We start from the raw sequence: 270354 nt of genomic DNA on the forward strand, positions 1-270354 counted from the left end.
TTACCTTCCCTTACCTCACGGACACTGGCCGCTTTCTCATCTATATCCGGGTCGAAGTTAGACTGATTTCCATTTCCATTCCCATCCCCACGCCCGCGCACCCGCCTTACACACACGTACGTCTACACGCAAAGCCTCGTTCCGATCTCAGCCCAGCCGGACCCTTTTCTTTTTGGTTTTGGCTTGTTTGCCTGCCTACCGCCCGCCCGCGCCTCTGGGACATCTGCCAGAAAGTCCCCACAGCTTCTTCTCGTCAGGACCCACGGCCGTGTGTGCAGAAAGGGCCCCAAGGTCCAAGGTCTCTCTTGCTTAACCTGCAAGGTCAAGGCAAGGTCCAGGTCACGGGCTCCGGTAGACGAGACGAGACCCAAGACGGGCAGAACACTCCCAGTCACCAAAGGCGGAGCGCTCCCTCGGGAAACATCCACCCATCCTCTGCTCTTCCACTTTCACAGGCCCGGGGTCTGTTCCCCATTACAATTACCTTGTCTCGCCTGCCTTTCACTCCCCGTCTCCTTCCTTTTCGCCCCTCCCAATCTGCAGATCCAGCAGATCGTCTGAATAACAAGGGCCCCCTCTGGAGTCTGGATCAAAACCACCACGCATCTCCCGTCCCCTCCCTCTTCCTTTCCACTTTGACTCTAGGCCCTCGTCTTGTCCAAGCCGTGCTTGATACCTGTTACCTTGGCCTCACCAGAGTCTATTACACCCCCGACATCAAACCGACACATTGCAGGACAATGAACGGACACGCTGCCTCCAAGGTGTCGCTATCACACGAAGAGGGTATGGGTCTGTTGGACGAGAAGACGTTGTCCGACGTCGAGAGCGAGAGCGGTAGGGCCGACCTCGAAGTCCGCTTCGCGATACCGCGATGGTCGACACTAGCAAGAGGCGTCGTTGGCTACGTGCGGGCCGTGCCATGGAGGGTCACGCTTATTCGAAGCCTCATCTTCCTACTGCCCAGTTTCGTTCAGAGCCGGTTTACAAGAGAACGGAGTCGTCCCGAGAAGCTGTTCCCGACGTCATACCTCGACGGCATGCGAGGACTCGCCGCGCTATTCGTCTTCTTCTGCCACTACTTTTACCAAGCCTTCATCATCGCCGAGGGCTGGGGTTCATCAGAAAAGAACTACCACATTCTCAAGCTGCCATTCCTCCGACTCTTCTACCAGGGCCCGCCAGCCGTCTGCCTGTTCTTCGTCATCTCCGGATATGCACTTTCACTGAAACCGATCAAGCTCATCCGGAGCCAAAAATGGGATGAGTTCTCCGCGACAACGACATCCCTCATCTTCCGCCGATTCATCAGACTCTACATGCCCACGGCGATTTCCACCTTTGGTATCATGCTCATGCTGCAGATGGGCGTCTACGAATGGACGAGAGACTTTGCCATCGATCGCAAGTGGCACAAGAACGTCATGGAACCTCACCCCAAGCCATTGGATACGTTCTCCGAGCAAATTTGGGATTGGGTGTGGAGCATGTTCAACTTTGTTCACGTCTTCGGCTGGGAGCGGTTTGGTGGAAGCACATGTAAGTTGGACGCTGGGATGCACGTTGACACGACACTGACGCACTGTAGCCTACGACGTCCATCTCTGGACTATTCCGGTTGAGTTCCGCTGCTCGATGTACCTGTTCGTCACTCTCATCGGTCTGGCCCGTGTTCGCACAGGACTTCGCTTCCTTTTCCTCTGGGGAATCATCGCCTTCACCTACCGCAACAACCGCTGGGAACTACTCCTTTTCTACTTTGGTATGATGCTAGCTGAATACGACCTCATCCTCGGAAACCACAACAACAACCAGCCGCCCGCTGCTCTGCCGTTGAACGAGGCGCCGCCGCAAAAGAGCAGGTTCAAGGGTTTCCTTTGGGCGATGTTGAGCATTCTCGCTCTGTACCTCATGTGCCAGCCTGATATCAACTACGATGTCACTCCTGGCTGGGTCTGGCTTTGCTCCTTCATTCCCAAGTGGTGGGAAGAGGAAGGTTACCGCTTCTGGCAGTCCATTGGATCTGTTCTCTTCGTTCTCGCCGTCAGCCATTCGCCGAGATGGAAGTCCTTCTTCAACACCGCGCCCGTCCAGTACTTCGGAAAGATCAGCTACGCTCTCTACCTCATGCACGGCCCAGTGATGCACACTGTCGGCTACACCATTGAGAGATTCGTTTACAGCCGCACGGGTATTGAGGGATACTGGTACAACACCGGCTTTGTCATTGGGTCTTTCGGATGCATCCCCGCAGTTATTTGGGCCGCGGACGTTTTCTGGCGGCTCTTTGATATCCCGACGGTGCGGTTCGCAAAGTGGTTTGAAACAAAGTGCGCCATCAAGCAACAGTAAAGAGAAGGAACAAAGACGGCGCTTGCGCGTCTGCACATATGTCTGCGACAAACGCTCAATAATGAGCTGGGTCTGGAAAGTCGGTATGGGAATCGACTAATAATAGCATGACAACGGCGTTTTACATCATACGGCATTATTACTATACCTGGCGTCGGGAATTTTTATTTTTATGGGGGCAGGGGTTTAGCCAACCTTTTTTGGCATGTTATAGATAGGCATCTCAGCAGGAATGCACCTTTCAGAGCCACATGACGGACTTGAGAAATGTACAGAAGAGTACCAGAGAATGTGGACAACGTATTCAGATATGGTAGATGCAGCCGAAAAAGAATACTCTTCCGACCGAGGGGTATCAAATTCATTCCTTTTTTCTTTTCTTGAACCTTGATCTAAATCTCCAACAAGATGTCTCAACCAATCATGCTCCTCTTCCGGCCCCTCATCCTGACGTCTTCGAGCTTCTTGAGAGTCGTGGAGCCCTGCTTGTATGATGCGCGATAGGCGTCCAGCAGATCCTGGAAGTATTCCTCGGCGCGGGGATGCGTGCTGCCGAAAGCGCGCTCGAGGACATAGAGATCGACCGCGCGGTCCTCGTCGGAGGTGCTCTGGCTCGCCAATCCAAAGTCGATGATGAAGATCTCCCCGTCCAATTTCGAGGCCTCCTCCCCGTTTGTGGTAGTGGCAGCAGGCTTTGGCGGGCGGAGCATCATGTTGGATGTGGTGAGGTCCCCGTGTACGATCCCGATCTTGTGCATCTTGCCGACGGCGGCGCCCATCCTCCTCATCAGGTTCTTGATGTCTGCGGCGTCTCGTCGCGGGGCTGCGGCGGCGGCCTTTTCTTCTGGTGTTGCTGTTGCTTTTTGTGTGTCCGCCATGACCTTATCATCTGTCTCTTCCTCGGGAACTCCAGCCAGGCGCTGGCTGGGAACGACGGAGTCGAGCCACTCGTTGATGCGCACGCGGACGGGGGCGCCCGGGATCCACTCGAGCATGATCCAGCCGGCGGCCTCGTCGAGGGCGTAGAGGGCGGGGACGGGGCAGCCCTCGCGGCGGCATTTCGCGAGGACGCGGGCCTCGGCGAGGATGCGGGCGCGGGTGAGGCGGGCGTCGAGGGTCGGATGACGGTAGGGCTTCGGAGGCCGGTATTTGAGGGCGGACGGGGTGGAGGGGGCGAGGAAGGTGGTTTTGTAGAGGCGGGCTTCGGCGCCTTGGGTGATGAGCTCTGGCGCGGAGGAGGAGGGGTGGGTTAGGAGCGGGGGGAGGGGGAATTGTGTCGGTTGTGGTGTGGCCATTGTGCCTGTGTGTGCGTGTGGTTTGGTGAGGGTGGGTGGCGGAGGAGGAGGAAGAGGGGTGTGGATGTCGGTGGCTAGCAGCTGGATTGGCGTGGTTTGGGAATATCTTCAATTTTGCGGCACACCTGTACGGGCGGGCTCGGCGAGGAAAGTTTGGAGGGGTAAAGGTGCGGGTGCCTTGGCGGGGGTGTGGTTTGGTGGGCAGACCGCCTGCCGCGAGAGGGGATTCTGCCAGCTGCCGTCGCTCAAGGGCCGTTTCTGGGGACGGGACGGACGGGTTTCGTAGCGCGCGGCGGGCCGGGCCCTGTGCGTGAAGCTTCACTTCCGTTCCGGGTGTTTCTTCTTGGCGGGCAAAATTTCCGCTGTAATCTATTCACGACTTTCCCCCAGTGTTCTGGAACATGCACATTGGAAGTGTTTGCTCATCTGCAGGTAACGCAGCGGCAGCTGCTGTTGAGCGCTTCTGAGAAGCAAGCGTGAGGTTTGGGAGAGCGACCGCAGTTGACATCCAACAGCCAAGATGCAAGATGAACCAATGCCCAGCGTCAACGGGACTGAAGTTTGATCTACTTCTTCAAGTACATGAAGGTGGGATGCGCCTAGCCTTTGAGTGAAGGCCGTAAGAAGGGCACCAGTGTGTCATCAACAAATCTCAATTCCGAGTCGCAAAGATGACCCAATCCGTGCTTTCACGCGATCATCAATCTCAGATAACGAAGCAAGCTGCAAGTCTTTTCTCATCTTTCAACACCAAGCGGCCCATTCGGCTCCTCCGCCGCTACCTATTGCCGCACATCGCGCGCGGGAGCAGACGAGCAATGTCCTGCATCGGTTCACACTGGGGCCAGGCTTCCCGATATGCAGCCCAGTGGCCCAGCAGCCACACCACCACGACCATCCGCAGGCAGGCGAGCCAACGATACAAGCAGGCCACCAATCACCTCCGTCTACCAAAGTCTTCGGTGGCGGCCGAGAGGTGCTGAGAGGGGCAAATGCTTCCCTTTCGCATATCCGCTCTGGTGATATGCAGGCCAGGGTCGGTTCTCTTACGCCTTCGGGCAGCTGCTGTTGGAAGACTATCCCGTGCTGCCCGCTTCCTCGTCCCGAAAAATTGCGCAGTTCTAGCTGGACCCTTGGAAGACTTCAATTCGAAGTGGGAGAATGTGCAACGTTTGGAAGGCGATTAGAACGGGCAGGCTGTGCTTACGGAGGGGAGGGCAAAATATCGACTATGCTCCATTGAGTCGCATGCATCCTCGCATCTGACAGACCCGACCCTGTCGAGGTTTGCTTACATTGCCCTCCAATCCCTCATCTCTGGGTCTTCTGTATTTGCCCACCTCTGGTTTCCCGGTCTCACCCTCTTCACAATCTGGTGTAGCCTTCCGCCGGTCGCACCAAGGACAATGGGCTCCTAAGCCTCGTCGCGGAACACACGACGTCTCTTTTTTGCTACACCACACCCTAGCTGGCCGAGCTGTCGTCTCTGTGCCCTTTCTTTCGCAGACTCAAGACTCTCTGTGGTGATCGAAAAGAAAAGCGCCCATACCCCAGAAGACGAAATGGCGGCATTTCTGGTGGTCGCTGCGCTGGCCGTCTGCGCCGGCGCGGCCGCCGGACAGAGACGGTACGCCGCCGTCGACATGTCACCAGCAGGCGGTGGCGGCGCCCTCGTCCCGCGTTTCTTCATCGACGAGCCCCGTCTCGTGGCCCGCGACGGGGCTCCTTGTCCCGCGAATGCGCATTCATGTAAGACTCCCGCAAAACATCCTGAGACGAAGACCACGAACTGGAGAGGCCGGTTCTGACAGATTGAGATGTGATATAGGCCTCGACATAGGCTTCCCGAACCAATGCTGCTCCAACGAGAACTACTGCTATGTTAAGCCGAACGGGGACCCGTGGTGCTGCCAGATCGGCTCCAACTGCGACTCAAAATGCTCCGCCTCGCAGTACCAATGCACCACCGTCGTCCCCGTCACGATAACACCTACCACCACCGGCGACCCGACGGTCACGTCCTCCACCGTGCCCGCCTGCTGCTACCGAGGCTGCCCCTCAACCTCCAACTTCCGCTGCGCAGACCAATTCGGCGGCGGCTGCTGTCCGTACGGCAACACCTGCGCCTCCTCCAAGCAGTGCATCCAGACCATCTCCGCCACGCCGTCCTCCACCGCCGGCGGCCTCACCCCCGCGGACCCGGGCTGCACCGCGACCACCCAGCACGCCTGCGCCGACGGCCAGGGCTGCTGCGACGACCTCATGCACTGCACCAGCGTCTCCGGCACCGCGGCCTGCGCGCCGGGGAACCCCACCGCCACGGACGTGACGTACGACCCGGACAGCAACGGCGGCGGCGGCGGGCTGTCAGCGGGCGCGAAGGCGGGCATCGGCGTGGGCGTGTCTGTGGTCGGTCTCGCGCTCGTCGGCGTCTTCGCGTGGTTCTGCCTCGTCCGCCGCCGTCGTCGCCGCGGAGCGACCACCATGACGGCCTCATCCCAGCGCAGTGGCGGCGGCGGCGGAGGGCTGAGCAACGTCATCGGCGGGGGAGCAGCGTCCTCGCGGCCGGGACGCAGCGCGCGCGCCATGTCGGAAGTGACATCCGGCTCGCGGCCGACGGCGCGCCGCGGCGCGACGCAGGATTACTTCGGCCCGGACGCCGTGGCGGGGCCGTACACGGAGACGGAGACGGTGGCGTCCGCCGAGGGGGCGGCGACGGTCGCGTCGTCGCCGGGCCGGCACCGCGGCGTGCCGCTGCAGGCGCACTCGCCGAGCGACGTCGTGGCGCCGGTGGAGATTGACTCGCGCGTGAAGAGGGGGGCGCCGGCCGCGGTCACGTCTGTGTCGCAGCAGGCGCTGGCTCCGTCCTCGCCGCCGACGACGGAGGGGCGGTTCGAGTTGTACGGGAGCGAGATGCCGAGCCCGACGTCGCCGGGGATGCCGTCGCCGCCGCTGATGACGCCGAGCGCGAGGAGCGTTAGTATGATGGAGAGGTCGCCGATCGACAGGTCGCCTGGACCGGCGCCGAGCCCGGAACCACGGCGGCGGTGAGAAGGGTTGAGGAGTTGACTGACGCTGTGTGTTTTCTCTCTGTTCTCGTGTTCATATCTGTCTTTTTGAGACGCCTGCATTGAAGTAATAAACGAGCGATGGTACATTTTTTGTTACACAGATTCCCGATGCCTTCGGAAATTCTCTCTCTTGTAAGAATACTTATTATGCGATGACGAGTGGTAGGAAACCTTTTTGGTGTGAAGAGCAACCCCGCTTGACCGACCGTTTCCTTGGAGAAAATAACAAAAAACGATAGACATTGATCCTTCGTGTCACATTCCTGCCCTCCGCGAACGCCAAACAGTATGAAGGATGCAAATGAAGACTGGAAGAAGCGATGATGAACGCATGCGAGTCTGAGAAAAATTGAAGAAAGAAGGAGAAACCCCAAGACGACCAGAAACACCAAACACGAGACACCGATCCCCTTCAGAAGTTGTATGCACACCCACATGGCTCAGCAAACGACGCCGCCAAAGGGCGCGCACGTCCGTAGGTCCTTGACCAGGTCCTCGACGCTGCTGAGATGGCGGCCCAGCAGCTCCTGCTTCTCCTCTGTGGTCAGGGTGTCGGCGGACTCGCTGCCGGCGCGACTCCTTGCGTAGTGCTGAGCATCCGAGGCGGTGGAGTTGCCGCCCGCGAAGGCCCCGGCGAGCTTGCTGGGGCTGCGCTGGTGGATCGCGGGGACGGAGGCGCGGGCGTCGGCGCGCGGGATGGAGGGGACCTCGGGCATGAGGTAGAAGTAGAGGAACTCGACGAGCTTGAGCTTGACCTCGCGGGCGGTGGAGCGGGACTTGAAGAGGGAGGTGACGGTGAGGAGGCCGTCGAGGGCCTCGAAGGTGCGCGTGTTCAGGGGGGTGTCGATGAGAGCCACAACGAGGACAAGAAGGGTCGCGGATTGGATCGCCGGGCAGTTGACGGGTTCGAGGAGGTCGAGGAGGAGCTGTGCGGGGGGGTTAGCTTGTGGAATTTGGAAGGGGCGTTGGAATCAGACATACGTTCATATTTTGTTCTCTCGAGAAGAGTGCCTTGCTTGGTGGGTGGAGGAGCAGCACGCCTTGGATCAGATCCAGCGAGCTGAGGATGAGGAGGTCATTCTGGCCATCGGCGCCCTTGCCCATGAGGCGGTCAAGGGTGTTGATGAGGCGGAGGGCAACGTTCCACTCGAAACCCTCCTGCAGCTTGAAGAACTCGCGGAAGGCTAGGTCGTCAGATAGGTCGGACAGAGACTTGCCGCTCGATCGGGCGGACTCATCGTCAGTCGCCGGCGACTTTGATGACCTTGACGGCGCTGAGAGGCAGATCTGGGCGAGGAGGCCTTCTACCTGGCGCAGGCCCTTGCGGACCTTGGGGCCATCGTAGGAGGAGAGGGAGTCGAAGGCGAGGCTGAGGAGGTTCTCCATGTTTGAATATCGGTGGTCGTGACGATGTTTGTGAGGAGGCCGCCGTGGATTGGTGGCTGATGTGCTGCAGTGGGCGGGGTTAGTCTCGAGCGCGCGGAACGGACTGAACAAAAGAGACGATGCGATTATCTGTCGATGCGATTATCGATAACAATTGAAGGACGCCGGACTAGGATCGGAGTCTGACGGCAGCAGCAGCACACGCTGGAAAGTTGATAATGCAGAAAAACAACGAGAACAAAAACCGACGAGAACACAAGTCCTCTGGGGGTTGTGGGGGTATCACGATCGGATGACTGGAAAGTGCCGGAAGGGGAAAAAGAAGAAGGAAGAAGCGCACAAGGTGATGGATCGCGCGGCGCAAGTAATAAGCATATGAGAGACAGCAGCGGCAGCGACAAGGACGTCGGTAGCTGATTGCCGTGTGGACAGGTGTGGATGTTTGTGTTGCGACCCGACGATTAATGCCCCGGCAACCGGGTCGATCTCCAAGGCGTTGGGATGGGGATTTAGCGTGGCCCTGCAGAGGAAAGCGAGCTTCTGTTTGGCCCAAACAGCGTGACCAGTCACCACACACACCGTTAGCTACGAATAAGCGGGTCGATCACCGTAGGCACCTCTGCGTTGGCGCATTGCGGGGGGCCTGGCCCGGCATTCAAGCTTGGGATTTCAGGGTCAAGGTCTTTTGTTGTTTGTCGCTGCTACCTTGCCGTTTGACTTTGTTCTGGGCAGGCGATTAGGTATTGAGATAAGAATAAGCGAGTTCCTTTTTGGAGGATTCGAGCTTTCTACCTTGTCGTGTAACAGCTGCCCTCTGCCCTCGGCATGTCTGCTGCGATCTTCGGAGACTACCCAAGCCGGGCCACATGTCCACGGTCCTATCAACCGGCCTTGGTTCTGCAGGAGGCGTCGGTCTGTCGCAGCGGCAGCGGATGCTTAAGAGCGGCACATATGGCAGATGAAACCTGACGGCGCGAGGGGATGGCACATTTCAGCGTCTTGGAATCCACGCTGGCAGCGACGAGCCACGGCGGCATCGCGACCCGGTTGGCAGGATGCGAGGTGAAGGCATGAACAACGGCAGGGCAGGGCACACCAGGAGGGGTTCATCGGAGTGTTTTACGTGCCATCCGAGAGTGCTTAGCGGAAGTTGAGGCTAGCGACTCTGTCTTCTAGAAGCCCAATCCCGTCTACTGCAGACGTCTGGCGTCTGTCTGTCTCCCTCCTCCCACCGCAGCCGTCGCTTCTTAAGACGAAGCCTTCGCACGAACCTCTTGCTGTCTTTACTAGCCGTAGTTCTTCTCTCTGCCCTCTTTCTATTACACCTCTGCGCGGACAGCTCAGCTCACCGAACCAGCCACCAGAGAAACCCGAGTTTATCCATCTCCGGAATTTCATCAATTTACTCTTCAAAACTCGCACTTCGGAGCAAAGTCCGCCATTCCCTCTGGATTTCGGTCTCTACCAAACCCCGACCCCAGCAATATCCAAGCTGCCGCCTGCGAATTGATGACGTCTGCCAGATTTCGCCCCAACCCAAAGTCCAACATCTCCCCACAATCAATCGATAAGAGCTCCAACAACGCGGCAGGTCCCATCAACACCTGCAACTGCGGCTGCATGTTCAAGGTCGGTAAGCTGCAGTCTGTTGGCATGTGATTGCTCCTTTGCTCTCTTGCCTGTTTTCATTGCGTCTGCCTGCCTACAGATACAGGACCTGCTAGGACTGCCAGCCAGGACTGAGCTGCCTGGCCCAATTCTCCAGCGGAAAGCTTCAACAAAGCAAGGATCAGTGATCCAGCTGCCTCATCCCTTTGCTCCAACCTTGGCTCTCCCTACCTTACGACAACGCTAGAGTACTCTGCACAAAGTCATGACGGCCTACATCCCAATTACCCCTGCCAAAGGACACCATGCAGACGGACAAATACGGCGTTTCCAAGCAAAAGGAACGATACGTGCATACGCGGACAAGCAGAAATCCCCACCTCCCAACAAATCAGACCTCCTACCGGGGTACGGGAAAAAACAGCTGCCCACAAGCTTGGATGAACAGAGTGGTGACGTTGACACGAGCTGACCAACAGCGAACAGCATAACCACCGCCGGCTGACCACCACCACCACCACTACCACGACCGATCCCACCTCCTCCGCAGCCCACCGGGGAAAGGAGCTCCACCAAGCTACCCACCACGCGAGCTCTGCTGAGCTCCGGCCCGTGGTAGAAGCTACTGCTGTCTCTCCTGCGGCTGCCACGGCGGCTGTTCCAGATCCAGGCGCCGCCACCCATAAGAAGCCACGCATCTTCCGGTCCGCCTTTGCAAAGAGTCTCCCTTTCACGATGGGCGTGCCTAACGACAGCTCTCCAACAAGCGACCCAGGCACCAAACCCTCAGATCCTTCAAATAACCCCTCCTTCCCCTCCTCTCCGCCAAACGCCATACCCCCACGCAGATCTTCAACGAGCCACTCGTCTTCTTCCTCAACAACTGCCGCCGCCGCCGCAACGGTTCCCTCCTCTCTATCTGCCCAAGCCACGGCGTCCGTGCCGACGACATCGTCCAAAGCACCCCTCCGCACCGTCCCCGAAACCGACTGGCTCAACCGCGCCGCCTCCGTCAGCTCCCGCACCCACAAGCACTCCCATTCTTCCTCCTCCCACCGCCGCCGTCCCTCCGGCGCACTCACGACAACCTCCTTCACCGTTACGATGCAGCCTCCTCCGCCCCCCGACCCCTCGCGCTACGCGACCGCCGACCTCAACTTCACTCGCAAGGCCTGGCCCGAGGAGAAGGACAAGGTCATCACCGGCCCCTTCGACTACCTCTTCGCCCACCCGGGCAAGGACTTTCGCGCCCAGCTTATCCAGGCCTTCAACATCTTCCTTGACGTCCCCCAGTCCAGCCTCGACGTCATCACAAACGTCGTCGGCATGCTCCACACGGCCTCCCTTCTCATCGACGATGTCGAGGACTCGTCCTCCCTGCGCCGCGGCCTGCCCGTCGCCCACAACATCTTTGGTGTGGCCCAGACCATCAACTCGGCCAACTACATCTACTTTTGCGCTCTGCAGGAGGTCCAGAAGCTTAAGAACTCCAAGGCAATCTCCATCTTTGCGGAAGAGCTCGTCCACCTGCACCGCGGCCAGGGCATGGATCTTTTCTGGCGCGACACCCTCACCTGTCCCACCGAGGAGGACTACCTCGAGATGGTCGGCAACAAGACGGGCGGCCTCTTCCGCCTCGGCATCAAGCTCATGCAGGCCGAGTCTCGCAGCCTCACGGACTGCGTCGACCTCGTCAACATCATGGGCCTCATCTTCCAGATCCGCGATGACTACATGAACCTCTCCAGCCAGGAGTACTCGGACAATAAGGGCATGTGCGAGGACCTGACGGAGGGAAAGTTCAGCTTCCCCATCATCCACAGCATCCGCTCTGACCCCTCCGACCTGAAGCTCATCAACATCCTCGGCCAGAAGACGAACGACGTCGAGGTCAAGCGCTACGCCGTGTCGCGCATGGAGAGCACCGGCAGTTTCGACTACACCAAGCAGGTCGTAGGCGTGCTCATCGACCGCGGCCGGAAGCTGGCGGACGACATTGACGAGGGACGGGGTCTGAACAAGGGCATCCACATGATTCTGGATAAGATGATCATCTGAAGACTTTTGTGCCATTGAAGAGATAAATCAGGGGCTTTTGGGGGGTTTAGGAATGGAAACGTCATACCCGGGGGGTTTAATGTCACGGAGCATTGGTCTGGGAAAGATAAGCCTGGTGTGTTTGCCTCGCAGGTTTTCCTCGCCCCCCTTGGTGTTGTTCAAGGGTGGGGGAGAAAGCACAGGATGGCATTTTCTTGGTGTTACAGAGAATCCCGGCTGGCACGCCGGACGGCTGCATTTAGACTTGGACCTGCAATTTAGGCAGTTACAGACATACACAGACGCGTGATGGGGGTAACGTTTCCCTCGGCGTCTGTGTTTATGGAAATGAACTTTTATGATGAGACGATCCCTTAACAGTATGCTATTGCCCCGTGTGCAAACAAGAGCAATGATGTCGACCCAATTCATCAAAATCACTAGGTACTCGAGCTTTGGTTTGAAGTATGTTCATTTCATTCATCATCATATAATACAATCCCAACCAGCTCGTTGGCTCATCACACACACAGAAAAACTCATAAAACCACACTCATTACGCAGGGCTCGTCGTGGCTCTCCTCTTGACGAGCCGAACCCACCTCCGCCTCCTCCACTCGCCCCTGCGCCCGGTGCCGTCCTCGCCCTCCTCCCAGCTCAGCGTCGGCGCCGCGGGCACCCTCGCCTTGCCCTTGGCCGTGGTGGGCGAGTCCATGACGCCGCCCGAGAAGCTCGAGTTCTCGTCGTACATATCGTAGACCCAGCGCTCGCCCTCCGTCTCGACCTCGACGCCCGTGATGATGCGCTCCTCGACCCACTCCCTGCTCCAGAGGTCGAGCGCCCACTTCTTCTCGGACCACTCCCACCCGTCGGGCGGCAGGACGTCCTCAAAGAAGCGCGTGCCGCGGGGCCGCTCGCCCGCGATGCGCGGCTGGGAGAGCGGGTCGTACGGCGACGGGGAGAAGAGCCAGGGCTCCCACTCGTCGTGGGACTGGCGCTGCAGCTCGAAGATCTCGACTTCGCGGGTCTCCGGGGCCGAGTCGAGAATGATGTCGGCGGCGATCCAGGCCTCGACGCTCGAGCGGGCGAGGGGTTGGTGCGGGGCGACGTGGGTGTCGTGGGTGTGCGTGAGGAGCGGGGCGATGGCCGGGTGGCCGGAGAGGATGAGGCCCCAGCCTGCGACGAGGGCGATGAGGCGCCAGGGGAAGACGGAGGCGAAGGTCGTCATAAAGACTGTGGTGAGGGTCAGGGCGAGGAAGAGCGCCGAGGAGAGGGCTTCGTTGGAGAAGTTCGTGATGGGGAGGACGCTCGAGACGACGCTGTCGTGGGCGACGCAGAAGTCGTCCATCGAGTTCTGAAGGTCGCGCATGTTGCGGAAGAAGTCCTTGCTGAGCTCCTTGACCGGCTTGACGGTGCGCGCGGGGGCGAGCGGCGGGCCTTTCGGGGAGTAGCCGACGGACTGTTCGGAGGAGAGGGTGCCGGACGGCGGCGCCGGATGGCGGGCGAGGAAATGGGGGATGAAGACTGCGAGTAGAAAGCCGGCGAGCGGGACGACTGCGAGGAGGTACGGGTCCAGGCAGACGAAGGTGTAGACGGCGAGGAGGGATAGTGTGTGTGTCGGACGGCGCCAGCTCAGCAGGCGGACAACGCGGGCTTGAAACTTGAAGACCACGCCGATGCGGGCGTTGAAGCGGCGGAAGTTGTTGGACATCGTCGTGATGTTGAAGTTTGGCCGCTGGGAGAAGGTAGAGGTCTTGTCCGCGGGGAAGCCCGGGGCCAGAGTGTCGTCGCCGGCGGCGAGGCCATCGGAGCTCTCGGGAATGACTTGCTGAAGGAGTCTAACAGTGTCAGTATGCCATTCTTGAAGAATCAACTTCTTCATGAAGACTTACCTTTCAACCAGGCGATCCTGAATGCTCGTCTTCTTGCTGAGATTGTTCGCGATGCGCGAGCGCAGGCCGGACGGCGATTTCTTGGACGGGGTGGTGTCGTTGGCGTCGGAGTCCTGGGGCCACTCGTCTACGACGACGGTCGGAGGCGGCTGCCGCTGCTGCGGCGGCGAGCTATCGGATGTATCATCGCGGGAGATGAACAAATCGGCCGTGTATTCGTCCATGGTCACCGGTGCCGATGCCGTGGCCGCAAGGATGTCGTTGGTGGGTGTAGACGGTGCGAGGCGGGATGCGCCAGCGAGTGTTTCGTTTGCTGGTGTTTGACGTTCTGGGGGGTCACGTCATCGTCTGGTGGCAGGCAGGCAGTTGCCCAGCGTGCACAGCTGTCGGGTCTTTCTCGAAGGTGCCCCTCTGTCGGTGCGCCGAAACTTGCGTGACCTGCAACTCGTATCTTTTCCGTCGGTGTCACGGCGTTTTCCAACCTAAGCATCAAGGTTGATGCGCCTGTGTGGGGGATGGAGCTGTGTCATGCGGATGAGCTGCTCCGGGGTAGGTTGCTGGTTGCAGGCAGAGGAGCTTCCCCAGCTGCATGTGATTAAGACATGAGGTGGTGTGGGTGCTGCTGGGTCCGGCGGCAGCGGCCTGGAGCGGAGTCTGCGGCAGTCGATTGGCATTTGGCAGTTTGCGGCGGTTGACATCACATGCGCCAGCGCCAGCACCAACCAGCGTGAGCTCAACCCTGAGCTGCTGCACCTGCCACCGTAGGTAAGCAACCTGCCATCCAGCGTAAGTATTTTTCATGAGAGATGTCGCAGCAGTTGCATGCATCAGGCTGTGTCCAGTCGGCGTTAGCATCCAACGGCCGCACCTATATGACGGATACCGGTGCTTGTGTTGAGTATCATGCATTTCCTCAAGCTCACCAGTCTCCGCATCCGCGACCAAATACCCGGACGAGGATGTTGGTGTCACCCACTACCAGCATAAATAATTAACCCCAGATAGGGACACTGGCGCAGGACGGGTGTGGCTGACGAATTGGAGGGGATGCACCACGAGATCTGGCGGCGGGGTGTGGCCGATTGTTGAGCAGATCTCCGCTGAAGATGGCCCTCCATCTCAAATTACAGCGCCATTGCCATCCGAAGACACAAGACGATTGGCAGTCTTGCCTTTACGTGACGGAAATCGGCAGTTTCAGCCTCTGAGGCAACTGAAATACTTCGTCGTAGAGGTTGCAACCATTCAGTATCTGTAAATCTTGGTTGTTCATAAGGTACTGTCAACTGATTAGGTAATTTGAATGAATCGACAAACGCCCTTCGCTGTGAAATCGCGATATGACCTCCATAGCCAACACGGGGCGGGAAATTGCGCCTGCTCCTAGACCGCTTCTCAAGTTGGCTAGTGTTTGCTTGGTAACACGTGCACTGGGGGTTGAAGGAATAAAGAAGCGCGGAGAATGCCTCTTTGACAGTCTGGCGTCTTCGACATGACAAGAGGAGGGCTTGAAAGGCACCACGGAAGAGGGCAAACGCCACGCTAGAAGAAAAAGGAGGCATCCGCCGACACCTGCTCGGGCCCCGTTATGGCCTTGCCCGGCCGCATGCCAGTCTAAGTCGATCGGGCCAAGGCTCATCGCTTCAACGAGGCGTACAGGAGTCTCCAGAGTTGCTCAAGGACAACGGCGTGCGGTCAGAGACGCCCCATCGCCTCATGGCGTGCGTGACACGGGAGTTAGCAACTGCTCGATGGGTTGAAGCTGCAGAAGCTGGGATCCTGCTGTAGCCCGCGCTCTCTGCTGGAATGGAGCCAGTCTGCTAGTGTTTCCCCTGGCTAAAAAGGGAAGCAGATCGCTGCGGCCGGAGCTTCTGCATACTGGCAAGAAGTACCTCTTAACACTTTTGACATCGACCGTGACGGGTGATTGTCTAGACCAGACCGGACCGTAGACGGCTTCAGTCATACGAAGTCAAGCTTCGAGACAGCTCAGGTGAGGCAAGTAAGGCAAGTGAAGGCCATCGACCAAGACGTACATAACCGACAAGGACCTGAGGACATTGAGAGCGCTGGGTGCCAACCAGCTGTGAGCGACTGAATGCGACGGTAACGCGTCGCCATGTAGATCTCGAATTTGATGGTTCGCATTGAGTGATGAGGGGTTCGAAACGAAAGCCGACGGGCCCAGCGCAGCAAGATGTTGTAGGCAAGCGGTCAGGCACCCGATGATAGCATGACCCTGTTAAGAAAACATTGGAACACGGATAGCCATGCAACTTCGTGTCTTATGATTGGCCGCCCAAGACAGCAAAACAATATCCCACGAAATGATGGCCTGTATCAGGAGCCCAGCCGAAGTTGATGCAATTGGGCTGCCGTTCCTTTCATATCGATCTGACGGTTCAAATCCATTCAACTCATCAGCGCGAGCCACTCTGTTTGAGTCTCTGGCAGCGACGCATTCTGAGTCAACAGGCAAGTCTGATGACCGTCAAGAACGCGCCCGTCGACCACTGGCGCATGGCGCAATCAAAGTCCCATGAGGCCCGCAAAGCACGAAGGGCAGCTGTCAGTGTCACCGCTTCGTCTCCGGTCGGGCTGCCAGGCCGGTCAGTGATGCCGAATGACAAGTGACAAGGACTGTTGACCATCGAAAGACAGACAGAGCCCCATTTTGCCCGACTATCCAGCCGATCCCCGGCAGCCGAGAGTTGGGCAGCGGTCAACCGTGTCAGCCGCTGCTGCAAGCCCACGTTGTCTCTTCTGCTTGGTGCTGAAGAAAAGGACAGCCACTCAGGCTATCGATATCGCCATGGGCATCAATCCTAAGGCTGACTTGCACCAGATATCCGGCCTGTTGTTTACGGTTGTCCCCGGAAACGAGGACGCGGTTACTGGCCGCTACTCGCGACCTGGCAGCGACTTGCATGACGGACGTCTGCACGGGGAATTGGTTTGCTGTGTGTAGCTGTGTCCCATCCAATCCTCTTGGGGAGCCAGCCCAAGATGCAGATGGACCCACGCATCCCGTCCCATTGTGATCCCATCCCGGCAGGCGGCTTCCCCCAAATCCCCCATTCCCACTGGACAGATTGACATGTTGCTTTAGGCGTTGAGACAGTTGAGCGGTGCCCCCCATGCACGGGATCCGGGGTCCTCTCACTTGGTTGATGCGGCGACGACAAGGACAACAAGATGCCGCGGTGACGCAGGGACACACGTCGTCTTCGCAGACTCTTGTTGGTCTGGAGACTTTGGAAATGGAGCCTGAAGACTGGGACCTGGGCCCGTGGGAGCGGGCACACCAATAGCACTCGTCATCAGCGCGACTGGAAACGAGAGACGCGTCGAATGATGGCTCCGGACAGCGGAAGCTTTCAGTGCGGCCCCCTTTGGGACGAGTCTTGTAAACTCTGAAGTGCAAGTGCGGTGCAGAGACCCGGCGCAACCGCAGCGCAGCCGCGCCACTTGGTTACGCGCACACATGGGATGCTGCAGCAACCCGAAACTCGGACTGGCTACTTGGAAGCTGGACGAGTCGTGTAATTGCGAAGTAGATAGTAGTGTCGCGGCGGTGGATCATGGAATTGAAGTGAGGTGGTACGGATGAGCGTTGCCGATGGCTCATCTTGAACGCGATGCCATGCGATGCGAGTTGATGCGGCTCCCCGAGCGCCTCATACGTAGGGGAGAAGTGTATATCGCAATTCATCTCGCTGCGATTGCAAACAGCGGGGTCTTCATCAAACGCTACCAGCGCGAGCCATCGAAGAAAAAGACAAAAAGCCAAATCTGTGGTTGCTTGTGTCGACGGCTAATGGCAAGAGGGTTGGGTTGACCTTGGGCAAGCGGACCGGAAATGATTGTTTGCTTGTCTCTGTGGAGAAATTCAAGATCCCTGGCCGTTTTGTTTTTGGAGTCTTGAACCCCTCTCTCAACTCTCAAGTCCCCAACGGCGGGAGGGAACAAAGGCGATTTGACGGCGCCCGCCTGAGCATTTTTCTCCCTTCCCCTCTTGAATGATCAGTCGGTGCGATGAGATGGATCACATTTGATGGGCGTGGTGAGATGGGACGAGATTGATGGAGCGAGGTAGGGAAGGATGGATTGAATTTGATACCCGCCCGCTCCATAAGATTTGCCTCATTTTGGGAGGTTATTTAGCGGCCAGGGAAACAAAAAAAATCACTACGAGAGGGGACGAGAGGGGGGCAGCAGCACGCTATTTGGCGGGTTCCATCTTCCATTTGCTCACACCGCCCAAGCTGCGATTTCCGTGAGGTAGGTGCCACCTGGGAACCCATAGGTTGGTGGAAAGGAAGTTGAAGTCGGTAAGGCACCGTGGGCACCTGCGGAGTCCCTTTTTCTGCTAGCGCAGACCAGAGAACGAGGAGCTCGTGCAAGGAACGAACGGGTATCCCTGTTGAACGGGAACCCGACCTCCCTTTCTCAAAATCAAAATGCGAGTTTTTGGACGGGGCCAAGCGAGTGAGCGGGCGGACGGCGGGCGGGCACTGGCACCGACCACCACCACTACGGGCACTGGGCAGTCCAGTCCAGTGTCCACCCACCCTCACCACCGCTATTTCGTCGCGCTACTGCCATCATCACCCGCCGCCTTTTTTTTTTTCTTTCTATTTTGCAGCGAGTTTTTCCTAGGTCCCCCCCAATCCCGTCCCTTTCCCCGCCCATTTCAATGTTTCCCCCCCGGTGCACTGCAGTGCGTTCGCCCACCAAGCCCGGCCTCCATGTCTCTGGCCTGCAGCTGCAGCGTGTAGCGTGCTCAAGGGACCTGACCTTGTCTTCCTCCCGCCTTGTAGTTTACCACTCTAAATGGGAGGAGAGATACTTGCCGGTTAAATCATCCTAAGGCATGTAGGTTTGCTTCGGCCTCGTACCTTACTTTCCGGGCCTTAGGTAGATCCTCACAACAGAGTCAGGGACCTGGCCTCCATCGCTTGGGCCAGCCTGCAGTCTGAGGGAATGATTGGAAGAGTGGATGTACGGCCTCTGCCCTCCTGCCCTCTGTGTTTGTAGACGGTTCAGTCTGGTCACCTCGTCTTCGACGGCACTGGAGAGCAACAAAAGGCAAAGCAAAAGAGGTCAGGGAGACAGACGTACGTAGTAGGTAGGTACCTGCGCCTGCACTTCAGTTAGATACCACGCTGCACCTGCACCGCTTTCTCGCTCCCGGCATCCATCCATCCAACTTGCACCAGTCCAGTCTCTTCCTCCACCCGCACTCACAGCACGCTTCTGATTCGCATCTAAGCACCTCTAGACGGGGTGAGGAACCGAGAAAGAGGCTCCAGTGTGCTCCAGTGCTCCAGTCCAGCGCTCCACCACCCTGGTCGTGACCACTGACCTGCCTGCCACTGACAAGCGGCGACGGGCCCTTCTTTTTCGACAAAAACAACCACCAGACCAGTCCACTCCAGGACCAGTCCCGACCAGACCAGTCGTCGTCGTCTCGTCTCGTCTCCTCCAGGACTGCATCGGTTCACACTCCAACCTCACTCCAACCTGCCCCCGACGGCTTGGTGGTAATCCCGACCGCGCACGCCTGCCTCTCCTTTCCACAACACCTCGTCGACTTCGAAATCTTCAATCACGTCTGTTTTCCCCGTCGACGAATCGCCGCCACATTCCATCGACCGTACCGCTCTGCCCTCTGTTGTTCCCCGGAATGAGGTAGCATCATCAATGCTCTCAGCTCCCTGACCGGACTGAGGTTGCCCGCTCGCGAAATCGCACCGCGCCCTCGACTCAACATTCGCCGACTTCCTAATCTCGCCACATCTCGCCTCGTCGGCTTCTCTACTCACGCCTTCACGTCCAACGCTCGCATGACCTGCGCGCTGGCCGTTGCACCGAGTACACATGATAAGGGAGCATAGAGTACCTGCTGGCCCGCGACCGGCGAACCAGTCCCCGACAAGACTGTATGGAATGCCCTCATCTTTCGTTTCCCGCTCTTTTTTTTGACCCCGTCCCGCCCCCCTTACCCGCTCTTTGTTGCTGCTGTGCCCTGCATCCCTGAAGAAACCAGTGTGCTAATCCGCCAAAAACTTGCAGTAATAGGGGCATCCCGGACTCGAGAACCACCTCTCCCTCAAAGGGCTCGCTCGCGGACGGTCCAATGCTCAGTGCATCTTCGGCCAACAACCACTCTCTGTTTTCATTCGGTCGGAATGGCGCCGCGAATGAAGTAGGAGAGTCGACTAATTCTTTTGACTTTCTGCCCTCGGTCAGCTTCGACGACCTCCAAAGCAGCCTTGAGTCCGCATCCCACGATTTCAAATTGACCCAGTTCCCGTCCCCGACCGGTCAAGGCAGCATTCTAGAGACTCAGGGCATGACCGACAAAATGGGCGGGGGCTCCAATACGACCCAGAATGGCGGAGCCGCGCGTGCTGGTGGTATTCCTCAGACCGCGACCCGCCCTGGTAGATCTGGTTCTATTCTGAGGAGACCTAGTACCTCCAACAGACAGGCCAGCATTTCATCCATCGCCTCAGGACCATCGTCCGGCACTGATTCTGCGACTGGGTCTTCAGCCGCGAGACCCCGACGTCAGAGTCATTATCCTCCAGTATCAAACACGAATATTACCAACATTGCGAAGCCTCCCAGGAAATCCATCGGTCCGGGTCCCATTGAGACGGACTTCGGCAGTCGCACCGCGCAAAGGAGTAGGAGACCGAGCATCACAGGCAACGCTGGTGGTGGACCCGATTCCACTCGGACCTCGATCGATGGCAGCTCCGGCGCTGGTTTTGAGACTCCGCGAAACCTCACGAACAGAGCGACCAAAGCTAAATCGATGCACCAAGCACTACCCCGGACAAGCACCACAAATCTCTCGACCCCCGACAGCAGTCGTCTGTCCACGATATCTCCTCGATCACCTCGAGGTGGAAGTAAGGGAAATACTGGCGGCGCTGGCGGTTCTGCCCATTCGCAGTCGAGAAGACAATCAGTGATGCCCGGAGGAGGGTCCCACGCATCGCACGCAAGCGGTCTCGGTGCCAGGACCATCAGTCCGACCGACACGCGACGAATGAAGCGCATGTCCATGCACCACGTCCCGAGTCTCACCCAGCTGGCCAACGCGCCGCCTCCCCCGCCGCTCGAGCACCGAGAACACTCCAGATCCCCATCGATGATACCCCGAAAGGCATCTGCCACGCCATCATCATCTCGAACGACTCCCGACATGCACAGAAAATCGTACAGTTCGGGCTTGTCCATCACCTCGACCAACAGCTTTAATACCATCAGAACCTCGACCGGCTCATCAATCCAGCCACGGGCACCCGCCGCGGGAAGTGCGTCGCGTCTGCCAGCCCCCAAGCAATTTACCCCACATAACCACAACTCCCATTCCGCTGATGACGAGGAGGACGTTCCGCCCGTGCCTGCTATTCCGAAAGCGTACGAATCACCACAGCAGTCAGCCACAGAAGGATCGTTTTTGGACAAGCGGAAAGCCAATCTTGCTGCGGATGCTAGCAGCATCAATAGTAACTCCACTGGCAGTTTCTCCATCCCGTCGCTCCCTGAACCCGCTGTCAAGCTGGTACGAAAGCCCAGCACCCGGAAGTCGACGAATGCAGCAGCCCTGGACGCCGAAAAGAAAGGCAACCCGTCTCAATCGAGAAAGAACCCTCCTCCTCCTGTGCGGCTGCCCCCAATTACTGTTGGGCCGCTGAACCCATCCACGACCGCCAAGATCGCAGCGTTGGGTCAAAATGGTCCCGACAGGAACTTAAGCCCGCCACCGTCGCGTATTACCGCGAAGACGCCCACCACCCCCATGACCGCGTCTAAGAGCTCCTTCTTCTCCAGGAACCGACAAGACGATAAGTCGGACTTCAGCCTGCGAAGCAGCAGTACTGTCCACCACGCACGTCTCGACAGTGCATCTGGCGCTGATGGTACAAGCTCATCCGAGTCATTCGAGGCCTTGTCCAGAAAGCCAACCAACAAGCCCAGCGTGTCCCCGTTCTTGTCTTCTTCAGTACCCAAGGGAGGCCCCGATCCTGCTTTCCTGAAGAGGTCCAAGACCGGCGGCGACTTGAGCAACATCACTGGGCCTCTTGACGTGAAGCCCATTCAAAAGCCATCTGGCCCGCGTGCTCCCCGCCCCTCCAAGGCAATCTCGCCAACTCCGCCAGCGTCCGATCCAGAGGAGCCCCCTACGCCATCATCAATGAGCTCGCTGCGTAGAAAGCTGAGCTTGTCGTGGAAGCGTGGGAAGAACGACTCAAAATCTGCACAGGACAAGACCTTGGAGCGCAGCCTTAGTAAGGAACAGATGCCTCCGCCACGCTTGCCCATCTCCGCCACGGTCTCGAACCTAAGTTCGGCAAAGAACAGTCCAAGCCCGTCAGTCAAGGTTAACACATCTTACTTGGATTCAAGAAGGAGGAAGAGCTCAGCGGCAAGCTTGGGCCACGATAGGACTAAGAGTGAGAATTGGACCTCGGCTTCCGTTCCTAAGGCTCACCCCGAATCATCTCACCCTCATAACCCTTCTGTCATGCAAAAGATTCTTCGCCCGAAGGCGTCAGCGACGGCGATTCGCCACCAGGACCCGTGGACCGCAGATCTCGACAAGGACGACCTCGTTGCCGAGGAGGAGATGAAGAAGATGGGCGCAAGAAGAAAGGAGACCGAGATCGCGGCTCGAACTCTTGACGCCCTGAGGAAACGCGCAACGCCAAAGGAGCGAGTCGGTGCCCAGGAAGCCATCCGGATCGCGATGCTCAACATTTACGAGCGCGGCGAAATCGTTGATTACAACGACATTTACTTTTGCGGAACGCAGAACGCTCGCAAGGTGGTTGGTGATCTCCAGTCGGACGCGCCCAACTTCGGCTACGACGACGAGCGTGGAGACTACACCATCGTGCCTGGCGACCACCTCGCCTACCGCTATGAGATTATCGATGTGCTTGGAAAGGGAAGTTTTGGCCAGGTCGTCCGGTGCATTGATCACAAGACAGGCGTGCTTGTTGCCGTCAAGATCATTCGCAACAAGAAGAGATTCCACCAGCAAGCTCTTGTCGAAGTCAACATCCTGCAAAAGCTTCGCGAATGGGTAAGGTTCAAAGAATTACACACAATTTCTCAAGCTAACAATAGAACAGGATCCTAAGAACAGGCACAGCATGGTCAACTTCACCCACAGCTTCTACTTCAGAGGACATCTCTGCATATCTACCGAGCTTCTGGATATGAACCTTTACGAGTTCATTAAGGCGAATGCGTTCCGCGGATTTTCTTTGAAGCTAATTCGCAGGTTCACCAAGCAGATGCTCAGCTCACTGAATCTTCTCAAGCAGCACAAGGTCATTCACTGCGATCTCAAGCCAGAAAACATTCTGTTGCGTCATCCTCTGCACTCAGAGATCAAGGTCATCGATTTTGGTTCCAGCTGTTTCGAGAACGAGAAGGTGTACACCTACATTCAGTCGCGTTTCTACCGGTCCCCCGAGGTCATCTTGGGCATGACATATGGCATGCCCATCGACATGTGGAGTTTGGGATGTATCCTGGCCGAGCTGTACACCGGAGTGCCCATTTTCCCTGGTGAGAATGAGCAGGAACAGCTCGCTTGTATCATGGAGGTGTTTGGTCCGCCAGAGAAGCACCTGATTGAGAAGAGCACGCGCAAGAAGCTGTTTTTCGATTCCATGGGCAAGCCACGTCTCACGGTGTCCTCCAAGGGACGAAGACGTCGTCCTTCTTCCAAGACCCTCCAGCAGGTTCTTAAGTGTGACGACGAGGCATTCCTCGACTTCCTCGCAAGATGTCTACGATGGGATCCGGACAGACGTCTGAAGCCGGAGGAGGCCATTCACCACGAGTTCATCAGTGGCAAGAAGATGAGCGCCCCTCTCCCGCGCATCCCCACGACCCGCGAGGCGTCTCCGGCGAAGCGTCACACTACGGCTGCGGCACCGCGCCCACTCCCCGAACCCCCCGCCGCAGGTTTCAAGAGCAACCCTGGATCGAGGCACGTTAGCGGGGCAAGCCCTCACAAGCCCGTCTCGGGGCCGCCGACCTCGCGCAGACCCTCGGTCGCAACCGCCGGAACCGTCCATGTTGCCACGGCCAAGCGCACCAGCACGGGGACAGGCGGTATCACCGTCGGAACCAGCAACCTCCCTCGCGCGGCGATGAGGAGTGTGAGCGCCAAACAGGACCTTGCATCTGCCGGAGCGACCGCGGCCATGAGTCGGCGACAAGTGTAGGGGAGGCATGCAGGCCGGCCAGGATTGGCAAGATAGAAAGAGCCAGGCGGATCAAGCATTTACAGGCGAGGTGGTTTACGAATCATTGGGTAGTTGATTGCTTTTGTTTTTTATTCCCTCCTAACGCTACATCCCTAAAGGGCAGTGAACATGTTCCTGCGCCATGACCACGTTTGAATGGAGTGACGGAATACCCAGCACGAAGAGTCACAGCCGGCAGGAAAGGAGTCAAATTTGGGGCATGGCGGGGCAGTTTTCTTCATGATGAGCGAGCAGTCCGGGTGGTGGTTGTGGTGGGTGTCATGTCGGATCGGATGACCAACACACAGACACACCCTTGTTCTTTTTTGTTACTCAAAACCGCATTTTCTTTTCTTATCGTAACCTTCTTCTACCCTAGCTATATACAGACAGACACGAGTCTAAAGCCCCCTTCCCGCGGACAACCACCAGCAGAGAAGGGGCTCCATGTACGTTTGGTGGATGGGATGGAGGAGCGAGAACTCGTTAAAGGACGGGAGTGTCCGAAGAGGCACGGGCCGCTGTTTGCCCGTCCGTCATTTTTGCAAGGATAAAATGAGAACGAAGGCGAGAGATGTGTATATTAATAATGACGAATGGCCTTGGAATGAGTGAAATGCAGACCGGACTGGGGCAGGCGTGTTTGTGTGTTTGGCTGTTCATGTGTGACTCTAGGCATCGGTGAGGGAAGACCGAAGATGTCGCTGCTGCCGGCTGTTACCTCGCAATCACGGTAGATGTGAAGCAGTAGGATGGGGTTTGGGCAGGAGAAGCGACGAGGTAGCGGCTCGCACTTGCGTCTGAGGCAAAGAAGGGTCAAAAAGTTTGCGATACTCTGCGGGTTGGCTGTGTTCTCTCTCCTTCCACTTCATCTAGAACCTCCTGAACCCTGTTGCCTGCGATATTTTGAGGTCGAGACACGGGCGGAGAGGCGGCAACGTAGAAGGCAAGGCAGACGATGAAGCGTCAATAGAAGGCGGGACGCCGACTGGGAAAGAAGTATGCCTTTGGGGCCGCAAGAATGCGCCTTCTTGAGACGATGTGATGGTGTGCCTGTTGAGAGAGATCATGAGGTTTGTCGTTTCTGGCCCCCGTTCCTTCCCAGGCAACGAGTGTGATCTCGAGAAAGGGTACGATATGGATGGTATGGTATGTGGCGAGAAGCCAACAGTTTCGAAAGGAAAGGCAAAGGGGAAGGATTCCAAGGCGAGGCCGGCTACGAACCGTTGGTTCTGTTTCGTTCGAGGCCTCCCTTTAGAACAGGCCACGCCCCCCCCCTCTCCTCCCCTGGTCAGCATTGGGGGCCGAAGAACGAAGATGAGCTGTCACCTCTTCTTTTTGCTTTCGAGGGTCGCTCTCTACGTACCGTACCGTTCCTGTGAAGGGGGTGGTTGTGGTGATGTGATGGGAGGTTTGGGGGCACACGTCCCAGATGGTGGAAAGGGTGGTGATACAGTGGGCTGGTGGTGAGCCTTGTAGGGCTGGGGAGGAGGGTGTGCGTCTGGTCACCTCAGGGAGAATGAAGGGTGATACGAAGCGCGACCGAGACCCCGGGATCACGGCAGATGGGCCTCCAAATGCCGAGATTCCTCCCCCCATTTCTTGTTTGTTTGGTTGTATCTCTCGGTGTCCGTTTGAAGCCTTTCTACGAGGAGCTCGGGTCAAGAGGAAGGCATTGGATGAACCCCTGTTCCTGGGACGGACGGTTCTGTCAATGGAGCGAACTAGGACTTGAATGATTGAAGGTTTTTTTTTTTTCTCTGCCGTTTTTGCTTTTGGGGTTTCCTCATCTGGACGAACACGATGAGGCTGAAAGCTGGGAAAGGCCTCCGGTGACGATCCTTACCGAGAGAAGAATGACGGTGTCTACATTTAGCAGGACGAAAAGCAAAAAAGAGGGCATCACGAAAAAGCTTCCGGGCCACGGGCCACCGGGGCCGGGGTCATCCGTAGGCCTCCGGAGGAAAACTCCGTCCCGGAAGAGAAAAGATGCGGGGAGAGGGTCCGTAGAGCTAGAAATAGAAAAAAGAAGCTATCGTGAAAGAACAGACCACCACCAGAAAAACAGGGTCTTTGTTCCCTGAAACATCGCGCTACCCCTTCCCTCCCTCCCCTGCCCTTGTTCGACCGTTTGCCGTGAGAAACGCGCTATCGCGGGTCATGACACAATCCCCTGTCCTATTTTCCTCGTCAAGTGGGAAATAAAGTGTTGATCACAGTGAAAGCTGAATGAGCAAAGCGCCCCCCTTGGAAGGTGGAGCGAGTCCACGCGCTTGCTGGTATGCATACCTTATGGATATTTTGACGGGACAATCAGTAAACACTAAATCAGATTTCTGGCCTTGCATTAAGACTTGAAGACATGGGAGGAAGAAATTCTGAATGTGAAAGGCTGTCACAAGCCGTGGCGACGGCCTTCCTGACGGATTATGTGACGTTGGGGGCGACCAGGTTCTTCGGTAGCACCGGGAAGGATGCGAGGGACGTTTCCCACGGCGGCAAGGCGGCTGTTGTCAGACGCTCCCAAGGTGTGCGCGTGCAAAGGTGGACAGGCCGAAGTGCGAAATATGCCTTGTAGGATTCAACGTCTGCCGAGGTGGTTATTCATCGTCCCTGTGCCGTCTGGCGCGATGGATCCGCGCGGATGTCATGATCTGCACGTAGGGCGAAAGGCTTGACAGCTTTTCGACTCAGAACCAAAAAAGATCGGCCGAGGAGGGCCAGCGGCTGTGCTCTGAACCAGGGTCTCTCGATCGAAGGGGGTCACCATACCCAGTGGTAAGGTTCGTAAGGCCGCTTGATAGACGCCGAGCGGGCCTTTTGACATGCAGGTTCGCCAGAGCTGAAGACATGGTCTGGGTCGGTCAAGGACTCAAGGGTCAAAAAGACCAGTCGAGACCACGTTGAGCCTCAGATTTGCCACCGGCATGCCGTGTTTCAGAAGAACGTTGAAGACGAACAAGTCAGGTATGCTCCGCTGCGGGTGCCTGGTCTGCAACGATCATACGAACTTGACTGGTAGAACGAGAGGTGCGGGAGGGGCGCGCCCCCGGATGGATCCCCTCACACGCCGTAGTCGTGGGAATGCGGCCGCGGGAGGAGGCCAACGGCGGAGCTGAAGCATGGGGGGGTCGAGGAGAAGACAATCTGCGGCGCGGTTCGGGGAGTTTTCTTCTCCCTTCATGACGAGGGGGCCTGTTCAGGTTGGACAGGACATTTGCGGATGCAGAGGTCGCACGGTCAGCATGGAAGGAAGCAGAGTCAAGTCGAGGGAACCGTTGAACGGCAGCATCGGCCGAGTACGGATTTGGAAGCGGGGCGTGGCTGGGGAGCCTGGGCCAAGCCTTGACTGTGGTTCAGCACCTGTAGACACTAGCCGCAATAGGCGTCAAGTTTCAACAACAGCGGGCGGCTCTGGGATGCGATCAAGGTACCAGGGACTTGGGAGATAGGGCAGGGGAGGGGTGAAGCTCTCTTACCTCTGAAATCACGGTGTAGGGTATGACGCGGGATTGGAGAGATGACGGAGGCTGCTCCGTAGCTTGCGAGAGCGGCTATCACGGCCGGGATTCTCGTTGAAAGCGTAGTTTGGTAAAGGCATCTAATGACGGCGATGACGGACGCGATGGGCAAGTGACGGGGCAGCTCGTAAGATGAAGACGTAGACTGCATAGTCTGGCACATAGGCGTGTTTGCTGTGGACGATGCGCGGAGGGACTTCTGCCCGACAAAACAGGCATCCGAGGACGCGAATGTCTCATTGAGCTTCGCGATAAGAGCGATGGGAAGCAATGACGCTGGCAGTCGGAAGTCGAGTGCAGCATAGCATAGCGGTATGGCGGCAGTTGCATACGTAGTGTAGGAAGTGTGGAAATGTCGAGCAGCAGGCCCACCCAAGACCGACGGCGACTCCGGCCAAGACATGGTGAGCAAGTCGGGGTGACGGCGTTGAGCGGTGGATAAAAGTGGACCTAGAACTCTTGATCCCACCGTGATGGCAGAAGGCCCTGGCCGCACTGCTGGCCCAAGGATCCGTGATGTGGTTCAGTCCCCGTGGCTTGCTGACTCCCGAGGCTGTGCTGGAGCTAACAAGACAGGGGCCTGGCCATCATCCACTGCAATCGACGGCCAGTTTCGACGGGGAGAAGGTGAGATGGAGGAATTCGTCCAGTAGTAATTCGAGAAAGTCGCTGTGCTTCGCTCGTTATCCAATCGCTTGCGCTCCCTGTGAGACAGCAGACCCTTGCTCCCAGCGACAATCCCCCGCAAAGTGATGTATGTTGAAATGAACGAGGCTGATTGAGTCCCTTTTGCAGCGACTAGAGCAGGATGGAGTCAATGATTGTGCATACTAATGATTCGATTCTTGGTTTCGAGTGTGTGACTGCGTATCCGTAGCTCGGCGGTTCAGGTCTTGCGTCCTGCAGGTAGTTGACGACAGTCGAGACAAGCGTCATGCAGGTCCGGACTTGGAGGAGGTTGACATTGGCTGTGTTTCTGTCTTCTGCGTGTGCGGAGGATGGTGTATAGCACCCATGATAAAGCTTCTGGGATAGTTCCGCGATTGGATGCTGCAATAGGTGCAGAAGAGGGCGAGATGGGAAACGGAAAAATGGTCATCTTGGCCTTGTCCACACTCTGCGGGTTTCTTGACCCAACGCCCGCCTGCCCACACGGTTCCGCAGACGGGATGGGGCCGGTGGACAGTCGGAGCCATGGGTACGGGGGACACGTGCGAGTATCGGACCGTTGTAGTCGGACACCGAGTGCCGCGCAACCATTGGCGGTTGCAACGCACTGGATTGCCCGTTGGATGCGCGGCAGTTGACGCCTGTGGTCATTTTGCCCGGATTGTGACTCTTTTCCGGGCGTTGTTGTGTCTTGGACGACGTTTGGCCTCGGTGAGTGCAGGCCGCAAAAAGCGTAGTGGTGTACTGCTAGTTCTGAGGGTTGGGGTTACATCGAACACCCAACGTCTGGCGCGTCGTATCTCGGTACCTGTTGGTCCTTGATGCGATCTCTGTAACGCAGGACTCGATGCAGGTCTTGGATCGGGCCCGTTGCCCAAAGATGGCGAACGGTGAACGGCGGAGGTCTTGTGCTGGCCTTGCAGCAAGCAGACAAGTGCCGTGGATTGAGTTGAGGGGACTGTGAAGCAGGCTGTGTTGCGCTGGTTCGTTTGTCTGTTGGCTCCGTCCCACCCGGTCGACGGCACCGATCCCTAAGCATGTACGTCCGTGGAGCGGTTGAATTGCCCAAGACGAACGGCTGAAAAGTCGGCAGGACTTGGAAAGCAGTTCATCGGAACTTCTGTTTGCTTGATTTAAGCGGACCGGACCCAGAGACGATAAAGGTCAACTTCTGCATTGGCGAGGGACAGCCACGATTCGTCGACCACTAGTCCGAGTCCAAAGGTAGTGCAACAGGGGTGAGCTTGACTGTGTGGGCATCAAGGGTCGAGGTTTCAACGAGGTTGGGGTAGGAATTCGTAGTGCGCTGTCGTAGATGGGGGTCGGAAGAAGGCTTGGATTGGGTTGTGACGCATTTTTTCCGGTATCCCCATCGACAAGCCCCCCGACCTACTGCACAAAGGCGACGACGTTGAAATCCTTGGAGAGCCATCCGTGACTGCCATCTGCTCCAGCGGTCTGTCACCTGAACTTCTGGCGGGCGGTGGAGACGACACGTGAGGGCCATGCCTGCGAGATTGACCAGTTACATGCCTTGGCAGGGCGCAAGCTTTCGTAATCAGGAAAGAAGCAACATCCAAACTTGCCCTTTTTGATCAAGCTGCATGGTTGTTCGCCCAGGCATCCCAGGCAGCACACCCTCCCGCGCTCTTTCCCGGCAGCGAGAGACAAAGAGAGAGAGAGAGAAAGCTCGTCAGGGCAAGAGCTAGACAGAGCAGGAACACCCGTGGACATCATATTCATCGTACCTTCTCAGTTGCGTTTTCGTGCCTTCCCAGTTGGGGCCAGGGGTGCTCCATGTCGTGCCCAGGCCCATCCCATCCAATCCAATCCGTGGATGTCATTGCACCTCTCTCCAACCTACCCGTCGGCTTTCGCTTTGTGCTTCGTACAATGCTCTCAAGGTTGGCTATGTGCACCTTATCCTACCTACTCCATCGCACATTGCCTGAAGTCGCTTCACGCTAGCCAATGCTGCATCTCTGTTGCTGGTACTTTGGCGCTTGACAACCACTTACACCCCCGGTCCGATGCCATTCGGGGACGCTGACCTGCGTCTCGGTGCCTGCTCCAACCGGCAGCCCTCTCATCAGAATCACCAGTTATCTGTCTTTGGGTTCCCTCAATCTATCGCGCGTTCTTGGCATGTGCTTGTGACGCCTACCTCCTCCAACCACTTACACAGCAAGCGACATTCGGTGAATTGGTGCAGAGCAATATCGGTGGTGCGGCCCATTCTCTCACTTGCGAACCTTCTCACCCTCCGTACCTGAACGGGGCTCTCAACGAATACCGAAGTCCTGGGCTTGGAGGGAAGGGCCTGTCGATCAAGGTCTCAAACGTGCATTTACATCGGTCGAATGAAAGCCGACGTCGTCCTCGAGACCTGCATTGGCCGATTTACGGGGACCTTCGGAGACCGTTGCAACCAAGACATGGTAGGCATTCCATACCAATCCCCCTGTGCGGGCCCGGGAATACTGACAACTTCGACAGCCCGCACAAAAGAGCTCGGAGCAGATTACAACTCATCTGTCAAATGAAAAAAATGGCCCGTTGTCGGGGGGTCTCCCCCCGACTGCCCGGACCCGCCGCCCCTAGCATCGCATCGCATCCCGTCGCATCTCAGTCGTCTTACATCTCCAGGGGCCCTTCGACCCGAAAAAAGGCTGTTTCTTACTCTCTCCAGATGCCCGGGTCTCATCTCGATATGGCCTCCAATGACGACATGCTGCTAAGCGCGTTTGATCTGACCATCCTCCCGACAATTGGGAAGAGCATGGAATATTCGTCTGCAGAAGCTCCCGGCTGTTCATCAGCACCAGCACCGATCGGGCACGTACTGCGGCCAATGGGCGCCGGAAAGACAGCCACCGGTTCGGTGGAACCCCAATGAGCGTTGATTGATGACCAGCACAGCCCTATCCCTGCACGCTGTACCTCTTAGCCCGGGCTATATGGACAATGTACTTGGGGGGTGCCAGCCATGGTTGAGCAGCAACAGCCACCTAGCCTCGATGCATGGCTATTCTTTTCCTCTCTTGTCAGCACGAAGTCGAAGCTCCCGTTCGATCTACCATCCCATTTCCCCCGTTGCGGAAAGGTGCCCACGACCGTCAAACGACGACCCTTGGGCTATATTCAGCATTTTTGGATGGGGACATCGACCTCAAATTAGCTTTCCCTGCCTGCCCGCTCTTGGGTGCGGGTTTTGTCCACTGAGAGCTCGAAATGCGGCTCTTGGCAGCTCGTTGATCTGATGGCTTCCCATTGGTGATCCCAGCAGCATTCTTCGCATCCCAGCCCGTCACCGCGGAAGCGTTGTGCAACGAGAGCAGAATCCGGTTCCTGGCTCACGGGCCGAGACCCTGTCCTGTCACGCCGCAAGGGGCAAATAATCACCATCCTTCAGTTCTCAAGACAAGCAGCATAGCTTCCGTTGGTCGACGGGACCAGCTCCGGGGCCTCAAAATTTTGTTCATCCTGCAAGGATCAGGATCAACAAGAGTCCATGCCAATCTTGAAGAATCATTAGCGAAACACCACCACGTTGAAATGGAGGTCTGGCCGTCGCCCCGGGCACTGAGTTGGGTCGACAGGGTTGCTGAGTTGCAGGCTTGGGCGTGCTCTATGGAGCAGTTCGCGAGCCTCTGGGCCAGCATACCCTCATTTAGCAATCCAGCCGTGCGCTATCCTTGATTGACTGCAGGCGGGCTGTCGCTCAATTGTGGGCATCGCAGAGAACACTCTCTGAAAATACAAAGATGGTCCAGATGGAGGAGGGGTCACAGATCATCACCAAGGACCTCGGCCAGGGCAAGGCTCAATGGAGGCCACACCTTAATGTTCCTGCCTAGGCTCGATGATCCAAGAACTCAACTTGCGTTCCACGGCTGGTATCTGGTCTAGGCAGGACGATGGTAGGACTATCAGACATCAGGGATGGCTAATAAGCGCAAGCAAGACAAGACCTGGTGTGTCTTGTTTTGGGGCCATGATGCAGAGTCAGCCCTGCCGTTCAAGACAAGAGAGCTATCTTGGGTCGGCACCCTGTCGGCTCTGGCTGCTGATGGGTGTCGAAGCCGGTGCAACCAGCCGATAATAGACTCTCGGGCGTTTTGTTTCGTCCTTCAAGCGCACTCAACCGCGGCACGACGACACAGCAGCGGCAGTACCTGACAGAAGTCAGGACTAAGATATGCAACGGCATGGCAAGTCGGTATGACAGCCGCGGCTGCGCTGCCACTTCTGCCCTAAGAATGGTACCAGAAATGATGGTCGATGCAAATCAGCATGCGGCATCGACCTTGGAATCTTTCAAGGCACAGGGACGAGGGCCAATGGAAGGGACCTGACGATATCGTACAACCATCCACCCATGGCATGGCATGGCATCCTACCGCACATCAGCCCTGCTGCATCTCATCAACCCAAAGTATGGGGACACACTCCCGGCAGTGGTCCATTTTCAGACATCATGTTCAATTGGGGAATGGATGGTGAAAGATGACTCTTTTGGCCGACAGTCTCCATCGCATCCATCCCACACGCATCGAGCAGTAGGCATGTATGGATGTTACTTACGTTCTGTACCTTACCTACCCTACAGGGCACTTTGCACACCCACACCATCCCGGGCCCTGAACCACACCCACCTTACTGCCCTGCACTTGCACCTGCACCACACTTACCCCCCTCCCCCCAGCCCATTTTCCACAGCCCACACCCTCTCCGCCTGCTCACCTTTCGCTCACTGTTCTGTCTCTTGCGCGCTCTCTCTCTTTCTCTTCTCACACCTGCTGCGCCGCGCCTTACAGGGCCATCGTCGAAGGTGCCTTGCACCTTTTCCTGGCCCTGGCCTGCGCCATCATGTCCGTTGTCTGCATATCGCTCTAATGCACAGAGAGATGCAGCCTTAGTCATTTGGGTCTCACTCAGATGATCCGGCGTGGACTGCCATGGCCCACTGCTGCCTTAGAGCTTTCTCTCTCTCTCACACACACACTCCATCTTCCACTCGCTCCAAGCTTGTCTCGAGTGTGACGGCTCCCCAGGCTGCCAGGCCTATAAGGCCGTGATGCCTTCTCGATTCCTTCTCCCTGTCTCTTGCCTGTTTCTGTACAGTCATCACATCACGAGTACGCTCTCTTAGGTTTCCTTTCCTATTTCCTTTTCTGCCTTATTCCCCTTGCTTCTCTGCACACTTGGCAGCTTTCAGTCGCTCTGGTCTCAACACTCTCGATACCCTTTATTAAAGAACGGCCGCATCCCACCATATCTTGACAGGAAGGATTCATCCTTGGACATATTCATTCATCCATCCGAGATCCAATTGATCTATTCATCACATTCAAGAACAACAAGCACACACAAGTCAACCTAGACAACTCTCACAATGTGCTATCAAATCGTTGAGCTCTACTCGGCCTGCCGGTGCCTCTACTACCAGCACGCCATTGACAGATGCGCTTCATATGGACGACCCGGTCACAGCATTCAGAAGCGAACAATCTTGGTGGGCTACGCATGTCACGCCCACACCTCGTCTCATGGAGGCTACGCATCACAATACACCTACTCAGACTCTGGCTACCACTCAAGCCACTCAAGCAGCAGGAGCTCTCGCCAATACCGATGAAATGTCTTGTCTTCGGTGACGGGTTGCTGTTCATGGCGTTCCCCGAAGCTGGAGCTTTTCAAGTTCAGCGACTGGGTTGTCTACCTATACTCTTTCAGAGCTAGGTCGCCATCGCAGACGCTGCACCCGTCCCAGCTATCACTCCTCTTGGTTGGCCATGACCGGCTGATGTCGTCCTCGGCGCCCCCCGCCATGAGATGACTAGCCGACGGCCTTCACAACATCTTCGCTCCTCTCATCATTACTCAACTCAATTCCGTTCTTACGCCCCGCCATGAAAACCAGCAACGAAGTTATCGAAGACAGAGACGAGATCACGAAAACGTTAGACAGACGTTACACGGCCTATTAGTTGTCACCACCCGCGCGCTACAATAAAACGACATCTTGAAACTCGCCCACGTTCCCCTTCCGGTCTCGACCCTCGGCTTCTTCGAAATCTTCTCAATATTTTCTTTCTTTCTCCGGATTTTCTTTTTGGATATCATTCACTCCCGACACGGCTGCTTTCTTTATCGACATTCAGCTTGCATAGCGGTGGCATTGGGTTTTGCATTGGGCGGCTTGGGCGGTTTGGATGGAATGAGAGAGCATACCAGAGATGCTGTTAACTTCTAATCGGCGGGTCCGCCATTGCCTCGGTGGAAGGCAGTTTCTTGTGGCTTTCATATTCTGGTCTGGCATGGTTTCCAACATCGGTCCTACAGGCATACTGCAACGGTTTTTGAGGTTTTTTTCTTCTTATTTCCTTTTCTTGACAGCTTCTGTATTCTGAAAGCATTTGGCAGGCGGGTGGGCGGTACAATACCAGGCGTTTAGGGATCAGGCATATATGGTGGTTTGGAAGGACCAACCGGGTGAGCGAGGTTTTTTTTTGTTGTTGTTTACTTCTTTTCCTCTCAAAGTTTTCCGCATACTCTTGAAAATTTCTTCTCTTTTCCTGACTCTCGATACTTTCTGTCTGTCTACTTCTCTCTATCTCTCTCTTCTCTGATCTGTACCATCATACTATCAAAGACGAGTCGCTCTGGTAAGCGGCGAGGACAGCAATGACGCAGGAATGCATGGAGGGTTTCGGACACAGGAATGCCCGGGAAAATCTTCTTTGATGCTAGTCATCAAACCCTTTTCGATTCTTTGGGAGAGACTCGAATCACACTTTTGCATCTCATTCGGGGAACAAAACGAGGCCAAAAAAAAAATCCATTTACTGCCACTCCAATTGGTCAGGGACCGGGGGGAGTGTTGATGGACGGTATTGGATCGGCAGACGCTAAGACCCTGCAGGAACAACGAGCTGGACAAGCAAGAGAACAGATTTGGTCAAGGGCCTCTCCAACGGGTCCAGACATGTCTCGTGTGTTTTAACACAGATCGTTTGTTTTTTCTACAATAGAAAATGTAGCACAATTTACAGCATGCAAACCCTCCAGACCACTTGCAATTATCAGATGATCAAACAAAAGCATATATCAGGTAGCAGCAAATCATAGTACACCAGTCGTTGAATACACGCGGGTGGCGAGAAAACAGCCTCAATTGCGGACGTGAGTCAAATCCCCCACCGTTAGGCAGACTCGCGGCCCGGTAACCAATGAGGTATGACTTCTCCGTGAACGCGGGAGAGAGGGAATAGCGACATGGAATAGGTAGCGTGCCCCTAGCCAGCGGCGTGTAGCAGTGGGAATCGCCGAGGGGGGACTAAACTGCATTGGGAAACATTTTTCGAGCGTAAAAATGGAAGGAATGATGGGGACTCCTCTGGTGAAGATGGGCAGATGGACATTTCATTGGGCGGTACGGAAGGGGGGAGAGAACTTTAATTCGAGGCTGGCTGGCTCTGGGCATGGCCGGAGAGCGGCTTTTGCGCTGTTCCTTTGCGGCGAGGGGAAGGGGGGAGGGAAGACACGGCAGGCAGGCCAGGCAGCACGAATACCCTTTTTGTCTAGGGGTTCTCTTACACGCCATTGGTCGAGGTGACGGCGGCGATGAAGGGGGCAGATGGGGGCCGGAACCAGCCTCGTAGGATTCCATGTTTTATTTGGGGTGCGAGCCTCGCCTCGTGGGTTGTGCCGTCATTGTACGGAGAACGGTGCATAGCTCGTCGCGCGTATGGCGTGTGTTAAGGGTGGGGTAACACACTTCTGTTCGCCTGGTGGTTCAAAGTTCTGACCCCGGGTTCACCTCTCTCTCTGCCGCGCCGTATTTTTGGGTGTGTACCTTACTGTTGAAAGGGCGTGTATCCGTATGGGTGTGGTCTTCTCTGCGCGCGGCGCGGGAGCTCGGGAGACCTGATACGGAATAATATGGCACACGCGGGTATGGTTTACGGGGCGTGGTGGGAATTGTTGAAGAATCTGAGACAGATGGAGGTAGGTGGCTCTAGCTTCCTTTCCTTGCACCCTGTCTCTGCACATCCCTACGGTTGGGTCTTCGGGTCTCTCTTACTCTTCCTGGGACGGAGGTCGAAGAAGCAAGTAATTTTGATGGGTTTTTGGGGGGCCAGGGAGGGGAGGGGGAAGAAGAGGCATGTGTTCCCGAGAGCTAATGGAGACAGGGGTTGCTGTGGTCTGTGAGGAGGGGGCTTATGGGCATGGGGGGGAGCAAAGATGCATGGGGTGATGGATTGAATTGGGGATAAGCACGGATTACCAGACGTCCTTTACTCTTGTCCTCTGCGTTTCTCCTCGGGTCCTCGCGATTGATTGAATTCTGACAGGAGTGGTGGTCTTTTCGGCTGGCATGGCACGGGGCGAATGGTGGTCGTTGAAATTGTGAACTTTTGGTGTTGGTGGGGGAGACATTGAGCACGAGATGCGATGATGAGATGGGATGTTTCTAAGAATAGAACTATTTTTAGAGGCGGCGGGTGGTGGCCGGGCGGCGGAAGGAGCTTTTTTCGCTTGACGGACGAACAGGGCGTGTGGAGACCGGGGGTGGTAACTGGCGTGTGGTGTTCATTTGGAGAAGGAAAAGTGGGGTCATCGCGGCAGTCTCCCTCTCTCTCTCAGAGTGTTACATGGAGATGAGCCGGAGGGTCGGAGGGTGGCGCTTGTTTTGGGAATAGGCGAGATAGCGCGGGTTGGCTGTCTCTCTCTCCCGTCCCCGCGGAACCTGTCTTGGATAACTAGCGTTGGGGTCTAAAAATGTACACACGGTTTTCGCGGGTAGATGGGCTTGTGGTTGCAGTTATGTTCATGTACGGGACTTTGTTTCTTTTTTAGTGTCTGTTCGAGTGTGTGTGTGTGGTTGGGCGTTTGAAGAAACATGACGATGATTGATGATGGGGATGGGGGGAAATAGTGCCGTGCATGAGTGGCATACATGACGCTTGTTCTTTGCTGGCTTGCCGGGAGACGGAGGCACCCCGGGGAAAAGTGTCAGATGTCAGATACTAGCCATGCGCGCCGCCGGGGGACAAGGCGATTGTGGGTCTGTGGTTTGGGCCGCCGGCTTGCTTTCCCATCAGGATTGAAGCAAGTCCGATGGGGGGCCATTTTTGGCGTTCGGGATGGATGAGTGAGATTTTGCGGCCGGGGGAGGAGATTGAGGGGGGGGGAAGGGGTGACTGCTTGTTGTTTCCATGGGGAAATATTACGGTTCGGTGTGGGAAAGTTTAGGACTCTGAGAGAGGATAGTTTGGCGCGTTCTGCTTTCATGGAGGGTTGGGTGAGAATCTCATTGCAGAGACGGACCGCAGCAAAGACAAGCCCAGTGCGAGTGTTTCTTTTTGGGGTTTGGAGCACAGCCCGGCACGGCATTAGTGGACTAGACGACAGACGCGGGAAGGCGCAGGCAAGCGCAGCAAGCGCAAGCGCGGCGTCTGTTACGCGAGTGTGGCAAGATTAGGTAAGGCAGGGTGGGCGTGGTCATGATCTGAGCAGCCAGCGTAGCCGGGCTTGACGCTAGGGCTTTGCGCAGCCCAAGTATGTAAGGTGCATCATGTGCGTGAGTGGTTGAGTCTCTCTTGGCTGCTGTGCTTTCCTGTGTTACCACCCACCCAACTGGGCCTATGTTTTGGGATGGGGAAGAGAGGGCGTGCATCTACAGAATGCGGCTACTGCAACAGCATCGTACTTTCGGCATCGACAGGCCAGGTCCATGTAACACGAAGCTGTCAAGGTTGAAGATGAGGTGAAAGCCAACGGGGGGTTGCTTTGCAGGCTCCAGGATTGGAGCGAGGTGGGATTGACCAAGCACGATGAAGACGTACGAATTCGGGGCATCATTTGCACTATTTTGCGCCGCAAAATGTATGCATGTATCCCCAAAAAAGCAAAGCCTCGAAATGTGCATCTTTGCAGATCATCAAACAGTTGTCAAGCTGTGAAACTAGCGGGAAAAGACACACATGCTGCAAGCCCCGGGTTTATTTTCTGCCCAACGCTAAAAGTCCCCCCTCATCCTTGTCTAGCTGTGAATGTGACGATTGAATGATGCGCTTTTCACCGGGGGCCGGGGGACGTTTGGCAATTTTACGTAGGCGAAGCAGAATTAGCACATAATACGTAGGTAGCTGAGAAGCCATGTCTTGGGAGATGGGATGAGGGGACCCACGATTCCGTTTGGTGGGTTTGGTATGGTTTCTTTTTGTTGCCTTCCTGTTGCTGCCCGTCTGGCGGTGGGTTAGGTAGCTAAGGCAGGCCAGGCCAGCAGCTATTTGCTCGCCAGAGGATTCTCGGTAACACGGCTGCAGATTACGGGCTGATCCCTTAGCAGTTGGGGAGTGCACTGAGTGAAAGGCAATCACATCAGACCTCTAAACATCAAAGACGGGATGGATCATGGCGGTCTTGGGGCCGGGGTGGGGGGGTTGGTTTCCGAGCATCGTGACGGGAAGGATGAAGTTCGGTTCGGCTGCGGTTTTGGCGGGTCCCGTCATCGTGGACGGCCGGGGTGGGGGTTCCGTTAGGCCCCGGAGCCAAGCTCCAATTGACGAGCCATGGGGTCATATGCCAACGCGAGGGGGCGGCGAAGGTCAGAAGGCAGCAAGATACGATCACATCACGAAACCTTGCCCGGCTGAATGTAAATGCACACTGAAAGCAAACAAAACAGGTTGCTGAAGCACAAGGAATGGTTCCCGGGATCGTGTTGCGCGGGAGAGCGGCACGGAAGGGGACGCGAGAATCCTCTCGGGCAGAATCGATGTTTGGCCTCGTTCTGGGGTGTTTGTTGCGTGTTTGTTTGCTTGCCCCCCGTATCCGAGATTCCAGATCCCCCCTCGATCAACCTCACGGTCGGTTCTGCCTGGAGGTCGATTCCGGGCAAACTTGGATGAGGCCCCCGGGGCTACCTTACGCTGTGGGGACCTCGGACTATTGTCTCACATTTTACAGAACCTACGCCGTACTCACAAACACACGATTTTCCAGTCAATGGCTGAAGGATTTCTACAATTGCGAAGCAAGCTGAAGTAGACTTGGGGTAAAACTTCCCGAGAGAGAAAGAAGGAAGCAAAAGAAGCGGGCACTTTTTTGGTTGAGCATTTCTTTGGTGGATGGATGGGATGCTGCCGCTGGGCCGGTAGTGGTTTGTTTTGGGGTCCAAAAAAAGAGTCTCGGGTCTAATGCGGCCGGATATGCAGCGGTCGTCCGCGGCGCCCCGGCTCCGGCTGCTTATTTTTGTTGGAACGTGTGTATGTGTGTGTGTTCCTGTCTTGGCTGCAGTTGTCTTCGCAGCTTTCGGTGTGCAAGGTAGGCAGCGAGAGGTGGACGGAGGAATCCATGGGCGTGGGAAATGCAATGCGGCTGGCTGATTACGGCGGCGCGGCAAGGGCTTCTGGTTTGCTTGGTAGGGGAGGAGAATCTGCATGTCTCGCTTTCTGGTTAGCAGCGATCGATCGGGTAGTAGGGGAAAATAATGACAGCCCCAGGTTTGGTGTCTTTTGGGGACTTTTGGCGGGGAGCTGAGGACGCATGTCCCTGTTCTTTGGAATGCTGCCCGGCTGCTGCATTGCATTGGGTTGGTTCTAAATCGGTTCACCTACACCGACCTGGCGATGCATCTGGCAGGGCGATGAAGGGCAGGTCGTTGCGAGCGCTTGTGTGGACGTTTGAATTGGTCGAGAGAGCAAATGCTCGAGGTCACCAACAAGACGATGGAAGTTGTCGCACCCCACCACACACAGATACTCGCTCACGAGATCAGTTTGCCGTTCCGCCCCATGTTTCTGTTGATAGTGGCAGGAAACAAAATGAGAGGAGGGATGTTTGTTGCAATCCCCTCCCCTGGTCGATTCAGCCCGGGGTCTGGCCAAGATTCCAGGTCGAAGAATGTAGGTGCCTGGCCCGACGAGGTGTGAGAGGTTTCATTGAGGCATGGAATCGCATCACCACGGCCTGGGATAATGATCACTCGCATCGAGGTTACACCGGCATGGGTATGTGGCGTGGGGATAAATTTGACCCTCTGCGCCAGCCCCTCGCTCCCCTGGTCTTTGGGACTGCGCTTGGGAGCAACGAACCGCGGGCTCGTGGTTCATGGCCATGAGGCAGGCATAGTGTGTCGACATTGTGGCAACATGGCATGGGGTGTCACACAATAGGATTATGGGGTTACGGGTGGGAATGAGATACTGGCCAGGACAAACCGTGGGGTCGGTCCTGTAACGATTTTGAGTTGTGAGGTGAGATGTGGCTGGTTTGGCGGCTGTTCTGGGCTGTGAAGTGAGTGAGATTGAGGCTCAGTTCTTTGGATTTCTGATGGTCCATGAGGTGTGTGACAGGGCCATGATCGGTGTGCGATTTGATGGTGAAGCAACGGATAGGACGTGTACCAAAGTACCAAGTCAAAATGGCGGCGGACGACGGAACCCAGCAAAGATGGCGATGCCGATGTTTGAACAGAGCAATCGCGGTTGTCTCGTGACGAAAGGGCCGTCGGGAGGATTCGGTGAAATTTGCATCGCAGGTCTGAGCTGTGATCGGCTGCGGACGAGAGCGAGGTTTAGGGCGATGGTGGAGAGGGGTGTTTTGCGCGGTATGAAGCTGGGGGCGAGCTGCTTTCTTTGTGACAAGATAGCGAAGACAAAGCATGTTGTCTCCGAGTCATCATGGATTAACCCAGCTGTAGTTGTATGATCTGGCGCAAGGTAAATGACGATCAGAGAAAGAAAAGCAAGCAAACAATCTTGAGACGAATCCCAGGGCTTTGGGAGGGATGAGGACGCTGAAACTGGCCGCTAGCTTGGGCCCTGACCGGCGGCGGGTGCCGACAGTTCAGCCACACCGCACTCTACGGGCCACACGGGTCATGGTGGGGTCGCCCATTTACGGCGGACCGCGTCGCGTCGCGCCTTTGACCTGCGACCTCACGATTGAACCTCGGCGATAGTAGACGTCCTCAACGGCTTGCCGACGTCGACTACGATCTCGTCGAGAGCACTTGACGTCGGCTCCTTGCCATTGTCTGCACGGCCCTGCAATAACAAGGAGATGAGCACATCATCGACTTCACCACAGTAGTTGTCACTTTGCCGGTTTCGGCTCACCGATAGCATCTCCCCAGGCATCGTGAGTACCATGTCCCAGTCACCACGTGACCTCTAGAAGATATTCGCTGAGAGAGAGCCTTGCATTGAGGCTCTATCACTCAAGGGATCTCACCAGTGTTCTATGTCGTGGACCAAGCTACCTTGAAACTAACTGATCCTCCCAGACTCTTGCCCGCCGGCCGTGACATCCTCAGCATGGCGCCCAACCAGCTGCCTAGGGTCCGCTCGGCGGAAGCGTCCATCGAGAAGGGTCGTTCAGCCTATGCAGACCAGCGTTTCCGCGTCGCACTGGAGCACTTCACACTCGTCGCAGGAAACTGTCCCTGCTCATCACCCTCATCATCTTCTTCAGCTGGTCGGGGTACCTCAAGCAGCGCATCTGAAACCCAGCAACGCCGCCGCCGGGAACGATGCACATGCCGAGACTTTGGCCAGGCTGCTGCACTCGCCCGTAGGGAAAGGGGCGCCGTGTACGCGGAGGCGACGAAGGAGTGCGAGTGCGGCGCTGAAAAGACTTGGGGAAAGTGTCATCGCGAGGGCCATGTGCAGGCGCTGGACTACCGGGCTGCGTGCTTCGAGAAGATGGGGAATCTTGAGAAGGCCAGGAAAGATGCGGAGTGGCTGCTGGAGATTGCGCCAAGGAGGCTGGAGGTATGCTTTATCTGGCTTTCATTGTGCCCTTGCGGTGCTTTCTTGGCTATGGCAACAACGTGACTGACATTACTCAGGGGTACATGAGACTCGGCAAGATTTACCGACTTGAAAAGAAGCCGGAGTTGGCTTGGGCGATATGGACTGCTGGTGTTGATGCTGGCCAGAGGGAGGGTCTTGTCAGGACGACAAAGTATCAAGTATGTCTGCCAACCTTCAGGTACTGATACCATACTGACAGGCACAAGCAACTATGCAAAATTCGGGAACCATTACACAAACACTTCTGCCGCAAGGATCCATTAGACCTCCCGTCAGAGCTAGTCGAGAGCATATTCTCCTACTTTGAGTTTATCGAGTTATGGTATGCAAGCACCGTTCCTCTTCACGTACTGCGATTCTAACCTAGCTAGTCGCTTCTCGGGTGTCTGTAAACGCTGGGAAACCTTCTTCGACACCCATCCCTACATTTGGAGAGAGCTCCACTTCAGAGTTACAAATACTCAAAAGCCCCCTCGCGTGAGCTTCATGAAGACACTGCGCAAACGCACCGCCGGTCGTGCACGCAGCCTCATCATACCCAACGCCCACACCTTCCAGCTCAACCAGTCGAAATGGATATCGCTCATTCAGACCACGAATCCACAGACGACAAGTCGTTTGGAGCTGGGCGGCATCCGGCGCAACATGGACGGCGACTGGGGGTATAAGCTACCTCCAAAGCCGCCCTTCTTCGAGGGCCTTTCTCGTCTCAAATTCAACTTTCACCACACTCACTCAGAGTACACCGGCAGAGGCGGGCCGCAAGATTTTGTCAGACAATTCGTCGAACGCGCGAAGGATAATCTGCAGAGTCTCACGTTGATAAGCATGTATCTAAATGACCTCAACTGGCCTGAAATGCCCCGTCTCAAGATCCTACAACTCACAGGCCCACTGAACAATACCCTCTCAAATCTTACCACAGAACGTCGAATAAACCCCGTGAGTCTTCTTGACCCCACGCCTCTTCACTCGTACTAATAAGAACTCCCCTTTAGTTCGCACTCGCAAGAGCAACCCCGAACCTGCAGCAACTCTACCTCGAAAACTGCGGCGTCTTCACCGACCTCGACTCCCTCTCCCCGCCCGAGGACTGCTGGTCCCTCTGGCGCCATCTCCAAGTCATCCGTCTCGGCACGACACGGAGCGGCCTCTCCATGGGGAACAAACGCCACTTCCCCCCGCTCCACCCGTCCTCCTTCCGCGTCTTCGAAGCCCGCGCCACGCACCAGGGGAACCACGGCGACTGGCTCCCGCAGCAGCTGCCGCTCGACTACTCCGGCTACGCCGAGGCCTCCGCCTCCCCGACCGCGCAGGACGACAAGCTCGACCTCGTCACGTACCCCAACCTCGAGCGCTTCTGGATGCCCAAGCTGCCGCTGAGCGTCGACCTCGCCACCATCCTCCTCGAGCCGGCCATCCGCTCCGGCCGCCTGCGCGAGGTCGGCCTCTGCTGGCGCCAGGACCCGGGCCAGTACTTCCCCGCGGCGCTCGACTTCCTGCGTGGCGCGGCCTCCGTGCGCACCCTCGGCTTTTTTGATTTTGACTTCGAGTCCCACGAGGCGCTCACCCGCGACGCCGCGCACCGCGGCGCGAACCCCAACGATCTGCTCTTCGGCTTTCTCGAGAGCTTCCCGAACCTCGAGGTGCTCGAGCTGCACTCCGCCCTCTGCGAGCCGGCGCGCATCGGCGCCGTCATCGAAAGGGTCGTGAAGCTCGGCCGGCGGCTGCGGAGGGTGTACCAGCGGGCGCTGACGGGCGTGCTGATGGACCAGCTGAGGGCGTTTTGCGAGGCGCACGGCGTGGAGCTGGTGTACGGGAGCTGGGAGGCGGCGTTTCCTGTGCCGTTGGAGGATGCTGAGCCGGTTGAGGCTGCGGTGTACTGAGGATGTTTTTCGTAGATTCCCTCCCTTTCCTCGGCGTCCTGCATGCTGTTAATGTACGGGTATAAAGATGAATAATGAGATACGGACGAAAGGGCGCAAATGCTCGCGCCCGCTGCACTTATATGCAACTTTCCCCTTGTTTCCTCCCGACGATTACTCGGCTGGGTGGTGGAGGGCTGTTGATGTAACGGAGGGAGTTGGCGGCGTTGATATTGCGCGGTTGATTCTGATTCTTATGCGTCCCTTTCGATCCCCGGCCCTTTCGCGAGGTCAAATCATCGCGGCTAGATTGAATGATCACTACCAACCCACCTCGTCGGTGACATACTTGACTGGGAGAAGCATCAAGTGGCCTAGACGATAATAACAACTGAGATTTTGCGTTGCGTCTCCCTCTTCTCAACTTTCCCGTGCCAGTGTAGTGACGATTTACCACACGAGGATCCCAACTCATTACCCATTACCCATTACCCGTTGCTCAACATTATATCAACTCACGTCGTCAAGAGCCACATCACAAGAACACTTCAGTATCGATAAAATAGTTGAACAAGCAAAAAAACAGACATGTTAGATTAAATGATCCAAGCTCCGCGCGACTGAACAAGACGACACACACATACACGCGCGCTTCGCTCGCTCAGTGCTCGCTACCTGAAAGTAAACAAATCGTGGGTGGGGGGTTCTTCAACTCTGCCATGTCGGTAGTGGCCCGCTCAAAACAAGGCCACGCACCATTCATGACGCGAAACACAAAATCACTAAATCCTCCCTTCCTCCAGCTCAGCCTGCCTGCCTGCCTGCCTGCCTGCCCTTTCAACTCGCGGCGCTGTCCCAGCCCCAGTTCGTCGCTCGCTCTTCCGGCTTTCCCGTTTTCTCTAACGCCGTTGTGGGGGAATTATCCCAATCTCCCATGATATCTTTGAATCCTCCTTTGGAAAACAAACAGAAGACGACAGAGTTCTATTATAAGTGATAGTGATGTGGGCAATCTGATTTGAACCCTGGTATTCGTATATAAGTATGAAGCGGGGGAAAAGGAAGGTAGTAATGATTCGGTGTTTTTGGTATCACCGCGCGGGTGAAGGGGGAACGGCGACGTTGCCCGAGATGAGGCTTTCCATCTCCCAGGGGCTAAGCGTGCTTCTCCTCCTCGACTGGACTTTGCTGACGCGTCTGTCGCGCTTGCGCTTGGGAGAGCGGAGTTGTTGCTCTTCCTCCTGCGGCAGGTCGCGCTTGACGGGGTCCAGATCTTGCTTTGATTCTGAGACGGCTTCGGGCTGCTTCGGCTCCGGTGGAACGGCGACGATGGTCTCTGGCGGCGGGGGAGGCATGGGTCGCGGCGTTGACTGTTGCGATGGCGGCGCCGCGACCGCCTTGATCGCGCCTCCGCGAGCGGCCTTGAGCTTTGCGCGGACGCGGGCGGCGTCGGCCTCGCGCTCTGAAGCGGCGAGCTTTGCGGCGATGGTAGCCATTGTCAAAGGGCTTTGTTGGGGTTGAGGCTCTGCTGGGCGAGGGAGAGGCAGACGCGAGGGAACGCGGCGCAGCGGCGTTCGGGCCGGCGTCGCCTTTGTGCTGTTAGTTTGCGTGGCGGGCCCTGGGGGCGGGCCGTCGTTGCTTTCGTTGCTCTCCTGCGAGACTGTGCGGATGGCGGCGGTTGGAGAGCGCGGCTCCGCGGGGGCGGATGGTGGCTGCGCGGTTGCAAGATGAGGCGGCTTTGGAAGCTTGCGGACTGTGGGCGTCTGGTTCACGGCAGAGGGGGGAGACTCTGCGGGAGTCTTAAGCGGTGCGCCGTTGTGGGTGGATTCAGAGTCGACAGAGGTGGCTGAGGTGACGCGAAAGCAATCGTCGACAGGGTATGAGGGCTTTTGAGGTGAGCGCGGGAGCTGGGTGCGGTGCGGTGGAGGCTTGGGTGCGACTGCCTCGACGGCGCGGATCTCCCAGGTCTTTTCTTCAGTGATGGTGGTGAAGTCGCCTGGCTTTTCGCGGCGAGCCCGAACATCGCGGTTGCCAGCCGAGGAAGAGTCCTTCAGGGGGCTCAATTGAGGAGCAGGAGGGAGAGGAGGGGGGCTGACGTATGCGGCAGACTGCTGGAGGATCTCGACGTTGGGCTCCTCGACATCGAGCTCCTCAACATCGACATCCTCAAAAATGCTAGACTCGTAGTCGCTTCGGTCATCTTCGAGGTCATCATACTGAACTTCTCTGAAGTTGTTGTTGTACTGTTCAGGCGCGGGAACAAGATGAAGAGACTCGACTCTCTGCTCGACTCGCTGGGGTTGAGGGCAAGGAGACTCAGGCATTTCCTCGTCGTCCTCGTCTTCTTCTTCCTCTTCCTGGTCCTGGTCCTGGTCCTCCTCGTCGAAGTCGGCGGTACACTCCTCCTTGACACAGGAGAGCTCGTGCTCATGCATGTCTACGCCGCCGTGCTGAGTCTCCTCGACATTGCGCACACGAACGGGACTGAGACGAAGACCCATCTTCAACTCCTCCATATTGACAGGCTTGCCGTCAACAGCCATACGCCGACGCCAGCCGTCAATGAGGTGGACAGCCTCTTGCCAACGGTTCTCCATCTTGACCCAACCAGCACGCAGGCGGGCAATCTCCTCTTCACGGACTTCAACTTCCTCAATAGGGGCAAATGAAGGGTTCGTGAGAATCGATCTAAGATGCTCAAGAATGGCGTCAAGCTCCGTAGCCATGTCCTCGGCCGTAGGCAAAGCGACTGCATGACCGTCACCTTGGGTGGTCCGAACATCGCAGCCGCTCATCTCGCGCAGTCGCTGCGTCGTTCGTCGCACAATGCCGAGTAGAGACTCATTTTCTTCGCTGAGGTTGCGCGAAAGCTCTGTAAGAAATTCGTTCGTCTCGCTTCGCAAGTCATAGTTCGAGTCCTCGGTGTTGGTTGTCCTGCCACCGCGCTTAGGCGATATCTTATCCTCGCCCTCGCCGGCGGCGACGGTGATGACGGTGACCGCAGAGCTCTTTGCCGCGCCGCGAGGACGGCCAGCGTCTCCAAGTTGCTTCTTCAGGCCGTCAATCTGGCGATCGCGGCGGCGGACCTCTGTCGCGCACGAGGCACGTGTCTGGGCTACGAGGGTCTTGGCGCGGGCAACCTCGTCCTTGAGGCCGCGGACAGCAGCGTCTGCCGATTTGAGCTGGGTTCGCAGCGCGGTTTCGGTGGCCTCGCTGATGTCGACCTTGCGCTGGGCTTCGGTGTGCTTCTCCGAGATGCGTGCAATGTCGTCCGTGTATCGCAGGTTCTCGGCTCGGATGGTTCGTAGCGTGGTCGAGAGGTTCTCGCGGTGTTCGGCGTCGCGCTTTAGGATGTGGAAACAAACATCGTCTCAGTTTGGGGATCTTCAAAGGTAGTTTTTCAAAAGGGACGAGGGCACACGCACGTCTCGGCGCAAGATCAAATCATTGACTATGCTCATGATCTTGCCCATGGTGGCCTCCGTGCCGCCCGGATTGTCGTCCGGGTCGGCGAAGTTAATGGTCTGACCATCGCGGAGCAGTCCCCGCGAGAGCAGCTGGTTGTTGATGTACAGCGACGCTGTACGCAAATTGTCGTTCTCTGCCATTGTGATGGACGTGTCTCTCGGCGAGACGAGGATACTGCTTGTGTATTCCCCTGTCTAAGGCATGCGGATAGGAGTAATGGGTATGTGGCTCGTGGGCTGTCGCTGAAGGAAACGAAATGAGGCAGGAAATGTCATCGATGGAGAGGATATCGCGGAATGGCGTCTGCCGAGTTGCAAGCTTATGCAGGACGAGAGACGGACCAGGACCTTTTCAGGGTGGTCTGCAAGGGCGAGTTTTCGGATCGTGTAGTGTATTTTGGTTCGTTGCCATGTCACCCCCACCTCGCAAAGTAAACAAAAAATTACCACACCCGCAGCAGCCAACACACAACGTCACATGGGTCCTGGCCGCGACCCTGCGGGGCTAACCGCGAACCGCCTAGCGCCATATCTACACATTCATGCGATAGCGCCCGAGTCACAATTCTGCCTCCCGATCACACTCAAAAGGTCTCATTCTATCGAGCCATATTCCTTCTTCTCAGCCTGCAGCCCAGGAAACCGAACCCAATTCCGTCACCAAACAGGTGCCATGGCTTTCGACCCGACGGCACTTGGCCCCTCAGCGGAGCCAGCCATTCACGATCTCTCGGGCGAGATATGGCATCCCTTGTTCCGGCACGAGTGCGCCTTTGGGCCCGATGTTTTTGAGGATGTTATGATGAACCTGGTCAAGAACCCAAACATCAACTCGAGCTGGCTCTTCCGCGCAGACATCCTCAATGACACCGACCCGGGATGGGTGCCCGAACCTCTCCCCACCTCCTCTGATCTCCCCGATCAACAGCAGGGTGTTGACGCTGCCGCACAAGCTGTGCAGCAGCCTGTCCCCATTGCCTTCAAGGATTTCCGCAACGACCGCGTTCTTGTGCGGAGGCTGATCCCGCGAAACACCCGCCGGGACGATCCCCTGGGGCAGACATGCGTCTTTGCCTCCAGCACCCCAGATGCGGCGGGTGCGGACGCCAACGCCGGCGCCCCGGGGACCAGGTCCCTGGTCGTCTACCTTCCCCACGCTTCCTCCCCAGACGCCCTTCCGTTCTACCACCCCAAGGTCCGGGGCGTTGCGCATCTCCACGAGTGGGACGCTGCGCGAGCCGTCGGCACCGTCTCCATCCACTACTTGTTCTTTGACGAGGCAGACTTTGCCGTCGAGAAGCTCGTGCGGACGGCACGCATGCTGCTGTCAGTCTTGTACAAGCATGGCCAGGGACGAGTTGCCGGCTACAAGAAGCGAGTGCATCACGACGTCGTTATCCCCCAGGCGCGATTCCAAGATCGCTACACAGAGCTCAAGCTCAAGTATGCGAGGGATCTTGTAGAGAACTGGGCAGAGACGACTGATCCTTCCAAGCACGTATTTGAGGACTTGGGAATCGCTGCGTTTCTGATCGAGCTGTGGGCCGAGATGTACAAGGACAAGCCATTCCCTGGATTCGTGGATATCGGCTGTGGCAACGGCCTCCTTGTCTACATCCTCATTCAAGAGGGTTATTCCGGCTGGGGCTTTGATGCAAGAGCAAGAAAGTCCTGGGCCAAGTACAACACCGTGCAGTCAGGGAAGGATTCCCTCCAGAGACTTGTGCTCCTTCCCGACGCCGTGTCGAGGCCTTCTGCCATCGATGGCGAGGAGTCTGTCATTGATCTCTCACAAACTCACAACGGCGCGTTTCCCAAGGGCACCTTCATCGTCTCGAACCACGCGGACGAGCTGACTCCATGGACCCCTATTTTGGCAACTCTCTCTGAGAGCCCCTTCATCATGATTCCCTGCTGCAGTCACACCTTGGGAGGCCAGAAACACCGTGCCCCACTACCGCGAGACAAGACCAAGTCGCAGTCAACTTATTCCTGTCTCGTGGACTGGGCGGCATGCATCGCTGAAGACTGTGGCTGGGTCGTTGAGACTGAGATGCTCCGCATTCCGAGCACGAGGAACACGGCCATGCTGGGACGGAAGCGGACACGGGGTGTCGAAGAGGTTGATATCGACGGAGTGTTGGCCAAGTATGGCGGGACAGGAGGCTACTTTGAGAGCGCGGCGAAGTTGACGAAAACCGAAAAGGGGCATTAGGCGATATAGACGTAGAAGTGAAGTCAACCACAAAAGTGATACCCCTTGCAAAAACTAATTTGGGTTTCTTCATTGAGTATGAACCATGGCGAAAGAGCTATTCTAGCATTCTTGGTATTTTTTATCCTCATCTGCCAGGAGTGAGCGTGGATTGTCTCGCAATCCATTTTCTTCCTCTCTTGTCTGCCAAATCAGATCAATTCGGCCAACTCCTGAATCCTCTTCCTCGCCGCCTCCCTGACCTCAACGACAACCTCACCAGCCGGCTTGATCTCGTTAATGAGCCCAACTCCGGCACCCGACCACTTACCAATCATCTTCTTTCCCTCATCATCACTCCACCCGGTCTTCAACCTTTCCCGGCTTTCCTCGACTGTTGCCGTTTTACCTCCGAGCACGTGGTACTCACGATGGATGTCCCCAATAATCGCACGGCCATCGTACCCCGGCTTCCAAAGCTTGCTGTCCACCAACTTGTCATGGAAGTCGTGCTTCCACGTACTCACGCCGCCGTCCTTCGTCTTCACAAGCAGCTCCTTGTGCAACTGCGCCGACATGGCCTCGTTCGTCGCAACGAACCGCGTGCCCATGACCACACCCTCGGCCCCCAGCGCATACGCCGCAGCCACACCAGCACCCTCCACAATACCACCCGCCGCGACAACCGCAACCTCCCTAGACGCGAACTCAGAGGCCAGCATCGCCTTGATCTCAGGAACCAACGCGACGACGCCGCATCCCCTCGAGAACTGGTGCCCGCCCGCGTCAACGCCCTGGGCGACGAGCACATCCGCCCCATCGGCCGCCGCCTCGCGCGCCGCAGCCACGTTGCCGACCTGCACGAAGACCTTGATGCCCGCCTCCCGCAGCGCCGGGATGATCTGCGCGTGCGGCTTCAGGTCCTCGTTCGGCGCGAACAGCCACGCGGCCGCGACGCGGTGGCGGGCGAGGATGGGGAGGACGTTGGCGGCGAAGAGGCCCGCCGTGTCGTGGGAGGTGATGAAGCCCACGCCCAGCGGGAGAGGCTGCTGCTCGTCGGCGGTGGTGAAGAGCAGGGACCGGGCCTGGGTGAGGGCGGCGTCCATGTCCTTCATCTGGGCGGAGGACTCGGAGAAGTCGAAGCCCGCGGCGATGAAACCTGTTGCTTGGTCAGTGACTGTTTTTCGTTGGTGGGCACACAAAAGACAATTGTCTTTGAAGGGAGGTTGACGATGCGGTTTCCATGGGTGTTTTTGTGAGTGTGTGTGTGTGTGTGTGCGTGTTAACACTTACCGATCCCACCGGCCTTGTGGACCTCGGTCGCCAGAGATGCGCCGGCTGCCCCGAGCATGGGCGCGCTGATGATGACGGGCGCCTTGGCGTGGGGAAACCAGCTTCTGAGTTTAGAGGGTGCCATTTTTGCTTTTTCTGTTGTGCTTGCAGTTGCGGCGCTGAATCCGCAGGTTTGTGATGATCTGGAGAGTGAGACACAATTATTTGGAAATCCCGTTGCTTTTGGGATATGTCTCGTTCCGCAGGGGTTGTTGACAATGGACGAAAGGGATGAGGATGAACGGGTGGAGGGGAGGAGGATGGGTAAGACACGCTTAGAAGAGGGTCGAGTCGCTATGGCTGGTGCTGACGAGATGGCCGTGTTGAGGCTCCGCGGAGATGGTCGCATTGTAGCGGCAGAAGGTTGGTCAGCAAGGACCTCGGGTAGGCCAGATCTTGGTGCTTTTACGGCTTGCTGAGATGGGAATATGGGACGGACGCGGGGCCCTTTAACTGTCTCCGGTGGCGCGGGGTGGGGCGCCGGGATTAAACTGCCGCTGCGGCCCGCATGCCGCTGTTCCCGCCGGCTTCGTCATCAGGCCCACGGCATTGGTCATCTTCAAGTTGAGGGATGCAATCCTTCTTGATTCACCCGCTTGAACCTTGATCAAGATCTTTTTGCTTGGTAGGATGCATATGTAGGCCATCCTTCTGGCCATGGTTGAAAACAGGGTAGTGTAGCTGGAGCATTTCCCGACTTTGTTGGGAAGCTGTGCGGAGCACTGAAGTCCGCATATCTCCACATCAAACAAACTAGGTGACCACTCATACATGGCCTGGGGAAGCTCTTCGAAGTGCTGGATGCTGTCACTGGTTTGGGGATCATTTAATGTCAAAGCTCCCTGGCGCACCAAAAGTCGATTTGGCTAGACATTAGAAACAGTCGCAACACCTCACAATGCTGCTAGCTGAGTTACCAACTAACCTATGTTCAACCATTTTTATGAGAAACTCTAGTATGTCGCTTGCTCTGCTACACATAAGTTTAGTAGAGGAGCATGCTTTATCTCGGGCAAACATCAAGAAACCTTGCAATAAGTTGTAACTACCAACGGTGCAGATTCAGCTCCTGATGTCATGCTTGCCATCTCAGCGTGGTTGCCAACCAAGGTCTACTCGACATCATTTTCTGAATGAACGTAGTTGACGGAACTTCAATAAGCAGCTCTGCGGCATATACTAGCCACTGCTAGGACCACAGCTTCCAAACGCGACATCATAGGAGGGCGTCCCAACCAGCAAACAACACTTCCAAACTTGACAAGTGCAGTATCATGTCCAAGAAGGAATTGATCTCAAGACGAAAGTCGAAGGAGACGGGCTATGCCCTTATAACAAGACCAGGGGATCGTTTGATACCATTCATAGATGCTGCAAGTTTGGCTGAGCTGAAGGTGGCTTATGCGTGAGGTGTTAACCTGTAACACCTTATTTCATGTCTTATTGATCGAAAGAATCCACCGTCGCTGAATCTTATATGGTGGGCATCATGTGTGTTTGCGAGAGCGACTTTGTCAGTGACAAGTTGACAACCGGGGAACTCTTAAGGTTACGGGCCCCTGCACAGGAGCGACCGACAGCCCCTGAGGCGCAATATTTATACACTCTGTGTGGCATTTGCCTCAGTGAATCTATCCATGGTGACAGCGGCCGTCGAGTCGGTCAAGCCGTAGGTGCTGCGGGCATGACCCCTGTACCCTGGGGAGCCGCCAATGTCCACGCATAAGCATGCGACAAATCGGGTGTCTGAAACCTGGGGTGACAGCCTGCAGAGACCACTAATAGGGCGCCCAGGCTTTTAGTTTGTCTAATTGTGCATCAGGATATCTTTGGCTACTTCCGTTTCTACACGACAAAGAAAACAAACGGAAAATATGAGAATGCCGAAGAACTTTCTACATATCGCTCAACAGCTCAACCACTAGACCGTGTAAATGCTCGGAAATTGCGGTTTGCAGCAGTTTACACGTTGATAGAATCACCATGAGATTCAACTTCCAGAAATCGGTTGCCCGAGTCAAGCAGCCTCACCGACAACAGTATCTTTACGGGAGAAACACCTGCCGATCATGTTGATTAATCTAACGAAAGCTGTACGACTCAGAGTCACTTATGCTCTTGTCTTCGGCTTTTGCCGGCAACGAGCGCATTTCCAATAAGCTTCATATTATGAACGTAGATCAGCTAAGAAAGTCTATCTCTTTGGGACGAACGAGTACAGGGATGAAGTTGATTGCCCAGAAGTCTTTGCGAAGCAACTTTCGCCCGCAAACCCCTCAGAGGCTCAGAGCTCGTCGCCCTCGCCGGCCAAGCGGGGGGCATTGAGGCAACTGCTCAACTCACGTCTTACTAGTATATAATTCCCCGCATCGCGCCTTGGCTGAGCAGAATTCTAGAACTCAGACTCAAGTCGTCAGCATCACATTCATTTACATTCCAACTGTCTACTTTCTTTGACAACTTTCCAATCAAACAATTCACACAATGTTCGGACTTAAGACCGTCGTTGCCCTCATGTTCGTCCACCCCCCATTCCCCAGTTCCCCCCGCTCTGAGCGGCTCAACTAACAAAACCTCAGTGGCCTCGCTTCCATCGTCGCCGCTGCCCCGGCCGAGGACAACCGCGTCCACGTCAAGCGCCAGGGTGATGACATCAAGAACTGCTACTGCGGCAGGGACACCGGCTCCGCGCTTGTCAGCGACCCCGACACCACCAAGGCTGCCTGTGCCGACTACGGCTCATACGGTAAGTTTGCTCGCAACCCACCCTCGAGGCTTTGTGATCTTGGATGGCTAACCTTTAACCAATAGCCGGCCCCTACCCCACCAGGTGCCAGATCATCATCGACATCAACGAGCCTCTGTACATTGACAAGTGCAAGGCTCTCGGCCAGCCCACTGGCTGGTGCGAGAAATAAGCCTGTGAAGATTAGAATATCTGAATAGACTTGATACCTCGAAGTGTGAAGAGTGCCTGGTGTTGTGCACCTTCCCCATGTTTTGACTCAAGAAATATTACCGTGACCCTATCACTCGCGACTGTGCAGTCTAACATAACGATCGTTGGGGCGAAGTGAGGAACCCGCTTGCTGTCTCCCACGAGGTTGGTTCTCTAGTTCAAATCCGCCAGCATTTCCACCTTGGGCTTCTAGACAGCCTTCGCAGAACTTCATCTGAGGTTTGTTTGCCATCCTCGAGTCCGCGAACCACTGCAGTAACTTCCACGCTGCTTGGAGGAAAACCAAATCCGCAAGAATGATGGCTAGCAACATCACCCCCACGCTTTTCTGCTTGGGTACAGAACAAAGGTATTGAGCTGCTATGGTGGCCTTGTTGCAGGATAACGGGCCCATCAGCGGCTGGATAGTTCCGTAGCTCTCGTTAAGGGGAACATTGGTATCAATTCCAGCCTCGTTAGGCTTGGGAAGCTTGGTGAAGCGGCCGTTATCCAGCTGAACTGGTTCAGTGAAGTTGTTGAGTAGGGCACCAGGGAATCGGTTGGTGTTCTGCGGATCCATGATGGCATATCTAAGACCGTCTTCGTCAAGCAATAGGTTTGGCAGCTCGCAGTTTCCAAGGTCAAGAGCGAAAAGTGAGTGCATGATTTTAGAGTAATGCAAGCTTTCTGTCAAGGTTGGCGACCCCCAGAACTATCAAAATGTCAGTCCGTATGCAGAAGTCTTGTGTGTTGAAAAATTAACAAACTGGGTACGTACGTCAGAGTTATAAGGCGTGGTGTCATAAGGCAAGTCCATCCAAAGAGTTTGCAAATAGCTATTCTCGAATTGGAACGTCCAGCCGAGATCGAAAAAGTTTTCTGAACGAATACTTGGCAGTGGTTGATGCCTAATCAGCCGGCGCGCGGAACAACAGTTGCGAAGACACAGACTTACTCCGTCTTGGATAAATTCCTATCGAAGTTGAGTCTGGCCCGGTTGAGATACGTTTCACCAAGAACGTCTACACCGGGAACCTGAGAGGCAGCACTTAAAATGCCAATGAAGTAGGCGTTCGAAAGCCGAGTTCCCCACCAAACGCTCGCGCGTGTTTTGTGATTGGAGTCCATGACATAGTCGTATACGGGCTCAGTTTCTCCCTCATATTCGGCTTCCATGGTGACTTCTGCAAGTCCAGCATCAGACACGACAGTACACTGTAAGGTTGCCGTCGCTACTGTATTCTTGAATGATATCCACCAGGATGGCAATCTGGCCGGGTCGCTTTTCATCAATTTGACAAACATTTGACTTAAAAAGCATCCCTCAAGTGTCGTGTTCTTGTATCCAATTGACGAACGAATATCCGGGGACTCGGCGTCTCTGGTGGGAAGCTCTATGCTCTTCACTTTATACCGGAAACCATGGTTTGAGGTGAAGAACGAGTCGCCGACCGTCAGAAGATAGGGCTGACATTCAACATCCATGTCCCCTTGCCAATTGAAAGGCGGCTTGTTGAACGACCTGTTTAAGCATCATGATTTAGGCCATCTCACATTCAAAGATCGTATGGGGTGCATCTTACCGCGCATTCGCCGCGGCTTCTGTACCGTTAACATCGGTAGTGTAGAGTGGCTTCAAGTCGAAGCCGTTTGATGTTAGGTTGACGAGCGAAAAGACCGCAGTCAAGATGACACAGCCTATGATTGCAACGGGCGTGAACCACTTGAAAGGATATGGGCGGGTGATGGGATACTCAAAATGATACATCTTTTCTTTTTCGCGATAACATCAAGTTTTGGCACAGGATCTAACTTGAAAATGGAATTTTAAGTATATTTCTAATTCTAATGGCCCAGAAACGGCCAAGAATCTGAGCAGAGCCTGCTTCTATGTTGCATGTGTGCAGAGATGATCGCTCCCAAAAGAGACGGTCACCATCAATATCATGCAGCTTACCACTGAAGACGAAGAAGTGGAAGCCGAGAGTGAGCGGAATGTCTCCTATTAAGAGCCAGTGAAACTGTTAGTATGTGTGGGAGAACCGCCGCTTCTCGGTCGGCGAAGCCCTGGATGTAGCTTCCTTGGAAAGTTGATGACCAAGTCAGGCTGTGGGTAACACAGGGACACAACGTTTTGGGTAAGCATATGCAGCACCAATCGAAAAGGTCAAGGATGCGTTGATGATCTGCCAGACCCAACTTCAAATGGTTATAGTAAGCAGGCTTGTCGATGAACGGGCTTATTGGAGTTGACAAATAATTGCTCACGCGTGTGGAATACTGTGTCACCTCGGATTATGTTTGATAACTTGAATTAGGGCATGGCGTTTCAATTTAGCGCAGGTAGGAGTAGATCAAAAGAGTCGTCGGTGACCCCGGCAATGACTCCGTGTAGAGGTGCTGTTATGAGACATGTCGGACATTATTAGAGGCCCATACCACAGCCATTCATTGATTTTGTGATGCGTGTTCTAGGCAGAACCTTTGCTGGAAAAAGGTCTAGACCAACGCAATCACTAGCAAATCGTTCATCTGCAAAAGAAGAGGCCTACAGAAAGACTATTCTCCGAATATTCAGGATCAGATTCAGCCACAAAAACGAGCAAAGCTGAATAACAAGGGAGGGAAGATACCTCTGCGTTTTCGGCTCAAAACCCAGGCTCATGACTTTTTATCACTTTCGTCATGACAGTGACCAGAAAAATCAACGGAAGCTATCTCGGGACTCGAAGACGTCGACAAGTTTCATTGTCCCTCAGCATCGAATTATCAGAGCGCACCTGCTTCTTCAAAACCAGAGCGACTTAATGTAGCTTACATGCTCAAGTTGGAAGAGACAAGCGGCCCCGCGCCACGCTCACGGGTCTGGGAGAAGACCAGGATCATTAGCCATAGGGATACTAGCTTGCTTCCATACAAAAGAGTATTGTACTGCTTATAATTTACACCATGACAACAATGTCACGGCCAAGGTTGAGATCTGCTTTGATAAAGAATGATAACATATTCCTGCCCTTGGAGGGTGGTGCCATGGATGCGTCGGCAAGAGTTGCCACGATCATCTCTGGATGTCTAGATACACCAGTATACTCTGCGCGAGGTGACGGATGAAAGGATACAGGAGCGGAAATGATGGTATGGTATCTTTGATATGTATTATAACTACCTTTTTGCTTTATTTTTATTATCTAGGTAAGCTTTTGGTGAGGACACTAATTTCGATGTTCCTCATGCAACTTTGCATTTGATTGAGGAGAGGAAGTCATTGTTCCTACTCTGCCCAATGAGTTTATATGAGACATTATGAACCACATACGTCTGTGTGTCTGAGAACGACGGTTGGGATAAAGAGGTGTAGGTCATTCGATGTTCGTACGAAAAGCCAACCGCAGTGCTTGGTCAACACGACAGAATGTCTAAGAGGTGATGATGGACCATTCATTCCAGATGAAATTCAACTAGGGAGAAAGAATGAAACACTTTGATTCGTTGAATAGCTGTGTGTTGTGTACACGATTATACTCAGCCAGTGACCGGAGACGACGACGATGGTGAGGGTGTCAAGCAATCATGGCAACCCCATCCATTGGTACAACATGTTATATGCAGTCTACATCTATCTTCATATGTATTTTCCCGTCGTCTCAAATCGTCTCACGATGCAAAAATCTTCATCAGTCCCTCCATCGCCATATTACCACCGCTAAAAACCAACCCCAAATCCCACCCCTTCTCCCCAGCCTCCTTCTCGACCATGCTCCTGAAATCCTCGTTAAACAGCGCAACCGCAAGCGGCACCGCACCGCTCGGCTCGACAACGAGCTTGAACCGCTCAAACACCAGCTTCACCGCCGCCTTGATCTCCTCCTCGCTCACGCTGAACATGTTCTCCACCAGCCTCCTCTCGTAGATCACGCCCCAGGGGAACTTGCCCACCGGCGTCCGCAGCCCGTCCGCGATCGTCAGCGTCTTGACGCTCTCGACCCTCTTGCCCGCCTCGAACCCGCGCTTGCAGTCGTCGGCGCCCTGGAACTCGGGCTCCGCGCCGAACACGCGGATCCCCGTGCCCTCGCAGCTGAGCGCCACGCCGGAGAGCATGCCGCCACCGCCGCAGGGCGTCATGATGGCGTCGAGTCCCTTGCCTTCTGATGCAGAGGGCTGGCCGGTGGAGTTGAAGGTTGGGTTCTGCGCCGAGTGGCCCGCGGCGATGAGGTCGCGCACCTGCTCCTGCAGCTCGAGGCCGAGGGTGCCCTGGCCGAGCATGATGTCCGGGTGGTCGTAGGGGGGCACGAGGCGGGCGCCGGTCTCGGCGATGACGCGGTCGGCGACGGCCTCGCGCTCGACAGAGGTGCTGCCGCTGAATATTACGTTGGCTCCGTAGCCGCGGGTGCCGGCGATCTTGTTGGCGGGGGAGATGTCCGGCATGACGATGTGGGCGGGGATGCCGGCCTCTTTCGCGGCCAGGGCGAGGGCTTGAGCGTGGTTTCCTAAGAGTTTCGTTAGTGTGAGTGCTTACGTGCATTCTCAATCCGTCATATAAGAGACTCGAAAATGATAACGAGAATATGAGGGGTTGAATGTGTCTCACCAGAACTGTGCGTGACGACGCCCTTCTCCATGCCGCCATTATCAATCCAGCCAGGCTCCTGCTTCAACCTCTCGACCGCGTGGAACGCCCCGCGGACCTTGAACGCGCCGATGCGTTGCAGGTTCTCGCACTTGAACCATAGCCTGAGGGTCGGCTTCGCGGGCGTGCGGCCCTCCCATCTCGTGCCCTTCAGGTCTTCGGGGGACCGCGGCGTCGAGGCGAGGGTGGTGAGGGTCTTGTTTGTGAGGACGGGCGTGTAGTGCACGTGTGGCTTGACGAGCTTGTGTGCTTCCACCACGGAGGCGCGGTTCAGGGGCAGACATGTTGTGAGGTCTGCCATTTTGTCGGTGGTGTCTCACGGTAAGTTGTGAGAGGGGTTTTGGTGAGACTTAGTTTCCCGGACGTTTTCCGGTGGCGGGGATCAGGTTTCCTTGGTGAGGATCGATTAGCTGCTGGACGTGTGTTGAGATATCGTGTCAGTCAATGATTCCAGGAGAACCGACTTGTTTAAAAGTGAGAAATAGACGGCATCAGTTTCAAGAGCATCGCAAGAGCGATGAGATGGCAGGATGAGTGTCCGATGCCGGCCGGGGTCGGGGAACGCGCGCGCCCTCCGGACGGGCCACACCCCCGCTCTGCCGATGACTCGCCCGCCGCTGCGTGCTTTAAAGGGCGCCGTTGCCTGGGATGACAATTGAGAAACTCACCACGAACAGATTAGCCGCGGGCAAAAGTTGAACCGCCGAATGGCATCATTGAGTTGAAGGCAATGATTTCCTTTCCAGTTGCTAGAAATGGAAGGTCAATGAATCTTCTGGGCGAAAAATTGGTGATTCAACGGTGCGCTATCACGAATAAAGCGATTCGCGCCTTTAAGTAACCAATTGCATGTCAGCCATGCTGCAGTGTTCGAATAGAAAAAGGGTCTTCGGTAGAATGCGTATTCTCCCGCACTTCTTTACAAATCCAAGCATTCACACAGTCTGTCAATTATTCTTGGGTATCACCTCCCTCTCGCTACCCTATGTGCAAGTTTCGCATCTCCGGAGGCCGGCTACGACAAGTTACTGGGAGTAGCTCGTACTCATTGCACTAGCCACATTCAGAAATCTGCTCAACTTAGATCAATAGCTTTGCTATTAGCATGAATCTGATATCGCAAGTTGACTGCTCCGAGAGCTCATCAAAGCCTGAGCATGATTATCGCCAAGATCTCTCTCATGAATGCTTCAACACAATAACATTGATAGTCAATAGAACGAATGCGGGCCTTTATAAAGCACAAGCTTTCTCCGCATATCATTCCCGCCATGAGCGCACGATGCGATGTCGGGTTGGACATTTAAATGTATCAGCCATCCGATCCTGGCCGACCTGGCAATGCGCCGGTCTCAGAGTTGATTTTCCAATCCATTTTGTCGACGCCGGCATCTCCTTTTTCCACTCTTGTTTCCGGCGTATACGTTGAATATGTGAAGTCGCGGCCAGAAACGAGGAGGACTTCAGGAAGATGAGCAGATATTACACGTCAACCTGCGTCATCGTTGATGTTCACCTTGTGGACTCAAGACAACGCTGATTCAACCACAACACACGATCGCAACTCCAGTATTGTTCGTGCTCCTACGACACTGGTTCAATGCAACAGACGGCTTAAACACCATGGGCGTCCTGGATGAGCTGCTCTAACGTGGCCTTGTACGTGTCAGCTTGCTCATGTCGCTGGAGCCGCGTATCTACCAGGCGCCTATGCAAGAAACTCATTTGAGATATAAAGGTGCCAAAGACTATTATTGACTTACTGCAGCAATGATTTTCGACCATGTGTTCGTCGATTTTAAGTAAGGACTTGCGCATGACCATACCAAGGGTTGGTCTCAAGGGCCCAAACCCGACCTGCCGGATGAAAGGTAAGAAGCCGTAGACTAGTGATTCCTGGCCTCTTGCATGTATTTCGAGGAGAATATACCGCCAACCGGGGAGGACGACAACTGTGAACTGACACCTTCCACTGGATTGTATGGTTCCTGTGCTTCGCCAACCAGGCACTTGATACGAGACTCTGCAAGACATCGTCATGGCACAAAGCACCCGGAAAAATGCCGCCGCCCTGCTCATTAACATCTTCAAGACTACCAATATATACACCCGCCGATGATATCGGAATTGGATGGCATTTCCTGATTCGACTTCACCGGAACCCAGAACGTGTCTCAGTACGTAGTCGAGCTGAAATACAGCCTGTTTTCAAGCTTTAAAAGCAGCCATTCAAGCCATTGTATCCGGGCAAGCCAGAATTGTAAGGTTCCAAGCTTGTGCCAAGATGGCTCCAGTATTCTGAACATCTGGAGACTCTGTATCCCAGGAGACGTCAAGAAAGACAATCTTTGTGTCTCCAGCCTCTGCAATGGTCGCAAACGCGGTGTTTTCAATATATTCCTACAGAAACCCCCAGGAAACACCAAAGCCAGGTACAGTCATCTCGCGACGAAGTAACACACGAAGAAGCTGTCCGAAGGGTAGTCGGTTAAGATACCACACAATAACTTATTGAGAAGAAGAAGACTTCGGGTTTTGCCTGATTTGCTTGCCCTCGTCACACAAACTAAGATAGCAGACCTACCTATATATACTCAACCCCGAGAAGCTTGACGTCTTTAGACCCTTCCAGGTCGGCAACAAATTTGTCAGATAATTCAGGAATAGGCATCGTCTGAGCAATCGTGCCGTGGTATATAAGAAGCCACGCTGAGGCCATCTCAAGTGCTTCACAACAACAATGCACAATCTGCTGATTCTCAGCAAGATAGAAATTTGACGATAGGTGTGAACCTCAAACTCCATCATGTCTCCCATTCCGTAGGACCAGATCCGCCTGCGAGTGATTCAGCACCCAGATGTATTCGTTGGTGTTTACCCAGTCACCGACACCAATGATACACAGAGACAAGACAAACCGCACTGGTCGCTCAGAATGCCGCAAGTTATGGAGCAAATAATCCTGCACCACTTTCAAACGGAAACATGAAGGCTTCTAGATAAGAAGAAAGATCGAGGCCCATCGCGTCGTACCGTCTTCTCAGCCATCAGTCAACATTCACGTTTTTATGAACACCCACGCAGATGGCTAGACAACATATGAGAGCGAACAAGACTCATATCGATGTAACATAACGTCGTTGAACCTCTTAACAAGCACTAACAATGCCCGACTCAGGTCCGACGGACTTCGCAGGCCCAGAGACTCCGGACATCACATGAGCAACTTGCTCGCCGGCTGACCTCGCCACCGACACCGAAGGTGAGAAGTCCTCGGTGATTACACACACCCCAGGCGAGGCAGGCAATTCACCGAGACCCCATATTTGCTTTATTGCCACATACCGAGAGCGAGCACCGTTTTACCCATGACGTATATCCATTGGGGAGTAATAACCTGTATCCTGGAAACGAGATTTGAGGAATAGGCGTACATCAAGGTCATCGACAAGCTGGCAGAACCAACTTTCCAGGTCGGGCATCAACTTAAGCTGCTAGTCCGTGGGAATCCCGGTGGATTGACAACATCGTGTGTGGCGTAGAGCGGAATCACTCCGCCTTGGTCTTGCTCCCTCTTTGAGCAGAGCCGTCTTGAAGCAAGTGTTAAGCATCTCGCTGTTTCACACCTAACAGCTCGAATCTCGCCTGCCAACTGTGGTGTTTTGCGATAACGAGGACATTTGCCACACCCCCAACATCTAAGCAGGCTTTCGGAGTTGGTCGACCGCTCGACAAACCTCTAGAATTGTTTCATGTTTCACAAGAAGCCAGTGTAGATTTGTTCTTCCACCAAAAGTCGAGACCATCGACATAGCCAGGGAGCTTCGGGCCGGTGGTACGAGGTGTTGACACCCGCAAACCAACAAGACGAAAGAGTTTCAGCCGCCAATTAAGACCAGGAAGGGCTGACCAGTGATGCTCGGCGAAGCGATTCAACGGCGGATGTGTGAGTTCCGGTTACCGGTACCGACTTACATCAAAGTTTGGTTTGGTGGCTTGCCAATCCGTCTGATGTTGATAATGTTGTCCCCAATCCGCGCCCACTGGAATAAACCCAAAGTCTCGCGGGAAGCTTTGAGAGCGGAAAAGCGGCCAGCCCGTCATCTCGGGCCTTCTGCCCCAAGGAAGTCTAGCACAGTCCGTCGTCCAGCAGCGTCGCATCGCAGTGCAGCCCGCCGAGCTCGCCGTCGGCCCCGTTTGTTAAAGCCATGGGAGGCGGGGAAGACTCAAGGACCGGGGCGCCAAAGGACCCAATTCGCCCATTGCGCACTGATGGTGTTCGCGCAACCGTTCATACCAATCATCAGATCTTGGCATCTGAGATGAACGCCAGCTCTCCCGCATATGCACGAGACATGCCGCTGCCCAAGCTCTTCGATCCCCAAAAGCTGTTCCACAAACTCGACGGGTCGAAAACTAAAAACGACATCCGCACATCGTTCAACCGAAGGTATTCCCCACGTGAGATGTTTCGTCTGAAGCAATCATGATTGCGAGTCTGCGACTGAAATTTCCTCCTTTACGTAGTGGCAGTGTGCGAAATGAATGGAGCCCTCTCGGTTGGCGAAGAGATGAGGCTGCTTTGGGAAGCAATGGGAAATGACTGACCCCATCTTTTTGTGCGAAGCTCTGGTTCGGCGCGTATGACGCTCTTCGCGACGTGGTACTATTCTGATGAGTAATGGGGCTTTTACGGTAAAAATCCGGCGATGCGACGTTCTCAATCTCGTTGAGTTAGTCAAAGCCACGATTTTCCGGCGTGTGCTGGTGGCTTGATGCTATTCCTGGATATTTGGCCAAGAGCCACAGTCTCATTGTGATAACATTCAGCTTACCAAGATCCTGCAACGCGGTCATTCGAGTCTCCTGCCAAAGATAGCTTTGAATGGGTTGATCTGGCCAAGCGGGACCTCGCAAATCGAGCATGTCCTTTGCTGGAGCACAAATGCATGACATTTGTTTGCGGAAGATAAAATTTCCCGTGGACGCGTCTCTGTGCTCCTCAAACTGTCTTGCATATGCACAAGGGCCTGGTCGTCACAAGCGAACCTGATGAAGCTGCAGTCTCCGCTTAAGCAACGAGATGAGGGCCCGCCGCCGCCGTCGGTGTAGCTGGCCGACGCCTTGAAGAAGGTTCGATGGCGTCGTCTCCTCCATCAGACCTAGAGGTGCTTCGACGACATCGGAACTGGCTCGGCTCATCTCTGATATGACGCGAAGAAGGCGGGTGGCGTGACGAAGAGACGAAGAGGGAAAGTGCTAAGAAACGCGGGCCGAACGGTAGCATCTGCAATTAGTGCCATTGGACCATGGATCCAATTGAGTAAACGACCATGGTCTAGGCAATTTCACTGCAGGCACGGTGGCGCCTTGGTGTATATCTTGCCTTTGGCGCAGCCCATCACTAGCCATAGTGATGAGAGCTCGCCCGTCTGGCACGGTGCCGTATTCAGGAGCAGTTGTCTTCATCTGCCGGGATGATGTCGCGGATCATGCAGGTTGGTTCACAACCGTGAGGGAACATGAGCAATTGCGTAAACCAGCCCGCGGAAGGTATCCGGCCGGAGCGGCCTCTAGGTTGGAGGTGCGTTTGCTCTATTCGGAGCCTTGAGGTGAGGAAGCCGACTCCACTCTCCGCGATGGTTGCCTTCTCCTGCCCAGGCCGTCAGCAAGAAGCATGTTCCCTGCGCCAGGTTGTTGGACCTGAGAACCCTGAATTGAGTTGGGCACCGGAAAACATTCCAAAACACCCGGGCCAGCGCCAACAGCGCAAACTCGGACGGTTCGTGCTAGCGCAGAGTCTCTGACGCAGGGGAATTTCTTATTCCAAGCCCCATTCATCTGGTTATGATATGAGAGTGACAAGATCAGCGGACAATTCTAACAAAACGGCGTGAGCGGAGACAGCCTCAGGGCCGGTGCGGGATCGGTAGAGCTCCGATACTAGCGAGTTATCGAGGCTGTCATAAGAGACTGGGGGCCGTCATGGTTCGTGAGGGGAAGGCCTGGGCGAAGGTTTGCCCAGTGCTGATAAAGGCACCAACAACCAGTGACGGCTTTTCTGATTAGTGCAAACAGGTTCAGAGGATCGAACTCGAGATTGCCAGGAGGGGGCGCGAACCGACGCGGCGGCGCCGGAAGCTTGCAACTTTGCAAGCTGGTCGAACAACTTGCAGGGTCAATGGGACTGGGGATGCAATCTTGCTTGCGCGGTCTTGGTCTCCTTGTTAGGAAAAAGGGGGTCGTTGGAGCTGGAGAAGACGGCCAGCGACCCAGAAATTTAGTCGGATATCGAGCCGTATTCCGCACGCCTGGAATTCCGTGGGCTCTACGCAGAGTCAAGACAGTTGCATCTCTGGCTGGTTGGAAAGGAATATATTGGTTAAGCGATGTCGAGCCGATGGGACCATTGAAACGAAAGGTCTCCGACGGCGGTGGCGGCGTCGAACCTAGGGACTGGAAGAAGACGCAATATTCGTGCCGGGAGGAACCAGACAAAGTTGCTGTCTGGGCTTGGGTTCTTCAGTTGCGCGAACAGACAATGGGTAACGATCCGCTTCCCGTGGTGATATCGGAGAGCTAACAACAGGCCAGGGGAGCCACCACGAATGGGACCAATAACCGTATTTGACATCGCCTCTCCTCACGGGGGTCCCACGGTGTAACAATGGAATTGGCTGGCCATGATGAGAGAACGAGCAGGGTGGTCTGCTGGGGTCGCGAGGCCTTCAAGCCTTGCGCCGTAAACTAGTGGGTTCCGCGGCACAGCAGGTGCAGATGCAGCTGCAGCGCAGCGGACGCGAGGCGCGAAATCCAACGTCCAACAGCCTCGACTGTGATTCCGCTGTGACTGTGCCTCTGACCTGCGTCTAATGCTTGTTCCGCGAAAGCTTTGCGGGTACCACTTGACGGTTGGCGCTTGGCGATTGACATTCGCCTACGAGCCACTTGTATGTGTTCCGTGGTTGACTTGTCGCAGGCCATTTGTGCCTGATCGACAGGTACTTCATGTGCGCGCAACATGGCAAACGACGTGGGCTGTGCATGGCTGTCGACAACGAACCTCGGAAGGTTTGAGTCAAGTCTCAGTGGTTCAGTGTCTCAAGAGGATGAACGTCAGGGCCGCATTCTGAGAAACCGGGGCTGGATTGTTCCAAGGGCTGCATGAATCTCTCCGCCAGCCGGAAGACTGAAAATGCAAATGCAAAGCTCAGACCCCCTCAGCAAGGCACGGTTGACGGCAGCCGGCAGTTCGAGAGTCGAGGAACCGAATGATTCGGACAGGCTCAGTGCCAGGGGATCCCTTCTGCGATGGGCGCGCACAGTCTCTCGAAGGATTGACAACTGTCGGCACATCTGGTGCTGGCGGGCTGTACAGGTTTTGGTAAGAGATTGACGGCCGGGTTGACAGCGGACTGTGCTGCTGTCAGGCGATTTAGTTGCGACCCCCTGACTTTGTGCTCTGGGATGGGAGTCCGGGCGTTGATTGGCAAGCGGCAGACGGAACAATTCTCGAGGAAAAGAAAGGCATCAGCAGGTCGAGGACCGAGGACGAGACGTTGCGGCAGGCACATGGATGCGAGGCCTCTCTGTGTGCGCTGGCAACGGCCAAACAGTAAGCCCGTGTAAAGCGTCCAAGGACGAGACATGTGCGCAGGTCCTGCGAGCTCACTGAGGTCAGGATTGTGTCTTGGGTGCCCGTTTTGTGCAATGAGGGTAAGTCCGGACGGGCGCAAAGCTTGTGTAAGTAAGAGAGAGCTGGCTGACCACCGAAGCTACCCATACTTTGTCAGGTAAGATCCGTACTCGTCTTGTTCTCGAGATTGCGCGTAGGGTGCTTGCGGTGGACGTGGTCCGTGACGAGTGCAATTGACCAGGTCAACACGAGGCACGCCGCAGCGAGGGGAAACTGGAGTATCCGTACCGCACCGTACCGTAGATAGCCATTGGAATTGGCACGAGTAAACAAGACGATACGATAACGGCGAGTGACGGCGGGTGACGAGGACTGCGATCAGCGCAGCCAGGAAATTGCGGGCTGTCGGTTGGAGAAGATCCTATTCGACGGTGATGTTGGAGGATGGTTGACGGCCGACCAGCTTGGAGGACCAACGCGGGTTAGTGGGCGAATTTCTGAAGGTCCCCTTCCCCCCTGGGGACTTGCTCGACCGGGACCCCTGGAAAGAACAGCTCCTTAGCGTCTTTCCGGTGCAAATGGCTCCCCCCACTTCTCGCTCCCCAAAGGGCAGCGGCGGGTCCACGGCGTCCCAACTGAGGACATCCCCAGCCCGTCCCTCCAAGTCTTCCCGGATGTCTTGAATCCTTCCTGTTGGTGCTAGTGAAGCAGGGTTCATCGTGGGCGCAATTTGAGTGCCTACACTTTACAGAGTACAGAGTGAGAAAAAAATCACTTGCCTGCCAGAAGGGAGAACCTGAGGCGCCGAGATCGTGGCGGATGAGCGATAATCTATCTGGGTTGATCCCATCGGCACCCGTTTCACCGTGGGTTTTTGTTTCTTGCTAAAATCTGCGGCTGTTGATCCGTACGTGGATACCTGAACCTGCGATGCCGTCCGGCGATTCACACGATTCACATCACCCTCTTCACAGTTACACTGCAGTTCCTAGGTTCCCTACGAGGAAAAGTGGAGAGGGCTGACGAAAAGATGCCTGATTTTAGGAGGTGAGGTAGGCACGATGCACGGAGGTACATCCGGACTCGCTGTTGCCCGTTGTTTTGATGAGAGAGCAGAATGTAGAAGGAAGGAGGAGCTGCCTTGAGCCTCCTGTCGACTCGAGTCTCGACAACGAGTCGTCCCTCACCCGAATTGCACAAAGACGGAAAGAGCGGACTGCCCACGTGTTGTGGGAAGACGGACTCGCGCCTGCCCGTTGAATATGCAACTGCAAGTGCGTCCTTCCTTGCTCCTTCTGAAAGCCTCCCAATCGGCGTCTTTGTTGTTGCTGTTGAAAAGACCCTTCCTGCGGCCGGTTTTCTTTTTCTCCCAATGATCGGCCTGACATGACTCCAGCTGGTTTCCGTCTTTGGCCAGTGTAAGAAGAGCTAGCAGAACTCTGCAGCGGCAAGTCTTCGTACGCTATCCGGCCGGCGAACTGCTGCTGCCGCTGCTGCTGCTAACTTAGCGCACCTTAGACCCCAATGCCGCAGCACCAAGTTTTTCTGCTCGCAATCTCGTCGCCCCTTGGCTTTCGTGGTCAGTGGCTTGCGTGGGATGAAGTTTTGAAAGCATACTTCGCTGCGTCAAGTAGGAGCGATGCCGTGCTCCGGGCTGTACGATGGAGCACACCAGCCTCAGAGATGGAGAGGGGGCCGCTGGGGCCGAACAAGCTCATATCGCCTTATTAAACATAATCAAAAGCCGGCTGCAAGACCTCGCGGTTTTGGACGACAGATGTAACGGCGCCATCAACAGAAAACAACAGCCGGCCTGGGCCACGACTACCGCCTCGCACTTGCCCCCGCCCTTTCATTTGCTCTTGCTCTTGGTCTGACAGCCTCGTGCACGCGTGTCGGTCCAACTCGGATGCAGGTCGTGTCCTTGGATCTTAGCAATTGCTGGTCTTGGCCTTTTGTTGGACGACCTACACACGTAAGGTAAGCAATGGAGAAACAGGAGTCCTCTTGGGGCTGGACCGTTGGCGTTGGCCGCCGTCTCCTCTTGTTGGATGATTTGATCTAAATGGTCGCCTGTGCCTGGGCCTAATTTATCCCCTTGCCATCCGGTTGTGTCTCTTGTCTCCTCCCATTTGACAACCTGGCTCGACTACGTACCTCTCTCTGTGCCCGACCTAATCTAGCTAATCTCGTAGACCAGGGCTCATGATCCCATCACATTGCATCTGCGGCCTGGCTGTTGCCAATGCTGAAAAGCCTACCTAGCACAAAGCAGCTCCTCCTGCGCTTCAGGCACAGGCATAGGCTCAGCTTGCACTTCGCTTCCCTTCTCAGTGCACGTCGTCTCCATCACGCTCACCTGCCTGCGCTGGCCCGTGTCCGTGTCGTTGCATGTGGAGTTGCGCCCAACGAAATCGTACATAACCTGTGTGATCACTCTGCCTCCATGGATCATGTCCCCATTCCCACTTTGAGAGTCGTTCACCCCGGCCTTACCCTACCTACCTTAGTGCTGTCCATCCCATGCTCCTCACCCTGGCCCGTCCCCTTGTTCCCATCCCATCTCAGCCTGTCCCATGCTTGAAATGACTGAATAGCCTGGCGCCGCGCACCCGGGTCTTCACTCTCTCCTTTGCGCCTCGACTCGTACCTCTCGACACCCTCAAGGAATTCTTCTTCCTTCTCTCACTCTCCTTCGAGTCGAGCCGAGTCCTGCCCTCCGTGCGCTGCCATTGATCCTCCAATTGGCCTCGGATGTAGCTAGCTGTCTGTCTTGTCCCTCCTCATTGTTGGGATACAACGTCCTACCTGCTGCTGCTGCTGCACCACCGATTCTCGCGCCCCCGAGCCCGTTCCAAGTTGCCACTTCACTGTTGGCACTTGTTGTTGTACTCCGTCGAGTCCCTTTTCCCTTTTTCCGCCATTGCCCGTCTTTCAGCCCGACGGCGCGCCGTTGCTTTTCCAACAGCGACTTGTTTCTAAAATTTCCGATACACTATCGACCCTTCAATCTACCGCTCTCTGTAAGTCATTCTGTTTTGTCTCAGAAGAGCTTGGGGTCTTGCGGCCGATCGCCGCCGCGGGAGAAGCTTCAGAAGAAGAAAGAGGGAAGGAGGTCCCGGAGGAAGAGGCTGACCACAATCTCCACCCCGCCAGACCAGACCAGACACACCAAAACCACCACCAATTCAAGCCTCTCCGCGTTCTCGCGCATTTCTCCAGACCAACGTTTCTTCTCAACTAAAACCCACCATTTATTTATAAAAGTAATTTGTACATCGCCTCCCGCGCCCAACTCGAACCGAACCGAGGTCCTTTTCCTCGCTCACTGCCGCCCTTCCTTCCCGCAGTCGCATTTCTTACCATCAACCTCCAAACTCAATTTCAAACGACATGTCGACTTAATAGAGATCGATAACAAAACGGCCGCCGACTCACTCCGACTTTGCGAGACGTTGTCATCCGTTCTTACGACTGCCGGTCCTTCGATTTCTCCTTTGTCTGCGACGTTGATTTCGGGCTTCGAAAGCCAACCAGTTTCACACTTGATTTCTGTCCCTATATCTCTCCGTTCTTAAGGTGGGCATCCCTTCCCCCAAACAGCTCCCGAACATCCCTCCCCGGTTCCGTTATACCAACTTATACCACATGGGTTCCAAGGATTTCATGCTAAGTCGACTCTTTTATCTTCCAGAAACGGCACACCTGAGCGAACCTCTCTTTATTTCTTCTGTCTAATTCGGCTTGAGCCGTCACCTATCACCTTTTCAAAAAGCAAACCGCTGCTGCGCCCGTGACGCAACAGTAGCACCTCCGCCAACGACGTCTTTCTCTGGTGAGTTTCACCAACTGCAGTTCATGCATCTTCCTTGCCGCAGCTCTCGGCGTCTCCCCCCTACGATGTGCCTCTCCCGTAGCACTGAACACTAAACTAACTCGTCAGTTCAGTGGGGGTTGGATAGCGTCAATGCACCCGTGATTGCGCGGTCGGACTGCTCCTCCAGCGCCTGTCATTTCCACCGTCGGCAAGGATCCCTGGGGCTCACCTGTGTGCTTTGATCCCCTACATTTGATTTTCCCCGAAACGACTGGAGATCCAAGCACCTTTGACTCGCTGTAAGCCGAACAGGTCCAGGACTTGAATGCTTACCTTTTTCCCGGAGGGGTTCAATTGAGGACCACCGCCCTCATTGCATCTCGCCGTGAGCAACCTCACTGTCTCTCACCCAGTCGGTCTGCTCAACATGGCTGTCTGGGAGACTGACGACGAGCACGGCGGCCCGGTTGCCGCCACCGCCCTGCCCACGCCACGAGACACACCACACAGAACACCATCACGAAGTTCGAGAAAGTCACGACGCTCAGTTACCCCTCCGAACGGCAAGAAGAGCCCCTCACCACCCCCGGTACCCAATGAGAAGAGCTCGAAGCGGTCCTCGAGAAATATCACCAATGAAGACAACATCAGCGTCCTCGATCCCCGCCGTTTTACACCAACTCTGCACGCTAACCTGGTAGCCGAGATCCTCAACTTGCGACGCGACCAGGAAGAGAAGACGAAGCTTATTGAGAATCTAGAGGTGTCGTTGCATGCTTCTCGCGAGGAACAGGAATCACTTCAGGAATCGGTAGCCACCACCACCAAGGAAAGCAGGTCCTTGAAGCGCCAACTTGCTCTGCTCGAAGGAGGAACCTCGTCCGCATTGGGCGAACTTGCTCGTGAAAGGGATGAGGCCGTCGACTCCATCACAGAAACGAAGAAGAGGCTCGAGGCCGCTCAGAAGAAGATTCGAAGTCAGGAGGAAGCCGAGCAAAAGATTCACGACCTCTGGTCCCAAGACAAGGATTCCTGGGAAGAAGAGAAGCGCAAGTATGAGCGCAGAATCCATGTTGCGGAGAGCCGCTTGAAGGTGGTCCTCGATGAGGTCACCGCCTACCAAGCTGCACAGGCCAATGGCCATGCTGCTGAGAGCGACATGGAAGACAACAATGACGCCGCCAGTGTCCGCACCATGAGTATGACGAACAGCGTTCGATTTTCCATGCAACAAAGCCCTGGCAAGGTCAACAACGTCAACTCTCTCGCCGATGAGCTGAACCTCGATGGCGACGATGATTGGCAAACCGATGATGGTGGACGTGAGAGCGCCTTGTCTTTCCACCGCCACACGAGAAACATGAGTCGTGAAAGCGTACTCTCAAGGATCCACCGACGAAACCAAAGCCTCGAAAGCCCTCAGCGCCCTGGAAGCGTTACGCGAGGCAGACTCTGGATGAACCAGCCTGTCTTGGAGGCCCTGGAAGACGGGATTCAAGAGGACGACGAGGACTTGATGCCGCCGCCTCCGCCGCCAGCCCCGAAGGTAACCTACACGGATACTGGAATTCAGTTCTCGCCCCCGCCGTCACCACAGCTGGAGCCGGTCAAGCCGTCTACCCCTGAACCTCCGGCGAAGATGGAAGAACTTACTAAGCTCGATGAGCCCGTCAAGCCTGAGAAGCCTGCTGAGGTCGAGTACGTCCACCGTGAGTCGGAAATTGAGGCGATCGAAGCAAACCAGCGACGCAAGCGTGTACAGATCAACCGTCCCTTGTCCATCGAGCCTCGTCCCTACAACCACATGGTCTCGGCCGGATCTCAGACTGTCGAAGAGCCCCTGAGCCCACCCAAGACGCCCAAGTCGCCTTACAGGTCTACGACACCCCCTCCTCCTGAAATCCCCGCCCCAGCTATGGCATCATCTTCCACCCAGACCGACTTCCCCGAGCCCGAGCCTGAAGAGAAGCCGCAGCCCCTGCCGGAGCTGAAGCCTGTCCAGGAGTTGCTCATCCCCAGCATCAGCATCATCCCGCCCACGAGCCGTCCTACTACGCCTAGGGAGCCTCGATTGCCGCAGTACACCAAGGATTTCGGCTGCCAGGTGTCTATCATTGCGTCAGCACCTATGAAGTCAACTGCTGTGCAGACCGAAGAGATCCTCGTCGATAAGCGCTTGGCCAACCTCCCCGCGCACCTGCGACCTTCCGCAATCTCCTCCAGGCCATCATCTCCCAACATTGCTACTGCCATCACTACGGATGATCCTCGCCACTTTACCCCTGTACCAAACCACCTTCCCCCGAGGAACCCCAGAAGACTGGCGACCAAGCGCAGTCTGACGGATATGCCCTCCTCTCCGCCAACTTCGCCCATGTCGCCCATGTATGACATGGACACCAAGGATGCCTACCCCGGCAACAATGATGATGGACCTCTGTCTGGACACAAGGCACCCATGCGACGTCCGCACCGTATCAGCAGCCTTTTCGCCGGTTTTGATGAGCACAGCTCTGACGAGCAGGATGAGTTTGCCGACGCGGATGTCAGCGATTCTGAGTACCGCACCGTCCTGACTGCCCCTGGCATGAGGATGACGGATTCCAGAGCTTCCAACCGCACGTCAGTGAGCACATTTGCTGCCTCGCCGGCGTCGCCAGAGCAAGCTCTGAAGAAGTCTGCGATTGCCAGAGGCGCGGTGCGTTCTATGGGCCCTGAGAGCTATGGATTCGGCCAGGAGAATAAGGAGATGGGCTCAAAGAAGGCGCCCATGAAGTCTTCAGCGCGGGGCGGATACGACAGATCTAACGGTGGTCCTTCAAGCCGACCCAACGGTATGCGCAAGGCCGCTTTGATCCAGAGCGGCATCTCGAGTCATCAGGGCCGTCCTAGAAGCCCTAGTATTCCTGAGGCTCAGCCTCCATTCCCTATTCCCACACGAGCCAGCTCCAGGAGGCCACCTTTCAGTGCCAGCGCGCCGAGTGATGGTCAGCGAAGCCCGACGAAGATGGACGCTCCCTGGCACCGCCGGGGCGTTGGCCGCAGCCACTACCGTGCCAACAGCATTCGCAAGACTCGCTCCGCCGCCGCTCTGCCTAGGACGCAGAGAAACAGAAGGCACGGCAGTCGATCGCCGCCGCCGATCCCCCAGCACGCGGAGACCCCGGAAAGCCCAGGCCTCCCTCCTCTTCCGTACAACGACATCACTAGCCCCAGATACGACACGAGCTCCAACTACAGGTCGCACAGGTCTCGCCTGTCTACGAACACAGCCCAGACTGCTACCACCGACCTCGCTTCCGTCGGTGGTGTCTCGCAAAGCGCGGTGTCCAACGGCGCCACTTCCAACGCCGCATCCAGCGGTGCTGCCTCTAACGGCACCAATGGCACGGCCCAGGCTACCGGCGTTGTCGATGCCATCGCGCAGACGATGGTCGGCGAGTGGATGTTCAAGTACGTCAGGAGACGCAAGTCTTTCGGTGTCTCTGATGGCGGCAAGGACGATTCCAGCAACGACCGCCACAAGAGATGGGTCTGGTTGGCCCCCTATGAGAGGGCCATCCTCTGGAGCAGCAAGCAGCCCAATTCTGGCAACGCTCTCCTGGGCAAGCCAGGACGCAAACGTAAGTACTTCTACTCTTGATGCTCTATACATGCTAATTTGAACCCAGTCACAATCCAATCTGTGTTAGATGTCAAGGACGACAACCCCCCGCCCCGCGGCCAGGGCAATGTTTTCAACCGATCCATCCTGATTTTGACGCCGCAGAGAGCATTGAAGTTTACAGCCACGACCTCGGAGCGACACTACGTTTGGTTGACTGCGCTGTCCTTCCTCGCCCATTCGACTCAGGCCCTTCCCGAAATCACACCTTCCCCTCAACCCGTGAAGGAGACTACGGTACCGGACTTTGAAATGCCTCAACCCAACAGGCGAACTGGCATCCGTGATTCGATCCGACTGACAAAGAGCAAGGCCCCGGTTATCAGAGACGCAGCACCGAGCGTACCAAGTGTCCCCAGTATCCCCAGCGTGCCTAGCGTTCCCAGTATTCCCTCGTCTCGTGTTGGCGACAGCGGCAGCTACAGGCAGCAAGAGCAATACGCCCCTATGCCGAACATCAACAGTAAAAACACCAATACCAATACCAATACCCATCAGCGCGAGCGGTCAGAGCGGTCAATTGATGCGGCGGAACCGCCCTTCATCCCTCGCTTCACTGAGCGTGGAGAGCGTGGAAACCCAGCAGGTGTTCATGGGCGCAAGCGCAGCAACACTGGCGGCCACGTCCCGCCACCGCTATCTTTCCGCGGCTTCTCCGGACCTGGCAGCATCGGACAGCACAGCTACACCAACAGCAACGCCGGCAACAGCGTGGGCACGGCCGGCTCATCAGACATCTATCAGTCTCACCAGTCCCAACCCTCCACCGGCGGGGCACCGAGCTGGCCCATGAGCACCGCCGGCTCCCAGCGCACATCAGAGGCCTCGTCCCGCCCGGGTGCCAACTTCTTCGATGCCATCGGCACGGTTCGAATGGAGGCCTTCATCAGCCCGCTAGCCTACTCCCGCTTCGACGGCGACCCCGACGAGCACGAGGAGTACAGGTACCGAGCGCGCAGGCGAAGCAAGGAGCTCCGCCGCCGCCAGAGCCGCAGCCGTCACCGCGACAGCTACAGCTCGCGCGGCACCCGCACCACCGACGGCTACTACAGCCGCATGGGCACAGAAGATGACTTCTTCAGAGACGACCCGTTCAAGGGGTTCTAAAGCTCTCGAAGGATTTTTTTCTAGCCATTTTCTTTTACACTCGTCTCGTAGCGAAAGGTTTTCAGCTGGAGCGCTCGGGGTTGCCATTCATTTCGATTACCGATACCCATTATGTACTATTTCTTCGTGTATAACGTAGGGCGGGCGAAAGGAGGGGGGATACACAAAAAAAAGAAGGGAGACGTGAGGGTCGCCTTCTGTGTTTGGAGTTGGGGAAAGGGGCAACGGCAGGATGGCCGCTGCTGCCTGGTATATCCTATGTCAGGGAAGACATTTGCCGTGTTTCTGGTCCAAAACATGGATGGATGGGCATCGTGATGGAGGATGCCTGGCGGGAGGAGGAGAGAAGGTGTAAGATGTAGCCGATCCCGTCCCAAGGAGGGATTCGGCGCTGGAACTTTGCTAGTGTATATAGGTCCCTTGTGGACGATTCTTGCTAAACAATTGAATACCGTGAAATAATTTAGTCTTGTTAGGTTCCGTGTGACATTAAACATGAAGAAAGACTGGCATTACCGTACCTCAGGAGTTGGTGTCTTACACAGGGACCTCTGACGGTGATGGTGTGGGACCCCGCACCGACCCCACCAAGAAATTTCACCCCTCCGTCGCCCAGCCCAAGCTCCGACCGCCCACTCGCCGGCTTCGTCACAACCAGCCTCTACATCGGTCATCCACAGTCGTTCACATCTTCTCAAGCCGCCAGAAGCTCCCCACGATCAATCTTCAACCACCCTTCGTTGATATATTTAGAGGCTACAACCCACGAACGCCCGTCCGACTGCGCAATCTGTCTTGCGAGCGTACCCCGCCATACGACGGCACATCCCACCGCCACCATGGAGCCCGCCGAGACCCTCGAGCAGATGCAAACCCGCCACCGCAAGGAGCAGCGCGACCTCGTCGGGCGCATCACCTCCAAGAAGAAGAACGCGACCAAGAAGACGCGCAAGGGCGTCAACGACGAGTGCGCCGACATGGAGCGCCGGCTGAAGGAGAAGCAGACCGAGGAACTTGCCGCGCTCTCCGGCGACGGCGGAGCCCCCGAGCCCGAAGGTTCGGAAGACGAGAAGGATGCCGCCGATGATGACGAGATTGCGGAGAAGCTTGCGCAGACGACGATTTCCAAGCCCGAGAAGACGACAGCGACGACAGAAGAGACACAAGGAGCAGGAGGAGGTGGTGGTGGGGGGAAGAAGCGCAACCGCCAAAAGGAGCGGTTGGCGCGCCGCGCGGCGGAGGTCGAGGCCGCAGCCGTCAAGGCGGAGGAGGAGGCCGCGAACATGACGGACCACCGCGGCATCGAGAAGACGTACATGCTGAACGAGTTCAAGGCGCACTCGCTGTCCGAGAAGGAGATCGCGCCGGACGGGCACTGTCTCTTCTCCGCGGTGGCGGACCAGCTGCAGCAGAAGGGTATCCCGCTAGCTGGTGAAGGGGAGAGCAAGCCGGGGCTTCCGTACAAGATTGTCAGGCGGCGCGCGGCGGAGTGGATGGAGGCGCACCCGGACGACTTTGCGCCGTTCCTGGAAGAGGGGCTGGAGGGGTACGTGAGGAAGATCCGGGACACGGCGGAGTGGGGCGGGCAGCTGGAGCTGGTGGCGCTGGCGGGGGTGTACGGGGTCGAGATTCGGGTTGTGCAGGACGGGCGGACGGAGAGGATCGGGGAGGGCGGCGCGGCGGGGGAGGAGATTTGGTTGGCGTACTACCGACATGGGTACGGGCTGGGCGAGCATTACAACTCTTTGAGGAAAGCTACAGCTACGGCGACGACGACGGCATAGGACGGAAAAATGTTCATGTGTGTGGATGGCTCTTTTAATGTATTAGATGTGGTTGTGTCTACGGTCATCCTCCCCCTTTGCTCAGCGGCTCCAGACGTGGATCCAGTCGCGGACTGTGCCGTCCTCGTTCATGCCTGCCTGGTGCGTCCGGGGCGGTTTGATGAGCTCGAGGCGTCTGAGGCCGTTTGCCGCGTCGAATGGGGGCACGATCACGGTGTCTGTCGGGTCGCCTTTCTCCGTGGAGGAGGAGAACTCCAGAGCATCGCCTGGGCGGGCGAGGAGGGCGAGGTAGATTTCCGGGGTGAGGCCCCATGGCGGGCCCGGAGCGGAGAGGGGCTTGCCGGAGGGGAACTCGAGGCAGACCAGGCGGCCGTGGGGTGATAGGAGGGAGGTCATGCGGGTTGCCCAGAGGGGACGGGCCGAGGGGGGCAGGGCACAGAGGAACTTTTCATTCACATTAGATGGAGTGTTTTCATGGTGTTGGGGAGACAGAGTGTAGGCTGAGTGAGTTGGTTGGCGGACGGCAGAAGCTCACAGTGTAATCAAAGACCAGATCAAACGTCTTCTCGCGGCCCCATTCCTCCAGCCACGCGTCCGAGAAGAAATCGCCCGACAGCCAAGTCACGGTGCCGGGGCCGACGCCGTTCGGTTGGCGGGCCGAGCTGGCATCGGAAGTCCCGGCCTTATCGTTCTCGATCGCCTGGGATATGGCGGTGGCGGAGAAGTCGAGGCCGAGGACGTCGTAGCCGAGGCTCGCGAGGAGCAGGGCGTCGTGGCCCTTGCCGCAGCCCGGGACCAAGGCGGTCGGCTTGCTTGGGGCGCCTGGCGGCGGGGGAGGGACGAGGTCTGGGCGGGTGGTGAGGACGTCCTGCAGGGCGAGGGAAGGGCCGCCGCGGTCCCAGGGGGTGAACTTTTCTTCCCAGAAGGCGGACCACTTGGGCCCGTGGGTTGAGAGGGGTGCGTTGGAGAAGGCGTCGGATAGTTTGGAGGACATGGTTTTGTGAAGGGTGGGATGAACGGGTGTGAAGTGAGTATCCGGGCGCGGGCGTGTGTAGATACCGTTGTTTGGCGGGGTTGATGATAAGACGCTGATGATGTTTTGAGCTAGATGCAGAAATCAAAATCAGAAGCTACACAATGAGAACAGAATGAAGAACGTAGACAGCCGGCTTGTTGCTGACACAAGTCGCCCGGAAGAGAAGCCGAATGAAGTCATGAAAACCCCAAGGAGGCCGGAGCCGAGACGTCCTTAGTCCCCGAAGAACCCCGCGATAGAAAACTGCCCCGCGTTTTTGGGAGGACGGAGATAGGGATCCCTGTCGCCGATTTTGCGTGTTGGGCTGTCTTCCTCTCGTATGCGGCACACACACGCGCCAGTACGCACAGTAACGGCCTTCCTCCTCTGGAATAGAGAAAAAAAAGGGACGTTTACCCCAGACTGCAAGGTACGCATTGCCGCTCCCCAAGCCATTCCGCCTTCCGAGGCTGTATGACGTCTGACGCAAGGTACCGGAAGGGGAGGTAGGTTGTGCGTTGTGAGTGCTACAGCGCTTCTTCCCCACGGTGCTGTCACTCCCGTGTGTCACTCTGAAGGCGCGTGCTCCAGCTGAGGTGCTGCCCCTCAGGCCCCCCCTCCTCCTCATCTTCCCAAGGTTCCTGTGTCATTGGATGGGCTTTGGTGTGCTTATCGCTCTGGCCGTCCCGGTGGTGGGTCGGGTTTCGCCGGGATATTCCTCGCTGGAGGCATGACGCTTTTGGTTGACCTGAATCGCTGCAGACTTGCAATGGACGGACAGCTGCTGACCGCTCCGAGTTGATGTTATTGTTGGGGGAGATTTGAATGGCGAGGTGGGAGAAGATTGCAATTGAAGGGACGGGATTGGTTGCTCTCATGCAAAGTGCAAACGCGGTAAGGCAAGCTCGAATGCAGTCACTCCATGTAAGTAGTAGGTACGTACGTAGGGTTGAGGCTGCGTTTGCTGTGCGCTGCAGCAAAACTTACCCCTCCAACAGCCCACCTCACCTTAGGCCGGCGCCTTTTTTTTTTTCTCGCCTTATCTTATCGCAATCCCCGATCCCGGCGCATTGGTGCTGTGACTCTACGGCACGCCCGCAGCAAGCTTGACCGAAATTTTGATCCCGTTTCTTTTCCCTTTCCCAAGGTTTTACCAAACCCACACACAAACATCTCCCTCTTCACTTCTCGTTCCGGTCGCCTCAATTGCAGTCGTCGTTGCTCCGCGTTACTCTCCAAGAACCCAATTCACCTTTCAACTCAAACATCTGTCAACATGGCTGGTTCTAAGGGCAAGGTCTGCCTCGCGTGCGTATAACCCCGCCCCCGCGCTCCGCGCGCAAAAAAAAGAGTCATTCGCAGGACTGACACAGCGAACCAACAGGTACTCTGGAGGTGTATGTTTCTTCACCAACTCCCGACCACGACGAGAACTCGGGAATCGACGTCACGGGACTCAATGCTAATTGATTGCTCAAGCTCGACACCTCCACCATCCTGGCATGGCTCCTGGAGCAGGACTACTCCGTCGTGTGAGTCGTCCCGCCCCCGCCATCTCTCTTGGGAGCCCACGAAGCCCCGCGCCCCGCAGGAGCTGTTCAAGCTGACCTCGATCTCACAGCTGCTACCTCGCCAACGTCGGACAGGAGGAGGACTGGGCTGCCGTCGAGAAGAAGGGTATGTACTCCGTTCCGTGGCCTTCTTGTTGGAAACGTCTGTGCTGACACCCCGCAGCTCTCCAGATCGGTGCCGAGAAGGTATGACGATGCGCAACGAGGCCCTACGCTGAATTGGCTTCTGTAAAGGAGGGTGTACACTAACATGCGCCCAAAGATGATCATTGACGACCTCAAGCGCGAGTTCGTCGAGTGAGTGTGGCCCAAAAGCCTGTCTCAATGCGGTACGGACCGCTAACGCTGTCTAGGGAGCTCTGCTGGAAGGCTGTCCAGTGCAACGCCATCTATGAGGACCAGTACCTTCTGGGTATGACCGGCGCGATCTTCTTCACAATAGACAAACGCTAAAGAGGTGTTCAGGAACCAGCTTGGCTCGTCCCATCATCGCCCGCGGCCAGATGAGGGCTGCCGTTCAGGAGTCAGTCGCCCAGAGTGTGTCACGAAGACGATGAGACTGACAGACCATCCAGGGGTTGCCAGTTCGTTTCTCACGGCTGCGTAAGTGAATTCACCGTCTTTGAATTACACGCGCTTATACTAACTCAATTGGCAGACCGGTAAGGGGTATGTAAATCGACTTCCACCGAATTGAGGCCCAAGGCCTCCCTCGACGAGCGACTCCGTCTAACACCCGTTTTAGCAACGACCAGGTCCGCTTCGAGCTTGCCTTCTACACGATCAACCCCGAGATCAAGGTCATTGCCCCGTGGCGCGACCCCACCTTCTACAACCGCTTCCAGGGCCGCAACGACCTGCTCGACTACGCCGCCGAGAGGGGTATGAACGATACAAAACCCCAAAATAATGGTTCCGTACTGAGACTTTCCAGGCATCCCCGTTACGTCTACTAAGGCCAAGCCTTACTCCATGGACGACAACTTCGGTACGCACCCCGTCTTCGAATTTCAGGTCCATGCTAACACGTCACAGCCCACTGCTCCTACGAGGTAGAACCTCCGTCGACCCGATCGCGAACCCACTAACAGTGATGTAGGCCGGCATGCTCGAGGACCCCAACGTCACTCCCCCTGAGGACATGTGGACCAAGACCGTCTCCCCCCTCCAGGCCCCCGACGCCCCTCTCGACATCACCGTGCACTTCGACAAGGGTCTTCCCGTCAAGGTCGTTACCCCCCAGCAGACTGCTACCGACCCCGTCGAGCTGTTCGGTCTCCTGAACGCTCTCGGCAAGGAGCACGGTGTTGGCCGTATTGTGAGTTTTCGTCCGATCTTTGTATGGAATGCAGCTAACGGATATTAGGATATCGTTGAGAACCGGTACATATGCACGTGAAGCCCTTTGACGTTCATGATAGCTAACTTGGTATCCCTATCACAGCTTCATCGGCTTGAAGTCTAGGGGTTGCTGTACGAGTCCCTGCCTTGTTCATCAGATTTACCGCTTGCTGAAACCTTCCAGACGACTCCCCGGCGATGACCATCCTCCGCCTTGCTCACATCTCCATCGAGGGCCTGTAAGTTGATCCTGAAAGGCTGGTATGCCACTTGATGAGTCCGCCACTAACATGCTGTAGTGTTCTGGATGGTGCAGTGAGGCGATTGAGAGACGGCCTTAGCAAGCAGTGGTGTAAGTAAAACCCTACTTCTTGATGAAAATCATGCTAAATTTAGCGCAGCGGAGCTCTTGTACAATGGCATGTACTTCTCGCCCGAGCGTGCCTTCCTCCAGCGTGAGTTTTCTCCTGATCTAGGTCCGTCGACAACGAACTCATTCTTGCTACAGCTTCCCTCGACTTCTCCCAGCAGCGTGTCAACGGTGAGGTCCGCCTCCGCCTCTACAAGGGCAACGCCTACGTCCTCGGCCGCACTTCCCAGGAGAAGCTCTACTCCGAGGAGGACGCCTCCATGGACTCCCTCACCACCTTCGACCCCTCTGAGACCGTAAGCAGGCCCCGAAAGACCTTTATGCATATACCGGTTGCTAATAGAGCAAATAGTCTGGTTTCATCACCATCAACGCCATCCGCCTCAAGAAGGTAAGTCAATATCCACGGTCCTCTTGTATCTACCGAGAGTGTGGTTGCTAACTGCACGATAGTATGGTCTCCAGATGGCCGAGGCCGGCATCAAGTTCTAAATGGATATGCCCGAGGCAGTTTTGGGCCAGGACGGGGTGTTTTGAAAAATTAGACGAGATGCGAATTCAATTACAAACAAAAGTTGCCAATGACGTTTGGTCTGCGCCAAGCGCAAGAAATAGCTGTCATGTGCTTGCGAATGCGTGGATCCAAAGACATCTGGTCAGTTGAGGTCAAGCGAGAGAGTTTCCTCTAAGCTTCGGGTGACAACTCAAGAGCCATCATGTTGGTCTGAAACCGGTACGGGTATTCCCTCGGGGCAGGGGAAACGAGTTGTTCTCCCTGCAGCACGAAGGCGGAACTGCTGGTTGCCTACTTCACGTCTTCTCAATGACTTAACCAGGATGTTCCAGAGATAGTCTACGACGTGTCCCGGCCCATCTTCTCATGCACCGCAATCGCCTACATTGAGAAGGTATATTAGGGACGTCTTGCACATTTTACGTGGAACACAACAAGCCAATGGCAAGGTTTTCTTCGAACTTCGCATACCCACCGTTGTGTTTTCGTTTTCTATCTAGGAACTGGATACTGGCTTTTGGGGCCGCGGACTGAGTTCTACTACCCATGAGAATGCAGAGCTCGGAGGGATTCAGTCATCAATACTCGGGAGACAATAAAGATCGGGAGGGAAGTTGAGGATGAGAAGGGCTGATTTGCTGTGAAAACTCCGTTCATAGCAATCAACTGTACGATCAACGTGCCGATGCTTGATCGAGGATGGAGAAGTTGGCTGCCATTTGCTTGCCCTCTATTCCTACACACGCAACCATTTAGTTCTAAATTAAGATCTGAGGCTGACGAGAGATATGTTTTCTTCCCGTTGTCTGATTCCATTCTCATGGGTGATGTGTAGTTAATGCTCACTATAAATCTATATAACACGTGTGAGGCATTACAAACTGTTTCCTGGCCAGGTAAATCTTAGCTATATCCCACCTCATGAACAGAATCTTCAAGATGACTAGAAGCTCCTTGCAAAAGAATGAGGGGGTCCTGTCATCTGAGCTCTTTCAACTTGCGTTCAAAAGTGATCTTCTGCAGCGTATTCAGGGACGAGCACGTTAGGAAAACCAAGAGCCGAGAACAGACGGAGATAGGCAGGATTTGTTGTATGTATTCGGAACGTTCGAGGCTCGTTCTTGAAAAACGATTAGATGAGGGCCATCATCTTCACTACGACTGCTCACAGCGCAGAACGGATTGGCTGTCCGAGAACAATAGTTCATCATGCAGAGTGAGATATTTATACTCAACCGACGAACTCACTTATCAGCTGGACATCGTTGTGTACCGAAGAAATACCAAAGTTTTTCGAGATTGCTATAATTAACAGGCAATTCTACTGATCTCTGAGGTTTCTTCATATTCACATTCTTGTATGCGTCGCCCAACTTCAGTTGCTTCGACTGGAACCATACCGGTGGTCAGGTCAAAGTGGCATGACGAAAACTGCCATCCAAAGCCCTGTGCGCCCGTTATGGAGACTGTGACTCAAAATGACTAGGTCGAGAATACATCCACGGTCTTGACAGACAGTGATGAAGAGTCGGTCGATTCAAAGCACTCAACGGATGGACTACGGCAGCTGGAATCCCCTCTGGACGTGGCTATAGTAAAATGTCGCGTGCTTCGGTGACGATGGAATGGATTTTTTGGAACGGAAAGCCGGAGAATTTCTGCGGAACTATTATCTCATGTTGTATGTGCTGTCGCTTTTAAGCAATAGCAACTTTAGTCTTGCATTTTTCGACTAGAGGGCGTGAACGTCATGAGCCGTTGACATTTCTTTTCCAATCGCATCGCTATCCGAAGGATGACAATCCATAGCATAAATATGCTGCTCACCCCATCCTCAATTCTTTCGTCAAATATGCTGGGAGTTCGGGAAACCAGCATGGTCCTGACAAGCTATGACAAGACGTTGTGCTATGAGGGTTCAGGGCGGGCTTCCCATGGCTGAGAAACATGAAGCCTGACCTTGTTTTGCTTGAATATCCGTAAGTTTTGGTCTTGGCGTTATGTTTCATGGAATACCTTAGGACAAATAACAGGAATGTCAGTCTAGGGTGAAGAACTGCATTTGCAAATGCTGTGATGTGAACACTTTTTGAACTTGATCCCCAGTGTGCTCGCTCCATGCGACTAAGATCGATGCTGTGCGTGTACTGATTCTGTCCCGTCTTTGTCACTATCCGCAACGTTGAATTGGTTTCACGTCGCAACTTGCACGGAGGACGTGGGGTTCACTAATCATCCGTGGTTCAGATATCTCTCTGGAATCTTTGGATGACGTGACCTCATCTGCGTGGACAACGGTTCGCAAGTCATGAATGCGTCTGTGTTGGACGATGGGCCAGCCTTAAACCCAACGTTCGACAAGAAACACAACCGAAATCTAGGCCTTTAGTCAGTGGTTAGGGTCGCAAAGATTCAAGGCTGTGAATCGTGGCCACAACTGCCGGTGATTAGTCAACTTTCCGGATTCGTCCGGTTCGTCCGGGACCGAGGTCGTCGGACGGCCCGGCACAGTCGTGCCCCGCCCGGACCCGGGCGGATTCGATAAGTCAGCACGAGATCCGACTCCGCATAACCTCATCACTTGCGCCCTTCACATGACAAGAGATATATCATCGACTTATCAAGGCAAGGGGGCCCAGATTTCCATCGTACTACATATCCCGACACAATACTCTTCGTCGCCTTTCCCTTTCTTCTGCGCCAATTCTACCATGTCCAAAGATCTAAGCAACGTCAAGGCCCTGACCTTCGACGTCTTCGGGACGGTCGTAGACTGGCGCTCTTCCGTCACGGACGAACTCACGTCCCGCGCATCCGCCAAAGCCATTTCAGAAACACTGAGCCCTGCAGAGAAAGACAAACTTGCCGCGGTAGACTGGCCCACGTTCGCCCAGGAGTGGCGAAACTCATACAAGAACTTCGTTCACAGCTACGTCCCCGGCCAGACGGCGTGGAAGGACATTGACGCGCACCACCATGACAGCCTCGTCGAGCTCCTCCATGAAAACCGCCTCGAGGGTGTATGGTCCGAGGACGAGATCCGCGACTTGAGCCTGGTATGGCACCGTCTGCGCCCCTGGCCTGATTCCGCGGCCGGGCTGCAACGTCTGGGGAGCAAGTTCGTGACAGCGACCTTATCGAACGGCAACCGGACGCTTTTGGATGATCTGGATTCGTTTGGCGGGCTGGGGTTCAGGAAGATTCTGTCTGGAGAGGATTGGAAGGCGTACAAGCCGAACCCGGTTGTGTACGACGGCGCCGTGGAGGCGTTGCTGGGTAAGGGTGGTGAGAAGGGGGACGTTGCGATGGTGGCGGCGCATTTGGGTGATTTGTACGCGGCAAGGGGGAGAGGCATGAGGACTGTCTATGTTGAGAGGGCGAGGGAGGAGGATTGGGAGGTTGGGAGTCAGAAGTATGAGGATGCGAAGGGGTGGGTTGATGTTTGGGTGAAGGTGGATGAAGGTGGGTTTGAGGAGGTTGCGAGGAGATTGGGGGTCTGATACTTTGCTTGCAGAAAATCGTGGTATCACGAGAAGGAGAACAAGGTAAGCACGTGCCGTTGGGACGTGTTGATAGAGCAGTTTCAAAGAGTCAAGGCATACTTGCGATGATGGAATTCTTTGGATACAGGATATGAGCTCAATCATTCGAGAAGAGATTGGTTGCATTTGATACTTCCAAAACCAAGACGCCTTGCGATAATGACGTTTAGATACCACGGCGAGCTTTGGGTTTAGGCACTACTTTAGTCTTTGTTGGCCAGCCCGGGGTGTATCATACAAATCGAATGCTCTTAGGGGTGAGTTTTCGTTCCCAGCGGTAAGCTCACTCATACGTCGCACTAGAAAAGACAGCAGAGACTCGATTAGCGAGAGCTTGTGCTTCGATCGTCTGTTCCGGGTTGCGTGTTAAAGTAGCCACGGCCGTAACTATGATGGAAAGACGCAGTCTTTCCCATGCGCATAGTGTTGTTGATCCCATGGCCGAGATTACTGTTGAGAATCTAACGATTTTCTGGCTTGTACTCAACATCGAGACAAGTGAGCAGAGTCTATTACTTTCAACTTCGCGACGATATCCCTCAATATCATCTAGGTTCAAAAATACCTAGGACACATTTCATCCGCAGGCCAAAGTGACACTCAGAGACAAATTCAATAACCTCAAATGTACCCGCGAAACTTCCACAAGTAGGACTCAAACTGAGATAAGCTGACTCATGGCCACAAAGCAAGTCACAGACTCCACAGGTCTCATTTATTGGTCATCCAATCCGAGTATGGATATGATATAGGCAGATGTAATACACGTGTAAATAGTTGCAATCTTGTTGCCGAGATAATGGCTGGGTGTCATTCTCACGAGTTGAGGAAAGTTAATGCTACAAGCTTTGCCTCAGCCCTTTCATCAACCACGTAAAGTGCAAACTCAAGCCCGTCACCAACCTCTGATCATATAATAGCATAAATTGCAGGGTTGATCTAGACAAACAAGTACGAGAAGTCCTGGGCGGTATTCACAGTGCCGAGCCGGGTGAAGGGGAAGACAGAGTCGCTTGTTCAGATTTCTTGCCCAATTGAGCAGGCCATGCGATGACTTTGGCTTTGAAAATATCATTACTACAGAACAACGTTACAATGGGTTTAGAACTTTGTCATAAGCGACATTCTCTGAATCAATCTAGTTGACACTGCCACGGCACAAGACTTCTTACCCATGAAGATATACGTACTTTCTGCAATTTGGTATTGCTTCAAGGGCGTAAGCACCGACAATGCTAAAGATTTCCTCTCGTATGAGCCCTCGAAGGGCAATGCCGACTCGTTACCATATCCACCACCCTCTAAGCGCCCTGAACACAGCAACATCACACCATCCGGCGAGGGCCGAAGACAAAAGATCAAACCACTCGTCAAACTCTCTTTTTCCCTCGCCGTACGGCGTCTATTTCCGAATAGTCTCAACACGTGTAAGTCTGCGCCCCGTCACGCCCAGCCGTCACGCCTTACCCCGTGGGCGGTGAGACAGTGGACCTTTGACCGAGTATGCAACGGCCTTCCCGCCGCCTCGCACTACCTTCTCCGGCGTGGGGCCGTCCAAACGACCGGTGAACCTCGCGCTCCATCACACCTTCTCAACAAGGCAATCTTCTTCAGCAGCGACGGACGCATCCCACCCGCAGCGTCGGGCTCGCCCGCTTAAGCAGTCACATAACCCAGAAACCCTTCCCGGGCGGCCTCAACCGGCCCGTGGTCGACCCCCTCCCACCTACCCACGCTGCTCTCTATCTCTGGTACCTTTCTCTAAGATAGTTCACCACGTCCTTAACGCATGAAGCAGTCCTCGCGAAACACACTAGGCGCCCCATCCCCCGGCTCCCCCACGCGGGATGATCGCCAATGGGCACGACCGCCCTCTCGGTGAAGCGATGGTCGGGACATTTCACACGTAAAAGGCAACTATATACGCTGGCTTGACTGATTGATTACCACCATAAGCTGCTAAGCTGCTGCTTGTTCAATAGAGACACACTAAAGCTAGCAGCAACCAGAGGGAAAACAGCTAGAAACCCCGATGGCCGGTTGGGATTATTTGAGTTCAAACTAGCATGCCAAACCCCTGGGCGATTGGTCTCTTCGGAGGAGGATCATACAAAAAGGACAAGGGCCGGTCCTCTGTGCTCCCGACCTCCCGCGGCGCCGCCCCTTTCGCTATTCTCTGGGGATTTCTTAGTTCGCTGCACTGTAAATTAAGAGCGTCCCGACTATTCTTCGTGGACCGCGCAATCGAGATATGATAGAAAACCTGTCACAAGATTTTGACTCTTAGGGGTTTCTCCCTCCCAGCGGCAGTTTCGCCTCGGCTTCTGAACAGTAACAAGGGTTCGGTCGTTACCGACATGCGAGCGGTCCAGAAACCTGGGGCGGGATTGAAGGATCGTCAAAGCAAGACCCCTTTTCCCCCCCTTCTTCTCCATGAATCCCTCGACTTGGCAACACGAATACCGAGGAAAAGTAGAGAAGAGGTAGGGGAGAGCTCACCGTGAAAGAGCCCGGTACGAGCAACGCGATCTCGTCACCGGAGTCCAATCCGAAATCCTCGCCAACCCGCCAAAGTACCCAACTGCCAGACCACCAACCCCCGTCATCCCCTCCAACCAAGACGACGGTCGTCCATCGACGAAGTCCTCCCGTCCGAGATCCGCGTAAGCCAAGCATCTCCCGGAACGAAGAGGCCAGAACCCCCGGTGTGGCATGCCGTATCTCCCTTGCCCTCGAGGATTCCTCCGTCTGAACGCCGGGCCAAACCAGAACCAATCCCTCGCTCTGGGCAGGCAAAAAAGGCCACTCAACCCTCTCTCTCTCCCCCGTCGTCCCTAACGCAAGTCGCGCCTTTCACGCCCACAAAAAGCCGCGCCTGCTCCGACAAGGGTCCTGACTCGTTCGCACCGCAATCCCTACGAGTTTCTCTTTCGATTTGAGAAAAAAAAGAGACACAGAGAGAGAGACAACCTCTCTCCCACCCACATGTTGCTGGGTACATGAACCCCCCAGGCGGGCGCCCGAGGTTCTCAGAAGAAGTCAGACAGAGAGTGCGAGCGTGGTGGTTGCGTTGCCCGTACTTGGAACGAGGTTGGCGACTCGAGCGCAGAGCACCTTCCGGATTGGGCGTTGTCAAGACGTGGGGAAGGGAACTTGTATCTGTACGTTTGCTTCACCGGACTGTATCAATTGACCAATCAAGAAGCGGGCGCGGGAATATCAGTGAGCAAACAAGACACAGGAAAAAAACAGCGCAATATTGGCGTTATGGCTCCCGCTCAATTGGTTCGGGACTTTGGTGCAGTGTTCAGGGTAAGGGTCCCAGCGAGGAGGATGGACAATATCCAGTGCCGGATTTGGTGATGGGTGAGGTTGTATCCAGACGCAGCACCAGGAAGAATTGGGGACCCCGAGAATGGGAAATAGACCGCCGGTCTGGATGCCGATCTTCAGTTCTTCTCACCTGACAAACATTGTCAGTGCGGAAAGACGTCCAGGAACCACCTCGTAGAAAGGCGGCCTTTTCCCTCTGTTTTGTTCTGTGGTGTACAGTACTTCATTCAGCGTGCCTAACGAACTGATCTGCGAAACCCCGTTTATTCCAGCCGCGGCTGGTTCCAACGGCCGGGCTAACTGGGCGCCCAAGCAGAAAAATGATACCTGACCTCTGTAAGGGTGGTTCCCTGCTCCCGGGTCCGAACCAATATTTGTCCATCAGAGGATGGATGGGGAGGGGGGAGAGTAGTTTTCTGCTCGGTGTGGGAACATTGACGGTGGCTTGTCACATCTGCAATATAGCGACGATAGCGACGAGAACCAGAACGAGCAGATGCGCACACACGCACTGTAGAAGAAGACAGAAGATGGACTGGTCTTAGCCGAAGATCACGCGTTCGAAGCGAAATGCGGTGAAACGTAACCCGGACGTCTGGCTCTTGGGTCCTCGTTGGCCGTCCGGTAATGCGGGCCCCCCTGGCTGGCTGCCTTTTTTATTTTGTGCCCTTGTCTATCCGTAAATTGACGGGCTTTTATCTGATGCTGCAATGGGAAAACTTATCAGAGCTGAGCCTCGGGAGCACAAGGGCGAGAGAGAGCGAGAAAGAGGAAGGCCAAGGGTAAAAAGAAGGAACAGCGGCTCTTTGATATTGTGCAGGGGACTGGCGAGGGGGGTTGGCTCTGAATGATACGCTGCGGAGTAATGGAGCTCCAAGGGGATGGCCCGGGACAAGAAGACAGAGAAAACGGCAAATGATGAGCTGCCGTTGGTTCCAAGAAGACGAAGCGACGACTTGGCAACCGCCCTCTCTTCACCAACAGGAGAAGAGGACAGGAAAGGCGGTTGGCTGAGTTTGCTGGGTTTGCTGGAAGGACGCCTGTTTCTTAGCGCGGTACGGATACCAGAGTCTGGATAGACGGCGGCGGCGGCGGTTGGCTACACCGACCTCTCACCTTCGAGGCGACCCTCACCTGGAGCTACCCCGAACCTTGACGCTTCGGTGGGAACGTTACCGAGGACGGCATATCCGCCCAGTGCCCCCGAGGTGGCCTCCAAACATGGCGCTGGCGACACTGCGAGGTACAAGTCTACATTTGCTGAGCTCCCTTCCCGCACGTTGTACCCGACGTGCCGACCAAGCATCGGCCCCCTCCCGGGTCGGCAAGCCGAGTGAAAGTGAAGGGGGGTTATCTCCAATGGTTTGTCCGTGGCATAATGCAGCTCTTGCATTCTACAGCATTCTGCAGAGTCTCGACTACTACACAGTACTATGTATTTCCAAGGAAACCTGGTTAGATACGGTGAAGACCTGGAGACAAGATGAGAGACCGACCGAGAGTCAAGACTCAAAGAGCCACAGCCAAAATTGTGGAAAGAAAACCACCATGAAAAAAAAAAAAAGAGGATCAACACGACCCAAGCATGTCAAAATGGGACACACCACACAACCACAGGCAGAACCACGAGTTACAACGACGCAGCATCCGGCCCCTCCTCCGGACGCATGGCGCACGGACAGCATACCGGCTCCAGCTCCCGTGTTCCGTGGGCTCGGACTCTCTTTATTCTGGCTGCTTCAAGCTTGCCGTTCCGCCCGCCCATGATCCCTTCCTTTGTCTGCTGCGTCCCTCGCTCACTCGACTCTCGGTGTAATCAATCCTTCGACTAGGCCTAGGGATTACGTACGCCAGCGAGAGAATGAGAGTAGACTCGGTGATTCTCCGCAAGGCAGTTGCGTAGACAGTACCACCCAGGTAGAGCAGTGTACATGTGTCGTGCGTGCAACGTGCTTGAGGGGGAGAGAGGTTTGAGCCCTCTTAAGCAGAGCGACATATTGCAGTTTTGGTGAAACGACGTGTTAGCTGGTAATGCTGTGTCAATATATGTGTGAGACTGCCCTTTAGTTGCAAAACAGGTTAAAGGATGGATGGGTGAGGGAAGGGCGGGAGGGTTGCAGTGCATGCGGCCAGAGTCGTTAACGCCATGCAGGAAGTGCGCAGCAGCAGTTCGTGGTCCTTCTTTTTTGCCTATTCTAAGAGTAGCTCAGTTTTTGGGGACGGAAGTCAGAGGAAAAAGTAAGACAAAAATAACAATTGATGAGAGAACGGTTCTCTATGCCCGAGGTATGTTGGGCTTTTTGCTTGCCTGGACGACGGCGCATGGGAAGCATGTGCTCGACCAACCCGTTCGGACCTTGTCGAGGCTCTGCAACACACTGCTTGGCCCGTTCCATCTCTAGAGCAGTTTCCTGTAACCATGGCACTTCCAACAAGGCATGTTGAGTGAGGTAAAACCCATAGAGCCCAGCCCAAAGACCACCCACAACTGCAACATCGCGCGAATGTTGTTACACTCGGTTGCCATGGTCAACAACAGCATGCTTCCTTTCACATCCAACCTTCCTCCCGCAAACGCCGTCATCATAGCCTCATACCCCCATAACATGACATCAGAATCTTAAAAACAAACTCCCTTCAACATTCCGCAACCCGGGCAGAATGTCATTGACCCAGCACCCTCACTCACACAACGACAAAATTTCATCCAAACTCGCGTTATACTTTTCGCCCAGAGTTGCTTATCTCCTCTTCCCCTCCATCACGCGCCAGCGTCCCTTGAGGAGGACGAGAAGGAAGAGAGGGGGACAAAAAGCCGAAGCTAGTGCAGACGGCGCAAAAAGACGACGAGCGGCGTTCAAGCGGCCCCGACCCCCGATCTCAACAAGCTTCCCTCAAGTGTTCATCAACTCACCCACACCTAAAAATCATGTTTATCTCGTCCACCGTCATCGTCATCCAAGAAACGCTTTGGCCCATCGTTCCCCTCCTCATACTCCTTTCTCCCCCTTCGCTCCCGTCTAGCCAACAACGCCGCCCCCGCAAGGGTCCGTGAAGATCAAGCTTGAACGACCCCAACTCTATCATGGTTCGCCAAGTGCTCCATTGACAATGGCAAAAACAACCCATTACATTCCCTGCATCAACGCACAGTACCACTCGTGACGGGACTCAAACGTTGCAAAGCCCCAGTATCAGGGTGAAAGAAGAGACGCGAGTAAGCAGGATTGCGAGCCAGTAAATCGCCTCCAACATCCCAATCTCTCTCCCAAAGTCCCCCACGACGATCCCAACTAGCAACTCCTACCTCCAAAGATAGTGCTAGACCCCAAAGACCCCGGAGCGTCCCCCGAGCCTCTAACCCGCCGTCAAAAAAACATCTCCAACCGCCAAGCGCGCCGCCGTTCAGCCATCAAACCCACCCCCCCGTCACCACCCCATACAACCTCGTCTCCCTTACGCCAGTCCTAACGAAACGAAACACAACTCATCACTCTGCCTCTCTCAATCTCACTCTGCGCGTCCCGAACACCCTCCACAAACTAGCCTCCAACCACCACTCCCATCACATCAAACCCCCCCCCCCGTCTCCCCCATCGTTCATCGCTAGTCTCTTAGCCTCCGCAGGACCCCTTCCCCGGCAGTCCTAAAAACGTACGATACCGCTCCAGCCCGTCTGTCCAGACTAAATCAGGGAAACGCCTCTCAAAGAACAGGAAGGATCGCCTTGCTGGCGCCCCCTCCAAAAGAGAGAAAAAGACAAATCTGTCAGACGCGGCAGTCTTTCCCTGCTAAACCGGAGCTCGTTCCCCACGAATAGTGGTGTCTCAAACATAATTCAGGGGATATCAGGCCTCAATGGGAAGACCAGAAAATGCATGTGCCTGTACCTCCTCGTGTATCTCAACCGACTTGCCAACGTGCCCGTTCCTAAGCCTCAGCCACAGAGTGAAGAAAGCACAATGCCATTCTCTGACAGCCGCATCACAAACCAGAACATGCACTCTACTCAGCACCGGCCCCTAAGCCACTCACTCCCGAACATCATGGAAACACAGCGACGCCTCTCCGCTCTTCCCACTACATCTGAAGCCCTCGTATAGAGTAGTAAACAAAAACTCCCAACCGTTCCTCTGAAATCCAAAGAAAGCCGTAACGTAAGCCTCACGGATAACCCACCACCACAAAGGGGGGTTCCCCAGAGGCACTAGCCACCCGCACGTCCAAACGCCCACCAACACCACCACAACAGCAAACTAATCGACATCCCACCAAACAACCATTAGTCGAAACAGCCCTCAAAACCACAGACCAAAACCAATCGACCCATCCCCCAAAGAAAGGCAGACCGCGTGTAAATGTTTGACAACTTGACACTTGACGTTTGACATCTCACCTTGTCGCCGCCGTTAGACCCAAACAACATGGAAACGAAAAAAAAGCCAACACTAGCAGCCATCAATCCCAGTCCTGTCTTACGCGTCCGGCCCAATACCGCGGACCACATCGCGGCCATTGTCAAAAAAGAAATCACCCGAGGCCCGACTACCACCCTCATCTCACCCGACCAGCCAACACACCCTCACAAGGCAACAACCACCACCCTTCGGAACGGGGCAAATACGTCTGTCTGCTCTCTCTTGCCGGCGAGCGATCCCGACGGGGCGGAAATCGCGGGGTACAGCGGAAGAGACCGTGCCGCCGCCACCAACCCCAGTCTCCAGCCAAGAAAACTGCATGTTGAAGAAGGTAGAAGAGCGCAAATAGGGAAAACGAACATACTTTCCGAGCGCTGCAACGTAGCTGTTTCCCGATATATACATGATTTGCTCTTTAGTCAGCTCCGGGGGGTGGGTGGTGGTGCTGTAGGTCGGTTATCCGCTTGGGGTAAAGGATCCCGGCACGGCGCGGCGCAACGGCAAAACATCAAAAGAAGTAGGGTCAAAACTGTTGGACGGATAACGTAGATTCAACGAGAAAGAAGTCTGCCTATCCCGGATGTTCTAGCTACATCCCACGAGGGGACCGACATCTCAACGTGGTACCTCCAAAGAGACTCGTTCTGGGCCTGGAGCAACGGCCAGAAGAGTAACAGAAAAAAGTGGTGTCGGTATACACAGATTAGAGCTCGCTCCATGTCCCCATAATCTCCCTGCTTCCTGCTGGTTCCTCCGTATTCATCTCTTTCCTCCTCTCTCCTATCCTCGCGTGAAGAAGAATCCAGCCACAACATATGAACAATCCGGAGGTCGAAGTTGGCAAATACGTGGCATCATTTTCTTTTGCGACCGGGTAGACGTCGAAAAAAGGCCCGCGAGACACAGACTCCTATAACACCACCAGCTTGCCCTCATGTGTTTGGGAATGAACAAAAAATGGAAGTCCCAGTCTGCCCAAAGGTTTGGTTGAAAAACTCAAGAAACCTACGCCCCAGAATATGCCTCTCTCTTTTCGTGCGCCGTTCGCCCAATGGGGAGCTGGTTGTTCATCCATGACGTGTGGGGAAATGTCCGAATCGTCTTCAAAGCAGAACTCGAAATCTCATGCGTCCAATAGTCGTGGCCGATGACGGCCTTTGCCAGCCGCTTCTCTAATGCTGGCAATCATCAAGTCGTGACGTGGAAAATGCTTGTGCCTCGCGGCAGTAGGACCCGTCGGATTTGCGAATCGAATGGATCGGGGCCGGGGCTGCGGATCCGAGCAAGTCCGTCGATAAGGGAACAAAGGTAGGTATTGGCGTTGTGGCCGACATCACAAGACGACGCATTTGCTCTTGCCTTCCCTTCTCCCCCCTTTGCGGCGATAACGGTCGCCACCCTCCTTGTCGTCGTATCTCGCACCGGCATCGCCGTTGATCGGTCGGGTGCTGCTGCGTCCGCCGGGTTGAGGCCGGGAAGCTGCCTGTCGCTGCCTCCGCAGTATTCTGACAACGTCGTAGAAGGCCTTCTCGACGTTTATGCAGTTCTTGGCCGACGCCTCGACGAATTCGCAACCGAGCTCGCGGGCTAGGGCGTGGCCCTCTTGTGTCGATACCTCTCTTTCGGTGACTCTGTCGCTCTTGTTGCCGACAAGCATGATGGGTACGGGCGCTTGAGGGCTGGCTGCGGAGATGGGCGAGCCCGGGTATGAGGGCGACGATGCACATGATTCCTTGACTCGCTGGATCTGATGATGGAAGCGCTTGATTCGTGAGAAGGACGACCGTGATGAGATGCTGTAGACGAGGACAAAGCCTTCTCCATCTCGAATCCATTGATCTCGAAGGGCTGTGTACTCTTCTTGGCCGGCGGTATCGAGAACCTCAAGCATGCATGCTTGACCATCGATGACAACTTGCTTGCGGTACGAGTCCTCGATCGTGGGGTCGTACTGTTTTCGGGGAAAGCACGGTCAGCGGGCGGCTCTGGGCGGCGACAAAGGCGGGGGAGGGCGATTGAGAGAAAGAAAAGCAGGCGAAATCAAAGACGAAACAATCACGGTGCGATGCAGAAGGAACGAAGGCGAAAAGGGAGAGGGAAGGCGACTTACTGTTTCCACGAAGTGTTGCAAGCAGAGCTGGATTGTCAAAGCGGTCTTCCCCACGCCGCCGTCGCCCAGGACCACCAACTTGTACAGCACCATTTTTCCCGCCATGATGGGCAACTATGTGGGAATGACAACAGAAGAATGCGACCGAGAGAGTGCGTCAAAATCAGCTCGCTCGATTGACGATGAATGACTGGAGATTCAAGCGAGTCGGGTAGAGGAGGCGATTCGCGGGGGGCGGAATGGAGGGGGTGGTTCGTCGGTGGTGGTTGTGAAGGTGGTAGTGGTGGAGGAAAGGACGACGAACGCCAGTGTTGGTCGAGTCGATTATAGGATAGGTAAGGTAAGAAAAAAAAAAAAGGGTAAGGTAGGCAGGTAGGTAAGGTAGGTAACGAGTGGTAGGTAGGTAGTGGAGGTAAGGCGGCGGCAGGCGGCGGCGGTGGTGGTGGTGGTGGTGGTGGTGGTGGTACCAAGTAATAGTAAGAAGAAGTTGGGAGTAAGGTAGGAGCCCAAATGTTGCGGGTTGGATTTTGCAGCCCGAGCCCTGGACGTGGACAGTGGATTCTCCTCAGCAGACTGGTGGATTGGATCGACCGGACTGGACCCGACAGCAGTCAGTACAGGTACGTAGCGGCAGCGGTAGCAGTAGTATCAGCGGCGGAGGGGGAGCAAAGCAACAGCACTGTGACCGGGGGGGTGGCAGAACGCAAACTCGAGGGCGGATGGACTGCGGGCTGGCTGGATTGGGCTTGGTTGGCTGGGCGTGGCACCTGGCACCTAGGTGGCAGGTGGCAGATTGGCAGGCCCCCGGCAGGATGCGGGTAAGGTAACGGGAGGAAGAGTAGAGCAGCAAAAAAGGGACAGGAGTAGCAGGACTGACCTGACTGACCTGACTGACTTGACGCGCAGGACTGGCAGGTTGACAGGCTGCGCGGTGTCGACGAATGAATGTGTCGTGCCGTTCGCGCGTGTGTGTGATGCGTGTGTGGTGTGGTGTGTGTGTACGTGTGTGTCCCGCCTGCTTTGTGTTGTGTGCGGTGCGTGCTCTCTCGCGAGTCCCTCTTCTCTCGTTCTTCTGTCTTCTCAAATGTGCTGCGAGTGGAGACGTGGAATGGCAGTGTGAGAGCGAGAGCACCTCAGAATGAATGGACAGGCGGGTCTAGCTTGGGACCTGGGCGTGTGTTAGATGCTTGGGTAGGGAGAAGGATGATACCGGGATAAAGGCGAAGCGGAGCGGAGGCGCACAGCCGACTGTTGGCTAGCTTGCTCCTCTCCTGAGAGGCTGTCAACCCTCGCTACCTCCACGCGCCAACCCGAGCCACCCAGCTCTGGCTCTGTACCCGCCGTGACTTGGGCTGCCCGGGATGGGACGGGGAAGGGAAGGGGAGGGGGGCTCGACGAGGGGACCAGGGGAGGATGGCGGATTGGAGACTCCAACCCACTCTCAGCAAGCAACTGCAGTTGCAACTCCACGTTGGGGGTTTGCTGGCAGCGGCGCGGCGGACAGAGCAAAGCAGAGCAGAGCAGAGCAGAGCAGTGCCAGGACGAGGCACCAGCAACAGCATCAGCAGCAAAAGAAGAAGCAGAAGCCAGCCCGCAGCCTTAGCCCGCGATCCAGTCCAGCCCAACCTGGCTTGCTCGGCAGTAGACAACAAAAAGGTACGTAGTGGTGAGGCAAGGTGAAGGTAGGTAAGGTAGGTGGTAGGTAGCGTACGTATGCAGTGCCGCAAGGAAGGGTACCTGACTACCAGGCGCTGAGGCCTGGTCGGAGAACGTACCTGGCTTGTTGATGTATCCGTCCTGCCCTCTCTACTGCCGTGGCCCCGACCACGATGAATCGGTCAGTAGGCACGAATTCCTTGCTTGAGACAGGGTACTGTGTCTTCCAGGTTGTTGGTAGGTAAGCTTTGGCCAGTCTCGAGTGGTGGATGTTGGTGAGACGTTGGTAGACAGCGGCCAAGGCCGTTGGTCGAATGGGATTGATGAAAGCCGTAGCGCGCGGGCGTAGTTAATATGATGGCATCCAGGTCGTACGGGCGTCAGCCTCCAATGGCGATGCAGATGTCAGCAAGCCTAAGCTAAGGAAGGTATTCGTTCGTACGGGGCGACACCCGGGACGGAATCTGCGGAAGGATGAAGCTGGGCTTGGATCGCTGAACGGACGTCGACACGCGAAAAAGAGACGGCGCCGGCGATGGCGGTAGGTAGTGGATTTTGGGCAATGCAACAAATAACAGTCGCAGAAGTCGAGACTCGAGTGAGGTATCCGTAAGGTGAGGTGGGCAAGACCGAAGACCGTATGGCTGACTGGAGGGGAAGGAACGACGCAGCAGGGCAATCAACGGGGTAGGAGGGGCAGTATCCAGGGATAAGGCCGGCGACGGGACGAGGAAAGCCAGCAAAAACGCTGTTTGGTCTGCGCTCGGTCCAGCCAGCGGGTTGTTCCTCACAGAATAGGGACTTAGGTAAGGAAGGTACGGATATGGAGGTAGCTGCTAGCGTGCTGGCGTCGGGTCGTCGGTGTCGAATATGACAAAGCGAGAAAAGATGCGAACCCTTCGCGAGCCTCGCAGCAATTTGGCTGGCATTATATCGTCACGTCTACGATGCGCAGTGCGGTATGGGCAAGTTTCTCGTCTGGTAGTGATGCAGAAGTTGGGCATATGGGATTCAAATGCCTCCTGCTTGTTGCAGCAAAGCACCATCCATGCAATGCAGGCCAGGTTGTTGCTTCTTTCTGCGGTGCTCCTGATGTCAGATGGATTTGAGATTTGGCCCGTTTCTTCTTCTTCATCCCGCGTCGATGAGCGTCGATTTAGTTACTTCTGCTGCATTACTAGTACGGTATATTGGACATGCAGCAAACGGTTACATCGAGAGGAAGGAAAGGGCCTGCCACCTTATCCACCCTGCCTTCCCAACTTGCTTCCTCCCACAACCTAGGTAGGCACCTTAGGTAAGTGCAAACGTCAGGTAGCGAAATGCTCTTTCCTTGTCTTCTCGCGATGTCTTAGGTAATAAGGCGATCGTCGCCTCACTTCGCTCCCATCCCATCGTCAATATTGATGTCGCGGCACCTTCCACCGACCTATCTCCTAGGCCGAAGCCTCGAGTCCACAGGCTGGCTGGTGGCTGATGCTCCTGCGCAAGGACGCACTCAACATCCATAGCTTATCCACAGCCACAACCAGCAAACCCATGCTCCGAGTTGAGGGTCCCGTCTTCCATACCTACCTGGAGCTCCACCACAAGTCCGAGGAGGCTCAGCAGATGGATGACTCGGAGAAGCATCGATGGCATGGACACACCTGCCGTGGTATCGACGGACCTTTTCCTGTCGAGCTTGAAGCGTGCCAGGTGACGTTTGTCGCTCTCAACCTGGACCTTAGCAACCGGGGCCCGAAGTTGGAGCTGCAGCCGGTCTGCGGCTTGACCAGCTGTGTGTTCCCTACTCCCACATTAGCGCCACAGTCCTAACGAACTGCCCAGTCTTGGGCCCAATTGACAGCCCGCCTCAAGGTCGCACATCCCGCTGTGACGCAGCCGCCCATGCCTTCCGCGCACACGCCACACACACACACCCGTCAACACACACACTCGCACCTCTGGCTGCAAACCAGCTCGCCGTACACATGCTATTGGCCAAGACAAACTCTACTTGCTTGCCGTTGCTCGCTCGACACACCTGTCCTACAAGTCTCTACCTCTACCTAAGGGTCCTGGACGACCGCCAGTACCAACCAAGACAAGTCTTGCCGGAATCGGTCACCTTTCGCGTGTAACTGAAGAACAAGGTTGGCCTTTCCTCCGTTGGCCGAGGTATTACTGAATATCTGTCGTCTACCGTCCGTCTGCCGACTGCCATGGCCCGAACGACAACCGTCGATGCCTTATTACCAACATGGTTTTTGGAGGGAGGCTGTGGCACCAGTATTTTTTTTGACAGAAAACCCTGCGTTTGTGTCTGCGCCAAACCAAGCCGACGCCCGCCGTCTTGTCGTCTGCCCTACACCTACACGCTAACGTCTTCGTACCGCAACCTGGCACTGGCATCTGCATCCGCGGAGTCCTTGGACCTGGACGGGGCCTAGACGGTGTCCACCGGTCAGGAGAACCCGCCGTTCCTGTGCTCTCTTGCATGACAAGGACTAATCCAACATGTTACATCCACGGCCAACGAGTCCCATTGAGCGAGCAACTGCACCTGTCAGCAACCTTGGACTTGGGCAGTATGGCTCTCCAAACTCCAACTCTTGCAATGCACCTGCCACAACTGCCATTCGCAGATCCAGATACAGTACAACCGCCGACATCAACCACCTCCTCACCTCGAGTTCGCATTACAGCCGCTCTACTGACTTGCCCTGGTCTGGTATCTCTGTCCGACCCGCCCTTACCCAAGTCGGTTAACGCGTGAGGCGAGAAGAACGACGAGGTCTTGAAGCTGGGCTGCCCCGGACCCGGAACTACGCCCGGCCCTGGACCTAGAACGGTGGCCGCGAGGCAAACAACACCGTTGACGACTCACGCCGGGAAATCGATTCAAACAAACTAATGGACCGAGATCCAGACCAGTCTGGCCGATACAGCCCATCGTCCATTGATATCGTTCGCCTCACTGATTGTCAGATGATGCCATCTGGCCTACAGCTGTTAGGCTTCCGTGCTAAGGGTAGCTACCCCAGCTTTGCATCTCAGTTGGACGAGCCACCCGGTACCATTTCCATAGCTTCATGGAGCCAATATCCACGACGCATCACGCACCCTCATCTCGTATTGCGCTTCGGGGCACGAGCCTCCCAAGGGCAACTCAAGGCGACGGCGTACGACTTGTTTCTGTATAGGTGGCACGTTCTCGACGTACGTGTGCGTTCTCTGTTCATTCGTCAATGCAGACGCAGAGAAAACCGTCTGAAGCATGTTCCCCACGCCGTCTGGACATTGACCATTCATCCTCACTGGCAGACTCAGACTCGCATCGCTCATGCCACACGGCACCCAGGCACCTAGGCTCGTCTCCAGACGTCAAATTCTACTGGACAATTGGTTCCCGTCCCCCCAAGAAAGCTGCCCACCGAATGTCCACATTGCACACTAGCACCGCAGCTGCTGCATGCACCTCACAGACCACCTGTCCGCTAATCCTCCTCGCATCACCCATCAGCAAGCATCTTCAAGCACCACAAGTCGGGTCGGCAGCCCAGCAAGGTGCTGACCGAACCTTTAGATGCCGCGATGGCTGCCCTTGCCAGCCAGTCCAAGCCCGCCAGTCCGCCAATCCGCCAATCCGCCTGGGGTCCGGCCAAACTCCAGATTCGCACCGTTCAGACCTTGTCAGTGGCCCTCAACCTTGATCTTGACCAAGCATCCTCCCCCATCCTAAGGCATCAGAACCAAAAGATGCAGGATCATGGATGGGATGACGATGGATACCACTAAGACCAGCACCTACTACCGGGACGACACCCCACCCGGCGCCGGCCGCCTGGTCCAATCGGAGGTATCCAGAAAGTCTCCATGCTTGATGTCTCCAGTCTCCAACCACCTTTCACAGTGTCTTCAACCCCTCCAACCCTCTTCCGCCGTGCGCCTCTTATCCAACCCACTGCCGTCTTCACCTTGCCCGAACCACACCCGGCCTGACGTTCCTGGCGCTGGTGGCTGGTGGTGGCCTAATTTCTGGTTGATTGCGAAATTTTTTCCAGCGGAGAAGGGGAGCAACCAAGAAAGCAGGGAGAGAAAGAAAACAATGCCTGCTGTTCCTGCAATAGCTGCAGATTGCTAATCCATCGTACCGGCCCATTCCCGCGACCGCCCGCGTCGCGCTCAGGGCCGAAGCTGGCCCTCGCCGAAATGCTATCCGCAGCAGCTTGACATCACGAGACGGACGCCCAGACCAAGTGACCCGACGTCATCGCCCCCAGCTGAGAACCACAGAGCCATCAATTCAATCAACATGAAGAGAGTCGAACTGGAGCCCTCAACTTCAGCCGGGTTCACGACTCGCAATGCTATTCTGGGGACGGCGCAATCAGCCTCCCTTCCCCGTCGCGAATGCAGTCGCTTACGGTTCCGGCCGTACGCGCTTACCCACGAGTTGCCCACGGGTATGGGTAGGGTAGCGCAACACACAGCTCACACACACAAATTAACGATTCGCATACACAACGCAAGCAGTCAGATGCCCTATGCCGTTTCCTGTGCAGGCCTTCCGCTGTCTCACCATCCTCGTGCCAGACCCAGTCTTCCGGGGCGACTCCGCAAAGAGGCTCCCATTGAAAATCCTCGCTTCCAACGGATCCTCTTCCGTGAAAACTCACTGACCATTGCCGCGCCATGTTAGTTCCCGGCTGCGGCACGGCCCCGTTCAAATCCCGCATTGGTCCGTCAAGCTTTCTCTCACTTCCTCCGGACATGTGCTTGGGTGGCCTCTTGAGCAAATCTGCCAACCTCCCGAAGCCAGCCGCTGTTTACCTCAGGCTGGCAGAGATTGGAATGGAAAAAATTTCGCACTTTATCAGGCCATCTTTTGGTTGATGATGGTGATACATACCCATTATTCTGACGGCGGAGTTGGTTTCGGAGCCGGCTGAAGCCCAACTCGGGAGCGATGCCCGAGTTGACGACAAACAACATGCCAACGAATCATCGACAGGCATTGTTGACAAACCAATTGTCCCTTTGCTTCCCTGCATCAACTTTCTTTTTCTCGGACTTTGTCATATTTTGAGGCATCCTATCACATTTTCTGGTCAAACAATTGCTTTTCTCATCCTTCCCGTGCCGAAATCCAACGGTCAAAAGAAATAGGGGTTCTGAGTTGGCAACAGACTCGAAAGTTCGAAAACCAACCAGCAACTGCCATGTTTACCATCGAGGATGAACTACTACTGGCTCACGCGTTGCGGCCATTCTTTCCTAGAAGACTCGACGGAGTCAGCGGGGACTGCAGCCTGGCTGAACGCCGATAAACGGAACTGCAAGATCCCCGATTGTTGGTAGACCGACTGCGGTGTAGAGCATAATACCAACCAACAGCTCAAGAAGACGATCGGTTCCCCAACAAGCTCGGGACAACTCTTGGCCACGGGTTGCAACAACGACGCACTGTCCATTCTTCCTCCGTGCCGTCGCACCGCATGTCTAGATACAACGGCCCTTCGTTCCCGTCTTGTTTCCTCCACGTCGGGGTTAAAGCAAACGCGGCCAGTTGTGTCAGCCCAATCGGGTACATCCCCGCCAAAGCCGTTGCCTTCCAGCGTTGACAAAATCTAAAGATAGTCTCCACGCAGCCCTTGTGTGAAAACGAGGCTCGCAAGTTTGCATCGTGGCGCCAAGAAGCAGGCCAAATCGAACGGGCCGATCTGTCATAGCTGTCACGAAGGCCATGCATCGTGCTGCCGCGTCGTCTCACAGCGGCAGTACGAGACTGTTCATCACAGCCGGCGTGGGGGTTCCGCGCTGGCATCTCGAAAATCTGATCAGCACTGCGTAAGCAGCAGATTCAATCGTCACTGAGCAGACTTGCTTTGATGGCGCGCAAGGATTATGGTGGACTACACAATGATTCCCGTATAATTCGCTGATGAGCTGCACTGCAAGCACGGCGAATTGATCAAGCTGTGATGTGGACGATGCGGTCACTGGGCTTCGACTTGCAGCGGCTGCGCGTCAAATCACGGCGCGACAAGCTTGCAATCCAGCCAAGCTCTGCGCCAATTGCGGTCCTTTCTGCTTCGACCAAACGGATTTCACGAGAATTTCCCCGTCTTGGAAGAAAACTCTGGGCGGCTGATATTATTGAGAATCATGCGCTCATGGCGCCTACATGTCCAACGTGATACGCCCTTGCGTTGGCCTTCAACCGCAGGCCGTACTGATCGTCCAACAGCCACCTCCTTCTGCATGCTACTACTGGCCATGTCCAGATCGCGAAACTATTTCAGGATTGTCGACAAAGGACGTTTGATGCCAATTGTCTAAACATATTTTGAACTGGTTGGCATGAGCCGATGAGACGATGAGCAAGCTTACCACCCACAATGTGCCGAACAGCATCACAACCTTGCACCTAACCCTAAACCCGGCCTTGCGAGATGCGTTCAATTTTATTTGAACCGCCAATCAGCCTTTAGCTCACAGCGTCGACAGTCAACACCGGCATTGTCCATGACACAGCGATTTCGTCACCCCACGGGATCCCCAAAAACAAGTGAGGCCAGCGCAGGAACCACGCCATTAAACACGAAACATGTTGGTTTTTTCACTATTTTCTTTTTCTTAGTATTGAACGCCTCCGCGCGCCGAAGCGACCTTGGACCTTGCTCGGATATGTCCGTTCAACGGCCCGCGGTGGGAGTTCCCTAGGAAGAAGCAAGTACAGCGGCATGTCCGCTGCACATTGGACGAAAAAAAAGAAAGAATTAAAAGCCAGCCGCTCTACCTTCTCAAGTGCGAATAGCGCAAAAAGCCTTCTCCCGCGTTTCCGATAGATCACCTTCAACTACCGAAGGATGGTAAGCATGGTAGGAGAGCGCCACATTTCTCAGCACTCTGAATGAACCTCAACCGCAATCTTGATACCAAGCACTTCCGACACAATCTGCACACGCCAATGTTTCTCTGCGGTATCTCTCGTCGTCCCTTACGCCCCCTGCGCACGCCCCTCGCCTACGCGGCTGTTCGAGAAAGGAGAAAGAAAGAGGGTTAAGACATGAGGGGTTGCAGTTGTCCCCCTACCTTCCCGAGCTAGCGTCGCCGTGACGCTGGACCGGGAGTGGCCTTCTCTCTGCGGGAGAAGTAGCTTGAATTTTGAAGCTTGAGGTAGGGATATGACGAGTGAAAGTAATGCCGATGATGCTTAATTTGAAATGCCCATGCTCACGGGGTGAGAGGGTACACAGCTCAGCTCCGCCTTCCAAATTGAACAAGGACCGGACTAACGTCTGCCGAGCAACGCGTACTTAGAGTACCTATCAGTGCCTCCCCTGACGCCTAGGCCAGAGACAAGCTTCTCGAAGAAGAGGAGGGCAGGATGCGGTGCATGCTGTCAGGGCGGGAGTACCGAGACAATATTTGACTGAGATTGATGTGATTCACCCCGAGAACAGGATTTCCGGTTTTCAGTATTCTGTCGTCTTGGCTTCATTTAAAATTCTCCGGCAGAAGGGAAAAAGGCATGAGCTCGGAGGTCTCTTCCTCCTGTGCTCCTCTAATCTCGGGCTTCGTTGTCTTGGTGTTCAGGTGGCGGCCGCGAGAAGCGAGATGACAGATTTGTGGGAGAGGAAAGACACTTCTGGACCCTTTCCCTTGTCCCTGACTGAAACGGGTCATTCTCGTATGAGAGAGAGACATTTCTTTGCTACATCTGGAGACGGAGAGGAGAGAGACGCGGTTGCAGACTCGCGAGGCGAAGTCAGGGTGTGCTGACGACGACGTATGTCTGTCGAAGGATCAGGTCTCAACAATGAGATAGGCAAAGTGGTGTTGTTTAACCAGAAGGCTTCGGGCAGAAACGTGACGTGATGTAGTGAAGGGCAGTCAAGGGCGTGTCTGCTGCTGGTTTTCTTGTTTCCCCATAGTGAGACCGAGATGTTTTTCGGCTTAACATCACCGATAGCACAGCCGCCGCCGGAGAATGGGTCGGACTGGGTTGAAGGATGTCGTCTCCGATGCCCCGCTTGGCTAACAACAACTCCGGTTCCGGGAGGTGAGGGTCGGAGCCGGTGAAGTAGATGGCCTGGCCCCTGACGTTGTAAGTGGGACTGGACTTTGCCACGGGGACCGGAAAGCTCTGGTGGCTCGTTGGTGGTGGTATTCGGTAAAAACCCAACCGCCCTGCGGGTCTCCTTTTTTCTCCGGAGAGTTCTGTTCAGTGACAGGTTTCCCCCATCCTTGGACGTCAGACTGGGAAGAGGATGACATGCGGCTGAGAAGAGATTACGTGAGGTCAGGCTCGGTGTCAGATGTCTTGGATGGGGCCAAAAGGGGGTTCTTGGGGATACGTCCGTAACGGGGAGGATTTGGTATGACATACGGAGTTGCTTCTATTCGTTGATGCAGGGATGGCGGAGGCGGGATGTTGTGTGCGTTTCGGACGTAGGTTTTAGGCAGTGCGGTTCCAACGGGGGCTGGGACTCGGCCGAGAGGACGGCTGTGGGATTTGCGAATTGTGAGGCTGAGCAGGTGAGGCGGAAAGATACGGGGGAGGCGATGCGGGCGGGTTACGCTTGACGGGATGACGTGCAGGAGGATGATGCTTGTTTCTTCCTTTTTATTGTCATAGATGGAGGTTGGGTTTGACGTGGTGGTGGGTGTGGAGGAAGGGAATCAGAGGAGGAGGAGGAAGGCTGAGGAAGGTTTTGGTTTGCAGGTTTGTGTTGTGATGCTGGCTGAGGATTCTTCCATGGCTCCACGGACACAGATTTGCAGCCGGGGACCGGCTTCGTTAGAGACAATCGACGGTCTTGAAAAATCTCGCGAAGCTGTCGTCGATCTTGCGCGTTTGGCTGAGGACGTGGTTCTCGACATTCTGTCTGCCTTGGAGCTTGCCTCTTCAATCGACCACGTTGAACTTACGAAGTGATGATACACTTGCGTGCTAGCCAACGGGTTGTCGGATCAACAGCACTGTCTCTTTGAGGCGTGTCATTTAATTCCTTCGTCCTCGGCGTCTCTTATGTTGCTCACGATGTCAGTACCTTATCATTTGATGGCACTGTCGAAGCACTTGGGAATGCTTGGCTGACGTCCCTTCCTTGATACGCCTGTTTTGAGCCGGACTCGTGTATCAATAAACCTCTCAGGTATCTAGTTGAGGCAGATGATGGTAACTTGGCGCCCAGCACGGGAGTAGGTGTACGATTATGGAGGGCTATAAGCCTCTGGAGTAGAGCTTCCAGATGACATCAGTAAGTTTTCTAGTCAGGCACATTAAGAAACTCAAAGGTCAGTTTAAAAAGAGAGCGAAGCATTTAGAGATGTCCCTGCCGAATTGTTGTAGTCACGGGAAGTTCCGAAGGCTCGGTGCTGAAGGTGAATGCTGTAGTTATATTGGTAGTTGTAGTCGTTCAGATGGTCTTACTCATTTCAGGACAGAAACTTAGACGGTGCGCCCCTGATAAACACGTCAACGTGCATACATAAATGTATACAGCTGTAGTTCTCAGGTGAAAAGGCGCACATTGATTATTTGTGTTGCTCTCTTCGCTTGGCCTTGCCTGATTACTGAACGAGGTCGACATATATGGTGAAACAACCCATAAGCGGCCTGAAATTGATAAGCCTTCATCTTTGTTCTGGTCCTCGAGTATTTGGATGGACAACAACGGACAGGTTAGGACGACAGAAACATCGTCTTGTGTAGGTACGCGTCGTCACACCGGAGCAGTACTCATGAGCCTTGCCCCGAGAGAATGAGTCAGGGTCTCTGGGTAAGATGTTGGGATGGCGGATTGTTTGGTGGCACTCAAGTTGGACCAGGAAAGTTGCCGCCTCTTTATAGGTTGCTGATTTGAACATCTCAGGACGCAAGCTGAACTCGAAGAACCTGTTCACCGCGCGGATGTTTGATAAACTTTCATCTCGTAGATACGGTGTCCCTTCTTGGTTTATCGTGTACTTCTCAAAGCTTAACTCCAATTTCAGTCACTCTGGCAGTAAAAGTGGCAGGCCTGCATTTCGAGCCCTCTGAGATCAGAATTAGTGACAGCATAGCTTTCCGGCTATAACCTATATATGCGCTTGCGCCGCTCTGATTCTGCTCCCAGCACGAAATGTTCCCGGGTGTTGTTAAGGTGACCTTTACGTGGATTGGGAGCGCTCTGATGTCGACGAAGACGTCAACCAAATAGATTGAGTTCGTCGGAGATAGATACTAATCCGAACTTCTGTTGTCCATCTCTGTCTCCTAACGGTTTCGGCTTATTCTTTCGCATAATGCGTGTTGCGTAAAGAAGCGTTCAAATAATGACTCGTGGCCAAGCTGTCCTAGTATACTTGACGTTGCGTTTCCTGTGGCCCGGCTTGAGCAAGATTCAGGTACCAGTGGAAGTTATTCTGTTTGGCCTCGAAGATTGTAAATCAAAACCCTGTTTACGCTTTTATAGACTTGGAGTCAATCAATGAGGTATTCTTCGAGGCGGCGGTGAGTTGAATCCGGCAATTGACGAGTGGAAGTATCTTTCGTACTGCGTGTCTAACAGACTTCGATTCGCTGCGAGGGACAACAGACATGGCGCGTCCAACGTCATGGGTACGAGCGGGCATCAACGGGCAGAGTGGCAACGAATACAATGAAAATACTGCATTTTTCCTCACTTCTAATTTCTATGACAAATGATAGCACCGAACTTGGTAGTTGGTGCCACCTAAGGATGGGGGCCGGAAGAGGTTATGTTGATGACGGCGCTGCCTCTTAATACGTCGTCTTTTCTCCCCGGCCATTATCACGTATCGTCCCTATTACCATTTATTAGGTATTACAAGAAGAATAACCCCACGACTGACAACCATTAATGTCACAAGCATGAAACCAGGTTTCTCGTTTCTCGACAATGAGAAGCCGGCCCGGGGACCCTTATATTGCGTCTTTTCACAGCTTCTCAGGACCAGAAAATTCTTGTCTGACCGAACGCGGTTTACCAGAATTAGAGAAGAAACTAATAATAGAGCTAAATGGAATATATACACCGTTTCTTATGGTCCGTTTGGTGGCTACGCTGTCAAATAAGGAATGCCAACGACTCTTGATGATGATGCTCTCTAGCCGAAGCATACAAGACCGGAGTTGTTAGTGATTAAATATGTCGGCGCATGAGCGTATCATGAGAGTTCACTAATAGCTTCGGAGTTTCTTGGAGAATAGTTCCTTCTGTCGCCACCGAAGTACACAATATTTCGTCATATCAAGCTCCAGAAGGGTCAGCTCCGGGAGTCCGTCTATTGAACACTACGGATGATTCGATCATTCCTCATTATCTTTCGATATTGTGGGAGTATGCTGACCGAATAGTGTCGAGGAGCAGGTTATATGACAGGTGAGTAGTCCCCTCAGCTACCAGCTCCTCAACAGCGGCGAGATCGCCGCCCTAACAGTGGTCGCGCCAGAAGAAATTATCAACTGCTTCCTTCATGAAGTCCGATTCAAGTTGATAAAGGCATAAAGAGAGAATAATCCTCTCTTTCTGATGGAGCCGACAAGTCCACCTGTTCATAAATGGTAATGACAGAGGGCAGGATTTGTCATGACACTTTACCGGTACGGTTCTAGTCGAATTAACTGAAATGGAGGAGCAATATGAATGCTTCGGAATGAACAAGAGTACGGATCAGTAGAACAGCCTGTTTGACAGCAGTTTCGAAGGGTCTTAGCTTATGTCGGTATGCAGCCGCTTCAGCAGCTCATGGCTGTTTCTAGCTGGTCGTCGTTTTATCTCCTGAACATGAATCTCTTCTGTGCATGGTAAATCGTTTTGAGGCAGCCAATCGTTCTGCTGCCTTCTGTCGAGTGGTAGAGAAGATAAGTCGCCCTCGTCTATTCGCTTGTCGAGAACGAGTCTCGGATGATTCGCACACCTACAGCAAGATCCGCCTGTCTCCGTCTGTTTGCGGTGCCCGGTATGCCTGGAGTATACGCCCTCAAATACTCTATAAAGGCTCCATTGGAACGTAGGTTGAAAATGGTTCAGAGATTACTTTAGAAACTCCTAACCATTTTCCAAAGAGTTCATAATCCCAGTATAATTATTTCCAGTCAGACAGGGCTATCTCCCATTGGTCTGGCGAGAAAACTGTCTGTCATGTTTCCTGCCTCATATACATGTGGCAACCGCGTCGGGGCCACATAAGTCATCAACATGGGATTAGATAACATGAAGATATGCGAAACTGTGACGAGTCCCAATCTGTGTTATAAAAGGGACATGATTTACGCAGGGGTGTAGAGAGCAAACGGAAATTGTCTAAAACTTCCTTCTATTCAGCAAGCATCGGCAACCTGGTCGTTTAAGTGGCCACAAAATCCTCCAGAAGAAGAGTTTCCCCGGCAAACCGCCACCCATAGCGATCCCAGTCACCGGTTCTCACTGCTGTCATCCTCCTAGTATTCAGGTATCCATACAATTCGGCGGTGACGTTCTCGTTCCCGTGCAGAAGAGAATTCGGTGCCTAAGACCAAGATCCTATGAGCAAGACGAGGGAATCCAATGACCGTACGATGGGCGACGACTACGATTGCAGCATTGCATCATCTCAGCAAGCGAGGTACGTCCAATATACCTTCTCGTTGTAAGAGCGTCCGTTGATTATCTACCGGCAGTCATCATGCGGTTCGACGTTTGGGTGTGCTACGACCTCAAACAGCATACCACTTTACCCCCGCCCCATAGGCTCAGAGGAGAGATCTTGTGTTCTTGTAGATTATTCCATAAATCTGAAATAGACTCCCTCAAACGAAAGATTGACGTCTTCATAGTCACAAAAGGTATCGCTTTCATCGATACGACTGATAACTACACGTATAAATAACACCAACTCACACCTAACGATACGACCGCCCCCCTAAAGCCATGGGGAAAAATTGCGACGCCATTCTCGCAATCTATGCTATACTCCTCCTCGAGGTCGCCTGGCCCCCGAGGCTGCCCCTACTGTTGGCTTTGCCGACTGGCATTCTTTCATATTCCACACTGTCCTCCGTTATTCGCCCCTGTCCGTCGGTGTTTCCCGTGTATCAGTCCTGACTTTTCAAAGACATGGCTCGAACCAGTCATGACTTAACCAATAACAAATATGCAGAAGTGCGCACCCTTGCTCTCACTGCACATCCCCTATCCGGAAGCACCTGTAATTGAGACTGGCAGCAGAGATTGTCCAAATTGGTGCCGCAGAAGAACTTGACTGCCCCCTTCGCACCGCTTATATACCCATCCCAGCCTCCTTCATGATCACGAACACGACGACAATCATCTGCAGCGCCAAGTGAGCCTTTAAAAAGCCACCGTCATGAATACTAAACCCTCTTCAACCAATGGAGTTGGTATATTGGAGTTGTAGCAGATTTCAACTCCGAATCATCTCGCGGTTGAGCCTGCCTCCCCAGGCCATTTCCCTTCATCCAAGCTGCGTTCCCTTCCTCATCACCAAATACCCAAGACCATCCCCAACATCGTCGGAGTATCCCGTACGAACACACGCCCAGGCTCAGAGACCAAAGCCTACAAACGGGCAAATATCAATATGACTAGCCTGTCCGTTCGACAACCATATCCGTACCTCCGCGCAGTCAGTCCACGCCTCGAAACCACTTGACTGGCATCATCCGAGCTGCTCTAATCGTCGCCTGTCCCTCTCAACATGTTTCGCAGGTGATATTTAAACACCCAGCTCTCTGTCCTTCACAGCTAAGCACACACACCCGCCCGTAACACGATGCACAATAAGTACATCCATCAACAAGCACCCACATCCCACGCCTCACAACGACAAGAACACAGCTCTGTCAAACTTGGATCAATTCAGTCTAACAAGTCCCCTAACCCAACCCCCGGGCCAGCCGGTATCGCAATGATGTCTGCTCCAAACCCCCTTTCCATGTCTTCCAAGTCCCTCCCTCACACAACACTTGCAATACAAACAGCCCACCCAACCATTCACGAAAGGGTACCCTGCAGCAGCGGCAAACTCCAGCCCGGGATCAAACACTCTTTCACACACACGCGCGCGCACATCCATACAGCCAAGAGGTGTTTAGAAACTGAACATTACCAATTCAAGAGAACCGGAAGGGGGTAGGTAGAGGTAGTGGTGCCGGGTGAGCCCCATCAAAGCCGAGAGAGGGAATGATCTAAAAACCCAAAAGCCAAGCCAAGCCAAGCCCAACAATGCATCCTTCCCTCCCATCCATCCATCCTCCGACCCAACAACTTTGTTCAACTTAAACATTAAACAAAAACAAGAAAAATAAAACAAGAAAACGCCACCACCCCCGTGGAAAGAGTCCTTCATCGGAGACTACCAGTTTTGCTGTGCTGGGGGGTCCCTTTTGGTATCAAACAAAAAGACCGTTAAACAAGGGGGGCCCAAACCGTGACGCCAGTTCGTTACGTCAATGCTACCTCCTCACTCTTCTTCTCCTTCTTCGCCTTCTCCTTTTCTTCTTCCATCTTGGTTCGGCGGGCGGGTTGGTTTGGGGGGTGGGGGTGGGGTGATGCTTTGAGAGTGTGTAAATGCTTTCGTCCATTTCGTTTCGTTGCCGTCGTAGGCCGCCGTAGTAAATAAAAAAGTACTTCTTTGAGAGGAGACATGGGAAAAGCCGGTCCCATGACGAGGACAAACACAGCTTAGTCTGCGCGTCCGCGGTGGCTGCCCATCTTTTCGATGGAGCTCATGATGCCGCTCCTCGGTCCGAACTCGCTCATCGGCCTGGGGCGGGGCAGGCCCTTGGCTGCCGGGCCGGCACTGCCGGTGCGCCCGTGGCTAGCGATGGAACCGGGCGCCTTGAGGCCCGAGGTGCCGCGGCCGATGCTGCTGCGGAAGTTGGAGGAGGTCTCGGGGTGGCTCCTGACCGAGGGTGCGCGGGCGGGCGTCGTGGTGGTCTTGCGGGGCTGGTTGAACTCCAACTCGCGCTGACGCTCGCGCTCCCTCTCCCTCTCGCGTTCTCTCTCACGCTCCCGGGCAGCCTCACGCTCACGCTCCCACTCCAGCTCGCGCTGACGTTCCCGTTCGCGTTCGCGCTCCCGCTCGGCCTCCTGCGCGGCGTGGGTCTGCACCTGCATCATCTCCTCGGCAAGCTGCACGAGCTCGCCTTTCTCGACGCGCTCCTGCTCGAGCATCTGGCGCAGCTCCGCGTTGTCGTCCTTGACCGTCTGCACGACGGCCTCGAGCTTCTCGACCTCGGCGCTGAGCTCCTTGATGTGGGCCGCGTCGGTAATGGCGTTGGCCTTGAGTTCTTCGACCATGGCCTGTTGCGCAGGGTCCACGCGCGGGGTGTTGTCGCGGGTGAGGTGCATCTTCTTGTTCTCCTCAGTGAGCTCCTCGATGCGGACCTCGAGCTCGTGCACCTTCTTCTCCCAGCGCGTCTCGTAGCTCTTCTTGAGCGCCGCGACCTTGGTCTCGTGCTTTCCCTTGTAGAGGGCGTGCAGCTCGCGGGCCACTCGCTCGACAGCGATCTCGACTTCCTTAGACGTCGCGGCCGCGCCGGCCTTCTTGTCGGGGGAGGAGCCCTCCTTCTCGGGCTTGCCGGCGCGCATGCTGGCCAGCTTGCTCTCGGCCTCCTGAGCCATGGTCTCTGCGGCCTCGCGACGGCCTTCGCACTCGGCGAGCTTGGACTCGAGCTCCTCGCGCTCGCGGGTGCTCTCTACGATCTCCTCCTTCACGGTGCGGAGCACCGCTTCCATCTCGCGACTGCTGTTCTCCCAGGCATCCTTCTCGTCTTCGATCTGCTCACGCAGCGCCCGCTCTTCACGGGCCTGTTCTTGGCTCTCGCCGACGCGCTTCTCCGCATCGCCGACCGCGGTCTTGAGGGAGAGGACCTCGGCCTCCTTGCCGCTCAGCGACGCCTTCAGGCTGCTGATCTCAGACAGGAAGTTGGATTTGAGGCTCTCGAGCTCACGTGGTGTGATGGTCGGGATGCTGCGGGGAGTAGGCAGCGGCGGGATATCAAAGTCAAGGAGGTTCGACATTTGGCGGGCGGGAGTGGCGGCGTTGGGGTTGCCCCTGGACGGCGACGTGGTCCCCCGCCGGGAGGGCGACTTGTGGGGAAACCTCTGGCTGTCGGTGAAGTCGAGCAGGTTTGTGGTGTTGCCCTCCTGCGCCAGTTGGTGTCGCGGAGTCTGCTCGTGCACGGTCTCGGGTCTGCCTCGCGGGGTCATACCGCCATACTTTTGCGGGGTGAGACCAAGCTTCGCAAAGGTGGTCAGGTTGGGGACGGCGGAGAAGGTGCTGAAGGTGCTCATCATGGTCTCGTCAGGGGCCAGACTGCTCTGGTCCTCGTAGCCGTGGGCCATGTCGGTGTGGTGGTCGGTGACGGGCTCGGCGATGGTGCTGGACGTCTCGTCGGCGGTGTTATCGTCCGTCTCCATGCCAGTGGTCTCGTCGTCCTCAAAGATCTCAATGGCATGCTTCAGGCCGTCGTTGTCGCGCATTGCGTCCTCGAGGCTCATGGTGCGCTCGCGTGGTGGAGAGTTTGAGGAGACGGAGACGGAGCGAGGCGACTCGACGGAAGACGGGTTGCTGACCCTGATGGGGAAGCGTTTGTCTGGGGAGATGAGTGTCTTGCGCAGCGGGCTCCGTGCTTGCTTTTCCGTTGTCTCGGCACCGGCGAGTATCTTGAGCGGCGAGGGCGCGGTGCCAGACATTACGCGAGAGTGGCGCTGGTTCTTGAGTGCCGTCGCCGGCGCAGAGGGCGGCGGCGACGGGGAGGAATCTGAGGGAGAGGGCGGCATGTTCTCGGTGTCGTTTGTAGAGGTGATAGCAGTAGTCGTCGTCGTAGTGGTGGTGGTGTTATCGCTACTACCATCACCACCGTTTGCGGTTGTCTCAGTGCGGGAGTGGACCTCGTAGCGGTGTTGCTCAAAGGAACCGCGGTTTCCTTCTTGTTCAGTAGGGGACGTGGTAACGTTGAGTCTGGATTCCTTTGCTGGGGACAGCGGCGTCATGGTGCGCAAACTGCCAGTAGAGATTAGGTTTGCGTGGGCGGTTTCTTGGTTCTTTCTTTCCGCGCGGAGAGCTTTCGGGAGAGACTAGTAGAGCAATCGTCAATTGATTGATATTTCGATGGAATACCGAGCAAAAGCCATTTTGGGCTCGCTTGTGAGATGAAGGGGGTGGGAAGGGGCCCTGGGCTTGTTTGCTGTTGACAGAGCAACGACTACCGGGAGACAGAGAATGCACAGACAAAGGGGTGGGGCGCTGGGCTCTCTGTCGCTACAGGTACGGCAAAATCCTACACCGACACACCGAGGTCAACGACGTTGAGTTTAAGGTGAGCGTTTTGTTTCAGGGCGAGGGCATCACGATAGAAAGGCACATCCTGCGATTGATATCTGGTCTCAATCGCTTTCCATGAACTGAAGCAAGATGAGGGACCGTTTCGAATGTCTGAGCAGACGCCCGTCGCGTGCCCCAGGGCTTAACGCGTCAGCGCCATCGTGGCGCTATCCTTGCCGATCGTTTCTGTGGGCAACGCCTCTCCCAGTGTCTTGAAGTCTGGCCATAACGGGAATACCCGGTATTCAGAAGTCGAAACACTGAGAAACAACCTTCAATTTGGGGCATTTGGAAGTGACATTATAGCCAGCTTGATGTCTCAACTTTGCCCAACGGTAGCTGCACCTTTTCCAGAGTAGTTGCAAAAGCCAAACGGCCAACGGCAGTGCCAATTTCCACACCGTCGGACCAGGAGCACCAAATCTTTCGTAGGGCCGCCGTAGTCTAGCTCGGAACCCCCGTCGCAAAAGTCAAATCGGTCGGCGCATGAGGGCAATCTCAATATTTCATATACGCACCGGGGCCAGCTCCGGAGCGCTGCCTGCTCATGAACGGTCAAAGGCCTCCGACGCACATGTCAAACGCCGACAACACCACGGAACTCGTCCGCAAACCTTCGACGGATTAAACAGTCAAAACCCCAAGAGGTAGCGGAAGCATGGGGGTGTCAAATGAGGTCGCAGTGTCGCAATCCGCGAAGATAACGCTAGCGAAAGGCGGACGAGTCATTTCGGTCCCATGCAGGGTCCTACGACGTCCGGCCGGGCACAGACGCCGCCGTCACGCACACACGCACAATTGCACATTTGTCGAAGGCAGGAACGGGACGTTGTCAAATGACTGTTGACAGTAAAAGAAATGGTATTGAAGGATCCCAACGTCCAAGATGCAAACTTTTGAACCAGGCCTCACCAGATCCACCTAGAATCCGGTGTTATAAGTACAAAAGTCCCCCCGTCTCCCCAAGACAGTGGTTAGGAAATGGCCGTTCCGAGTAAATGTTTTTTCCCCGCTCATAAATTTTTGTTTGAAGACATCAACGTTGAACCATTTACTTCTGGTTCTCGGGACGCAGAGAGCTGTGAGGGACAAAATGTTAGCTAGGTGAACTCTAGTGCGTTGATAAGTGGGGGGGAGGAGGGGTGGGCACGTACCGGACGGCTCTGCCGGCTCTCCAGATCTCCAGGTTGCGGATCTCCTCCATCTCAGCCTCGAACTTCTGGCGGTAGTCCTTCTGGCCGTTGTACTCCAGGGAGCGCTTGGTCTCGGAGCCATCCTTGACGGCGTCGTACAGGGAGTTGAAGACGGGCTTGAGGGCGTCCTTGAACTTGGGGGTCCAGTCGATGGCACCGCGGCGGGCGGTGGTGGAGCAGGCCTCGTACATCCAGTCCATGCCGTTGGCACCGATCAGGGGGTACAGAGACTGGGTAGCCTCCTCGACGGTCTCGTTGAAGGCCTCGCTGGGGGAGTGGCCGCGCTCACGGAGGACCTCGTACTGGGCAAGGAACATGCCGTGGATACCACCCATGAGGCAGCCACGCTCGCCGTACAGGTCGGAGTAGACCTCCTTCTCGAAGGTGGTCTCGTAGAGGTAGCCGGAGCCGATGGCGACACCGAGAGCCTGGGCCTTCTCCTTGGCCTTGCCGGTAACGTCCTGGAAGACGGCGAAGGAGGAGTTGATGCCACGGCCCTCACGGAAGAGGGAGCGGACGGTGCGGCCAGAGCCCTTGGGGGCGACGAGGATGACGTCAATGTCCTTGGGGACGTCGACGTTGGTGACATCCTTGAAGACGGGAGAGAAGCCGTGGGAGAAGTAGAGGGTCTATGAAGGTCAGTTCTGCCCAATTGAGCTGCCAATTGCACCCCAAAGTTCACGTACCTTGCCCTTGACGAGCTGGGGCTTGATAGCGGGCCAGGTCTCGGACTGAGCGGCGTCGGAGAGGAGGTTCATGACGATGGTACCGCGGGAGATGGCCTCATCGACATCGAAGAGGTTCTTGCCGGGGACCCAGCCGTCCTGCTGGGCGTCCTTCCAGGACTGGCCGTTCTTGCGGACACCAACAATGACGTTGAGGCCGTTGTCACGGAGGTTAAGACCCTGGCCGTGGCCCTGGGAGCCGTAGCCGATGAGGGCGAGGGTGTCGTTCTTGAAGTACTCCTGCAGGTCTCTGTTAGCTCCAATTGCTTTGGATTCCTCCCAAGATGCTCAAATGTGACTCACCAAGAGCTTCTCCTGGGGCCAGTCGGCACGCTCTGTGGCGTGAAAGTCAGCAATCTCTCGCGAGTCATTGCGGGGTCAATTCTTGGGCTCGTCTCTCTCTTACCGTAGACGTCCTCCTTGTGGCCGGCGAAGTCCATGGTCTTGACACCACGGGTCTGCTGCTGGCCGGCGAAGGCCTTGGAGACCTGAGCAGAGGCGCGAACCAGGCTGCGGGCAGCAACGAAGGTGCGCTGCTGGGTAGCAGGCTTGGCCGCCAACTGGCGAGCCATGGGGCGAAGAGCCTTGGAGAAACCGCGGGAGGCCATTGTGAACTGGTTTTGGGGGAGGGAAGGGGAGTGGAGAGGGTATCCGTACAATTCAATTGTAAGGAAGGAGAAAAGAAGAGGAGGACGGAATGATGAGAAAAGACAGAGTTCACCGATGGAAAAAGGCGTTTGGAATTGGGAAATTTTTTACTGGATTAGAGACGGGCGAGCTGACCCCCGACTTCGGCCCAGCTTGCCTCGTTGGTGGGTTAGCCTGCGTCGTCTGGCCTGTGCTCTTGTGTGTCCATGGTGGGGAAGCCTTCTGAAGCGTCCGGGGTTCGGTACGGTGCCGCAGGGGCCCGTCAAGTGGGAGGGCGGGTACTGGGGACTTGGGCGTCGTTTGGAGAAAGCAGGGACTTTGCTGCGAGGTCGGGGTAGCCTCTACCTGGTCTGGACTTGAAGCAGTTCCTACTTGACAGCGGCCTTACCTAAGACCTCGGGGAGCAATCAACGTTATTGCCGGCGAGGCGGGTTCTGTGGACCAGCGAGCCCACCCCGCCGACCTCGTAGCCCAACCATCAGCGAAGAGTCACACACGATGGACCGTTTCCGGGCCCCTCACCGACAGCCAAATCGCCGGCTACGGCCCCCAGCTACGCCTGCGGTCGCGGCCGGAGGCCTATGTTTAGCTTCGTCGGCCCTTCTTTGACTCCTCTTTCGAAGGCAAGCTCCGACAGAGCTGTGACTCCTTCTGCTTGATTGCTTCTTTACGAAAGGCACACGCATCCGTGATTGGTCTGTTGAGTTTACCCTCGTAACATAGCAACGCTCTTTGCATTCCGGATATTCTTCTAGGCTGTTTCTCAAAACCGCTTCACAAACTCTTGGTGACCGTTGCTCTGCTCGCATCAGTGTCTCCATCTCCCCCGCCCGTCGTGCGCCTTGCTCAGGTCTTCTCAGTCCATCTGCGCAAATAACCTGTCTAGCCAGACTGAAAGGATGCCTTTGCCCAATGTTCGCCTTCTTGATATCCGTAATATTGTATCCATGAACGCCGGACGATGATGCTATAGCGATGCCCACCGACCTCCCAAATGCGCGCATGCCGTCCGTCCTAGAACCCCGCCATACCCCGCTGGAGTGATCAACGCGATATCTCGGTTCCTGGGTGACCAGGAACTCAGTCCGGCTGGCCTATTTCCAGGAAGGCCGAAAATCTATTTGCAGATGGCCGTCCTATTTCAACACACGGTCGTAGCTCACTCCCTTGACGGTGCCACCGCCCATCGCCGTCCGAACGTTGCGCTTGAATCCTTCGCGGTTCAGTCTGAGGTCCTCTGCAGCTTCCTTGTTCAGCGGGTCGGAGGCATTGGGTTCGAGGAAAAGAAACTGCAAAGGAGCACCGGTTAGTCGACGAGTTCAACCCGGGGCAGCCGTGGCTGATCCGACATACCTGTAGGCCGACAATAACGGCATTCAAGTTCAGCACCGGCTTCCAGTCCTCGCGCAGAATGTTCAGGCAGACCTTGCCCTCGAGATCGATGTTGGGGTGGTAGATCTTCTCCTTGCAGCGGACCTTTGGCGGCTCGTGGGGGAAATTTTGGTTGATGTCGAAACTGAAAGTAAAACGTCCGGTGCGGTACATGCCCTCGTCGGGCTCGATGGTCAACGTGAAGTGGAGGATGTCGTCGGGATCAGGAAAGTCTGTCTTCATCGTAGAGCCGAGGGAAAGTTCCGACAGGTCTATATGCCATCCGTGTTAGCGAGAATGTCGTCGGCTTGTTCGTGATACAGTCTGACCCTTTTGCACTCGTAGTTGGGCGGCCGTCACCTTCTTCTTCTTTCCGCCAGCAGCGTCGGCATTTTCAGCCTTCTGCTGCTCTTTTTTCTAGGAAACAGTCAGTATGGAGCTTGTCCGGCAGGGTTTTGAAGGCGAGCTGACCATCGACCAAATCTTCAACATCTTGACCGATTTTTGGGGGGGTAATGCTGATGCAGCCGAAGGCGGGGCAGTCGGATGAAAGCGCGGGCAGGCGGAAAAATCGCGAGTATCGCAGACCTTAAGTAGGCTCTCAGTCGTCTAGAGAGATTCGCGTGGTCTGGATTTCTCCGTAGCAAAAGAGTGGTTGTTTCCGTAAGGGTGTCGCGAATATGGCTTGCCACAGCAGAAGAACTTGGGCGGGCCAACTGGGCACCAGTCAATGCGGTCACCTAACTTCGCGATAAGATAGGCAGCTGCTTTTAACCGGGGTTCTACCGGGCCCGCTTTCTTTGTCTTGCCGCCTGTTGGCTGACGGAAGGAACCAACAAGGTTCTTTCTTCATCTGAGCGCTTGCAACCAACAACTAATACCTAGTCAGGTGACTGGCAATCCGGTGTAATTCAGTCATTTCACAGTCATGCTGTCAATGTTCCATTAGAAAGTCGAGAGATGTGGTCTTGTATAAGAGACCGCCTGATATTTTTATGTCTGCGTAGGTTTATTTCGTATGTACTCAAAACCCAGCGGTTTGAAACTTTGCTTCGTTCAAGGACAAATTCAAGTCACAGAGAGACGACGACAGCGGACGACAACGGTAATGACGACGACAATAGCAACGACGGCGAGCACACAGGAAAAGTAGTCACTCTAGCACAGTAGAAGTAGGTGTTCTCTTATAAAATCATATTCATTTCGTGGAATAGGATGGTCGAGTCATGTAAAAACGCCCGGAATGCTACTACTCAAATACTACTTTTACTGACCCTTTCGGCCATTTCATGAAGAATCTGTCGAGTCCCGTGCCCTTTATTACTAAAAACACATACCCTGAATGCAAACATCGACGGATGTCTGAAAATGGGCCAAAGATGGCAAGAGTACAGTCTTCCCTCCGGTAACCATACAACGACGCCGCAGCGTCGGCAACCCGCCTGAACACCGCACCATGAGCCGATCACCGTCTGGAGAAGCAGCACATGATACCAGTCTTGCCCAAGAACCACAGGAAACCGAAGAAACGGACCAGGGAGAGCACAGCGGTGGAGTACAGCAAGAAGCTGAAGTAGGAGGCAGTACGTGCGGACGCGGATTTCTGCGCAAAGTTAGCTCAGATTCCGTGTGACGCCGAATAAAACGGGGACTTACGCCAATGCCGAACGAGTTGAAGTTATCACTCGTGATGATGATGATCAGGAAGGTGTTGGAGAAGAGCCAAGAAACGACCAGACCAGTACGGAAAGACTTGTACGAGTCCTCGACATCGGGCTTCTCGACTTCCTCTTCCTCCTTGAATGGCTCCAGAGCACGCTTGACAGTCGATTCGAACTGACTGTCAATATCCTCCTGTGGCTTGTCGATTTCCTCCACAACGGCTTCGTCCTTCTCGCCCTTGCTGACCTGGGCTGAAGGAAGCGCCTCGGCCTTGTCTGAACCCTTGGTACCCCAGGACACATCGTGCCAGTTGTTGAAGGCGTAGACCATGAGAATGTTGATGTAGGTCGACATGAGCACCAGGTAGTGAGGGAACGAGGTAAACATGTGCCAGGGGTCGAGGTACATGAAGGATGCGATGAAGTTAAGACCGTAGATAGTAACCAAGGCGACAAGAATAACACCGGCAGCGTTCGTACCTCCGAAGAAACTAGCAACAAAGTCTGCGCCAGAGTCCAAGCTGATCTGCTCGCTGATGGGCTTCTGGAACGCTTGCACGACCAGGTATGCCGAGAGAATCAGGATGTAAGACTGGATAAGACCGAAGACAATGAACGAGGCAATGTACGTGTACTTAGAACCCTTTGGTCTGTTACCCAGAGCGAGAATGAACTGCAGGATAACGAAGGCGAGGTAGAGGTACTTGAGCAGGGCGTTGAAGATGGGTGTCGCGGTGTCGCCAAAGGGCCAGCCGTGGCGCACCTGACTCTCGTCGTCGGAAGTGACCGGGTTGCCGACGAGATCCATAATAACCGTCGTAGTCAGGTAGTAGGAACCCAAACTGAACCATGTGAACATGACCTGGAGGATGTTGTAGATGAGTTGGACGTGGAAGAAGAACATGCGGATGATGTTGTGGCCGGACTTGTACATGCGACCGAAGTGCATGAGCGAGTAGAGGGAGGCAGCGAAGGAACCGTTGAGCCAACGACGACGCTGGGAGATGAACTCGGGAGCACCCTCGGGAACATCAGTCTCACCCTTGGCAGCCTTGATGTAGGACAAATGCCACTTCTGGCCAGCCTTGGCGACCAGTTCGAAGCAGAGAATACGATCCTCAGCCAAGAACATGTTCTTCTTGAAAATGTTCATTCCATCGATACCCTTCTTTCCGAGGATCTTGGAAAGAGTGTGGTCACCATGGAAGTACTGCTCCAACGGGCGACCCATAATCGCACGGAAGCGGTAGGCGGAGAAAGCACCGGGCAACACGGAGACGTATCCGAAGGAGGACTCGAGGGGCTTGTCCAGAATATTGGAGATCTTGTACTCGAAGTTCTGGACCGCCACGAGGGGGTTAAGCAGCTTCTTGCCGCCCTTCACTCGGTGGTTAGTATACCTCATATACACTTCAAATACGCGGGAAACGAGGGAAACAACAAAAACAACAAAAACAACGACAACGAGGGAAAACGGCACGAACCTTGCCTAACATTGCGTGGATCTCACCGCAAGCACCGCCGAGATCCTTGTCGTTGTAGAATCCCTCCCACAAAGCGAGCAGCGATCGGGGACTGGGCTTGGTACCAGCGTCGATGAGGATGCAGACTTCGGGGTTCAGGATGCGACCGAAGGCGTTGAAAAGCCATCTGTGGGAGTTGATCTTCTTGGTATTCTTCTGCTTCAGACAGAAAATGAACTGAACAGGCGGGAGAGTTGATGGGCCATCGTCAACCGGGCGGATGAGCTGTTGGTTGGGGGTGACGGACAGCTGGGTGGTGTACTCGAAGATGTGGGCCACCGTCTCCTTGCCGTCGACATCCTTCTTCACGACACCATCCTGGTAGACACCAATGGTGGCCAGGACGTCCAGCACGTTCTTGTCAGTCTTGTCGAGACCGTCGAAAACCAGGGCGACGACGATCTTCTGCCAGGCGGGACCGCCCTTGTTCCAGAAAGTAGACTTCTTGAGGTTTACGATGTCGCGAATGTTCTGCATGACACCGTGGAGGGTACGCGATAAGAGGACCTTGTCTTCGTTGTAGTATGTGACGGCAATGAGCAGCTCAGTGTGTCGGTTATACATTCTGGGACGCAGATCGTAACCATTCTTGAGGGTGAAGTCGTTAGGATCGCAAGTAGCGGCGGTGTAGCGCATCTTGTGGAATTCATCGCTGCCGCCCTCGACATCGCGGTACTTGGGCTGAACAGCGTTCTTGATGGCACTGGGGACGGGGTAGTCAATGCTCAGGACGGAGCCCTGAGTAAGCTTGATCTTACGGGTCGCGTAACGCTTCAGACCACCACCGGGGCCACCGGGCTGCTGTCTGCGGACCCAGCTGTCCTCGACATCGCCGACAGTCGAGGCGGGACGGCCATATCCGAAGCCGCCATTGTCGGAGTCGAGCTCGGAGCGGTAGCCAGTAGAAAAGGCAGCTTCGCCAGGAACTGGTGTCCGGGAGCCAGCGCCAGGAGCGTATGATTCTGTGAGAGAGTATGCGGAAACCGGGCGGCCAGGAGTCTCGGCAGGTCCCAGGTGGCTCTCATAGGGAGCTGGGGCGTGAGGGTCTCTCAGAAGAGACTGACCGGCATCGTCGACACCTTCGTCTTGGGGAGGGATGTGGTACTGGAGAGCAGGAATGTTAGCGAAAGGACTCAAGGTGAGGGCAGGCGCCAGAGAGGAGTGTGAAGCTTACTCTGCCAGAGCCAGCAGGAAGGTCCTGCATGTTGTGGCCGTCATGGGCATCATAATCGTTCCCGCCGTTCCCCCCGCGGTACGCCATGTTTGCTGCGGGTGAACTCAGAAGCTGCGAGAGCTGTTTGTGATGTTGGCGGTAGGCGGAAAGGGAGTTTCGCCTTTGGCGGTGGTCGAATTAGGAAGGGTCGATAATGTTCCTTTTCAGGAAGCAGGAAGTAAACACCCAGGTAGGATGGGGGACGGAACAGGAGTTTTGAGGAGTGACGGGTATGCGGTCACAAAGGCCCTGTAGGTTATGTAGGAGATGTGCGGCCGTGAAAGCCACAACCCCGGTAGCGAATGGTGAACCGAAGGGTAAAAGAAGGATGAGATTGATGGAAGGGCTGGGGGGGCAAGAGGAGTAGAAGGGGAGAAGATAGTGATGTAGGACGGGGCAGCAAATGGTTAAAAAAGGGTCCCACGGGCTGGCGGCGTTGCTGATGGGATGGGAGGGACACCTCAGGACTGGAAGTTTTGTGGTGGGCAGCAAAGAAGGTGGACAGCCCAGTGGGAGCGCGCGAGTGGAAGCGGCGTCCAGTGGAGGATGGCTTGGATGATGGATCAGAATAGCATTGGGATTGGCCCGACTGGGCTGAGCGTGGACTTCTTTTTTTTTGCTCTCTCTTGTAGCCCTCTGTCTCTGTGTGCGAGCAGCAGCAAGCAACAGGCCAAACCGCGGTGACGGTGAAGGGTGAGCAGCAGCTCCTGGAAACTGGAGTACTGTCCCGGCAACTGCCTCCCATCTTCGCGACTGCCCAGTACCTCTTCGCAGGTACATGAGATGGAATAGGAGAAGTCACTCGTGCATCCCCTCCCCGCAGAAAAGATACTTGGCAACCTCGTCGAGGTACCTCGCTTCAGCCGGTGTCCACCGCCCCATCCGTCGTACCGCAGTACCTCACCCACCTGCGGATGGAGACCGACTAGTCGTGCGGTAGACGCTCACCTCACGTCAACACAAACCGGGGAAGCTGTGGCTTAGCGCTGCTCAGCACCAGGCATCGCGCTGGCCCTGCTGATGCACGATGAACAAGACAATACCACCAATACCACCCGAAGATGCACACCAGAGAGCACCTGAACATCATCGACAGGGTCCATTGGCCTTGGAAAACAGCACGAGCCGACCAAGATTTCCGACCAGCCTTCCCGGTGCTGCACTGCCTGCAGACAACAGACACACCCGAAATCAGACATCAGCAGAAAAGTCAGTGCCTACCTTACCTACCTAATTAGTGACAGACACCAGACGGACTGCCTGGGACAGGCTGGCACACGTCGCTCGCTCGTTCCCAGGCCAGCGGGTGGTCCTGGCCGGCCGTCATCCTTCACCTCAGATCCTCACAACCCACGCTGCCAGCATGTTGCTGTCAGGGGAGCCAATGCCGTGGACCGTTGCCAACCCCGTCGTCCCCTTTTTCTGCATTTCCTGCCGTTTCTCCAGCTGCCGTCGACTGTCTACAATAAAGAGAAACAAGCAAGCTGCTGGTTGCCCCTCGGCTGCCCTCCTGAACACCATACTTGCATATGCTCTTTGCGCGAGCCGTCGGCCAGTCCAGCCAGTCAAAATACCAGGACACGGCAGTCAAGCACAGAGAAAAAAAATAAAAACGGGTCCGGAACCAGGACCAACTACGTCACGCCTCTCGCAGACGAAACCCCCGGTCGCTGCTCCCTTGGCCCTTGCATCTCGCGTACCCCTTGGTCTTGCACCTTCAATCGGTCCATTTGAGGATGGGATCTGCTCCAGAAACACCTGGCAAATACCTGGCAATTAATGCCCAGTCGCCCACACAATGCCCTGCGATAGGGGGTTAGGGGGGATGTAACGGCGAACACAGAAGGCGAGGCAGCCAGCTGCAGCATCGACACCAACTACAGACAGCGCTCGTCCTCGATCGCCACGGATGGAGGTGGAGAGTTACAAGTGTCACGCTCCATGCCGCGAGGAAAAGGAGAGAGCAAAGCTAAAAAGAACGCCGTCCCTTTCGTCGGCATACGTCGTGCCACCACGAGCATCAGCCATCATCCTTGGCTGCCATTGGCCATTATTGGCCACCATGGCTCGCAGGTGCTGCGGGAGTCCGCGGTTTAACTCTGGATACGCAGCTGCTGGTAGCTTGGTTCGGTTCGGCTTCGGCAAACGTCTGTTTCTTCTCAAAGCCTCGAAATTCCCCTCCATCTCATCTTTTGGTCGTTCGCACTCAGCACGCTATGGACAGGCATCAACACAGCGTGGGGTACCCATCTTCCGCAGAACCGCAGCTCCCCGGTCATTCAGCCTTCAGGAAGCTGACGGATGGCCAGAACCCGGCTGTCTGCACGCTGGCTGACAAGCATTCCTAAGGAACCGCTGTGCCTCTTTGTTCCTGAGCGAAACCCCCCAACTTCAGACAGGAAGGATGGCGCCAGAACGAGCGACAAGATTGGTGAGCGCAGCGAGGCAGAGGCACGAGAGGCAGACCCTGAATAAGACGGGATGCATTTAAGAAACGACATTGAGCTGTTAGTACGACCGCGGGTGTGACCCTCCGCATCTAAGTGAGACGCGTGTACTTGCTAACGCCCCGCTCTTTTTCCGGGATCGTGCGGCTTCGACGAAGACTCTGAAACGCCATCCCTCGCCCTAACCAGAGACTTGGCTTTCTGGAGCTGATCCGTCATCCACCTCAGGGCAGCAGTCACCGCAAAGTACCTGCCTCAACTTCCAGCTTACCACTCATGCAAGTCCCTCTCGGCATCAACATTGGCAAGACTCGCGACTTGGAGGCACGAGGTTCCCCCCTCCCATCAAGCATCAAAATTACCTTATTACAGTCCGGCCTGGCTGTTGCTTGTCGAAATATCCTGCCTGGAGAAGCAAATCTCACTTCTCACTCGTCAGTGGTCCGACGTCGTCCAGGACTCCAGCCTGGAACCCGTTGCCGGCTGTCTTGCAACTTGTTTCCACCACCCGGCCCAGATTCCCCATTTGTTCAGCCCGATGTCTCGAAACCTGTCCATCATCGTAATGCCATTTCTCCTCTGTTTCCAGCTCTTCCTTTTGGCGACCCTCGCCGCGGCAACGACAACCCCGTTCGCTGCCATTCGCCGCACAATGCGTCGCAGCAGCAACAACAAAACGCTGGATTCCATCCGAGCTTTTCTTTCGCAAACGTCGCGAGCATACGTACTCGCCGTATGATCTGCTCGGTCTTCTCTCCTTCGTCTTCGCCTTCGCAGTGGCACTGTCGTCACCAATGACCTGCATGTCGCGTTCGTCCAAGTGTACGAAGACCAACTTTTCCCTTCCCTCCTCACGGATACGGGGTCCCGCCCGCTGCGATTCGTCAGGAGAAAAGGCCCAAAAATAGTAAAATTGGGCTGGGGCTGATCGACTGGGGCTGAGGCGGTGCATCCACCCACGCCTCGCCTTGCTCCCATCGAATCGTGCGGCGCCATGGCAAAGCACAAGCACAAACAGAGTCCAATAGTAATTCTGGCGGCAGACGGCAGCAAAAACCGAGACCCTGACTGGCGCTAGCAACAATCTCACGACGAGACAAAGACGTTCGCCCCAGGCCAGCAAACGCTTGCCATTTCCTTTCGCTTGCCTTTCGCGCGGTTGCGGCCAGTTCCGGCGCTCATCTTCAGCCATAAGCCACCAGCCCCAACGCCGTCCTTGCATGTACTGTCATGTACCCGCCTAAGCGCTGACTGTACGCATGTACATGAGTCCGAAGACTGGGTCTCGTCAGCTCTGCAGTCAGTCGTGCCCTATCAGCCAACCCGCCCGCGTCTGTTGTCTCCAGTATGCCACCTCCGGAGGGGCGGATACCGGGTCCTTGAGAACCGATGTTGAGGGCGCTGACTCGGACTGCCAGCGTTCAACTGCGGCCCGGGTCCAGCATCGGTCACCTTCCCGACCACAGACTTAAGACGAAGGCCTCCAACCTCGATAGTCGAAGGAAGCCCTATGCCGCGTTCATCGCTTGCGGCTCCTGTCAGATTCTATCTATCGGTGTTCGGACGCCCAGAATAATTCTAAGCCTCTGCCGCTGGCTGCTGCGGCGCAGTTCGCGACGTGTTCCCAAGTGGGTTCCCGGCGCTCGGCTCCGTCTTCAACCTCCTCCCGCGCGCGTACGGGGACCTGCCTCGGAGCTCCCAACGGCGGGGTCGTCCGAGCAAGATTTTCAAAATTCGTCGGCGAGGCCGCAGCAGCAAAGTGGCTGGAGCCCTCGGAATCGGTCGCGTTGGTTGGTGGAAGTCTGCCAACTCCGCGATCCTCCGCCCTAGCACGATCCCAACGCTCTCCTCACCGTCTTTCTCACTTGTTTGAAACCTCCACTCTACGGGATTTTTGTTGCAGAGAGGATGGTGCTCGCGAGTGTGATCGGCGGCCTGGGGTAAAAGGGGCCTCCCGCAACTCAATGCTATGACCTCAAGTCAGAACTTTGCCGATGTTATCGGTTCAGGGGCCGAGGAGCGCTCGCAGGACGTCAAAATTCTTTCCAGGCGACACCTTGTGCGGCATGTGGAGGAGGCCGGCACGGCATTGGGGGGACCATGAAAAGCCCGATTGAAGTCAATGGGCGAAGCTGAAGAGGCAAAGCCGAGCCTTGGAATGACGTGTCTGGGGGGCGGCTGGTTATTGTGTGTCAGAATTGGGAGGGTTCACGGTTGCAAGATCAGACGAAGGCCTTCGGGAAGTATGCTCGGGGCACGTGCTACGTCCAGGCTGGATGCGAGAACCTCACCTGAGGCTGAATAAAGCTCTCTGACTCGTGTCTAGCCACATCTTGTATCGATCCGAGTAGGCGCAAGGCCGGCCGTGCTCGCGATGGCGTCAACTTTGCCTCTTAGACAAGGGCAATATCAAGGGAGGCTTCCCGCTTTGCGCACGCATTCGGTGCGAACACGCGTGCGAATATGTCTGAATGTGGCAAGTGGCTCGTCGCCGCGGATGTCAAGGAGCTGGAGAATATTTGCAGAATGAGACTGACTTACGCTCCAAGCTGCGGACACTGTACTCGTCGAACTGCGCAATCGACGCAAATTGCTTCGAAATAATCTGCGGTGATATTCAGAGGTGACGCCGCAGACGAGAAGCTCAGGATGGATAATTCTATTTGGAATATCTTGCCAACCTACTAAGACGACGCTGTATATATTGAAGTTATTCAATGACAGACAACGACCACTTTCCCACGTCATGCGACCGTACCGGGAATTGCTGGCCCTCCGTGTTTGTACTCTGGTGTCTTCTTCCTTTCCGAAAAAAAACTCAATTCACGGTCCCAGTTCATTCAGTCGTCGAGAAAAAGTCATGAGTCGGCGGATTTGAGTTTTTGCAGGGCAGACCCCTTGTTTTCTCGTCTATCAACTCAAAACTCTATTAAACCCCCGCCCACGTTGTAAAGATGCTACTTTTGGCAACGGATTATTGCAGCGCATTGGGTGATAGATGGCCAAGCAGATGGAGTGATAAAGCAGATATACAGTGATTTGATATCCCATTTCTCGAGGGCCTTCAGTGGGGAGGAAGATGTTGGGGTAATCTGGAGCGAGATCTTGCGATCTGACGATGGCAGATATCAGATGTGACCTGGAGAGGGTTCCGCCGCCGTATGGAGACGAACGCGGGGAAGACAGGGTTGGATGAAGCTTGGCTGCGATATGGAATTGATAGCGAGATGAGGAAGTTGGATTTCACCGCAGGGCTGAGCGAGATACCTTCGGGTTTGGTATGCAGACAGTTGCAATTACACCCGTTTGAGAAGAGCCGTCGCTGGGAACGAGAAAATGGATCATTCGTCGACGACTTACGGCAAGAAGGTAGAAATCTAAGCAAACTTCCTGTTGACGGCGAGACCGATATCTCGATCAAACATCATCTTTATCCACGGCCTTCCGATCGACATCAGCCATCCAGGACGCCCGTCGTTGAATCTCAACGGGCCGGTCAGCACCGGCCTCGGCCCGGAGACCACATTCCCACCGTGTCTCGGCTCCTAAACTCGGGATATCCTCCCGAATCGTTTGTTGGGCAGCTCCGAGAATACGCGGCCGTTAATGGGAAGAGGTCCCCCGAGGTCCCGAACCTCACGTGAAGTATCCACGCGCCACCATCGACTTCATCGACCTCAACACGGCTATCAACTCGCGAACCCACGTGTCGTCCAACGATGAAACCGGCACACGAAAAGGCAGGAAGCCTTAAACCGGCTTGGCAGCTTTGGACCGTCCTGCGACGCTGGCAGACCTGAAGTCCCTCAACGTCCATGTCTCTCTTTGAGACGAGATGCCGAGCTCCCAGCTGTTTTTTTTTTCTTGCCCACGGCGTAAGTTAGTTTTGGCGCGCGGGAGGCAAAGCAAAATTCTCTTTCAGTTGGCCACCGGAACCTCGTGTTCCCGCCGGATGTGGAATCGTCCCGGCTTTGTTCGTGTAACGCCGTCACGTGGTGTTCTCCTCCACAAGGACAAGTATAGTGTTTCTTGCTTTTTTGGAAACGGCATTTCAGCTGCCGCCGGGAAGCGGCCGAGGGGGAGGGGGACTAGGGCTTTTCGCCTTTGTTCTCTCTCAGTGTCTCTCATCGAGATTACGGGTAGGTAGGCGTTGGGTTGTAGGTTGAGTTGGACGGAAGAGGTATGGGTTAGATACACGCACGCGAGGGACACAGGGAGACGGATGGATATGGACACGAGGTGGGTGAGAAGGACATGCTGAAGAGTTGGTTTGTCTGAGATTCGATTATCCTGCTTCATCTCAAGATATTTTGGGAAAAGAAAGCCATCATCTCGAGGGGAGGTCTTGGTAGATGCACTGCGTTCAAATTCAGAGACAAACTAATTGATTTGTCTGAGCGGCTATATCCTGTATATTTCATAGATTTAGACTTATGCTTCGTTCGAACACGACGGGAGTAGAGACAACAACAGCAGGGACAACAATAACGATGGAGACAACGACGACGGTGACGACGACAGTAAAGCAGAGCATACAACTTCAGGAAAAGTAGTCGCTCTAGCACCAAAAGAATATAGTCTCTTGATTAAAGCCTCATCAACAACAGGCTGAAAAAGCAAGTATGATATGTGCAATGTGACGGAAGGGTCTAGAACTCCACACATGTCAATCCGTCCGGGACGTTGCGTATCAATTGTTGGACACGCGACATTCTGACGGGAAGCTACACCACGGCTCTTCAGAGGTAACACACATCACACACATGTGGTGGCTCAGCCACTTCAACTCAACAGCTCTCGGCGCCAAATAACGGCAGGAGGAAACAGACAAAGAATACATGAGTCTGGACTTCCGTTCTCGGGAGGATGTTGCGGGAAGAGTGAGAGCAAACCCACGCGAGCGAGCGAGCCGCTCTTCGCCTAGGACGGGAAGCTGCAGATGTGTTTTCTCTCGTGTCTGCCGGTCTAACTAGAAACCTTACCTCATGCAGTTGTTGACAGGTCGGGAGGTTTGGCCTGGGAAGTGCGAAGCAGAGCACTGATTGGCTGGAGAGCGAGGATGTGCCGGGAACGCCAGTCTTTGCCGTTGCGGGAAGAGGCGCAGGCGTGGGCCGGGTATCTGCGCTGCTTGCTCTTGTTTCTTTTTCCCTTTTTAAGAAGCAATCACGGATGTTCTTGATTGGCTAGTGCCCTGGGTTTGCAGGACCGGCCTTGGAGATTGTGTGGTGGTTTGCTTGCCGTCTTCCTTCTCGTCACTTTTTTTCTGTGGAGCGGACGAGCGAAGAGTAAGGCTAAAGCTGGCCCAGCCAGGCCAGGCAGGGCAGGCTCCCCCCACGTTGACAAGGACGTTTCTGATAGATGAGATTCGGGAGCAAGCCATTCTTAATTGCGCTGTGATCTGCGGCATTGTGCAGCGGGCTTTTTTTGCTGCCGCAAACTCTACTTTTTGGGACCACCAGTTTGTGCGAAGGTTTGGCAGAACGTGGCCGGGGACTGTGGAAGAGGACTCCCGAAGTTCACGCGACCAGCCATCAACTTTATGCTCAGTGACGGCTGAAGATGACGGGGCCCGCCTTGGCAGCTTGATACCAAATCCGAAATGGACATGACGGGAGACGCCTGTCTTGTCCTACCGTCATCAAAAGAATTCTCCCCCTCTAACTCTCTCACTCTCCTTGCCTCGGCTTCTGTAATATCACAAATAGAATAGAGAACCACGCCGTCCCAGCCGGCCGGCAAGCGCGAAAGATGCAAGACGCCACGGGCATCTTTGACGTTTAAGTTTTCCGGCGGACCTCTATGCACGCCACGCCGCGTGGTGAAGGTGCCAGAGGCTCCTGTTTAAGCTGCTTCGGGCGTTAGGGTGGCGCTCCTGTGCCTGACTGGCGCCGCGGAGGAGGGACTGTGCGGCGGCATGAGCGCGCGCGCGGCGGGCGTGCAGGAAAGGCGGGAGAGCGGCCGGTGGAGGTTTCCCACAGGTAAGGTACTTTTTTGGTGTTGGTGATCTGCCATGGCTTTTCCCAAGACTTCGGGTCTCCACATCACAGAGAGCGAGCGAGACAGAGACAGAGTGGCTTTTCGCTTTTTTTGCCAGTCCTGAAATCCTTACTTAGCTCGATCTGCTGGCAGGCTGGCAGGGGGCCTGGCGCACTAATAAGCTGCGAGGAAGTTTGAAGGGAGGGTGGATGGGGAAAAGGGCGATCGGGGAGTTCTGGTTGAATCAGTGATGTGTTTGCCCGTTGCGATGTGATCGGCGGGGTCCAGAACGTTCTGATGGGATTGATAGACAGTCACTTAAGATCATCCTTTTTTGGTGTATGTACTTTGTCCACAATTACACGTGTGAGATGACTTGCCCGCCTTGTTAGACCGTTTCGCGATTTTGAGGGCAGGCGGGTTGGGAGATTGGGGGATCTGTCTTGTCTACGTTTCGGAGTATCGGGGCTAGCATTTCAGGATCGAGGGGAGACAGAGAGAGAGTTGAGAGATATGACGCCCCTGGGCCGGGCTGCGACGGCGCGGGTGGTCCTGTCACGAAGTTTGGCGCCATCCCCCTTGGTGCTTTTTGGACAAGGCTGGCTTCGGGGGGTTTTGGGGTGATGTGATGGCGGATGGGTACAGTATGGGCTGAGGGAGGGAGCTCTGTCTGTCTGTCTCTCTTCATTCGGAAGGGGAAAAAAGAGACAGGTCAAGGTTGAAAGACAGCGGCATCGTCAGCACGGGCGACGGAGGATAAGCGACTCCTGGGAGGGAGCGATGTGTGAGATGGGTGGGCATCTCGCTTTTTTGGCAGGGAGACCTGACACCGGGGCATTGTGTTTTTTGTGGTCGTGTCGATGTGGATAAGGAGGAGATGTGAAATGTTTTATGTTCTTTGCACGGGTGTTCATTCGATGTTGAGTCGTGACAGTTTTCTGGCCGACGTTGGGTTTGGGCGTTTACGATTCAGTTTGCGAGGTGGTTGCTGCTGCTCCCTTTCCCGCTGTCAAAACGAAGCGTCAATCATGGCCACGGCGCGCGCGCCCCAAGCTTTGTTTCAGTTGAGTTCGTGTCTTTTGGAATCGGGGCCGACCCCAGAATTGAGGCGAAGTTCGAGTTGCATCTACAGTTTCCTCGTCTTCTCTGGCGTGAGATGGTCGAGATGGGTCGACTTTGTGTGAATTTGAGACTGCGAGAGGGGTAGGTGCCCTTTCTTAAGCGTCCGAAAAGAGAAAGTGGGATCCGTCGCCCGTGGAGTTCTTGAGCTTGTGTCGTTCTGAGCCTTGACGATGCGACGTGCAAGGAGGGGTCGCGGTCCCTTTTTCGCTCCTTTGGCTCGAACCCCGTGGCAGGAGGAGGACGAAGAGGGAAGAATATGGGGATGGAAGGGGGGGGGGGGGTTTTCTCGCGTAGATGTTATAGGGTTCCCAAACGTTGTAAAGTCTGGGTTCCAGAGGCATTGGAAACTTGGAAAACGGGGCTCGTTTGGTTTAAGTGTTTCCTCTTTTCCCCGAGTTGCCGTAAATCGTCAGTCGGCCCAAGAGTCAAGACGGTAGACCAAGCAAAAAAGAGAGGGTCCGTCCGGTCGGTTTGGGCAGAGGTTGCCGTGTAAGGTTCCCGTGCCTCGTATCGGATGACGGGCGGGCGGTTCGGTTGTCAGGTTGGGACGCACGAACTCTATTCGCCGACTTTGCTGGTGCTTGAGATGTGAGTGTGTGTGTGTGTGTGTGTGTCTGTCCATGTGGTTACGCTGTGCTGGTTGGTTGCAACGGGCCGTGAGTCGGGGCGACGTGCCATTTGCAGTTCTAAAATCAATATTGGACGGAACATTGATTACGGCAATGCGGCCTCTGGCGAGAGGGAGGGAGGTGTGTCACTACCGAACCGTGACCGTAACCATACCTTACCGTGAATCATTCAATACGTCTGGTCCAATTTGCAATTGGGCAAACCGGCTTACATGCACTGGCCATGCATCATCCTTAGTGAGGGAAATCATATCACACAGGATGACGGCCGGGGAGACAGGGACAAAATTCGACACTGAAATGATGACTGATGGGATTTTTCTTCTTCTTTTTTGTGCAAGCCAGACTGATGACAGAAATGCTCTCTTCTCTCAAGGGTCAGGTGGCGAAGGTTTGTGTTCGTAAGAGTGAGTGCCGGGAGGTGGAGAGTGCTCAATTCCCGCAACGCAGATGATTGGAGACCCTGGGGAGTCGGCACGCGAGATCATGAAATGGCGCGCCAAATGTCCACCTGGAGAAGCCACGAGCGTACAAACTGGCAGGTCAGCGCGGGTTTTGCAGCGATGAAGCCGGTAGAGGCTGCGGGCAATATGCAGGCTGCAATATGGCTTACTTTCTGGGCATTTGATGCATTCCATGGGTGAGAAGGTTACTTAGTATGCACAGTCCAGCAGACGGAAGGAAAGCGTCCAGGGCCACCGTCCAAGTCCAGGCTTTCCCTCCTCATTGAAGAGGTGGAAGAGGTGGAAGAGGCGGCCAGGGGTGTCGGGGGAATCAAGGGATCCACTCCACACACTGAGGTCTCCTCGCAGGCGCCACCAATCAGGTCGCTTGGCCGCCCCTGCCCTCACGTTTCGCCAACAGGTTCACCCCTGCGCGCCCAATCTCTCGTGCCTGTGTCCCGCAGATTTCGCCCTTTGCACTCGCAGCCTCTGCAGGCCCTCCTTCCCCCTTTCAGCTCTCGCTCCGCCAGCCCGCACCACCCTACGAACGCCGCACCACCCAACACCCACCCACCACCTGCACCCGCACCCTCCATCCACTCTGGCTCTGGCCTTGGTCCTGTCCTGTCCTGAGTCCCGTCCTGACCAACCTGCCCTGGACTGGACCACCACCACCACCACCGTCCTGACTGCCATGCACCTGCACCTGCACCTGCACACACACTCCCGTCTCTTCTGCTGAACACTGACCTGAGTCTCGCGGGAAACACACACACACTCTCAGGTCACTCGCTGACCGAGCTCCCACCCCCCGTTCGTCTCTCATTCTCTCGCTTGCTTCGCCCCCCTCCGATCCGTCCACCCATCCATCCACTCCACCCATTTCCCCCCCAGGCCCAGCCAGCCCACCGTGCCATCCAACACCCTTCCCAGTCCAGTCCAGCCAGCCCAGCGACGCTTACGCTCTGCCTCTCTTGGTCTGCTCACTTTCGTTTCTTTCATCAACCTTTCGTTCCTCCACCCAACATCTCCAGGTTTTTCTGGCTTCGGTTCTGGTTCCGCTCTCAATCTTCAACCACCTCAGCCGCCGCCCGCCGAGTCCCCAATACGTACGATTTCCGACCGACGACAAAAGGAGATTCACGCCCCCCGGTTCGCAGTCGTCGTCCTCGTTCTCGACTTTCGGCCGACAACCAACAACCGCCGTTGATGTCTTTCACTTCCATCGCCTAGGCGCCCTTTACCACAACCACCTCAAATGTCGAGCTAGTCTCCCAGTCCTCTCGTTATCCAACTACCTACTCTCGCTCATCCAAACGTCTTCCTCTCTCGCTCTCTTCCTCTCAATCGTCGGCCGCTCTATTCCCCGAATACCTCGCAGATCCGCCCGTCCATTCCAGTCTGGACCACGCACCAACCACGATTACGCCAGCCCTCCTGCGCAATCCATTCCTCAACGTGCAATCCGATCACCTACGAGTGTCTCACCCAAGCCGACGTTTATTTCTTTCCATTAGCCCATATATCTGTCACATTTCCCTCCGAAATTCGCCTTTTGTTTTCGGTACCGACTTGCGGTCCCTTCGATTCGTCTGTGTCACCAACCCCGACAAGTGATCGACACATTTACATCCAACGGCCTCGCCTTGCAGATCGACATCGCTAGATCAGCGTTGTCGACCACCTCTTCCCTCCCATTCACCCATCAGCCAGATCGACAACCATCATGGCTCAATTCGACCCAAACCTTCACCTTCGGTCGCTCGAGGAGCTCCACGCTGGTATGTTATTGAACAGTCCAATGCCATCAGGCCTTGCTAACAGTCCGCCGCAGTCATCCTTCCTAGACAGAACGGCTGCCTCAAGTGCGAGGACAAGGCCCCTTCCTGCCCTACCAACTGCAAAAGCGACGAGTATTGCTCATTCACCATTCCGACATGTAGCCAGTGTGCCCAGGCAATCTGCGTCAAGGACGACAGCAGCACAACGACAAAGTCAAGCAGCGGCCCGAACACAGGCGCCATCGTCGGCGGTGTCATCGGTGGCTTAGCATTCATCGCAATTGCCACCTACCTGGTATGGAGGTTCTTCATCAAGACTAAGCGCCAGTCCATTATCCAAGAATCGTACATCGAGGACGTCCACGAGAAGACCATCAACGAGAAGCTCGAGCCGCCTCGCGCAACCAACCGCGACTCAACACACACCGTCCACTCGATTGCGTCCACAGTACTGACTCGAGCTTCCAACATAATCCAAATCGCCTACATTCCCGGCGTTACGAACCGAGCGACGCCCACTTCTCCGACTCTCCTCGTCCCTCCCGTGCCACCTATCCCGATGCACGCATCGAACTCCGCCGCCAGCAGCCCATCCTTCCACGAGGAGCCTCACTTCTTCGTCCCCGGCGAACTGCGCGACTCTACCTACTCTGGCATCTCCGGCTACTCTGACCGAACCTCCGTTGCGAGGACCTCGTACGCTCCCCGTTCCAGCATCGCTCCCAGTATTGCGTCGACCATCTACGGCAAGAACGCTGTTGTCGTGGCACCCGCTCAGACAGGCATGCGCGCCAAGGCTGCTGTAGTCAGTGTCAAGTCTTTGGGTGTGGGCACGAGCGGCAGCAGCACTCCTCCTGTTCCTAGCGTCGACTACGAAAAGTACAACGGCCGCCCCAGAAGCCGTGACAGCACCTTCAGCGTCGGATCTACCTTCCTGAACAACGCAACCACCGCGGCCGCAGCCCCCGTCCAGAGAGTACAGGTTGTCCGCGTCGGAAGCGGCAACGGGCCCAAGCAAGTCAGCGTCGGCTCCAAGGCATCATCATCAGACCTGTCTGTGCCTGGCACTCCTCCACCACCGACCTCCGCCGGTCGCGACTCAACTGCCGTGACAGTTATCGAGGAGGTGGAGAGCCCGACAGGAGCCGAGGGCCCCTTCTCCGACCCCCCTGAGCAACCCAAGTCCGCCCGCAGCAACCACAGCCTCAGTGCAGTCATTGAGGAGGCGACAAGGCGGGCTGCCGCAGGCCCCGACAGACGGTCAGCAAGGACAAGCTCGTACGAGCGGGGTCGCAGTCCCTTTGGCGATGAACACGCCACCAAGGACAACTAAATAACTCAAAAAACTACAAAAGCCATATGAACGGGCGTCGGCCCTGATCACGATTTACTTAACACTATTTCATTTGCTCATATATCAGGGATGACTTCCCACGTTTCTTTCTCGTATCTACCTTTTTTGTAGACGACCCGGTTGGAACAAGCCTACGGGACCAGACCGAGGGACGACTTTGGATGGACAGGACTCTTACGGACAAGGCACTGGCGTCGTGGATATTTTGAAGATTTTACTTGCCAGGGAGGAAATTATTTGAATGATGCGTAGAGGTGTACGTCTGCACATTACGCCTTTACCTATGTGTCTACTGAATAGAGATGAGATACTCCATCCATTACACTTTTTTCTCTACCTGAGCCACTATTGAACATGCAACTGCTTGTGATGATCCATGTGAAATGCCCCTTTGTGGAATGTCTTTGCACGTCATTACTCGTGCGGGACGAGAGGCGCAGGCAGACTAGGGGGCACGTCGTCAGCGTACGGGTAAGTCGGCGCTGCCGCGTGTGCGTGTCACGTGGCCCGGGAGCATCGCAATGGAAGTGCGGGACGATCGGAATGTTTTGCGTGTTTTTGTGTGGTTGTTGTGGGTGCGGGAATGAAGATCTGGGTATCTTTGACATGTCGATTAGTATTTGCAAAAGGCGATGAGAAGCGAGCAAAATGTGATTGAAGGATGAATGTGCAAAGAGGATAGAGGTGCCGGTTGGAACCAGATGGGCCAAGAATGCAAAAACAAATTTTCCGAAACCGAGAATCGAACTCGGGGCTATGCCTAACCTCTCACTTGGATGAGAGGGCATCATGTTGGCCACTACACCATATCGGATTCATGAAAGTGCGGGCGAAAAAGATGACTATGTAGCTCTGCGAATGGGGCTTGCTGAGGTGCGCGTGCGCTCGGGCGTTGGCCCCTGGGGTTGGGGATTTGGTGCGTGGGGGCCCCTGAGGACCGTGGACTTTGAGATCTCCAGGTATATCAAGGCTGTGTTTCTTGGTCGCTAGGCTTTTGAGGAACTGCAAATGGCATTGGAGTTCGGGAATAGTTTCCCCTACGAGGAAATGTAGGCTTTAAGACTGAATGGCCTTTCGGTCTGCTGGGAAGGATGTGGGAAGAGTGCGGGATGCATTTCTGCCCTGTCCGGGTGCGAGTATGGTGCTGAATAGTTGGGAGGGGAAGACGGCGGGGGACGATGGCGGTTCGGTATGTTTTGAGATGCTATGATGTATGAAATGCAGGTCTGGCTGGGAGCAAGTGGTAGACGAACAATCTTTTTCATTTCCTTGTCGGGACCAGACCAGGACCTCGTATTGTTTTGGCTTCTTTTGGCCTTCTTCTGTGCTGCGCTCGATTTTATATCGTGTTGAGAACTGGCGGCTGAGGGGGTGAGGTTGTATGTTGTGATAGGGTGAGATGGCTGTATAAATGTGTGCTGTTGCTCCCTTTCTTTCAGGGAACCACGGAGCAGGCAATGCGGGACAGATAGAGGGCGGTTTACTTCTACAGTTTGGTGCGAGAGGGATTATGGCGATGATTTACTGCCAAGGTGAACGTGTGACTGACTGTCGCGAGGATCTTGCTTCATGAATACGGGGCAGGATATACGAGGGGTGATGGACGAGAGGGTTTTCAGAGCGTCGGGTGCTGATGGAAAGTTTTGGCCGCATTGTTTTGAGATATGGTGACTGGGATGCCGTCTGCGATGGTGTACGGTTCTTGAAACCAATTGCCCAAAAGAGCAAGTAAATTGCCTGGCTTGAAATTCATTCATCAGCGCGTTAGCCCGTCGTTTTATGTATTCGGGGATTGCTGATCGAGAACTTGTCGAAAGGGGCGCTCGCATGATCTGCTCGTCTATAAATAAGACGTGTTTGGCGTTTGGGATAGCCGCTCTTCAATTAGCCCGGTCAGCGTCGCGTTCGTATACAGATTGTGAACACCTTGAGACCCCTTTCAAATGCATCTTCCTATAATAAGAGAGTTGAGTTGTATGTGTTCTAGTCTTCGGGAATCGGCTTTTCGGGGCTCTCGCGTCGGGTGTGTATTCGTGGCGAATGAGCAAAGGTTTAGTGAGTGGTGAGTACTAGGGGAAAGAATTGATCAAGACGGGGATTGATCTCTGAGCAGGGCTATAACTGTGTGTGTCTTGATTGCTTTCGCATAGATCCTGCCCTTTGAAGGGTATTCCAGATTGCTCTCTGCCAGGGTGAAACAGTAGGCGAGAGATGGCATGGTTATATGGTAGAACTGATAGATGAGAAGATATTGTTGGACTTGTTTGAGAAGTCATGATTGGAACTAGCTTTGGGTGGGAGCAGTGGTCATCAGTCTCGTAGGATAGTCTTGGTAGCTCATTCTGCCGTGTATTTGGCACAGCGTGTACTTGTATTGCAGGAGGTCAATTTCAGACACGCCGCTCATCTGTGTGAGTGATTGACGTGTCGGGATAGTTGGAATCGCCATGAGCCTCAGCAGTTCGCTCACAAGCAACAGTGCCAACGATGATAAGTTGTCAGATGTCTGTGAAAGACGATGCTGTGTGTATGAGCAACACGCTGTCGGTCTCGGTCCCTGGCCGAGACATATACATGCCTGCCAAAATTGTGAAAATACTCCCAGGAAGCCAGGAAAGTTGTATTTTCAAGAGGAGAAGTTTGGGAATATACTGCCCATCTGAAATGACTCTTCACGAAGTGGTCAGATGGATCTTCAAACCAGCAACGTCATTGCGGCCTCGGTCCCGTGAAGATATGAGCTACTCATGATTTTATACCCTTTTGTCCAGACATGCCTCTAATGGTGAAATTCTGAAGAAATTTGTGACCCATCAGCTTGGAAACACGTTGCTGTCGTAGACGTCTGAGTAGAATTTAAAGGGGCGGATCTCGTGTCGAGCTGATGACTCTGCAGCAGTTCAAGATCTGCATCACTTTAGGTCAGGTCGACTGACTATTCTGAAACTAATAGCCTCGGCAAGTTCAAAGTGCTTTTAGCTACTGACAGGACACAAGCAGGAAATCCCGTTTGAACTGCGGTAGGAATACTCGATCAGGAATGAGGGAGAATGAGGGAGGATGAAGGACGGGACTCTAGAAGGACATGCGGCGTTTCACGGTTTGACATATTCACTGGAGCCTTTCGTCAAGGTATGCTGTTATCACGATTACAGGTTCGGCCTCGCAGTTGTGTCGGTGAATATCTCGTAGAGCTCCTTTGCATTGCTTACAGTGTGGAGAAATAGCGCGACATCAGTTTTATATCCAATGGATGTCTTCGAGACGAGCAGCGAAGTTCCGGGACCGAGTACAAGAGGGAATGGAAAACCGAAGACCCCGAACATGAAAGCACCACGCAAATGGGACAGCTCTATGTCCGTAATTCTACTTCTCTTCAACTGTGATTTCTTGAGATTGGCGTACGTATCAATGTGCGTCACATGCTGACGGTTGGGGAGGCGTATGATTGCAAACGACGACAAGAAAGTGCGAGAATACTCAGACTATGGCGACCAACAACGACAGTGATCGTGGAACAAGCATAGGACATCAATGTCGTGTTGGAAGCGGGGTCTTCTTGATCTCACCAAGGCTGGCGTTGTGTATATCGAAAACTTTCCCTCTCTCCAGACGCCATTCGGCTTGGCGGAGGCCGATTAGCTTATGACATGGCACGAGATACTTATGTTTAACAGGATTAAAGACACATCCACTTCGGAGTTGGACCTCAAGCCTGTATAACAGAGTATTTTAATGGAACATTGCTCATTACAGAGCGTCGCAGCAAGAGGACAAATGGACTGGACAGGAAATCGACGTCGTTAATAACGGAAACACGACAACGTTGGGTATGAACAAGAGAGGTGAATTTCCCCTGTAAGTCTCCGACTTGAGACGCCGGCATTCCTTCTTTCTGACTGTGAAGAATCAGCAGAGGTATATCAGGCAAACAAGGATGAGGTCGGCTAGAGACTCTTCGATAGCAAAGAGTCCTGACGTGGCAGCATACAAGATGAAGTAGTGCATCGGCTTGCTTCCTCATCCAATAAATAAAGAAGTTGTTGATTTCAGCCCGCCGCATTATGTCCAGTACGTTTCATATGCCGCCACCTTGATGCCTTTTAACTCACGACTCAAGGAGGCTAGGATTGAAGCAGGGACTAGATGCGGTTCGTTAAGCTCGCTGGCTCCCAGGGGCTGTGAGAGAGATGGATCAAATGAAGGTGCTTTGGGATCTATGAGCCATATTTAAGGATGTTTCAATGATGAGATTGTTGTCCCGTAAGGCTAAGGTATGTCAAGGTCGTCCGACGCGTCCCAGCGGCTGTTGAGATGGGCAAGCTGCGGACTTTGAGAACCTACCCGCCGGTACTTGATGAGAGACCGAATACGTGGACAGTGAAAGACAACATCGGAACCAGAAGTCTGCAGTTTATACTGCCCCCGCGCGTTCAACCCCGCAATCGACGGGACCGATCGGACCGCTTAGCTGATGTATGCTTGACGAAGGATATCCCGCTTGGTCCGCAAATCAGGCAGGCCTTGAGAGTTGCAGTGCCTCATTTGTATATAGGCTAGAATACCCGAGAGAAGATTGAAATGACGGGCCTTGGAACCGGAATGGCTGATGGTGTGCTACAGAAATTTCGTCTTAAGGGAATGTTTTCGTCTTAAGGGAATGTGTGATCGCATGAGCAACTGACGTGTTGGGGCTGGGGCCGCTCTTCGCCTCCTATTGGAACTGTGGTTGCAAACCCTGATTTTGCCCCTGATTCTTTGTGTCTGCGCATATCTCAAGTTATATTTATATCACATGTGGTTTATGCCAGATGTGTGTTTCCACGTCGTCTCTGAGTCCAGGGTCAAGAGTGACGCGAAGGTGATATGATTGTTGTATATATCAGACGAGCTACACAACAACTAGTTCTCCAGGACAATATAGCTCTTGCTCTATCCTTTCCGCAGAAGACCATCCACCACAAAGGGTTGAGTGCGCCTCGTGAGGTACTCAATAGATTTTAGTGTATGATGACTTCCCTAATAAATTCGCAGAACGTTTCCGGTGTATGTGGACACGAAAACACGAGGGATATAGATGATGGAAGCTTGGCGATGGGAGAGAGGGTTTGTTGTAGACTCTCAGGTTGTATCAGGCTCGTTCTCAAACAGTACTCGAGTGGTAGTGCTTCCCTTTCGAACCCTCCGACACCAATTCTCAGCTTATTGGGCGTTCGTCGACGGCATTCCATCTTGAGAGCTAAGGTATTTGTATTTGGAAGATGGAGTCAGATGTCGGTTCATGAAAGAGTTGCATGCCATGCAAACAAAGACAGTCGAAAGCTACCGGAAGCGCCTCGACATTTGTTTTGAAATTACAAGAGACAGCTATAAATCACATTATTCGGCTAGTTTCTACTGCTTTTTCCATCGCGAAACAATGACATTTGTCCATGTCTTGTTGCAGAAAGGCCACTTTGCACAAAAATGCGTCTTTCACCAGGTCCAAGCAGCGAGACTATGCTACCTCTACGACGTAGCAGCCCGTCCTACAGTCTACTACGCTCTAGGATTACGCCAGAATACACCAGCGAGCCTAGACAACAGAGCAGAGATACGAACAAACAGAGAAATCCAACAAAATATCGAGAACGAACCCTCTGGACTTTGTTGGGTCATCTTTCTGACCAGGTTCCCGCGTTCGCACCAGAACGATCCGTTGGGGGTGCCGGAATGAAGGTGGGCGGCACCGATGGCATACACAATGATGACATTTCCCCGTGAATCGGAAAGCTTGGTCTCTCATCTTGATCCTCTACTAATGCCAGAATACGTAAACCACGAAAGACGGGACCAGAAACAAGAACCCTGATTGCTCTCCTCGCGCTTTCATACACTAGTCGATGAGGCTCATCGGGTTGTTTGTCTGGTATGCTTGAAGAAGGATATCCCGTAGCATCAAACCCGGTTGCGAATGTTCCACAATCCAACATCGGGTGCAGAAAGTGAAAGAGGCTATTGAATGTCTGATTTATAGCTACTTTTACTCTAGCCACAAGTCGGGATCAAAGATGTTGGTGTATACAACTGATCAGCTTGCCCCATGTTACCAGGTAAAGATTGGTGCTTTCGTTGAGATCGTGTCTATGCACGCGGTGTTCAAGCTGTTTGAAATTGTGATATTGAAGTTGAGGTACCGATGTTCTAGAATAGACATGTCAATGCCACTTCTTTGTCTGCATTTAGAGTAGCGATGATCTGAAGCCAGTGGCCAGACGTGTCAGGAAAGCTCTTGATCTCTAGGCCATGTCTTGAATTGTGTTTGAAAATGAACTCTAAACTGGCCGAGATGCTATGTGAGAGGCGTCAACTATTTAGCTCTTCTCAAACCCATGAGATTCGAAGCAACCAAGCAAACCACCACTTACTCCCATGCGACATCTTCTCCACCCACGTAAAGGGGAATCAGGGAGCTGAACTGCACCAGAAAGCTGATCAACTTGTACAAAACAACTATCGAGGCCGTGAAAGCTAAACTTCAATCTTCTACTTTCAGTGCTGGTCACCAGAACTGGAGTATTCCGGATTTGACTGCGCCGCAGACAACAACCAGAGGTTTGCGGTCTGGTACGTTAATGTTGTAGTGTGACACTCTCGTGGCAAGAACACAGCGCACAACGTTGCTTCGTCCCGACCTTCGAGGGATGCTCATTTGCCTGGCTATCAAAATCGACTGGAATCAAGTTCTTATATCGATCTACCGCTCAGCCACGGTAGCCTGTGTCCAGTAACTGCAAGCCACCCTTTGCATATTGTTCATCCGTGCTGCCAAGCATCTCTTCAGGTTCTCGAAACGTCCGGTTGAGAGCCTCCGGTTCAGTCAAGGCAACTTCGCTGACGGAGCTTTGTTGCTTGATGGTTCGGAGGCACTTCTTTGGAGCTTGTAAGTCGCCTGAACTTCAAGAAGTCTGACGACTTTCGTTGTTCCGTCATAACAAACTTCGTCATCGTTCTTCCAGTCGTCATAGCACTCAGAACTATTAAACTTCACTCACAAACTCATCATGATCGTGGGTATTTAAATGTGTTTCTAGCATTCGTGAAAACTCCTATAGCGTCAGATTTCATGTTCTTTTATCATTTCCAATGCCTATCGACAATCCAAATGTGTCAACAATGGAGACATCGTTGTTCAGCATCGTTCTTTACTGAAATCAAGTTCCGCTTAACGTATGTATCGCTTCAAGTAACATTAAAGCACCAATCATGCAGTGCCAACCTATGTCTATGTCAGCCCATGCAACCTGATAATAATCTCTCTAACAGTGGAAGTAGTAACTTACGCTAGTGTCTTTGCTTGGATCAAGCAAGAGAGTTGTGTCGCAAGTGCCACCAGCGTCCAACCAGAAGCACGTCCAGTCTTTGGCGTCTTTCTCGCCGACGCACATGACCTTGCGGTCCTGGGTCTGGTTCGAGAGTTCCAGCTTGCCTGGTTTCGTGGCGTCGCTGTTCGGGGTGTATCGAAGAAAGCCCGTGTTGAAGTCGGCCTGCTGAACGCCGCCGGTCCGCTCGCTGAAGAGGAAGACGTTGCCGCTCTTGAAGGGTGCCGAGGCACATGTAACCGCCTCGGCGGCGACGACGAAGGCGGACACGATGAAGGCGTAAGTAATCTGCATTTTGAAGTTTGGATATAGATGGTGATGTGGTTGAAGGAGTGGTCCAAATCTAGATGCAAGGCAGCGACGACGTGGGCTTTATCAAGAATCAACTTATCGAGTTCTCGGTTTTTTATTTCCCAAATCGCTTGGACTTATCCGTACTATACGAAAATAAGTTTGAGGCATAGTATATCGGGGAGTTACCGGAAAGTATGCTATATCATGTCATGGCTAGTCAGGCACGTCGCTTGGCTGTCGCGGCCACCACCAGACTTATTTCGGTCGTGGCTGAGGGGGGCAGCAATAAATCTGAGAACGTCCCGTCGTTCATGTTACAGGGACAACCGGTTCATCTGATTACTGTAAGGCGTTGCTTTGTAGGGCAGAACAGGGGCTAACGGCAATGAGTCAGTCCCGTCGCTTTCGCCTTGTGTCAAAGTAGCTGGCCTGACTCCTTGGGAGACAACCCCACGTCTCGCTCCCCAGTCTTACTTAGCCTTCGAAAAGTCAACAAAGTTTAAATCAATGATGCCGGCGGTCAGGAAAGATGTCCTCCTTGTTCCCGCCCGCGAAGTACACCGCGCGGATTACTCCGATGGGTCTGCCGGGTCGATCGATATGGGCGGAAGCGACGGGGCACCCAGAGTCTCAAAGAGTGGTATTGTATTGACTGAAAACCAATGATGTTACTTTGCAAAATATGGAAGGCCTGGGGTTCGGAAACTTTGGTCGCTGTCTAGTCTTCCAGCCTTGTATGTCAAAAGCATTTGTTCAACTGTAAGCCATGGATGCTGAGGGAGGTGCTGCCTTCAGCCTTGGTCTGAGAAGTCTCATTCCAAGAACAAATGCAACTGGTTTACCTGAATTTACATCTCTGTTATTTTCCGGGTATTGATTCAGTGCTGAATCACAGCCCGACGGACGGCAGTTGAGTGAGGCTTGAGGCCCATCACTAGACATCTGAGGCCCTCATGAAATGACTGTCCAGGAGAGGAGACTCCAGCTGATGCCGTGGAAAACCTTTTCTGTCGCTGAGCAAGATCTATCGTTGCTCTCGGCTGTCATCTTTATGACTGATGGATTCGATATGGACACCTTTTATACTGCACTTCCTCTAATGGCAAGATTGGAAAGGAGTATTGGCCGAAGTCGGGGGTTCCAGAGTCATTCGCCTTTAAGATGACGATGGTATATTGTAGATACTTTGTCATGCATGTCAAGTCAACCTTGCGGGATTTCTTGGAGGTGTTTGCGAGCTGCTTCCTTCCAGTTGTCTAACCAGGCCAGAAGTAGAATTCCTCCCACGCAGGCTCTTTACTTTCGCAAAGCGCAATTATCTCTTCTCTCCCCTATCTAAATTCCCTCCTGCCTAGGTATTCAGTCCTCAGCATCAGCTAGAGCCCAACCCAAGGAAGCATGGATAAGTCTGCAACGTACAGGAGCCTCTCATCATCCTGTTCGATGTTGGGGACAATAGGGTCGCAGTGCTCACAGCTTAACTTTACATCCATTGTTCAGGCAGATCGATTGTTGAAGGCTCCACAAGTCAACAACTCCCAGGCTTCATATATTTCTAAAGAACTCAATCATCATAGCCGGCGTTGACGCAGTCACTAAGGCAACATTCTCTGTGATGTAATCAGTATATAACTGATGCCAGGACCAGATGAAGTGATCTACCAATCCACCCCGTTGCGCAATGTTTCCTTCCTAGTATAAGGAAATAGCTTAGTAGCTCGTACCACACACCCGTTCACGCCCACGAATCAAACAGCTAGGACGGCACCATCCATTCCGTTCTAGACCCTTATCTCTATTCTCGCCTGATTATGCCGAAGGAATACCAGTAACCCCCAAATCTGAAGCAAGCCAGCCGACTTCCACACCCTCGTTCATGGAACATACCCGTGGAGAATTGCCTTGGGCGACACATTCAGAATCAGCCGTCATACCAACAGCAACTCTATGAGGATGCATTTGTTGTCCTCATCAAAGTCCACTTGGCTCAGAGAGTATGCACTCATCCACCACAACGTCTCAGAAGACCATCACGTTGCTCACAAAAGGACGACAATGGTTTACCGAACATCGATAAAAAGTGTCAACATCGCTTGTTTCATGTCAGCGGCAATTAACCAGTCTCAGACCACACTGCTCCTTTGCAAAGGCAAGCAAGCCTGCAAGTCATGGCCATGGTCAACTCAACGGAACCAAAGATAAGCACAATGAGCATCACTCTCTTCTACTAGAAAGGCTCTTGGAACCCTCTGTCCTGGCTGGGTACATTGCTGTATACTCGACTGCCCTCGGAGCCAGATGCCAGAGAGCCCAAGTCTCATCATCGTTCACACCTGGATGTCTTTACGCACTCGGAAAGTTCTAGGGGTAGTTGATGCAGGTCTCAATTGCATGGCAACTACCCAGACTCAGAGTTCATTTTTTTTTTTTTTTTGGTTCTCATAGACTACTCACATCAGCAATTCATACCATTCGTCAACCCAACCACCTCCGCACCATCAATCTGGACGTGGGCTTCAACATCCCCTGCGACTGAAAGCCACATAAAACGACACGCCTTAGCACTCACGCAATCAAAGGGCAAATCATGCAACTTTCTGACAATGGCTTCCATTGTGTGACACCGAGATGACAGGTCAATGGACGACTTTCGAATCCCACCGCACAGCATCCTCCTCTATCTTGACATTAACCTACCCCCGAAGCCCATCTCTCGACCCTCTTAGCCTCCGTCTCTTCCCCTGCTGGTGAATCTCCAAAGTATACGGCCATTGCAACAACGACTGAGAAATGAATGCAAACGCCTTTCCCAACGTCTGTCAAAGTTTGGCATTTGGGCATCGCACCTCTGTGTCACCCATGCCAGCTTCTCGACTCTCGCTTCATCTAACATGGCTACCAACCCGATTTATTTGCGGAACAGTGACACATGCCACACAACGCGAGATATATATACCGCCTCCAGTGATGACATCACACAGGCGCGCGCTCCGTACGTTTGCGTGGAGGGTCGTAGACGTCTTTTGTCAGTGGCCACTATATAAACAAGTCCGCCAGCAGGAGCACTTCATTCTTCCACAAACCAATAGAAAGCAATCCAGATCTCTGTTGGATTTGAACCTCACGAGGCCTCAGAACAATAATAATGCGAAGAGCGCCTAATAACATCTCGCCGGCAGCAAACGCACCGCGCGTCCAACCGCTAGGCTTTCTCCCGTGTCCAGTCTCGCCTGCTCATACACGGCCACATACCCATCCATCAACAGAGGAGATCGTTGCCTCAACCCATGTGTGTCGCACATGACATTGAAAATCGCCAGGCTGTGTATCATCGCAAGGCTACGGGTTGAGGTTCACAACAAAGCTGTACCAAACCATGACGGCCTGAACGTCGTCTGCAGAGCGACCATTTCTGGAAGGCGCCGGACCCTGCAATATATACCCCCCTCGAACCCATCTCTAGTCAGTCGCTATTGGTGAGCACGCACAGTCGGCCGCATCTGAGGACCATCTATCTCCATAGGATGGCTGTCTATAGGATGTGGTCCGCTGAACCGGTATCAAACAACGCTGAGAGTCCCTGAGAAGCTGTGAGCGGAGCAGACAATCAAACCACAAGTAGAGCTCGATCGTATCGAGTTACAGTCAGGGCTTTAGAAGGAAAGCAGAGCAACATCCACGAGCCTCCAGGCATGCCTGGCCTCACTCGAGTACTCAAGCCTACGATTCCGCTGCCTGCGGGGTATGTTGTAGGTATAACTCCGAAACAACAGTGAAGAGATGACCATGAATGGCTCGCTATCACATCGGTCGGAGTAGACATCGAATTCGAAACACGCATCTGCTAATCAATCGAGCTTTGTAGCAAGAGAGTGCGACTCCAAACGATGTCCGCCGCTAGAGTGGGGCATTTACTTGCAGAACATCGCTGATTTTCACCGAATGTAGAATTATATACTCCCTCCCAGATCTTACTAGTACTAGAATGCTTCGTTTACGATATGTGAGAAGCCACCAGCCTCTCGTAGTGGCTATAAAAGAGAACGATCAGCACCGTTCACTACTCACAAACCAATAGTGCGTGTGACTGATTGGACACACCCAGTCTTTCCTCGCTCGGACTCGGCTTTCCAAACCCGTACAGACTCAGGAAAAGACGCATCACACACACATGCCCAGCCGCCTCTTGACATGACCATCTTCTAACGAGTCTATAAACGGTATTGTCCATACATACATGCCACATACTCCCATCTGGACCCAGACAGCGGATGACCGAACGTTGCAAACCGTGACCGCAACCCATGAGATTGAATATCTATCCTCTTTGCCACGTCGGAAATGGTCGGCAGTTCCGAGGTCACTTTTACCATCTGGCAAAGTTTCCAGAAGAAGACTGCCACGATGATGCCACGATGATTTCGTTGTCTATTCTGAGCCCATCACCCGATATATGTACTCCCTCACTTGTCCAGCCTTACTTCATGTCGTCAACGGCTCTCATGTTTGCACATACGGCTACCAGTACCCCTTTGGTTTACTCGCGACCCGAAACTGAAATTTGATTAAACTATTTTCCCCTGGCCAGAGACGACCTGACAAGGACACTTACACAGGTACTATCGACACATCTCCGCGCGCCTCTAAGCACAACCCCCAAGCTCCCAAGCACTCTCAAGCTGATCATTATCCGGATATGCACCCAATATCCCCCGAGAGGCCGAGACAACAGAGACCCGATGTCCAAGTCGCACTCGCTATCTACAAAACTGATCATTCCCCGGGCCACAACACGCAAATGGCTACAGCTCCAGAACCATGGCGGATACCGAGCATTTAACATCAACCCAACCGGCAAATGTTGCCGTCCAATCTCGAACTTGCAGCCCCTGGACGCATTATATACCCCTGGCCCTTCTTCCTGGGCCAGGCGCACCCTTGGCAGCAGCACTGATCATCTCCAGCAACCGGCCTGTGAGCATGGGAGTAGGGTATAAATGCAGACTGCAATCGTATCTCTATCATACCCAGCAATGAAACTGCTGGATCTACATGGTCGTAGTTCAATTATATCCCAATACTCTTTCCATTCCCAACCGGCACAAGTAGAACATCTCCCACCCTATTTCCCTCGGTCCATCCTCCGCCTCGGTTGCGGCCGCGTATACATCCCACAGACTCTCCCTGAGCCGCCGGACGACGACCATTCCAAATCAACACAGTAAAGCCCACTTCGAGCCCCGTTTTCATCGTACATATGATGCCAACCTTTTTGTTCATGGATTAGCCTATCGACGATGAAAAAGAATGCTACTGACGCAGCTGGCCATAGAACTTGTCATTTCTTGCCCCGATCACATCTTCAGCACCAGCAGGAGAACTTATATACCTAAACCCCCACCCCGAACGCCCCGTCCCTCAAGAACCTCAGGACCTCAACTCACAAGCCCCGTGATAGCATACCACCACTTGCAAGACCCAAAATCTCCTTGTTGCCCGAGGGTCAACTTATAATGTGCAGGGTACGCTGCACCAGTTCCTCAGAAGTCTTGCTTTCACGGCCGATATGGAGGAAGAACAACATTACTTCCATTCTAATCTGACCCAACATCATCTTCATCTGACCCAAAACCTCCGGGCCGTCTTCGGTCATCTATTCAACCGCATACCCTGCCACAGAAGACAGACGCCAACCACCAACCCACGCGAATCCCATCTCGCAATAGTTCCACAGCAGAGACGGCACCAGCTCAACCCATTCATCCCATTGGGCCAGGTCGCAATACCAAATATCGCCTGTGCATCGCGCCATTCAAGAGATCAATTGCCCTGCCAACATGTCAGAGCCCCCCCGTCAAGAGAACTTATATACCCCAAACAGGTCTCCAACACCTGATGAATAAGCCCATCTCTACGCAAAAAGCTTTGTGGTAGTGCGTCGCTCCATCACAGATCGCATCTTCATTTCGGCAAGACGGCCTTTGCAAGACGACTTCACTCGAACTAACAACTTCAAATTTAACAAATTTATTCAAAGCATCAGTACCTAAATGCCTCCTCCCAGATCCTTTATATGATAAAAACAGCGCCCACCCTTGAGGCAACGATTGATAATCTTGCGCTGATTTCGTTGTAAATTCTTGTGAGCTGTATGAAGCATACTTGTAACACCACGTCAAATTGCCTCCCCGCGCCTACTCTACTGACTCTACCTCGCTAATCTTGGACCAGACCGTCTCCTGCAACGCCGACTTCAGCCGCCCCTTCTTCCGCCGGTGCTCATCAGCGTGATCTTTTGCTTCTTCTTCTTCCCCTTACCACCGCCTCCACCACCACTAGCAGCCGCAGCTGCACTGCTGCTAGCGGTGGAAGTGCTGGGTTCGTTGACGCCCATCGCCTCCATCTGGAACGACAAGTCCGCGGCGCTGAAGACGTCTTCGTCCTTCAGCCAGCCATCATCCACGGCGCGCTGCGGAGCGAGTTGCGGCGATCCGTGGATTACGTGAGTTCCCCACACCGTCCTCTGCGTAGATGGACTCGTAGAAATGGAAGCGAGGTGCTCGAACCCGGGTCGCGGGTCCGGCGGCGTGGCGCCAGCATGACTGGACAGCGGCTGGAACTCCTCGAGATTCAACGCGGGGACGTGGTCCTCTTCGATAGGGCCATAGTCGCGCCTCATCGCAGCCGTGCTCTTGAACTGCGCGGCCTCGATCCTTTCGGACTGAAGCCTCTCGCGCTCCTCCTGCACAGCCTTGTCGCGGTTGCGCTTCCTCCTCCGGCCAATCTCGTCCGCGAACTTTTCAAGCACGTCTGCCGACACGATGTCCGTCCAGTCACATTCCAGAAAACTGATGCGGCATCCGTAAGGCAAGTGGCCCAGGTACTTGGCCCGCTTGCGCTGCACCTCATCCACGACGTGGCCCGTGGAGATGTGCTCGACGCGCGGGAGAAGCGTTGATGGGAACGCCGAGAAGTCGCCATACTTTGTCTTGAGAATCCGAATGTCGAGCGCCGAGAGGTAGAGATGTGGTTGTGACGAATAAAAGTAGAAATCTGGCTGCACCGACTTTTGCGTTCCCGCCGTCATCGAATCGTTCTTGCCGAGGTCTTTGACCTTGTCTTTGGACGCATTGATAGCCCGGATCGCCTTCTGTGTCCACTCGTCGTCTTCGTGGTATAGCAGCTGGTCCTCCGTTCCCTGCTTCTCCAACGCCTCAATCTCCTCGTCATACTGCTCCACCATGTAATCGCCGGTGCCCTTCATCATTCTCGCATAGTCTAGCACGTTCGCGGCAAAGTGCCACGGAATGTCATCCGCCACGTTCAGCGCGTCAGAGCCGTTCTCCCACGGCAGCGCGAGCGTCGACTTGGCGGTGCGCGCCATCAGCCGCAGCACCACGTCGTCGCCGACCCGCGGTAGGGGGCTCTCCTGTCCCGCGTAGAAGCGCACCGGTCGCGTCTCATGGAGGTAGACGCTGTCCTCGCACAGCGGGCACTTCTTCCACTTCAAGCCCTTTGAAGGCTTGGAGTCCTCGTCGGTCGTGGTGTTCATGAATCGGATCAGGCAGGACAGACAAAAGATGTGCCCGCACTTTGCCATTCTCGGCGCGACCGGCTCGGACAGGCAGATCGGGCAGCTCGCGGCCTGCGACTCGGACGACGCCAAGATCTGCAAGACATTGTTCCAATCGATGTGTACGTCGGCGTCGGCGGCCTGGCTGGAGTAGCTCGCCTCGGGCGAGACGACGAAGCGGTAGTTTGCATGGACGTATCTCGCCTTGTCGTTGGCGTGGTGTCCTGAGCCGGGGCCCCAGGTCGGATTGCGCCTGTAGCTCCTAGCATACGAGTGATGCTCCGCAAAGGGTCGTGTCGGCATGCTGTAGTTGAGCAGGTGGGTGATGGAGGTCTGTCCCCGACGGCTCGAGGGGTTTCGGACTGCCCTCATCTCGGCGAAAGCGTCATCGTCATCCGGGTTTGGGTGCCCCCTGTACTCGCCACCGAGTCCCGGCCGGCGCTGCATCTTGTGCTGTTTCCTGGCACCCTGGCTCTTTCGAGGGGCGCCTTGCGTATGGGAGGGGCTGGCTTGAGCCGGACGGCGGTTGGATTCGAAGCTCGTGGTGACGGGGCCTGGCTGGATCGCAGGCGAGTGGGAAGTCGACGCTGAAAGGGACTTGCCCAAGTTGGACGGTGTCGAGCTCATATTCGGCTGTTCGAAGATCGGGGTGGGTGTCGTGAAGGTCCTCCCTCCCGTGGAAGCGGCAGCCGTCTCAGTTGCCCCCCAGCTTGGTGTCGTGATGCAATGCGGCGCGAGGGAAGGAGTAAGGAGAGTGGAGGGGGCGACGCGGGGCGACGGCCTAGTGTGTTGACTCGAGCGTGAGGTTTGCTATCCGCCTGAGCTGGGGTCCAAGGCCCTCTCCTGACGATTCGATTGCAGATGAATGAGATGCAGATTGTAGAACCAGACGGGGTCCAAGGTGGACGGACCCCATGAGTGATAGGTGGGGATCAGGTAATCGGATGTCGAGAGAATGCAGCGAGCAGAGCAGTACGTAGAGTCATTAGCGGGGCAAATCGAAGTGGCCGTGACGAGGAAGCTCGGGATCCGGGGATACGTACTGTGCCGTCATGCCATCACGTGATCGGCGACTGCCGACAGCTTCATGGGCCAACGCGATGTTTCGTCGAATGAAGTCAAAGAAAGGCGACATGCATCCAAATGAGCCAATTGCAAAAGAGACGGAGAGAATGCAAGCGCGGTCCACTCAATTGGCGTGGGGTCGTCACCTGTGGTGTGCTTGGCCTTCACAACGTCATGGCATTCACGATGACATCTTGATTGAACGGATCATATGCAGATTAGGCTCGAACGAGGTATTATGGTACAAGATAGTCCGATGCAGATGAGCCGTGAAGTAACAACGAAAGCAGCAAAATCAAGGGAGGCGGCAGCCCACAACATCCTCGATTAATTATAGAGGCTCCTCCGCCATGCCTGTACTTCCAACATCCTCAGCACCCAGCTGCCATGCTACATTCTACCTCTCGAGCTCTTGCACATGCAAAGTGGACCGGGGGAATCATAGAAACGACAAATAACCCAAATACGCAGCACCTGACAAGACAAACCATATGAAACGAGGCGAAACACGCAGCCGCCCATCCACCCGCAAGCCAACGGCGGACGTCATTATCATTAAGCCGCTTATTTGCTGTGCACCTTGCTCTTGAGCTTGCCGATGAAGGCGCTCAGACGGTTCTTCTTCTTCTTCTCGGTAGCCGCGGGGCTGTCGGTGGCCTTGTTGGTCGTGCTTGGTGATGTGGACTCGGGAACGGAGGAAGCGGCCTTGGCAGGGGTAGCGGGAGCTTCGGGCTCCTTGGTGGTGGCACCGTTGGTGCCGTTGACAGCGTGAGTGCCATTGGCCTCCTTGGGCTCGTCCTTGGTGACGGCCTCCTTGACCTCCTCCTTGGCAAGCTTGGCCTCCTCCTTGACGGCCTCAGTCTTGGACTTGTCGCCCTCCTTGACCTCCTCCTTGGTCTCCTTGACCTCGTCCTTGACAGCCTCGGTCTTGGTCTTCTCAGCCTCCTCGCCGACGGCGGGGACGGTCTTGACCTCCTGCAGGAGCTCGGCCTCAACCTCCTTCTTCTCGACGACGGCCTCGGTGTTAGCAGCAGCCTCGGGGCTCTTGCCAGACTCGGTGATGGCCTCCTTGACGACAGCGGGGACCTCAGGGGCGACCTCCTCGCGGGTCTCCTCCTTGACCTGGGTGCCAATGGCCTCCTGGACAGGGACGGGCAAGCTCTCCTTGACGGGCTCGGGGAGCTTAGCGGCGGCGTCAGTGGCAGCGACGGTGGCCTGGTCGACGGCGGGAGCGGCAGCCTCAACGACAGAGTCCTTGGCGGCGACGGCGGCGGCAACAGCGATACCGCCCGCGGTGGCAGCAGTAGCAGCAATGGCGCCAACGTTCTCGGACTTTTGAGTTCCGAAACCGGAGGTGCCCTCGGAGGTAGAGGGAGCCTCGGGAACCTTCTCGAGCAGCTCGTCCTCAACAACAGCCTTCTCCTGGACGGCCTCGGGGTTGGCGCTGGCCTCGGGGTCAGCGTGGGCCTTCTCCTGGGCCTCCTTCACAACCTCGGGAACCTCAGCCTTGGTCTCTACGGGGACCTCGGCGGCAAGAGCAGCAGTGGTGGATGTCGGGGCGGCGCTATTGATTGTAACGTCGGCGGCGGATGGGACAGGCAAGCTAGACTCGGGGATGGTGGCGCTGGTGACGGCGGGGACGGTGGTCTCCTCCTTGGACAGACCAGGCAGAGCGCTCGAGTCCTCGTAGCCCTCCTTGTCGAGCTTGACGTGCTCGTTGATGTCGCCAGCCTTGACGGAGGCGGGGAGAGGCTCGCCAGCCTCAACCTTGATGGGCTCGGCAGTAACGTCCTGCGCGGGGAGGGGGTTGACGCCGAAGGAGACCTTGTCGAGCTCATTGGCGGGGGTGACGGGGAAGCCGCCGGGAATGTCAGAGGGGGTCTCCTGGGGAAGGTCGTCCTTCTTCTCAAGAGGGACGTCCTTGGCCAGGGCGGCGGTGGTGGACTCGGGGGTGACGGTGTTCATGACGGCGGCGGTAGAGTCTTCCTTGACGATCTGGATGGGGGTGAGGAAGTTGTTTACGTTGCCCTCGTGGTCGGGTTCTTGGGGGGCAGTGTGATCTGTGATCCAGTTGTTGTCGACGACAAACTATGAGGAGGGGAAAGAAAGCGGGTTAGTTAAATTGCACGAGGCAGCTTAGATGACGATGTTTTTAAGCGAGAATCAGTGTGGGCAGCGCGATTGTCGGTGCAATGGATCCTGGAAAGATATGACGACGCGCGGACGACAAAATGGGTCAGCTGGCCGCGCGAATCTGGGAGATGCCGATGTTATAAAGGCGACGGGACCAGAAAGGAAGGTATGGCCTGGCCTGGCGTGGTGGAAGGTGGGAAGGCGCCTAGGGACCTAAGGTAAATTGGAATTGGGAGGCGGCGGTTCCTGGCGCGCTGGGTGTTCCTTGGCCCAGGATGGGATGGCAGCTTGTTCCTGGTGCTGTGGTGCTACCTTAGCCCGACGAGGAAAGGCAGACGACGGGAGGCACACACACACACCTCACCGCACAACAAGGCAAGGAAAGGCCGGTGGTGCTAGACATTGTCATCTAGCCCGGTACCTTTGTACCCGAGATGATGGCGGGCAGTGTGGGATGTGTGTGGTAAGGCGTGGTGGTCAAGGTACGGCAGCGTGTTCGCGCGTGCTTGATTGCTTGCTTGCTGGCTGGTATGGCATGGCAGGTGTAGCCCGGTAATAATAAAAAATAAATAAAAAATAAAAAAAAAAATAAAAAAAAAATAAAAAAAGAGTCGTCGCTGGTGGTGACAGCAATTGGACCAGTGACGATGGCCGGTGGCTGCTGCTGGTTCCTGCTGCTCCGCTGATGCTAAGCCAAACGCTGCGAACCCGTCCAGGCTGGCTGCATGGGACCCATGTCGCTAGCCACTGCTTTCGCTCCCCACCATTCAAAAAGAGCAATGAACCTGGAAAACCTTGTTCATTTCTTTTTGGAGCAGCGAGAAAGCGGAGCTCTGGACCGCTCTGCTCGGGTTCCGCCCATCACCTGCGCCAGCCAGCCCAGCCAACCGCCAATTGCCCAAGGCAACTGCGTCGATGAGCTGCGCGACTGAAGGATCATTGCGTCATACCGCGACCAGCCCGGGACAGTCGGCCAGCACGACGCCAGCCCCGAGACCCGCGTGAGCGACTTGCATTGCGCCGTGCTTGTGTGACTTGATTTTGCTTTCCAATCTACCCATTGCAGCTCGGTGCAGGCCCGGACCGGGGTAATCGTAGACGGACTGCCTCTGCTGCTGAGGTTGCGCAGGGTGGAGAGCAGACCAAAAAGAAAATGGCCGATGGGCTGGCACAAGGTCCAACGGGAACGGCAGACTCGCGCGATAGGGCGGCATGTCCACAATGTCTGGTAACAAAGCGAGAAACAAGCGGCTTCGGGAGAGACAGAGCCAGAGTCAGCGCCAGCAGAGAAGCGCCCTCGGTGGTCGTGGTTGGCTGCCCCGGTGCTGAGTGCAGCGCAAACCAAATTGCGGGAGCGCCAGGGGCCTAGACGAGCCAAATTGCGAGATTGATGATAAAACCCCGATCCCCTCTGTCTGACATGACATGCCGCATCCGAGACCGGCCTGCAAAGCGTGGAGCCGACTGGGAGCAGAAGCTGGAGCTCTGGAAGCTCCCACCAGCTTGCGGCCTGGCAGCCCAGCCCAGCCCAGCCCAGCAAGACAGCATCTCCCCTCCAATTCAGCAGGGCAGTCCAGTCGGAGGACTCAGCGGACTGGTTGAGCCAGGGACCTTGGAGACGTGGATGTGGCGCACGGATGCTGTCGCGGGCTGGGCGAGGCGTTCGCTGCTTTCGATCGATGCTCGTGTCGCAGCTCACTCAATCTCGCTTTCACTGGCTCTGCCCCTCCGTACCGTCCGCCTTCCCAGGAAAAGTCGAATTGCGCCGATAAGGTGGTCCGGAAGTGCGGCCGCATGGCTCCGGGTCCGGACGACATGAATCAATGGTGATGTGAAAATAGAAATCGCCCAAATTGGCGGTTACGAACCTTGTAGTAAATCTTCTCCGAAGCCTCGGGGAGAGTAACAGTCTTCTCAAAGGCGTCGCCGACCTTGTCCAGCTTCTCGCTCTTGGTCCAGTTGTCGAAGGTGCCGGTAACGTAGACCTCCTCGGCCGGGTGAGCCCTATGAGAGACGGGAGTATTAGCAATGTCTCCGTTTAGCTAAGTGCTATCTTTTCTTTTTTTCGTCTTCTTGTGTAGAAAGAGTGCGATTCGAGGCCGCAAAGTGGATTCGCCATGTCCGTAAGCGGCACCAACTTGTGTGCAAGATGGTTCGCATTCCGCATGGCAGACGACGGAAATATGCAAGCGCAGCCAGCAATCGCTGAAGCTACGGATGCGCAGCTCAGGTACAGAGGTAGACGCCCATCGTCGCCGCATTCCAGTCCGGTGAAGAAGAGCGATGGCGGGGAGAGAGGGAATGCGAGTGTGGGTTTCGCGGGCACGCGTACCAGGTGAACTTGAAGGTGCCCATTCTGATCGGTGTGGCGGTTTCTTATTTTTCGAGGCGGGGTGATTAGTATTATTCCGGTCGGCGCAAGAGTATCGTCGTCGTCGGATACGGTGGAAAGAAGAACAGAATTTCGAATCGCGTCGGGTGAAGTAGGGGAGGGAAAAGGTGGAAAGAAAAGTTGAGAGTCGAGCGGCGGGCACCCCCAATTTTGCGCGCGTGGCAGCGACAGAAATATTGCTGGGGTCGGGGGTGGAACTGAGCTGGTCGCATTCGCAGTGAGCCCCAGGGTGCTGCTAGGTTAGGTAGGTAGGCAGGTACCTCTACTGACTGGATGGGAGCGTGCAGGGTATCCGTGGGAAGGAGGCACTCGTGAAAAAAGTTACAGAGCTAGAGCTACAGATTGATGGCGGCGCCAGCGGTTGGCCTGTGCCTATCGTGCGCTGTGGCTAACCAAGGCACCCAACCCAACCTAGGTATCCGGCCTATGGAAGATGATGGTGGGAGACGTGGGCGGTCTGGAAGTCTGCGGCCTGCGATATGCGACCTCCTTCTCCTTGGGCTGGACTGGACTCTGGACTCTGGACTCCAAGTGTGACTCCACTCCACATGCACCGGCTCTGCAGTGTGCGTGCAGTGTGCAGTGCTTCATCATCGCTGCAGCAGCGGTGAGTGTCTTGAAATGACGACAGCTTTAGCAAGCTTGTGCAGCTGGCTTGGGCGTCTACACTACGGGTGACTTTGGGTACTGTGGCCAGTCTCGGCTCACCTCGAGTCGGCCAGTTGCAGCAGAGATCCCGATCTTCAACGGTTTTGTCTGGGCTGCTCGGCATCCACAGCACATGTCTCTGACTCTCTGACACGGGGTCTCAGAGTTTCTCTCTTTCTCTCTCTTAGTGAGGATGGAGTATCGCTGCTGCTGAAGATGAATACAACATCTCCCCCTGATTTCCCAGCCAAGACAACCCCTTACTGACCGACTTCCTTTCTTCGAGCGGTGGCGGACTGGAGGAAACGGGTGCAATGACACGCCAAAAATACATTCGGCACCTTCGCACCCAAGGCATGACTAGGCGCAGGAAAAGCTCGAGAAGGTGAGGCGCCGCCGTCACAGCGTCGCAGTGTTACGGAAGGGGACAAGCGCGGCAGCAGCACCTTCCTTGAGTCTTAGCTTCCATTGCCATACTACCTCTGCCTAAGGTACGAATAAGGTGATGTCTTGGGACGACGACGACGACGACAACTGAAGACTCAACGGAAGGAACGAGCTTAGCTAACATGGGCATGGCATGGCATGGGAGGAGCAATGGAGGCAAGGGCAACGGAAGGTGGACAGGGCAGGCACCGGCCTGCCCACCTGCCTTACGCACTGCACGTAACTGCCCGGCTGCTCATGCAATCCATCTCGCCTACAATGTTCGTCACCTCAGGTAAGGTACACTGAATTGACGAGCGGGACAGTGGACTCAACCCTCGCGCCTTCTTCGCATGAACACTCGCATCAACAAGCACAAGCAGGACATCTTCCTGCCCTTCGAACCAAATGGCATGGCCAACTCACGCGGCATCATGTACTGTACTGTACTGTACACGCATCGCCGCCCAAACATCGCACCTTAGCAGCGTCGCATCCGCCAAACTCGCCCGTGTCGTCTCCCCCACTCCGCCGCAGAAAGCCAACACCAACGACTCCCATCGCGAGCAAACTATCTGATTACTAGCCTTTCACTGTGAAGTGATATAGTGTATTAAAGTGTATTTTTTAGAAACTTTACTAGCACGTAGGCTACCCTTATAGCTACCCCCTTTCCCTCTTCGCTTCTCCCTTCCTATTTTTAGTAATTAAAAAAGACTACAGCTATTACTATACTTATAATATAGTCTTTAAATTTCCTCTAACTTATTAATATTCTCTTTGAGTTCTTTATTATTAAGTTCTTATAAAGTTCTTATTTATTAATATATTTACTAGAACTATTAATAGATATATTTTATATTTAATTTATTATTTTTTATATATAAGAAATATATAATAACTTATAAGATATAAATAAAGTATTTATAGTAATTTTTATAATTATTCTTAGTTATAATATTAAAAAAAGGTATTATTAATAAACTATTTAAGTTTATATTTATTTTCTTTTACTATTTAGATAGAGTAATACTTTACTTTTATTTAGTTATTAGTTATTTTTATAATTAGTATTTTAATTAATATAAGTTTAAATATAATAAGTTAATCTTATTAAAGATAGTTGATAAATAAAAGAAGAATAAACCTATTTTTTTTTCTTATATAATTTTATATAATAAGTTATCTATAAACTATTAGTTAAAGTTATTAATAATACTTTTATAAACTTAGATTAAAGCTTTCCTAGTTATTATAGATAGTATTATAATATATAGTAAGTATCTATTAAAGTATAAATAGAATTTTCATAGTATAGCGTAAGCCTCTATAAACTAGATGTGGCTGGGCTTAAAAGGTGGAAGATCTGGTTACCAGCCTCCGTTATCCCTGCTCTGTTCACCTTACATCTTCACCGATTCTTCCTGCTCTTTGCTTTGCCCGGCTCTGCCCTGCTTTGCTTGGCCTTGCCGTGCCTTACCTTGCCTCGCCTTACCTTAACTTACCGCAGCACCTAAACTAATGCTAGCCCAGACCAGACCGAAAATACCTTACCACGCTCGTCTGTTGTCTGGTGTGTGCCTCAGAGGTGGGATGAAGCTAGGCTTGCAGCTAATTTCGATTCCCAGCGCGCCACCGCACCAGGAAACACACCTTTTTTCACCGTTCCTGTGGATCCGTACCTCAAATTGTTGCCCAAACCGCCTTTCTTTGCCCGTCACCACGCCGCCCAGGGGTTGATGAGTCTTTGTCTTGTCCAGAAAGCCCTCTTCGCACCGGTTTGCGCGCCGCCGCGCCCACCGCTGGTTTGATTCAGCATCAATCCCTCACCACCCGACGCAACACTCGCAAACCGCCATCGGACTCTCAGGGCCGAGATCCTTGGCCCGCAGCTCAAACCCGGCCAGGCCCCTTGCCTTACGGATTGGTTCCTGGCCCTTATCTTCAGGTCAACCATTCTGTAACAATTTTGCTCCGGGATGGCACCTTTTCGTTGGGCACTTCTGTCGGCTCCAATTGCACCAATCCCACGGCAATGATCTGATTCTCGAGCTTTCTTCCCGCCCTCGCCGAACCGATCCTGCCACCCAGCCACCCCCAGAGCCATCTGCTCCTGCCATCTCGAGTCGGAGACGCTTCGCTGATATTACATCCCGCGCGCCCCTGGAACCAGAGCCAGCCACCACGCCAACGCCAACCCCAATCTGCTGCTGCCGTCAGCCGCTGCAGCTACCTGGCTGACAAGACGGTCCGAACACACAACTCTGGCGACTGCTGACGCAGCAGAAACGGCCAACTTCGAGCCGAGCGTCAGACTTTCTGCCTCAGGGATGCTTTTACTCTGATGAACTCTGCCGTTGTCCAATTCCTGCAAAATGGCCGGCTTCACCATTTGAAATCATCCCAGATTGCCACGCCTTCACTCTCACCCATCAGCCGTGGCGGCATGCGTTCCACGCCAGAAAGCTCTGCCCACCTTCTGCCCGCCGTTCCACCATTTTCAAGTCACGCGCAACCTATATCTGGCGCAGTTATTTCCCGTAGCTCAACGGATCACCAACGGATCTCAATCTTGGATCTTACCGCACTAAGAAATTTGCGGGGAAGGGGTGGAAGCCTCGAACTGTATCCGGGACTGCCCCCGACTGAGACAATCTCTGGTTCTCATCATCCGTCCAACCAACCCCAGCCACCTCCAGAGCCTCATGCGCGCGCGCAACAATGATCACCCTATCTCCACTGAATAATTTTCTTCTCTCGGTGGGAGATGCCCCATAACTGATGTTAGAGCCCAGGTGGGCGAACAGACGAGCATCATCTTCGAATCAACGGCAAAGTGGCCCGCTGAATCTCATCAATTGATGACGATCGACTAATCCGGCATATCCTTGTTGCTAATTACCATGTTAACTCGGGTGTTCAACCGATGTCGCAATACCACCAAGTCTCAAACAGCCGGGCTTCTCAACGAGCACGTGCCTGCGGCGACGACGAAGGGTTCCTCCAGGTGACTCCGCAACGTTTCCATCACCGGCGATGAAGCCTACGGACGCGCCGAGATCAGTCTTCGAGAGTACCGTTTGAGCGTTCAAAGCCTCGGAAGCGACCCTCAAAGTTTCATCCACGTATGATTTCGTTTCCTTTACCACTGTATCACTTTCAGGGGTTGGGCGCGAACAGACCCTCGATTCCCCGGAGTGCGATAGGGTCGACGTCACGGCTCTAGCACGTGTCAAACATCAGATGCAACCTCGCCGTTCCGTTTCACCTCTCTCTCGAGCATTTATCCGGTGCGAGATTGCGCACCGTCAGCCGCCGCGGCCATATTTTCCGAGTGGATGGTGATCTCTATCGCGGGCGCAAAACAGTCAAGTGCGTAGCTTCATCCGGATGAATTCTCGGGCGGGATCGTTCGGGCGGCAAGCCATATTAATGATCCGCAAAGTCGTTGACATGCCTATCCATGAATAGTGAGCGCGATGACTGTCACCAAAGTTTTGCCTCCTTGATTCTTGAACATGTGTTGCCATCCTACACGGTTTCCAATCACATAGACTGCCCTAGACATCCAGGGTGATCGCATGGGCTTGGTCTCCGCCAGGTAAATCTGGCCAAGCCATGCAAAATGATAGAGTACGTGGATTGGGTCTCTCGTGATAAGTGTTATAGGAGATCTGAACGAATGAGCCAGTGCTGCCAAGAGTTTCAGGGGCGCTTCGAGAAGTGAAGACCGAAACTGAGGTTGGACTCACGTGGAAGCTCAAATGCATTAGATCATGGTAATTGAGAGCGCAAAGACGCGCCGGTGTGAAGTGGGGTGCACGCCAACCAGGTCCCTTTAGTCCACCTACTCGCTCACGTATAAAACATCATAGTTTTACTAGATCTCAGCCTCCGCCAAGAGAAATAATGGCGTTCATCGTCTTTAAGCGCGAACAATGGGGAAATATTGCTCAGATCTCACCGTTGAGGCATTCGGATGGAAACCACACGAGCGGGGGTGGCGTGTGTCTGGTGACCGGCTCTGTTGTCTTTGGTGTATCCGGGGGGTTGATACGTTCCAAATGGCTCACTTGGCGGTAGCGATTGTGTGATATGATATGGTTGGCTTTCTGACCTGATCACGTGGTCGGTCAGCAGGGAGTTCTTGACTTGCTTTGTTGCGGCCAGATGCGATAGAAAGGAACACAAGTGCGGATTCGTTCGCCATCACATTTGGTTCCTAGACTGTTGAACAGGACCGCAGGGCTCACTTACATGGACCACTCGAGAGACGCTCGCTGCCGGTTCGCTTTGGTAGGCCGAGGGTGCGTATAAGAGGGTCAAATGCGCGGGTCCATACCTGAGCAAGGACACATTGCATACGCTGAACTCAGCCATTGCATGAGGAATGACAAGCAGGCTTCACCGGGCTCGCGCCGGGATCGCCAGGCCGGTTTGGAAGAAAACAAATGTGCCAGTGCGCGTCGCCTTATAATCGGTTTGGTATGCGGAGGAATATGTGCGAGGTAGAGGTGTTGGATAGCAGAGAGAATGAAGATTCTGATGTTGAGCGGGAATCGGGCTGGGATGGATCAATGTGGGATAGCACGGATTCAGGGACCGGAGAACTATGAGTCCTATGCCGAGAGTATTGATTGCCTCGTGGTGATGGTCCACGTCTAGTGTGCCGCGCTCCATTGTTGGAAAGTACCCAGTAACCGCTGACGAGGGGTTTAATTTTACTTCATGGAAGAGACGCGTTATCGTTTTCGAGGTAGAATGGTATATAATCAATCTAAAGGTGTGTTGAGATGGGAAGTGGGCAGCCGAACAATTGGGTTTGCGTCCCCCGCGATTATTGGCACGCTCACGGGATGGTTTTTAAAGCCTGCTGAGGATTGGCGTCGAGTTTTCGAGAGCAGAATGCGCTGGCTGGTGGTCGTAGTGTAGCTGTCGTCACTTGGACATACTGGGAGGAATACGTGGGCGAAAGACAACGAAGGCATTGATGTTGAAGATGCCGTAGAGACATCTGATGAGGTTAATACCGAGTGGCTTTGGGCGGCCGACGTAGTTTCTTCCCCCTTGTGACTGTTTTAGAGAGGGCGGTTTCTCTCCGAAGGACTAATTGCTCCAGGGACGGGAGGACTCCCCCAGAGTTTATATATGCGTTCCAAATGATAGGTGTGCAGACGCTGCAGACCTGCCTCCCGATATCGAGCTCACGGTGGAGAGAAAGATGTTTGGTGAGACGGAGAATTGGGGTATAAAACAGGGTGGCTTTCGAGTATGACTCTTTGGCAATGAGGTGGACCATGTCAAGGTTTTGCTGATCGGAGGCAAATGGCATCGTCATTGGCTTCACGATGCCACATTGAGCCACGTGCAGTATGCAGGTTGCTGGGTGAGATCAGAAGTAACAATTCGGGGTGAGATTGGTGCCGTCTTCATTCCTCTTCCATTCCGGTGTATTCAGGTGCTGCAGTGTGGCTTCTGTTGTGAGATTCTGAGCGAGCCCGCAGTCATAAGGCATCAAGTTGGACATGGCCTTGGTGACATGCGTTGTGCATTGTCGCATTGTATTGAACGAAGACGTCGGAGTTTTAAATTGTTTCTTGTTTCGCTTCGGATGATTGTCCTGCCCATTGCGGGGTTTATATCGAGAAGGGAATCGCTGTGGGCAAGCTTTCGAGATTCTACGGGGCGGCGGGAGGCAACACGTTTTGCCTGGTCAGTCGGCGCTAGATCTATATAAGCTCCTGATACTTGGTATCATTCATATCAATTCAAGTCGTCTGATTCCGGGGAAACTGGATCGCTGCTGGGTTCCATGTCGCTACAGGCAGCATCAAGCTTGATGAATCACGGCGGTAGTTTTACAGCTCTGGGGCATAGCCATGCCGTCTTGATCTCTCCTTGGTCTGGAAGTATTCTGGTACGTCTCTGACATCTGTGTGAGACTATTTCTCTAGTTTGGGGCATTTTCGTTTATGCATATCTCAGGGAGAAGGGGCTGTTCGGATGCATGGTAAGCATCCAGGCTCGACTGGCACGACTTTCTAATCCGGTCCGCGGGCTTTATCGCCGTTTTGAGTATATTCGATTCTTATACTGCTAGAGATAACTGACATATGCAGAAGAAAGCTGGCTAAGAGTGAGAACCGCGTATGTCTGTGTAACGGTGACTCTGTGACCATTTGTAGCGTGAAAAGAAAACAATCGACAGGAAAATCACAGATTGGTTGCAGAGTGAAGGCTTCCGGCCAGGTTGAAGAGCCTTTATACTCGACAGATCCCAGTTGGGTTACTACAGACTGAGATAAGCCATTGGACTTTTGTCATTTATTAGCTTCGGCTGCAGACTCATTCGGCTTGTCCCCGCGTCACCAAAGGATGGCAATGGAAGATCTGCAGCAAGGCAGCTTTCTCTAGACTGGCGACAACGCTGTCGAAAGCCCTGAAACCTGGAACAACTGATCATGCCCAGTCTGCTGGCTTTTCTTGAAACTTTTCTGTTGTTTTTCGAGTATTTGTTGACAAACCTCTACGGATGTTGACTGGCGACGATTATGCAACGGTTGATTTCAGGGTGTAAAGTGGCCGTCGCGCTGGCAATTTTCCAAGCGAAACAAGTATGCCTGAGTGAGTGAACAGACTGCTCAGACGGTTGAGATTTTGCTTTTCTCAGGAGAATACTCTTAACTGCTGTATTTTATACGTATGGAGACTAAGGATATCTTCATTCGCAAGAGGCTTCCAATTTAGATCTCTCGCGAGTGATTGCGCAATTCACTTCAGACCCTGATAGACTGTTTAGAGATTGATTTAAATTTAGCATATTGAGAGATTTAACTGCCTTGTCAATGCAATTCTACAAGTACAGGCTCTGGGCGGCTTCTGGCTTTGTGGCACCCAGCATCTGGTCCGACTAAGCACATTCAGCAGGGGAATGAGTTGAAGTGGTTCAACTTCACAATCTCACTGAGAGCACGTCTTAAGACTTCATCTTTAGCGTATTTAAGGGCTTTGTTCACATTTGGTCGCTTAGAATTCACGGCGCAATTTCACACTTAAAATGTTCCTATGTGACTGTAGTCTCAACGCTCTTTGATTTATTGCTCCAGCACACAGGCCGGATAGTTGATTCTCGTCGGACTGGGGGTTGAAGGTGCATCCAGGGCGTGAGATAGTCAAATAACATGGCTTAGAGATTACTTAAGATAGCTTTCCTTGTTAAACTGTACTCCAAATCCGAAGATGGGATTACCGGCACGCGTCCAGTCTTGGGGAAACCCAAGGGGCCATTTAGGCCATGTTGCGAAAACACATCAGTATACATGAGTGCGTGTAGAAAGGTATCAGATATACCAAGACAGTATTTTCTTAGCCAAGTTCCTGTCATTTCCTCCAGTAGATCATTCATCTTGTATATTCGGGTGACCTCGAAGTGACAAACCTGTCGCCATTGGTTGCGATACCGGAGGCTCGCGATACCAGCTCAAGCGGATAGCTGACAGACACAAAGATTCATGCGAACCTGATAATGAAAGTTCAGAAATCAGACGATAATGAAAGCTAAAAAGTCAGAATACGATGTAGATTAGCGTCCTGAAGGCATAACAGTGCCATGCCGAAGCCTGCAGATGAGGAAGTTCACAATGCTGAAGCTGGGTCTGAACGGATACGTTCCAAACCAAAACAGGACATACTCATGCGGTAAGCGAGCAAAACTTGAAGGCTCTGAATTTGAATAAATAGATATAGACATCCGCCCAGTTGAAATCTCCAGCGAATGTCTTCGTCAGACCACTGGCGTCAAGGAACCCACCATTAGGTCCTCCAGATCGCAGGTTTCGGCGCGAGACCTCAAGAGCCTGCTCAACTATTCTTATTTAGGCGAGCTCACACCGCGTTTCTCCCCCCTAGTATTCATGATCACTGCTTTTCTCAAAGCATGTGAGAACAAATAAGCTCTCGCTGTTTTCGAATGTGATGATGCTACAGGCTACCCTGTCCTGCCATTCTGCAGCGTTTGCTCTAGCTTCAACATCCCTTGTTGTCCTCCTGAGATCAAAAGCTTAGCCAGAAACCCCAGCTCAACCAGATTGTTTTTTATGAAAGTTTTCTATGATTTTGCGCATTAAATACACATAATTTCGAGGCTATTTATGGCTGCTGTGGGTGGCTGAAGCGCCTGGACTGTGGTTACGCTGGTGTTGGAGATGTAACGGGGTTTTGAGGACTTACATAAAATGAGTGAATCCAAAGAAACACTAAACGAGCAAATGAGACCTTGGAAACGACTTGTCTTCTTCGGTGCGGGCCTGCCTCAGACGAGTTTTATCTTCACGTCGTGTTCTATGTTCCCGCCACTCTCACTACCAACTCACTGGCATGATAACCTGCATGCGACTTCTTAGGGCATCATCTGCCGTCATCGTCCTTACCACTTAGAAATACGTCTCATGATACTCAGACAACGGAATAGATACATGTATCAGGCTTCACGATGGTTGCTGGGAAAGGACAAACCGATCTTCAGTGGGAGCCTGTGAAAGTTAGTCCACAGTGCCCCAGCCAGCCAGCCCATCTTCTCATTGTGTGTTGAATAAGAGCTTGAGCATCAAGCCATATATATACGCACTTGTTCTGAGGCTGAGTCTGTATGGAATCATCTTTGAGGGGCAGATCGGAAGCAGAAGCCGCTCGACGCCTCATCCTCCGAGAAGCCAACCAGCATATAATCAATACAAGAATGCCCAAGTCAGAATCCCCTAAACAATATCTCCGGAATATCTATCAGAGACTCTAAATTGACTTTAACGACGCTGACTCAGGCAGTGTCAGGCAAAGATGTCGGCAGCTCTAAGCCGCTGTGCCGCGGGTACCAGCCATCGTCGTCCGTTACCCTTGTATTTGTCTCTACATAATGTAAAGTGGGCAATACATCAGGTAAAGTCTTGGTGTGAGCCCTAGGTCTGAGTGGAAGTACGAAGTGAAATCTACAGATTGCGGTTGTCTGAACATTGTCTCCTGCTTGGAGACAGACCCTAATAACACCAGGACCAGTGGATTTAGAGATCACTAGGTAGAATCAGCAGCATGTTTCATATTATTTATACTCTTCCGGCCTCTGTTCCAATGTGTGAGACCACCCATCCATGTGGAAACAGACATAAGATGGACTTGAGAAGTACACGTCTCCCAGAACAGCGACCAGTCCTTCGCCGAGCTATTACATTGATTAAAATGTAAGACGTCGCAGGTGCGACGACATTCCATAGAACTCATCTCTCGTTTCATAAGCCCTGGAGCTCTTACCGGGAGCTTTCATCAGTACCTATTCTGGGATGATAACCTGGACAGAGATGAGAGATGCTGACGATATCTGGGGCGGTCCGACTCTTGATCACGTTTATGAGCTTCTACAACTAGGGAAGCGAGGAACTGAGCAGGAGTCTAGAGTGTCACCAGCTTAAGACATGGCTTCAGTGGGAAGGATGAAACAAGATTGTGTTTGTGGCGTCTTCCTCAAGCCCCCTAGCCGCCATCTTTAATATTCGTAGGGCTTCTGTCGGATTCCTCCAGGGTGAAGATGGCTTGAAGGGCTTGGAAACGGTCCTGCATTGATGGCGAAGGACATATTTGAGAGCTTGAACGCAACCAGACTTGGGTTGAACCTCGACCAAACAGCGATGCCACTCGTGTTTAGCCCTCAATGCTGACATCAGCAAAGTCTCATGCACGTATCTGAACTAATTCGCGGGCTCAGCGCCGACCGGCTGCGTACAATGATACCATGGCAGGTTGTGTGGTTCTGCCTTTAGAGTATTCAAAGCAATAAGATAGCACCAGTTCCACGGCAAGCACTTCTGCGAAGGCGCATTGATGTCTGTGCTTGCACGGCTCTGGGAGCACCATGATGCTTGTGAATGCTGTTTGTGATCCTCCTTCACGAGAGGTACATGGGTTGGAACGGAAAAGTACCCGAGAGTCTCAAGGAACAGGTTTGCGCAATACAAAAGAATGAGATATCGCAATAAGCTTAGCCTGACCCAACCAAACTCAGTCGAGTACTTCAGCTGCCAGACACCGAGAGAACTTGCGAACTCCGTGTAGCTGTCGGAAATACCGCCGGAAGAAACTATAAAAGCGCAGAAGATCTCATTACTCAAGTCAAGGTAGACATGGAATGAGGTAGAGGAGATGGGCTGTTGTCCGGGCGTGAACACGCAACCATGTCGAGGCGGTAACTCCAGACTTCGTGCGATCTTACGCAACCGTCGGTATTTCTTCCCTTGATGTCATTCGAATCAACATTATAGTATTGGTTCTACAAAGAAGAATAACTGAAATACAATATGGAGAGACGAGGGGCCAGCACGATTACAAGGACATAGGCATGAGCAGGTCTACCCTCGTGTATGCACGGATTGGACTACCAGAGTAACTCAGCTGTCTCTTCAGTCAAAATTGCATTGCTAAACACAAGCAGTTATGGAAATTCTTCATCCATTTATGTTGTGACATAGTCGAAGCCACATTTTCTCAGTTTTTATAGTGAAACATACACTGCGCTGTGTTGACGGCGTCGGTATCGGTAGCAATTGACAACCCGAACCGGTTGCGGAAACCCCGATTACTTGCGATTGACAGCTAATTAACCAGGGGTATTGGTTATGGCGACAACGTGTTGAGTCATTCGGCGCGCCTATTTGAACAGGAGCTCTCCGAAGCTCAAGAGTCACAACTGTGTCAATTTTGTGCCAGGACTGGACAACTGACTTAATATTCAGAATTGATGCATAAGTTGAAGAGTTTCGAGGCTTTAAACTTGCTGCTTTAGGTAGGTCGAGCGAGCGAACAGCTGATCATTAGGGGTTCTACTCACAGCGAGTCATCGGCTTGGCCAATAGCCCTTACCTAGGCCTGAAGCTGTTCGTGACAGAAGCACGTCCATAAGACACAGCACTGCAAACTTAGTTTAATGGGCACCGCTCTCTGTGTTGCCTGGACTATAAAGGCTGCGCCTACCTTTCAAACATGTGCTGGAATAGGCGCATCTTGCCATCTTGGGAGGTTTACGGCAAGTACGAGCAGTAAATTTCATCAAGATGTAGACATATATGTAGAGAGAGATAGAGACAGAGAGAAGGAAGGAAATTTCTCTACTTCTACACACACTCATTTTCTTCCACTGCCTGCCAAATTAGCAGAATCCCACGTTCATTAAAGACATTCGTTTTCCAACTCTCTCGCAACATCAACCTAAGTATTCAAGATGGAAACCACCTTCGCTGTCCTGACCTTGTTTCTGTATGTTGGCGTTACCTCGCAATCAGCCTTGTAACAACAAGTTGCGGATCATTACTAACTTCTCTAGGGCGGCCACCGCAAGCGCTGATCCGCACCGTCTCTGTGCTTGCCGTGATAACGGAGCCACAGTAACCAGCGAAGAATACACCAAAAGTGTCGTCTGCGCCTCCAGCGGCAAATTTGTGTTCAGTCAGTTTGCGATTTTTCCAAGATGCGCCTCCTATGCTCAACACTGACACCCTCACAGGTGGAAAAAAGTGGACTAAAGACGATGGGGCGGAGTATGAAGGAGTATACGTAAGCTCTTCTCAATCCATAAGCATATGGTGTTGTTGCTAACGACAGAGAAGTATCATGCCATCGAGGGTTCGGTCAACGGCGGCGAAGACGACGGCTGGGTCGGCGGAGATGAGTCGTTTCAGCTCTGTAAACCTCTAAAGGAGGGCCCTGGGTTTAAACACGAGCAGAGCACATGCTTCACGCCCAAGGACGGCGTCGACTGGCGGGACTGTGGCCCTGACGGGAACTGCTTTACTTCCAAAGCTGCCAAGACTGACGGATTTGGAAAGCCGGTGGCTTGAGCAGTCAAGAGCTAGATACAATCCGAGAGCTTCGTTTTAGGTCTAGTAGCATTATATATATATAAAGATGCACATGTATGTTTACGTTCCACGCCTCTGTGTCGAGCGATTTAGACGACATGCCTTGCGATGAGATGCTCAACCAAGACGTTCCCGAAGTTGATCCAAGCAGTGCGCCAGCTCATTCTTGCTCCTTGCGCATGCAAATACGAACATGTCTGGACGCAATACAACGAACCTGGCAGATGAGCCTAGTCGGGAAAGATACGATGTGCTGTTGTATCCAGGAGCCAGTGGTGCCTCGATTCCAGAAGTTGGGGCAGGTGAGAAGACCTCCCACTCGCTCTGTTCTTCTTTCGAGAGCTTGAACGTTGTGTCCAACTCTCCACCCTGTGGATGATAGATGACGATGGATTCCTCTGACAAGACGTTGGGGTCCAAAGATGCTCCCGAGATAGCTTCCTTGGCTTCCGCATACGACTCGTTCGTCTCCGTTGGATCGCCGCTGCCGATAAGAAGAACCGTGAAGATGGTACCGCGCTGGCGCAGTAGGTCGTCAGACAAAATCGGCGACTGGCTGAGGGAGGAGCGGACATGTATCTGCGCCAGTCGGGCACCGCCGTTGTAAGCCTTGAGAAAGAACCCCCCAGCAACGCCGCAGAAACCACGCCGCTCCTGCTGGGCCACCAGATCGTACCCACGAAGCATGGGGATCGAGTTGATGAACCCGTGCAGCTTCGCCAGCGCCAGGATCCACAGGGTCGGTTGGCTGTTGCACACGGTGCCGGAGACCATGGACATCCTAGCGGCGTCATCCACGCTGTGACGGCGCTCAGCGGCCCACGATTCTAGAATCACAGTGTTGGTTTCCGGGTCCGCGTCGGTGCGGAGGAGCAGGGCCAGCCGCCATGCAAGTTGGTGCGCATCGCGGACGCCGCTTGCGATGCCCTGGCCGGCGAACGGCGGGAAAACGTGTGCGGCGTCGCCAATCAGGAGCGTGCGCTTGTCGTACCACCGGTTGACGCACTTATGCACGAACTTGAAGGGGCGACAGCGCAGGATCTCGATGCAGTCGCGGGGATACTCGACGGCCTCATCGAAGCGGTGGCCGCGGACGGGGTCCCCTCGGAGGGTGATGCTTTGAGAGATGTGTTCCCAGAAGAGCTCTTCCGGGTATATCGGGCCTCCGAACTCGTCCACGCGGAACTCGTGACGCCATGTCCGGTCGGCGTGGGGGCCGAATCTGCCTGTTGCGGTCGGCCTGCCGGGCGGACTGCAGAAGTGCCAGCCCGCGGGCCAGAATAGATCGTACACCTCGTCGGGGGTGTATCCGTACTTCCAGAGCGGGAAGTTCGGGTGTGTCTGTGGCGTTGGGACGGTCATTTTGAGGTTGGCGGCGACCCATACCCCTTCGTAGGGGTAGACGCCGGCTTCCTGCTTGATCCCGGCCGTGGGTTCCAGGAAGTGTTTGCGGACGATGCCCGTTTTGCCGTCGGCGCCAATGAGCCATTGTCCTCTGATGACGCGGCGAGACTTTTGGGCGTCCAAGTATTCGACAGTCGGCGGCACCTCAGTAGATCTTCCGATCACCGTGCAATTTGTACGTAATGAGCAGTAGCTGGTCTTCTCGATCGCGCGTCTCAGAGCGTGCTCTTGCAAGGTCAGGTCAGCACAGAAACAACGACCTTCCAGGAGACAAGATCAATCGAACCTAGCTTGGGCTGGTTTTGCAGGAAGCCTTCGGAAACACACTGCTCGAGGCTGTTGGAGGTGGTGATTTCCATCCGGTAGAATGGGGTCGTGTTAAAAGTGGAATGGTGGAAGTTGACGTGAGGCGGCTCTTTTTGTTTCCAATAAGTACGTTGTCAGCCAGAACTTTGCTTTTGGCGACCAACTCATTGCACCTACCGTGACCGACTTGATTCATTTCATGGCCGATTCCGATGGCGTGAAAGATTCTTACAGCATCTCCTGTGAGCCACACGCCTCGTGGATCCGTGGTTACCTCTGCTGCCTTCTCCAGAATGACTGACTGTGCGTCTGAAAGTCAGTCCAAGTCGAACATTTCGTGCCTGAAAAACGTCGCGAAATCGACGCCGAATTGCCTACTTAGCTTACATGAATCTGCTGTTGCGCCAACGACAATCCCAGGGCAAGGCCAGCGGGCCCTCCCCCGACAATGACGACCTGTGTCTCCTCCATGGTATCCAGATCGTGTTTTGCGCTCGTCGTGCGGTCAATCAAGTAGCTCCGGTGTTGATTCGACTGATTATTGGTATTGTAATCCAGCGGGAACCGAAGACGAGGCCTCAAATACAAATCGTTTCCGAATCGCGTGAGCCGACTGCCTCTCAATGTTGGGGTCATCGCACTTACACGCGTTGCTCTCAAACCCCACCTTTCCCGAAGTACCCAAGACGAGCCGAACCGCTGATGCCGAATACAGCCATTTTGACTAGCGAACCGCCAATCAGAGATGTTCCGCGGGACATCCTGCAGAAACCTTGTCCAGCGATGCGGCAATGTGGATCCTCCGACGTTGTCTGTGGCAGTCCATGCGAAGTGGCAGACTTTAGTGACATGCCGCGCGCGGCAGATCCCAAGGGAGGGTCAACTACCTTATTCTCAGCGGCGGCAGCTCCGATATTCCTCTAGGGGGGACACTGGAGAGTACTGCAGGGTCTGGACGCCGACGATCGTGGAGATGCGCCTATCACATGCTGGGTATCGGTCACCGAATCTCTTAGAAAGACCGTCTTGGCACCCAATTGAAAGCCGTGGACTGCCTGCCGGAAGTGCTGGACGAATCTCTCCGAGCTCGCCGTCGCTGTGACCCACAATCTCCGCAGCCGACTCGGGGTCACCCCGTCCGGGTGGGGCTTGCACGGCAATACCGCCGTGAACGCTCCAGAGGGGTGAGATCAACGTCATAACAAGGCCGTGGCCGAAGATTGAGTAACTTTACAGTGGAGACTACATTATGATTGAGAGCCGGCTTACATGGCATCTGCAGTGTTTTCAAAAGGTCCATTATTTTTCAGCACAACTATCCCTCTGCCCAGTCGTCTTGGTGTAATAGGAGCAAGTGATGACGGTTGACATGAAGAAGGCCCTGAACTTCCAACTGAAATTTCCATATACTAGACATTAATCAAGCCTTGCCTCCATGAACTACTTCCTTGGGCGCCCCAAGCGGTTAAGCTTGAATTGACGAGAAAAGAACCAATTCTACTCAACGTGTCAGCCGCAACCAGTACTACGTGAATGATAGAGCACTTTGGGTGTCGCATACCAAAAACCACAAAGGTGAAAAGATGACAATCAAATTGAGTATCCACGCCAGCTTCCCCTCCCATATCTCATCCCGCTTCCGCTTCCAGAGCAGCTGCTCAACAACAGACTCAGCATACGCTCTTGCAGGCATGCCGTTCTGGTTCCCCTCGAACTTGATCCGCTCAATGTCCTTCTTGATCGCGAGATACGGCGAATCCTTCGGGGCGTCGAGGCCGTGGTGGAGGAGGTTGCTACGCACGAACCCGGTGACGACCTCGACGACCTCCACCCCGAAAGGCTGCACCTCCTGAGCTGCATGTTAGATAATAGCGCGTCGCAGTGAACTAGAACTCACCAGACGCAGCGTCTTCGTATATTGGCTCAACGCCGCCTTGGACGCATTATACACACACTGCCACGCCACCGGCACATCCCGCGTCACGCTCCCAATCTGCACGATCCGTCCGCGGGGCGCCTCGCACAGGTACGGCAGGAACAGCTGACACAGCCTCATCACAGCGAGCACATTCACCGCAAACACCTTCTCCGCCTCCGCGATGTCGAGCTCCAGCGCCGTCGCGGCGCAATGCGTACCCGCATTATTGACCAGCACGTCCAGCCGGCCGCCCGTGCGCGCGAGCACGGCGTCGCGGAAGGAGTCCAGGCTGGCCAGGTTGCCGAGCTCGAGGGGCAGGGGGATGATGTTGTCGTGGCGCTTGGTGAGGTGCGCGAGGGAGGAGGTTTGCCGCGCGGTTGCGACGACGGTGAAGTTGCGCGCGGCGAAGGCGAGGGCGAGGGATTCGCCTATGCCGGAGCTGCAGCCTGTGATGAGGACGACGGGGCGGGGGGTAGGTGTGGGCATCGTTGGGGCTGGAAGGATGCGTGTTGTGAGATCGTCTCAACAAGTCGGTTTGGTATCTTGGTCTGAAAGTATGGGACGTGCTCTGGAGGTCATTTGTAGGACATCCACCCGTGGACGTGGAGGTGGTGGCGAAGGGGAAGATGCTCCGACGGTCCCCGCTTTCCCGGCGCCGGGGGTCGGGGGGTTAGGAGTTGCTCCGACGGAGAAAGCTCCGTCGGCGTAAATGCTCGACAAACGTAATAACACCGAACAATTGGTTTGACGGAAGATCAGATCGCTCACATGGCAATGGATAACATGTAGATCTACCCAATTCAGCCCGCAGCCGTGAGCGACACATCTTAATAGAATTTCCAAGCACCCGGCCTCGACGGCAATGCCTCGCGTCACCGGCCGTCAAATACTGCAAGCAAACCCCCAAATCCAACACCCTCACCCCGGACGCATTTGAACCACCATCCTCCCCCCTCTTCCAAGCCATGTCGCTGGCACTCCAACTCATCGTCACCGTCCTCGCAAAGCTCCCCAAACCAATCCGAGAGGCCATCCTGCCCGACATGCGCATCCCGCCCATCGCCAACGACCCCTCCAAGGTCCAGCTCGCGCGCCCGGGGCACATCTACGTCGACCACCCGGACCTGGACGAGTTCGCCAAGTTCGCCGCCGACTTTGGCTTCGTCGAGGAGGCGCGCGCCGGGAACGACACGATCTACTACCGCGGCTACGGCCGAGACCCGTACGTGTACGTCGCGAGCAGGAGCAAGGACGGCAAGCCCCGGTTCCGCGGCGCGGCGTTCGTGGCGGCGTCACAGGAGGAGTTTGACAAGGCGGCCAAGATGGAGGGCGCACGGGTGGGCTCGATTGAGTATGCCCCTGGCGGCGGGAGTATCGTCACCTTCAACAGGCCGGATGATACGTTCTTCCATGTTATATATGGCCAGAAAGAGCGCGAGCCGGAGCCTCAGGAGCCATCTGCTACTCATGAGGAGGTGGGCCCCTTTAACAAGCCATTCAGGAAACCGAGACAAGGTAAGCATAAAACAAGCACCCCTCGATATCAGAGCGCAAACGCCGTTGCTTACAAGGTCCCTCTCAGGAGCCTTCCAACGCTACCACCCTGGGCCGGCCCTCGTCCACAAACTAGGCCACTACGGCTATGTCGTCCCCGACTTCGACAACGAACTCGCGTGGTACACATCCCACTTCAACTTCGTGCCGTCCGACATCCTGCACCACTGGGACTTTGACAACATGGACGTCATGACCTTCATGCACCTGGACCTCGGCGACGCCTTCTCGGACCACCACTCCTTCTTCATGCAGCGCGCGGAGCCGCACGTCAAGAAGGCCTTCTGCCACCACACGTCCTTCGAGGTCGCCGACTTCGACACGCAGCTGCTGGGCCACGACTGGCTCGCCAAGCGCGGGTGGCACAGCGTCTGGGGCGTCGGCCGGCACGTGCTCGGCAGCCAGATCTTTGACTACTGGGCGGACCCGAGCGGGTTCAAGATCGAGCATTATGCGGATGGGGATGTGGTGAACAGGCACACGCCGACGTCGAGGGATGTGGTGGGGCCGTTTTCGATCTGGGGCCCGGAGATTCCAAAGGATTTTGGGGATAAGATTCCGAAGGATTGGCCGGTGAAGAAACTTTGAGAGGAGGCTTCTCGTGTTTTGTTTTCGCATAGGGTGGGCAGCTGTCCAGTGTCTGGGCGATTGGTTAGGAATGGGGGATTTGTAATAAGAGATGCTTAGTAGCGAATGACAGGCTGTACCTACAGAACATGATGTTATGGGAAGATGGATGCGAATACTGGCATACGTTCGTTATGAATACGCACATGGAATCTCTTTTCACTCTGAAAGGGTTCTATGTCTACCTTCGTGTGTCGCTGAAAGCCGCCCGCCAACCACGAGTTTCTCAGGCAGCTAATCAGGGGAACTAATCAACAACTCGCTCAGAAATTTTGGTTGCGTCACACCTATGACTGGCAATTTTCGGCGTGCAAAGCATTGGAGGTCAGGAACTGCAACCACCTAGGATGCAGCGGACTTTGGAAATGGAGAAACACGGCACGGACTTGTTGGTATCCGACAGGGCCGTTGAGAGACTCTTTGAAGCTTTTGAACGAGACTTTCCAAGAGCGATGTTAGTCGACAAATAGCCCAATTCAACCATGCGCAGCAACGCGATCGGATACAGCAGTACTGAAGAGAAGGATGGGTTTGACTCACGAATCAGGAGGCGCGGCATGGTCCACGACTTGGCAAACTGCTCCAGGAAAAGCAACAAGACCGTCTCGCAGTGCTCAATCTCCGTGCGCAGATCATCCCCAATTTCAGCACCAGCATTACCGTTGAACTTCAGATGCAAATCCAAAAAGATGAGCGCGATGAACGCGATGATGGACACGGCCGGGTCGACGCTGAGGAAGAAGCTGCTGTTCCACTGCTTGGCGATAGCCGCCACGTCCTGGCAGATCTCCAGGACCTGCTGCCACTTGAGCAGCCAGGCGTGCTCCTCCGCCAGGCGCCGGCAGTTGATGAGCGTCATGAGCATCTGCGCCATGTGCAGATGCATGGCAGTGACGAGGCGGAAGTGGTGGGTCGCGGCGGACTCGTTCGCGAAGGCGTTGCGGCGGGGGTTGAAGAGGTTCCCCGGCAGGGCGAGGCGGACCTCGGAGATGCGCCGCTCCGTGTCGGCGACGACTTTGGCGCAGTCGTCCTGTTTGCCAAGGACGTGCAGTCGGAGGGCCCGGCCGGCGTGGCGGAGGACGGTGATGCTGATGATGTGGATTTCGAGGCCGAGAGTTTGACGCGGGGAGTCTGATAGTAGCTTCTGAACGAGATTGAGCAGGCCGTCGTGGCGGTGAGGTAGGTAGAATTCTCGGCTCTGGTCTGTTGGCAGGCCTTGTGGGAGGGCGGTATTGATGAGCCCCTCGTCGATTTCGTAGGGCATCCCGGTCGAGACACTGGCGTAGGAATCGAGGGCGTAGATGCACCACCAGACTAGACGCCACTCCTCCAGTCTATCCTTGCTCAATATTGTCCACGGCGGGGCGATCTCGTGCAACCTATCCAGTTGATCCAGACCAGTCCAGTGCGCCAACCGGGTGAGTTTGCCGATGCGGGTCCATGCCTGCTGGCCAGGGAACTGGTGGAACTCGTAAAAGGCAAGCAGGCAGAACTTTCGGAACTGGTCGAGAGTTGGCGTGTCACCGGCGATGTCCTCTTGCAGGGACACGGAGCTGAGGATCTGGTCGATGTGGGCGTTGAGTTCGGATGAATCAAAGGATGTGCTGACGAAGCCGGACAGCTTGGCCGCGATGACGACGAGTGTCTGGACGAGATCACGACTGCAGCTCGACACGACCTCGACACCGGCACCATCGGACGGAGCATAGGGGAAGACGGGGAACGCATGGTTGATTGTGTCTATGTACCATTCCAGTCTTCGGAGGAGTTCCGGTCAGCAGAGTCTTGGTAGAGAGGGACAGGAAGTTCGTACAGAGACCTCTCGTCTTCAGGTGAAAAGTTCAACGGTCCCGAACGGGAGGTTGTGGCGGTCTGTAGCTCTGTCGTTGCCGGGGTTGACGTTGTCGGGGGTGTGGGCGGTTCTGTGGTGTGGCTCGGAGGGCCGGGCGTGGAGGGCAACGGCGACTCTGGAGACGGTCAGCGAAACGGCCAACGGTGTAATTCCGGACGGCGGACGGACTATCCGACGGCGCGGGTTCGTCGTACGTACCGCGGGCAACACGTCTATTCGGCCGACGCGACAGAGATGCGCGCTGAGATCCACGCTTAGTTCCCGGGAGAGGTCCAGGCCGTCGGCGGCTGCAGGAGTAAGTGCACTGGTGCCCCCGCTCCAAGCATCGGGAGCACTTTGGTCGTCTGAGGTCACCTGCAGAGACGGGTCGCCTCGGAATCAGCCTGGGGTCGGAGGCGAAGCTGATGCCATTATGACTTACACCTGACTTTCTGGCTGAAAAGGGAGGACTGTCAGCGAGTGACGACGGTTGGTTCAATTGGAGACTGTGCCTTACCGGATACAGTTATCACAAACCCGAGGTCTAGCATCGCTGTCTATCTCTGCCTCGCGCGCAGGGGCAAGATCGGGCGACGACATGTTGGGAGATGGTAGGTCGTCACCTCTGGGGAAGCGGGGACGGCAAAGACGGCCGTAACGCGTTATTCCGGCCTGGCGATCGAAAGTGCCGAATGCCACCACCTCTGATCTGGGTTTCCGGGGACGGGTCGTGGCGCGCGGCACCTGAGTAGCTGGGATGGAGCCCTCGGTGGAACTCGAAGACGGAGGGATTGATTTCCAGGGATCAGAGTTACCGTGGGGAGAAATATGTGTGTTGGGAATCGTCGGCGTATCCTTGAGCATGTGAATATGAGTGTGAAAAACGAGGGTTTAGAGGGGAAGATGACTTCGGAGTAATTGGCGTTGGCTGAAGACTTAAGGGAGTGGTAGCGCCGACCCCGCTTGGAGGCAGCAGCTGAAGTTCCCTCGATGGCCCCAGCAGAGCTTGCGGGCAGATCAGATGCTCCGATGCGTGCTGTGGACATACCGATGATTCCGGCTCCCGGGCTTTAGCACGACAAGGACAGAGTTGTGCTAGATGATATATGAGCCCTCGAGATGTAGGCATGTAGGAACCTACATCAAGCAAAGCATACTGTATTTTCAATTGCCACCAAAATGTCGTCCTTCTCACACCTCGTCCGTTTCGAAAGCGAAGAAGATGGCGCTGTTTACTTTGCCGATCTGGGTCCCGATGCGGATGGACCGCCGTCGCCCGGCGCGAAGCTCAGCGGCGCCAAAACCATAGAAGCTCTTGCACAAAAGTCCGAAGAAGACATTGTTACTGTGCGCCGTGTAAGTGTCTTTGCTTCGTTAAGTTTTTCAGCTAATCATTCATTCGCTCTTTCCACCAATAGTTTAACCCAGAGTTCGCGCGCTAACACTGAGAATAGCTTCTACCACCTCTGCCTCGAGACGGACTCCCGATATACTGTGTCGGCCTCAATTACCGAAGTCACGCAAAGGAAGCTACTGTCAGTCCTCTCATCTGGCGACTTTAACATGACGAATGACTGACATCTTTCGCGGTGCTCAGCTTGACATCCCAGCATGCCCGCCCCTTTGGACGAAGCCGGCCGCGGCGCTTGCGAGCCCCGGAGAGGAAATCCCCGTCAACGACTTCTGCGCCAAAAGTCTCCTGGACTACGAGGTAAGGAGACGACGAGCCCACAAACACTACAAACCAACACAGCAGAGCCTGACACATTGATTCTGCATTTAGGGCGAGCTCGTCTTCGTCACGTCAAAGGACGCCAAAAACGTGTCCGCCTCCGAGGCCAAGAACTACATCCTAGGATACACAATCGGCAACGACCTCTCCTGCCGCATGTACCAGCTCCCACGCTACTCGGCGGGCCAGTTCTTCTTCGCCAAGGCCTTCGATAAGTTCGCGCCCATCGGCCCGACGCTCATCAGCCCCTCCATCTTCGGGGACGGCTCCGCTTTCGACGTGGTGACCAGGGTCAACGGCGACGTGCGCCAGACGGCCGAGTTCTCCAAGGACCTGATCTTCAGTCCGGAGAAGATCCTCAGCCATATGAGTCAAGGTACGTTAGGTTGCGGGTGATGATGCGGCTCGAAACGGATGACTGACAGGTAGCGTACAGGAACCACGATCCCGGCGGGCACGGCGGTCATGACGGGCACCCCGGCGGGCGTCGGGGCGTTCCGCCAGCCCAAGAGCTTTCTGCAGGACGGCGACGTGGTCGAGGTGGAGATGAAGAAGGTCGGCGTTCTGCGGAACAAGATCAAATTTGAGTGAGTGAATACTCTCGGGGTGATGAGCGTTATTCTGTCATTGTTCGTCAAAGACTGATTGAGGACTCTGTGAAAAGAGTGAGCATGCTCACACGAGTGATCTTGTTCATACAATGGGCTGTAATTTCTCTCGTCACTAGGTAGGCCGGTAGAGGCAATGGAAGGTAGCTATCAATCAACTTCCCGCGCTGGAGAAACGATGCTCTCAAGGATGCTAGCGCGGGGCAAGAATAGGCATTGAGCCACGAGACTCTCAGAAATGCATGTGCAGAACAAGATAGAAAGAGAACCCAACACGCTCTAACGATAACAGAGCATCGCAGTTCCTGGGCGCTTCAATTGTCTGCCATCTGAATCCCGGTCTCCAGGCATCTCAGTTGGCGAAAGCTGGTGTATGCAACTCCTAGTTATCCATACTCCCTGTCAAGAACGGTGGACCGTAGCTCTGCACACATCGCGCCGGACCACCGCCGCCGGCCTAGTGACCGATGAGCTTCTTGAGATGACTGAGAATGCCGACTGAGTCGGGGAGAAGTGCTGTGGCTGACAGAATTTGGCGCAATGGGTTTGACGGCTGTCACCGCCGGCTTTCTCATTAAGCCGACCTCCCGTTCCCTCATCGAGCATTTGAAATATCACGGATTGCTAGCACCATCAGTGACAATGAGAGGCCCATCTTATTCAGCGCCCCAATCCTGGTTTCAGAAGCCCAACAATTTCGAGTCCTTCAGAGTTATCAGAAGCCATTCCTGCACCTCGTTGGGAACCGATGGTTGAGGAACTTCGTATTGAGCCAATGGCGCAGTGTTCCCTCTCTGGCCCTTGTGCCTGCTTCCCGTTTGACCCCTTGTTGGTATCGAGAGCTCAGCTAACCAAGGATTCTTCGCCAGAAGGTGCTTCAGAACCAACAGAACCCCGTTTAGGAAGGTGGTTTTGGTCACCGACTGGTGGGGTATCGGGAGTGAGCCACTAGTGCGCCGTGGTACCGGCAACGGCCCCACTCTCCGCTCGCCGTGCAGCCATCCCTACTGCAGCGAGGATCAATCCGCAGCCCACGGGCAGATAAGTTGTTGGCTCAGATTTCTCGATTTTGTTTTTCAATTCACCCTCTTCACTTCAACAATCAACATCGATTTTAGAGGATCATCTCACGATCATTGGTGCAAGGGCATCGTTCAGCCAAGACTTGAGCACTCTGAGCGCGACAACGTCAGACTTCATGGCTCTCGAACAACTCGGGATTCAATCGATTCATACGCATGCGACCGTAGAAAACCAAACCTACAATGTCTGGAAATGCACCCAGAGCCATAGAAGGCCTCGCCGTTGAGAAGGGGCCGGAACCAGAGAAAAGCGCGGAAGAAGAAACACCACACGATCCAAACATTGTCGACTTTGACGGCCCGAATGACCCAGAACACCCCCTCAACTGGCCAACAACCAGGAAGACGATCACCATAATCATCGTGTCCCTGACCGCCCTCCTCTCGTAAAGTCCTGCTTCACTCTACCCCAAGTCTCACCACCCCATAAACCCTCAAAACTGATTCTGTTCCCCGCCTCTGCTAGACCCATCGGCTCAACCATCAGCGCCGCCGCGGCCGCCGACATCATGCACCACTTCAACACCACAAACGCCACCCTCGGCGCCCTCATGACCACAATCTACCTCCTCGGCTACGCCTTCGGACCCCTCCTCATCGCGCCGCTCTCCGAGCTCCACGGCCGCGCCCCCGTCTTCCGCGCCTGCGCCGCCCTCTTCGCGCTCTTCAACGCCGCCTGCGCGCTCGCGCCCAGCTTCGGCTCCCTAATAGCCTTCCGCCTGCTCGCCGGCGTCGCGGGGTCCTGCGCCGGCACGCTGGGCGCGAGCGCCATCGCCGACATGGTGCCGCGCGAGCGCCGCGGGCGGGTGATGTCCGCGTACATCATGGGCCCGACCCTGGGGCCGACGATTGGGCCGATTATCGGGGGGAACCTGACGGCGGCGGCGGGGTGGCGGTGGGATTTCTGGGTGATGGCGATCGCGGCGGGGGTGATGGCTGTGTGTGTGGTGATGTTTTTGCACGAGTCGTATCCGTACGCGATACTGAAGAGGAAGACGGCAAGGTTGCGAAAGAGTCCGGGGAATGAGGGCCTGAGGTCGGCGCTGGATACGAGCAAGACGCCCGGGCAGCTGTTCAAGTTTGCGATCCTGCGCCCGCCGAAGATGCTTGTCTCGCCGATTATTTTCTTGATGTCGGCGTACGCTGCGACTGTGTTTAGTTACGCCTACCTCTGCTTTACGACGTTTCCGCGCATTTTCAAGGACCAATACGGCTTTGGCAGCGGCGCTTCCGGGCTGACCAGCATCGGGATCGGAGTCGGTTTCATCCTAGGCCTCTTGTTCGTCGGCGCCGTCTCCGATCCCTGGTCCGCATACCTCACAAAGAAGAACGATGGCGTGGCCAAGCCCGAGTTCCGATTGCCCACGTTAGTCATCGGCGCCATCTTCGTCCCCGTGGGCCTGTTCTGGTACGGCTGGTCAGCCGAGTACAAGGCGCATTGGATTGTGCCCATCATGGGAACCGCACTGCTTGGCATTGGCATCGTGACTGCATATGTGGGTTTCTCTCACGCCATCACCTTGGGCAGCAAGACTGATCAATGCTCCGTTTGCAGACAACCACCGCCACATATCTCATCGACGCCTACACGGTCTATTCCGCCTCAGTCATGGCCGCGAGCGCCATCCTCCGCTGTCTCTTCGGAGCGCTGCTCCCTCTAGCCGGTAGCGCCATGTTCGACGCCCTGGGGGTAGGCTGGGGTAACTCGGTCCTCGGGTTCATATCGCTTGCTTTTCTTCCGCTGCCGTTCATACTCTTCTTTTACGGCGAAAGAATCCGCGAGTCGAAGCTTTTTAAGATGGAGTTTTAGCATTGTTAGATGGCAGTGCTCTATTTAATATGCATGATTTCAAAATGTGACCATCCCCAATACACCTTCGACCTAGCCTTTACTCGTCCCCGCCAAGAACAGCATACTTAACCCCATCCAACAACTTAATATCCGTATGCAGCCCCGACTTTTCGAGCCTCATCTCGTGCCACATTATCACCACATTACGGCACTCCTGCGCTTGATGTTGGTGGAGGTGGGCAGGGTGGAGGTGAAGGAGTCGGTGTTCAGAGAGCTGGTATCGAGAGACTCGGTGTTGAGGGAGTCAATGTTGAGGGCGGTGTTGAGGGAGTCGGTATCCAGAGAGCTGGTGTCAAGGGCGCTGGTATCAAGGTTACCGGTATCGACAGCCCGCCTCTGAGCAGGGAGTTTAGGTTCGGAGACGTCCCCGACACCGCCCCCGACACCACCCTCGTCACCGTTATCCAACGACGTCCACTCCGTAGCGTCAGGAATCGCAGCGTCATCAGCCTGGGCGGGGACCGCAAGGGCCAGGTCCCCGAGCTCTTCCGTTGTGGGTACGTAGGCGTCGCCGGCCGAAGCGGGGCTGTCGGCCGGGACGGGCACGGTGATTCCGAGGGCCGCGGAGGCGAGGGCGGCGATGAGAAGCGCTCTGACCATGGTTGCAACTTCCGAGATGGCAAAAGAGCACTGATAATGGAAAGTACTTTTGGGTTCAAAGAGCGGCCTGAAAAGAACTTGTGAGAACCCCCGAGTAGGTCAGGATTGTTTTCCTCGTTGGAGACGGAGTTCTATGGGGCGGGCTTGGCTTAAATGCTTGCTGTCCAGCTTGCTTCCAACAGGAGAAAGACGTGCTATGACCCAATGACCATGCTTTTTGGGCTTTACAATCCAGTTCAACCCACTTCATCTCGTGAGTGGAAATAGCCTTGGCGATGCAGCATTGACTGATGAGACTGTTTGGCGGAGGCGCGACATGCGTGCTGATCGCCATGTCTGGATGTCTGGTATTTGTGCGTGTAACGCTTTCTTTCCATCCGAATTTCGATCGAATTAGCTTACCGAGACCATTTTCAAAAACAGCTTTGGAAGAAAGTCTGTTTAACATCTGCAGAAGAAAAGCCGTTGCGTCTGGTGCTCAACGACCGGCGGCGCCATGACTGAAACATGGCATCAACATCGATACCTTCAACCTCAGATATTCATCAGAGGCATCCTTGTTCTTGACATACGAAAGAGACAAATAATGCTGTGTGGGCATTCATGTTCTAACCACCAGATGACGGGTCTTGGCAAGTCCGCAATACGCCTGCCATCAATCTCTCCAACTACAGCCCGAAAACTCATATTGAGATACCCAAATATTCAAGACCAACTCACAAGCCCCCAATTCTCAATATCCAAGGCTTTGAGGCACCTCGTTTGAGGTTCTGTATCAGCCACTCATTCCAGCCGATAAGCCAAGGCTGGGCCGTCCAGCATTCCATCCTTCAAGATAAGCACCTTGACCCAGCTCGACAGTCTGACACGCGTTAGCTTACGCTGCGGCGCAGCAAACCGGGCGCCTAGCGTCTGCGAACCATCCCACATAAAATGCGCGATCATCATGGTCGGACCACTCAACTTCAACATCTCCCCCAGAAACCGATCCAAGCTCTTCAAGAAGAAAAGAGAAGCTTCCTCCCCGGGAGGAACCCTGACACCCCAGCCCAAAACTCAATTGCAACGCCCGACTTCAACATCACGATGGCTTCGCAGACCCCACCGCCAGCAACCGACCCCAATCCGCCGCGAGAATTCCCCGATCCCGCAGAATACCTCGACGACCCGCGCTTCAACCGCAAATTCACCCTCCCCCCAACTCCCGACCTCCCGGAGAACTTCCAAGTGACATACGCCGACTTTGGCCACAACGACCCTTCAGACCCGTCCTCCACACACGTCCTCCTCCTCTGCGGGCCCCTCCTCGGAAGGTAAGAAACCCATCTCATCCCCATCTCATCCCCATCTCATCCCATCTCACACACACATCAAGCCGTTATCTCCACATCGCCAAAGACGCCCTCGCCAAACGCCACAAAGTCCGCATAATCGACATCGACCGCCCAGGCTTCGGCGGCACCACCCCGGTGCCCCCCAACCTGCGCATCCGCGCCTGGCTGGCCATCGTGCCCGCGCTGCTCGCCCACCTCGGCGTCCGCCACGTCGTCCTCGCCGCGCACTCCGGCGGCACCCTCTACGCCCTCAACACCCTGCTGCACCACCGCCACCTGCTCTCCCCGTCCCGGCCGTATGTAGCGCTGTGTGCGCCGTGGGTGCACCCGTCGCACTCGGGCGCCGCGATAATGAGCCTCACAAGCACCCTGCCGCAGGGCCTGGTCGGGTCGTTCGACAAGGTGGCCGGCTTCATGGTGCGCAGCCTCGTCCCTGCGACGGTCGGGTTCAGCAACGCTGTGAGCGGCATGTTGAGCGGGATCGTGCCGAGTCTCGCGGGCACGCCGGCGGAGGAGTATACCGCGCCCGGGGTGAGTGACGTGCGGCTCGCGGAGTTTGAGGAGAAGATCTGGGGGACGTTGATTAAGCGGGTGTATGCGGAAAGCGTGCAGGGGTTGGGGCAGGATGCGGTGCTGCTGCTGAAGAGGGATGGGAATGAGATGTTTTGGGGCGAATGGGAGGACTATGATAAGCTGGTGCCACTTTTGGCGCAGCAGGAGAGGGAGCTGGGAGAGGGTGGCGGGTTGGAGGTTGAGGTGTTCTTCGCGGCGTCGGATGCGATGATTGGGACGGACGACGGGCCCAAGTGGTTTGAGCAGTGTTGGAGGGAGGAGCAGAGGGGGGAGAGGATCAAGTTCTCGAGCTCTGTGGTACCGAAGGCAGATCATGATTCGATTGTGAGTTTGCGGTTTGGTGTGTTTGAGCGGATTATTAGGAGTGTTGGAGGCGCAGAAGAAGGGACGGCGTCTCCTGATGTTTCTGCAGAGCAGACTGCGGTTTGATTAAACCAGCATTACTATGAATGTAAACTCGGCGTGCTTTTTTTGAATTCCTGGAATTTCCTCCTCTTTCAGCCCTTCCGAAACAGACCCTATTGGGTTCCCTTCAACACGAACATATCCCCAGTCCATCCATAATTCCTATTCAACCGCCGACCAATCCGCCTCGCCACCACGAACGGGATCTTGCTGTACGGATGCGGCTCGTGGAACTGGATCCGGCTCTGGTCTCCGTCCGTTCGCTCAAACTGCCACACGGACCCGTACAGTTTCTCGGCGGCGAAGATGCCCGTTCCGGTCATGGCATGAAGGAAGTCCTTCCACGAAACCTGGCCCGGATGGGAGGTGACGTTGGGATCGAAGAAGAGCGTGCGAAAGACTTTGAAGGAGCGGGCGTCGACGCGGATGGGGGGCGCGGACGTCTCGATGTGAGTAGCTGCTTCGGTGGTGGGAGTGGACGTTTCTGCTGGGTCTTGCGATGCGACGCCCTTTGTTTTCTTCTTCAGCTTGGGAAGCTGGGCTGCATCATCTGCCGCTTCCCCTGACTTCTCAAAGTACAGTGTGGATAGCGGCCGATAAACGATGTCGGTCTGGACGTCCGTCGGCTTAGGCTTCTTCTCCCCGGTAGCCGGCTCATCAACCCACTCCGGGGTGCGCTGCAGGCCGCGGTTGTGCTCTAGGACATGTCTCACGGCATCCATCCACAAGCCCCCGGCCTTTTCAAGTATGAGGCGGTCGACGGCGGCCCAGACCCCGTCGAGATTCCTCTCGGCTTCGATCAGCGTGGCTGTGACCGCCTTGGTCCGCCTTTTCTCCGACGGGTAGGCGAACCTGTTGTTCGAGGGCTCGGCCAGCCTCGCGGCTGGCAGAACATTGCTCTCCCTCAGAACCGCCATGACCTTGGCCCGCCCTGCTGTCTGCACCGCAAACTCCTTTTTCAAGCCATCCTCCCTGTCCACCATCTTGGACATGTAGCTCCGTGCCCAAGGCTGGTAGAGGTCGAGCTGGGAGATGCACTGCGAGATGATGGAGAGGCTGCCGATGACGCTGGCAATATACGGACTGACCAGCTCTTTCGCCTGCGACTCAGCGTGCAGCAGGCGTTCCAACTCGTCCAGAATCAGGGGCATGCTCGCGAAGAAGAGATTCTGGCCGTCTTCCCAGAGTGTACGGAGGAGCCACGTCAGCTGCGTCTCGATCTTGTTCATCTTCACCCCGGACTTCATCTTGATACCGATGAATGAGGCGTTCACGGGCGGGTCGCGCGCGAAGAAGCGGCGCATCGGCGGGGAGGCAACAACGCTCTGTTTAAGCTGCCCAAGCGGGCCCTTGGCTGCTTCGTTGAGGAAGAAACGAAATTTGAGGAGGGAGTTCATGACCTCGTCGGGCAGGTCTCTGGACGAGTGTATTGACCCGGCGTGAGCGGCGAGCACCCGCCGCAGCTCCAACGCGAGGTCGTGGAGTTGCGTGTAGACTTCGAGCTCGTCGTACGCTCTGGCCACAGTCTCCGCGACCACCCGCGCCCAGAAGGTGTCCTGCTTAAGGCGGCTGAGCGTGGGATGCGCGTTGCCATTGACATCTTTAATCATCTCCTGTCGATGCTCCGTGATCTCGGCGAGCTGCTCTGCAAAGTATCCAGGGTCCTCACGCAGCGACCAGATGTGGTCTCGCGCGGCCGCCACCTTGGTGCCGAGGAGGGACTGGATGCGGTCGAGGTCGAGGCGCGCGGGCAAGCGGTAAGGAGCTTCCGCCGCCATCGCCGCCAACGAGTCGAACCCATCTGCCTCCTGCTCGTTCTTGAACTCGGGCTCCGGCTGGACGGGAAAGACGTCTGTGGTTAGCGTGTCCGAGGGGACGTCGTGGAAGATGAGCTCGCAGCACTTGACCAGGAAACTCAGCGTCCTCTCCTGTGCTTCGAGGACGAGAAGGCCCTCGCCCGGCATGAATTGTCTTCGGGTATGCATCCACTCAAACGCGTCGGGATGCTCCTCCCACGCCACCAACTTGCCATACTCACGGGCGTCGCGGGCCCCGTGAAGAATCATGACGTAACAATTGAGGAACACCGCGACAATCCTCTGGGTGACGCAGCCGAGATGCATCGCGTCGAAGTCGGCGCCGGCGAAGTGGGAGGAATGGTGGCGGCCCCGCGCGTTGAGCAGCAGCAGCAGCGTCTTCGGCTTCAGCAGGTCCTCCTGGTTGATGTACGGCCACATGAAGCAGTCTCTATCCTGGGTGCTCCCCTTGCGGGAAGCCGCCAAAGATGACTCCTGCTTGCGCCACGCGTCAAAGTCGGGACGGTGTACAGCAGCCATACCGGGACCCCAAGCCCTCGTGAGGGTATCAAGCCGCTGGTGCCTCTTCTTCCGCAACCAGCGGTGGTGGATGGCGGGCTCGTGGCGTGCGATGATGGCCCTCAGGCGGTCGTAGCTTGCCAGCAGTGAGGAGGAGAGTGACTTTGCATCCTTGCGGACCTCGGCTGGTGTTTTATGAGGAACGGGCATCCCTAGGAGTCTGGACACAGTGGCAGGTTCTTTGAAGTCCATCTTGTCGAAGTCTGCTGGGAGGTCCGGGAGGTCATATTGCGCAAGCTCCTCATCGGACGCGAAAGGATTGAATTGGTGGTTTGGACGAAGTTCCATTTTAGCTTTCTTGACGCGCAGCGAGGGAGTTAGATAGATCGGGGTCCTTCGCGGGTTTGGCAAGCGAAATGGAGCTAATGTGAGGTTATTCTGGGTAGGTAGGAGGGCTTCTGACGGCAGGTGTCAGGGCATGTGTGAGGGTAGGAGGACTGAGGGGCTAGGCTATGGTGGTTGCGCTGAGGCAGAGTCAGCGTCGAAGTTCTGATAGTGATGGGAGTGCGGTGGGAATGTGAAGTGAATGACTGAGCCCTGGAATGAAATGTTGGCCAGAACATTATCGTGAAGTTGAGGGATAAAGGGTTGACCTCCGTTTAACCTGCAGAGATGCTTCAGTTGCAAACACCTCACCCGGCCCCATTGAAGTTCGCACTGTGGCCCGGGCCTCTCCGTTTGATGGCACCCGACATGAAGTAAGTATCCGTTTGATTCATTATGTAATTGAAGTCAAAGGCACTACTTTTTGATAACTTGAACGGATGCCTACATGAGAAGCCGGTGGTTGGCACGTCTTCACCTAACATCGGAAGCTGGCATTTAAGAAGACGCCCTGATTCTTGAGGACAAAGCCACTTCAGCGATGCCTCGCTTTCCCAATGGCTTCTAGAATGTCTCTTCAAAAACTCTACTTCGTCAGATACCGACCCCCACAACTAGTTGAGGGGTAGTGAGGAGATTGAGTTCACGAGCATGATGGATGACTTTGGGAGAAGCCTCGGTCCGCTGGTCAACTGCTCTTCAGGCCTTGAAGCTCTTTTTGAGTTTCATGCTCTGGTGAAGGATGGTAGAGACGAGAAGAAGTTGCTAGCAAACAGATGAGACCTTCAGCCGTAAGCTGCTCATTTAGGAGAAGTGAACCCAAAAGAAACCGTTCGTCTCTCAACCGTAGACGATGAAGGTGCCCGTTGGTTGGGGACTCCGAGACAAAGCGTTCCAGCACCCCAAAGTCCCTCCAAGATGGCATCTGTTAGCAACCCCACCATGACCCCGGCCCGTCCTTATCTCGCCCCATCACCAAAACCCCACATCGTCGGCACGCACGCACAGACCACCGGCCGCCGGGCAGCTCCACCACCCAAAGCTCCCCCAAACTGAAGAAGCTCCGGCAGCGGCCAAGCTCTCTCACTCACTCACACTAACCAACCAACCAGCCAAGCTTCATTCAACCTCATCTCATACCTCCCTATCTCGTCTTCAACACCACCAAATATCTCCCCATCGACACCACGAAACTCCGCCCAAAATGCCAAAAAAACTCACAACACCACTCTCCCTCCACATCTCCGCCACCCCCCTCTCCCCCTCCTCCTTCGCTCCCTTCGGCGACGTAATCGCCAACCCGCACCCGGACATCCGCCCCTCCGCCTCCCTCCCCTCCAACCTCTCCCACAACGCCGTCTCCGCGAACCAGCACACCGCAATCAAGTACCAAAACGTCTCCGCTCCAAAGGACCTCTACGCCCAAGCCCCCTCCGCCGCCTCCAAACCCATCGTCTCCATCTTCTCCTGCGCCGCCCGCCAGCTCCAACAGCCACCGTCCCCCTCCGGAAACCCGCCCATCTCCACCCTCCTGCCCTACACCTACGCCGGGCCCTCCCGCGCCGGCCTCTTCCGCGTCGACATCCTCGAGCGCCACCCCTTCACCACCCAGACTTTTGTGCCATTGGCGGCGTCCGCGGGCGTCCCGCACGCAGCGTACCTCGTCATCGTCGCGCCCACCCTCCCCGCGGAGGGCGAAGACTCCTCGCTGCCGGCGCCGAAGACGGGCGGAAAGGGCCCCGGGCGACCTGACCTCGCCAACCTGAAGGCGTTCGTGGCGACGCCGGGACAGGCGGTGACCTACGGCGCCGGGACGTGGCACGCGCCGATGGTGGCGTTGGGCCCGCCTGGCACGGCGATCGATTTCGTGGTGACGCAGTTCGCGAGCGGGGTGGGCGCGGAGGATTGTCAGGAGGTGGTGATTGAGGCGCAGGGCGAGGGGGTTGTAGTGCAGGTGCCGGAGAGGATGCCTGTTGCTAAGTTGTGAGCGCGGTGGTATGAGGATAAGGTGTTGAGGGGTTAGGGAAACGAGGAGGAGTTCATCTACGCCGACTTCTTGCTTTTGAGTATTTGGATCTTCAGGCTTGGTCATGTTTGAAAATCTTTCGGTCAGGCTGGCGTCGGGCATGTCTCGGGAAATGGCGTCGCATAGATAAATCACCAAATTGAGACACAATGAAAGTTCGATAGATCATTTACGGCGCGATGTAATATTCAAGGGCTCAGCAGGAGGCATGCTACGATTCGCACTCGTGGCCTTTGCCTCAGCCAAAGGACTTAGGCCGACCTCCACAACACTGAGTAGAGAACAACACGATGGGAACACAGCGTTGGTGATCAATGATCTTTGATGTTTTCTGAGGTAGCAATCGGTAATGACAGTTCCGTTTCGCAAATCCATAACCAATCCTTGGCCATTTCCAGTTACTCGAACAGAATTCAACCCCATTCAATCGGGCTCATCACACTCCAAATCTCGAAACCTCCAACCCCGGGCGTAAACAAGTCCAATCTGTAGCCTGCGCGAACATCTTCCAATCTGTGCATAGCCATGCGCTCGCGGCAACTTCAGCAAATCCTCGTAAACGACATTCCTCTCAACTCTATCCAACGCGACCTTCACTCCATCTCAAACTCCTCAAACTCAACAGAGCTGAGAAGCCTCTCGGACTGAACCTCATTAACGAAAGGGCGGAACATGATGGGGTAGTGCGGGCTGACGGGCGCGGGGTCTGCGAGAGGAAGATCAACACGGCCAGGGATTTCACCCCAATCGGTCAGCTTTCCTTTCAAGCGCCTGTTCATCGCGTCGAACTCGAGAGTGCCCAGAGATACAAAGTGGTATACAATAACGCCCCTCGTTTGTCCCTGGCGGACAGCTCTTCCCTTTGCCTGTCTCATGTACATGTCGTAGTTGACCGTGTCGGTGCTGAGGGCACCGGCAAACATGACGTGGTTCGCTTCTACCAGGTTGGTGCCAGCGCTCTCGGCAGACATGAGACTCTGGATGAGGACAGCGGTGCCTTTGTGGTTTTTGAACGCCTCGATCTGTTCAGGGTCGTTCTTGGCTCCATTTGTAAGGTACACCGCAAGACCTTGCGACGTCAAGAATTCCCGAAGTTGAATCTTGATGCCATTGTAAGCTGCAAAGATAAGAACCTTCTCATTGTAGGGCGCGATCTCGTTCTGAATCACGTTGTGCACTGACTTGACCTTGCTACTGGGCTCAGCGGCAAGATCATCATTCAGATTGTACTCAGGGTCGTGAATGAGCATCGACCACGGAATGAAGGTGCTTCGAGACATGGCCGTGCAGCCTCCCTGAGAAGGGCACCTCTCACTTGTCAAACTGTTGAATCCTGTAAAACAAGTGCTGCAGAGCATATGACCGCATGCGACGGACAAGAAACCTTCGTTCAGATCGGTGATCTGGTTGGAGCACTTGTTGCATTCGACAGCGAAGCCTCCGTAGGCCTCAAGATTGCGATGCATGATCAGGCAAGCCTTCATGGCGAACAGACTTCTTCTCCATGCATCAGCTGTGACCATAATGCCGGACTCGATACTCTGAATGACGAGCATGAAGCAGTCGAGGGTCTGGTCGACAAGCGACGATCGTACAGTGTGTTTCGTGTTGACTTTGGGTCGCTTCGACGACAGCTTGACGCCGAACTCGAATGCCTTACCCTCATTCTTGCCCTCATTCTTGGCCTCCTTGTTCTCCCTGGCCTCTTTGGCCTTCTTGGTCTTTTTGGTCTCTTTGACGTCTTCGTCCTTGGCCTTGAAAAAGTTCTCAACCTTCTTGTCCATGTCCTCGTTGATGTCTGTCTTCTTGAGACCAACGGCGCTAGCAATTCGTTTGCGTTTTCTCGGGTCATCCTGGAGTGCACCCAGCTGTCGGACAAAATCCTTCTTGTCAATCGGATCGTCTGGAGAAATATGAGGAAGATGGTGCATCAGTCCGCTGACTTCTTCGTCCAGTACGTCGTCAACATCTTTCATCTTCCACCAATCTGTCTGATCATACCGGCCTGGGCCACCCTTCTCTCTCGCCCAGTTCTCAGCGTCCCACAACAAACGACCCCGAGGCATGACGTAGCGGTAGTTGGCGCCGTTGATGTGCTTCTTGTGAATGACAGTCTCCCTGACGTTGCGCATGCAGTCCACGTCCCCAAAAGCTCCTCCATCAGCTGCGCGAAAGTTCGCAATGAGCTTCTGCATGTGCTCCATGTAAGCAGCCTCCCTCTTGCTGCGAGTGTCGTCCCGAGGCGAGTTGTCCTGCTTGATAATATTTGCTAGGAACATCATCAAATCAATTAGGGAGGCGAGAGTCTCCTTGCAGTGGTTGAAATAAGCCATGCCCCGCATATTCGAACCCGTGGTGATGGTATTTGCGGTCACGGCTTGGTTGCCAGGAATCCATTGGAACGCGTTGTATGAGGCTGACACCGATGCCAAAATGTTCAGGGCATCGATAGTGCTTGCATACGCAGACTCCTTAGACCCTGTGACCTTCTGACCCGCTCGGCTTCCCTTCTCATTGCTCAGGGTGTTTACGATCAAGTGTGCAAAGTAACCGCTGACGCCCTGTTCATGCCACATGGCGTCGCGGAGAGCTTGCTGTACCAAGTTGTAGATGATAGTCTCTTGAGGGCTCAAGGTAGACAGAACGATACGTTCAATGACGGGAATGTCGGAAACGTCTGTCTCGTTCTTTCGGAAGAAATGTTCGACGAACCTTTGTCCCTGCTGATGGCGTTCCAGCGCGAACTGGGCCGATGCACAATCGCGGAATGCAAGAAATTCCTCTCCCTGTGTTAACTCGGCCACCTCAGGTCCATTGGTAACGTAGGGAAAGTATCCAGGCGTGGGAGCAACCCGGGCGACATGAGAGTTGATTAGCGAGCCGATCTTGCAGAGCTGACCGAGACTGCCAGTCGGCGGGGTACCAGAAAGGATCCATTTCGACGATGCGATAACGTTCTGAAAAAACAGCGAAGCGCCAAAGTTCTCGTATGAGAACTCGTCGTAGACGACTCTGCGAAAAGTGCACATCTGCAGTAATCGTGCTGTTTTGAACAGACCAAGCTTTGGAACTTCCTCCTGGGAGTTTGTTGCGGTAGCTGCAGCAGCTTGCTGCTCCTTGGTTGGCTCCTTGGATCCCTTCGATGTGGTTGTTAGCTGAGCTTTGCGAGAGCTTGGGCCGACATTGTTCAAAGCTGCCTCTTCGGCAATGCTCTTGGATGCGAGCCGGAGATTGTCGAGGCGGCGTCGCAGTTCTTCCTCGCTTGTAGTGTCTGGGTTTTGAAAGTCGAAGCCGACATTTCTTAAGGTCTCCAGCGCTGCGCAGTACCATTCCTGCTTAGAACGATCGGTCCCTTTGGCAAGCTTGGGAAGCCCGGCCGCGCCAGCCAGAGCCGTCATGGCCTTGTCATTGGTCGGGCCAACTGTGCTGACAATGATAACGTCTGCCATGATCAACTTCTCCCGCTCAATATCAGTGGCCTTCCGGATGACGTGGATTCTTCGCTTAGAGCCGAGGAATCTTCTGGCCTCGGACGCCCACTGAGTAATGATATGATGGGGGACTATGACCAGAGTTGCCTTCAGGTGCAACAAGCGGTTACCATTCACCAACCGGTAGCGCTCGTTTATCGATTCGATGGTGTCTTGGGGCTCGCCGAGCTTGTAATCAATCAAAGCCAAGGTGATGATGGTCTTGCCATAGCCGATGTCGTGTGCCAGGACACCTCCTCGCGTGCAGTTCTGGACCTGGGCTACTCCGTACATCCGCACATTCACGGAGGGCAAAAGAGTCTCCTCAATCTCGATCTCTGTAAATCCGTTCTTTCCGCTCTCTCGTTCCAGCATCCAGTTGACGGCAGCGAGCTGATCATCCCTCAGCCTCAAATTCTTTGGAAACGACGGGGGCTGGATCTTGTTGGCGTGGTTGATGCTCGATGTCGGTTGCAAACTCTGGCTGAACGGGACCAAGCTCTTCAGGCTCGGGTCACGGAACGCGAACTGCACTTGAAATGAACCAGTGCCGTATGCTGATCTGCAAGCCGCCGACATTGCAGTGGCGTCTCTTGTGATGTAACCCAACGCGCGGTGAATCAGCGACATGGGATTGATATCGATTCGCATATTGAGAAGCAACCAGGGAGACGAGTTGCAATAGCTTTGTTGAAGCCACGCTTCGATGTTGAACGGAGGCTTCCTGTTATTCTCATTGCGGGTGATCTCGACAGCGGCCTGTTGATCTTCGTATCGGTCTATCGTGCCATCGTCATTGATAACGTTGTGAATCTGCGACTTGCCGACGGGACAGGTGGAGCACTCCTCATCAGGACGCAAGGAAAGCCGAACTCCATCAACTGCCAGCCGGTGACCTTCCTCAGGGGTGACTTTGTTCAGAGCATAGGCAACAAGCTCGAGAGCCTCCTTGGACCGGTGGTCGGCGACAGGCACCCAAGGCTCCTCTCCTCCAACCATAGCTCCATTCCAAATCACCGGGAGAGACGGCGTGGGAAAGTAGATATCTTTGACATTCAGTCGGAGTTGAATGGCGGGCTTGGAGGCTCCGCAAGAGTCAGGCTCCCACGTCTGTTGGGAGAAATCGTTCAATTCCACATTGCCGTGAGGACTCTTCTCAGTCACACTGATTTGAACGCCTAGGCTCAGGGGAACCCAAGCTCCGGGAAGGTGGGCTTGAATATGACGAGCACTATCGAAGCTGCTTTCGCCACAGGGATGGCTGTAGCCTTTGTCGAAGGCCATGACGATGCTTCTGTGTTGATCAGGCTCCAGCTTGCGAATATTGTCGGTGATAACCCATAAGTCTTTATCGGTAGCCTTACCGGGCTCGACGTGTTTGATATGGTAGATGCGCTTCGAAGCTTGATCGTCTCGGACGTAAAGCAATCCACCTGGAGTTGCGCAACGGTCTGTGAATATGAAGTTGCCATTGACTTCGTGGCTGAGATCGCCGATAAGCTCGGTGCTACTGTCGACAGATACGAGTGTTTGTCGAAAGCCAGGGACACCAGCCATGATGGGCTCCTGGAGAAGCTGAACATCGATCTTCCTCTGTGCGAACAACTTCTAGTCGCTCGGGGCAGGGATAAAAGAGTCCTCCATGTTGTGGTAAATTACGGTTGCGCTCATGATTGGCTTGCCCATGTCGTAGTTGAGGTCGCGAAGCAGGCGTCTCGGGTCTTGGGCGGTCGAGTCCTCGGCAAAGTAAGCCTCTCTTAGGAACACGTTCCAGACGACCTTGTCGTGGTACACTGTGATGGCAATGCGAGATTTGCGAGATTCGTAGGTGACGTCAATGTCCTCCCGGAACTTCAAATCCGTCAGGTAGTACGACACACTGTCAACGCAGGTGTCGATTGCCATGTTCAAGGCGTCAGTATGGTCGCGGAAGCCCTTCTCAGTGAGATCCTTGGCGAAGTCCTCGTTGTCGACTGGATCGCAGTTGAGATCAATCTTGCCGGGGAAGGAGGCAACGGCTTCTCGATAGGCACCCTCTCTGTCGTTGGCGAGGTTGTCGATGGGGATAGGCTCCTCGGAGAAGTGATGGTCCGGATTACCAGCGCAGGATGTGCAGCGAATTTCGCCACAAAACTCGCATTGATGATAGGTTCCAGCTCGCTGGTGCTTGCGGTAGGCGTCGCAGAGGCAGGCGCGTCGACCCGTCTGCCACAGGTAGAGCAGCTTCCAAACCTTCAGGGACGACTCCCATCCGTTCATGGTGGCGATCACCCAATCCGGCTCGTCCATGTCTGAGTCGTTCGAGGGTGAGTCGGGTTGCGCGTTGGGGTCGGTTGGTGTACGAGGAAGAGTTTGGTTGAGGGCGTTGAGGTCAAGAGCGTTGCAAGAAGTCGCGGACGAGGAGGGACCCACTTGGCCACTCGGGGCAGGTACACCGGCAAGATCCATTGGCAGCAGCTTGCTTGCGTTTCCGAGTCCATGAACAAAGCCCGTTGTCGTAGCCATGTTGACCTCTGAGATGAGGGCCAGGAGCAGAGCAGCACCCGCCACAGTCGTTGTCATGGCGTTTCCACCAAGGTCCTTGAGCTGCCTATCCGTCTCATCAGAGACCTTGATCCTGTCAATGGGGATTCCCTGCAGAATCAGAAATTCCGTTCCAAGCAAACATCGCCCGAGTCGAGAAAGGAAGAAGTCCGCGCTCGGAATGAGACAAGGGACATTTCCCAGAGACTTGTGCTGTCTGTCAACGTTCTGACCCAGGTCAATGATGATGAATTTGCTGCCGTAGTCCAGGCCCATCTTCTCGGAACGGAGGAGCGAGATGTCGATGAGTTCCTTCATGCGAAAGGTCAGCTTGCGAGAGATGTACACCTTCCAGCTGTCTTCCCGGGGGAGGGAGTTTCCGCGGTTGTCCAGACGAGTGTACGGGTTGCTGTTTCCCAAGCCTTCGGACCGGCGCGCTGCGACGTGTTCCATTTTGCACATGGAAGCGTCTCCGACGTTCTCGGCCTTGCCGTTCAAGCCGCGCTCCAGAATGAAGCGTCCTTGGAGCACGTTGGGGTCGGACGGCGGGAGGAGAAAGCCTTCCAGCTTTGGGAACTTCTGGAACCAGTTGGGCTTTCGCATCATCATCACCCACTCGTCGACAATCACCTTTCCCTTCATGCCGTAGCGACGCGCGTCAACGGCGATCAGGTATCCGCGGTTGCGTGTCTGGGGGACGAGGAAGTTCTTGGAATCTACCACCACATGTGAAGCATGGTAGCCGATCCTGGGAAACCAGAAATTGACGAATTCGCGCCAGGGGGCGCTCTGCACGTTCTCCATCAGCACCACCTTGGGTCTTTTCTTGTTGATCCAACTCAGGATCGAGAGGAACGTCTTGGCCGATTCGGTTTCGTTGTCGAGGCCCTTCCCAAGTTGCGCGAATATCTGCAGAAAATCGTGGTCCTCCTCGATCGCGACATCTTTATTCGCGCCCTTCTCCATGGCAATCTTGACAGTCTTTCTCATTTCAGACTTGTCTTCCTTCTCCTGCTTCTTCGGATTCAAGGTTGAGAAATCGACGCAGGAACTTCCAAAGAAGAGCATATCAACGTGGGGCGGAATCTTTTCCATGGAACCGGATGCCGTCATTCTGTGAAGCTGTTAGCGAATCTTGTCAAGTTCCTGTGCCGAGATGGTCTGGACTTACGCATATTGCGCATCGGGGTGGCCGACATCCAAAACGTTGCGGTAGATGTGACCAGTGGGGCGAGCGTTGCGGTCGATGAAGGCCTGCTTGAAAGGCTCAATCTCGACACTGAAAACATGCTCGTATCGAAGGGTTCCGCCGAGTCCAAGGGCCGTTAGCCCATCCATGAACTCTTGGAGTGCCATGATAGGGGCGTCTGTGCCAGAGCACATGGTGCCAATGGTGAAAGCGACTCCACACTTTTTCAGCACTTCGGAGAGACCGAGCTTGAGGGACCTGTCGAGGATCAGGGGGAATGCGTCTCTTGGGCGCTCAACCGAACGCTCGTCTTTGACCTCCTCAGGATGTTGAAGCTTCAGGGTGGTGCTGGGTGGAACGGGGAGGTCAACGAGGCCATCACGCTGGACCTTCGTCGTGATGTCGCGAAGGAAAAAGTAATCCGCGCCGGCGAATTGGCTGAAATCAGCATCCGGTCCCAGGGCCTGATACAACGCCAACATGTCTTGCAAGCTTTGAAGTAAGGGGTCATCAACGAGGTTTTCTATGGTGCCGAAGACAGCCTCTGGCACGTCGTTGAGGAAACCATCAGCAAAGTGGCTCTGAGACTGGTCCGTATCCTCCTGAAAGGACATGTTCGCAACGGGCGCTTGATCAGCTGCCTGATGGTCTTGATCAACTGGCTGGGATTCTTGAGCTGGCTGAGGGTCTTGGCCATCAGTGATGGCAGCACAAGACTGCTCCGGCTGGTGGCCAAAATTCTGGTGGGCACCAATCGGATCAGCATTCTGGTTGTAGTCGACATCTTGAGCCGTTTGGTCATAGCCACGGAACTTGGCCAAAAGATCGTCAGGGAGGTTTTTCTCGGTATCAGGGAGGTCTCCCCAAAGATCAGCAGTGAAGTTCTTTGGAATGTCAGGAAGTGGCATCTCTTCATTGATATCAGGCATGGGCTGCTGAAGATTCCACGAGGCGTTGTTGAAGTTGAGGTTGTCTTGGGGAACAAAGCCATGATCTTGGAGAGGAGCTGGATACTGTCCGTCGATGGTGAGTGAGTTCGGGCCATTGGTAGCATGCGCTTGCTGGTTCTGGGATGCAGTAGGATAGCCACCGTTGGTCGAGTTGGCTGGCATTTGATCAATAGAACCATGACCTTGAGGCTGCTGAAGAACGCCAGAGCTTCCATCGTTCGGCAGAACATACGGCGTTGCTCCGATGGGATGCTGATACTGAGGAGGGCCGTTGGAACCAGGAATGTTGTCATCTGAAGGAGCGAGAGCGTGAGGGTACAAGGAAGAATCAAGATTCCCTGAGAGGGCAGCGAAGCCATAAGGATCCTGCTGCTGGGGGTTGAGGCCATATTCAGCGAAGCCGCCGTTGTCAGGAGGCATGTAATCCAGGTAGGTACGGTATTGATCGTGCTGCTGGGGCGCATTGGGATTGAAGCTGTCATGGTTCTCAGCAAAAATCTGCTGGCCATGGGGAAACTGATAGTGTTGACCGCTGTCGGAAACAACATAGCCGTTCTGAGGAGAAGCGAGGTTCTCGGCATTGCCAACCTGCTGCTCGTTCTGGCCGACGTCGCCACCGAAGTAGTCGCCAGGATTCATACCCGCCTCGTCGTCAGGTCCGCGTCCATTCTGACCAAACGCGTGGCCAGGAGGCATACCGTCTTGGGACATCTTGATGATGATCCCTGTTGGCGCTTGGGAAGATGGAGTCGGAGATGGATAGCAAAGGACTGGGGAAATGGGCAACAAGTGTATGGAAGGGGTTTTTTTTTCGAGGGCGGCGGAACGCTCTAGAAGGTTGGAAGGGGCAAATTCGATGCTTCTGATGATGCAAACAACAAAACCCGTCCAAGATCCGCCAGGAAGCTGGAGATCTTTGATGGTTTTGATGATCTAGCAACAGGGAAGGATGAAGGAAGGGTTTGTGAAAGGGTGTTGGTGATGGGAGAAAGAGGTGGGAAAGGTGCGAAGGTGGGAGAGAGAAGAGAAGGAGGATTTTTGTTTTGTCTGATTTATTTTTGACCAAATCGACCTGTGGGCAGCCTCCTTTGCCAAAGGGACTCGCGTGTCTGTATCCTGAGGTGCCTTCACCCTCATCGAGAGGCCTTCAAAGCGGAGAAGGGTTACCGCATGTGGTTAATCATCAGGGCTTAAGCAGGTCCCGGACTCTTGAGTTGAGGAGGAACAGGTATCGTGAAGGGCGAGAGCAGAGCGGAGCAGTTGCTTCTGGTTGTTCAGGAAGGTCCATCACCTCCTTGCTCTCGCCTTGGAAGTCTTGGAAGCGCTGCTGCTCGAGACGCTCCTGTGAAGAGGTTCTAGAACTGCCTCATAGAGGGGGTGGAATAGCATAAGTCAGGGCGAAGCTCCTGCAAGTGATGGACACCCCAATAGCGGGATGTTCTCTGATCATAGTCTTCACCCTAACTTGACAGAAAAGATGATTCATTACTTATTTCTAGCTCATACTTGTTGAGAACTCTTTCCTGTGGCTATTTTGCTCCTGGAAACGAGAAATACAAATGCCAGGCTGGGCTCAGAAGTAATCACACATACCCATTGGAATGCTCCTGCTGGGAAACTGAGCTCAGCAGCGGTGGGTGCCAGAGACTCAAACACTACATCTCTGTTCTAAGATGGATGAATGGGGCTTGTGAATCAAGGCTGGGACCCGCAGGTTATCTTAACAGGGCATCTGCACATTGCAGTATGTTGGCTTCCTGCGTGGGAGCCTGAAAGCAGGCTTTATGCAAGATGTCTAAGCTGCATCCTTGAGCCAGCTTTGTGTTGGCCTTTGGCTCTGATATTCATAATCTGAGAATGGGAGAAGGGTAAGACACTATAGATACATGATTTGAGCTCGTTTTGACAGATCATTGAAATCATCTACATGAGATCCATAGTTGGGAGCATGTTCTTGAATACCCTGCGGCGACACTGGTCCAGCCGGCAAGAAATATCTTCAAGACTTGGAAATGAGGGGAGATTCGGACTAAAAATGGCCCACAGAACCTTGAACTTCTTCGTACGATGATATCATTGAGTTGCATTGTACTTCGCGTCAAAAGAGCGCGGCCTGTTGAGCTACTTCTTCATTCTTCTCGACAGATACAAGAGATAATGTCTCTCACAAAAGCGGCCTGACATAAGCATCAAAGACTGCAAACGCAAGGCGACATCAAAGAGTCATGAAAGGGGCCTGAAAAGGATTATCTCTTTCCCACAAGCGCGGATGGCCAGCTCTGATCATCCTCCAGAATTCGATCAACGGGTGAGAGATCCAGGACCTTGGATGACGGCGGGATGAACCTGGCCTTCCACAAAGTACCCAGTACATGGTGGCAGACACTCAGTTCGCCGGCTCAAGATCGCAGAGCAGTTCATCGCTCAAAAGCAAACGAGCGGCAGATCGTCCACTCGGGCCAAGCTGCCATCAAACCGACGATCGAACGGAATCAAAAAAGACGGTACCGGAACCGAACTTCTAGAATCAAATGCCGACACGCCCGAAGAAGAAAAGCCAATCCAGCCTTGCGAACACGCAAGAAGATGAGATCAGACTTGTACGCGTACCCGCATCAAGAACACGGACACGAATCACGAACCTAACCAGTCTCCCCCGCAAACCAAGCTTTTCTAGAACGAAACACCAGAAAACCCAAAGAACGAGCGCTTCGTGCACATACCAGTTGACGCCGTGGACATTTTTTCTTCTTGTTCCTCCTTCTTCGTATCTCGCCCGGACCAACAGGGACGCGTGTCCCTCTCTCATCTCGTCTTGCGGCCCTCTGGCCCAAGCATACCAGTTGACGTCGTCAGACCTCCGAGCCCTCCATCCGCAACCGCAAGAGGAACTGGCCTGTGTCCAAATGATCGAGAAAAATAAGCACGCCCATCCATTTCCAGTGAGGCGGCACACCCACACCAACCCACATCAGAAGCCGCCCCGCGGAACTGGGAGAGTTGAAGTCAAAACAAGAGCGGTTCGTCTCTGGGGTAGGAGACCCGATTGGATGGGCCTGGGGGTTGGAGGTCTGCGAATCAGGTGACACCAGCCGATCCATCTTGGCCATTTGCGGCGACCGCAATGTTTGATTGAGATGACCTTCTTAGTCAGCAGTAGAGGCTTCACAAGTTGCTTCTCCAGGCCCACTTGGTGTCGTTGATTGGCCTGCAGCGCCTTTGGTGAAGGATCGCGGGGTCCTTGGACACCGACGTCCTGCACGACGGACGCCCTGCCATTGTAGATGAGATTTTTCATGAGATTTTGAATACGATATTTTCTGCGCTCATCAGTTTGTAGACGTTGCGGGTCGTTCCTAGTCACAGCTCGTGTCGTGTTTAGACGCTTCTTTCGTTGAAATTTCCAGTGACAATCCTCCAACTCACAGACATCCAAGATGGGCTCACAGCTGGTCTCGACCGACGCGAAGAACAAGCTGGAGGACTTGTCCGGCATCCCTATCCAGCCCGGCGAGAATCCTTACCAGGCACTCATCAAGACCTGCAACAATGACCCCGTAAAGTCCCCTTCCACACAATATTGTGAACCTATTCTGATGAGTCAACCCATAGGCCGAGATCCAAGCCCTCTACCACGCTCACAGGACCAGACGAAATGAGCAGCAGAAGGAGAAGTTCCTCGCCGCCGACTTCACGGAGCTCATCATAGACCCTTTCCTCCTGAGGCTGGAGAACCCTCAGATGGAGCCCGGCTTCAAAGACCCCAGAAACTGCTTCGTCTTCTGGGCCCGCCCGCCCGATCACATCGTCAGACTGGCAGCTCACCTGCAAGCCTTGCTCAAGAAAGTTGCCCCGAGTACGTGACATCACCCCACCACCACCGCCGCGCCAAAAGCAACCAACCGCGAGCCTCCCCAAAAGGCATCAGACGAAAAGAAAGCAACGCAAAGCTAACCCCCCAACCAGGCATCTGGCTCATGCCCCAGCACAGAATGCACCTCACAACCCTCGAAGTAACCCACTCCAAAACACCCGAGGAAATCGCCCGCCTCACCGACACCATGCGCTCCGCCATCCCCTACATCACAGACTACACCTACACCCACCGCGCGCGCCTCGTCAAGCCCCAGATCTCCCACGACCTCTCCGCCTTCGCCGTCTCCTTCCTTCCGGCCGCCGGCGAGCCTTCCGCCGGCGGCCCGTCGTCACCGGCGCCCACCGCCGCGCAGACGCCCGTTGTCGGCGGCGACGCGTACAGCTACCACCACCTCCGCCGCGACGTCTTCGACCTTGCACAGTCGACAGGGGTGCAGATTGAGAGCCGGTACCAGGTGCCCAGCGCGCACATCACACTGGGGCGATTCCTGGGTGGGGCGGACCACGCGACGCCCGCGGCGAGGCGGAGGTGGGTTGAGGCGATTGAGGAAATCAACGGGTGGCTTGAGAGCGAGGTTTGGGGAAGCCATGAGGAAGGAGGGTGGTGCGGTGAATGGGTTGTCGGGCAGGAGAGGGGGCTGGATGCGAGGAATGGGCCGTTGTGGTATGGTGGTGGACGAACCATCAGACTCGGAGAGGGCTTTTGAGCAGGCACGGAAAGCAGAGAGGCATCATACAGACACAGCATCTAGACGTAGAGACGACGATCATGAGAGAATAGTCCTTCATCATAGACTCATGTATTTCATTGACCGGGCTGAGCCTTCATAGAACGCATCTAATCCTTCAGAGACCACATCCGAGAAAGACGTGCGCCGACGGAACAACAGCAGCCATCCCACATCGGGTGCCAGAGTACCAGAGCCCTCAGGACACCACCGTCCGCCAAGATTCCCACGCCTTCCCCTCGTCATCTTGTCACACTGTTAAACGTGTCGTATTGTGGCCTCCAGGCGCGCATACCACAGACGGAACATCGGACGGGGAAACGCAGAGGAGGGAGACTGGGTATTGAACTTTTGATCTCTGTTTTCCGTTTCGCAAGCAAGGGCTTTTATTTGTTCCCTATGTAGTGTTCCGCACTTGAGAACGGGTAACCCTCTTCGCCATTGTTCCAGCCTGATGATGATCCGTATGCCGTGAAAGGAGCCATAAAAGTCGGTCGACCGAAAACAATCAATGCGTTTAGAACACCAAAGCAGCACCCTTCGTCTTCTTGTCACCACTATAGATGTCATTAGCTTCCATGGTGGATGTTTGTTAGGAACAGGGGGATAATCGTACCCGAGCTCGAAGTGCTTGCAGCGCTTCAGAGCGAGCTGAAGCTTGGTCTTGCACTTGACGCACTCCAAACGCAGAACGACCTTCTTGGTGGTCTTGGCCTTCTTGTGGAAGACAGGCTTGGTCTGACCTCCGTAACCGGACTGCTTTCGGTCGTAACGTCTCTTTCCCTGCGCGAACAGCGAGGCCTGTGATGGGGAGCGGATTAGCATGTCGTTCATGGCTTCGTCAGGGGCGCTTCGCTCGAGGTTTCTCGTCATCGGCGCGTGTGGTGCTGTCGACATACCTTTCCGGCCTTGTACTGGGTGACCTTGTGCTGGGTGTGCTTGCGGCACTCCTTGCCCTTGCAGTAGGTCATACGCGTCTTGGGAATGTTCACTGCATTTCAGACCCCGTGTCAGCCAACTCGTCCCTTCAAGATGATCCTCGCACACAAAAGCTCCTCATGGTCTGCAGTCGGAATCGATTTTCCCTTCGATTTTCCCTTCGTCGTGCGCCGTCGCGATGGTGGTTGCATGTCGCCGTGTTCGTTGGTGATTCGAATCGTCAAGCCCCCTCGTGCCCTCGTCGAGTGCGCATCGTCGAAAAATTGTCGGTGGCCACGGCGGTGCGGCGGCGCGGTGTCGAAAGTATTCGGGCGTCACGGAAGCATTCCCCCTCGTTTGCAAAATCGAATCCCGACTGCTAGAATGACCACGCTGGATAAAGACATCATGCTAGTACTTACCCATCTTGGCGGCTGTTTGTCGATTGTCGCTTGCCGGAGTGTCGTGACGATGAATTTGCTGGCGGGGAAAAATGAAAATCGTCGTTTTCCTGAAAGTGCTCGCTTGTGTGCTGCGGCTAGGGCAGGACGGCGCTAGTCTGGTTCGGGAGAGCAGGGTGTGGCTGAGGCGAGTTTTCAGCCTCGTCGCCAGCCACCCGGGCTGTGTCAGGTGACTTAGGTTCTGTCTGCTTATGTAATGACAGCTTGGCATGCTCAGCGCTGGCAGCATGGACGCTTCCAAGGTGTGCAGCGCTTCACCGGCGGAATCCCCCAATCAGCAGTAGTCAATTAGCTGCAGGCCAGTGCCCGCTGCCCTTTGCTCTGCTCACCACCGTCCGCCGCCGCCGTCAGACGTTCAGCTGAAGGGCCAAGCTCACGAATGTCCTTCAGCACAGCTCTTTCCCCAGCCTCCCCCAGAACACAAAGGCCGATGACTAATGCAGCGCCGGCTCGCGCTTCCACTTCTCCATCCCGCCGCTTGTCACTTTCTCTCGGCTCTTGACTCTCGACTCTCGCCGCCTCGCGTCTTCATTTCAACCTTCCGGGCCGTGTACCGTGTACCGCGTAAACCAAACCGTAATCCGCCGACCGTCTGGACCGTCCGTCTAAACACCGAAACACAAGCCGTTCAGATCTAGGGCGAGCGTAATGATCTTGGGTCGACAGTCGCGCGTCAGAATAGTGTTTCCGCGATAGACACGCAATCACTTGTTTCGTTGTCGCCCTTTCTGGAAAGTCTCAACTCACTTTTGCGACTCGGACGAGTCATGGCCGGGGGAGAGGATGGCAGACCACCAGACCAGCAGACCAGACCTCCAGCTTCCGCCTCTCTCACCGTTCTTCGTCTCTGCCCTTGGCCTTGTCTTGCCTCCCATCCCCATCCTCCCCAGCACGCACTCTGAGCAGAGAGATCCCATCCATCTCCCCGTCCCTCCTCCCCCCAGACCCCAAACCTTTTCGTCTTCCCGCTCTCAACTCCCGCCCGAGGCTGTCTACCAATTTCAGCTGACAGACGATGTCATCGCACGATACCCCCGCTGTCAACTCGCCCGGCTGTCGGCACTGACGTCAGTACCCAGCTAAGCGTTTGCTATCCCAGCTTTGACCTTGCAAAGCCATTCAACTCGACGCCCAAAAGAATTCAGTTTCGGGGAAACTTAGTCACTTTACTGGTGACGTGATCTTGTTTATATCGGCTCACGCGGGCGCCAAAACCGTCCGCTAGCATGGCGCAGATTGAGTGCATCCATTTCCTTAACTTCGGAAATACCATCGTGCTACACTATACTATACTCTGGAGGCCTGGAGTCTGGACTTGACCCCCCAAGGCTGATGCCGTCGTGGACTCCCCTGGCTCGCGGGTTAAAAGGTTACCCGATGGGGGTTGTCCATCTCACGACGAACGCCTCGCTAAGCAGGGGCTCGGTTGACGGAGATAGATGCCACAGCGCCATCCATCGACGATGGCGTGCCCTAATCTCGACTAGCTCCGCCGGCGTTCCATTCGGTGTCCCGTCAATTAGCCGTCATGATGGTGCTAGGCTAAGCCGGAACACTTCAAATCGTCGTTGACGGCCAGGTGACACGCCGAAGTGACGGGCCTTCGGGGCGTACGCCTCTGGCCCTTGACATCTTGGGGCGCAAGCCAAATCGCCGGGGCTGAACCGCCGGCTTTCGCGAGGCGACGGCGGCCTCATGCCTTTACCTGGGGCGAATTGATTATGAATGGTGGCTCGGATCACTCTGAACTATCAGCCCCAGCACTACCACCTGGGCGTGCAATCTACCGTCAATGCTTCCGTTCCTTCGTCAAGGGCGCGCACGCAAAGGCCCTCTCGATACGGACGGGTAATACGTTTGCAGATTCAAAGGGTCCAGCGAACGGAAAGCCAAGATGGCACAGCACACCAGCCGGCTTGCCTACGGGATGAAACCTCTTCGAAGTACGGGTAATTGAGATTCACCTTCACACAAAAAAAGAAGCTTTGGTGCAAAAAAAGGGCGGCGAGCAAGAGAGATCAGATTGAACTTGGCGCGGCCCAGCAAACAAGTCACGCAGACCAGCAGCCACCATCTTCTCGCTCAGGTCCAAAGTAACCGGACGAAATAAGAAGCACGATTGAAGCAGACACCCGACTGGAAGTACGCCCGTCCTGCTTGAGCCCAAAGCTAAAGTGCCGGAAGGGCGTCTTTAACTGGGTGACAGAGTGTTCGGCTCACCGTCAGATGGCCTTCCGGTGGCGGGCCATTACGACGACGTGCCAAAATAAACACACGAAAAAGATGGGATTTTTTGATTCGGGCATAGAGAGAGGGCGAGAAGGTGGTGGCTCGACACGAGACGGGGACGCAACCATTCATCGCAAAACGGACCATGAACTTCCCCATTCGTCGCGATTGTCGAACTGCGGCGTGCGAACCACCAAACCCGAGCCGCAACAGGAACGGCCTCCAAAACAGTCCAGTCATACCACACGCGTGGCGCAGACGCAGACAGGACGGACGGGCAAGCTGCGAAAGATCCCAGGTCCCAGACAGTGGTGGGCTCTAGGTTGGCTCTACTAGACTCTAGTGCGAGTGTCGCGAGCCCAGAGTCCAGGTACACCCGACATTAGCGTGTTGTCTGTCCTGTCTGTCCAGAATCAATCCGCGAAGTGCAGAGTCTAACATAGTGCGCCCACTATGTGCGCGGGAGACGAGAGTCTCTCAGTTAGTGCCACTGCAAAGTATGCAGTAGTGGTAGGTAGAGAGTACAGTAGCACCCAAGAGTCTCGAGGGTCGCTTCATCAAAGGATGAGGCCAGCAGACGGAATGGAACGAACCAGGGCTGCAGCGATGAACCACGGCCGTCCCTGCGCCGGTTCTTCCCCCCTCCAACTCAGTCCAGCGAGTCCCAGAGCCCAGGGCCAACCTCTCTCTTCTTCTCTTTGGTGTCTTCAGTCTTTTCCCGTCTCCTTCTGTCCTAAGGCCCTTGACAAATCGCTCCAGTCTCGCAACGTGGGTTGAGCTTGGCATGAAACGTCGCCCAGCGCCGCAACGTCGACGGTTTCAGATGCACCAACTCCCGTGCGCTTAAACCACGTTCCTTGCATGTCGACACCTTAATCGCCGCCCCGATTCACGTACCACACGTCCCAGTTGCTAAAGAAAGCAACCGGTTACAACCACCTCCCCTGAATGCTACCCTGTCCGCCAGAGAGACGCAGCAGGGAGGGCAGAGGCAGTGTGGGCAGTCAGTTCTCTCTCTCTGGGCAGACTGGGCGTGAGCCTGATCTACCGTCTACGCATAAGCCAGCGCCCCACAGGGGACGCGCAACCTCTTCTCATCTTCTCGAGTCTCTCTTCCTCTTTCCGCTACCAGCGAGCCGCTGATCCCATGCGCTCTGATACAGCTTCGCGAAAGCCTGTATTGCCTGTGCTTGCACGCATCACATCACATCACATCACATCACATCACTCCCACCCGCCCAGCTGGTTGGTGTCCGGCTATGACGGGCCCCCGAAGATCCAAGGCGAGAATTCCCCAGAATTTTCTCCCACCTAATCTCGGATTTCGGGACGGGACGGCAGGCCCGGCAAGGGCCCAATACCACCAAGAATTAACCAAGGCCTCGTATCGTCTCAGTCATCACTCAAGCGAGAGAGAAAGAGGGGGCCATGCTAACTTCAACATCGAACGGGGGGAGGCGGGCTAGGCTCAACTCCTGCAATGCCAATACGGGAAAGGCTGCCAAGGTACGTTCAATCCAAACGATACGATGATAGGCTTGGTAGCTGGGGGTGGAAGGGAAGGGATGGAAGAAGCACCATTAGCAGCTTGGCCCGCAACAAGTTGAGGCTCACTGTCCCCTGTCCCCCGGCATGGCAGCTCAAGGTCCGTCCTTGCTCGCTCCCCGCGACGTTGGGAGCTGAGACAGAATGGCGTGGGAATGGTGGACAGTCAAGTCAGAGCAAAAGAGGCAAAGAGGTTCGGCAGTCCCCGAACCCTGGACATCCCAACTAGCACATCCTCCTTGCACCCTCTGCTCTCCTCCTACTCCTCCTCCGCAGATCAGCCCGGCCAAACACCCCTGCGCTGCCGACTGGTCGGTCCCATCTGCTCGCTCTGTTGCATGATATGTATGTGGCTTGTGTCTTCTATACGTCCAACATGCGGTGCTGGGAGCTTGCTTGTTTGAAAAGTAAGGTCTGAGCCGGCGTCTGGACTGGGTTGGAAGGCAACGTCACTTGCACCGATATTTTCTCAGTGGTCCTTTCTTTATAGCATTAGCCTTTGCCATTCCCCTTCTTCTAGACTCCCTTTGCGTTCGATTTCTTCTAGCCAGGCCACAACTCCACCAGATGTTTTCGTGATACCCAGATACCCTAACGACCACCTCTCTTCACCTCTCTCTCTCCGACAATCATGGAGCGAGCACAGTCTCTCCTCACCAGCACCACCCGATCCATCAGCAGCACGCGATCCAGTACCCGCTCGTCCCGCTCGAATTCACTGTACTTGAACACACCAGGTCCGGAGAAGGGGGAGTTCTTCCTCCCCGCACCCACATCCACGACGATTCACCAACCGAAGATCCGGGTGCGGGCGATACTGGGGCACTGCCTCTACCGGAGGGTCGTGATATGGACGGTCACTGTCTCGCTGCTGCTCGGGCTCGCATATCTAAATACACCATTATACACGCGCGATGGCAAGGTTCTCGGCGATGACTACAGGATAGGCGGGCTCGGCGGGCTCGGCGGACAGCCGAACAAGCAGGGAACCGAAATCCCGAATGAGGAGATGCCAGAGATCGACAGCTCGATGCCGCCATGGCTCAAGTTCAAGCAGTGAGTGACAAAAATAGTGCTATGAGCTCTAAGACGAAATCCGACTAACACCACACAAGCCTTAACGGCTACTTCAACGGTCTCAAGTCGATCGTGCCGTTTGTCAACCACACCGCAGAGTACCCCAACGCTTCATTCCCCGCACCCGTAACCACGGTGCCCATTTACCATGACACCCCTCCCACTCCTACGCCTTACCTAGCAGCTCACCCAGATTTTGAGTCTCGCGAGTACCTCAAGGACCACCACGCCGTGAAGGAGTGCTTCATCGACGACGAGGACAAGATCCCCGTCCCGGATATCTGGGCTTACGACGGCGTCCCCCAGAACCAGCCCGATGCTGCCATCGGCTCCCACACCGTCCTCGGCCTGCGCAACGACATCTGCTTCGACCGCTTCGGACGCTACGGCCCCTACGGACTCGGCTACGACATCCGTGAGGGCGGCACCTCCCAGGGCCAGGACACCGAGCAAGAGGGCTCCGAGATCGTCTGGTCCAAGACAGGCAAGATTAACTACAGCCGCGTGGACTGGGGCTCCGCACAGGACCGCTGCGTCGAGCGCAACATTGCCCGCTTCCGCAACAGCACCAAGGACGCCGCCACCGCCTACGATACCGCCTACAGCGAGCCCGAAGCCGCCGGCGAAGACGGCCTCAAGAAGATCGACCGCATTGCTGTCGTCGTCCGCACCTACGTCGGCTTCGAGTGGACCCAGCACGCCATCATCAACTTCCGCGCCATGATCTCCGAGCTTTCCCTCAAGTCGGGCGGTGAGTACTCGTTGCACTTCCTGCTGCACGTCAAGGACAACGAGGCGCCCATCTGGTCCGACCCGTCCGTCGTCCAGAAGATCCTCGACGACAACGTGCCCACCGAGTTCCACTCCCTCTGCACCCTCTGGTCCGAGGCCGAGATGAAGCTCTACTACCCGGGCCACTTCGCCGACGCGCTCGAGAACCCCTCCAACGGCGACATCCACGGCGTCTACCGCTCCGCCCAGATGCCCCTCCAGGTCTTCGCCCTCCAGCACCCCGAGTACACCCACTTCTGGAACTGGGAGATGGACATGCGCTACATCGGCTCCTACTATGAGCTGCTCGACCGCCTCGGCGCCTGGGCCCGCGGTCAGTCCCGCACCCTCCTCTGGGAGCGCTCCTCAAAGTACTACATCCCCGCCGTCCACGGCTCCTGGGACGAGTTCGCCACCACCGTCGAGCGCGAGCTCAACGCCTCCGGCCGCCGCGCCATCCTCGGCCCCCAGATCTTCCCCGGCCGCATGTCCCTCAAGTCGGAAGAGGCCGGCATCTCCGTCATGCCCGCCAACTGCGCCCGCGGCGGCGACCCCGCCGAGTGCGGCGTCGGCGAGGACGCCGACCTCATCACGCTCAACCCGCTCTTCGACGCCGACGAGTCCGGCTGGGTCTTCGCCAAGGACGTCACCGGCTACGAGATGGTCTTCGCGCCGCCCCCGCGCCGCTGCTCCATCGTCACCGCCTCCCGCCTCAGCCGCCGCCTCCTCGCCGCAATGCACGAGGAGATGTGGCGCATGCACCACAGCATGTTCTCCGAGATGTTCCCGGCCTCCATGGCCCTGCACCACGGCTTCAAGGCCGCCTACGCGCCGCACCCCGTCTACCTCGACCGCGCGTGGTACCCCTTCGACACCATCGAGAAGGCCTTCAACGGCGGCCGTGACGGCACCACCGGCGGCCACGGGTCGCCGTTCGACCTCAAGAACGAGCACAACCACAAGGGCACCAGCTGGTACTACAACTCCGAGTTCGCGGGCCTGCTGTGGCGTCGCTGGCTGGGCTACGGCCAGATGGACGGCCGCGGCACCAACGGCGGCCGCGCGAACGAGGGCACGCTGCGCGGCGGCATGCAGGAGGAGTCGCACAAAGACAGCTCAGGCCGTTTGTGTATGCGCAGCATGCTGGTGCACCCGATCAAGTGGGAGAACCCGGTCGAGAGAAGCTAAAACAAGCCTTTTCTCCTAGACAAGACGGTGTTGTTCATTTCTTTTCTTTTCGAAGCTACATACTGCATGCATATGGGGGTGAAGAAGAAACAGGGTATTTCGTGGCAAGGTCCAACAGACGAACGAACCACACAGCAAGAAGCGATTCTGTCTCGAAGTTTTCACACACACACAACAAACCTGTCGACCAAAGTTTGTTTCTCGACATGTCATGTTCTCTACTCTATTCCTTTTTAACTTGCATTTACATATCTAGAGTGTACATATCTACACGACAGCACGGATTGGAGGTTATACCAGCCGGGATCACGGTTCTCAAAGCATTTGTTTGATTTTACAACAGTTCGGGGTTCGGGAACACAGAGAAACGCGGGAAGGGCCACACAACCGCGCAGGGCGCGCGGGAAACACACATTTGGGAAATAGCTGCGAAACGCGATCACTTCTGTACATAGAGCGGGACTTTTCTAACACACAAAATCTCTTTTATGAAGAAAAAACTTCTCATATCTCCTCGACGCACAAACATTACTCAAGACGAGGGGCAGGAAAATGGGATTCAGGATCGGGGAAACCTTGTGGCGGCGTTTATGGGCGAAGAGGGGTGAATCTACCAAGATGGGATTCCTTGGCTTTTGTTTTCTTTATGGTTTTGTTCTAGCCTCAATGTTATCTTGTTACTTAGCGGTAAAGCCAAATGTCAGAGACATATTACGAACAGCAGAGACGCCAGATCGGATTGTTAACAGGTGACCTGACGATGACTGATATTAACAACGGCCAATATGGCGATATTTTGGCGTTATTCGGCCGATGTCGTGATTCGAGGAATTGAGAAACACCGGGCTTCACAAAAATAACTGCACAACATTTCAGACAATGACAGCCGCGGGAGGCACCGCATATGGCCAAGGCTTTTTTTTTTCCTCCCTCCGGCATTTGAGGTGTTCGTCGGATCGCAGATGCCACCACCCCGAGGGCGTACAGTGTCCGACTCGGACGCAACTCTCTGTCTCTCGCCGGCTGTTCTTCTCTCGCCTGCCAATTATCTACCCCTCATCAAGAACAATCATCCCACCGCCCACCAGGACACTAAGTCATGAAGCAGCAGCAACAGCTATGGCAGCTATCGCTCCACCTCCACATATCCCCTCCGCCGCCACCGCCGCCGCTGCAGGAACGGCCTTCCTCCCGTCTTCTCACATGGCAAGTGGGGGGGCGCAGCGTTGGGCGGGGACCAGTTTCACAGACGGCGCGCGAACGGCTAAACTCCGCCCAGGCGCGTCTTTTGTCCCGAAATAATCCAGAATCTGGGGGTGTAGTGGTGTGACGGGGGGAGGGGAGGGACAGATTCATACTTTTGTGTCGAGGGTGGTGTGAGATGGAACAGGGGTGGCCCCGGGTATACTTCCCGCGAAGAGGGCGATTTCAGCCGTTTTCTCGTGCGATGAGGGGAGTGAAGGCCGGGCCGAAAAAGGCAGCGGCGGCCGGGGGTTTTCTCTTAGCTGGTCAATTGCTCAGAAGACAGGACTGCATGGCTGCATGTGTGCATGTACGGTGGTATATGTGAAAGCTCCCGGCTATCGCGGCCCTTTGCCTGTGATGCGACTCCGGGGAAGGCGTGCCATAACACACGCCGTGGCATAAGTTGGAAGGAATGCATCGGCGGGTGTGGTCAGTAACGCGCGTTGCGGACAGAAGAGGAACGAAAGAGACTTTTTGAGGGGTTCTTGGCATGGGGTGGCCGGCGATGGCATGGATGGGACAGAAAACCTTTCTCTTTCTTCTCGACACCGTATTGGCGCGCGGGGGGGAGGGAAGAACGCAAGCCCGGAGTCTCCGGATGAACTTGACGGGGGACGACGAGACACGTAAAGAGGGTGGTGACTGGTCCAAAGGTTCGGATTCGGGATGAGGTAAGCTGGCATCTTGGAGACTGGGGGGGGGACATGCGTGTGTCAGGAAGGGGAGGGTATTGATTTATCTGGGGGTGGGATGTTGGACTGACGCATGTACCCTGCTCACACGGCACGACACACTTTGACAACCCTCTTCTCTGAAGCGGATGTGCTGTGAGGGGAATATTAACATTCATGCTTTCGGTTGGCTTGGCTGGACAGTCGGCCTTGTTTTACGGCAGAACATTGTCGTGTGTGCAATAGAGTTTTTCTTAATGGGCGCGATGGACACGAGAGGGAATAATAGGTAGGTTTTTTCGTGTGTGTGTCGTCGTTCATACCGGCGCACAAAACTTGAGTTTTGAAGATACAAGTGATATAGGTGTGGTGGCAGCAGCAGTCAGTGTTCTCACGTCAGAAATACCGGATTTCTTAATTCGTCCCAAAGATAGACAAGCTATTTTCGATGAACTCGTAGCCATTTATCGCCACTGTCTATCCGAAGTTGAGGATGGAGTGCCAAGTTTGATGGGGCTGAGGTGATTTTTTTGGTTGGATTGAGTTTTGGCTAGAGAGATACTATCTTTCTGACGTGCGATCTTGGCGAGAGAGATCTGGATGTTCGGATATTTCGGGAGTGGGAGCAGAACATCAGTAAGCATAACACGAGAGACGGGGTTTGAGTGTGATGGGATTCAGGGGAACTGGTGTAGATGAGACAGGCCAGGGACGAGGCGGCGCCCGGCGGAGTGGTAAGTTTGAGCGGGATGGCGGTGTCGATGTGACTTCAAGCACGGCGGAGGGCTGAGGGTGGTGATGCCGCGGCGAAGGGGCGATCGGCATCGGCGGGTGGGGGTTCGGCGCCGTGTGGGTCGGTCTTCCGGTCTTTTCGGCGGGCCGGCTGGTCCGGTCGTAAGTCTAGACCGGGTATAAAGGTCACATATCAGCGCTGCGACAGCTGAAAAAACTCTCAATAGTGAGTCGGTGATATCTTGGTGATATTTTGGAAACTAAAAAATGTTGCAAATGGCTGCAATGACACCTGGAAGTTCTGGGATGTATGCTTGCCCTCAACGAAGTTGCCGGGACTGGTATTTGTGAGTCTCGTCATTCTTAATGAGCAAACAGGCCCGAAAAGCCAACGATTCGCGATGGTATTCCTATCACACGTACATGTTTGACGAGTTGAATTCCTGTACAATTCCCCAGCGCAACATATTGCTCAGCCCAGAACCAGAGGAGCAAATCCCTTTGTTATATATGGGTCAATCTCCTCACATTCTAAGAATCTGAGAGGAGCAGGCAAATCACCTGCCTGGTCATCTTCGCATTAACCACATCCACTATTGTGATCTGGTGATCCTCCTCTGCTCTGAGATTCGAAGATGTAGAGAAAACCCTGAAAATACGCTTCCGTTTGTGCGATTATCGGTTATCATATCTCCACCATCTGTTGATACATCACGTATACCTCGATGATGGTAGTGGGAAAGCTAGCTTTCTTAATACCATGACGAAGCTCCCATACCACATTGACGGCATGGCTTACTTGAATCCCATCTAACCATTGCAGGCGGAATCGGGCTCCAATTTCATTGGATTGGCTCTTTAAAGATTTTGTGCAAGACCCAATACTTATTATAAATGAGTTTTTTGCCCAGTTTGATATTCTTAAATCTAAGAACCGTAGGGATCTCGAGCCCCGGAATGCTTAGTGTACGATGCTGATAACATCCCATGCTTCCTTCTTTCCCTCGTCATTAACACCCCACCAACTACCAAAAGCTGCACCCGAACTCCCACCTAACAACTCTCACTCAACCCACTCACAAAGCAAAACTCCCCATCCATCCCGCTGCCCACCTTGCTCGGCTCCTCGCCGGTATCATTCCCCTCAAACAAATCACAGCTCTTCCCCGCGCTCTGGCACGCGCCCGAAATCATGCACGTGTCCCCGTAGTTCGTGTTGATCCCGCACAGCACCCCGCCGTCGACGGCGACCACGTTCTCAATCTCCACGTTCCGCGGCCCGCCGTTGGCCTTGCAGTTGCCGCAGCTGCGCACGAGCTTACCATAGTCCTCGACGTCTGTTGCGCCGTAATTAGCATTTTCATCATTCTCGAAACGGGTTTTGCGAGGGAGGCTGAGACTTACAAAAGTCATTGATGGAGACCGTGCCGCGCCCGTTGAACTGCACCACCTTGTCCGCGGCGTGGAAGGCGCCGCCGCCGATGATGGAGGACGTGCCCGAGGTCTGCTTGAGGGTGATGGCGTCCTCGCAGACGTCGCTGTGCCAGACGTTGATGAGGGTGCTGTTCACGCACTCGTCAGCGCTCATGTGGTTTCTCTAATGGGGGAAAGAAGGAGGGGAGATGTACCAGGTTCCTTTGCAGTGAACGCCCTCCGCCTGCCCAGGTCCGAGGATGACGTTCGAGAGCGTCGCGCCGTCTTCGAGGATGAACATGGCGTCGTCCTCGCCCGTCTCGGTCTGTTCCTGGCACACACTCGCTAATTTGATATCAGCATATCAATCTGATGCTGCTGTCAAGAGGGCGCCACTCACGGTTCCGGTCGTACATCTTCATCCCGCCGTCAAAGGTCCCAGACACGGGGATCGCGGCATCAGTCTCCACGGTGCCCGAGGACTGAGGTAATGTCTTTGTTACTCCCGAAGGAGCGGCGATGATGGATGTCGCTTCCTTGGTGGCTGTGACCAATGTGGTTGACGGGGTAGGATCCTTTGATGCGGAAGGAGTGGGTTCAGCTGCTTCGGACGTTGGGATGGCTTCGACGACGGATGAGGCGGGGATATCCTCAATCACCGTGGGGACAGCAGTTGGTTCAACGGATGAGACCTCTGCTGTGGGCTCCGGGGCGGGGTTGGCACCGTTGTCGGCTTCATCGGCCATGCATTGGCTGTACCATTCGCTGTAGGGCACGCAGGTCGTGCCGGAGACACATGTTGTTGAGCCAGCCCAGCCTTCTCTAGGAGAATGGTCAGCGTTATGGACGATCGTCTTCTGAAGGGTATTCGTGTGCTATGTTTGTGATTCAAATAACGGAGAGGAGAGACGTAGGAAAAGCTTACCCGCCACACTGGCCGTACAGAGTGACATGGGAGACGGCGATGCCGCTCAGCGCCGTACAGAGGAGAATGATTTGAGTCTTCATACTTCCAACCAATGAATGAACGGGAACACAAAATGAATGTAGTATTGAATGGATGGAGACAGGATGACATATGGGAACAACCAGCAGGAGGAGAGCGGTTGAGGTGCATCATATATTCGGTTCCAATCATACCGTCGCGGCCTGACAGACGTTCAATTCCGCTCGGGATGCGCAGCCTGGGTTCATGGTGTCACAGACAAGAGCCTCACCTAAATCAAACCTCCCGTCCCGTTTGCTTGGAGCCTCCTTCCTGCTCATAACAAATGTTTGTGATTGCTCACGGGTACCTGCATACGACCGCACCATCACATCTCGAGTCCGAGTGCTCGTTACCCTAAGGGACTCTCGTCGTCTGATCTAGATTGGTTTGTGCACCCGTAGTGGAAACAGAACGACGCATTTGCTCATTTATACTAAGACTGCCCTTCAAGACCCCAGACCAAAGTAATCTGAAAGGGACGCAGGCGGTTTAAGCTTGTTTGCGAAGAAGCAAATCTTCCCTCGCTTCCACTGGCTGGATGTCAGCGACAGGGAGCGCATCCGTTTCATGACATGCGTCAAGGTGGCGTTGCAGCAGCTACCCGAAGACTCGGCGAGGAGCTGAAGCCTCCGTTCCGGTCCGGGAGGTGGTGGATGTTCTCGTCCGTCAATCTGTCCGGCGTTGGGCGCAAAAACATGCGACGACGAGCGAAATCATCCAAGACTTGAGGCACTGTACTCAATAATGGGTTTGATATTTCGATACCCCTACTCAACTCCACGGCGCCCACTTTCACGACAAGATTAAAAAGTTAACGGTTTAAATCCACAATTCACCAATCCTCCCCAGCAGACACTAGACTATCAAACCGGTTGCCCCGCCCGGTGACAAACTTCATCTCCTCATCCTCCACAAATTCATCCCCGCCCCTATTCGGAATCAAGTCCTCAATGGCCCAAGCAACCCTCTCCGCGCCGGACCGCGCCCCACCCAAGTTCCCCGCTCCGGGCCCCAGCCTCAGCGCCGCAAGCCGTCCCGTGACGAACAACGGCACCCCCTCCTTCCACATCAAATCGTCATTGATACACGGCATGCCCCCGTGCCCGTGGATCGGATACTCCCGCAACATGGTCTGCAGATACGGCAAACTCGCATAGTCCGTCTGCACGCCCGTCGCAAAGTAGATATAATCCACCGCCGGTATCTCCACAGGCGGCTCCGTTTTCACGTTCCACACCTTCCTCTCCTCGTCGAACCGCGCCTCCGCAAGCTTCGTGTTCGTGCACAGCTCCAAGCTCCCCCGTGCGATGTGTTGCTTCAGCCGCTTGTGGTACGGCGGCGTGATGCTCCCGCCGCCGCGGGCGCTCTGGATCTGCGCCAGCCGCTCCTCGTCCGAGTCCGCGCTCCAGAAGTACGCCTGCTCCACGTTGCGGAACTTGCCCATCCACGCGAGGTCCACGTCGAACGGCTTCACGCGCAGCGGGCCGCGCATCAGGTGCCACACCTTCGTGACTCCCCGCCGGAGCGCGAGGTCCGACAGCTGCGCGGACGTGAGCCCGCCGCCGACGACGAGGACGTTGCTGGTGCGCCGGGCCGCGATCTTGGCCTGCACGACGGGGTCGGGGAACTTTTGGATCTGCATGCTGTGGCAGGTCTGCGGCGGCGGTCTGGAGGGGTCGGAGTTGAGGCCGAGGACGGGCGGGATGGTGGGCGCGTTGGCGGGGCCGACGGCGAGGACGACGGACTTTGCGTAGTGGATTGTCTTGTCGGTGTGCACGGCGAAGAGGTTCGCGTCTGGGGAGACGTGCTTGATGACGCGGTACTCGATGTCCTGGACCTTCTCGTTCTGGATCAGGCCCTCGCGCAGGCCGTAGCGATCGACGATGCAGTCGCAGTGGTTGGCGAAGAGGTTCGTGGGCGGGGTGAAGTAGTCTTTGCGGTCTCGCTCGTCGACCTCGACGACGGCGTGTTGTCTGGCACCAGTTGGGTTAGCAAACTGTCCTCGTGGCGTTAAGGGTATAACTGGGGCAACTCACTTTGGATTCCTCGACTTCACCCTCGCCTTGCGCAGGTGCTTGCTAATCTCCTTGCCAACACAGGCCCTCAGCTCGAGCAGCTCGCCCTCCTGGTTCCGCTCGTGGGCCCTCGCGAGAAGCGAGTCGCGGTCCATCGGATCGATATGGAAGAACATGGGGCTGCGCAGGTGCGTGATGTCGAACGTCTTGAAGAGGCGGTTCCACTTGTTGAGCCACTCGTCGCCCGTGGCGTCGAGGACGAGTGTAGAATAACGCTGGAACTGAGCCGGGGTGCGCTTCTCGATGATGGCGCCGTTGCGGCGGTTCTTGAGCGGCATGCGGCGGCCGTATTTGCGGATCCAGTGGTACCGCTGGTGCTCCTCGTCCGTGAAGAGGGCGGAGGGGGAGTGCTCGCAGAGGCGGGAGGCGACGGCGAGACCGCAGGGGCCGGCGCCGATTATGACCACGTCGTGGACGAATTGTTCCGTCATTTTTGGGATTTGGAGAGAAGGAGACAGAAGGAGAATTCGAGGTGTGCGTCTCGCGGGGTGAAGGAGGAACTAGACAGAAGACGGCTGGTAGTCACGGGGGCAGAAGGAGTTTTGATACCATTGCTACCAGAACCCGATTCCACGACCTGCCGGAGTCGGGTAGTCACAGGAGAGAACGAGATCTTGCGGAATCTACCTTGATGGCCAGCGGCGTATGAATGTGAGGTAGGCCAATGAAAGACATTGCAGATAGTGGTGATCCCTGTCTTGGTGTTTCTGGTTGCTCCATCGTGGTTGGGGACCTTGATGGGCAGGGTCTGGATGGAGCTGACGAGGCAATGACTCTGGCTTGAATCAGTCAAACGTGACATTCTCTTGATAGAAGAAAACAGTGATCTTGAAAGATGTGAATCAGATGATTTGGTGACACATTGATGAATATTGCAATAGTTTCAATTTTTTGTTGTCTAAAATCTCTTGCCTTAAAAGTAAACAACATGAGGAAGGGGTAGTTGTCACTAAATTTGGCAATGACATCTGAACGATATGTCAAACAAAGAAAATTAGCCGTCACAATCCAAGCGAAAACCAACTGGTTTCCTTCAATGCCATTGTCATACTTGCAACTTGATGATTGCCGGTTCCGGCCTCATCGGCGACCACCCGGGATCCACCCCGTCCGCCGACTGGCCCACACCACCGTCTCCGCGTCGCACTCCGACATTCTGACCGCCGACCCGGCAGCCCTTGACCGGCCGCCTCACCTGCCGTCCGTAGTCGAAAATGGCAGTCGACTCATGCATGGCGTCACATCCCAGCGGAAGCATCCCCAGTGGGTCAGCCGCATTGACCGGCCAAAATTTGATTTGATGCATGCCCTTCGCATTGCTTCCCTTGTCATATCCAAAGACAGACGAAAGTCAAAAAAAAGCCGCAACTTCGATGAGTTTCGATGCAGAGGCCATCACAGGCAAAGCGCCCGCCGCAGGTATTCCAACGTCGCAATGCCAGAATTGAGGTTCAGGCCGATGCGCTGCGAAGGCCGATCGACGTCACCTGACATGTCACGCTGCCATCTCCGACAAAAACGATGGATCGAAGGTCCCGGAGTTGAACCGTGTCTGTTCTCTGTCTTGCCCACGTGTCATCCTTCTGCCATCATTTCCTGCCATTTTGCTGCTGCCCAGTTGGAGAGACCGACGAATGCCAAGGGCGAGCTTTGCGGGTACGTACCGTTTGGAGAAGCAGGAATCCACTTCCTCCCCAACAGAACTGTGAAATCTCGAACCATCCCTGCCGGGCAGAAATGACCCGCACACCTTGTAAGTACTTTTTTCGGTATTTTAGCTTTATTTCTTTTCGGTTCTGTGCACCGGCGGCAGCTCAGCCAAAGCAGACGACACTATTGGCCCAGCTAGAGCAAAGCCACCGACGGCGGGCCCCCAACCGACGTAATTGTGCAGTGCATCCGACGGGGTGCTCTCTGCTCAAGCCACAGTCGGATGACGCCACTGTCTTGCACAAACGCTGGAGGCAATTATTACGCATGTGCAAGGCGCGAGCTTGACGAGTCCTGCTGTTTGTACAAGCTGTCCGCCTCCTCCTCGGAGTGCTTCTGTTGTCCGTCGGGATAACGGATGGATACTTGTACGAATACAGAGAACACAGCAGGCAAGTTGTAACCGAGAGGCCACCGGTGCAGTTTCCGAGAGTTGCAATGAGAGAAAGAAAAAAGAAAGAGGAGCAGGGGACAGGCATGTCGCTCCTGCGCGCAATGCAATTTGTGAACGTGTATGGACAAAATCTCGATGGACATCGTGGCATTTTCCCACTCGTGACACGCGACTTGCGAACCCAGTTGACAGACGGTCCAACAACACACTATTCCTTCTCCATTGGCACTCGGGTGACAGCAATTGCAGCTTCACAACCGCGATTAACGACCGTCAGCTGTCAACTCGCCTTTAACCCAACTTCAAACTCCCGACGAACTCCTCCGTGGTCCGCATCCCGCCGACCGGAGTAGACGCTCCCCCACTAGCTGCAGGTCTAACACAAAGGTAGTCCATTATCCGTATCATATGCGCAATCTTGCTGCGTAGGTAGCTGTGCTCTGCTGCTCTACTGCTCTGTTTTGCTTTACCTTGTCTTTGCTGTCACATCCGTCCGGCCAAAACTCGCAATCAGCCGAGCACACTTTATTCCGACTGGACTACCTTAGACCTTCCAACCAACCATTCACGGCTCTGGCTGGACCTACCCGTTCCAATAACGCGGCGCGCAAAAAGTGTAAACCTCTCAGAAGCCGTCGTTAGTATTCTACCCTCTTCCGTCCAATTGCCCTTCTTTCTCCGAAACCCAGGCCCAGACCTACCTAAGCTCTTTTTTTCCCTACCCTCCCCCTTCCCTGTGCTTTCGCTCTCCAATTGCACCCTCTCGTCAAAAAAAGTCCATCGTCATCAGCCATCACCCCTCCTAACTAAAACCAAGGCACAGCAGTCCAGCAACCACCACCCACGCCCGCAAGCAATCCTCCCACGCGGGATACGCCAGACGAAAACCCTTCCTACATACGACATACTACTGCCGATCAATCAAGCAACACAGTCCGCCCCCCCTTAGCTGCGGCCCGCTACCTTACCTAACCAAACGGCCGACTCCACGCCCTCACCACCAACTACCTCATCCACGGCCGGCAGACCGCTTCCAACTTCCAACTCCATCCCGTCCAACATCTCGAGCAACCCTCAAAACCCTTTCGGTCCCCCCACCACCACCAACACCGCCCAAGATGTCATCACCCTCGAGCTCCTCAGTAGCAGGCAAACGCAAGCGCCCCTCAACGACAGCCTCCATGCCCCAACCAGACCTCCAAGCTTCCTCCCGCGATGCCTCCGGCGAAGAGGGCGACAGCACCGCCCCGGAAACCGGCCGCCTGACCTCGACCTCCTCCCACCGCAAGTCCGACTCCACCGCCTCCGCCTCCGCCGGCCACCCGTCTAAGCGACAACGCGCCAACTCGGAGCGCTCCGTCCACGAGAACAACAATGGCTCCTCCGCCCCCGCGGCGCAAGACCACACCCTCGACCCCGGCGAGCCCAGCGACACCACCGAGGCGAGCGTCGACATCGCCGAGCGCGTCGGCCGCAAGAAGAAGACCGTCTCGATCAAGGAGACCCCCGAGGACTCCATGCCCCCTCCCCCCATCGGCAAGCTCACCCACCCCGTGGGCTACAGGACGAACGACCCCCCTGCCGGACGTCCCGTGAGAGTATACGCCGACGGAGTGTTCGATCTCTTCCATCTCGGGTCTGTGTTCCCAGCCTCTATCCCTCCCTCCCGAAACAGAGTCACGTGCTAATACTGCGACCGCAAAACAGCCACATGCGCCAGCTCGAACAAGCGAAAAAGGCCTTCCCGGACACCTACCTCATCGTCGGTGTGGCCGGCGACGTCGACACACACAAGCGCAAGGGTCTGACTGTTCTCTCGGGCCGCGAGCGCGCCGAGACCATCCGTCACTGCAAATGGGTCGACGAGGTCATCGAGGACTGCCCTTGGATCGTCACCCCGGACTTCCTCGAGGCCCACAAGATCGACTACGTCGCCCACGACGACATTCCCTACGGCGCCGACGAGGGCGACGACATCTACAGGCCCATCAAGGAGGCCGGCAAGTTCCTGGTCACGCAGAGAACCGAGGGCGTCAGCACGACTGGTATCATCACCAAGTAGGTTCCTTTCCCTCCCGAAACGGGCACATTGCAAGCTTCGTGTTCCAAGCCCCCATCACCCAAAGAAGCGCAGAAACTGACCTCACACTCTCCCCAGGATCGTCCGCGACTACGAAAAGTACATTGCCCGCCAGTTCAAGCGCGGCACCCCCCGCCAGGAACTCAACGTCAGCTGGCTCAAGAAGAACGAGCTCGACCTCAAGCGCCACGTCCAGGAGCTGCGCGATAACATCCGCACAAACTGGTCCACCACCGGCCAGGAGCTCTCCCGCGAGCTGCGCCAGTACTGGCCCGCCTCCCGGCCCCAGTCCCCCGCCCCCGCCGCCCGCACCTCGTACATCCAGAACGGCGACCTCAACGCCGCCGCCGCCGGCAACCGCTCCAAGCTCAGCGTCGACATCCCGCCCACCACCCCGGGCGGCACCCCCGCGCCCACGTCGAACGACTTTATCACGGGATACGCGCTGGGTCTCGTCGGCGGTGTCCGCTCATGGGTAAGTCTTTTGCTCGGGAGTGATGTGACACGATGTGACACGGGCAAAGTGTGCTAACCAGGATCGCAGATGACAAAGTCCAGGAGAGAGCAGGACAGCCCCTCCCGCCGCAACAGCGACGACGAGTCCGAGTCCGACGGCAAGAGCCCTCGCGGCCGCGTCGTCCCCCAGCAGCCCACCGCCGCCACCGCGGGCGCCTCATAATCAATAATCCTCTTCTGATCTGTCCCGCTCTCCCCCTTCGAACCGTCATGACATCTACCCAACTCTCTCTCCTCCTTTCTTCTACTAATTACTTCATGGCATGATGATGATGGGTCTCCTTACTCGGGAAAGGGTGGCAGGAGGAAAGGGAACCTTGGAACAACACACGAAAAAGGAAGGTGACGCCGAGGTTTTCCAAGCAGAACACAAAAAGAAGTGAAGGGAGATTCCCCACGAAACACGTATTGGGCGGTTCCGGTCGTAAACGCTCTTGTATCCATTAACCTGTCTCCCTTGGTTTCCTGCTTCTTCTTATGAAGGCGTTTTTTTTTGTTGCGTAGTGTAACTGTCCGTCTTCGGGGACCTTTGCTCGCTTTACATTGACGAGTTGGTTCACGTTGCTTGTTTTCCTGTACTGCAATAGAATCGTTTCTACTGAGATCACATGACCTATGTCTTCCTCACCGCGAACCAAAATTGAGCTTGTCGAGTTAGTGAAAAGGAGCAGGCGGGCGCCCTCGGATTGGCTTTGTCATTTGCAAACAGACAAACGGCATATGAGCTTCGAAACCAGTGTCAAGTCATTTCGGACTCGGCTTCCGGCTCGTACTCGCCAGTTTGGAGAATTGCACCTCACAGATGGGACGAAATAAAGAAATGACGCCCGGAGCTCGAGGTAGGAGAGCTCCGACCTCGTCAACCGGGATGAACCTGGCATCTCTGAAGAAATTTGGAGTTGGTGCAGGAACTGCTGCGCATACAGATACGCACTCAATTACTCCTTCCCGCGTGCGGGCGAGGCCCGTCACGGTGACCCGAGGTGGTGCAGAGAGAGACAGCTGTTGGTGCGGCGTGACGACCGTTTAGACTTTTGCTCTTCCTTCTTTGGCGCGCGTAACCCACCACCCCTCCTGGCACGGCCGCGGCTGCGGCCCCCAAAACACGGGGTATTTCGACTTTTCAGCTTTTAAGCGCGGGGGAGCCTGGAGGGGGTTTATCACACTGCGCTGTCGGCCGACTATGATGGCAACGACGACGATGAGGAGGGGGATGTAAATGTTGGTGTTTCCTGCTGGGTCTCTGACGTGGCAGAGATGAGGGGTGTGCGCGTGATTGCGTGCGGTCTGGACGCAGTGTTGGGAATGGTATGTTGGTTTGAGGTGTGATCGGGGCCCCGTCCCTATCACCAACGATGGGACCCCCAAATGTTGGTTGTTTCAACTTTGTGGGTTGACAGCTTCATGGCTAATGAGTAGGGACGGCCACAGTTCAGCTCGCGACGAGCTCTCCATCTTTCCATGAGTGGAGATATCGAACCACGGCCTGAAATCGTTGGAGCTGGGAGATGCTCGAAAGAAGCCTGGTGACCTCGCCACTTAATCACAGGTCATGAAATGTGATGCTCTATCGGGAGTAACAAGCTGGGTGCCTGGCCGGGCAACTTGCGATGGAACCTCGGCCAGAGAAACTGAAGCAGTACCGCCTGCATGTGGTCTGTTGACCTTGGAGGCTGTACAGCCTCGTCACGAGGCAGATATCAAGGCTTGCGTCTCTGGGCTCGCAGATCATGATCCCGTCGCGGGCAACCATGACGGACTGGTGATGTGAAGCTTGCCACCGAGCCTTGTCAAAACCCGGACGGAGTCCGAACGATCCCGTCAACCGGCCTAGGGGGTAGAAAGGCGAGGCACATCGAAAAGCCTGCCGAGATGCATGAATCAGATCCAGGCCGGGGGTCTCGATTGCGGCATGCTGTGTCCAGGCCCCGGATTATCGCGCCGCGCCGGGTGGCTGATTATTCCATGTTGGTGCCTGGGTTTGACAGACAAACCAACGTTGGCTTTGGTCTTTGTTCACCACGCCCCTTGACAAGGTCCCAAACCCCCTGAACAGTGTGCCTTGTCAACTGGTCTGATGGTAGGATAGGTTGGATACCTGCGGCCACGGGTATGCGCCTATACTGACGACACTGGCGAACGATGGGCTGTGTGATGTGTTGGTTAGGGCGTACTTGTCAAACGGGCGCAAATCACTCCCACTCCACCGCACCTTCCAAAAGTTCTCTTCCCCATGTCGAAGTACCGATTCATCGAAATCATACGGTGATTTGCCGTAGAATGTATGGTTCTAGACCCTTCGCTGTGACTTACCGGCGAAATCACCTTCCCAGCCGCAACGAAGCGGGCGTCCACTGCGTGAGTAGCCATCTCCGCGAGGATTCTTTATTTTCGAACACGAGATTCAACATTGATGTCTTTGTTCAGCTCCCCGTTGGGGTCTGTTTCAAGCTTGCGGCGTCGAAGAAGGTCATGTCAGTCCTGCTCTGCCAGGCACATCCCATCACAGACATTTTGCATTGCCGCTTTCGGGAAGGTCTTTCGCGGCCCCATGATCCGATCTGCTAGCCGCCGCTGGACAGCTGAGATTGACGAACTGGGCGGAGAACTGGTCCAGGCAGCAAACACCAGCCGTTGAAGCTCGGGAAAGGAACCGCACCATGGGTTCTGCAGGTACAGACTCAGCTGAGACCAAACACGAGATGTGGTGCATACGGCTCGGCCGACGAGGAGGAAGAGACATGATAGAGGCCGTGCTGCTACCATAGACACGCTGCGTCTATTCACGATGAGAGTCGGGTGCGCTAATTTTGGCGCCAGACGCCGCTGGCCGTTGAGCGTGATTCAAGCTTAACTTGACCGAATGTGCAGTTCCCGCCATCGCTTGATGGTTGACATGTTCGGAATAGGCAGGGCATGTCTTAGTCCTGCGAACTAGCCGCCCATGGTGGGTATGGGGGGCTGAGTATGCGGCAATGATGAGATGTGGGCGACGGGAAGGCTGAGTCTTGATCCTTTAGCCGGGAGGGAGTGCGGATATCCAGAGCCGCGAGCAGCAAGCCGCATCGCGTGCTACCCCACGCAAAGAAGCGCCTTGGCTTGAGTGAATCTGTAGACCGAGGCACCGCCCCCAAGATTCAAGTGGAGTGCATCTTGCAAAGTGCGAGCCATCGAATATTTTGGTGGTTTGTGGGAGAAGACGATACCAGAGTCGTCCGACGGCTGAGTAAGGCAAGGATCCGCAGCAGCAGGCGTCATTGGTGGAAAGACGGTGATGGTTGGTTCCCGGCCATGTGCTGAGCATGCTCAGCGTGCCTTAGTCCCAAGCAGGAACGCGAGGGAACAGACGTTTCGGGCCGCTTCGTTGGATCAAACTTGCAGTGAAAGAAGGTTGACCTGTGGACGCAAAAGGACGGTTTGGTTGCGAAGACTTACCACATCGATGAGCCGTGACAGCGTCATCGCGACTCGTCTGAGGGGCCTCGAAGACTCTCGACTCTGCGCCGCGAAACAGGCAGACGCACCCGCCGTCGTTGGAGCTTCGCGCAGGCAACTACTCTCAAGCTGCTGCCTTGATCTACAAGACATCGCGGCTGAGTAATGTCTTGGACTCGGCTTGTGACTCGCATCTTGGACGATCGACAAACGGATTAGCTGAGCGGTTCCCACGGTACAAGCACAACGCAGATGGCAGACGACTCTTTGCTGATTACGTGAAGCATTTGATGACTTGCAGAGAGGCATCGGGTTGGAGCAGTCGGCTCACGGCATGTCCCAGCCTTGACCTATACCGTGCGATCTGTCAGTGGCTGGTGGTGGTTGCTGACAATGACCCGAGAGAAGAGCCGTTGCATACTGCCGCGCTGTTCGGCCGCAGCCTCGGCCGTAGAGAGATAGATGGGGAAGCGCAGTGCGACGGTGAAGAAGTGCGCAGCAGCAGTCGATGGTGGTGCGCCTCTGCCCTACGGATATGCAGCAGCCGTGGCAGTGGGATGGGATGGAAAGGGAAGATGCAATGCACCGTGGATCGGGCTATGTCCACGGTGTCGGTCGTTGGCGACGACATGGATGGGTGGTGCTCAGCGACGACGTTGTGCGACTGGGTCGGGGGCTGGGACTGGCTGAGGAGAAGGTTCTCCGCATGGTTCGCACTCGGGAAGGACTGCCAGACTTCAGATGGCAGCAGCAGCAGGACCAACTGGTTGGATCAGGCTGCAGCAAAGAGCAGCAGTCGGTCAACCATGGATGGTGCGGTACCAAATTGGATCCGTGGCCTCGAGACCTGTGGAGGTACCGCCGCAGAGCTGCAGAGTGGGCGGTACACCGTAATCGAGTGCTTCGTAGGTGATGTGTGTGTGTGTGGTTGCGTGTTGGGATCGCCGAAGGAACCTTCGTACCACGAAATGACGAGCAACGGTACTTTTGGGCGATCTGATGATGCGGGTCGGGGTCTGGGGTTCGTTGGGTTGAATCACAGGCATCTCATTCGCAATGTCGTGCCCCTTTTTCCCTATTTTAGCGAGGTTGGCGGGGAAATTCCGTGTTGCGTGAGGACAGGTAAGAGGGATCAAGGAGGTTGCGATGGTGGTGGTGCTCTGTGCTCTGTGGATGGATATTGAGATGCGAAAATTTTTTTTCGATGATGGAGAATCCGGTTTATTGTTTTGCAAGCAAGCTGAAGGTAGTGTCGGTGAGGGTCGCGATGGAAAATGCGATGGCACTAGGCTGATGTGCATGGAGCGACGTCAGGCGTTTGTTTCCATGTTCATGCCGGGCCTCTAGTTCAAACGGCCCTTCTACAAATGGGGTCGCCGCACCGTTCACTTACTTAGCTACGGCCTGGGCTGGGCAGCTGTCCACCACTGGACGGGGACCGACGGCTGTACTGTGTGCGTGTACAGTGAGTGAACAGTGCACCGATGTGTGGCAGGCGACCTGGGACGGCGGGATCAAGCCGGGGGAAAGAGCTCAGATGGTACTAAAAATACCTTAGGGTTAAGCGCCGACCCTGGTCCCTTCCGATGAAGGTTAGGCGGCCCCTGCCAATGACAAAAAGACAACGGTCGGGGAGTGGCAGGCTCTTCCGGAAGGGTGGGGCCCGAGCAACTTCCTCACTCGGCGAGGCGGCGAGGCAGCGACGATGCGGTGCAGAGCGGACACTGGCAGGAGCAACTCGCCCTCACGGTGAAGGGCCAAGATATCAGCATCTTTAGAGTTCACGGGGGTTGCGGTTGACCGAGGTTGGATTCGAGAACAAACTCCGTTCTGCATCTTGGCTTTCAGCCGTTAGCCGCGTTGACCGGTCTTGTCTTCGCTGGTGGAGGTTGATGGATGACAGGTGACGGCTAACCGCCTCGTTTTTTTGGTCTTCTTTCCTTTTCGCTCTCGTTATTGCAAATACCAAAATGAGTTATTGCAGGGATCCCACGGCGTCCACGGAGCTGCGGAGAGCGAACAACGGACAGCTCAGCTGAAAAGCTTTACCTCACAATTATCGAACCATGAGTCGAGCAGGAGGTGGTAACGGAAATCCAGCTTTGAAGCGGCACAGCATGCACCACACAGCTGTGTTGTTGGAGCTGGTGCATTGCCTGGAAACGGCCGGTGATACCGCGATGTGATGCGATGCGAGTGCCACTGCAAGGTACCATCGAAGGAATATGCGCCCGCGGCAAGGCATTTCCTTTCTTCAGTTCGCATTCGTTCTTCTTACCGCCGTCAATCTTCAGCAAGATGAGGCCAGAAACAGAAAATGCACCACCAGGTCCGGGTCGGATGATCCTTCCCGTGCGCGTGATCGATACACCTCACCTCCTTCCTTCCTCATGCTGAGGTACCTACCTACCTACCCTACCGGTTGGTGCTCCTTCCTGACTTCGAGGTAAGGTAGGTAGGGTTGGTACCTCAGGTCATCACATCACCAACAGGAAGCGACGTTGTTGGAAACGGACGGGAAGGCACTGCTGATAGGTACCTAGCGAGGGGCTTGGTGCCGGGTCCTGCCTTCCTACCTTAGATGGCCAGATGGCCGAGGCCGGCCCTTTCCAGGTTCTGTTCCTCCTGCCAGACGAGTCAACCTAACGAATTAACGAAGCAACCTGGAAAACTTCAGTGCACTGCTCACCCGGAATCCACCCAACGAATAGGATCGGATCACAATCCCTCCGGCAGCGACTGATCCTCCTCCACCTGGTCACCGCACATACGGGCAATCGAGCCTGGGACTTGAATCATTGCCGAGATCATCGGTGCAAATCCTTCCCCCGTCCCGCTGCTTCCCCGCCCTAGGTTGGGGGACGATATCCCACCTCGGTCCCAAGCTAGAGGCCTGGCCTGTTGTTGGCAAGGTACGGATAGAATTTTTCACACCACCACTCCGGTGTCATTCTTGGTTGAGAGAGGTATCCATGCTAACCACTATTACCTAGTTAGGTTCCAACAACAACAATTTACGACAGTGTGCAGTACAATCTAGCTGCATACCTTGGACATTCGCCAACATTTCGCAGTGATCTGCAGGTCCCGAAACTTGAAACAGCCCCCATCACTGCAAATCAACCAACAGGCCGTTTCAACACCAGATATCGCGCATGCAGCACTCTCGGCCGGTCCGGCCCCCAAACCCAATTCGACCCAAAGGCCCGTTCAGGTCTCAACGGCCCCTGATTATCTTATCCTCCCTCCCAGAGGTCCTGTGCTGGTGGTCCTGGTGGTCCTGGACTGAGATCTATGAATACTCGGCTGGTCGTGGGTCTCAGAGCAAGGGCCGTGGCCGTGGCCGTTCCCCCGTTCCACTGCGAGCCGATATGCCCCGGCCTCCAAAATGCCATGCAGCCGATTCGGACCCCAAGTTGCGACGGCAGACGGCTTTCACCCGCCATCATCACGCACAGAAGATGAAACACTGAAGAATTTCTCCCCCGTGGTCGCATCTCGCTTTCTCCGTTTCCCGCTCCCGTTCCTCCCTTGATTGAAATGCGACCTACCCGGACCCATCCGTCCCTGCAGTCGGTCCAGGCCGTCGGTGTGTGCCCCATTCGGAAACCCCACCTTTTCGTGGTCGGCTCTCGCCAAAAAAGCACTCGTCTTCGTACCTACGCAGTACGGATACCTTACCAAAAACCCTTTTCCTACCGACTTATGCCCATGCCATGTCATGCCCAGACTAAGGCAAGTGTCGTCTTTTAGCGTGTCTCGACAACCAACGACTTCATCTCCCTCGAGATAGCTATGCACTCTACAGCAAATCATCTGCCACACCAACTTGCAACGAGCTGAAAATATTCGCATCATCCGCGCGCGATACACGCTTTGCGACCGTTTCAAGCAGATTGATCTCGAGATATATCGAGCATCACGAGTTTGCAACTCACAAAAATAGGTTTCCATTTCCGAGTGGTTCGTTCACCTTCGCGCCAATGGGGCCTTTGCTTGGAGCTGCGCCTGAGCCCCTGCTGTCCCCGCTGCGTCGGGGTGGGCTATCCCTGTCATCGCCCTGTCCCTCGCCCACGGATGTCTCTCAGCGGGCCGGGCGCTGCATGGCGTTTCTTGATGCTCCCGTCTTGATTGACATTATCAACCAACGGCTCGGTTGCGTTGCTACTACGATATCTGCATTTTTGGCACCCGTCACTGAGCCTGTCGATGCCCATGGTCTCCGGAAGCCGGAGATCGACAATCAATAAGGAGATTATCGGATTACCAATATGAATCTGAGTCAAAGCACGGCTGGCAGGGAATCTGCCTCCGAGGTCCGAACCCCTGAGCCGGGTGGCTCTGCCGACTCTCCTTCAATCCACGGATTCAGGATTCCTCGGTCCTCGGTCCTGACATCATTGTGTCTCTCCCTTTGCACCGCCGTAACGGAACACCAGACGGTTGGGTGTATGTGTCCCTCCGCCCGGGAGACGGAAGAGACATAGGTGCCAGAATTACATACATCGCCTCAGCAAGGAGGGGAGGGCTGATTGGTACACAAGCCGCAGGTTGTGTTGCTTATTATGGACGGACCGAGAGTCACAAGACATGCGGCGCTGCTGTGGTTGTGAGCAAAAGCGACATCACGCAGTCAGCCGTCCCCCTCCCCCACCAGCGCGCATAGGTACTCACTCTAACACCGTCACAGACAGATAAGTCTTGAAATTCACTCACTCTTGTTTAACGGAAAGGCTGCAACAACAGCAAAACGCTGGTCGTCAAGTCGTCAGTCAGCCGCTGCCTGCTCTGTGCCTCTGTCTAGCAAGTTTTCCACCGGGATCGGTTACATTTCCCTGTGCCCTGTAAAGTCAAAATCCAAAAAGGGCAAGCCAAGTTTGCAGGGGTTGTTGACAGGGACGCCGACTCATGCATGCACTGCAATGACAACGGTTTACTTTACGGTTGAGGCTGCGCCTCACTTCGTCTGACATTTTTTTCTCCCTCTCTCTCTTGCAGCACGTCGCTCAGTGTGTCTCTCTACAAGCAATTCCCCCAGAAAAGACGCACTCACAGCCACGTCTTCCCACCACGGACGCTAGCGGCCGCTACTGTGGGAAACGGAATGACCGCGCTCCATTTGGCGCCGCTATTCCCTCTCGTATCAACACGGTGACGCCATAACCGCATGTCGCTATTCCTGTTCGAGGGACAGCGCTCTCCCTTTTGACAGAATGGCGGCCTTTTTCGCTGTTTTTTCTGCCCCTACTGCATTACTTTGCAGTACCCAGCATTTCCACCGCCGGCAGGGCCTGTATGTACGGTATTGCTGTCTCTGACATGACAGCACATACCTTATCAAATCTTCAAAAGATCAACATGAACGGGAAATGAGGCGTCTGTCTGGGGTTTCGCCGACATGCGATCGATTCACGATCTTGTCTTGATCTCCCGAGACAGGAGGAGAGACACGGCCAAACAGCTCGAAAGAGGCACCATCACCATGGTTTCATTCCGCGGCTGCTGCATAGCATCCTCATCGTGCCGCGGCTTTTCCGCCCCAGCCCTATACACCATTAACAGACGAGACAGACGAGACGATCCCAGACGCGCTCATTCCGTAGCATCGCGGCAAATTTACACCTAAACTCGGGGAGACGCTGCGTGGGACCCGTGGGACCCCCGTCTACAGTGCCAGCCCGCAGCCTTGGAGGGCTGAGTCGTATGACAAGCATCTGGCAGCTCTACCAATCAACCCGACGCCATATGCAGTGGTGGGCGACCGAACCCCAGCTCGGCCGATACCCTTTCGAAGGAGTACCTTGCATTTTTCGACCTGCCTCCATGTCCAGTGCCCTTCATCACCCATGTCTACCGCTGACAGGGGACTAGAGGCCTCAAGAGAACAGCCTCCTTGAAGAGCTGTCACCCTCCCGCCTCTACTTCTGCTCACGCGCACCTGCATCTGCTCTCTTCTCAATATAGCAATGTCTGGCACCAACAGCACGATCACTATCTTTGTCTCTTTTCTTCGTTCAGTTCCATTGCATATGGGGATCGCTTAGAACCAACTGCTCACAGTTCCAACTCTTGTCTGCAACCTGCACACTTGCACTGCAGACCGGTTCTGCACCTCGACTGACCTCTCACCCTTACCCTGACACCCCGCCTGTTGGTCAGGCTGACAACCAAGAACCGCCCCCCAAAATCTTGCCTTACCGTACCTTACTGCCTATTTCCCCCCAGTTACCTTAGTGTTAGCCTGCCTTCCTTTCTACAACGACGCCCCCCTTCTTCTTGGACCCTGATTGCCTTGCCCCCCCAATTCACACTGCGTCTGGATGTTGGGGGTTGCTGCCATCTCCATTCTCTGCTGCACCTCACGCTCTATTCCCAGGAGAGCACTCAGCTGGGCTGTGTATTACTAAGTTTGGCTCTGTTGCTTGCTCTGCGTTTCCCACTCTGGCCACACAACAGCTCTGCCGACAACACCTCCCAACGGCGGGAATCATAAACCATGGCCAGCCTCCAGGATATCATGAATGTCGATGAGGACCAACTCGACTCCCACACCAATAAGAAGGACCAGCTCCCAACCTCATCAAGCATATATCACCAACCATATCTAGCACCCAGCCCAACATACAACTCGGGTTATGCGACAGGCGGAGACCAAGCAGACAGTTCAGTAACGAAGAAACGAAGTCCTCCAACACGCATCACAAAGTCCTCTACCGGTTCGTCGTCTTCGTCCGGCCGACCATCAACATCTCGTCGACGAAGCAACGTTAGCCCTGAAAACATGGACCCTTCGCAGTATGGATACGGCTATGGTGGGCCGTCTGGAGGCCACGATCCTTCCGGCGCGCCCTCGAGACCGTTCAGCAACACGCCTCCCGGCTCGGATATGCCAGTAAAGTTGACACCGATCACTGGGCGGGTTAGTCGCGCGAAAAAGGGTATGAAGGTTCACACTTGTGATATCTGCCGCCCTCCCAAGGTAAGCTACGTCCTCGATCAACTTTCGGCGCATTCTGACTTTGACCAGACCTTTACGCGTGCCGAACACTTGAGGTAAGACATGCCGCGGTGCGTTGGTCACCTCATCAACTGACAAACATCCAGGCGACACCAACTTAGTCACGAAACTCCCCAGTACGCGTGCTCTGTGCCAGGTTGCGACAGGGCGTTTCACCGCAAGGATCTTCTTGAGCGCCATCAGCAACGACAGTATGTTGTCCAGGCGAGGCATTGAAACTTTCTTACTAACTTTCCCAGTGAACTGGAGGGCGACAAGGCGTCAAGAAGCGGAGGCGCAAGTCAGAGCCGACGGACCTCTGCCGGCTCTCTGGAAAGCGGCGTTCGTGGCATGGGGCTCCAGCATCCCGTCCTCGGGTACCCACCGAACGCGTCAACCCCGACCCAAAGTCTCCCGATGACGCCGAGCATGTCGAATCCAGGCGGCTACCAATCGATGAACGCGCCTGACGTGAGCAAGTCAATGTCTCCTCACATGGGCAACGAATATCGCCCTTCGTCCGGAGGTCCTAGTTACGGTGGAGGATACACCTTGTCCGGTCAATCCCAACCAGCCATTCTTCAACACTCACCTAATCACGGCTACGATACCACTCCATCGTTTGGCGCTGTCGACTACAGCCAACCTCGAACGACGCCTGAATTTCCTTCCCTGTATCTGCAGACCCATGGACTTGGTATTCAGATGCCTGGTGGCCCTGACGGACTGCCCGACCTCTCCCACGCACAGGACAACGCCGGATGGCCATCGTCGGCTTCCGATAGCACGTACTCAACGCCTTCCGACAACTCTCGCCCCCGTGCGCTCTGGCCGACGGCAAGGGCCAATACCGAGTGGTCAAGCAACCTTCTGCCACCCTACAGGGATGCCAGCCTCGACATTACGAATCCCATGTTCTACCAGTTCCCGACTTCGCCCCATATCAGCACGCCTCAAGTCTACCCTTCGGTCGACGTCTCGATTTCTGGATACTCTGACGAGCAGACGCTCCTCGATCCTCACCAACAACCCCGGTTTACCAATACTGTTCGTAGCCCGACCCCGCCGGTGACGTCGGCATCGGCTCAATCTTCTGAAACTTTAGTCACCCCGTCGACGGCACTACCATCAGACCGGATGATGAACTCACTCGCTTGCCTGGGCCGTCAGAAAGAGGTGGCGTTGGGCCTCCTGGCGGCCCCAGCCCTGATGCAAGGCTCTGTGCCTCTGCCTCCTGCGAATGTCTGCAAAGCCATCCCCAACTACCTCGAGGTCTACTGGGAGAAGGTGCATCACATCTTCCCAGTCGTACACAGAGGGACCTTTGAGGCCGCAGCGGAGCAGATTGATGTGCTCCGTTGCGCCATGGCTGCAGTCGCTACTCAGTACATGAGTACTAAGGAGGACCGCATCAGGGGGAATCAATTGCATGAATACGCCTGGCAACAATGCAGACGCGTAGGTCACCATGTCTTTTTCACCAAACATTCCACTAACCATATCCAGTTCCTTCAATGGGATGTGCCTGTCATGCAATCGATTTTGCTATGTGAGTTCTTCGCTCGTTTCCGCGGGAGACGAGCGGCCATCCGGCCATCCAAAGAATTCGAGTCCATCTACTCTAGGGTAAGTCCTCTTCTCTAATGTTCCGTTCTTTGATCTACTTTCTTCTAGCTTTCGCCTTGATTTCTCATTTGGTTTCTTTCTTTGGTTCTCGTGTCTCTCAAAACAACAGCATTCTAAGCCATCTCCAGGTCTCCGACAACTCTGTCATCTTCGCCACAGTCCCCATGTCCGGGCCGAACACAGTCAGATGGCACACCTGGCTCGACACCGAAACCCGCCGCCGCCTCCTGGCCGCCTGCTTCGTTCTGGATACCCACAGCTCCGTCTACCTGGAACAACAACGTGTCCGCGACTACGACATTGCCGCCGACGGCGTTCCTAACATCCCTCTCATCGGCCCTTCCAACGACCTATGGGAAGCCCCCAGCGCCGAGGCCTGGGCTGCAGCCGTTGCCGCAAAGACGGACTCCCGCGACGACCAATCCCTCCTTTCCCTCATCAATCCAGACACCCTCTCCGCCACGAGCATCAACTCACACCTCCCCTTCGACCGCGCCGTTATCCTCGCCTTCGAGACCCTGCTCCTCCCCGCTCGCGACGACGCCACCAAGCTCTCCCACTCAGAGACCGAAATTGCGGAACCAGAGACCTACCGTATGGCAAACATCTTCCCAGACTGCCCCATCGCAAACACCTATCTTGCCCTCGCCCACACCCCACTCCACGACCTCCTCGCAGTCTCGGGCGACAGCTGGATCTTTAGCCAAAAGGTCCTCCAGCCAAAGTCCTTTGCGGACCACCAGAAGCGCCTCGCAAAGTGGTGCGACTCAGGCGACGCCGCTGTTGCCGTCGTCTTTGCCTGCCGTGCTCTCCGGGCCTTCACGGAGCATGGCAACTCGGAGCATGACCTCGATGAGGACGATGAGATGGATGTCTGGGAGATGGGCCGCCCGAGAATGTGGAAGGACGACATCTCGGACTACTGGGGCATGTACGTCTGCGCCCTCGTCTGCTGGGCCTACGGACACCGCACCACCCCACGCGAGAACGCGGGCGAGGGCGACGACAGCGCCGCGCTTAGGTGGATCCGCACCGTGGCCAGCATGCGCGCCAAGGACGTCCTCAAACTGCGCTCCAAGAAGGATGCCATCGCCACTGTGGGCCTGGTCAGGCGTTGGCTTGACATGGACTGCATCGGCGGACGGAGCCGCTTGTATGTCGACGCAGTCGGCGTGTTGAAGAAGTTGGAGGAGGGTGTCAACTGGAAGTGCTTCTGACGGCCTTTTTCTTTATTCTGTTCCACGCTCCCCACTTTTTTCTTGCATTTGTTGGATTTCGACATGGCACAACAGCACATTGAGCGGCAGCCAGTGGGGGAGGTTAATACCTATTTGCATTGTACACTTATGAATAATGACGGGTTGGGCATTTTCTTATCTCATCTTGTTTTCTTTTTCATTTTCGTTTCACAAACAGCATACAGGGGACGCAGGTACTTGTTCAGAGGAGGTGATTCAGTTAGGAGAGGTGGTTTGAGAGAGAAAAGTTGTGCAATGCTGGAGAAAGATATACAGACATGTCGGCGCCGAGGCGTTTGATGAGATGAGAACACACACACACACATATCATTTTAGACGCATATTTATAAACATGGCGGGCTTGTATGGATAGGCATAGGAATACATCTGTTTGCATGTTACATGATACTCTGAAGATGCTGGTGACGGGTGATGGCGGCGACTGAGATCGGTCTATGGCTCTTGTTTGTTTGGTCAGCCCACGGGATGAGATAGATTGCTTTCTTGGACTTGAGCGAGCACCTCAGCAGAGAGGATCCTGGGTCACTTGTCTGTTGTGTCGCGCTTCTCCAGGTTTTTGGAGGGGTTACTTGTTCAAGGTCTGCTGGGCGGAAGGGATGTTTGAAGTCAGGGTGGGCGGCTGCCGTGCTGCGGAAGTATATATGAAGGGGGACGAGAGCGTAGATGTTAGCCCAGCAAGCAATCAATATGCATTGCATGGAGGTCAATGGAGGTTCGCAGATCGACGTTGTATTCTCGTTGCGAGCTACGTTCCCCCCTTGGGCTGCGGCGATCCGCGGCAGGCATGCATACGGCATGCTCCCATCCACGCATGGATTGGAGCTTGCGACGTCGGGATCTGGCGGCGATATGTGCGTATTTGAGGAATCAACGTGAGGTGAAGGATCAGGATGGGTCTTGATAGGAAGTGGTGTATGATTCTGTCGCCGAACGGGATTCTGGTGTTGGGTTGATGACAAGGGTATGAGACGGCTTGCTTGTAAGCAAACAACGAAAGGAAGGGTTGATTTGTGCTTTGAGATGGTATTTTGGGGGACCGTTGACGAATATATACCCGTTTGCAAAACGCTGCTTTTCCTGCGGAATCGAGCCGGTCATCTGATGTGAGAGCGGGCAGCTGGTGGTATAAATAAGAGCATTCGGCTTTTCTAATACATCCCACAAGCGACAATTGCGTTCCATTTAGTCATTGTTGTTCGTACTTGATCCGTTCCTGCGTCGAAAGCATGAGGTCCCCCTTGGAGGGCAACTTCAATATTAGATTGCGAGGTCCTTGAATGACAGGAAACGGCCGTCGTCTCTGGTTGCAGTAGTATCCGAGTATACCCAAGAATACAAGGTGGATTACAGCGCGGTAGCTGGGTATGAGGGCTTGAAGTCGTGCTTTGTGCAGTCGCAAGATGGACGTTGGAGAGGGGGTGGGGGCGGCGGGCGCGCGTGACTGCGAGTATGCCGCCAGTCGTGGCTTCGAACTAAGTCCAATCGAACGGAGACTTCATCGTGAGTACATTGTGGCGGCTTGACAGGGTTGAGGGGTAGAGTTGTTGCTGTTTTATACTCACTGAACAAGCCAGTGTCTTGCCCCCGGGGAGAATCTCCAGGTGGAAGGCTTCGTCTGCGTTATGGAATGGGACGTTGTGATGCCGAAGGGTATATAAAGGGTACATGGGTGTGTATGATGTCCACCACGCAACAGAATCCGCTGAAAACACGCCTCCCTTTCTTTCACAGATCAATCCTTGTTGCGAGGTGCATTTGCCCTCCGTCGGGCGATGCTTTGGCAGACGTGCTTCAGGGGTGTAGGTTCGAGTTTTTAGGCCTTTGGCCTTTGGCCTTTGGCTTTCGGGTGCGGTGGCGATGTTTGCGTATCTGGAGCTGTATACGCAAAAAGGAAGGACGGTCGTGGGTTTCGGAGGTTATGAGTTCTGTTTCCTGTTGTCGAGGAATCGTCTCGGGGCTGTGACGTGTCCTGCTTTGCCCGCAAGTAGATGTTAGATGGCTTGTTTCTAAGACAATAACTTCACGATGATCAAATTTTCTTGCAAATGGTATGTCAGAGACACGGACGGATAATATATACCCTTTGCAGTGCAAATGTCTGGTTGGAGCAAGACGGCGGCTGGACGATGTAGAGACCTGACATGACACTCGTGGTATAAATGAGAAGGACTGGTGTTTCGCGCAATAGAAAGGAGCACGCACGAATTGTAACCATCTCGTTTGAGCGCGGATGCCTCGGTGGTTTCAATTACTAGCACCACGATGAGGACATCCAGTTCGAAGGTGATAATGGCAGTTCCGAGCGCTGCGTAAGTAGGCGGTGGGTGGTGATAAGAAACGTCTGTCATCTCTGGCTTTTGGTAACGTTTCGGTATATGTGAGGATATACTATGGACGAGAGAGATGACTTAAGCTTGCGGAGATAGCTTGAGGTTGCGGACAAGAACATCAGAGTGCCTGTAAATGCGAGTAAGTTCCGGCACACTGCCCCGGTCTTGAAGGAAGGTCGTTCTCGAGTTGATCGGGGGCACATAGGAGTCAACATCTGCATCTGTCTCGGAAAATTCCCAATGCCGAAATTGGTTTCGGTGTTTTATACCTATTGAAAAAGCCGGTGTCTTGCCGCGGGGGGTGGGGCGTACTCCCGTGCGACTGACTCCGTTCACATCGTAACGATATGGTCCTGGTGATGTAGAGTCCGATGTGTCTCTTGAGCGGTGGTATATAAATTCATGAGAAATTTAGGTCTTTCAGCTCCTCAAATAAATTTTGGGCGCCTTGGCTTTCAACAGTTTGACAGCTGCGTTGGCCATTCGTTACCTATGAGATGACGGTGGTTAGGTGCTTGATGCTCTATGGGGTTTCCGGTTGTTCACATAAATCGGACACTGTTAGTATTCACTGTCTCGGTTCCGTGTATTTGCTAATGCATACTCTCAAGATGCCGAGTTGGTGGTTCGAGTAGGCAAGTGGGTGGTGGTCTCTGGGGTCGGAGAGCTTGAACCTTCGCCCATCAGATCCATAAGCATCATCATCATGGCCAATGTTTTCAACGCATTTCTGCTTTTACTCAGAGTAAAGAGTTTGGGTCTGCGATCTGGTTCTTATAGATTACGGGGCAACTTACCGTACCAATCTAAGCATCCGCAACAATGCGGACCATAATGGACGAAGTTCGCGTGGGACTCGACTGCCATCTGGAACTATAAGAGGCCGTGCAATCAGGTGAGAGTTGGAGCATCATCAATGCTCGTGGCGTTCATCTCACTGGATTGCGATAGCATCAGCTGCCAACCAACCCCCTGGTGCTAGCGAGTCCAGCTGGACCACTGCAATCTGGGAACTTCTCTTCACCGTCTGTCACCGCTTGGTCTTTATTCCTAGCAATAATCAGAGAAAACAACTAACACGTCAAAAGCTGCCGGTAGGTGCAACGCCTCGTCTCATACTTAATAGGCTAAGCTACCTTGCCTAGAGTGTCAAGATATCCTTTGAAACATACAGATCTCTGTCGACATTCTGTCGGTCGATTTTTTGGCTTGTCGAAAGGTACTTTGAGCGAGGGTTGCTGTTTTATACTCATTAGAAAAGAAGCTCTGCGCATGAGGTGAGAGCATAGGGACATCATCTTTCGCGGATGTGTCGTCAACCCAACTGTGACCCGGCTGCTACATAACCTCTAGTTGAAGTATAAAGAAACATTCAGATCAGCCTGCACGAAAAAAGAACCCAAAGAAACCGAATGCAAAGCACGCATCTGTGCGCTTCAATGCGGTCTACTGCGATACGTATCAGCAGGGAAGTCACCTCATCTCAGAGCCTTGCAGTGCTTCAGCAGGATGAACTGAAGCGTCACTTGCCATTTGGGAGGGCTTATTGGACCTGAATACGTGCCGACGGTCAACGGATGCTGGGAAGTTACAGTTAACAAGGGGACAGATAGGGCATGAAGATGGGATGAGATCCAAGCTGTCTTCCAGAGATAGCCAGATTCAGAGCAGCCAGCTAAGCCAGCTTAGCCATTTGTTTCAAAAAAGCGTTATCACTGAAGCATTGATTCAGTTATATAGCTGCAGATTTACATAGCTGCAGATCATAGGTCTTGCCCAGTCATCTAATGTGACCACGCTTGCCAAGGGCCTCCCACTGTACTGGTATTCAATGGACGAGAGTGACTTCCTGTGTGATGTGGCACTAGCTTTCCGTTCAGCTCGACCAGGGAAGATGAAGCCTTTCGTCTTATATAACAGCACGTATACTTGTTCTTCTATGCCATCCAGACCAGGCAGTCCGCTAGTATCTCCACCATTCGGGAAATATTACTTACACCATACTCCTCGCCGCCAGCCCCCGTGACCAAGAAAACACAGTTCGTAATCTTGACCCGCAAACCTCGTATATTTTCTCTGCCACTATCTGTCATACCTTGCAGCTTTGCCGCAATACGCCGGAGACAGATACTCTCAAAGACTGCTTAGTACATACTATATCCCCAGAGGAGAGGCCAGGCAAGACCTAACAAGTCTTGCCAAGAGATACGTTTACGGCCGAACGACCATGACGTTATTTACATCTCGCTGCGATGCTGGAATCAATATGCTTTGGATGGACTTTATAGTCCAACCTGCCAATCGAAACACCGGCTTCACGTTACTCTTTCGTCACGGGTACGGGCATGGCACATGTCGAATCAGCTACTGTCTCCGCCGTCGACCTTGCTCGCAACTCATGTATACTACTTCGAAACCTTCTGCAACTAACACCTCCTCTCCTGTGTACCACGGATTAGGGCAGGATCGACAGTGCCAGAATTTTAGAGAGGCTCCCGGCCTGAGTAGGCCGGATATTTGGCAATATGGCCGGCCAGACCTCCAGTCTCGTAGTCTTGAAGACTGAAGAAGGGGCAACATTCTCAGCTTCCAGGCTCCATTGTCTTCATCTGTGCATTGAGCTTGCATAATACGGTAGTGATGGCTTCGAAGTTTAACCCTGGCAGGCAAAACTCAGCGAACCATGTACAACATGAGCAACCCCTTCACTTTGAGAGAAGCATAAAATTCAAGACAGCTACAAGAGTTGAAAAGAATTGTTTGTATTTGAATGTTCTATGATGTAGCGCTTTTATAGTGATGGACAGGGTGGCCACAGGACACGGTCTGCCAACTACACGAGCATCGCTGAATGGATCTTCCTCTGCAGCGCGAAAATGATAGTATATAAACACCCCCATGACGTCTCAATATTGTTACCAAGCAACAGTGTCGCCAAAGAATTTTGCTTCATGGAACTTGAACAGTCTTTCATACCTCTAATCCCAGAATCAAGCTCCAGTGACATCGCTCGTGCTACTTACGCCACATGTCACTGATGGCGCGGCGATCCCCCAACCTTCCCGTCAGTCACCATTGCTCCTCAGATATTCTTCGAAAATACACAGGCGATGATAAGTAGCGACTCTCTGAGTTTGTTGCATGTTATGCCAACTCACTTGAGCCTCTGAGCAGCAGCATGTAAGGATGAGATGATGAAGGTTATCCGATGCATCGATGGCCAAGGGCTCCTGGCTGCGAATGAAAATGCGGAGAGATGTGATTTGCGTCCAAGAGAAACACAGCTGTGAATGAGGCGATTATATATGCATTTGGCTTGAGATTCGTTCAAATGGTTGATGCCCGATGCTTATGTAAATAACATCCGGATGTGAGAACACCTGTAGACGCCATAACCAATATCAGCCAGCTTATCTCCCATCGATCACAATTTCGTCTTTAAAACACTCAGTTTTCACAAGCGTCTCCGTGCAAGGCAACGTCACAGCCGAGTTGAAAGCTAGATGCAAAGTCGTCACCGTAAGTCACCGAGATCTAGAACCAATCTATCTATCTTGCACATCACACCTTGTGGACAAGTATAAATTACTGTGTGCGCAAAAAAACTATCTCCCAGCCGAAATAGTACGTAGCGATTAGTATTAATTAGTCTAGTAATCGATTTTCCTCTCCCGCTGACCAGGTATCGCGACGTCCACTACACTGCATCTGCAAGCAAGCAAGAGACCTGATCACTCCCGGCTCATTGTCTCCTTGCGCTTTTAGTGTCCCTGTCGTATTTTAATTCAGAATGAGTGATACGCCGACGAGAAGGGGATCTCAGTTGAGTACCAATATATCTGATCAATGACAACAGTCAGAAGAAATCAGTGACTTACCCACTAAGTCCTAATCGCAAAGCCCCTGCCGCATATCTACCTAAGTACTCGCTGTATAGTATAAAGACACGCAAGAAAGCCCAACAAAGTGTTTCTAAGGCAAACAAATCTATCTCAGTGTCGTTTGCGTTGAAATAATGGACATCTCGACGCTCCAGTGGCGCCCATCTCTCTTCTTTTGGACACAGCGGCCGAAGCGACACCCAAGACAGCGCCATTAGCCAGTCCTGTCCGTCTCTCTCGTCACGAGCAAAGTATTCGTCATGAAAAGCGGTAACTGTAAAAACACAATGATCCGAAAAGGCCTTGCTGACATGGGAACACGCAGTGAGTTCTAGCCGTGACGTCAGCTCGAGTCCTCAGATATCTACTGGGACTCAACTATGAATTCTGCAGCCTGGTCCATTGTTGATGAGCGGAGTGAAGTAATCCTGCACGGCTTAAAAACCACATTACAACTCATTAAAAGCCTTGCGTCAGAGATGTTATGCATCCCAAGTAGAGATTTACCCCTGCCGTGCGTGGAGCCCATCTGCCACCACGAAAGACGTATGTACGAGTCGCGGGAAGAAGTGACGCAATGCATCCATTGTCTTGATAGTCTGATCGATGTATGAGCCGAATCTTCAACGCCAAGCTCGCTCAATGACCGCTCTACATCTACACAGGGTAGCTGACAGCCCCCTCACGCCTCCCCGTCATCACCAGCGTCGCGAGATCATTCGGCGAACAGCCATCGGTCAAAATCAGCAAAGCTTTCGCCCAGGATGTATAGGCACCATCACTCGTTGCCGACGATGCGTGAAACGGTTTGAACAAAAATTGAGGAAGCCTTAACATTCGTCCGCTGAGTCCATTGAAGAACAAGTAAAGTTAGTCTACTTGTTCTCTTATATAGGCGGAGTCTTGTGTCGTCGCTGTTTTCGCGCACGTCGAGACCCGTCCTGGAGGTCTACTGCCCCGAGAACCGACACCCAGAAGTCATGGGGCCAAGCATGTATATATTCTGGAATACCTTAATGTTCATGCTGCCCCAGACCCACCGCAATCAACCTTCTTGTATAACACGCGCGGTTTGTCTAGCTGCAGTACCTGTTCTCAAGTCAAGCTCAAGCTGATACCATGCACGCCCATCTTCCATACGCCCTACTCAAATACTCATCCCCTCACATCAGCATCCCCTTCATCAAGCCCGTTCATATAGTATACATTCCCAATACACGAGACACAATCATTTGGACACGCCCGCTCGTTGATGATGACCCACACTATCCGCAAAACGTACTCGCAGCCATCTGACCAGCTCCATTCAGACCCGTGGGATCAACCCAGCCAACACACACAGGCTCATTGTTGTTCGCGCCGTTGAAACATCTTCACAAGTTGATGAAGTCTCTTTTATACCCTCTCGCCCCTAATCACCTCGCACACAGTAGTCTGATCCGCATCTCAACACAACGCCAGATGTAGCGACAAATCGGAAAAGCATATAAACAGGTTCTTGGCCCTGTGAATGGGAACACCAGCCAAATGCTCTTCAATGGTAGCAAATACTTTTCCCGGTCATGGCTTCCGTTCACAGACTAGGTACATGACCATTGCCATGAACCAACTTGTCTCCCAATCAAGGCACGATATCTACCCCCCACCCCCTTACCAATCCTCACCAACCCCGTCGCTGTCTTTCAGCAAGACCGTCATCTAAGTATTCACAACAACTAAAGCTCCGAGCGAAACCCGCCTGTGCCATCCCGTCGAAATATAGCCCAACAAACTCGCTGCTTGCAAGTCTAGCTAGACATTAGCTGTGGCAATCGAGAACACAATCGATTGGCCTGGTGTTCTCTCAACCTGATCTCCACCCCACAGACCTTTCTTATATACAACCAACCGACATCTCAAAGCACCATCCTTCTGCCACTTCCCAAACCGCCCCAGGTACGTCATCACACCTCTCAAATCCAGCCCCCTACCGCCGTATAAATTGAACCTCAAGAATTCACGAGAACACAGGGCCCGACAAGAATCCTCGGATCGCTCGCGTATATTCGACACGAAATCTGGAGGCGCGGGTATAGAAAGCGCAGTCATCTAGATGATGTGATGTCACGATACACCGTCACAACCCCATCGCTCCATCGCTCCCCCGCTTCATTACTACGTCCATCACCTATGCGGCCCCAAATACTCACAGCAACACAAACCAACAGGCATCTATCTCACTTGATGCCATCTCCCTGCGCTCTGCTCTCCAAGCAGACAACACACTTCCAACAGATGATGGCTCATTTCTCAGTAGGGATGCCCTGAGCTGCGGAGCAATAAGCCACTCCCCTGCTGTGGCCATTGCCTCAAACCATTCTACACCCCACGAACTACCCCAATAAATACTACCAAACAAGCATCCTACCCACCAGGCAGTGACATCACACTCTACGACAGGGTATATAAACCATCCCCCATCATGGAAACAGATCCGTTCCCGCCCAAGCCAAAATCGGACACTCCTAGCCTCGTATTTACAGATGGTGGCCATGGTAGAGTAGACCATGATAAGCACCTCGATCCTTCAGTACAAGGCACAACCCTGGCGTGAGTAGTATTGTGCTCGCAGACAACGGTCGCCGTCGCCCTTCGTCGTCACCATCCTGTGAGTATTCCTTCCATTACCCACTTCGTAACCCTTCCTGGCACCGGGGGACTCACAACACTATCACCGACCTCCAACCTCGCACCCGGCGCATCATAAGCCAAACCCCTGGCACAACCTGATAACGACTACTTAATTTGTCCATACGTTGTATCATTGCCCATCTCAACATTCTTATACCCTCTCCCTGGCATACGCACACTTAAACGATGCAGTCACATCACGAATCACGCACCACATAAGACTCTGAACCCATGACAATTACTATTGACACGTTCAAGAAACCCCCCTCGGGGGCCCTTCTATATCTAAAACCATGATTCCCATCCACACCCATCATTTGTACAAGGAACCGAAGCCCTCAAGTCAGGGGGCAAAGTTTTTTAAAAAGAGGAAAAAGAAAGAAAGTCTACTCGCTGGGAGATGCCCCGAGACTTAAAAAAAAAAGGAAAGAAAGACGAAAAAGGTGTGTTGTCATAATGGAACAGATAGAATGAACAGTGTGGTATGTTTCGAGATGCCATAATACCTGCGGACATGACATCGCCCGACAGGTGTAAAGCAAAACAGCAGGTAACAACAAACGCCTAGCTCCACACGGCGGACCTCGCGCCGGATTTCCCTCTTTTCCACATTTCTCCTAGACTTGCATCGCATGCGGATGCACAATGTGTGTCGGTAACGATTGTAGACCCGGTTCTACCCTGTTTTGATGACTCTGATCAGCCTTTCATGATCAGACTTCACTGCCACTGCGCCCGGCCGTCTAGTCCTAGATTCTGTCGCTTCGACTACCGCTGGCAACACCTTTGCCGTCATAATGCGGGATCCCGTTGAAGCAAGTCTTGTTCGTACATCATACACCATCGTAGCGTGAGCTGTTCAGCCGTAGAACAGCTCAAACTTGGTCGCGAAGCCGCGCGGGGTCTGCTTGACCTCCTTGATGGGGTGGAGAATCATGGGCGGCAGGCAGGGGCGACCGTGGGTGCGCTCCCAGTCCTTGCCTCCGTATGACGTGTCCTCATATCCGATCCAGTTGTTGTACAGTCTCGCGGGAGGCTCAGCGCGGTAGTACCAGGTCATGCCCTGGTATCTGCGCTCGCGGCCCCAACCCATGGGAGATCCCTCGCCACCACTCTCGCCGCGGGGACCGGGGTTGAACCACTTCGCGAGGAAGGTGCCGTTCCACGGGCGGTCGAACCAGGTGGGGTGAGGCGCAAACACCGTCTTGAAGCCATGGAGAAGGGCGACGGTTTGCGGGGTCATCTCAGAGGCGATGTGGTTGCCGCGGAGGTTCTCGACGTGCATGATGTCCAAGAGGCGCTTAGACACACGCGACTGAGTGACGATGGTGGTGCGGCGGGGGAGGGTCTTAGCGGGGTCAGGATGAGCCTCGTCTCTGTAGCCCCAAATGTGGTCCGAAATGATCCAGCTGCTGTTGATCGGGTTGAAAATGGGGCCGACAGTAATCATATCCGCATCCTCGCCGACTCCCCACTTGTAGTTATCCTTCTCGGGGTTGTCAACAGGAGGCTTGGGGCCAACAGGGTTGATAAAGCCCAGCTTGGGAGGTCCCCAGACCTGGTTACCGCGGGTGCGCTTCTCAACGTCCTTGCGGAAGTCGTTGTCGTAGTCGCCGTGGTACTCAGGGATGTAGTAGCGCTCATTGCGCTCCCAGAGACCTCTGCGGGGCTGCTTGTTGGCGAACTCGTCGAGGCGCTTGAGGAAGTCGTAGTGATGGCCGACGATGCGGGCATCCATCTCCCAGTTCCAGATGAAGTCGAACTCGGGATGGTCCTGGCTGAACTTCTGCACAGACAACCACTGGGCGGAGTGGACGCTTCTTTCGTTGTCGTCGGTGAGGGCGGTGTAGACGTCCCAGACGCCCTTGTCGTTCCACAGCTTGGTGATGCCGTGGAACTCGAGAGGCACGTGCTCGTTGAGGACGTACTGGTACGTCGCCTCGTCGTTCAAAATATCAAGCTCCTGCTCACGAACGTGCAGCAACAGGAAAACCTGGAACTCGCCGCCGGATCGCAGAGAAAGCTCGGAGATGAGCGCGCGGATGACTTGCTTATCGTTTTCGCTGTACTTCTTTCCGGTGTAGGATCGCAAGAGGACAGCTGTTCGGGTGTCCGCCTTCTTGACCTTGGACTCCTTGGACTTGGTGAAGCCGCGCTTCTCAACGTCCTCGATTTCGTTGCCGTACTTCTCTGCAATGTCAGGGTATGCGGTCTTGATGTATTCGTTGGGCTTGCCATCGTCGAAACGAGCCGCGTTTCTCTCGACGCACTTCTCCTGCAGATCGCCCCAGTTGATGTTATCCCAATCAATCCGGAGGCCAGCCTTGCTGAGCTGCGGCTGGAGACCGTAGGGGCCGAGACGAGTATCGCGCTCGTAGCAGATGTTTCCATCCATGTTCAGAACGTCGAAGCTGCCAAAGCCGGTAGCGGGGAACTTTGACGGCTGACCCTTGAAGACCAAGAGGTCCTCGACGACCTCGCCGGTGGCTCCAATGCATGGCACATAGGGTGCGCGGTGCGTCTTGTTCCATTCGTCGCCGTTGTAGTCAGGGTAAGGGTTGTAGGCGAAGGGCCTCTGGTTCGTGTAGGCGACGTCCTGTGCGCCGACGTCGCGAAGGGCGGCGGCGTGCTCGGTGGTGCGGTTCTCCTTGTTGGTCAAGGTGTTGAGCGTGTTACCGTAGATGTAGTCGTTGCCGGGGAGGCTATTAAGGTTTAGAGAGTCAGTTCCTGCCGCCTTGACGTGACAGCTGACGTTTCCGCCGGCGGGAAGATATAAATGCACATACCTCTTGGCAGCTTCATATTCAGCCGCGAACTCGTCTCTGAGAGCCTGCTCATGCTTTTCCCTCTCCTGCTTCAACTTCTCCTCTTCCTCCTTCAATCTTTCCTCCTCTTGCTTCTTCTCCTCCTCCGACTTGGGGGGCTTAGCGGGTTTCGGGGGCTCTGCCGGAGCCTTATCGGCGGCGGGAGGAGGCGCGCCGGTGCTATCATGATTCCATGGCACGACGTGGTATCCTGCGGGAGCGCCGCGAGTGGCGAGGAAGTAGACGGAGATGACGGCGAGGGCCAGGAAGAGCAGCGTCTTGGGACGAGCCCTCGGGGCAACGAAGCCGGTTGATGACTGCTTGAGCATGGTCATCATTGCCAGCGTGGCGGTTGCGGCAGCGGCAGCAACTCGATTATTAAAGCCCGCAGCGGCCTGGGACGGGTATGATGTCGCTAACAGACGGTGGCGGCGCTAAGGTGAAGACGAAAAGGTGCCTCTGCGCTAAAGAGGCATACCGCGACAACGCACAGCTGGAAAAAGAGAACCAAAGGAAGGGACAGGCACGCGAACGACGATTTGGGGACGAACGCGCGGTGAGAGGGTTGACGAAGGAAGACGAATTGGTTTGCGTCCTTCGCGGCGGAAAGCCAATCGACAAACCGGTTTACAACAGCGTGGTGGCAGGGCGGGACCTGTTGACTGGGGGGGCCTTGGCGAAATTGGATAAGACTCGTTGGATTAGAAAAAAGAGTGGCGACGGCTCCTATCGAAGAAGACCCGGTTTGGTATCCGTACTTTTTTTCTGCCTGGTGGGTTGCAGCCGTGGGTGAGAACACTGACGGCGAGAGAGTGTGTGTATTCGAATGGTTGCTGTTGATGTGCTCCGCAAATAAAGATGAGGGTTTGAAGTGAAACGACGAGAATGTCGACGAAACAAGCAAAAAAAGAGGAAGAGCTGGTTTTGCCGCAATTGCAATCGCGAGGGAAGGAGCGGTGGTGAAGAAAAAAGGAAGGAGAGGGAAAGTCGACGACGTCGCTGTGTCTGTCTGGATGGATGGGGACCAAAAGGAGGGTCGACAACCACCAGGAAAGGAAAGGACTGACGGCAGGATAGGAGAGCGGCAGGTACAATACAGACGCTACACACGCAGGCGGAAGGAGGCAGGAGGATCTTGGGACTTGGGAAGGGGACGGCAGGAGGCAAGGACGCTTGGGAAGAACACCGCCAATAACAACTGAGGACTAGTCGCAGGGGGATGGATGTACTCCTGAGTCTTGCTTGAGGAGACTGACGGCCGTCGTCGTTCTGTCTGCAACACCGCTCAACTCACTCGGCACGCAAAACGAATGGTGGAATCAGGCGACAGGCTCCCCGTCGGTCGTATAACTGCGTAGGCATCTCAAGGGGATACCTGCAGATAGAACGCGTACCACTGCCGGCTCGGCGCCGTCGACCAACAAGACTCCTACAAAACATCTTGGGTGCGCCGTAGATCGCCAGTCAGTGACTTGAGTAAAACCTGCAAGAGCGAGAGTGGTGCTGTGCTGCGTGCGTGCAGTGGCCACCGGGTCCCCAATCTAATCTCCAAACAAGGGAACGACTTCCCGGCCCGCTGGACTGATTGGCATTCCCATTGGCCATGGGATGCATCGATTTGGGAGCTGATGGCGAAAGAGTCGCGCACAGCTGGGAAACTGGAGTTCTCGGCGTCCGGCAATCAATCCATCACACATGGGCGGGCTAGGGTGACATTGTGTGATTTGACCAACTGGCGGCTTCTGTTTAAAAAGGGGGGCCAAGCTTTCAGCCTGTTGCTGCTATCCATAGGCGTTGCGAAAGTCCCAAAGTCCCAACCGACGCGCTGTCGTTAGAAAGATGCCTGTAGCTAGCTAGCTCTTCAATTTTTGTCAGAGCAAGGTACCAAACCGATGAAAAAAACTTTCACGTCGTTGGGCAGTTGCAAATGATCCAAAATGATAGGTAGCAAAGCTCCGGTTTTTCTTTCCTTCTGTGGCGGGCCAGTGAGACAAAGGAAAGAAGTCTGGAACTTCCAAGCCACCCTTTCCTCGTCGGGCCGTTGGATGGTTGAAACTCCACAGGTGCCTCTTTTCGTCTGAATTCTGGCAGAGCCTGCTATTAAAAGTAACAAATAGAAAAAGGCCATGACTTTTGGCTTCCAACGACATTCCTCCCAAACCCATCGAACCGGTGCCTGCACAGTGGTTCGTGTCTGAATTCCTCCAAAGTTGCGACCCGCATGTCATCATCCTCGTTTCCCCTGACTACTTTAGCCTCTTCAATCGTTCAAACCCACGGACGACAGCATCAACTTCAGTGGCGTTCCCGCCGTCGATGATGGAGCGCCAAAACGCCGCCAGACAGCAGCACTAACACTTCGAGAAAACACCCACCCCTGACGATAGCTTCGCAAGTACCGAGACGGCCAACATTTGCGTCAGCGGTACCTCCACAGTCCACACAGCTCCGTCTGCCCCTTTAAATCCGGTCTCACAGGCGGAGAGATCCAGAAAGCCACTTTACACGAGCCGCAGTTGCCCACGCGACTCGCTAGACGTCAGCGACGACCCGGCAACACTTGTCATGAGTTCGGATATCGCGACTCAGGTCGTCCGCCAGGCCAATATAATTCCAGCCGCATTTCAATGTTCCAGCGCTCCAACGTGCCCAATATCGAAACGGGTCGACAAAAACGTACCATCAAAGGGAGACCCTTCTTCGACGATCGACGCGGATCCCGCTCCCTATTCCAGAAGGTAGCATTGCGCCTACCATTTCATATTAAAATAAAAGCCAAGACAGCAAACACGGGCAGTGCGCACGCAGACGACAGAGCCCCAAACCCCTTGCAGCTCGAACGCACTTTACTGTATGCTGAAGCATGCTTTGACGATGACGGACAGCTGTGAGAAATAGCTGCTTCTCATAGCTGCAGGACGCACACACACAGACACCCGCGTGGGACGTCCAACTGCAAAAGCATCACAGGGCGCAGAAACACAGACATCGGCCACGCGGTTCGAGTAGAATCGTGTCTTGTTGGTGGCACCGTCCAAACCCCGCCTCATCCTGCCTCTCTGCAAAGGACTTGGTTCACAGATCAAAAGCCATTACTGCGAGTGCAATGCCGTGCAACGCGCCACCTAGTCCAGCGAAGTCTTGCAGAACAAGCTTGCGATTTCCGTCCTTCGCCCTTCCCAGGAAGCAATTCTTATCTCTTCCCATCTCTCCCTCTCTCCTTGCATCCCCGAATCCCTTCGATTTCCAGAAAAGCAAGCACCCAAGGAGCGACATCGAGAAGGCCTTCTCCCTCCAAAACAGACAGAAGCAATATCCCATCGTGCTATCACCCATCATCCCGCGTATCGCCGCCGCCAATGCTCATTCTATTTCAATCTCCCACACCCCCACGAACATCTTACACTGAAACCTGGCCAACCAACCAATCACACCACACTCTCTCCATGTCCCCCTATCTGCAGGGTATCCCCCCAGCGCAGTCTTCTTCTCAGCTGCCCACACCCAATCGACTTTTTCCACAGTCGGAACCGCACCACTCGTCGGTGACAGTTCATCCGCCCGCGGCCCAACACACACATCCATGGATTCCATCGTAAACCCACGACACTAGCCCCCGCGCGTATCCTCAAACAAGAACAGCCACTCTCCATGAAACAACCTCTGTGGACCGACCGATTCTTCTCATCAGTCAGCAGCAGGCAGAATCGCGTCACTCACGCCAATTCCTTACTCACCAGGACACAGCGTGCTTTGAATACCACATTGAACACATCATCACCGTTAACCGTCCACTCTAGCAAAGGACCCGTCCATCTGAACACGTAACCTCTCTTCGAACCTCTTTTGTTTTTTTCATTTCTTGTCTACTACACAAGCATCGCCCAATGCGTTCTTCCGCAAAGAGGACACGCTTCTATCTTGTCATCGTGCCTATCGCCCGCTCGGCGGAAGGCGGAATTTCTCCAAATCCACCGAGCGGAAGAAATCACCAAAAACCTGTACTCGGTGATGAAGATCAACAGCAAAAGACCCCCAAAATCCGCCAACCCCACGCCCCCCGCCAGAGATCACCGGCGGTGAAGGCAAACCAACCTGATAAAGGACCCTTGGCGTCTTTCCTCTTTTTTGGCTCACGTCCTGCCCCTCATCTCCAAGCTGATCCAACCATCTCTTCTTCATCTTCATTGACGATCTAAATACCGCCAGCGATGATATGTGATGTCTCGTGTGACCAAACATGCAAAAGCTTCCACAGGAGAACATAGTCGGAATTATGCTACTGTTTCTCCCGGTGGGTGAGCTATGGATCCTTCGCATCTCGCGATAGAGAGCGACGAGTGGTTCTTCCGTGATGTACGCAGAGAATGCGATATGCTCTGACTAGACGGGGGAAACACAAGACACCTGCCAAACCGTTTGCTTGTCCACGTTAAGACACAATGTCGTATCTCACCCCGTTTTGACTTGCCGTCCCGGGCCGTTTGTGTGCGACGTCCACAGGTCTCAAGCCCTTTCGCCGTTCGACGGGCGAAGCAGCTGTCCGAGACATCTTCGGGGAGGATGGCACGTTCTGTCGCAGACAGGACGTTGAAGCTTGTCAGGCTGCGAGAAGCTTGGCTGGTTTCAATTCCGTCAGTTGCTTGGCGTAAACCACATGTTCGTGAGATGTATCCGTAAAGCATCCTCTCGACAGAGCTTATACACTGAAAGACCCAATCGACGACGTTCGAGATTGGAGCATCAAGTTGAAGTACTTGCTTGAATTGGCTTTTGCTATGTATATCTTGGCCTCGTAGCCGTCTGACCTCGGGTCAGCTATTTCCTGTGAGCACCCGTGTTGCACCCTGTTGCCTGCAAAAGCCTCCCTCGTCCCCTACTATGCTACTCCATGCTACTCCGGCCGGACTCGTGTCCACGGCAAACATGCGCCCGTCAGGGCTGCCTCCCAATCATCATCAGACAAACAAGACGACATCACGTCGTCGCTCTATGCAGGTATCCAACAGAGTCCACTGGGGACCGGGTATATAAACTCCAGATGGCAGAAATGAAAAAAAAAGTGTATGTTGCGAGATGAGGGTGGTATATCGTGGTCGTGAAGTGTGTCGTGGGGTATTAAAAATGCACTAGGTAATGATTCAAATGCGACGAAGTGAATGTGCATGGCGATGTGCCCGAGAGACATCGGCGTCTCTCGTAGCTTACATCATTCCGAGCCTCGTCATGCGCTTGTTCATGCGAGGCATCGGGGCGGCGAGACCTCCCGGAGCGAGGCCACCTCCAGGAGGCACCCGCTGGCCGCGCGGAAGACCGATGGGGGGTCGCATGCCAGACTGGCCGTTGCTAGGTCGGCGTCCGCCGCGTCCTCCGGGTCCGGGAACGTCCAGACCGCCAGGCGGGGGTCTTCTCGCCGACTGTTGCATCCGGCGCCAGGCGTCCTTCTCGCAGTATGCCCGGCCATTGACCTCGAAGTAACCATTGGAGAGTGACATGCCGCAGTCGCCACATCGGAAGCAGCCGACGTGGTACTTGATCCGATCTTCATCCTCCAAGTACTGGCCCTCAATGCCGCGTCCACAGGTACCGCACAAGCTTCCATTCAGCTTGTGGTAGTGCTGCTCGCAGTACGGCTTGTCGTCGAGAACATAAAACTCGGCAGATGAGAAAGGCTCGCGGCAGGTCGTGCAGACGAAACAGGCCTTGTGGTAACGACCGGTCAAGCGTCCATCGGCAGACGAGATGCTCTTGCCCTTGATCGGATCTCCGCAAGACTTGCAGTTCCCACGAGAAGGTGCAGCGGAGGGTCCACGGTTGCGGGGCGGAGATGAAACGCTTCGCAGATCACTGGGTTGGCGTTCATGACCCTGCCCGTAGCGATCCTTGGGGTCGCGAGCATCGTAATCTGGTCTACCAAGAGGTGATCTCGCGCGAGTTCGTCCACTCTGGATAGCGGGGTCGTTGCGGAGATCCTCGGAGGGGCCACGACGACCGGAATAAGGATCTCTGGGCGCCTGCTTCGGCGGAGGCGGTGGCGCCATCTCTTCTTTAGTTGGTGACATGGCGTTCATGGACGACTCAATGTCGTTCATAAGGTTATCAAAGTTGGTAACATCCGAAGGGTTCCGGCGCGAGCGCTGTGCTGAGCTAGATTGTGAGCTTTGTGAGCTTGCCTGACGGCCATGACTAAACATGGAAGCCCCTGATGCTGACGATGTCGACGCCGACGGCGTGTGATACGGGTTGCTTGCTCCAAACTCGCTGGCCAGGTCGACCGGTGGCACACCGTCTCTTCCCGAAGTTGTCGGTCGCAGAAGACTCGTTCTCGGTGGTGGCGGCCTGGATGTGTCGGGGCCCATGGAGCGCTTTCTCTCGTGGTCAGGTCCGTTAGATGGTCTGCTCAATCTGTCGGGTCGAAGGCCGGGAGCTGACGGCGTTCTGGCAGGAGGTTCCATAGGTTCGCTAGGACGGGGGAAAGTGCCTGCACGGCTTTGGTAAGGTTCAGGCTCGAATTCGTCGGGCGTTGTTCCTGGGGGGCCGAATCCTCCATATCCGTTCTTCCTTGGTAGTCTGGGTGGTGCGATCCCACCGGGGTTACTGCCACTGCTGCCGGCAGACATGAATGAGTTGTTCGACGCAGACGTCAACGGCCGTTCGCCGAAGCCATCATCCGGCGTCAAAGACTGCTTTCTCGAAGGCCGCAGCGCCAGCTTCGCAGCAGGTGGCGCACCTCCTCCATTCCTTCGACCCATCTCGAATGGCCCAGGGGCGATCGTGTTCATACGTTGGAGCAGGCTAGGGGCTTGCTTCTTCGGTTCGTTCGGGTACATCTGATCTCCAAACTCCTCGCCGTCGTCGAAAGCTCCATATCCTCCTGGACGTCGGGCCTGCTGATTCGAGTTGTAATCGTTCGCGATCTGCGGCTGGAAGTAGTCATCTGATCGACCCATGGCCTGGCTGTTAGGTGTCTTTGGCGAGACGCTGATCGATCCGGTGGATGTGCTGATCGGGGTAAGTTGGCTCTGGCGCATGTATGGCATGTCTAGTATTGTCAGCAGTGTTTGCGTGGATTCAGTCAAGGGCAACTCACTCGCTGCGCTCGTATCTAGAGTGGGTGGTGCCATTCTGCCGTACTTGTTGTCGAGGGGCGGAGGTTGACCGTACGAACCAAGACTATCCGGACGTTCTGGCATGGCTGGCATGGGCGGCATGGCTGCGTGAGTGTAAGTGACTGGCTCAAGAGATGCTTTGTGACACCACCTACGGTCCGCGTCTGGAGGTGGTCCTCCGCAGATGTGCTCTCCCATCATGGAGATTTCGACTTGTTGAGCACATGACGAGCACTTGATAGTCGGCATGAAGCTCGACTCCCGTGGCATGGCCATCTTTGGTGATTCTGGCCAAGCGGCCAAGCTCTTGTTGTCTACTGAAGGCTTGTCGTACGTATTCTAAAGCTCGATGCAGACCGCATCAAGGTGATATCCGTCGATGCGGGCTGCAGACCAAAAACGGAAGTAGCGGATGAGGAAGTGTGCTCGGAGAGCAATGGGGATGAAAGGCTCCTCTTGAGTGTTTCTAGAAAGCCCAGTGCGGTAGTGACGTGAACTGACGTTGTCCCTGGAAGTCTAACGGGGGGGACGCACGATCGCGCCTTGTTTCCAGCTTAAGATCGGAAACTATGTTGATGTGATGTGACGGGGTCGAGGGCAAGTATGGATCCCCGTGGTAATAGTAGGCGCAGAGGTGTCGGGCGATGAGCGTGTGACCAGCTCGTGGAGGCAGGCGGTGGTTGAGTGAGTGTGCGGCGCTTGGGTCTGGAACGGGTGTCTCTGGTTTCTTTTCTCGAGCTTCTGGCGAAGCGCTTTGCTGCAGAGTCGCACGAGGACCCGGGATCTTGGTTGCTGTCAAGGATGCAGAGTCGGAGCGTGTTTTGGGACCAGCGCAGATGCGAGAAACACGGCAGAGAGTCAGTAACAGACGAGAAACGAGACGGGATAAGCTGGTCTGAGGATCAGTCGCTTGGGAAGAGGTGTTGCGTCTCGTGTCTCGAAGTTGAGAAAGAGGGTGTCGGGATGTTTGGCGGATTTGGGGAGCAGAAGAGAGTCAACGACTGTCTCAGTGTGCTGGACAAGGACCTCCAGGAACCTCAATGACCTTGTGCTGGCACTGGCTGTTGAATGAAGAAGAGACCCCTGTCGGAGGTGTGGGTGGTCAGAGTGAAGCACAGACAGTGGCTGTCGAGAACCCCTGGCGGCCTTGTCCAGGCCAAACCAGGTTGGGCCTGGCGGTTGACGAGCATCGAGCAGGGGACAAGGATTAATTTGCGTGGTGTTGATGCGCGCAAAGGGCACAGGATGGAGCTGGGCCGGGACGGAGGATTGGTGGTGGGCGATTGAACTTGGTACTTGAGGGGGTCATGAAAATAGGTATGGCGGTTTGGTGATGGCTATTATCGATGCCGTTGATTAGACTCTGCTGCACGTGTATCTGTAAGCAGGCGGTAAGGAACCTTCTTTACCCTCCATACCTAAGGTAGGGTAAGGTAGCTTGGCTTCTCACCGAGAACAGGACTAGACCCTTGGGGCGGTCAAAAAGAAGTCAGAACAAGGTGCATCCCGCCCATGTCGAGGATCTGTTGCTGGCGTTGGATTGCACCAGGAGCAGACCTGCTCACCTGCGACAGATGCGCTGCTGGGCGAGGGGTCGTCGGGCACTGAGGGGACCTAAGGACCTAGGGTCCATCTCTGAACAGCAGGTACGGTGTCGAAAGATGCAGAACAAAATGGACAGGACCGCTGGCCAAAGTGCGCAGGCGGCGGGGTGGACCACCGTCGACGGCGTACCTGCCCTGGAAAGGCATGTTTCCCATGTGCGCCTTACTGCGAACAGAATGCAGCGCCTTCCTCGCAATCAAGTTGAGAAAATAAAATCAAAAAAAAAAGTCGCCGCAGGACACGCCGCATGCTGGATGTCCGAAGGTAAGATGTGTGCAGGAATAGCGACGACTGCCTTCCCCAGTGTTCGCATGTTTCAGGTCTTCTTGCCAGCAATCTACAAGCAACAATGAAGGGCATTGGTGGTGCAGTGCAGCCAGCCAGCAGTGCAGCCGCCGCAAATGGCGCTTCCATGTTGTCCAGCATGCCCAGCTCATCCATAGTGATCCATCCATTCCTTGAGCGTGGAAGCAAGCATCCATCATCCATCTGTCCCTCAATTACATCACTCAAGCTGAGGCCGCGATACTCACACACATGAGATGCATCGGGCGGGGCGGTTCCATGGCCATGTGGTGCACTTCAGGCGCGGCCGCAATCATGATGATACAGGCACCAGTGCTTCTACGCGCACTTTAGACCACGCATCCATGATGCCATCCATCCCCATCTACTATATTCCCGTCCATATTTAGCATTCAGCATGACATAGTCTTTCGGAGTCCGGCGAGCTGTGCTACATATGACCCGTTGTCCCTGAAGCCAGGCCGCAGGTGTTCGGGATAAGGTGGGAGAGAAACTGTAATCCGTACTGCTACTCGGCAGTATCTTCATGGGTAGTGTCACGACAAAAGAAGCAAAGAATAGAAGCAGCTGCGGATGCCAATGACGACTGTCCTCTGGAACGGGCGGCCAATACGACGTCGACCTCTGGGCCATGGCCAAATATGGTTCTCTTCATCTCTGCCCAAATTTCAATCAACACGAACGGCGTTCCCCAAACCAGTTCGTGCCGCGGGGGTGCATTTCACCCTTTTTTTTTCTTTTTTTTTTCTGTCTTTTCTTCTGATGGATGGATGGCTCAGCGAACCAGTAACGGTGCAGAATGCAACCCTCCACCAGCCCGAGAACTGAACCTCACGCGGGCAGCTCCACGCACCGCTGGCTCAAATTGGATTGGAGGGCCGGGTACCTTGCAGGACGGCGCCTGTGGGGCCTCGTGGCCTCCACTGTCCTCCAGAAGCCTATCGCTGCTAGCGGCCTCGCTTGCCCCTGGCTAAACGGGCCTTGGAGTGCGGGTGCACCTCCAAGCAAAAAAGGGCAGTCACGACCAGGCACCGTGGCGTTCTCCTTCTCAGGAAGGAGTGACTTCGTTCCATTACCTTATCCGTACTTGGTAGTCAGCATTGTCAGCAAGTGCATCCTTGGGAAGTGACTGTGACCGGGCTCCTCCATTCATCGACCATTCAGTTGGTTCGCAGCTACCTCATCCGTACCCAAGCATGCTCAATCACTCAACCTAACGCTTGGAGTAAGGCATCCGCGGTAGATATTGGCAGTGGAGATCTTTTCCGACGTGGGCGGTTTGCACCTGCATTTGCATTTGCTTTCACATTCAAGCATCCTCGTCTCTCTATCCAGTGACCAAGGCAAAAACTGGACCAGAACCTCGTCGACCCGCACTTGCCCGGCTGATATTGGATCTCCCACTCACGTTGCCTGCACTTGCACTCGCACAGTTGCACTCGCATTTGGTCTCCGCTGGCACTCGCATTTTGCAATCGCCTTTTGCTCCTCCTGCGCTTTTGGCGGCTTGTCAGGTTGGCGCTACTTTGGATCGTCGACGCTACTCCAGGGGTGCTGCTTAAGCTCGTCATCCTCATCCTACACTCATTTGCCTCAATCGTCTAGCTCGCTGATAAAACGGCGGTTTCCTGTCTTCGCCGACTGTCACCGCTCGCTCGCCAAGCTGTCACATCTCAGTCACGGGCCTCTCTATCAGTCAGAGTCTCGCCCTCTTCTCAGTGGCAGGCTGAGCCTCGTCGACACTGATCCCCGAACGGAAGAACCGACCGTTGGTTGCCCACAACGTTGCCTTCCAAATTGTTTGTCATGCACTTCCTATGCTATATCGGGCTGCTCCTAATAGCGTCCCAGTCGCCGTGGGGACCTTCAATGGAACCCTCAATCGTTGGAGTTCCAGTGGACAGACGCGTGTCGACCACTTGGTACGCATCATTTCACTTAATAACCAGCCCGGATCAATCAGGCTGCGTCGTCGACATCATCGCCCGAAAATTCGGAAGCCATCGCTGTCGATGGACCACAGCCGCGCATTGCGTTGCACGCAGTGTGGCCGCATTGTATGGAGAGCTTCCGGCATGAGCAATGCTCCCGATGCCCGACTCAATACTGCAACTCCAATGCTCATGCACCGCCGCCGTCTGCCCAACCGCCAAGCGGGAGCAAGTGGGTGACGGTGGACACTCTCTTCCGCCGTGTCTCGGTCGTCGGTCCAGACTCCAGAAAGGCAGACTTCTGGGACCCGGGGTTTACGGAGCCAATACTCCAATATTGGAAGCACTCGGATGGGGTCGCTAACGACCACGTCGGACACTTCCAATGCCAGCGACACGTTCCATCACGTCCAGTCTCCAGGGAATCACCCGCCTCACCGCACTTTACCTGCAGCCCGCAGCTCTTAGCCGCGTTGCACAATTCTGCACTCTGCACTGATGAATCTGTTACTCACGCGCGCATTGCACCTCCCGTGGCTTTGCCGCCGCTTGCCTATGCTAAGAGTGCTAACTCGAGTTTTTCCCCGGCGTATCTTGGCGATGCAATGGTCCAGCGCCACGCCGTCCTGCAAGCTGCAGGAACACAGATGCATAACCCCAAGATGGAGGATGTCGGAATGTCGGGTCGCAAACCATCCATTGTCTCTTCCTGCGGCAGGCAAATAGTGAACGTGAGCAAAACCTTCTCTGGACTGCTGCAGGCAAAGTCTGGACTCTGCTCTGGCCACCCACCCCATCAATTCACCCCTGACCTGGGTCCGCCATGAGTCCCAAAAGAGGCTCCCCGTCACCTCACTGGCCGAAGATCCTCCTCATGGCCATTTCCTTTTGCGAGTTCGAGATTGTCGAGCCTCATTTATCGTCGAATCAAGACACAAAAGACTTGGCGATCGAGAACACCGCCAGTCACAGTGGAGGTTCCTAAGTCCCCTCATGATCGTCTCGACGGACCCCTCAGCGGCAGATGAGACTCGCTGTATCGATCAACTCTGCCCCTCGTGGAGTCATGTTAGACGCCGTGCGAGAGATGACACTATCTTTGAAATCGCGCTTGGCCGTCTGTCAGAAGCCCGTTCCTGATGTTCGTCATTATAGAGTCTCCGATCTGACCATGCATCGACCAAGCGGGAATTATTACGTCCAATAACGCGCCTTCGGCTGAAGTGCTATCAAGCAGACAGCAGAGCCGTCACTTTGGAACGACACCGCAGCTTCTAGTCTGAGCCATGATCGTGCCATTTCACCGAGCCATCAACCACGTTGGTGTTAACGGGACGTGCTGACTCCGCCATCACCGAGCATCAAAGACCGCGACGCGACGCAATCTGAGCAAAAGGACAGATTGAATCATCACGGCCTTATGAAATCTTACAGAGCTCGCGTGACTGCCATCTCGTTTCCACAGGCAACCCCTTTCGAGTGCAGCACTCGGGATTATTCTTCGGGAATGCGGCTTGCAGGCGGCCGCTAGCCATACACACCGACACAAATGCGGTCAGCGGCGCGGCCTGCTAATACCACCACATCGATCAGCCTGTCTAGCTAACTGATGGATATCTCCAAGATGGTGGTCATACTGAATCCCTCGGATATCGCTTTCCCAACGCCTCGCCTCTGCGTCCCCCTATTCCAACAAAAACGCACCTGCCCAAAAAAGAACATGCACCATCACCGCAAAGAGAAACTCACGCATTGAAGGTGCTGGTCTTGGCATTTGCGACGGGGCCCCAGAAAGAAAATTCTCGACGTTCTACAGACGAGAGAATTACAGAAAATAATTCGAGTCAGGAGGCGGCTCAAGAGGAAGCCGCGCCGCAGCCCGCTCCGAGCGCAGACTCAGCAGCAGGCCACCCCGCTTCAGCATTCGAGACGTCGGAACATGGACGCGACTTGATGCCGTCTCGCCTCTTCTCTCCTCGCCTTCAGTCCGAGACTGCGGGTTGCACGTTGTGTTCGGAGCCCCCTCCAGAAACGACGACCGGGATCATGCTTGGACGAGCAACCTCGAAACCGAACGTTCTTTTCTGAGGATCTTCAGACCTCCGGATTTGAGACTGTGACATGGCTGATCCTCCGCCCTCCCTCACAAGGTGACGGTCATTCTCCCGTCTTTCCCGTCGTTGCGGTGTCGCAAAGCGACTGTGTCCCGTGCGCGTGTCCAATCGGGGATGACTCGGTACGATTTGCAGTTGCGAGGCGAGACTTTTTGAGGATTTGAGTGATTTGATGTTGCTGGGTGCGGCAAAATGAAAGCCGGTGGGTTATTCTGTGAAGTGTGGAAATGTTGTCAGGAAATGCAAAAAGGAAGTCGACGTTGGCCTGATTCGAACAGACGCTCCCGAAGGAACAAGATTTCTAGTCTTGCGCATTAGACCACTCTGCCACAACGCCATTGGTTGTAGAAGAGGCGAGGGAATTTTGTACTTATGAAGGGCTGCTGCGGGAGTCTCCAATTTTGGAGATCAGTTGGTGGGGCGTCTGCCGGCCGCTGTAGCGTGCGCAAAGCGTTTGGCGGCTTCTTCACGATGAGATGCCAGTTGTATTTAAGCAGTTACCAAATCCCTTTAGAATATACCACGACAATTATCCGTGTCAGACTCGCTTGACTGAAATTCGCGTCGTTGGGGTCGGTTGAATTGGCCATCCTGTACTTCACCTATGGCTTATGGTCGGATTAAGACGCCGGCCACTCTACCGGAGCCCAGAGCTCTGCGGGGTCGGCAATCATGACTTTCATTAGTATATTCCGCTTGGAATACTAGAGTAATAACGGCGATTGTTCTGCGTAGTAATATGCGGTGCATCAAGCTCAGGGTCAAGGCGATAGGCGGCGAACGAGACGGGAGTGATTTGTGCATATAGTGCCGGTGGACTCCATCACTTTTTCCATTGCACCGCTTTCCGTGGTTGCATGGTATCGCTGGAGAGTGTCTTACTGTAGCATGAACGGCAAGCTTTTATATACGTCAATGGCGTGCCCGATTCTGTACTGAGATCTCGTGATACTTCTTCTTCCACAATACCGGGTGCGGCATGGGAAGTTCTCTGTGGGCGGGGCTTCTGGGCGGATATATAAACCAACAGGCTTGGTTTAGATTCAACCAGAGACAATCATGTCGAGTACTTGCTCATTTTGGTGACAGGTTCGTGACCAACCCTCTCAGGCGGGAAGGTTACTCTGCGTCGGGATGTGGTTTCCTTCATGTGCGTGTCCGCAGTGAGTAGCTTTTGAGATGTATACGCTGGAATATGTTCTAGATAGAGGTGATGGATGAGGTTTCTGAGGGGCTGTGAGGTGTCGAACGGCGGGTGGTGAGATTGTGTCTTCCAGGTGATCGGGTCCAGGTCTGAAGGATGCCATGAACGGCATTTTCGATGAAGCAAGGACAGTGGCAAGGCTGACTCTGCGTGTTCTAGGCTTATGAATGAGGATCATGCGTCTTATATATGTTTAGATTGGCTGGAGAGGCGGGGGGGAAAGGTGCGTTGACGCTGTGATTTTCCAGGGTGAGCTTGGGATGCTGAGAGAGGCGTGGGCTAGGCAGGTGTTCACACATTTACACATATATATAGTTATGGAAAGATGATGAATTAAATCCCGGACACAACTAAGCAAATCCAAACCTTCTTTGCTTCTTATTCCACAAGTTCATGGCTCTGTGTACTGAAGCGGCCGATGTACCTCCCGTTCGAGACCCCAGACCTCATGAGAGAGCATACGCGTCGCCTCTGCTTGTGGAATATTGTGGTATGATACGCAGAGGCCGGAACTCTTCCAGGGCTGCTCGCGTGGTAATTAGCACCTTACAGTACTATGGCAGCAGAAGGCACAGGCGGGATGGGGTCCTGTACGCCTCGAATGCATTCACTTGATTGGGGACTTGATTCCATGTTTCTCATCAGCTGAATATATAGACACTGGCTGGACATTGTGGTGCTGGATCTTCGAGAGCAAGGAGAGCAAGTCACATGTACCGGGACTTCCTCATGAGCTAGTGAGGTTTGGAAAAGGACATAAAAGGTTGCGGAATAGCTTAGAAATTATCTGGCAAGCAATCGTAATCATCAATATCATGGTCGTTTGAATGAGAAGAAGAGGGAAGTTGCTCTCACGTAGCCGGGATGAGCCAGCGTATGAGGAGAGCAAGGAGTTATCAGCTGCTTCCTCAACCAAGCCTACTTCGCGTGGCATTTTGTGTTTTTTAAGGAGCATATGGGCGGAATAACGTATCAGAATTGATGAGGGCAGGGGTTTATGTGGAATTTGTTACGTGCGTACAGACGGATAGGCTGGGCGTACTTTCAGTAGGATGGCTGTGCGGGCATCAAGTCTTTATTAGACCAGAGAGGGACTTTTCAAAAGAGACATATTTTGTGTTATGTGCAGACTATTGCTGAGATTGTAGCTTATGAGCTTTAAATACAGTGCACGTTGGCCAGCGTTTGCGAAGGCATCTTCAGCATATGGCGATTGACGATAGTCTCGATACGTGAGGCAGTGGAGGACCATTGTGGACCTAACGTCTTCTTTAAAAGACCTTGCAACTCACAAGAATGCTTCTGATTCTTTTTAGACACAATAAGCTGTGATCAGGATCGTGGTCTTGCTCCCTCAGTATTCCCTATCTACTGTAACGGGCTGCGTTAAGCCAGTTCAAGGCGAAAGCTATATGTATTGAAGGTCCGATGTCACATAGCTTGAGCCGTCCATTTGTTGGTTATGCCTGTGCGAATATCATGGAGATAGAGATGACAGCAAAGGGTGACTTGAGGTTGATATGACTTGGTGTCTCTGTGCCTGGTAAGTCTTTGTGAGCTGTGTGGCTCGGGGACAGGAAGGACTGCGCTGGCATCATTGAACCTTCATCTCTAACAGCCAGGACGTATAAGATCCGAATGCATTTGCTTGCTGAGCTATCATTTCATGAGATGAGCGCTTTTATATGACGGCAAATGTCAAGCTTGAAGGCTACCAGCTTCGCCACAGGGAGGCTGAGTATAAAGTCCAGCGGTACAGGCTGTGGATGAGAAGTTCCAGACAATATCCTCCCGAGCTCATGCTCAGTGCTATGTTTGGCTTTCATGTGAGCGTGATGACTGGGATCTCGTAGAGAATCTTGACATTCGAGCAAGTTTTCACAGACGGCTGCAGGTAACATGTACTTAGCATTCTTTCTCGCGGTCGTTATCTTTGCCCAGATATTGTAGGCAATCGAGATGAATGCTCGAAGAACAGCAATATGGAAATGAAAAACTTGGCGGATGGTGATATGGGAATTGGTGAGAGGAGTTGGCAGATCGTGGGCGGACTTCAGGTGCTATAGTAAAGGGGTAGCAGCTTTACCTAAGTCCAAGGCTTAGCCATTAACTGCTGGAGACGACACAGCTCCGTGCGATGATCTTCATAAGAATGCGACATATCCGTATCTCCTATCGACAACACGAGGTCTGTGGTTTTGGAAGATATCTGGGTATATTACTGCCGGAAATGATTGACTTGGTTCCTCTGGTAACAATACAATTGTACCATTTGGGTTGGATTATTGTACGCCGATCACGAGTACTTTGTCTTTCAACATAGAGTTCCAGTACCATAGGTTATGAAGGCCGCTTGGCACTATCAAGATATCGGCTCAATACTTGGCTTATTATGCTTGAAGTATCTCAAATTGGTGCTCAATATCGTACGAGAATGATGGATGGAGACGGCGCTTATAAGGCGATCAACATTGAGTCCGAGGAGATGTTGTTGGTGAGCTGGTTCGCGGTGGAAGAGCTCTGCGCCGCGCTGTCTCTCGACTTGATTGCACAAAGCTCTCGAATTCATTGCAGAAGGGAGCAAAGACCCTCTGATTGTCTGCATAGCCTAATAAGAAGGAAGATCAGGCCCTAACACTGTGAAAGACGTTCGGAGACAAAGGGTGGGCGGAACCACTCAGCTCAGTTGGTCGGAGCGGATGCGAATAAGTTATTGCCCTTGACTTGGGCTTGAACCTATCTTGTGTAAACTACATAAAGCCGAAAATGATTCGATTCCCTGAGGTGGTGGCCAATTACAAGCACATGATCTCCCGGGGATGGATTTCCTCGTATGTACCTTGATGGGAGCATGGCGCGCTCAGGAACAGTCTCAAGATGATGGGAGAAGGTGGTGTGTGAGGTGGTCTATTGCGGCGCTGCATTTCATCATGTTGTCTATCATCGTTTGTAACGTATTCAGGTTTGATCCAGCCATGCTTGGTTGGCTATGTGCGAGGAGCGACTGCAGGTTATGATGAGACTGTGAGACGGGGTAGGGGAAAGACTCGATGGTTAGCTGGTCAAGGTAACAACCCAAACTGAACCAAAAGCAGCGGGACATTGTGCTGGCTCGTCCAAGTCCAATACATGCTCCTAACCTATACACTTTAATATAAGATGAAGCGACTCATGGTCTGAGGGTGTATGCTAGTGATGTCGATTGACATCACTAAGATTGTGCAGTATCATACTTATGTCTAGTTGCACAGGGACTTGATCATTCTAACGAGACTGCGAGTGACTTTCCACGATAGCAAAATTGTATATATATGTTGAGAGAGTCGTAATATTGACTTCCTTCTTCAAATGAGACCTGCAATATCCACTCAGACTTCAGTCTGCATGGCGCATGGTCGGCACAGGCTTCATAATATGCTACGTCTAGCTAGGCCATGTATTACTTAGGTTTCGCCGAAACTTTCATGAAATTAGCTTCTATTTATCCAGGAATGCGCATAAGTCAACGACAGTAGTGGACGAAAACGCTGTGGATAGAGGCGCAGCGGCCAACAAGGCAGACGGAGTCGGACCCTACCGCCTTTTGGTGCTTGATAACAGATGATGATCTAAAAACCCCTGCTGACATGGAGGCCAATTGTTGCTGTTATGTGTCTTCTGCTTCTGTACCGCATCTGGCGAGTTGCTCATGGCGCATAACGACGCGGCCAGAGGGATCTTCCAAAAGGTGTATATAATGATCATTGACTTTGAGAAACTGTCTCAGTCTCAAAAAATTCATCATGTAGCCTTGAGGCAGTCTAGATTTCCCCCAGGAATTATACGTGAATTCTACTTGTTGAGATATTCCATTGTAGAGAGCCCTGATCTCAGCGTGAGATTTTCTAGGTTCTCGTCTCTTCTGGTATCAAATGATTAGATCCCGAATAAATTGCCGATGGAATCTGAATTCATTCTTTCGGAGGCCGCATGTCGCCACTAGAACTGACTGTCTCCTGATTCCCACCTCTGCCATACTAGTCTTCCACATAAGAGGAAATTCTCTTCCATTTGGTTTCTACGAGATGATAGCTCACCTCAACTGTTATATAACCCTCTTCACACACCCATAGACTTCCCGAAACAGTCCTTTGAAATGCAGTGAAGCTCAGGCATCTCACGATCCTCTAAGCCGTGGTGACGGTGACCATATAGAAAAACTGGCGGAAAACATCCGTCAGTGAGACCGCACAGCCAAATGCGAGGGACGCACGACACAGAAGTTACTGTCGTAATAAAGGCGCCTGAGCAACCCATAACGAAGCGCGGCATGATGAGACAGTCGGCAAGCTTCATTTAAGCATGGTGCCGCTCGAGTGTCTGGACTTTCTTGGGGGCGAATACTTGGAGGAAGATGCCAAGAGAAACTATGGTTGATACTACAAGAAAACCCTCAACTGTGGTCTTGACCTCGTGTATATGGAGTTTGCATGACAAAGGATATATTAGAGCAGTGAGTGCGCATCATGCACACACACTATTGGGTGCTGTCTCTTGGCATGAATTCAGGCCGCAACAAATACCGCTTTTTATGGACGCCGAGGTCCCTCTGCCGAACGCTCCCATGAATCAGAAAAGACACAGAAAAGCTCACCGCACTGACATATATAATGTCGTCGCGGCCTCTCATAGCATCGGCAGCTTCGGGCAATGAATTTGCACGTCTGGATCGAGATGGAGGTCGTCTGCATCTACCTCGTTCGTAGTCAGAATACTGAAAAAGCTACATGAAAGAACTGCGCAAAGTGACAGATATAAGCGCTATCGAAGCGGCAAAGTCGCTGCTTAATTATGCAAGACGAATAATATCAGAGCAGTGATGAACTCAGCGGACACGAAGTAGCATCCACAAAGTCGTGTTTCCGAGATTGTCGGCTGCAATCGGGAAACTGCCATGTTCAATATCTGTGCCTCAAGAAAAGAAGCTGGCCTAGAAAATAAAATATGACGTCAACCAGTCAAATTGTGTGTTGTGGTCGCTGGATATCTCGCTGCCCATCCTTTTTATAGGTCGGTCGCAGGTAGTAGACTAGCTACCCACAGTAAGAACCACGCGGATTCATCGAGGACCTGCCACCCAGTGAGGAGCCATGTACTCCCGAACCTCGGAATTCGTTTGAAATCGATGTTGGGTCATTTCTGTTTGGCTTTGTTGTCATCAGCAGCGCGCTCGATGCTCAAAACGAAGCCGGCCGGTCAAGTCCGAATTTCCGGGACCGAAAGTGGAGCCGCGGCGCCGGACTTCCGGATCTGGATCCGTGTCCGGAGTAGCCGTGCAGCCCTGTGATAAGCCCTTTATCACTGCAATAGCATCCGGCAAAACTCCCTGCCATTAGAAAGAGAATAAAGTATGTTTGGAAGGCAAGGCATTTCGAGATTTCACCTGGTGCTTATGCTCACCTGCCATCGTTCAAACCCAGGATCACGGCCTGACCCAACTATGCTCACCTACGTAGACTGCTCTGAAAGTTCGATAGTCGGATCGGCGACGCCTCTGCCGACTCTCGGTTTCTCATGCTCACTCGGTATCGGTTTCCCGCCTACCACACCCAATACACCCGAGGCACTTCAAACTTCACCGGCGGTCAAACTTCAGCTTACGGCGCCGGCGAAGTTTAGCTGAAGCTCAACCTCCGGCGGCCTCGGCACCCGTACGCAGAAGCCTGCGGCTCTCGCGGGCAAGGCGGATTTTAAAATTGTAACTAGGTGCTAGCCTTGCGACGTTGACGTGGTACCACGACGCAGCGCGCCGCAGTGTTCGGGACCTTGCATACGAGGAAGAATTGGACGGCATGCGGCGAGCCTAATTTTAAAGCGACTCAGATTTCGACGCTAACCGCCCTACCGGACGGTCTGGAACCTCAGTTTTCCTTTTTGTTCTGGCTGCGTTTCTCCTAGTGGTGGTAGGTGTTCCCGCAACGGTAAAGTTTGATTTGACTTTGGGAATATTGGCCCTAAGGGGGAAACGTTCATCTCAAGAGTTTCGGCATTGTCAGACGCTGCAGAGTGAGATGACGGCGGTTATAGAGGCCATCTTAAGATTGACGTCGTGGGAGAACAACTGCAACCCCTTGGTGACGAGGGAGATCCTTCGACTCAAACGTCTGACGGCGGAACGATGGTGAGTAAGCGTTGCTGACGCCTAACCTGGGCTGAGAACCTTCCCCAGTCGCCGCATTGGCTGAGGGATATCCAGATGTTTGATGCTTAATTCCCTCCAATATTAAGGCTTAGACAATATCGAAATAGCAGGCCCAATAAGAGCCGGGATAATGATCACCTGTAGCATTCCGACGCGATCCTCGCCAGGGCTGGGAACAAGCCGACAGGCGCCAATGCGCTGTTACACGGGCGAAATCCATGTCCAACGTAGGACACATCCCGCGAGAGGAAAATGGAAGTTTCCTTTCCCAATGAGTCAACGTCATTCTCGTATTTGGAATGAGCTTCCACGCTTGTGGCTGTCCCTGACGTTTAATTCAGGCGTTGGCTGGAAGGCACACTCTTTTCCCATGTGCTAAACTCGACGACCGTGTAACAGGTTGAAATTGAATTCCCGGCGAGCTGGATCTTGTGAGATCGAAATATGGCGGGTGCCTTGTCTTGGCCTGTTGGCCCAGGAATAGCAGCCGTTAGATGAGTCCCAAGTCTAGAACGGTGAGAGCAACCAACGGCCCGATGTGGGATGGATGACGGAATGGGTAAAGCCATGTCACTGGCCGGGTCGGAATCCTCGCCTCACTCCACATACCATGTGTCCTATGTCTCGTATTGAAGTCGAAATAGCGAGTACACGAGAAAAGACATCATGCCAGATGGGGAAATGCTCGACGGTACCTGTGGTATTTAGGTAGGCAGACAGAGCTGGATCTCGCAGCGCATGTGTGAGACCAGACGAACCGCCGTATCGCCGTCATGCCAGGCAAAACAAAGTGTGGCTTCACGCTTCGCGACGATGGCAACCCGGGCAACTGGTCAGGTGCTCTTCTGGTAGTCAACTCCAAGCATCGCCCGCATGTCGAGTGTGGTCCCAAAGGGGCAATGATTTGAGCCGACGCCCGGACTTCGCCTCGGAGTTCCAAGGACCGGATCAGGGCAGAAGAAGACGCCCGGGTAAGTCGGGCATGTTGGCTTAGGTGAGGTAAGAAAAGCAGAGCGATTGGGTCGAAAGATGGCATGTTAGATGTGCCCTGGCAGCCTTGCTGGGTGAGCAGGTGAGCTCTGGGATCGGCGCCGCCGGGACAGATCTTAGTCGACAGACGGGAGGGGAGCGGAAGTGTGGCTGTCAGCAGAGCAAACGATCAGGCGTTTTGGCCGTCATGGAGTCATGTGTGGCTCCTCTGAGGGCGGCCATCTCTCTGCAGTGCCGTAGAGGCAGACCGATGTTCGCAGCGGAAGACGGCGGAAGACAGACCGGGGTAGGAGATGGTCTTCGGTCTAAGGGTTATGCGCTGTCAGCTGGAAGCCGGGCATCTCTCGTGTTTAGGTGGACGATCCTGTGAGACATGCATATGCGCAGTGTAGGTGCGCGAATGAGCGGGAAGTGGGAGAGAGCAAGAAGTGGAAGAAGACTCGCGGCGGGGAAGCAGAGGCAGCAGAAGCGAAGGCATGGAATCAATAGTTCTGATAGCTGAAGGCAGAGAGATGGCGGATGCAGTCGGTATTGGGTGTCGGTGGGAAAAGTCTGGAGAAGATGGCATAAGATGGCATGATGGAGAGAGCCGCGTCCGGCGTCATCACGCACCCGTGGTAGTGGCGTTGAGACAAGCAGCTGCTGCCCTGTGAGATAGAGTTAAGGTGTGTTGGTAAGAGAGGAGGAACAGGAGAATTTTGCTCACTAGGCAGGGCGGCGCGATGTTCCTTCCATCGTCTGCTTGCTTTCTCATCCTGCTGGAGGTTTGGCAGGTGAGTGGCAGGTGTTGCTAAAAGCGGGAGGAGTTTTGAAAAGCAAACGGGCGATGCTCTGGGTGAAGCAACTGCCCCTGACCTTGTTTGCAGCGAGCGCCCACCTAGCGGTGAGGGAAGACAGCGTCCTTCCACAGCTGTGTGGCCAGTGAGATTTTGCTGTGAGCAGCGGTCCAGGTGCTGTGCTGTCGCTGTTCGATAAGGTACGCAGTCACGCACTGACGGCCGGCACTGTGGCTCATTGCAGGCGCTAAGCTATTTGTGAGCTGCGGCAGAGGAAGCCACACCTTATGTGGAAATACCGTGTCACTAGCATTCCTGCGCACTACTCTCCATACCTTTTGCTTCTGCCATGCACAGTAGATGCCTCCTCCAGCACTGTAAAGCAACATCTG

General features: G+C 54.7%; 48 protein-coding genes and 2 non-coding genes across 50 annotated transcripts; 21 read left to right on the forward strand and 29 right to left on the reverse strand.

Annotated features, from left to right (window-relative positions):
- Nucleotides 1–740: 740 nt before the first annotated feature.
- COL26b_003681 (uncharacterized protein) lies at nucleotides 741–2352 on the forward strand (the record flags this gene model as incomplete). Its single annotated transcript, XM_053176574.1, has 2 exons — nucleotides 741–1539; nucleotides 1589–2352. The coding sequence occupies 2 exons, from the start codon at nucleotides 741–743 to the stop codon at nucleotides 2350–2352; spliced, it is 1563 nt and encodes a 520-aa protein (XP_053039433.1).
- Nucleotides 2353–2765: 413 nt separating this feature from the next.
- On the reverse strand, nucleotides 2766–3647 carry COL26b_003682 (uncharacterized protein; the record flags this gene model as incomplete). The annotated part of the gene is made up of 1 exon (XM_053176575.1): nucleotides 2766–3647. One exon carries the CDS (start codon nucleotides 3645–3647, stop codon nucleotides 2766–2768), a length of 882 nt encoding a protein of 293 aa, XP_053039434.1.
- A 1562-nt stretch (nucleotides 3648–5209) lies between these two features.
- On the forward strand, nucleotides 5210–6698 carry COL26b_003683 (uncharacterized protein; the record flags this gene model as incomplete). The annotated part of the gene is made up of 2 exons (XM_053176576.1): nucleotides 5210–5396; nucleotides 5488–6698. 2 exons carry the CDS (start codon nucleotides 5210–5212, stop codon nucleotides 6696–6698), a joined length of 1398 nt encoding a protein of 465 aa, XP_053039435.1.
- Nucleotides 6699–7158: 460 nt separating this feature from the next.
- On the reverse strand, nucleotides 7159–8104 carry COL26b_003684 (uncharacterized protein; the record flags this gene model as incomplete). The annotated part of the gene is made up of 2 exons (XM_053176577.1): nucleotides 7159–7644; nucleotides 7700–8104. The coding sequence occupies 2 exons, from the start codon at nucleotides 8102–8104 to the stop codon at nucleotides 7159–7161; spliced, it is 891 nt and encodes a 296-aa protein (XP_053039436.1).
- A 2343-nt stretch (nucleotides 8105–10447) lies between these two features.
- COL26b_003685 (uncharacterized protein) lies at nucleotides 10448–11770 on the forward strand (the record flags this gene model as incomplete). The annotated part of the gene is made up of 1 exon (XM_053176578.1): nucleotides 10448–11770. One exon carries the CDS (start codon nucleotides 10448–10450, stop codon nucleotides 11768–11770), a length of 1323 nt encoding a protein of 440 aa, XP_053039437.1.
- Nucleotides 11771–12305: 535 nt separating this feature from the next.
- COL26b_003686 (uncharacterized protein) lies at nucleotides 12306–13865 on the reverse strand (the record flags this gene model as incomplete). Its single annotated transcript, XM_053176579.1, has 2 exons — nucleotides 12306–13587; nucleotides 13642–13865. The coding sequence occupies 2 exons, from the start codon at nucleotides 13863–13865 to the stop codon at nucleotides 12306–12308; spliced, it is 1506 nt and encodes a 501-aa protein (XP_053039438.1).
- Nucleotides 13866–20701: 6836 nt separating this feature from the next.
- On the forward strand, nucleotides 20702–23900 carry COL26b_003687 (uncharacterized protein; the record flags this gene model as incomplete). Its single annotated transcript, XM_053176580.1, has 2 exons — nucleotides 20702–22744; nucleotides 22794–23900. 2 exons carry the CDS (start codon nucleotides 20702–20704, stop codon nucleotides 23898–23900), a joined length of 3150 nt encoding a protein of 1049 aa, XP_053039439.1.
- Nucleotides 23901–41439: 17539 nt separating this feature from the next.
- On the forward strand, nucleotides 41440–43823 carry COL26b_003688 (uncharacterized protein; the record flags this gene model as incomplete). The annotated part of the gene is made up of 5 exons (XM_053176581.1): nucleotides 41440–41895; nucleotides 41973–42095; nucleotides 42192–42259; nucleotides 42465–42879; nucleotides 42936–43823. 5 exons carry the CDS (start codon nucleotides 41440–41442, stop codon nucleotides 43821–43823), a joined length of 1950 nt encoding a protein of 649 aa, XP_053039440.1.
- Nucleotides 43824–44893: 1070 nt separating this feature from the next.
- COL26b_003689 (uncharacterized protein) lies at nucleotides 44894–47410 on the reverse strand (the record flags this gene model as incomplete). The annotated part of the gene is made up of 2 exons (XM_053176582.1): nucleotides 44894–47146; nucleotides 47228–47410. 2 exons carry the CDS (start codon nucleotides 47408–47410, stop codon nucleotides 44894–44896), a joined length of 2436 nt encoding a protein of 811 aa, XP_053039441.1.
- Nucleotides 47411–47942: 532 nt separating this feature from the next.
- COL26b_003690 (uncharacterized protein) lies at nucleotides 47943–49484 on the forward strand (the record flags this gene model as incomplete). Its single annotated transcript, XM_053176583.1, has 1 exon — nucleotides 47943–49484. The coding sequence occupies one exon, from the start codon at nucleotides 47943–47945 to the stop codon at nucleotides 49482–49484; it is 1542 nt and encodes a 513-aa protein (XP_053039442.1).
- Nucleotides 49485–49675: 191 nt separating this feature from the next.
- Nucleotides 49676–50880, reverse strand: COL26b_003691 (uncharacterized protein; the record flags this gene model as incomplete). Its single annotated transcript, XM_053176584.1, has 2 exons — nucleotides 49676–50622; nucleotides 50757–50880. The coding sequence occupies 2 exons, from the start codon at nucleotides 50878–50880 to the stop codon at nucleotides 49676–49678; spliced, it is 1071 nt and encodes a 356-aa protein (XP_053039443.1).
- A 2399-nt stretch (nucleotides 50881–53279) lies between these two features.
- COL26b_003692 (uncharacterized protein) lies at nucleotides 53280–53713 on the forward strand (the record flags this gene model as incomplete). Its single annotated transcript, XM_053176585.1, has 3 exons — nucleotides 53280–53311; nucleotides 53375–53541; nucleotides 53607–53713. The coding sequence occupies 3 exons, from the start codon at nucleotides 53280–53282 to the stop codon at nucleotides 53711–53713; spliced, it is 306 nt and encodes a 101-aa protein (XP_053039444.1).
- Nucleotides 53714–57387: 3674 nt separating this feature from the next.
- COL26b_003693 (uncharacterized protein) lies at nucleotides 57388–58661 on the reverse strand (the record flags this gene model as incomplete). Its single annotated transcript, XM_053176586.1, has 2 exons — nucleotides 57388–58220; nucleotides 58322–58661. 2 exons carry the CDS (start codon nucleotides 58659–58661, stop codon nucleotides 57388–57390), a joined length of 1173 nt encoding a protein of 390 aa, XP_053039445.1.
- Nucleotides 58662–70240: 11579 nt separating this feature from the next.
- Nucleotides 70241–74584, forward strand: COL26b_003694 (uncharacterized protein; the record flags this gene model as incomplete). The annotated part of the gene is made up of 2 exons (XM_053176587.1): nucleotides 70241–73436; nucleotides 73485–74584. The coding sequence occupies 2 exons, from the start codon at nucleotides 70241–70243 to the stop codon at nucleotides 74582–74584; spliced, it is 4296 nt and encodes a 1431-aa protein (XP_053039446.1).
- Nucleotides 74585–75423: 839 nt separating this feature from the next.
- COL26b_003695 (uncharacterized protein) lies at nucleotides 75424–76368 on the forward strand (the record flags this gene model as incomplete). Its single annotated transcript, XM_053176588.1, has 1 exon — nucleotides 75424–76368. One exon carries the CDS (start codon nucleotides 75424–75426, stop codon nucleotides 76366–76368), a length of 945 nt encoding a protein of 314 aa, XP_053039447.1.
- Nucleotides 76369–76449: 81 nt separating this feature from the next.
- On the reverse strand, nucleotides 76450–77362 carry COL26b_003696 (uncharacterized protein; the record flags this gene model as incomplete). The annotated part of the gene is made up of 2 exons (XM_053176589.1): nucleotides 76450–76812; nucleotides 76904–77362. 2 exons carry the CDS (start codon nucleotides 77360–77362, stop codon nucleotides 76450–76452), a joined length of 822 nt encoding a protein of 273 aa, XP_053039448.1.
- Nucleotides 77363–78659: 1297 nt separating this feature from the next.
- Nucleotides 78660–81157, forward strand: COL26b_003697 (uncharacterized protein; the record flags this gene model as incomplete). Its single annotated transcript, XM_053176590.1, has 19 exons — nucleotides 78660–78691; nucleotides 78768–78780; nucleotides 78863–78915; nucleotides 79005–79060; nucleotides 79118–79140; nucleotides 79217–79251; nucleotides 79308–79366; nucleotides 79420–79477; nucleotides 79700–79836; nucleotides 79889–79968; nucleotides 80054–80272; nucleotides 80321–80337; nucleotides 80399–80427; nucleotides 80480–80534; nucleotides 80595–80647; nucleotides 80697–80750; nucleotides 80804–80961; nucleotides 81018–81056; nucleotides 81119–81157. 19 exons carry the CDS (start codon nucleotides 78660–78662, stop codon nucleotides 81155–81157), a joined length of 1209 nt encoding a protein of 402 aa, XP_053039449.1.
- A 2733-nt stretch (nucleotides 81158–83890) lies between these two features.
- COL26b_003698 (uncharacterized protein) lies at nucleotides 83891–84679 on the forward strand (the record flags this gene model as incomplete). Its single annotated transcript, XM_053176591.1, has 1 exon — nucleotides 83891–84679. One exon carries the CDS (start codon nucleotides 83891–83893, stop codon nucleotides 84677–84679), a length of 789 nt encoding a protein of 262 aa, XP_053039450.1.
- A 9126-nt stretch (nucleotides 84680–93805) lies between these two features.
- On the reverse strand, nucleotides 93806–94687 carry RAS2 (Ras GTPase ras2; the record flags this gene model as incomplete). Its single annotated transcript, XM_053176592.1, has 2 exons — nucleotides 93806–94423; nucleotides 94583–94687. 2 exons carry the CDS (start codon nucleotides 94685–94687, stop codon nucleotides 93806–93808), a joined length of 723 nt encoding a protein of 240 aa, XP_053039451.1.
- Nucleotides 94688–110919: 16232 nt separating this feature from the next.
- On the reverse strand, nucleotides 110920–113235 carry COL26b_003700 (uncharacterized protein; the record flags this gene model as incomplete). Its single annotated transcript, XM_053176593.1, has 1 exon — nucleotides 110920–113235. The coding sequence occupies one exon, from the start codon at nucleotides 113233–113235 to the stop codon at nucleotides 110920–110922; it is 2316 nt and encodes a 771-aa protein (XP_053039452.1).
- Nucleotides 113236–114617: 1382 nt separating this feature from the next.
- Nucleotides 114618–116092, reverse strand: ILV2_1 (Acetolactate synthase, mitochondrial; the record flags this gene model as incomplete). Its single annotated transcript, XM_053176594.1, has 5 exons — nucleotides 114618–114645; nucleotides 114721–115388; nucleotides 115446–115724; nucleotides 115788–115819; nucleotides 115891–116092. 5 exons carry the CDS (start codon nucleotides 116090–116092, stop codon nucleotides 114618–114620), a joined length of 1209 nt encoding a protein of 402 aa, XP_053039453.1.
- A 1176-nt stretch (nucleotides 116093–117268) lies between these two features.
- Nucleotides 117269–117995, reverse strand: UBC12 (NEDD8-conjugating protein ubc12; the record flags this gene model as incomplete). Its single annotated transcript, XM_053176595.1, has 4 exons — nucleotides 117269–117421; nucleotides 117486–117775; nucleotides 117833–117920; nucleotides 117975–117995. 4 exons carry the CDS (start codon nucleotides 117993–117995, stop codon nucleotides 117269–117271), a joined length of 552 nt encoding a protein of 183 aa, XP_053039454.1.
- Nucleotides 117996–118968: 973 nt separating this feature from the next.
- Nucleotides 118969–121948, reverse strand: CHS1 (Chitin synthase, class 1; the record flags this gene model as incomplete). The annotated part of the gene is made up of 4 exons (XM_053176596.1): nucleotides 118969–119106; nucleotides 119160–120542; nucleotides 120649–121791; nucleotides 121862–121948. The coding sequence occupies 4 exons, from the start codon at nucleotides 121946–121948 to the stop codon at nucleotides 118969–118971; spliced, it is 2751 nt and encodes a 916-aa protein (XP_053039455.1).
- Nucleotides 121949–134243: 12295 nt separating this feature from the next.
- COL26b_003704 (uncharacterized protein) lies at nucleotides 134244–135631 on the forward strand (the record flags this gene model as incomplete). Its single annotated transcript, XM_053176597.1, has 2 exons — nucleotides 134244–134298; nucleotides 134352–135631. 2 exons carry the CDS (start codon nucleotides 134244–134246, stop codon nucleotides 135629–135631), a joined length of 1335 nt encoding a protein of 444 aa, XP_053039456.1.
- A 748-nt stretch (nucleotides 135632–136379) lies between these two features.
- On the reverse strand, nucleotides 136380–136466 carry COL26b_003705. The gene has a single exon. It is a non-coding gene; the product is annotated as a tRNA-Glu (tRNA).
- Nucleotides 136467–142895: 6429 nt separating this feature from the next.
- On the reverse strand, nucleotides 142896–143307 carry COL26b_003706 (uncharacterized protein; the record flags this gene model as incomplete). Its single annotated transcript, XM_053176598.1, has 2 exons — nucleotides 142896–142910; nucleotides 142975–143307. The coding sequence occupies 2 exons, from the start codon at nucleotides 143305–143307 to the stop codon at nucleotides 142896–142898; spliced, it is 348 nt and encodes a 115-aa protein (XP_053039457.1).
- A 6253-nt stretch (nucleotides 143308–149560) lies between these two features.
- Nucleotides 149561–151507, reverse strand: COL26b_003707 (uncharacterized protein; the record flags this gene model as incomplete). The annotated part of the gene is made up of 1 exon (XM_053176599.1): nucleotides 149561–151507. One exon carries the CDS (start codon nucleotides 151505–151507, stop codon nucleotides 149561–149563), a length of 1947 nt encoding a protein of 648 aa, XP_053039458.1.
- A 1002-nt stretch (nucleotides 151508–152509) lies between these two features.
- Nucleotides 152510–156433, reverse strand: COL26b_003708 (uncharacterized protein; the record flags this gene model as incomplete). The annotated part of the gene is made up of 3 exons (XM_053176600.1): nucleotides 152510–154033; nucleotides 155947–156082; nucleotides 156411–156433. The coding sequence occupies 3 exons, from the start codon at nucleotides 156431–156433 to the stop codon at nucleotides 152510–152512; spliced, it is 1683 nt and encodes a 560-aa protein (XP_053039459.1).
- Nucleotides 156434–169561: 13128 nt separating this feature from the next.
- On the reverse strand, nucleotides 169562–171207 carry COL26b_003709 (uncharacterized protein; the record flags this gene model as incomplete). The annotated part of the gene is made up of 2 exons (XM_053176601.1): nucleotides 169562–171075; nucleotides 171135–171207. The coding sequence occupies 2 exons, from the start codon at nucleotides 171205–171207 to the stop codon at nucleotides 169562–169564; spliced, it is 1587 nt and encodes a 528-aa protein (XP_053039460.1).
- Nucleotides 171208–172679: 1472 nt separating this feature from the next.
- On the reverse strand, nucleotides 172680–173558 carry COL26b_003710 (uncharacterized protein; the record flags this gene model as incomplete). Its single annotated transcript, XM_053176602.1, has 2 exons — nucleotides 172680–173003; nucleotides 173052–173558. The coding sequence occupies 2 exons, from the start codon at nucleotides 173556–173558 to the stop codon at nucleotides 172680–172682; spliced, it is 831 nt and encodes a 276-aa protein (XP_053039461.1).
- A 479-nt stretch (nucleotides 173559–174037) lies between these two features.
- On the forward strand, nucleotides 174038–175214 carry COL26b_003711 (uncharacterized protein; the record flags this gene model as incomplete). Its single annotated transcript, XM_053176603.1, has 2 exons — nucleotides 174038–174587; nucleotides 174655–175214. 2 exons carry the CDS (start codon nucleotides 174038–174040, stop codon nucleotides 175212–175214), a joined length of 1110 nt encoding a protein of 369 aa, XP_053039462.1.
- A 364-nt stretch (nucleotides 175215–175578) lies between these two features.
- On the reverse strand, nucleotides 175579–177684 carry COL26b_003712 (uncharacterized protein; the record flags this gene model as incomplete). Its single annotated transcript, XM_053176604.1, has 2 exons — nucleotides 175579–177010; nucleotides 177602–177684. The coding sequence occupies 2 exons, from the start codon at nucleotides 177682–177684 to the stop codon at nucleotides 175579–175581; spliced, it is 1515 nt and encodes a 504-aa protein (XP_053039463.1).
- A 579-nt stretch (nucleotides 177685–178263) lies between these two features.
- COL26b_003713 (uncharacterized protein) lies at nucleotides 178264–179407 on the forward strand (the record flags this gene model as incomplete). Its single annotated transcript, XM_053176605.1, has 4 exons — nucleotides 178264–178440; nucleotides 178682–178795; nucleotides 178868–179192; nucleotides 179253–179407. 4 exons carry the CDS (start codon nucleotides 178264–178266, stop codon nucleotides 179405–179407), a joined length of 771 nt encoding a protein of 256 aa, XP_053039464.1.
- Nucleotides 179408–180689: 1282 nt separating this feature from the next.
- COL26b_003714 (uncharacterized protein) lies at nucleotides 180690–182316 on the forward strand (the record flags this gene model as incomplete). The annotated part of the gene is made up of 3 exons (XM_053176606.1): nucleotides 180690–180892; nucleotides 180973–182002; nucleotides 182062–182316. The coding sequence occupies 3 exons, from the start codon at nucleotides 180690–180692 to the stop codon at nucleotides 182314–182316; spliced, it is 1488 nt and encodes a 495-aa protein (XP_053039465.1).
- Nucleotides 182317–182493: 177 nt separating this feature from the next.
- Nucleotides 182494–182958, reverse strand: COL26b_003715 (uncharacterized protein; the record flags this gene model as incomplete). The annotated part of the gene is made up of 1 exon (XM_053176607.1): nucleotides 182494–182958. The coding sequence occupies one exon, from the start codon at nucleotides 182956–182958 to the stop codon at nucleotides 182494–182496; it is 465 nt and encodes a 154-aa protein (XP_053039466.1).
- A 1086-nt stretch (nucleotides 182959–184044) lies between these two features.
- Nucleotides 184045–185294, forward strand: COL26b_003716 (uncharacterized protein; the record flags this gene model as incomplete). Its single annotated transcript, XM_053176608.1, has 2 exons — nucleotides 184045–184271; nucleotides 184334–185294. 2 exons carry the CDS (start codon nucleotides 184045–184047, stop codon nucleotides 185292–185294), a joined length of 1188 nt encoding a protein of 395 aa, XP_053039467.1.
- Nucleotides 185295–185383: 89 nt separating this feature from the next.
- On the reverse strand, nucleotides 185384–187933 carry COL26b_003717 (uncharacterized protein; the record flags this gene model as incomplete). Its single annotated transcript, XM_053176609.1, has 1 exon — nucleotides 185384–187933. The coding sequence occupies one exon, from the start codon at nucleotides 187931–187933 to the stop codon at nucleotides 185384–185386; it is 2550 nt and encodes an 849-aa protein (XP_053039468.1).
- A 1240-nt stretch (nucleotides 187934–189173) lies between these two features.
- On the forward strand, nucleotides 189174–189956 carry COL26b_003718 (uncharacterized protein; the record flags this gene model as incomplete). Its single annotated transcript, XM_053176610.1, has 1 exon — nucleotides 189174–189956. One exon carries the CDS (start codon nucleotides 189174–189176, stop codon nucleotides 189954–189956), a length of 783 nt encoding a protein of 260 aa, XP_053039469.1.
- Nucleotides 189957–190588: 632 nt separating this feature from the next.
- On the reverse strand, nucleotides 190589–195022 carry COL26b_003719 (uncharacterized protein; the record flags this gene model as incomplete). Its single annotated transcript, XM_053176611.1, has 1 exon — nucleotides 190589–195022. One exon carries the CDS (start codon nucleotides 195020–195022, stop codon nucleotides 190589–190591), a length of 4434 nt encoding a protein of 1477 aa, XP_053039470.1.
- A 51-nt stretch (nucleotides 195023–195073) lies between these two features.
- On the reverse strand, nucleotides 195074–198838 carry COL26b_003720 (uncharacterized protein; the record flags this gene model as incomplete). The annotated part of the gene is made up of 2 exons (XM_053176612.1): nucleotides 195074–197102; nucleotides 197160–198838. 2 exons carry the CDS (start codon nucleotides 198836–198838, stop codon nucleotides 195074–195076), a joined length of 3708 nt encoding a protein of 1235 aa, XP_053039471.1.
- Nucleotides 198839–201564: 2726 nt separating this feature from the next.
- On the forward strand, nucleotides 201565–202710 carry COL26b_003721 (uncharacterized protein; the record flags this gene model as incomplete). Its single annotated transcript, XM_053176613.1, has 3 exons — nucleotides 201565–201684; nucleotides 201740–201983; nucleotides 202094–202710. The coding sequence occupies 3 exons, from the start codon at nucleotides 201565–201567 to the stop codon at nucleotides 202708–202710; spliced, it is 981 nt and encodes a 326-aa protein (XP_053039472.1).
- A 538-nt stretch (nucleotides 202711–203248) lies between these two features.
- RPL44 (40s ribosomal protein L44e) lies at nucleotides 203249–203702 on the reverse strand (the record flags this gene model as incomplete). The annotated part of the gene is made up of 3 exons (XM_053176614.1): nucleotides 203249–203288; nucleotides 203348–203532; nucleotides 203631–203702. 3 exons carry the CDS (start codon nucleotides 203700–203702, stop codon nucleotides 203249–203251), a joined length of 297 nt encoding a protein of 98 aa, XP_053039473.1.
- A 4813-nt stretch (nucleotides 203703–208515) lies between these two features.
- Nucleotides 208516–210920, forward strand: COL26b_003723 (uncharacterized protein; the record flags this gene model as incomplete). Its single annotated transcript, XM_053176615.1, has 2 exons — nucleotides 208516–208940; nucleotides 209000–210920. The coding sequence occupies 2 exons, from the start codon at nucleotides 208516–208518 to the stop codon at nucleotides 210918–210920; spliced, it is 2346 nt and encodes a 781-aa protein (XP_053039474.1).
- A 3701-nt stretch (nucleotides 210921–214621) lies between these two features.
- Nucleotides 214622–215989, reverse strand: COL26b_003724 (uncharacterized protein; the record flags this gene model as incomplete). The annotated part of the gene is made up of 5 exons (XM_053176616.1): nucleotides 214622–214905; nucleotides 214973–215130; nucleotides 215197–215326; nucleotides 215382–215803; nucleotides 215907–215989. The coding sequence occupies 5 exons, from the start codon at nucleotides 215987–215989 to the stop codon at nucleotides 214622–214624; spliced, it is 1077 nt and encodes a 358-aa protein (XP_053039475.1).
- Nucleotides 215990–216801: 812 nt separating this feature from the next.
- Nucleotides 216802–218475, reverse strand: COL26b_003725 (uncharacterized protein; the record flags this gene model as incomplete). Its single annotated transcript, XM_053176617.1, has 2 exons — nucleotides 216802–217942; nucleotides 218006–218475. 2 exons carry the CDS (start codon nucleotides 218473–218475, stop codon nucleotides 216802–216804), a joined length of 1611 nt encoding a protein of 536 aa, XP_053039476.1.
- A 2791-nt stretch (nucleotides 218476–221266) lies between these two features.
- Nucleotides 221267–222907, forward strand: COL26b_003726 (uncharacterized protein; the record flags this gene model as incomplete). The annotated part of the gene is made up of 4 exons (XM_053176618.1): nucleotides 221267–221784; nucleotides 221856–222206; nucleotides 222307–222703; nucleotides 222773–222907. 4 exons carry the CDS (start codon nucleotides 221267–221269, stop codon nucleotides 222905–222907), a joined length of 1401 nt encoding a protein of 466 aa, XP_053039477.1.
- Nucleotides 222908–232960: 10053 nt separating this feature from the next.
- On the forward strand, nucleotides 232961–236019 carry COL26b_003727 (uncharacterized protein; the record flags this gene model as incomplete). Its single annotated transcript, XM_053176619.1, has 5 exons — nucleotides 232961–233158; nucleotides 233207–233232; nucleotides 233437–234634; nucleotides 234683–234802; nucleotides 234931–236019. The coding sequence occupies 5 exons, from the start codon at nucleotides 232961–232963 to the stop codon at nucleotides 236017–236019; spliced, it is 2631 nt and encodes an 876-aa protein (XP_053039478.1).
- A 9782-nt stretch (nucleotides 236020–245801) lies between these two features.
- Nucleotides 245802–248081, reverse strand: COL26b_003728 (uncharacterized protein; the record flags this gene model as incomplete). The annotated part of the gene is made up of 2 exons (XM_053176620.1): nucleotides 245802–247644; nucleotides 247729–248081. 2 exons carry the CDS (start codon nucleotides 248079–248081, stop codon nucleotides 245802–245804), a joined length of 2196 nt encoding a protein of 731 aa, XP_053039479.1.
- Nucleotides 248082–252950: 4869 nt separating this feature from the next.
- Nucleotides 252951–254957, reverse strand: COL26b_003729 (uncharacterized protein; the record flags this gene model as incomplete). Its single annotated transcript, XM_053176621.1, has 2 exons — nucleotides 252951–254788; nucleotides 254837–254957. 2 exons carry the CDS (start codon nucleotides 254955–254957, stop codon nucleotides 252951–252953), a joined length of 1959 nt encoding a protein of 652 aa, XP_053039480.1.
- A 6109-nt stretch (nucleotides 254958–261066) lies between these two features.
- Nucleotides 261067–261148, reverse strand: COL26b_003730. Its single transcript has one exon. It is a non-coding gene; the product is annotated as a tRNA-Ser (tRNA).
- Nucleotides 261149–270354: the final 9206 nt, after the last annotated feature.

Source organism: Colletotrichum chrysophilum, assembly GCF_026319265.1.
Source record: "Colletotrichum chrysophilum strain AFK26 chromosome Unknown scaffold_21, whole genome shotgun sequence".
Taxonomy (NCBI): Eukaryota; Fungi; Ascomycota; class Sordariomycetes; order Glomerellales; family Glomerellaceae; genus Colletotrichum; species Colletotrichum chrysophilum.